This window comes from Leucoraja erinacea, chromosome 3 (genome assembly GCF_028641065.1).
Source record: "Leucoraja erinacea ecotype New England chromosome 3, Leri_hhj_1, whole genome shotgun sequence".
Taxonomy (NCBI): Eukaryota; Metazoa; Chordata; class Chondrichthyes; order Rajiformes; family Rajidae; genus Leucoraja; species Leucoraja erinaceus.
In genome coordinates, this window is record NC_073379.1 from 101,340,354 (window position 1) to 101,628,711 (window position 288,358).

The 288,358-nt window shown below is 42.7% G+C and overlaps 6 protein-coding genes across 10 annotated transcripts in view; 4 read left to right on the forward strand and 2 right to left on the reverse strand.

Moving 5' to 3' along the window:
- The first annotated feature begins 13,147 nt into the window (after positions 1-13,147).
- Positions 13,148-24,833, forward strand: LOC129695887 (spermatogenesis-associated protein 9-like). 2 transcript variants are annotated; one of them, XR_008723242.1, is made up of 5 exons: positions 13,148-13,316; positions 15,796-15,881; positions 21,331-21,442; positions 22,737-22,823; positions 22,917-24,833. XR_008723242.1 is itself a non-coding variant. In XM_055633320.1 (5 exons), exons 1-5 carry the CDS (start codon positions 13,256-13,258, stop codon positions 23,043-23,045), a joined length of 582 nt encoding a protein of 193 aa, XP_055489295.1. In that variant the 5' UTR covers positions 13,148-13,255; the 3' UTR covers positions 23,046-24,832. The 2 variants fall into 2 exon arrangements, 1 of the variants encoding a protein (XP_055489295.1); XM_055633320.1 differs by having other exon boundaries at positions 21,224-21,442; positions 22,917-24,832.
- A 9,047-nt stretch (positions 24,834-33,880) lies between these two features.
- On the forward strand, positions 33,881-35,396 carry LOC129695886 (probable G-protein coupled receptor 150). Its single transcript, XM_055633319.1, has one exon. It carries the CDS (start codon positions 34,025-34,027, stop codon positions 35,228-35,230), a length of 1,206 nt encoding a protein of 401 aa, XP_055489294.1. The 5' UTR covers positions 33,881-34,024; the 3' UTR covers positions 35,231-35,396.
- A 6,514-nt stretch (positions 35,397-41,910) lies between these two features.
- Positions 41,911-69,312, reverse strand: arsk (arylsulfatase family, member K). Its single transcript, XM_055633318.1, has 8 exons — positions 69,107-69,312; positions 63,792-63,921; positions 58,234-58,393; positions 50,824-51,106; positions 49,773-49,944; positions 45,647-45,871; positions 43,453-43,674; positions 41,911-42,632 (listed from the first exon to the last, which is right to left on the reverse strand). Exons 1-8 carry the CDS (start codon positions 69,278-69,280, stop codon positions 42,352-42,354), a joined length of 1,647 nt encoding a protein of 548 aa, XP_055489293.1. The 5' UTR covers positions 69,281-69,312; the 3' UTR covers positions 41,911-42,351.
- Positions 69,313-69,909: 597 nt separating this feature from the next.
- On the forward strand, positions 69,910-206,408 carry skic3 (SKI3 subunit of superkiller complex). 2 transcript variants are annotated; one of them, XM_055633324.1, is made up of 41 exons: positions 69,910-69,998; positions 84,980-85,073; positions 86,687-86,830; positions 96,879-96,970; positions 99,234-99,309; positions 104,670-104,810; positions 110,068-110,166; positions 110,849-110,957; positions 114,175-114,315; positions 117,877-117,978; positions 125,454-125,590; positions 126,011-126,091; positions 127,083-127,186; positions 130,229-130,355; positions 131,610-131,789; positions 137,166-137,290; positions 137,937-138,190; positions 141,709-141,811; positions 145,927-146,109; positions 148,593-148,746; positions 152,842-152,920; positions 154,035-154,096; positions 154,338-154,394; positions 166,514-166,582; positions 167,753-167,827; positions 169,720-169,861; positions 171,577-171,670; positions 172,323-172,400; positions 174,628-174,752; positions 177,081-177,204; positions 179,891-180,112; positions 181,922-181,994; positions 183,809-183,862; positions 184,033-184,144; positions 186,110-186,238; positions 186,663-186,787; positions 189,531-189,689; positions 191,170-191,322; positions 196,104-196,231; positions 200,466-200,589; positions 204,531-206,408. In XM_055633324.1, the coding sequence occupies exons 2-41, from the start codon at positions 84,984-84,986 to the stop codon at positions 204,606-204,608; spliced, it is 4,704 nt and encodes a 1,567-aa protein (XP_055489299.1). In that variant the 5' UTR covers positions 69,910-69,998; positions 84,980-84,983; the 3' UTR covers positions 204,609-206,408. The 2 variants fall into 2 exon arrangements, with proteins under 2 accessions (XP_055489299.1, XP_055489298.1); XM_055633323.1 differs by having other exon boundaries at positions 69,982-70,066.
- A 1,340-nt stretch (positions 206,409-207,748) lies between these two features.
- Positions 207,749-235,759, reverse strand: fam81b (family with sequence similarity 81 member B). The gene is made up of 9 exons (XM_055633325.1): positions 235,402-235,759; positions 228,672-228,738; positions 225,451-225,700; positions 220,853-220,971; positions 216,187-216,316; positions 215,314-215,420; positions 215,093-215,228; positions 209,387-209,582; positions 207,749-208,415 (listed from the first exon to the last, which is right to left on the reverse strand). Exons 2-9 carry the CDS (start codon positions 228,710-228,712, stop codon positions 208,258-208,260), a joined length of 1,137 nt encoding a protein of 378 aa, XP_055489300.1. The 5' UTR covers positions 228,713-228,738; positions 235,402-235,759; the 3' UTR covers positions 207,749-208,257.
- Positions 235,760-258,746: 22,987 nt separating this feature from the next.
- Positions 258,747-288,358, forward strand: part of LOC129695891 (multiple C2 and transmembrane domain-containing protein 1-like) — a 426,884-nt gene continuing 397,272 nt past the window's right edge. For 2 of the 3 annotated variants that reach the window (XM_055633326.1, XM_055633327.1), the window contains exon 1: positions 258,750-259,452. In XM_055633326.1, coding sequence (XP_055489301.1) covers positions 258,991-259,452 — 462 coding nt within the window. In that variant the 5' untranslated portion in view covers positions 258,750-258,990. Of the gene's footprint in view, positions 259,453-288,358 lie in introns of all 3 variants that reach the window. The other variant, XM_055633328.1, reaches the window with a different exon arrangement.

The window sequence follows — 288,358 nt, forward strand, 5'->3', positions numbered from 1 at the left end:
AGACTGAGGCTGATCTGCATGAAGTGTTTCAAATACTAGGAAGATAGGTACAGAACTGGTTGTAGGCACACTGGGATTTCAATAGGACTGAGATGTAAAGACAAAAAATATCATTACAACAGTACAAAGTCATGACACTAGATAAGGAAAAAACCCCACAAAGTATAAACAAATTGCTGTTTGGTCTACAGAATCCAACACAGGAAATAATAAGGGCTTCGATAAACAGATTGTCTAATCTGTCTCTTTGGAGTATGGCATTGGGGAATAAATCTCATTAGATCCTGCTGAGCTTTCATGCAAAACCATCTGTCAACCAATATTCATTGCGTCAACCAATGAGCCAACTCAGGATACTATTTGGCATTATTGTCACACTTTCCTGAAAATATTTCACAGCACTATATTAATCATCAGCACTGGTCTAAATCTTGGATTCGCCTATCCAAATGCATTCTAGAAATATATTTTCATTTAGGGCCGATTACATGATAGGCTATTAGAGATTCAGTAATCTTAAGACTCAACATTATTTAAATTTAGATATCCTTCCTTTCTTTATTTTTATTTGATTGATAATTGATATAATTGATATAATTTAATTGCCACACAACCAAGGTCGGTGGAATTTTGTCTAAACTTGTCTAAATTTGTCTTTTTAGATGGGCACTATTCCTCAAGAGAGAAATAAATTGGGTAGATGTACAGAGCCCAGAGTTGGTGAATCAAGGACCAAAGGGCAGGTGAAGGGGAACAGGCATCTGAGATTCAGATTCAATCTTTATTGTCATTGTGCAGTGTACAGTACAGAGACATCGAAATGCAGTTAAAATGCAATAAAAGGGGTAACTTTTTCACACAAAGGGTGCTGGGTGTATGGAACGAGCTGCTAGAGGAGGCAGTTGAGGCTGGGACTATCCCAATGATTAAGAAACAGTTAGACAGGTACATGGATAGGACAGGTTTGAAGGGATATGGACTAAACGCAGCCAGGTGGGACCAGTGTAGGTGGGACATGTTGGCCATTGTGAGCAAGTTGAGCCGAAGGGCATGTTTCCACACTGTATCACTCTATGACTAATAAATGCTGAAAATGCCACAATAAGTAAACAAATTGAAAACAATTCAGAAAACGCGACCAGGTAGAAGGTGCTTGGGAAGCTGAAAGGGCTAGGTGGATGTCACCCGGGCTGGATAGACTGTACTCTAGGGTTCTGAAAGAGGTGGCTTTAGAGGTCATGGAGGCATTGATAGTGATATTTCAGGAATCACTAGTCAGGAGTGATCCAGGATGACTGGAAAATTGCCAAAATTACCCTGTTGCACAAAACGGGAGCAAGGCAGAATAGTGGGAACTATACGCAGGTTAGTCTGAATTTGTTGGTTGGTAAGATTTTGGAGTCCATTATACAGGATGCGGTAATGGATTACTTAGAAGTTCATGATAAAATAGACCGGTCAACATGGGCTTTGCGAAGGGGAAGTCTTACAATAGACAATAGACAATAGGTGCAGGAGTAGGCCATTCGGCCCTTCGATCCAGCACCGCCATTCGATGTGATCATGGCTGATCATCCCCAATCAGTGCCCCGTTCCTGCCTTCTCCCCATATCCCCCGACTCTGCTATTTTTAAGAGCCCTATCTAGCTCTCTCTTGAAAGCATCCAGAGAACCTGCCTCCATCGCCCTCTGAGGCAGAGATTTTCACAGACTCACCACTCTCTGTGAGAAAAAGTGTTTCCTCATCTCCGTTCTAAATGGCTTACTCCTTATTCTTAAACTGTGGCCCCTGGTTCTAGACTCCCCCAACATCAGGACAATGTTTCCAGCCTCTAGCGTGTCCAAACCCTAAACAATCTTATATGTTTCAATGAGATATCCTCTCATCCTTCTAAACTCCAGAGTGTACAAACCCAGTTGCTCCATTCTCTCAGCATATGACAGTCCCGCCATCCCGGGAATTAACCTTGTAAACCTACGCTGCACTCCCTCAATAGCAAGAATGTTCTTCCTCAAATTAGGGGACCAGAACTTCACATAATACTCCAGGTGTGGTCTCACTAGGGCCATGTACAACTGCAGAAGGACATCTTTGCTCCTATATTCGATTCCTCTTGTTATAAAGGCCAACATGCCATACGCATTCTTCACTGCCTGCTGTACCTGCGTGCTTACTTTCATAGACTGATGTACAAGGACCCCCAGATCCCATTGCACTTCCCCTTTTTCTAAATTGACACCATTTAGATAGTAATCTGCCTTCCTGTTTTTGCTACCAAAGTGGATAACCTCACATTTATCCATATTAAACTTCATCTGCCATGCATCTGCCCACTCCCCCAACCTGTTCAAGTCACCCTGCATTCTCATAGCATCCTCCTCACAGTTCGCACTGCCACCCAGCTTTGTGTCATCTGCAAATTTGCTAATGTTACTTTTAATCCCTTCATCCAAATCATTGATGTATATTGTAAATAGCTGGGGTCCCAGCACCGAGCCTTGCGGTACCCCACTAGTCACTGCCTGCCATTCTGAAAGGGACCCGTTAATCCCTGCTCTTTGTTTCCTGCCTGCCCACCACTTCTCTATCCATGTGCCCTAATTTTGCCCACTAATCTCCTATGTGGGACCTTATGTCGCGGAAGGTTCGACCAGCCCTGGCGCGGGGGTGCTGACATCCCCCGATGCAGGAGCTGATCGCCTCGGCTCGGAGGGGCCGCCGCTGGCTATGGAAGTCAAAATCATCCCTTAAATGGAGGGCTCGAGGCCCCCGTCTGCGGGAGAGCAAAGGGAAGAGATTGAACTTTTTTTCGCCTTCCAGCACGGTGAGGAATGTGGAGGAGTCACTGTGATGGATGTTTATGTTAAAATGCGTTTTGTGTGTTCTGCTGCTTTTTTTTGTATGACTGACTTGGCAAATGAAATTTGCAAAACATACTTGGCTAATAAAGTAATATTGTGACCGAGATTGTGATTGATTTGCAACATTACCGTATCGTTTGGAGTCCCTCACTTCAGAGAAAAGGGACAGTCTGAGAAGTTGAGGAGCAAGTTCTCAGCTAGTGACCCTTCTTCAGTTTGGAAGGGCTTGCAAGAAATCACCAGCTACAAGAAGAAAGTCCCCTGCTCTTTGGACAATCGTCAGTTGATCAACGACCTGAATGAGTTCTACTGCAGGTTTGACAAACAGAAACGTAACCCTGGTACCCCATCCCCCCTCCCCAACCAACACAGCCAGACCCCAGTCTGCAAAGACTGGACCTCTCTACACCCACTCCTCCCCAATCACCACTTCACACCCACTTAAAGCAAGACCCCAGTCTGAAAAGTCTGGTCCACCCACCCCTCTCCAATCACCACTTCACACCCAATGACCCATCCCCTCCGTGCTGCACAACATCACTTGTCCATAATCATCAATACAAATAGCGGAGGTGGAGAGGTGGTTCACGACAGAAAACCTGGAAATCTCCAGGACCAGACAATGTTTCCCCCTCTACTCTCAAGCTTTGTGCTAAACAACTGACACCGTCTACACAGACATTTTCAACCAGTCCCTGCAAACATGTACTGTCTCTGCCTGCTTCAAATTTTCCACTATTGTCCCCGTACCCAAAAAGGCAAGGATTACTGGTCTCAGTGACTACAGCCCTGTCGCACTGACCTCTGTAGTTATGAAGACCCTTGAAAGGCTTGTGCTGGCCAAGCTGAAAAATATCACAAACCCCCTGCTGGACCCTCTGCAGTTTGCATATCGGGCCAATAGATCTGTGGATGACACCGTCAACCTGGGCCTGCACTTCATCCTGCAGCACTTGGGGACCTATGCGAGGATTTTGTTTGTTGATATTAGCTCTGCATTCAACACCATTGTGCCCGAGCTACTACACTCCAAACTTTGCGAGTTGACTGTGCCTGAACCCCTCTGTCGGTGGATCACCAACTTCCTGACAGATAGGAAGCAGCATATGAGGCTGGGAAAGCACATCTCGGACCCTCAAACCCTCAGTATAGGAGCACCGCAAGGTTGCGTACTCTCTCCCCTCCTCTACTCTCTCTACACCAATGACTGCACCTCCACTGACTCCTCTGTCAAGCTTCTCAAGTTTGCGGACGACACAACCCTGATTGGACTGATCCATGATGGGGAGGATGGCGACTCCGTACTGTCAATGCTGCCACAGCCACACATAAAAACAACTTTTTTCCACGAGTAGTAGCTCTACTTAATAACCAAAAATCTGTAGCCTCCTTTTGCTCTGGTATTTTATTTAATTCACATGTTTAATTAATAATGTGTTATTATTAATAAATTATGAATCATTTATTATTAATAATATTTTATGTGTCATTCCTAACTGTCACTGTATGTCATGTTGTCACGCGGGCAGAGCACCAAGGCAAATTCTTTTTATGTGAATACTTGGCCAATAAACATTCATTCATTAAATATGATAGACTTTTGGGCACCAAATATAAATTGCCCTTCTGTTTTTTTTTACACCTTCTCTTGCTCTTTAAGATTTTATAAAGTATTTTGTTGGTTTTCCTTTTTTTTTTTCTTGACTTTACCCGACTTTACAGATTATCATTGTTTCCATAATTTTGTTGTGGCTTTGTTCCCTCCCTGTAATCTATACATTTGCTGCTATATTGAGGTCTTAGAATCTGACGTTATCTTATCCAATACTGTGTGTTCACTGGGGCCGAGACTGGAGAATAGCATTTTTTCTTTCTTGATGGCAATCAATTTGTGCTGAACTGTTTGACTTCTTTCACTTTTCTGGCATGATTTACCTCTTTGGAATTTCATATCTACTTTTGCAGCACTGCATCTGAATTTAGTAAACCTGGAGATTCATTGTGACACCCCACGGGTCCTCAGCGCAGCCTTTCAGATCTCCATCTTTTTTCCTTGCTTCAAAACGCCTCCACGGGTAAGTTCCCTTCCATTTTCACTGCTGCTCCGGGCCCGGGGCCCTCTTCCTCCCCATCCTCCAGCACCCAGGGCAAGGTAGGCCTCCGCCTCCACCTCTGCGCAGTTGGGGGCTATGGTTGAATGGTGGAATATTGTGTTGGGGGAACAGCTTGCATTGGAACAGGTGAGTGGTGCAATATAGCGTTGTGAAATGGGTTGCGTTATGGGACCAGCCCTCCCGTGGGGGCTATGGTTGACAATAGACAATAGGTGAGGGAGGAGGCTATTTGGCCCTTCAAGACAGCACCGCCATTTCATGTGATCATGGCTGATCATCTACAATCAGTACCCCGTTCCTGCCTTCTCCCTATATCCGCTATCTTTAAGAGCCCTATCTAGCTCTCTCTTGAAAGGATCCAGGGATCCGGCCTCCACCGCCCTCTGAGGCAGAGAATTCCCCAGCCTCTAGCATGTCCAAACCCTTAATAATCTTATATGTTTCACTAAGATCTACTTATCTTATGCCTACTCCTGCACCTATTGTCTATTGCCTATTAATCAAATTCTTCCATTTTCTGCATTAAACATTGTGTTTAGGTTATTTTAAAGAAAAAACGCGATTTTCATTGAGAATTTCACTTTTAAAAAATCGCGATTTTCATTGTGGGGAGAGGTGAGGAGTGGGGGCGCAGGGGAATAGAGGGAGAGGAGGGGGTATGGAGGGGAGAAGGAGGGTATAGTGAGGGATATGAGGAGGGAGTGGGGAGGAGGGTACATTGAGGGAGAGGAGGGGGGGTAGCGAGGGAGAGGGGAGGGGGGAAGGGGGGGGGGGTGACGAAGGAGAGTTGGGGAGGTAGGGAGTGGGGGATAGAGGGCGGTGGGGGAGGTGAGGAACGAGAGTAGAGGCGTGTTATGGGGAGGTGAGGAGTGGGGGAGCAGGGAGCAAGGAGAGGAGGGAGGGGAGAGGGGTTATGGAGGGAGGGAGGGAGTGACTATGGGTATGGAAAAGGAGAGGGAGGGGGGGAGGGGAGGAGGAGAGGGGACAGGAGAGGGAGAGTGAAGAGGATGGGGAGGGAGTGCTGGGGGATGAGGGGGAATGGAGGAGGATAGGGGCAGGAAGAGGGATGGCAAGGTAATGGAGGAGAGGAGGGGAAGAGGAGGGGGAGGGTGAGGGGAGGATGCAGAGTAGGGTTGGTGGAGGATGGGGAGAGGGAGGATAATGGAGGAGGGGAATAGAGGACTGAAGAGGGAGAGTGAGATGCGTTCACATTGATCTTATATTTTACGTTATTGCCATTTTGAACTTTACAAATGTCGCAGTCACGCTCCCACTAGCCGGCCGCGCCTGCGCAGTTGGGGGAGGATTGCCGTGACTCGTGTCACAACGAGGATCTCTGGCATCACAACGGGAACCTGCGCAGTTGGAGAGTATGGGTCAGTGGTGGAATATTTCATTGGGGATAATAATAATAATAATAATAATATATTTTATTGTCATTGCACATAGGTGCAACGAGATTTGGGTATGCAGCTTCCATCCGATGTCATAACTTAAACAACTAATAAAATTTAGGTTTAGATACCCCGAGAACATGGTTTGTACAAAGAACATTAAAACACTAAAACAGTCAAAACAGACTAAAGTGCAGATGTGTCTGTGCGACGTGACCATCCGAGGGAGACAGTCCAGGGGGGGTGGGGGCCACTCAGCAGGGCCGGTTCAGAGCCGCTATAGCTCTGGGAATAAAGCTGTTCCTGAGTCTGGAGGTTCGGGCGTAGAAGGCCTTGTAACGTCTGCCGGAGGGAAGTGGTTCGAACAGTCCGTTACAAGGGTGTGAGGAGTCTTTATGGATGCTGACGGCCTTCCTGAGGCACCGTGTGTGGTAGATGCCCTCCAAGGCTGGTAGCTGTGTCCCAATGATCCTCTGCGCTCTGTGGACGACGCGCTGAAGAGCTCTCCTCTCCGCCTCTGTGCAGCTGAGATACCATGTGTTAGTATGCTCTCTGTGGTGCAGCGGTAGAAGGTTGTCAGCAGCTGTTGGGGCAGACCAGTCTTTTTCAATGTTCTCAGGAAGAACAGTCATTGCTGTCCCTTCTTGACCAGCGCAGCGGTGTTGGTGGACCATGTGAGGTCCTCTGAGATGTGAGTGCCCAGAAACTTAAAATTTAAAGCTGAACACTCTCTCCACTCTGTCCCCGTAGATGGAGATTGGGGCGTATTCCCCATACTGTGACCTCCTGAAGGCGATAATCAGCTCCTTGATCTTGGAGGTGTTTAGGGACAAGTTGTTACGTGAGCACCAGTCCGTCAGAGCACCTCCACTCCGTAGTTTGTTTCATTCATAGCCATGAGTCAACTGCCAGCCCACCAGCCGTGTGAGCTGCCAGCAGATCAGGCTTGAGGGACTGAGCTGCCAACCCAAGAACCCATAGCAGCACTCCGGAAAGCCCCCCCACTGGCCACCAATATTGGATTTGGTGGAGAGGTGGAATATTGTATCGGGGGACCAGCCCTCCCATGTGAACATGGGACCCAACGGGTCCCACTTAGTCTAGTAAATTATACAACTTCAGGAAAAGAAAAGAAACACTCCACTTGCCTTGACTTCAGTGTTTCTATGAGTTTTTAAATTGCTAATTACTGAAAAATATCGGTAGTTACCTGTATAACGCAAACGTTCCTAAATTACAATCAACTCCCCTTCTTTAATAAAGGAACAACATTAGCTTATCTCGTCATCTGGGATTTTGCCTGTGGCTTGAGACAATGTGAAGATCTTTGTCAAGGCTCCCACAATCTCCTTTCTTGCTTCTCTCAATAATCTGGGGAAAATCCCATCAGGTTCCGGGGATTTATCTACCTTAATGCTGTTCAAGAGCCCTGACAATGCCTCCTCCTTAACATTAAACTTCCCTTGCATATTAGTGCTCACCACACTGATCTCACTGGCTTCCATGTCCTTCTCCTTGGTGAAAACAGATGCTTGTTTAGTACACCTGTCCCAATGAGTTACTCCAACTATTTGTGTCCCTCTCCTTAATACCCAAACTCCAAGCACAAATTCTCTCCTTTATCTTTGAGTGGTCCTACCTTCTCTTTGGTTGCCCTCTTGTTTATAATATGTGTATAAAAAGGGTGGGGGGGGGGGGGGGGGGGGGGGGGGGGGGAGGGGGGCTATAGTACAATCCCATTAGAGCGATTGCACATTTCTTAATAGTTGTCAACTCGTTTTGCTTTTCCTTTCCATTTGTTTTATTTGTCTTGTCCTTCTTCGAGGTAAGTATGCACAGATTCATTCCCAGCATCTCTTTCTTTAATACCCAACTAGATTCAATCTCAACCAGCATTTGAATGCATTTTTTAGCCCACCATCCTGCACGTCCTATGTGTTGATCATTACTTGCCCAGTTTCATTACAGCATTACTCAAATTATGATACTTCAATATCTGCTGTGATTTACAAAATATCTGGAATATGTGTATTCATGTCCCCATCAGGCAAATTGGTCTATTTTGTCTATCTCTGCACACCAGTGATTGGTATTTTGATTCTTACTGTTCAGTTTGGATGAAAACTGTAAATTCTTACATGCTCAGCAGAAACAAACTTGACTGTTGGGACACTGCCCATTTTCTGCACAGCTCGAGGCTACACTCTCGCTCTCCTTTAAAACAACGCATGTTTCTCAACTCTCACATTGAAGATAGTAGCAGGTGGCAGCACGAAAAGGAGGTTATGGTTATAGCACATTCACTTTCCTTGCAATGAAAGCTATTGATTTTAATGGTACAGTCTTCATCTGGAAATGGTTATTTCGGTAGATAACAATAACCAGCGAAGCACTTTGGGTTGTTATTCTGAATGGATGCAGAGTGAAGATTGGCAAGTTTGCTGATGATACAAAAGTGGGCGGTTTTGCAGATAGTGAAGATGGTTGTGTAACATTGCATCAGGAGCTTGATCGATTGGCCAGGTGGGCTGAGGAATGGTTGATGGAATTTAATACAGAGAAATGTGAGGTGTTGCATTTTGGGAAGTCTAACGTGGTAAGGACCTACACGGTAAATGGTAGTGCACTGGAGAGTGTTGTAGAACAGAAGGATCTAGGAGTGCAAGAACATGGTTCCTTGAAGGCCAAGTTGCAGATAGATATGGCCAAGTCACAGATAGATAAGGTGGTCAAAAAGGCTTTTGGCACATGGGCCTTCGTCAGTCAGAGTATTGAGCATAGACGTTGGGAGGTCAGGTTGCAGTTATATAAGACGTTGGGAAGACCACATTTAGAGAATTGTGTTCAGTTCTGGGCATCATGTTATAGGAAAGATGTTGTCAAGCTGGACAGGTTACAGAGAAGATTTACGATGATGTTGCCAGGATTAGAGGGTCTGAGCTATAGGGAGAGGTTGAGTAGGCTGGGACTCTATTCCTTGGAGTGCAGGAGGATGAGGGGTGATCTTATAGAGGTATATAAAATCATGAGAGAAATAGATTGGGTAGATGCACAGTCTCTTGCCCAGAGTAGGTGAATCGAGGACCTGAGGACATAAGGTATAAATTAAGGTAAAAAATTTAATAGGAATCTGAGGGGTATCTTTTTCACACAAGAGATGATGGGTGTATGGAACAAGCTGCCAGAGGAGGTAGTTGAGGCTGGGACTATCCAAACATTTACGAAGCAGTTAGACAGATACATGGATAGGACAGGTTTGTAGGGATATGGACCAAACACAGGCAAGTGGGACGAGTATAGCTGGGACATGTTGGCCGGTGTGGGCAAGTTGGGCTGAGGGGCCTGTTTCCACACTGTATCATTCTTTGAGTCTATGACTCCAAATATAGTAATTCATCCTCATTCGAGGCTTTCCAGCATGAAAACTACAGGGGAGGTTTAGGTATGGGATACAGCACATTTCAGTTTAAAGAGGCTAATCCAAATATCTTAATTGGTTTAACAAAAAACCTCGCAAAAATATTCCACTTTCAGTCTGAAGAAGGGTCTCGACCCGAAACATCACCTATTCCTTTTCTCCAGGGATGCTGCCTGACCCGCTGAGTTACTCCAGCATTGTGTGTCTACCTTCGGTGTAAACTAGCATCTGCAGTTCCTTTCTGCACATTTGGTCTGCTCCATTGTGAAATCTCCTCAAGGTATGCCAACTTTGAAGAAGTTCTCCTCATTCCCATGGGAGTTCTGCAACTCCCTTTCTCTTGTGGGACTCTCAGTCTGAAGAAGGGTCTTGACTCAAAACGTCACCTGTTCCTTTTCTTGAGAGATGCTGAGTTGCTTCAGCATTTTGTGTCTATCTTCAAAATATCCATACACTGGCAATATGTATTTTCCCACTCCCGGTGTGATATGGTAAGAATATGGTAAGAATCCTCATACCTACTCTGTCATTCACAGCCGAACATTTAACTTATTTGTCATTTTCCTATATCAATTCTTTTATATTCAAAAATCTCTCGACCTCTCTGAATATATTTAGTGACTTGAGCCTTCACAAGCCTCTTGGGTGGATAATTCCAAAGATTAATTTGTCTCATTCATGTGTGAAGATATTTCCTCTCAGCCCTGTTCTGAATACTTACACTTTATTTTGAGTCTGTTAACTCTGGTTCTGGGTAGCCTACCATTGAAAAAGTCAACATCCCTGGAACTACTCTGTGAAGACCCTTAAAAAATGTCTATGTCACAATGAGATGTTCTGTCATTCTTCTGAATTCTGGAGATGATAGGCCCGGTGTACTCAACCTCTCCTAATGGGACAAATTCCACTTCCCAGGAAAGAATTCGGTGATCCTTTAATCTAACACTAACCACAATAATCAAAGGTTTTCTGATCATATCTTTCTGTCCTAATCCATTCCTTGAGAGAAGAGAAAACCTATGGGTATGAGAACTCCAGTTAATCATACTTAACAAAGCTCCAATTGTCATTTTTACTATGAGATTTCCACTTTGTGTGAGATAGATTTGGTGCTGTTTTAATGGGAGTTCACAAAGCTTGCTGGCTTGAATATATATCACTGTCTGTCTTGTCACCACTGGCAGGAAACATTTTGAAATTTTGCACATAACTATGAACATATAAAATAAAAAAAATAGCCCACCATTACTTTCTCTGGGGAAATGTCTAATACCCGACTTTCTATATAGAAACAATAATGGCCATTTTACATCTCGCTACTGTGTTTCATTTAAAGTTTAGGACCTGACACAAGAGAGTCATGGGCCTGTCCCACTTAGGCGACTTTTTAGGCGACTGCAGGAGACTATGAAGTCGTCACATGGTTGCCACATGTTCGCGGGTGGTTGCCGGGGAGTTGCCTTCATGGTCTTGAGGAGTTCCCGCATTCTGGGAACTAGTCGCGGCCTCAATGTGGTTGTCGTGAATTTTTCAACATGTTGAAAAATTAACGGCGACTAGAATGAAGCCGCCATGGAGAGTAGCGAGAATTCTTGGGCCATAGGTGGGTAGCCGGGAGGTCCTAGTGGGTTGCCAGGAGGTCGAAGGTTCTCTTAGGTTCTTGTAGGTTGTAGCTGGCAGTAGTTTTCAGAACCAAGGGTAACCAACCGGTAATGTTAAATGTCCGCTGAGCTACACAGCCGTGTATCTCTGGCTTCTTAAAAGTTGTCTCCACTCCTTCTCCCCCCCCCCCCTATTTTATAGGACTTACCGTACACTGTGGTTTAGCCGTCTTTTTACAGCGCCAACCTTCCTGTTCATCGCGGTGTGTGTGTGTTTCACCGTGGCTTTGCACTGTGTAAATTTTTTAGACAGCGCTCCCCCCGTTTGCCCTGTCCCCCGACTGTGTAACGGGCTGGTGAAGGAAGCAATGTGTTTTGTGTGTGTGTGTGTGTTCCAGTCGCCGTTCCAGTTGCCGGTTTTTCAGGCGACTGCCGGCAACTTGACAGTCGCCGGCAGTCCGCAGAAAAATCGCCAAAGTGGGAGAGGCCCATTAGCATTCTTTCAGTGTTGCATTGCTCACCTAAACTAAGCACTCAATCCTAGAGCAGTGTTTAAGAAGGAACTGCAGATGCTGGAAAAATTGAAGGTAGATAGAAATGCTGGAGAAACTTAGCTGGTGAGGCAGCATCTATGGAGCGATGGAATAGGTGACATTTTGGGACGAGACCCTTCTTCAGACTAATGTGGGGGTGGTGGGGATGGGAAGAAGAGACAGAGACAGTGGGCTGTGGGAGAGCTGGGAAGGGGAGGGGAAAGAGGGAGAGAGCAAGGACTACCTGAAATTGGAGAAGTCAATGTTCATACCGCTGGGGTGTAAACTACCCAAGCGAAATATGAGGTGCTGCTCCTCCAATTTACGGTGGGGCTCACTCTGGCCATGGAGGAGGCCCAGGACAGAAAGGTCGGATTCGGAATGGGAGGTGGAGTTGAAGTGCTGAGCCACCGGGAGATCAGGTTGGTTATTGCGAACTGAGCGAGGGGTTGGGCGAAGCGATCGCCAAGCCTACGCTTGGTCTCACCGATGTAGAGCAGCTGACACTAGAGCAGCGGATGCAATAGATGAGGTTGGAGGAGGTGCAGGTGAACCTCTGCCGCACCTGGAAAGATTGCTTGGGTCCTTGAATGGAGTCGAGGGGGGGGGTAAAGTGACAGGTGTAGCATTTCCTGCGGTTGCAAAGGAAAGTATCGGGGGGGGGGGGGGGGGGGGGGGGATGGTTTGGGTGGGAAGGGAAGAATTGATCAGGGAATTAAGTGCCATCTGATTAAAACTTGGGCTAAATCTGCATGTTATCCTCATCCACATTTTCACAGAAATATCCTCCTCCTAATGTAATTCCTGAATCACAGTATGGTATTATCATGGCATCAATAACTTTTCTCATCCCTGTATATCTTTAAAGGTAGAACTGAAGTGTGAAGGATCTTCAATCCATCTCATTATCTTCTCATTACCACATTTAGCATTCACTAAGCAGACAGGGATCCTAGTTTAGCATTTTATCCAAATTATTAACTCTGTGCCACTTCTTCGCTTTTATATTAGATTATGAAATTTAAATCCTAGCCAAGAACTGAACTTACAACCTTTTAGATCAGAGGAAAGAGTAGATCAAACAAAACCAACGCAATTTTTTAACCCATAAACATGCAACATTTTGAGTTACTATTCAAGCAGCTGCTCCTGCATCACAATGGACTGATATTGTTACCCACTGCTGCTTTGAGGAGTGGCTCAGCCACAAGCACAAGGCACCCTTGGGCTGCATTGTAATCTTTTTTTTGTCTTAACTATTAAACATCCACTGATCATTTTACTGTGACAACGTGCTCATCTCCTGGGAAGGCCCTTTGGAATTGACTCTAGCATGTTCACAAGACCTATAGGATGGCTATGTGGTGAGCTTCTCTCTAAGTTTTCAGGGCATGGTAAGTTAAATGAAAATGAAGTTTTATTCACTTTGATGGCAGGGATGGAATGGGGTTAGATTTCTCATTTTTATTCTAAATTTTTGCTCCAAATCCAGCTCAGATAAACAGAATTAAAGGATTATTTTTAAAGGATCTATGTGAAATGTCTTTGGGAAGTCACTGTTTATATGGTAAAGATCCAAAGCTTCAAACGTCTCCTAGTTTAATAGATTCTCAAGTCAAGTGAAGTCACATTTATTGATATAGCACATTTAAAAAACAACTTTCGTTGGCCAAAGTGCTTTACATTTGTTATAAGAATAGTATAAACAAACAAACTACATACATACATACATATACCCTCACTCAGTGGAAGTCAGGAAAGGCTCGGGAGTATAGATAAGATTTTAGTCTTGACTTAAAGGAGTCGATGGAGGGGGCAGTTCTGATGGGAAGGGGGATGCTGTTCCACAGTCTAGGAGCTGCAACCGCAAAGGCGCGGTCGCCCATAAGCTTATGCCTAGACCGTGGGATATTCAGCAGCCCCAAGTCGGCCGATCTGAAGGACCTGGAGGTGGAGTGGTGGGTGAGAAGACTTTTAGTGTTGGAGGGGGCAAGCCCATTGAGGGCTTTGTAGACATAGAGGAGAGTCTTGAAATGTATACGGAACCGCACAGGGAGCCAGTGGAGAGAGGCCAGGATCGGGGTGATGTGGTGCCTTTTTCGGGTGCCCGTCAGGAGTCTCGCTGCGGCGTTTTGGACCAGTTGCAGGTGGGACAGGGAAGATTGGCTGATGCCAGTGTAAAGAGAGTTGCAGTAATCTAGGTGGGAGGAGATAAATGCGTGGATGATCTCTTCGAGGTCATCAAAGTGGAGGAATTGTTTTATTTTAGCTATCGTCCGAAGCTGAAAGAAGCTAGCTTTTACCACGGCAAATTTCAGTGTTGAGTCAAATATCACGCCGAGGTTTTTGACATGAGGTTTGAGCAGTGGGGTAAGGCCTCCAAGGCTGCCTGCTATCATTTGGATTGAGTCCGAGGGGCCGAGAAGGATGACCTCAGAATTACTCTCATTTAGTTGGAGGAAGTTCTGAGCCACCCAAAACTATATCCTCGAGGCAGCGGGGATTGTGAAGTGATTGATGTGAGCAAAGGAAAAATATGCCAAGTTATGCAATTAAGATTCCCATTATTTTTATTCACAAACAAATACTTGATTTAATTTATTCAAACATTTAACAACTTTCATATTAGTGGCATTATAAGTCATTGTCTTTTATTAAAGGTTTTTGTTTGTTAAGAAGAAAATTCCTTAAATATGTAACAAATTAATCACCACCCGAAAAGTTATTAGAAAGGGTAACCATTCCTACACTAGTTCTGACAAATTGTGTGGGCTCTTACAAAGAAACACACATTGACCATTTTACCAACTAAACACATCAACTTAATCCTTCCTCTTCCTATGCGGTTTGATTTATTGTTTATTTACCATAATTTCTGTTGCCTTACAAAATTCAAGTTTTTATTGTCCATCGTATATTTAAAATCTGGCACATTTATCTATCTAAACTCTATTCAAGGTTAAAACGATTATTTAACTGATTGATTTAATCAATGATTAAATGCAACTATAACATACTCCTTAGTTACCTGCATAAACCTTTATAGAATTTGGAGTGATATTTTCGAAATATTGACAAAATTATTCAAGATAAGAATGGAACCTAATACTGAAGTGATTATATTTGGCGTAATGTAAGATGGGAATAAATTGAACACATCTCAAAATTTATTTTTTAACTATGGTTTAATAATAGCAAAAAAAATTAATACTTAAATTTTGGAAAAATACATCAAAACCAACGCTTAAAATGTGGATTTGCAAGTATGTTGGACACCGCTCATCTTGAGGAAATGCGATTCCTCCTAATGGATAAATCAGACCAATTCATAACGAGTTGGTCTCCATTTGTCCTCTTTTTGGACTCATATGGTGCAACATAATTGTAAAAAATAACTGTTTCAGGACTGGACGAGGGGTGGTCAAGATTATAAACAATGATCTCCTTACTTTTTATTTATTTATTTATTTTTTAAAATTTATTTTTATTTTTTTTAATTAATTTTTTTTTTTTTTTAACGTTTTATTCTCTTTTTTCTATTTTCTTTTTCTCAACTTTCTTCACTCATTCGTCTTTTTTCTTTTTCTTCACACACTATATATCTCACGTCCTTTACTATCTAATTTATTTTTCTTATTCTAATCTTTCTTTAATATAACAAAAAAAAAAAAAACGCTGTACATAAAATGTATTATGAAAATATATATTAGGCACTTTGGTGCCATATGATTGTACTTACTTCTAATAAAACAAAATAATTTTTTTAAAAAATGATTATTTCAAATTGCACTAGTTTACATTTTAATGTCACATGCAAATTTCTCTTCTAATCTGCTTGAGAAAACTTTCTGTGATCTTTGGTTTATCTCACAGCTACTGTCGTCCAACGGGCAGCATTGAGCATTGTAGAGGAGGCCAAGGATGAGTTTCCAAATCTGACATCATTGGTGCAATCACAGGTAGAACATACTTTTGTTATTTAAATGTTGATCAATAACTGACAGTAACGTAAAGAATATGTGAACCTATGTGTTCACATGAATTGTGCAAACGTACTTTCTTATGGAGGGTATCCTATACAGTATCTGCAAGGCTATTGGGGATCCAGATATAGCTGTTAGGAATATGGTTGACCATTGAGTTTGACTATATCATGTACAGTTTTCTGTGGTGAGCCTGAACTTTGCTGGTAAGATCAGCCTTGAAGGTGCATATTTGGGGACAGTGGGGGGGGGGGAGCAGATGCTGTGGGCTTTCTGTGTTCTCTGGGTTTGGTGATTCGATACCTTCGGCTGTCTTCAGAGTTGATACAAGCCCTTTTCGTAAAAGCACATTAGCCTTTTCTGCCCTGGGCATAATACTCAATGACTGAAAAATAACTAATAGATAAAACCATTGTGGGGCACGTGGTCTCAATACTAATCGCTGGTGACTGGGGAATTGTTCAGGGCAGGCCAGTAGATATTATCTAGCAAGTCCTTTGTTAACAATCTGCATCGTAGCCCGTTCCTAAATGTTCCACTGCACTCATCTGATCAAGGCAAAATGATACCTAATTTTCTGAAGAAAATCATTACTGTATATCCAAATGTGAAGTTTTGTATGAATCTCACAATCATGCTACATCCAAATTAATTTATAGCTGGAACATGCTTCCAGGGACTCAAGATGCAAGGTTAGGGTAGTAGTAAAGATTTTTAAAAATTAGCCTTCAGAATCAGACAAATGGTCCACTACACCTACCCATCTGTTTGCTTAGCTGAAAATTCAATGTATTTTAAAATTCCCACCCTACAGAGGATATACAGAAAACGAGCTATGCGACATTTCTTTTTATTAGAGTCAGGTATGATCTCTACAGAGGCAGTACTGACCTGAGACATTAATTCATCACCATTCAATCCTATACTGCACAGACTTAATACTCCTTCTATGTCACCATATATTTTACCAATAAAAACAATATGTAAAATGGCAATTTCCACAAGGTCATAAGGTCATAGGAGCAGAATTAGGCCATTTGGCCCATTAAGTCTACTCCGCTATCAATCATGGCTGATCTATATCTCCCTACTAACCACATTTCCTGCCTTTTCCCCATAACCCCTGACACCTGAACTAATCACAGCCTTCAGTGGCAAAGAATTCCACAGATTCACCACCCTCTGACTAAAGAACTTCCTCCTCATCTCCTTCGTAAAAGAAGGTCCTTTAATTCTGAGGCTATGACCTCTGGTCCTAGACTCTCCCACCAGTGGAAACATCCTCTCCACATCCACTCTATCCAAGCCTTTCACTATTCGGTAATTAAAAAAAACAAAAACATTTTGCTTGCCCGCATGTATAGTCTGAACATTAGAATAGCATGGTCAATAGATTTAACATTACGGACACAAAATGCTGGACCCCAACTAAGCAGGTCAGGCCAGGTCAGGCAGACACAGATATTGTGTAGTAACTAAAATTTGCAGTTACCTGTTTCTACCATCTATTAACGATTTAGATGAGGGAATTAAATGTAACATCTCTAAATTTGTGGATGATGCAAAGCTGGGTGGCAGTGTGAGCTGCAAGGAGGATGCTATGAGGCTACAGGGTGAATTGGAAAGGTTGGGTAAGTGGGCAGAAGCATGGCAGATGCAGTATAATGTGGATATATGTAAGGCTATCCACTTTGGTAGCAAGGACAAGAAGGCAGATTATTATCTGAATGGTGTCAGATTATGAGAAGGGGAGGTGCAACGAGACCTGGGTGTGCTTGTACATCACTAACTGAAAGTAAGCATGCAGGTACAGCAGGCAGTGAAGAAAGCCAATGCAAGAGCATTTGAATTTAGGAGCAAGGAGGCCCTACTGCAGTTGTAAAGGACACTGGTGAGACCGCACCCTGAGGTATTGTGTGCAATTTTGGTTTCCTAAATTGAGGGAAGACATTATTGCTACTGAACGAGTGCAGCGTAAATTTACCAGGTTGATTCCCGGAATGGCGGGTCTGAGGTATGATCAAAGAATGGGTCGACTGGGCTTGTATTCGCTGGAATTTAGAAGGATGAGAGGATATCTTATAGAAACACATAAAATTCTTAGAGGATTGAACAGGGTATATACAGGAAAAATGTACCCGGTGTTGGGGGAGTCCAGAACCAGGGTTCAAAGTTTAAAAATAAGGGGTAGGCCATTTAGGACTGAGATGAAGAAAAGCTTTTTTACCCAGAGAGTTGTGAATCTGTGGAATTCTGTGCCACAGAAGGCAATGGAGGCCAATGCAGGTACTGATTTTGGATGATCAGCGATGATCATATTGAATGGCGGTGCTGGCTCAAAGGGCCGAATAGAAACATAGAAAATAGGTGCGGTAGTAGGCCATTCGGCCCTTCGAGCCTGCATCGCCATTCAATATGATCATGGCTGATCATCCAACTCAGTATCCTGTACCTGCCTTCTCTCCATACCCCCTGATCCTTTAGCCACAAGGGCCACATCTAACTCCCTCTTAAATATAGCCAATGAACTGGCCTCAACTACCTTCTGTGGCAGAGAATTCCAGTGATTCACCACTCTCTGTGTGAAAAATGTTTTTCTCATCTCAAATGGCCTACTCCTGCACCTATTTCCTATGTTTTTATGTGTAGATTAAACACTACTATAATGCTTATCATTCTTGCCATTTTTTAAAAATGTAATGAACACCTCAATAATAATAATAATAATATATTTTATTGTCATTGCACATATGTGCAACGAGATTTGGTATGCAGCTCCCATCTGATGTCATAACTAAAATTTAGATGCCCAGAGAAACATGATTTATAAAAAAAAGAACAGTAAAACAGTAAAAACACTATAAAGTGCAAATAGGTCTGTGCCGGGTCGATATGCCGGGGGGTGGGGGGCACTCAGCAGGGCTGGTTCAGAGCAGCTATAGCTCTGGGGCTGAAGCTGTTCCTGAGGTCTGGAGGTGCGGGCGTAGAAGGCCTTGTAACGTCTGCCAGAAGGTAGAAGTTCGAATAGACTATTACAAGGGTGTGAGGAGTTTTTGTGAATGCTGACGGCCTTCCTGAGGCACCGTGTGTGGTAGATGCCCTCCAAGGCTGGTAGCTGTGTCCCAATTATCTTCTGCGCTCTGTGGACGGCACGCTGAAGAGCTCTCCTCTTCGCCTCCGTGCAGCTGAGATACCACACAGAGATGCCAAATGTTAGTATGCTCTCTGTGGTGCAGCGGTAGAAGGTTGTCAGCAGCTGTTAGAGCAGACCAGTCTTTTTCAATGTTCTCAGAAAGAACGGTCGTTGCTGTGCCTTCCTGACCAGCGCAGCAATGTTGGTGGACCATGTGAGGTCCTCTGAGATGTGTGTGCCCAGAAACCTAAAGCTGGACACTCTCTCCACACTGTCCCCGTAGATGGAGATTGAGGCGTATTCCCCGTTATGTGTCCTCCTGAAGTTGATAATCAGCTCCTTGGTCTTGGAGGTGTTTAGGGACAAGTTGTTACGTGCGCGCCAGTCCGCCAGGTTCTGCACCTCCGCTCTGTATTTTGTTTCATCACCGTTGGTGATCAGCCCGATCACCGTTGTGTCGTTTGCAAACTTAACAATGGTGTTGGTGCTGAATGCAGGAACACAGTCGTGAGTGAAGAGGGAGTAGAGCATGGGGTTTAGTACACAGCCCTGTGGTGTGCCGGTGCTCATGGTGATAGTGGAGGACAGGTGCGGGCCCAGTCTCTCTGCCTGCGGTCGCTCCGTCAGGAAATTCAGGATCCAGTCGCATATCGGCGAGTTGAGGCCTAGCTGGCGGAGTTTGATGGTGAGCTTGGTGGGGATGACCGTGTTGAAGGCAGAGCTATAGTTTATGAGCTACTTTAATTCTCTCACAATTTTAATAAGATCATACTTGCAAGTTATTCGTATGAGGAATATTGAAATACCCAATATTACCGGTGAAGCCATTTATCATCCACAAAAATGTTTGAGCCTTCATTTTTCAATCTGTGGCCAAATGTATTGACCTTGAACCTGACTTATCTTAAGATCAGGCCCTGTTAGATAATAACCATATAACCATATAACAATTACAGCACGGAAAACAAGGCCACCTCCCTTCAAGTCAGTACCAAACACTTTTTTTCCCCTAGTCCCATCTAATATAACCATATAACAATTACAGCATATAATGTAGCCTTGTCTACATGAACCAGATTAGGGCGTATTGTAAACTAATCCATTCTAATAGTTCGAACGGTGAGAATTTTAATGGAACATAAAATCATGTTAAGAATACTCTTGTGTACAGTATTTCTCTGCCAACTGTCGTTACAAGGGATCCAAGGATAGTTATCTCAAAAACTAGACACAACTGGTTCACAGCTATTTTTCAGTGCTTGAACGGTGATGAATCGCCCATGGAAATATGGCATTTGTGTTTGATGGATAGATTTAAAATTTGTTCTTGATTTTAGAAATAATGCATAAGATTCACTTTACATCAGCTGAGATGTTCTGATTTTATGAATATGCCACAGTGCTCAGGGCTGATGGAGTAGAATAGATTGGAGATCGAGATGTACTCAAGAAAGCAGTTTTCCATTAATTAATACAAACACAAGAAATTCTCTAACATAGAAACATAGAGAGAAACATGGAAAATAGGTGCAGGAGTAGGCCATTTGGCCCTTCGAGCCTGCACCACCATTCAATATGATCATGGCTGACCATCCAACTCAGTATCCTGTACCTGCCTTCTCTCCATACCCACTGACCCCTTTAGCCACAAGGGCCAGATTTAACTCCCTCTTAAATATAGCCAATGAACTGGCCTCAACTACCTTCTGTGGCAGAGAGTTCAAGAGATTCACCACTCTCTGTTGATTATTGTCAGAGGGTCTAAGCTGAGTATACCTATGGGATAGTTACTGAATTAAAATCTCAATATTTATAGTTAAATTATGTTTGGAAAAAGCTTTGTATTGTATTATGTTTATGCAGTGCAGAAAATTGATTTGAACTTTTGCAACTTATACTTGTATTGTGTTGTTTGGAAAGTTTATGCTTTCAGAAACTTTTCTAAAATAAAATGGCATTTAAAGATTAAAGGTTTCTTTGAACTGTGTAGTCACAGCAATATATCGGAGTGTTCACAAAGTATTGCATATATTTACACAGTAGTGCAAACATCACTGTAAATATTCACATCCATTGCTGTCCTGAAAGAAATCAGGCTTGAATGCCTGCAGTAATCTGCTGACGTGGTTAGTACAGTGACAGATTTTTATGCACAAATGCACTGTCTGATCTTATTTCATCACAGAAAAGAGAACCAGTATTAAAAAGATCAAGAAACGTAATGTCTAAAGTCATGAGAATGCACAATGATGAGGAGCTTGCTAATGGAATGACCAATATCTTCAAATTCAGCAGATCAACACCTCAACTTCTACGGACCCAACAACTTCCGAAAATGGTGAACCTGCACCTCAGCTTCCATCAGCCGATGATAGCCCAAGCACAAGTCGAAACATGCCTTCCAGTAAGAAATTTGCATTCTTGTAGACTTTTTTGGTAGGCAGATTGCTTTTTGAGGGGGTGCACCTGAAAGTGAAGGAAAGGTTATTTTTAAAGGGTCCAATTAACAGATTTTAAGGAGCAAGGAAAGAGGTTAAAAGGCAAGATCATAAAGGTAGCAATTGCAGGATTACTCCAGTGTTAAGTGCCGACAAGGATATGAGAGAAAGCTGGAGAGATAATGCAGTGTAGGATTTTTCCAGCATTGGGACCATATCTGGGGAAAGCGAGATCTGCCCACATCAGATTGGTTTTGCCGCAGCGGAAATGGGATCAATATCCTAGCAGGTGAGTTTGCCAGCACTGTTAAACCAGCAAAGGTGAATGGACACCTTTGAAAGGATTCAGGAAAGAGAAAAACAAAGCAAGAAGTTTTGCACAAAGCACAAATTACACAAAGCACAATATTGGGTTCTGCAGGGAATGGTGCTGGAATCCCAAATGTTCACAATCTTAATAAATGATTTAGATGAAGGGATCAAGCACAATATATTCAAGTTTGCTTATTGTTGCTTAACACTTTGGGCTCTGACAAAGATAGGGGCTTCAATGTGATACAGACAGATGGATATTTATGTAGAAAATAGAAATAGAAAATAGATGCCCCTACAGCATCAGCAGTTCCTTCCTACACAGAAAGGGGTGGGAATGGGTATATGTGACTGGTAGTCAGATCTCATTGAGGCTGGTGGAAATGTGGGAGAATGCCGAGTTAGATATGGAGGCTGGTGTAGAATTGGACTCTAGTTTGGCCAATGAGGTATAAGATACAGTAGTGCTGGTTAGAAGTAGCAATTTGGTACGATCTGGATATAATTTACTTAAGTAAATATAATGTCAACATTCCATGCACAGGATTTACCGTCCAGATTTCTATTTGTCATCAGATAAACTTACATTCTATATGCATCATAACAATCATTCTAAGGGGCTTGCAAAGATTAGAAACATTTGGAAGGGTATGGAGGAATTAGAAGAATGAACTCCTATATTGTCCTTGAGTAATGGTGAGAATTTAAAGCTTAAATTGTATTCATTTATGCAAATAGTTAAAAATAAGTATCTGTTTCAACTCAATTAATATATATGTGTGATTTATATGTTGGAATGTTTATTTCAGCAATGATCCAGAGCAGGATGTTGGAAGAATGCATCTTGTGCACATTGACATGTCTTCATTTACAAGATGAACCTTTATGGTGAAAAGGTTTTAATTTTAAGGAATTAATATTTATTGCTCTTCCATTTTTTTTGAAAAGATGGGACACAAGCATCTGCCGAATGTAAACTACTTACCTGCAAGGACGGTCATAACTAACTTAGTTTATGCAATCATAATTTGCATGGTAGGTAAGAATTATACTATTTCATTTACAACATATTCTCCCTTTGTATTAATATGATCCATTGAATAAGTATTTTTTCTCAACTCCACACAGGCAACTTACAGCAAAATGGCAATGGGATTTTTGAAGGAATTTGCCTCAGTTTCACCGACTCAACAGAGGAAAGATGGCAGCACCAGCAAGCAATATGAGTTTTCAAAGCATCACATGACAAAAAAATGAATTTCCATGGGAAACAAGCAATTTAGTTCTTAGGTATTAAACAACATTATGATCAGGATGAAGATCAGAAAGCAACACAATGTGCACACTGGACCTGTTTAAAATTGCTTTTCTGTACTAACTAAAAGGACTACAGATAACCAAAAGCAACCACGACAAAAGTTTCAAGTGTAACATAGTTTGCAGGGCTGCATTTTAAGATCTAATTGTTTCCCTTTTCCTTACTGGCAATGAAAGAAGTAAACATGGCTGAGACAATATTTTATACCAGTTTTTTGTTTAAAAGAACACCCAAAAAGTCTTTATCCATTCAACGTGCACATACCAGACTATCTTTTCAATGAAACCAGTATCCATTGCACTAACATTTCTCAGATTGATAGCAAAAGTAACATTTTGCCATTGTGATCAATGTGGGACTGAGTTAATCATAAGGCAAAGCTCCCATACTCAATCCATAACCTGCGCTGAATTAGCTGGTCATGGAGGACAATAGTCATCATTAATGGACATCAGTTCCCAAGCGGAGAAGGAGGAGTAAGATTAGTCAGGCTTTATTTATCTGGTAGTAATTCTTGCTGACAGTTTCTAACAGTCGAAGTCAGAAGTAATATCCAGCTTTGATAAATCTCTACTTTTGGACATCTAATAACTTTATAAAAAATAAATTTACTAAATGACAATAATTTAATAGTTAATTGCACTGCTTGCAAAACATTAAAAAAATGTCGCAAAAATCGGTGTCAACAAAACTGCACACAATGACAGATGTTTACAGCTTTCAAGCTTGCTCGGGTGTAATTAACATAATTAGAGACCTTAATTATCTTGTATAGAAACATAGACATAGAAAATAGGTGCAGGAGTAGGCCATTCGGCCCTTCGAGCCTGCACCGCCATTCAATATGATCATCCAACTCAGTATCCTGAACCTGCCTTCTCTCCATACCCCCTGATCCCTTTTGCCACAAGGGCCACATCTAGCTCCCTCTTAAATATAGCCAATGAACTGGCCACAACTATCTTCTGTGGCAGAGAATGCCACAGATTCACCACTCTCTGTGTGAAAAATGTTTTTCTCATCTCAGTCCTAAAAGACTTCCCCCTTATCCTTAAACTGTGACCCCTTGTACCGGACATCCCCAACATCGGGAACAATCTTCCTGCATCTAGCCTGTCCAACCCCTTAAGAATTTTGTAAGTTTCTATAAGATCCCCCCTCAATCTTCTAAATTCTAGCGAGTACAAGCCGAGTCTATCCAGTCTTTCTTCATATGAAAATCCTGCCATCCCAGGAATCAGTCTGGTGAACATTCTCTGTACTCCCTCTATGGCAAGAATGTCTTTAGTAGTAAAGTATCTGATGTGCTAAGTTTAGTTTTTTGCTTTCTCTTGCATGCAGTGTGTCTCTGCCTGTCTTAACCTTTTTCAGAAATAAATTGGTGTTCTGAAAAGAAGCAAATCGAGACCTTTGCGAGATGCAGACGTTATCACATAGAAATTAAATAATTTGCTTTCCTTGAATTATTAGAAAAGAGTGAGAGAACAAAATAATCTAATTTTCCTTGAAATTATTACCCACGAGGCCCAGACGTGTTTCATTCATTGCTCTAGGTCCATTTGATCAACAATTTTGATTTTCTAAATTTAAATATGTAAATTTCCAGCCAGTTGACTTGCTCTGCTGTAAAATTATGATGTTGACTTTATGTACTTAATTTGCATGACATTTCCTCCACACTGGGGTTTTCTGGATAAATTACTATGCTTTTATTGGGAGCAGTTGCTGTATTTTCAATCAAAAGTGTTATTTCCTTCACTTCTAAAATAAACTATTTTCTGGGCAGATTAACAATGTCAAATGCCATTCTGTCAGCCCATTCAGCTCAATTTCCAATTCAGTAGCAGGCACATTGTTAGTGGACTTGCTTACTTTGTAAATTGGTCTTTTTTTGGATGTCATTAACGGCCTGTCCCACTTACGCAACTTTTTCAGCGACTGCCGGCACCCGTCATAGGTCGTTGCAGATCGGCGAAAATTTTCAACATGTTGAAAATCCAGCGGCAACCAGAAAGACCCTACGACTCTTTGGGTGACTGAGGAGACTACTCACGACCATGTAGGCGACACCCTGGTGACATGTCACGGGGTGAAGCCTGTATGGTCATGAGTAGTTGCCTTGTTCTGGTCGCCACTGGATTTTCGACATGTTGAAAATTTTCGGCGACCTGTAACGACCTATGACGGGTGCCGGCAGTCGGCGAAAAAGTCGCGTAAGTGGGACAGGCCCTTAACTATTTCTACCCTGGTAGAGAAGAATCCAAGTTCCTGTAGTACCTAATTATTACCACTGAGTGGTGCTGAAATTAACTTGACTGCAAAACCCAGTGTTCAGCGTTACTCTAGTGCCTTCTGTTGTTGGGATTTGGCAGAAACAGAAGGAAAGATTTTGACAAAATACAGTACTATTTTTAAATTTGTTGTAGCAGGGGGAGAAATGACATCTGCCTTGCTTTCGGCTTTTCTGTTGCAAAATTGTTTTGTACGTCAGGTTGCTGAAAGTATGAGCCAATAATTTTGCAGTGTGGATAATCAAGCATCAGCAACTGAATGAACAAGTGGGAATATGCATATCTGCTTTAATCTGATGGAAGACTAAAATCACCAGGTTCCTAGACAGGGCAGTAAATCTGAAGCTGAATAGGGAATACAATCTCAAATCAGATACAGAAGGGGGAAAATATGGATTAGGAGAAAGATGAAGAAAGATGAAGGGAAAAGGCAGAAAATGAAAAATTATACCAATAATTGAGAAATTGGACCATATAAATATAATTGTTGTTTCAGTTTCTGTTACTAAGTGATTACAATTATCATAGCATTAAAGAAATGGATAAAATGGGCAAAATGTTACTGTGATTAAAATGATCATTGTATTAAAGAAATGGATGAAATGGGCAAAATGTAGAGATTTCATAACATTTTTCATAACATTACAATTCCCAGGCATCATTTAATCCATTTCAGTTGTGAGTTTATGTTAATTTAATAAGATCAACGGCAAAGCAGTACATCTTGTACAGTAACAAGTATGTGTTCAATCTTGCACCCCCTCTTCATCATATGTTGCTCTACTATTTGCAGATACATTATGGTAATGGCCAACTTTTCCATCATTATTTTGACAAGTTATGATGCAATGCATTTGGTATTGAAATGCCATTTTTGAACTAACAAATAAAAATCAGTTGAAAAGTTGTATGTACTATAATGGAGAGAAGATGAATGCTGGAGACTGACAAAAAGAGTGAGCAATTATTATTAAAGCTTTATTTCAGACACAGGTCCATATACACTCATATGCTACCTTAAGCCTCTGCATACTCTTTTTCTTATACTTAGACCACAATTGAGCAGTATATAACGGTGTGATGTAGGTTCTGAACAGGGAACACTTCACATGGTCAGAGCACATATAAAACTTCCTTATAAGCATGTTGGCTTGAAGATAAATTTTACAGCGCTGTCGGTAGAGGTCTTTGTCATCCTTCCAGTCATCAGATATGACATGACCTAAGTATTTAATTTCCTCACACACTGCAAGAGGACTGTCTGACAAATAAAAGGTCGGAAAAGTTGATTCCCTGTCCTCAGCGCTTCTAACTACCATTATGCGGCTTTTCTTAGCGTTATACTTTATGTCATAATCAAGGCCATACTGAGAGCACACCTTCAGCATCTGCTGCAGCCCAGCACTATATGGACAGAGCAGGACCAGGTTGTCTGCATACATCAGATGATTAACAATAGTGTTGCCCACAAGACAGCCAGTTTTTAACCTATTTAACTGATTTGACAATTCGTCCATATAAACATTAAATAAAATAGGAGACAAAATTCCTCCTTGCCGCACTCCGTTACTAACACAGAATGGAGCAGATACGGCATTGGGGGTTCAGTATTGATGTGGATAGAGAACTGGCTGGCAAATAGGAAGCAAAGAGTAGGAGTAAACGGGTCCTTTTCACAATGGCAGGCAGTGACTAGTGGGGTACCGCAAGGCTCAGTGCTGGGACCCCAGCTATTTACAATATATATTAATGATCTGGATGAGGGAATTGAAGGCAATATCTCCAAGTTTGCGGATGACACTAAGCTGGGGGGGCAGTGTTAGCTGTGAGGAGGATGCTAGGAGACTGCAAGGTGACTTGGATAGGCTGGGTGAGTGGGCAAATGTTTGGCAGATGCAGTATAATGTGGATAAATGTGAGGTTATCCATATTGGTGGCAAAAACAGGAAAGCAGACTATTATCTAAATGGTGGCCGACTAGGAAAAGGGGAAATGCAGCGAGACCTGGGTGTCATGGTACACCAGTCATTGAAAGTAGGCATGCAGGTGCAGCAGGCAGTGAAGAAAGCGAATGGTATGTTAGCTTTCATAGCAAAAGGATTTGAGTATAGGAGCAGGGAGGTTCTACTGCAGTTGTACAGGGTCTTGGTGAGACCACACCTGGAGTATTGCGTTCAGTTTTGGTCTCCAAATCTGAGGAGGACATTATTGCCATAGAGGGAGTGCAGAGAAGGTTCACCAGACTGATTCCTGGGATGTCAGGACTGTCTTATGAAGAAAGACTGGATAGACTTGGTTTATACTCTCTAGAATTTAGGAGATTGAGAGGGGATCTTATAGAAACTTACAAAATTCTTAAGGGGTTGGACAGGCTAGATGCAGGAAGATTGCTCCCGATGTTGGGGAAGTCCAGGACAAGGGGTCACAGCTTAAGGATAAGGGGGGGAAATTCTTTAAAACCGAGATGAGAAGAACCTTTTTCACACAGAGAGTGGTGAATCTCTGGAACTCTCTGCCGCAGAGGGTAGTCGAGGCCAGTTCATTGGCTATATTTAAGAGGGAGTTAGATGTGGCCCTTGTGGCTAAGGGGATCAGAGGGTATGGAGAGAAGGCAGGTACGGGATACTGAGTTGGATGATCAGCCATGATCATATTGAATGGCGGTGCAGGCTCGAAGGGCCGAATGGCCTACTCCTGCACCTAATTTCTACGTTTTTATGTTTCTAACATTGTCCCATTTAACCTGAAACGTTTGATGGGCATACCAAAACACTAAAATTCTCACTAAGAATTTAGGGGCACCTCTATTTAGCAATTTTACAAACAATTGTTCATGATTAATTCTATCAAATGCCTTGGACGCATCAATAAAACATAAAAAATACAGATGAATTCAGGCTCGAGTACCTGAACACAATCTCTTTAAGAGCATAGATACACAGGTCAGTTCCATGCTTTCTTTTGAACCCAAACTGATTGTCATTAGTAAGGACATACATTTCTAGCTTTGTCAACAGTATTCTCTCCAGTACTTTAGATAAGATACTGGCTAATGCAATAGGTCGGTAATTATCAATACTGTTGAGCCTACCAGCCTTATCTTTAATCACAGGCACTAACATTACAGACATAATATCATTTGGCAAGACACCATGAACCAAACAACCATTAAAGCACATGGAAAGCAAGGGGCAGAGCTTATAGCTGGCATATTTTAGATGTTCTGCAGTAATGCAGTCCATACCACAGGCTTTGTTGTTATCCAACATGTTAATGGCATCATAGACATCAACTGCCCTAACTACCATATCTACAGAGAGATTAATATGTTCATGATTGATTCTAACTGGGTTACTTTTAACACAGTTAAAAAGGTTACAGTAGTGCTCACGCCAACTCTCAGCTATTTTTTCTGGGCTACTAACACCTTCAATGTCAGACGGTAGGGGTGTTTTGCTGTTATTCATTACTCTGACCTCTTTCCAGAAGTTAGTAAGGTTGTTATTCTGTAGCTTCCTGGCAAGCGAGTCTGCTCTCATTGTGTTTTCATTTTTCTTAATAAAACAAAGTGCATATTTAACTCTAGCATTTGTGTGTTTTTTCATATCTAGCAATGCCCCCTGTCTAGGCCTACCTGCCTCTGACCAGAGTCTAAAGGCCTCTCTTGCCTCAGCGTACTGCTCATTCACAAACTCATTCCACCCAGGTCTGATGTTGGGTACCTTACATCTGCTTTTACAAAAGGGATCACTGGAGGCATTGAGACATTTCACAATAACATCATACATGGCACAGAGTTTTTCAGCATGTTGCACGTCCTTACAATTCATATCTGAGCACATTAGGGCCTCTTGAGGCAATTCAATATTATTTAAAAAAACTGTCCTTTCGCAGTGAATATCCAGCCATAACCTCTCTGCTCAGTTTTGACCAGTCCAGTTTACTTGAGGGAGCAGCATTATTATTACTGGACAGCAGGGGGACATTCTCAACATTTAACCGTGCAGCAATAGGTATGTGATCAGAGGTGGCAAGTTCATAACAAATCTCCACCTTTTCGAGTGTGGCATGAGCATCGGCTGTGGTCACAATATGGTCTAGCCAAGATGTTGTGTGCCACGCCTCACTAACATAGGTAAAACTTGTGTCAGGCAACAGAGCTTTACTCGATAGAATTAGTTTAGATTCATTACAAAACTGCTGCAGGTGTGCTGCAAATAAAGATTTGCTATCTGACATGTCAGCATTAAAATCACCCATGACGTAGACACAAGATGAGCTGTTGTCCTCTATAAAGGACTGAATAAAAGCTAACCTGTTCAGAAACTCGTCCTCATGCTCATACGATTCATACGGTGTATAAACATTTAAGGCAGTAAATTTCTTTCCATTATAATTACACTCCAGCCCTATGGCCCAGTCAACATTTAGACGCACCACCTTCACCAGTGAGTCATATTTGATGTTCCACAGTATAGCTACACCACCAGCTATCCTACCCCGAACCAGCCTCGTACCTGCTCCTCTAGGGCGACGAGGCTCATAGGAGCGTCGGACAAAAGACCCAGTGGGCCAGAGCTGCGGATCGTACAGTTCCGCCACATCATTACATTCAGCGGTGACACAGAAGGAGCTGAATCTACTCTGTGTCGTCTCTATTTTTCTACATATCACTTCCCGACCCAGCTTAGTTTTTAAGTAGTCACTGAGAGTGTGGGCGTCCACGCTGAGATCAAACTTTGTAGCAAATACCTTTACCATCTTTGTTTTGACAGCCAGTATATTGCTACCCACACCAGTCCCGATTATGCCTGTCTTCTTTCTCACATGCCTCATTGGAGTTTTTACAGTGCGAGGTGTAGGGCGTTGATGGGCAGAGTTCTCAGGTACCTGCTTCAGTCGGCGCCCTGCCTTCACCACCATGTTCCACGGGGGAGTCTGCGTTCATCCCAGGGCTGGATCTACAGGCTGGGCTGGTTGTCTACCGTCGGTCCTGCCAGGCGTTGCTGTCAACCATCCATTAACCACAGAGGGAGTGCAGGGGGCAGGGTCAGCGCCCAGCGGCTTCTCCATCACAGTCGAGGAAAGACCTGTCGCACTGGGCGAAGGGCCCGGTTGTATCTCCACAACAGAGAGGCAGGCAGCCGAAAAAGTAGCGTCCGGGCCACAACCAGGGGCCACAGCAGGCAGCCGGCCGTCGAGTTTAGCAGAAACCTCCCGCAATGTTTCACAGGCAGCTACCTGAGTTTCCATAGTTCTTCTTAGGTAGTCAACGCCAGCATTGATTTGCTGCATTCTCCCGAGGAGCGCAGACACATCGATGTGTTTAAATGAGACGGGCGGGGTAATTCATCCTGAAAGTGCGATACAAATCTCGGGATCTCTTCACCGCACTCATTAATCACTTGCAGGCACATTTTGACATTGTTAATGTCCTTCTTTTGTCCCCTGTAGGAGATCCATGGTTTGTAGTGTGGAAAGAGCTCTGCCAAAACTGCCTTTGAGGACTCAATCCGCACAGAGCTGAAACTGCTCGTAACTATCGTTACAATATCATCGTGGCTTAGTGTTCGCAATTTGACCACAATAAAGTTCACCAATTCATCCTCGACTATGACTCTACAGTCTTCAGTATGGTAAATCTCCGGTTTAATTCGCGAAAACTCTCGAGAAAACTCTCCCACAGCACGCCGTGCTGCTGCTGCACCGGCCTCCATACAATAAATCACTATGTTTCTGGAACAATGGGAAAAACAAAAACAGTTGGATAACAATAGCCAAAGAATATTTTGGCAATCACACCATGAATACAGCCAGTGAGCGATCATAACAATATACTTTGCTCACTGTACCTCATGAAATTGCAGAGTTATAAATAGTACTGCATTATTAGATGGCTTTATATTGTGAGGTTCCTCTGCCCTATTTAAAAAGTAACGTAGAAAATAACTTTAGCAATACCAAGTAATATAAGGCTAAGCAAAAATAATAAAAGCAAATATGATAAAGAAAATGGTACAAAGAAATTGAAAGAAAACAAAAGAGAAAGGCAAAGTAAAAATGACCTGAATAAAGGAACTAATTGTGGGACCAGTGTAAGTCCGATTCACCAGTTATCAGAACAGCATTTCCAGATTTTATGCACAGAGTATGGTTTGCTTTTGCACTCTGAGGGTTCTTGGTGACCATTATTAGATGAAAAAGTAATAATCGTCTTGGAAATGTGCTTTTCAACTAAATCAGAGTTCTAATTTATTTCAATAAAAGCTTTAAAGGGTTCTTATAAAACACATCAATCAACCTCTCCAACCAAGGGTTATTTTAAAATGATCATTAATATGGATTTACTTTGCATTATTGGTGCAGCTGAGAAAATTAATAACTGGCCTGAGATATTGACAGGAGAAACGGCTGGAGCCAACATTTCCTGCTGCTTTTGCTTCACTCACATAGGAGATCAAGTGCTTTTTTAATTAGCTTTTTACCTTCATTTTCACTTTCTTCAATCTTTCACAACATGAATTATTCATCCGAGGCAAAGTAACAAGCATTCTACTCATTAGTGTATGCTCTCTGCAACCACAATAAATGATATTCATACATAGATGATTTACACTGGCACAAAGTTTCCATATGCAGTGGAATAAATTGACTCACCAATCAACACACAGTTGGGCAATCAGTTAGGGGCCGTGTACCAGCAATCATTTACGACACCATGCAGGTTCCATTCAATATAAATAATTGCAGAGTTTGGATGTAATTTATAAATTCGAGGTTGAAAAGTCAAGTTTAAAATAAGTACAGAAATTATAGCTCCGTCAAATTTGAAAAGAGATGTGGGAATGAAGTACAGATGAGCTTGAACATGCATTTGGTTTAAATATAGTCAGGGAATTTAGAAAGCTCATTTGGGGTAAATAAGTAATATGTAATCTAATAGTCATGTTATCTTAAGTGTTCTCAGTCAAAGAGTCTTGGAAAACATGGAAAACAGACCCTTTGACCCAATTAATCTAGGATGACCAAAATGCCCCATCTAAACTAGTCGCACGTGCCTGCATTTGGCCCACATCCCTCTAAAGTATTCCAATCTATGCACATGCCAAATGTCAATTGTAAGTATTCTTCTTCATTGCTGATAACTCTGAATCAATGATAACCCGTTTCCCCTCTGGCTCTGAGATGGTCTACGAGACCAATGTGAAACCCATAAACTCTGCTCACATCGAGACAGTAGTGATTGGATGGGTGATATGCATGTATATAGTTAGGGAGGCTCTGTGCTTCTTTTTCATCATTTTCACTCGGCTACTTCGTGTTCAAAATGTATGAACTCAAGATTAATATTGAAATGAATTCCTCCTTCCAGTGCTGATAATTGGGACATAGCTGGGAGAAACTAAATATGGTGACAAGGCAGAAATTAGTCATGCAGGATAATATATCTAGGTAAAGTAAGCAGGCTAAAATATTTCTGCTCACATTTCGTTAGAACTTCTGCTAAAGACTTTTATGATTACATTTAAACGATGTACCTAAATTAGCAAATCATGAACTATGAACTATAATGTTAACACATTTCTACCAAAAACAAATGCTTTCTCCACATATCGCAGTCTTAGTCCCAAATCAGGTGATGTTTTAATTGTCGTAATGCAATTTGGCATTTATCAAATCCACTAAAAATACGTTAACATCGGCTACAGTGGAATTAAATGTACAACATGATCTTATTATGTATAGGAAGGAACTGCAGATGCTGGTTTAAACTGAAGATAGACACAGAACGCTCTGGAGTAACTCAGTGGGCCAGGCAGCATCTCTGGAGGGAAGGAATGGGTGACGTTTCGGGTCTAGTCCCTTCTTCAGGATCTCAACCTGAAAAGTCACCCATTCCTTCTCCTCAGAGATGCTGCCTGTCCCGCTGAGTTACTCCAGCTTTTTGTGTCTTACATGATTTTATTAAATCTAATATAATACAAAATGTAGGATCTACAGGATTGAATCTGTCTGTATGTTGAACCTATCCAATATACCAGTAAAAAAGCAACACTTTTTAATTTTACTCCAAAATTACCAGAAATATGTATTTGCTTTAAAGATGCAGTTTTCACTCCTTACACGATTTTAACTATGGTCTCCTGGATATACCTCTTCAGATATTTAATTAGGATTACTTTGATTCAAATAATGGCCTTTTCGCAAAATGTGATTGTTTTAACATATATTAGAAAGCTGAACATTTCTGGAGCAGTGGCCTATTCTGCAAGGGCCCACTTTTGCTGACATCAAAAGAAATGTAATCTTTAATTAAAGAAAAAAACAGCTGCCTGTGTAACCGATCTATTTATACAGCCCCCGCGTTACTCGAGGCGGCAAAGGCGTTGTTTTTCAATGGGGTCTGTGATAAGAATATACATTAATTTTATAGTGAAATGACTCGCAAAGAAAGTCACGCCTCCAACACGTCAGAGATGATCTCCCGCCAACTTGAGCCACTACCCACTACAACTCGTTGCGTTGTCAGATGTCGCTGGCATAACACACAGATGGGATTTCCAAGCTGAATCTTTCGTTTCAGCGCCCTATCAGTTTCACACCGAGTTATTATCCGAGTAGGTGCAATGGATATGACGATAGCTTTGGACAACGCCGTTCAAGCAAACTTATTCTTTCCACTAATGTGGACTACGAAGGTGTTAGGTAATATAAGCGAAGTATATGAACTACCGTCCTACAACAGACACATCAGGATTATCTCAATGACTGTCACTTTCACTCTGTCTTTCATTGGCAACCTAGCAGTTCTGCACAAAATCTGCTGCAGCAAAAGGAAGAGGCGGAAAAATGATGTTCTCGTCATAAACCTGGCTGCTGCGGACTTCTGTGTGTGTATCATGAGCTTGGTTTCACAGATCTTTGGGGAGATGTTGGAAGGCGAGTGGCTGACAGGTGATCTTACCTGCAAACTGTTCAGAGTTTTTCAGGCCTTTGGACTGATTGGTTCTTCCAACATTGTAGCGATTATCGCCTTGGAAATGCACCACGTCCTAGTCAAACCAGTGGATTCTCCGTTTCCCACCAAGGTCTTAACCCTCGTGTCATGGATTTGTGCTGTAATGCTCGCATTTCCTCAAGCCTTCGTCTTCAAAGAGATAATACAGGGAGAAAGCAAGAAGTGCCTTGCTGCCTTTGACCAGTTCCCCAGATGGCATTTCCAGATGTATGTGATATATGGAGTTACTGCCGTCTTTGTAGCTCCGTTTTGCATCATGTGTGTGGCGTTCACAAGAATCCTCTGGACCATTTGGAGGAGAGCGTCGCTAATCAAAGATTGCAGGCCAAGTAGAAATGGTGACAGAAAGCTGCACAATCGGTCAATTCCAATCGTGGCTTTCAAAGGTTCAATTCCAAGGATCAAAATAAGGACGCTGAAGATGACCCTAGTAATTATTATACTCTTTATAGTTTGCGGATTGCCTTATTTTATCATCGAGATGACAGTTGCCTTTGGGGCAATGACCGAGGCAGACGCCAAAATGGTCGCAGTCCTCGGGATCCTCATGATTTTCAACAGAGCAGTCAACCCATATGTCTACCTGTTCTTCAAGACAGACAACATCCACTTGAAGCGAATGGAAAAGCTAGTGTGCTTCTCTTGCCTAAAGGATATCAGAGAGGACACATTCCACAGGGAATTGTGCGCAATTGGGAAACAGGTGAGGCATGCCAGCATCATCGCGTCCGAGGATGACATCGTCCATCGTTTAGATGTTGTCAACCCCACATTACCCAAGTGTGAAACCGCCTCTTGTGATAGTTCTCTGTGAAGAGACTGAAGAAAGGTTCTGATCCGAAACGTCACCTATTCATATTCTCCAGAGACGTTGCCTAGTTATCCAGCAAGTTGTCTCTCTCTCCGTGAAGAGTGACTGGGTCAATTGACATCGTAGGTACACAAAAATGCTGGAGAAACTCAGCGGGTGCAGCAGCATCTATGGTTTCCTTCGCTCCATAGATGCTGCTGCACCCGTTGAGTTTCTCCAGCATTTTTGTGTACCTTCGATTTTCCAGCATCTGCAGTTCCTTCTTAAACACATCAATTGACATCGTATTTCATTGGCATTGAAGACTGCATCCTTAAATTACATAATTGAATTACTTGGCTTGTTACAGGTAATAAGGGAAGTGTAAAATGAAGTATTCAATTATTTCCTCCCATTAAAGCGGTGTTCGTCCTTGAACTGTTCCGATATATTTCATTCTATTGGCGATAGTGATGATCGGCATAAATCGCTTCGTGACTTGCTGCTCGCCTGCAGGCTGGGAATCCACTCCGCAGCAAAGCTCCCTGTACGATTCTAACGCGTTTCCTAATCACGCCGAACCTCTGGTGCACTGACTGTGGGCGATTATGTCACATTGTGACAATACCGAAAACCTCTGATGTCCTTTCGCTCGAAAGTAACCATTTAATTGTTTTGCTTCTTTCAAGGAGACGTTACTCTGTCAGTGAAAAGTTACCACTTGGGAAGCGCATTTTTTAACTATCGAGTTTTTTTCCCGATTTATTTCACGTTCTGTGGCATTTTGTAACACACGAACGTTCGGCGGTCTGTTCAGAATTCGTCAAAATGTTTAAATTACGGAAATTCACAGTTCGAGCAGTTTCTGCAATTTACCGTATCATTTTCTTGTGGCAAATGGGTGTGGGATGCTTCAGTTGTACGCTGCTTTGGTCCACCGTGTCCTTTTACTTGTCGAATAAAACGCCTCATAAGTCGAGGAAAACGTGTTACCCAATATGAATACCAGAAGTTTCCTTTTTCTTGCGCCAAAGTACACTCACATTTTACCTGCTAAAATGAAAATGAGATGATTTCTATCAATAGTGACCCAGTTCCTGTTACTTAAAAGACAAAATTCAATTTGTGTTTCTGTTGCACCACTCTTCCTGTTTCATGGGCATTGAGGACTGTGAGATCAATGTGAAAAATACTAATATGCATGGGCATTTTGAAATTTAGAACGCGATTGATGAATGTAGGGAGATAGATGTTGTCTACATTGATTTTAGTGTGGTATTTGATAAAGTATATCAGTATGCAACCTGAAACCACAAATAGAAATCTGAAATAATTAGTCAATTCAAATTTGTTGTGATGTTAATTGAGGAATACTAACCAAAGTACTAGGTTCCATATATTGCCATGAAAAAAAAAGCTTTATTTACAATCTCAGTTGAAGGATGGAACCTTCATGGAGAGGGAGAGGAGAGGAGGGGGGGGGGGAGAGGAGGGGGAGGGAGGGGAGGGGAAAGGAGGGGGGGGGGGGGGGGAGGGGAGGAGAGGAGAGTGGGGGAGGGGGGGGGGGAGGAGAGGGGGGGGGGTGGGAGGAGGGGAGGGGGGGAGAGGGAGGGGGGGGGGGGGAGGGGAGAGGGGGGGAGAGAGGAAGGGGGGGGAGAGAAGGGGGGAGGGAGAAGGGGGGGGGAGAGGAGGATGAGGAGGGGGGAGGAGGAGGATGGGGGGGGGGGAGGAGGAGAGGGGGGGGGGAGGAGAGGGGGGGGGGGAGGAGAAGAGGAGAGGAGGAGGGAGGGAGGAGAGGAGGGAGAGGGGGAGGAGGAGAGGAGGGGGAGAGGAGAGGGGGAGAGGGGGAGGAGGAGAGGGGGGGGGGAGAGGGGGGAGAGGAGAGGAGGGGGGAGAAGAGGGGGGGGGGAGAGGGAGAGGGAGAGGGGGGGGGGGAGGAGAGGAGAGAGGGGGGGAGGAGAGGGGGAGAGGGGGGGGGAGAGGAGAGGGGGGGGGAGTAGGGGGGGAGGAGAGAGGGGGGGGGGGAGGGGAGGGGAGGGGAGGGGAGGGGGGGGAGGGAGGGGAGGGGAGGGGGGGGAGGAGAGGGGAGAGGAGGGGGGAGGAGAGGGGAGGGGGGGGGAGGAGAGGGGGGGAGGAGAGGGGGGGGGAGGAGAGGGGAGAGAGGGGGGGGGGAGAGGAGAGGGGGGGGGGAGGAGGGAGAGAGGGAGAGGGGGTGGGGGGAGAGGGAGGGGAGAGAGTGCCTTTTTATTTCAACCCAAACCCCCCAAACAACCATTTGCAGGCAGTGCTTTTTTACTTCAACCATATTTTCATTTTCAAACCACATTAAGGGTACTTACTCACAGTTGTGTGGACATGTGTTCAGTGTTATTCACAGCTCAGAGAAATGTGACCCTCTGCCTTCCTCCAGCTTGCAGACTAATTGAGGCACACCACTTCCTGGTTTTATAGTCCATCCCCCCCTGCCGCCAGCGGGGGCAACAGAGAGAATGGGGAATTTTGTAAAATCATTAATATCTCTGTCATTTTTCATCGACTGGAAAAATCCTCGGCACACATGCGGTGGAGGGGGGCTCTGAGCGAGGTGGCCAAAAATGACAGCCGTAGGTGGCGGCGTTCTCTCGGAAATCGCAGCATAGATCGCCAAAACCGGTCAAGAAAAGACTTTTAGTAATATATAGATAATCATTGTCGTAATACAATTGTGATGTAGGAAACACCACAACCAATATACACAAAATACCACATCACTAAAGTCACACGACCTAGTGATGTTTGAGGAATAAATATATGCCAAAATATAGCAGATTTTTAATTCAAAATAAATCCTTCAAGATTACAAATTTAATTAATCTGAAAAACAGATCAGATTTGTAATGTGAAAAAATACACGTACCCTTGAGCTGGTGAATCATTGAACGATAAAGGAACTATCACCCAAGTATGAAACACCATGTACATCTTCAATGTTTCTCTTAAAATAGTACTATACAGAGATTACATGGTCATCTCTAATGGACATGTACTTGTTTTATTAATGTTGGCAAATAATATAACAGCATACTCTAAAATTGTGTGCAGAAATTATTATATTTATACAGCAATTAAAAACAAACTTACAACAAACTATAAAGCCAGCTGGAATGTTGATAAAACAATAAGGAATAAAGTACATCACTAATGAAAGCACCACCATTGCAGCACTAGGTTGAAAGAATAATGAAAAGTTTGGCTTTGAGCATTTTAGTTCTTAACTGGAGCAAGTTATGGTGTCTTCCATGGCAGGACCTCAGAAATGCACAACATGGTAAAGGATATATGCAGGGCTAATGGGGGAATGGGTTTGAGATGGAGTTGCATGTCATCAGCATAGATGTGGATTCAGGTTATGAGTTTTTGAATGATATTGCTTCAGAGCAACACACAGTTAATGATTAGAATTGAGACAATTATAATTCCTTGGCGCATTCCAAACATAATGGTTCAGGAAAAAAAGCAGGCAGATTACTGGTCATACCCATACGCTTGGCTGAATACCTTTGAATGGAAATAAGTGCAAGTATCCCACCACACTTACACAGAAGAAGAAAATGAGATTACCATTGCCAACTGCATGAAACAGATTCAGAAATTGAAAGGGGCAAATTGCTTCACTGTAAATCTGAGAATGCCATTTGTGGCATTAATTTGGGCATTTCAAACAGGGTTCACTGGGAAAGGGCCAGAGATGCAAAACTTTGGACATGAGGCTGCAGTTTGCAAGGACAGAGACAAGACCGTTTGTTAATGGAAATTATGTGATGAAAGGGGATTGGAATAGGTTGGGAACATCACCCAAACTGGTGAAATCATTTTAATATTAGCTAACAGAAATCCCAGGAAATGAAGTTATATAATCAGCAATTCATTAAAAAAATGTAGCCAGAAGAGTGCCATATGTAACCCACGGACAAAATTCAGTCAGAGAATGAGAAATATACAAGAAAGAAATTGGGGTGATCAAGTCTGAGCAGGTGGACATCTTTGCTAAATAGGCCAGTGAAATAAAGAGATTCAGATAAGAGCTGATTAATGCTCTTGAGATTAATGTTTGAGATTAAAAAGCTCAATTTGCTCCACCATCTATATTAATCAGTAAAATGCTCTATTTGTAATAATGAGACCCAAGAGCCAATTTTAAACAACCCTCCAGTTATAGAATCATATTAACACGGAAACAGACCCTTTGGCACAACTTGTCCATGCCAACCAAGATGCCCAATCTATGCTAGTCCCACCAGCTTGTCTTTGGCGTATATCCCCTCTAAGACTTTCCTATCCATGTACCTGTGCAAATGTATTTTAAGTGTTATAGTACCTGTCTTGACCACCTCCTCTGGCAGCTCGTTCCATATTCCTACCATCCTCTATGTAAAAGCCTCCTGCACTCCAAGGAATAAAGTCCTGGCCTGCCCAACTTTCCCTTATAGCTCAGCCTCTCAAATCCTGTAAACATTCTCGTAAATCTTCTCTGCACTCTTTCCAGCTTAACAACATCCTTCCTATTGCAGGGTGACCAAAACTGAACACAGTACTCCTGCGTCTTTGTGTCCTTTTTTGTAAACCAGCATCTGCAGTTCCTTATTTCTACATAATGTTCTAGATGCAGCTTCACAAATGCCTGGTTTGACAACTAACAAATCATTCCAACTTCTATACTCAATATTCTGACTGATGAAGGTCAATGTACCAAATGCCCTACAGTTCATCTATCTACCTGTGAGGCTAGTTTCAGAGATCTATGTACCTGTACTCCTAGAACCCTCTGCTCCACAACACCCCCAGGGCCCTGCCAATCAATGTGAAGGCCCTGCCCTGGTTTGACTTCCTAAAATCCAACACCTCACACTTATCCATTAGCTGATTCCTGATCTCACTTGCCTGACTGATCAAATTCCTTCTTTAATGTTTGATAACCAGCTTCATTATCTAGAATGACACCTGTTTTAGTGTCATCTGTAAACATACTAAACATGTCTTGTACATTCTCATCACTGATATAAACCACAAAGAAATGGCTCAGCCATGTATTCCCTTGGATACACCACCAATCCTCCATCATTACCCTCTGCTTTCTTCCATGAAGCCAATTTTCCTTCCAGTTGTTTAGCTCCCCTGATCTCTTTGGGAACACCCTGTGGTTACATTCCACAAAAAAAAATCCTTCCAAAATATTCTTCAAAATATGGGACACATTCTGCAATAGAATAATTCAAACAGCACAGAAGCAGATGCATTAGGCCACATTGTCCATGCTGACCATCAATTAGCATTTCCATTAACTCCATTTTCCCTTTGACCAAAGTGTCTATCCAGATACTTCTTAAATGTCGTGAGAATCTGACTTCACCCTTCTGGCAATGCATTCCAGGTTCTAACCACACTCTGGGTGGAAAATATTCTTCCTCAGATCCTCTCTAAACCACCTATCCCTTATGTTAAACCTCTAATTTAATTACTGACGGTAATTTCCAACTCCTGGATAAAACCACATTACTCTTAACAGTTTAAATTAGAATGGTTTATACAAATGAAAATAGGAGATTAGCAATTGAGCGTTAAAGACAAGAAATGAAGGCTTTATCTGAAAGGTGACTGAAGAAGGGTCTCGACAAACGCCACCCATTCCTTCTATCCAGAGATGCTGCCTGTCCCGCTCAGTTACTCCAGCATAAGCTTGTCTGGCGAAATGCCTCATCGCCAGAACTCATCAACAAGCACCAAGACCTGGCTTGGCTGGCGGTGAGGGGAGCCCTGCCATCCAGATCCTTCCTGCACCGTTGGAATCTCACTACCAGCACATGCTACCCTCGGCTGCTATGGAGAGGAGACGGTTGCCCACCTCTTTGCAGAGTGTGGATTTGCAAAGTGAGTCTGGAGGAGTTTGCAAGCGTCCATCACGATTTATTCTGAACAGCTCCATCACAGAGGACTCTGTGATTTACGGATTGTACCCAGGGATGCATTCAGAGACTGACATTGTGTGCTGCTGGAAGGTCATCAACTCAGTGAAAGACTCTCTATGGTCTGCCCGAGTTTTGTTAACCTCCCAGATGTCCGTCGGGGAATGTTGCCGACTGGCCCACTGCAGACTGCAGGAGTACGTGCTGAGGGACACACTGAAGCTTAGTGCAGCTAACTCCAAGGCTCGGTGGGGGAGGACCACAGTCTAGGGTCCTTCCGCTGCTGGACATGGGGGGGGGGGGGGGGGGGGGGGGGGGGGGGGGCAGGGTGTGGTGGAGACACCCATCAAAAATAAGGGAAGGAATTCCACGCCAGTGGGCCGCATGAGTGGCAAGAGCGGGGGATAAGTTTATGTAACTTGTGTAAACAGTATTGAATGTTTGTATGGTCTCTGAGAATGTCGGATGAATTTTTTTGCAGTTCCTGTATTGTATTATTTATTACTTGAATAAAGTCTATTTTGAAATATTTAAAAAAATTGTGTTTATCTTTGGTGTAAATCCACATCTGCAGTTCCTTCCTACACAGATGAAAGTCCTTATTCTCTGTGGCAAAGTTGATACAGGGGTTGGAAATTTAATTTTGACTGATCATGGGCGATTCATCCTAGTTTGTCGGATGCAAGCCTGGACGATGTCAAATGGAGGACAGGCTGTTGCCCTTGCAGCACCCCCCCCCCCCCCCCCCCCCCCCCCCCCCCCCCCCCCCCCCACCACGTCCTCCCCTCACTGATCGATCGATAGGAACAGCAGGGCTGTTACAGTTTGGCATCAGTGCTGTTGCAGGAGCTGCCAGAGCGAGGTTGTAGACAACGACGAACTGCCTTAGGGACTCAGGATTTTCTTGAGGTTTACTTCTGGAACCTTTTCCATGACTGGATATGGTCACAAGGCATTGGAGGTTTTAAATCAGAGTTTTCCCTCTCCTAGATGGACTGCCTTCCCAGGCTGACAAGCCCCATATGCCCGACTCGTGGGGGCGGGAGTGTCTACTTTCCCGTGCAGGTCTGTAGCACCTGCCCACTGCCCATTGCGGAGTGTATAGCAGCTGATTAGACATTTGTGGATAATATCTACTATCTCAGAAGGCTAGCAAGAAAAATAACTACCTATGGCTCTTTGCAAGTAACGAGACATGTAAAACTATACATCAGCAGTTGAATTCAACCAGTTTTCAATGGCATTTTGATAACATGCAGGATCTTTTTGCCAGCTCTGGTGCCATCTGAGATTGGCAATAATATTTGTATAATTCTTTCCAAGACTTTCTTTCCATTTGGTGAATTCAAGTTTGTTGTATTGATGAACAGATTTGGACACTTCTGGATAATTTAATATGGAGCGAAGTTTCTGATCAAGTGTGCTTGTAATTTTTGTATACTTACTAGCAACATTCATCAATTCATCTGGATCAGTAATCAGATCTGAAAGGAGATAACAACAGCATAAAACCTTTTAAAATTAACTTCATAGTAGAAGAATAGACAACATTCAGAATACATTACTTTTTTTTTTTTTTCACATCAGGAGGCATAATGAATTTAAAGATTTATGTTGTTAGTATTCTACTGAGAACTTAAAAAACACCATTATCACTATGCAGTTCTTGGATCGTAGGAGTCTGCTTACAAATGACAAAATGATGCTATTGAGCTATTTGGAGTATACAACTAATGAATAAGGAATGATCAAGCTGTTAATGCTCAATACACTAAAAAATGACACAAGGATTATTTTGGAGTGGAAGAAAACAAATCTTTCAAGTGATTCAGTCTTTAACTTCCTTCAATAATCAGGGATGCTCCCCACTCAGACAGTGAGTACTTTGGCAAAATTAAGGATTCTTATTTTGAAAAAATAAATAAATATATATTTAGAATGACTGTCAATCGACAATAGGTGCAGTAGTAGGCCATTCGGCCCTTAGAGCCAGCACCGCCATTCAATGTGATCATGGCTGATCATCCCCAATCAGTACCCCGTTCCTGCCTTTTCCCCATATCCCCTGACTCCGCTATTTATAAGAGCCCTATCTAGCTCTCTCTTGAAAGCATCCAGAGAACCCGCCTCCACCACCCTCTGAGGCAGAGAATTCCACAGACTCACCACTCTCTGTGAGAAAAAGCATTTCCTCGTCTCCCTTCTAAATGGCTTACTCCTTATTCTTAAACAGTGGCCCCTGTCATTAATTCTATTTTCTTAGAAAATTAGAAAGCGGTGTGTTTTCTTTGAAATCAGACTTACCAAACAGTTGGGAAGGTACTGAAATTCCATCAGCATAGGTTATGTACTTCCATCTGCCAGTTCTAATCATATAGGTGGAGGCATTAACATTGCAACCATGAAATTCACTAAAAATCCAGTCAGGTCGTGGTTTCTTTGCAGGAATATGCTTTGGAGATGCTCTTAGCAATGGGAGTAGAGAATAACCACTTAAGTTTTTTGGAAGAGAGATTCCAGCAATATCTGAATAAAACAAATTGAATGGCTTTTCTAAATAAGTTTGGAAATCATTGTAATGAAATCAATTGAATAAGTTCTGTGATAAAGTGCAGACAATTACAATGATATAAATGAATACATTTCCCTTCCATAAATTTCTAATCATGTTAAAGAGGAGCTGTCGATGTTGTTTACCTAGATTTTTGGAAGGCCTTCGATAAGGTGCAGCACATCAGTCATAAGGAAGTTGAGAGCCTATGGTGTTAATAGGAAGATACTAGCATAGATAGCAGGTTGCTGAATGGCAGAAGGCAAAGAGCTGCAATAAAAGCACTTTTTCAGGTTGGCTGCCAGTGATTAGTGGAGTTCCGCAAGGGTCGGTGCTGGGGTCGCTTCTCTTCACATTGTGTATTAATGATTTGGATAAGGGGGTTGAATGCTTTGTGGCCAAGTTTGCAGATGCTGCTAAGATAGGTGGGGGGCCAGGCAGTGTAGAGGAAGCAAGGAGTCTGCAGAAAGACTTGGACAGGTTGGGAGAGTGGGCAGAGTAGTGGCAGATGAAATGCAGTATAGCAAAGTGTGGAGTCATGCACTTTGGTAATAAGACATAGATTATCTTCTAAATGGAGAAATAATTCAGAAATCGGAGGTGCAAAGGGACTTGGGAGTGCTGTTACAGGACTCCCAAAAAGTTAATTTGCAAGTCGAATCAGTAGTAAAGAAAGCAAATTCAATGATAGCATTTATATCAAGAGGATTGGAATACAAAGACAGAGATGTAATGCTGAGACTCTATAAGGTGCTGGTCAGGGCACATTTGGAGTACTGTGAGCAAATCTGGACTCCATATCTGAGGAATTATGTGTTGTCTCTCGAGTGGGTCCAGAGGAGGTTTCAAAGAATTATTCCAGTGTTAGTATATGATGAGTGTTTGACAGCACAAGGCCTTTCCCCGCTAAAGAGTTTGTGAGTAACTCGGGAAAGTGGGACAGGGCCTTTAATCTGTGGAACTCTTTGCCACAGAGGGCTGTGGAAACCAAGTCAGTGGATATTTTTAAGGCCGAGATAGACAAATTCTTGATTCGAACGGGTGTCAAGGGTTATGGGGAGAAGGCAGGAAAATGGGATTAGGAGTCAGATAACAGCCATGATTGAATTGCGGACTTGACTCGCTGGGCAGAATAGAAACATAGAAACATAGAAATTAGGTGCAGGAGTAGGCCATTCTGCCCTTCGAGCCTGCACCGCCATTCAATATGATCATGGCTGATCATCCAACTCAGTATCCCGTACCTGCCTTCTCTCCATACCCCCTGATCCCCTTAGCCACAAGGGCCACATCTAACTCCCTCTTAAATATAGCCAATGAACTGGCCTCAACTACCCTCTGTGGCAGAGAGTTCCAGAGATTCACCACTCTCTGTGTGAAAAAAGTTCTTCTCATCTCGGTTTTAAAGGATTTCCCCCTTATCCTTAAGCTGTGACCCCTTGTCCTGGACTTCCCTAACATCGGGAACAATCTTCCTGCATCTAGCCTGTCCAACCCCTTAAGAATTTTGTAAGTTTCTATAAGATCCCCTCTCAATCTCCTAAATTCTAGAGCGTATGAAAGAGAGAATGGCCTAATTCTATTCTTATAACGTGAACTTATGTTGGATTTAATGAATGAGCCTAATAATAATACTGAAGCTTTTTGTTGCACCAATTACAATGAATAATTCTGGTCATATTCTGACTACAAATCCAGGATCTCGGATTAATTGATTGCTTATTTAATGTTGGATTAAAAAGATGGTGTCAAGCATATAAAGCTGATGAAATTACACAACTTAATTCCTTTGAGTTTGAAATTCAAGGGAACTACCATTCTCTCAGGATTATGAAGAATTAAAAAGCAGCTTTTATTAACTTGATGCCATCATCTGTATTCCCAAACTTTAACTAAATATAAATATGTATTCTCATTAATATCAGACATTAAAAAAAAATTACATACCAAGAAGTGTGGGATAAATGTCGACAAGAGATACCAAATCTATAATCTGTTGATGTCCTGAAATACCTGGTCCAACTATCAGTAAAGGAACATGAGAGCTTCCTTCATACATGCTCATTTTATAGAATTGACGATGTTCCATTGCCAACTCGCCATGATCAGAAGTAAAGATTAGGTAAGTGTTGTTTTGGATCCCTGTGTCACGAAGAACTTTTAAAATCTTACCTGCGTAAATAGAAACAATTATTCAAATATAATCATTTTAGCTTTGTCAAAATGATCCAGAAAATTAGAAAAACAGTTTTCATTTTATCTGATAAAGTTCATACATCTAGTCAGCACCAGTCTCCTGCTGTTGCCTTCCACTTTCAAGATGAGGTGTTGTAAAGGAACATTGTATGTTAGTTTTCTCCAGTGTAAGATAAAATATAAAAACTAATGATTGCATTAGTATAATAATTTATTTAAAAATAACTAAGCAACAGCTTTTATACCGTTTTCACGCTTCATTGGAAATCACTTCCATCTGATCCAGTTGTGACACTTCTGAGTTTTCCCTTTTCTTTAATCATGATTTCACCTCCACGATGGTCAACAGATACATTTGTTAAACTTCTACATAAATTCTCAAAGAAATGAAAGGGTACTTTCATCGTGCCGTCACTTTTCGAAAAATTTCCTGTTCTCTTCCAGAATTCCCTCATTCACTCTTCCATTTCTAACATCCACCTGTTCTCATTTTCCCTTGCAGCCACAGTAATATCCGGCATTTATCTGTTCTCTTCAGAGCATCTGGGGCCCAAATGAAGCAGCAATTCATTCATACCTCTTCTAAATTAGTATGATGCATTCTGTCCTTTCAAGATAATCAAATTACAATGAGTTTCCAGTGACTATCACTTTAAACAATTAGCTGGAGGAACTTAGCATTTCCAGCATCTTTTTTCGGTGTGGCGGTGCCTTGTGGCAGCGGCTCGACTGCAGCCCGTCTGTCTTTTCTTTCTTTTTGTCCTGTTAGGTGTATGTTTTTGGTTTTAGTTTTACTTTATTTTTAGCTGTGTATATGGGGGGGGGGGGGGGGGGGGGGGGGGGGGGGGGGGGGGAAACTTTTTAATCTCTTCCCTTAACGGGGACGCGACCTTTTACCTGTCAAGTTTCCATTGTCGTTGGAGCCTAACATCGTGGAACCAACGGCCTCCAACCGGAATCGATCTGGGGCTCCAATCGCAGAGCTGGCTGACTTCGGAGCGCGGTGCGCTGTGGTGGCACGTGGCTGCGACCCGACTTCAGAGCTTCGGAGGCTTCGGCTGCAGGCCCTGTGGACGGTAACATCAGGAGCTCGCAGGTCGCTGGTGGGAAACCGCTTTTCAGAGTTCCCGCAACAGCAACATCACCCGCCCGAATCGAGGGGTTTAAATCGACCTGGTGCGGCGTATACGGCCGCGGGACTTACCATCGCCATCTAACATCAAGAGCCTCGATCAGCTCGATGCAGCGGTTTGACTGCTTGACACGAATAAAGAACAGACAACAGGGAAGAGATAAGACTTTTGCCTTCCGTCACAGTGAGGAGATGTTTGGAGATTCACTGTGATGGATGTTTGTGTGGAATTGTGCGTTTTGGTTTTTTGTTGACTGCAGGAACGAAATTTCGTTTGAACTTTGTTTGTTTTAATGACAATAAATGGCATTCTATTCTATTCTATCTACAGCCACTTGTATCTCTTTTGCCAGAGGTTTCTGTTTTAATTCAGATTTGTTGCCTTTTATTTGGCTTTTACAGCTTTGTATTTCATTGGTGTTCCTAATTACTTGCTTGCAAATTATACCTAAATTACTCATGACACTTCTAAAAGAAAGAAGACTGTGTAGAAAGAAAAACAAGACTCAAGTGCAAAAAAATTAGAAAAAAAAAGTCCAGGGTGGTGTAAGTAGTGGACCATAGTGTTCTGGTGTTCAAATAGGATTTGGGTTGTGTAGGTTGGTTCAAGAACCTAACAACCATAGTTAGTCCCGAACCTGATGGTATATGACTTAAGGCTTCTGTATTTCCTGCCCGATGGTAGCAGTGATAATAGTGCATAGCCCAGATGGTGGGCATCCTGATGATAGTTGCCACCTTCTTGAAGCAGCGTCTCATGTAGATACTTTAGATGGAGGAAAGGGCAGTATCTGGGATGAACCAGCTGTGCCCACCACTCTTCACAGCCTCTTGCATTCCTGCGAGTTGGAATTGCTATACCAGGCCATGATGTAACCAGTCAGGATACTTTCTACAGTATCTGTAAAGGTTTGTTTGAGTATTTGGAGACCTACTGAATCCCTTTAAACTTCTAATAAAGTAAATTAGAGGCATTGACACACCTTCTTCATGATTACATTTCTATGCTCGGCCCATGACTGGTCAACTGAGATATTAACACTCAGGGATTTGAAGCACCATTGACCCACACATGAGGTTGTTGGTATGGTATCACTCAAACAGGTGTTCGATCTCTATCCTGTATACTGACTGGTGATTTGGCCAACCACATTGGTGTTGTCGGCTAGTTTATAGATGGCATTGGAGCTGTGTTTGGCCAGTCATGGGTCGAAAGAGAGCAGAGCATGGGGCTAAGCTGGCAGATTTGAGGTGCACCTGTGTTGATGGACATCGTGGAGGAGGAGCACACTGATTGAGGTCTGCCAATGAGGAAGACAAGGATTCAGTTGCACAGGGAGGTTCAGAGGCCGAGGTATTGAAGGTTGGTGATAAGTTTGGAGGGGATGGTAATGTTGAACGTCGAGATGTAGTCGATGAACAAGTGTTAAGTGTGCAATTGTCATACATATCGAAACGGAACAATGAAATTCTTACTTCCAACAACTTGTAAATACAGCAGCCTGACATTTAGTTTGGTTTAGAGACATAGCATGGCAACAGGCCCTTCGGCCTATTGAATCCATGCTCACCATTGATTACCCTTTCGCACAAGTTCTATGTTATCTCATTTATGCATCCAACCCCTACACATTAAGAGCAATTTTACAGGGGGCAATTAACCTACAAAACCACATGTCTTTTGGTTGTGGGACAGAACCGGGGCACTAGAGGAAACCCTTGTAGTCACAGGCAGTACATGCTAGCTCCTAAGGTCAGGATCGAAGCGGGGTCTCGGGCGCTGCAAGGTAGCAGCTTTGTCAGTGTGTTAGGGTGCCATTGTGCTTGTATGTTATTGTCATCCAGATGGTCCAGAGCACAATTGGGAGCAAATGAGATAGCATCTGAGGTCGATCTGCTGTGGTGAGAGCCAAATTGAAGTGGATCCAATTCATTTCTGAAGCAATAGAAAATTCGAGCCATAGCCAACCTCTTACATCACTTCATTGTGGTGGAAGATAAGACAAAAATGCTGGAGAAACTCAGCCAGTGAGGCAGTATCTATGGAGAGAAGGAATATGTGATGTTTTGGGTGGAGACCCTTCTTCTGAGTGCTACCAGAGGGCAATCATTGAGGTAACTGTTGGGCACTGGTACAATAGATGACATTTTGAAGCCAGAGGGAAATCTTAGACTCCAGAAACGAGAGGTTGAACATGTCCTTGAATTATTCATCCAGTTGCTCCACATCGGTTTTTAGTATGGTCAGGTACGGTCTGCACCAGATGCTTTTTGTGGATTCACCCTCTTGAAGGGTGGTCTGACTTTGACCTCAAAGACTGAGATCACAGTACCATTTGGGAATGTGGGGACACGTGCAGGTGTGTCATTCTCCTTTGACAGCAGCATTCTGTGGTCGCCATCCATTTAACAAATATTCTTCTTACCAAAATGGATAACTTTGCATCCATGCATAATAGCGCACCTACCATGATATTTGCCCATAAGCCATGAGCAAATGTTGCAATATCTGTGAATTGCAATGTTGAAAGAGAGTGGTGCATAGCAAAAGGTCAGAGCAGTGCAAGTTACTACTATCATGTTTCAAATTGATTTTTTTTCATATGCACATGTGTGGTGAGGTACAAATACAATGAAAATCTTGCTTGCAGCAGCATAACCAAACGAATTAACATATATTAAGTCACCATCACTCACTGCTAAACTGCATCAAATGCAACCTTTCATAAGTAATGAATCACTTACCTAGCATTAGGTCTGTTTCAGCACACATTGCATAATAAAAGCCTCTGATGTCCTTGATGTTCCGATATGTGAAATTACCAGTACAGTTCTTGGTATAGGAGGAATAAAAGTCCACAGGATGCATCTCAGAGAAAGAAAGCCACTTTGGAATACTGATCGATTCATAATTCACCTTTAATTAGAGAATTCAAAATGTATTTTGAATAGATGAAATTTTTTTTTTTAAATTTACATGCTGAGAGCTGAAGCCAAGGAAATAATTTAGAATAAAATGTATACAATACATTGTAAATTTCATATGTATTTAGTACAAATTTAGACAAGCTTGGCAACAAAATGAAAGGAAATATTCATCATATCTATAAAATCTTATTGAGCTGGCAAATAGAAACATAGAAAATAGGTGCAGGAGTAGGCTATTCGGCCCTTCGAGCCTGCACCGCCATTCGATATGATCATGGCTGATCATCCAACTCAGTATCCCATCCCTGCATTCTCTCCATACCCCCTGATCCCTTTAGCCACAAGGGCCACATCTAACTCCCTCTTAAATATAGTCAATGAACTGGCCTCAACGCTCATCTCGGTCCTAAAAGACTTCCCTCTTATCCTTAAATTGTGACCCCTAATTTGTTTCCATAATGTCTCCAATCAGCACTTGCTGTGATCACAACTCCTCATCAAGAATATACGGATATAAAAAAAAATTAAATCTCTAGTCAACAAGATTTACCATAACTGTATCTATATCTTTCCCCTATTTATTTCAAGGAAAATTGAGAATTTAACTCAAATATGTCTGGATGGTACAGCTGCACGGATTCAATTATGACTTCAAGTGTTATGCGCATGGAGTTTGCAGTCTACATGAGACTCCCACAATCCCAAATTGGATCTTGTAATACTGCTTCAAGGCGTAGCTCATAATTATACTTTATCATTCAACGTATTGAAATAATATATCAAATAATATATACAGTGAAACAATTAAAATATGAAAAATAAATATAATGCAACAAAGTAAGAATAGCATGCAGGCCCCACGATATACCTTTTTAAGCCAATATGGCGATGTTTTAAATGTGGATCCTCCAGGTGCTTCTCCCATGCTTGGAGTTGGATAGGGATGAGGCAAATTCAGACCCAAGCTCAGAACAAATGGTTGATTTAACTGGGCTGCTTTGTATCGTATCCATTCAGTCACTTTATCTACATTCTGCCAATCACGGTCCATGATTCTTACAGTTGATTCATTACCAATCAGCACTGTCGTTGGTCTTCCTTCTTGTCTAAGCAAAAACTTGACATCTCTGGTCCAGGCTTCCACACGGTTACTGAAACCAATGAAAAATAACACTGGGTCTGCTTTTGTTCTGATGATGCAAGTTAGTCTCATGACGAAAGCAAATGATGGTAAAGCAACACTTGAAAACCATTTTCATGAACTAATAGAAATAACATAGAAAGAGAAGAATCAAAACTGACGTAGTTTAGATGAATATACCTTCCTTACATGCTGTGAGAACTTCTGTTCTCACATAAAATTAATTTTCTTACATCAACCACTATTTGCAGAAAAGATAGCAAACATTTAACATTCTTTGCCTATTGGAACAATTTCTAAGCTTATTCTGAAAAGGGAGAGTTCAAATTTTTGAACTGTGTTCTCGAGTCATACATTCTCCAACCATAGAAAATTGAGCATTTAGTTTTAGAATTTACAACTGCCACCTACAACCACCAGCTATTCTGTTAGGTTTAAAATAGCTATGGATAAAGACAGGGCAGGCCACGGGTTACAATTATGAACTGAGGGAAGTCCAACTTTGATGGTATTAGGCAAGAACTTGCTAAAGTTGAATGGAATAGAATGTTTGTGGGAAAATAATAAATGCTTGGAAAACGGAATGTTTTTAAAAGTGTGATGACAAGAGTTCAGGGCAAGTATGTTCCAGTTACGGCGAAGGGCAAGGCGGGTGGGAGTAAGGAAACTTGGATGATGAGCGAAATTGAGGTTCAGGTCAAGGCACGGGACAGGTATAGGCAGCTGGGATCAAGTGTACCCATGGAGGAGTTTCAGGAACTGAAGAGCATACTTAAGAAAGAAATCAGGAGGGCAAAAAGGGAACAGGACATTGTTCTGGCAGATAATATGAAGAAAAATCGCAAGAGATTTTATGTACAATAAGGGAAAGAGGGTAACGTGATGGAGAATAGGGACACTTAGAAAACAAAGCAGCCATCTCCATATGGAGCCACAGGAGATGGGCAAAGTCCTTAATTAGTATTTCTCCTCAGTTTTTGAAGACTGGGAACTTGGAACTAGAGTTAATAGAGATATCTTGAGGACAGTCGTATTATAGACAATAGACAATATGTGCAGGAGTAGGCCACTCGGCCCTTCAAGCCAGCATCGCCATTCAATGTGATCCTGGTTGATCATCCACAATCAGTACCCATTTCCTGTCTTCTCCCCATATCCCCTGACTCCGCCATCTTTAAGCGCCTTATCTAGCTCTCTCTTGAAAGTATCCAGAGAACCGGCCTCCACCGTCCTCCGAGGCAGAGAAATCCAGACTAACAACTCTCCGTGTGAAAAAGTGTTTCCTCATCTCTGTTCTAAATGACTTACCCCTTATTCTTAAACTGTGACCTCCAACATCGGGAACATGTTTCCTGCCTGTAGCGTGTCCAAACCCTTAATAATCCTATATGTTTCAATAAGATCCCCTCTCATCATTCTATATTCCAGCATATACAAGTCCAGCCGCTCCATTCTATCAGCATATGACAGTCCCCCCATCCCGGGAATGAACCTTGTGAACCTACGCTGCACTCCCATAATACCAAGAATGTCATTCCTCAAATTTGGAGAACAAAACTACACACAATACTCCAGGTGCAGTCTCACTAGGGCCCTGTAAAACTGCAGAAGGACCTCTTTGCTCCTATACTCAACTCCTCTTGTTATAAAGGCCAATATGCCATTTGTTTTCTACACTGCCTGCTGTACCTGCATGCTTACTTTCATTGGAAGAAGGGTTTCGGCCCGAAACGTTGCCTATTTCCTTCGCTCCATAGATGCTGCTGCACCCGCTGAGTTTCTCCAGCTTTTCTGTGTAACCTTCGATTCTCCAGCATCTGCAGTTCCCTCTTAAACACTGCTTACTTTCATTGACTGATGAACAAGGACCCCCAGATCCCATTGTACTTCCCCTTTTCCCAACTTGACACCATTTAGATAATAACCTGCCTTCCTATTTTTGCTACCAAAGTGGAGGACCTCGCATTTATCCACATTAAACTGCATCTGCCAAGCATCTGCCCACTCACACAACCTGTCCAAGTCACCCTGCATTCTCATAGCATCCTCCTCATAGGTCACACTGCCAGCCAGCTTTGTTTCATCTGCAAATTTGCTGATGTTACTTGTAATCCCTTCAACTAAATCATTAATATATATTGTATATAGCTGCGGTCCCAGCACCGAGTCTTGCGGTACCCCGCTAGTCACTGCCTGCCATTCTGAAAGTGACCCGTTAATCCCTACTCTTTGTTTCCTGTCTGCCAACCAATTTTCTATCCACATCAGCACTCTACCCCCATGTGCCACCATGTGCCCTAATTTTGCCCACTAATCTCCTATGTGGGACCTTATCAAATGCTTTCTGAAATTCCACGTACACTACATCCACTGGCTCTCCCTTGTCAATTTTCCTAGTTACATCCTCAAAAAATTCCGGATTAGTCAAGCATGATTTCCCCATCGTAAATCCATGCTGACTACTATCCAAATGTGTTGCTATTTCATCTTTTATGATTGACTCCAGCATCTTCCCCACCACCGATGTCAGGCTAATTGGTCTATAATTCCCCGTTTTCTTTCTCCCGCCTTTCCTAAAAAGTGGGATAACATTAGCTCCTCTCCAATCCATGGGAACTGATCCTGGTTTTGGCCCGAAACATTGCCCATTTCCTTCGCTCCATAGATGCTGCCGCACCCGCAGAGTTTCTCCAGCATTTTGTCTACCTTCTGAATCTATAGAACATTGGAAAATGATCACCAATGCGTCCATGATTTCTTGAGCCATTTCCTTAAGTACCCTGGAATGCAGACCATTAGGTTCTGTGGATTTATCAGCCTTCAGTCCCATCAGTCTACCCAACACCATTTCCTGCCTAATGTGGATTTTGTTTAGTTCCTCCGTCACCCCAGATCCTCTGGCCACTACTATATCAGGAAGATTGTTTGTGTCCTTAGTGAAGACGGATCCAAAGTACCTGTTCAACTCATCTGCCATTTCCTTGTTCCCCATAATAAATTCGCCCTTTTCCGTCTTCAAGGGTCCAACTTTGGTCTTAACTTATTTTTTCCCCTTCACATACTTAAAGAAGCTTTTACTATCCTCCTTTATATTCTTGGCTAGCTTACCTTCGTACCTTATCTTTTCTCCCCGTATTGCCATTTTAGGTATCTTCTGTTGCTCTTTAAACATTACCCAATCCTCTGGCTTCCTGCTCATCTTTGCTATGTTGTACTTCTCTTTTATTTCTATACTGTCCCTGACTTCCCTTGTCAGCCACGGTCGTTCCTTACTCCCCTTGGAATCTTTCTTCCTCTTTGGAATGAACTGATCCTGCACCTTCTGTATTATTCCCAGAAATACCTGCCATTGTTGTTCCACTGTCTTCCCTGCTAAGTTCCAGTCAACTTTGGCCAGCTCCACCCTCATGGCTCCATAGTCCCCTTTCTTCATACCACTGTTATACTGACACCTCCGATTTACCCTTCTCTCTCTCTCTCAAATTGTAGATTAAAACATCATTTATGGTCACTACCTCCCAATGGCTCCTTAACCTCGTTCCCTTATCAAATCTGGTTAATTACACAACACTAAATCCAGAATTGCCTTCTCCCTAGTGGGCTCCAGTACAAGCTGCTCTAAGAATCCATCACGGAGGCACTCCACAATCTCCCTTTCTTGGGGTCCAGTACCAACCTGATTTACCCAGTCTACATGCATGTTGAAATCCCCCATAACAACCGTAGCATTACATTTACGACATGCCAATTTTAAATCATGATTCAATTTGCACCCTATATCCAGGCTACTGTTTGGGGGCTCGTAGATGTCCCATTTGGGTATTTTTACCCTTACAATTCCTCAGTTCTATCCATACTGACTCTGCATCTCCTGATTGAATCTCTATGTCACCCCTCTCAAGGGACTGAATTTCATTCCTTACCAACAGAGCTACCCCACCCCCTGTGCCCACCTGCCTGTCTTTTTGAAAGGACATATACCCTTGAATATTCAGTACCTAGCCCTGGTCCTCTTGCAGCCATGTCTCTGTAATTTCCACATCATACTTGCCAATTTCTAACTGAGCCTCAAGCTCGTCCACTTTATTTCTTATATTTGCGCCTTCATATATAACACTTTAACTTGGTATTCACCTCCCCTCTCACACTGGTCAAGAAGGTACTGGATGTCCCTTTATGTGAAAGTAGGTAAGTCTTTGAACAGTCTGTGAGCTTACTTCTTGTGCCTCTCTGAAAATGGCCTAAAAACCTGTGGTATACTGTTCCTCAAGTGGCTCATGGAGATCTTGGCATTGGGAAGCAAAGTCATAGTTATAAAATCGTACAGCATGGAAGCAGTCCTTCAGCCCAACTCGTCCATGCCAACCTAGATGCCCTATCTCAGCTAGTCCCATTTACCTGCATTTGGCACATATCTCTCTAAACCTTTCCTATTCATGTACATGTCCAAATGTCTTAAAAATTGTTATTGTACCTGCCTCAACTACTTCTTCTGGCAGATCATTCTGTATATCCATCACCCTCTGTGTGAAAAAGTTACCCTTCAATTTCTAATTAAACCTTTCCCCTCTCATCTCAAGTCTATGCCCTCTAGTTTATGACTCCAACCTGGGGGAAAAAACCTCCGTGCATTCTCCCAATCTATTTTCCTCATGGGTTTCTCTATAATATCAGCGCTCGGCTTTGTCCACTGCCCTCCTATAGCTCAGGCCTTGAGTCCAGCAACGTCCTCACAAATCTTCTCTGCACTCTTCCCATCTTAATGACATCTTTCCTTCAGCAAAGTAACCAAAATGAACAAAATGGAACAAATACTCCAAGGGTGGTCTCAACAATGTCTTGTACAACTGTAACATAACATCCCAAATTATTTGCTAAATTCCATGACTGATGAAGGCTCATGTGTCAAATGCCTTCTTCGTCACCCTATCTACCTGCGACGCCAATTTCAGGAAACTAGGTACTCCTCTGCTCTATAGCACTCCATGGGGCTCAACCATCTATCTATCTATACATAACTAAAGCTCTGATCTTGTGCTCTTCTGGTTTGCGTGGTTTTTCTATTTGCGCAAAAACGGCACGTGATAGCCTACGGTTTTTCTCCAGCTCACTCGCCGTTCTCCTGTGCTGCGAGTGCAACAAGTTTCATTCCGATCGGTGGCATGTTAGCGAGGTTTAAAAATCGTAAGAACCGTGCGTGCGCAGACAGATCTCCTCCCCTGCCATCAGCGCCGCGCAGGTTGGTCTCCTCTCCTGTCACTCTCTGGGACGGTCCACCCCTTCCTGCGCCATCGCATCTTTACTGGAGCTGAGGGATGCTGTGGGTGGCCGGCCGGCTGAGGTCTCCAACCGGGCACAATTTTCGGAGGTTCAGAAAGCGGTGAATCTGATCTCAGTGGAGGAGAATGTCCAGGCCCTTTGTGAGTCCCAAACGCACCGGCATGCAACACCCCACAGCTCCAGCCCCCTCCCCCGTGTTACCCCCCTCTCCCCCATGGTTCTTCCCCCTTCTTTTCTCGGAGCTCTCTCCCCCCGCCCACACCCGCTTGTAGAGTAGATGGTCCAAACACCGGCTGATTTAAGTTTAGAGGGTTAAGGCCAGCTGATTACGTTTAGAGGATAAAGACGCCAGCTGGGGCACATGTAGAAGGTCCAACCGCCAATGGGATTCATGTTGAGGGTCAAATCCCCCACTGGTTCACATTTAGAGGGTACAAATCCCCTTTGGATGCATTTAGAGGTTCAGAAGGCCATTGGCTTTGCATTTAGACGGTACAAACTCCTGCCGGGTAATGTTTAGAGGGTGCAAACCTGGGGACGGGCCAAACCACTCTGGGAGCGTCTGAACGCCCGTGGGAAGCGACCAGAGAGTCCCAGAGATCACTAGATTGCGTTCCGACCGTCAAGAAACCTTGAGTTAATCCTAACAAGTTTAGAGGCTTCTAACATTACTCGGGATGGGGCTAGAGTTCCATCACTGGCTGGGATGAGGTTCGAGTCTAGACATTCCTTGCGTGGACTTAGAGGGTCATAATGAGTTTACACTGTCCAAACGCCCCATTTATGTTCACAGCCTTCGAATGAGTGTCCAAATGCCGCTGTACCAAACTGATGCAACATACGCAGAGGGTGGTGGAGGGGAGGGGGAGAGGTGGAAGAGGGGAAAGGTATGAAGACAGTAGGAGGCTGGGGTGGGAGAGAGGAGTCACAGACTCTCATTATACACTGACATACCACTTCCTCTTTCCCCCCCCCTCCCTCCCTCTATCCCTCCTTTCTCTCTACCCCCTCTCCCTCCCTATTCACAATAAAACTGATACACCCCTCACTCTCCCCCCCCCCCCCCTTTCCATCCCTCTCTCTCCCTCTTTCTTTCCATCCGTCTCTCTGCCTCTCCCTCCCTCCCTCCTAGTGGGGGGGGGAGATAGAGGGAGGTGAAGAGTGAGGGATAGAGGGATAGGAGGGGGGTAGGGAGGGGAGAGGAGTTATGGAGGGAGGGAGTGATAGAGTATGGGAAAGGAGAGGTGAGGGAGGGATTGGGGAGGGAAGGAGGAGAGGGGAAAGAGGAGGGAGGGTGAAGAGGAGAGGGAGGGAGTGCTGGGGGATGAGTGGGAATGAGCCGTGTCTGTGCAGTTGGGGGCTATGCGTGAGTGGTGCAGTATTGCGTTGGGGGGACGAGTTGCACTGAGGGAACAGGTGAGTGGTGGAATATTGCATTGGGGAACGGGTTGCGTTGGCGGACCAGGTCTCCCATGTGACAGGGACCCAACGGCTCTTAGACCATTATGAATTAATTCTTCTTTCTGTCCAAATTAACAGAAGGCACTTTTCCATTTTATACAGTAGTTTAGAATAGGGTTGACTTGTAGTAAGCAGAATCCAAATATAAACCATTTTCATTGTACACTTGGTAAATACCTACAACTTGTATATTTCAATATAGGTGCAGGAGTAGGCCATTCGGCCCTTCGAGCCTGCACCGCCATTTCTGTATTAAAACATATCTTTAGCAATGAAATTGAATTATCAATGCAGATACTGTATGACTGGATTAAATAAACATTTTTAAAAAGTGGGAAAAGACCAGTCGATTCCAAAAAGTAACATGGCACTTCTCTTCGATAAATGTTGTCTTACCTTATTGAGTGGTGGCCTGAAGTATAATCAGTCTTTCCGTACACTTTTGTATAATAGCCATAATTCTGTAGTACTTTCATCCAGGTAGGGTAATCAGGGTTCAAGCATTTGAAATTATTCCAGGATTTTGTTAAATGAACAAATAGGCCACTCCACAAGGCTAAAAATAAATAAAAGGATGTTCAATAGAACATCGTCATAGGTCAGAATTATTAAAAATTAATTAACAATGCATTGTACAAAAAAAATCTATGGATATAACATTGAGAGCTGTAAGGGTATGCAGGGGCCAGAGCATAAGGGATAGGGAGGTGGCCAAAGATGATTCACACGACTAATTAGGTCTAGAAGAATGGAGAATATAAGACAATAAATACAATCAGGGAAAGTCATACATTCATTTGAGAGCAGCTTTTACCAAACATGAAAAATATGGCTGATCCTGTGCCTCAAGTCTACTTATATTAAAAAATCACTCAGCATAAAGTCATACGGCCTTAACGAATACTAATCTCCACCCACAGATTCAACAACTGAGGATATTTTTCTACAATTGTCAAACCAGTGCCCTGCAACGATGTGTTCTCTGCTCCTTACTATTCTCCCCATACACTCATGACTGCCCGGACAAATTTAGCTCTCTCTCCATTTACAAGTTTGAAGATGACACCACCATAGTGGGCTGGATAGAAACATAGAAAATAGGTGCAGGAGTAGGCCATTCGGCCCTTCGAGCCTGCACCGCCATTCAATATGATCATGGCTGATCATCCAACTCAGTATCCTGTACCTGCCTTCTCTCCATACCCCCCCGATCCCTTTAGCCACAAGGGCCACATCCAACTCCCTCTTAAATATAGCCAATGAACTGGCCTCAACTACATTCTGTGGCAGAGAATTCCAGAGATTGACCACTCTCAGTGTGAAAAATGTTTTTCTCATCTCGGTCCTAAATGATTTCCCCTTATCCTTAAACTGTGACCCCTTGTTCTGGACTTCCCCAACATCGGGAACAATCTTCCTGCATCTAGCCTGTCCAACCCCTTAAGAATTTTGTAAGTTTCTATAAGATCCCCCCTCAATCTTCTAAATTCTAGCGAGTACAAGCCGAGTCTATCCAGTCTTTCTTCATACGAGTCTTGACATCCCAGGAATCAGTCTGGTGAACCCTCTCTGTACTCCCTCTGTGGCAAGAATGTCTTTCCTCAGATTAGGAGACCAAAACTGTACGCAATACTCCAGGTGTGGTCTCACCAAGACCCTGTACAACTGCAGTAGAACCTCCCAGCTCCTATACTCAAATCCTTTTGCTATGAATGCTAACATACCATTCGCTTTTTTCACTGCCTGCTGCACCTGCATGCCTACTTTCAATAACTGGTGTACAACGACACCCAGGTCTCGTTGCATCTCCCCTTTTCCTAATCGGCCACCATTCAGATAATAGTCTACTTTCCTGTTTTTGCCACCAACGTGGATAACCTCGCATTTATCCACATTATACTGCATCTGCCATGCATTTTCCCACTCACCCAGCCTATCCAAGTCACCTTGCAGCCTCCTAACATCCTCCTCACAGCTACCACTGCCTCCCAGCTTCGTGTCATCTGCAAACTTGGAGATGTTGCATTCAATTCCCTCGTCCAAATCATTAATATATATTGTAAATAGCTGGGGTCCCAGCACTGAGCCTTGCGGTACCCCACTAGTCATTGCCTGCCATTGTGAAAAGGACCCGTTTACTCCTACTCTTTGCTTCCTGTCTGCCAGCCAGTTCTCTATCCACATCAATACTGAACCCCCAATACTGTGTGCTTTAAGTTTGGATACTAATCTCTTATGTGGGACCTTGTCGAAAGCCTTCTGAAAGTCCAGATATAACACATTCACTGGTTCTCCCTTATCCACTCTACTAGTTACATCCTCGAAAAATTCTATCAGTTTCGTCAGACATGATTTACCTTTCATAAATCCATGCTGACTTTGTCCAATGATTTCACCACTTTCCAAATGTGCTGCTATCCCATCTTTAATAACTGACTCTAGCAGTTTCCCCACTACCGATGTTAGACTAACTGGTCTGTAATTCCCCGTTTTCTCTCTCCCTCCCTTTTTAAAAAGTGGAGTTACATTAGCTACTCTCCAATCCTCAGGAACTACTCCAGAATCTAAAGAGCTTTGAAAAATTATCACTAATGCATCCACTATTTCTGGTGCTACTTCCTTAATTTCTGGGGCTACTTCCTTAATTTTGGTTGCTACTTCCTTAGCAAGATAACGAGGGATACAATTGGTCCATTGGAGAGACAGAGTGGACAGCTATCTGCAGAGCCAAAAGAGATGGGGGAGATATTGAACAATTTTTTTTCTTCGGTATTCACCAAGGAGAAGGATATTGAATTATGTGAGGTAAGGGAAACTAGTAGAGTAGCTATGGATACTATGGGGTTCAAAGTAAAAGAAGTACTGACACTTTTGAAATATATAAAGGTGGATAAGTCTCCAGGTCCTGACAGGATATTCCCTAGGACATTGAGGGAAGTTAGTGTAGAAATAGCCGGGGCTATGACAGAAATATTTCAAGTGTCATTAGAAACGGGAATAGTCCCCGAGGATTGGCGTACTGCGCATGTTGTTCCATTGTTTAAAAAGGGTTCTAAGAGTAAACCTAGCAATTATAGACCTGTTAGTTTGACTTCAGTGGTGAGCAAATTAATGGAAAAGATACTTAGAGATAATATATATAAGCATCTAGATAAACAGGGTCTGATTAGGAACAGTCAACATGGATTTGTGCCTGGAAGGTCATGTTTGACTAATCTTCTTGAATTTTTTGAAGAGGTTACTAGGGAAATTGACGAGGGTAAAGCAGTGGATGTTGTCTATATGGACTTTAGTAAGGCCTTTGACAAGGTTCCTCATGGAAGGTTGGTTAAGAAGGTTCAACTGTTGGATATAAATGCAGGAATAGCAAGATGGATTCAACAGTGGCTGAATGGGAGAAGCCAGAGGGTAATGGTGGATGGCTGTTTATCGGGTTGGAGGCAGGTGACTAGTGGGGTGCCTCAGGGATCTGTGTTGGGTCCTTTGTTGTTTGTCATGTACATCAATGATCTGGATGAAGGTGTGGTAAATTGGATTAGTAAGTATGCAGATGATACCAAGATAGGGGGTGTTGTGGATAATGAAGAGGATGTCCAAAGTCTACAGAGTGATTTAGGCCATTTGGAAAAATGGGCTGAAAGATGGCAGATGGAGTTTAATGCTGATAAATGTGAGGTGCTACACCTTGGCAGGACAAATCAAAATAGGACGTACATGGTAAATGGTAGGGAATTGAAGAATACAGTTGAACAGAGGGTTCTGGGTATAACCGTGCATAGTTCCTTGATGGTGGAATCTCATATAGATAGGGTGGTAAAGAAAGCTTTTGGTATGCTAGCCTTTATAAATCAGAGCATTGAGTATAGAAGCTGGGATGTAATGTTAAAATTGTACAAGGCATTGGTGAGACCAAATCTGGAGTATGGTGTACAATTTTGGTCGCCCAATTATAGGAAGGATGTCAACAAAATAGAGAGAGTACAGAGGAGATTTACTAGAATGTTGCCTGGGTTTCAACAACTAAGTTACAGAGATAGGTTGAATAAGTTAGGTCTTTACTCTCTGGAGCGCAGAAGGTTAAGGGGGGACCTGATAGAGGTCTTTAAAATGATGAGAGGGATAGACAGAGTTGATGTGGACAAGCTTTTCCCTTTGAGAATAGGGAAGATTCAAACAAGAGGACATGACTTCAGAATTAAGGGACAGAAGTTTAGGGGTAATATGAGGGGGAACTTCTTTACGCAGAGAGTGGTAGCGGTGTGGAATGAGCTCCCAGTGGAAGTGGCGGAGGCAGGTTCATTGGTATCATTTAAAAATAAATTGGATAGGCATATGGATGAGAAGGGAATGGAGGTTTATGGTATGAGTGCAGGCAGGTGGGACTAAGGGGAAAAAAATTTGTTCGGCATGGACTTGTAGGGCCGAGATGGCCTGTTTCCGTGCTGTAATTGTTATATGGTTATATGGTTATAAGATCCTTAAATCTTGAACAGATACAGGGAGATTATAGAGAGCTTTGTAACATGATGTCAAGACAGCAACTTCTCCCTCAATGTCAGCAAAACAAAAGAGCTAGTCATTGACTTCAGGACATAGGGTGGTGTAGATATCCCAGTCTGGATCAGTGGTGCTGAAGTGGAGTTTCAAGTTCCTGGGCGTATATATTGCCAGCAATTTGTCTTGGTCCAAACACATTGATGCTATTGCCAAGTAAACACATGAATACCTCAAATTCCTCAATAGAATTATGTACCACCAGATTAAGGAACGGCTATTATACTGGATATCAAGCAAAGTTTTTCACAATCTTGTGAAATGTGACAATAACTGAGAGGGGGGTTTGTTGGTTGGCAAATAGATGGAATAAGTGTCAAAGGCCTTAATGAGCTATGCCTGGACAATAGCAGAAAGCATTAAACAGGCGACTTAAAGGGATAGATAGGATAGCTACAGGTACGTTTCCTTGGCTGGGATGTCAATAACAAGGAGTCATTTTCTCATAATAAGAGGTTGATCATCCAGGATGGATTTGAAAATGAATTTCTTTGCTCAAGGATAATGTTTATTGAATTCTCAAAAGAGCAATGGAGGCTAATTTGCTGAATATATTTCAGAGAGATATTGATAGATAATAGATTTTTGGATATTAAAAGAATCAAAGTACAGGAAAGTAGTAATAAGGTATGAAGCAGCAACATTACTGAGTGGGGGAGCAGGCATGAGGGGCTAAATAACCTACTCATCTTTCTACTTCTTACGTTCTTAAGTCCAAAGTAATGTGGTAGAATTCCCTTCAATATAACGTCTCTTTCTCCAATATACTGCCTGGAATTGAGTTGATCCAGCATTTTATTTTTAATTCATGTCACCTTCACCACATTTGGACAGATATATGGATAGGAAGCGGTCAGAGGGCTATGGGCCAAATGCAGGCAAATGGCAGTACATATACATATACACTGGTGGGGTCGGTGCTGAGAAAGGCATCGGTGGTCCCGGCCTTGATGAAGGTCGGAGATAGCCCACCAGGGAACTTCTTGCCAGAGGTCATCCGTTGCGGCCCCGATTTGCCCTATCCAAAATGTTAGCTATTCATTTTCTGCAGATATGCTGCCTGACCCGCTAAGTTACTCCAGCATTTTGTGTCTATCTTTAGAGCTGTAACTCCATGGGTTCTTCCAGGGTTTGGCTGCCGCCTAACTGGAAAGTGTTAATTAATAATCTATAGCAATGCAGTCCAGGAAAGAACATTTATATGCACGTCATCTTATCTTTCCTTTATTGCAAAATTAATGTCTGGCTTTTGCTCCACAACTGTCTCCCTTGTTGACACAATTGAGGTCTGTATATAACTCAGTATGGGCACAGATCAACTGATCTGGAACGTTTGCAAATTGTGGAATGCTATGCTAGATTTGGAATGACTAGGAATATAAAGTGTTTTTAAGCCTTACCTGCTCGAGAAGGACAGCATATTGGAGAATTGCTGTAGGTATTGAGAAAAACTGCGCCATTTTCTTTCATTATGTTTATATTGGGAAGATTAACTACCTGGTTCTGTGGGCCAAATGTCAATCTTCCATCCTGGAAAGTGATTAATAATAATGTGTCAGTTTAATTACATCAAAATTCTAAACCTTTCATAAAAAATAGTAAATGTCAATAGACAATAGGTGCAGGAGTAGGCCATTCGGCCCTTCAAGCCAGCACCACCATTCAATGTGATCACGGCTGATCATCCCCAATCAGTACCCGTTCCTGCCTTCTCCCCATATCCCCCGACTCTGCCATCTTTAAGAGCCCTATCTAGCTCTCTCTTGAAAGTATCCAGAGAACCGGCCTCCACTGCCCTCTGATGCAGAGAATTCCACAGACTCACAACTCTCTGAGAAAAATTGTTTCCTCGTCTCCGTTCTAAATGGCTTACACCTTATTCTTAAACTGTGGCCCCTGGTTCTGGACTCGCCCAACATCGGGAACATGTTTCCTGCCATATGATATATGTCATATGTTATGAAACCAAATTATATTCTGCAATAATTTTAAACTTTAAAAACTCAATTATGTTTTTTCCCCACTCATGATTTATCGTGAATTATGTAAATACTTTGTTTTAGGAATGTTAGTAGAGAGAATTTTTGTTTGGATGCCAAAAGGTCTGCCTTCCATAAACAATTATTAAATAAACATTTTACATCACTCTGTTAGCACACTGGGTCTCATTCAAGGTATAATTCAAAATTAATGTTTTGAAATCATGTCTCTACATTTTGCTCTCGGGTAATAAAATAGAATTTTAGTTTTGCTTTTCTAATTCCATTGAATTTGTACTTCCATGGGAAATTTGTTTGAGCTTTTTGAAGAGTTGAAGAAGTGGATTGATGAGGGCAAGTCAGTAGGTACGTTTTTTGACAAGGCCCCAAATAGTAGCCAAGTGTGGAAGGCGAAACCAGATGGGATGCAAGATGAACTAGGCATTGGATACAAAATTCAGGGGATCAGTGCTGGGTCCACTGAGGTATGTCATAAACATTAATGGTTTAGATGAGCAAGGAGCAAGCATGATTAGAGGGTTTATAAATGACACAAAAACAGGTGGTGTGGTGGACGGTAAAGCCACCTGAGGTTACAAGATGATCCAGATCAAATTGGAATGTAGGTAAAGGAATGGCATATGGAATTTAACTCAGACAAACGCAAAATTGATGGAAATTAAACCAGGGCAGGACATACACAATGAATGACAGAGCCCTGGAAAGTGCTGTCAAACAAAGAGACTGAGTGCTATAAGTTGATAGTTCCCTGGTAGTGGTGATACAACTAAATAAGTTGATGAACAAGATGCATGGTATTCTTGCCTTCATCAGATGGGCTGTTAAATACAAGATTTGGGACATAATGTCAAAACTGTACAACATGTTGGGTAGACTGTACCTGTAATATCGTGTAGGAAAGAGCTACAGACGCTGGTTTAAAGCAAAAATAGACACAAAAAGTTGGAGTAATTCAGCGGGTCAGACAACATCTTTGGGGAAAAGGACTAGGTGATGAAGAGGTCTCGACCTGAAACGTCATCTATTCCTTTTCTCCAGAGATGCTGTCTAACCCGCTGAGTTACTCCAGTTTTTTGTGACTATCTCCTGTAATATCGTTTGCTGTTCTGGTCATCATACTACTAAAATGATGTGATTAAGCTAGAGAGGGTGCAGAAAATATTCACAAGAATGCTGTTGGGACTGGTGAGCTTCAATAAAAAGGACAGACTAGACTAGATAGACTGGGAATGTTTTCTCTGGAGCAAAAAACATTGAGGGTAGAACTTACAGAGATGTACAAAATCATGAGGGGCATACGAGTTGTCAGAGGAAATGATGAGAGAGGGTACAATTACAAAGTTTAAAATATATTTCAACAGGTACATGAACAGGAAACGTTGAGAGGGATATGGGACAAATGCAGGCAAATGGAATGATCTCAGGATGGCCTCGGTCAGCATAAATGAGCTGGGCTGAAGGGCCTGTTTACAGGCTGTATAACACCATGACTCTATGTAAGCATCGGTCTTATGGAGTTGTGGGGTATAGATTTTCAATACCGCATGGGATTAATCAAAATCGCTGAAGGTTTGATTGGTTATTTTGTGGTGATAACATTTTGTAATTAAAAATACTAATATAATTGTGGTCACTGGTCCCAAAATGCTATCTGCATACATTTCAGTCACTTACCCTACCTCGTTCGCCAAGAGGAGGTCCAGTGTTGTACCCTATCTAGTACAGCACTCCATATATATGTTGAATAAGTAAGTTCTCTTGCACAAATTTCACCATGTCCAAGGGAAGTTAAAATCTCCCACTCATAATAGCCTATTATTTTTATTGCGATCTTTAATCTCCATACAAATCTGCTCCTCTCATTCACACTGATTATTGGGAGGCTTATAATCCAGTCCTTTCACAGTGACCATTCCCTTCCTAGTTCCATGTTCTATATATATATATTTCAGACACAAAATACTAGAATAACAGCAGGACAGGCAGCATCTCTGGAGAGAAGGGGTGGGTGAGGTTTCGGATCGAGAGCTTTCTTCCTATAGATAATTGGATAAGAATCAAGGAAGAGTTGATAACGATGTGCCTAATTTTAAATTGCAGGGAAAAAAATGAGAAAATAAAATGGAATGGGATTGAAGGAATTGCTCTGCTGGAAGTCAACATTAATATTGGCCTCCTTGTGTGTTGGAGTAAGATTCAGAGAGTCAGGTAACATATATGAATAAAGGGAAACACTGAAATGACATTACAAGTTTATGGCCTTTCATCGGAATTAGTTGATTCTGGCACAAACTGGAAAGGGTGGTTATATGAAATTGCTGAATGCCATGTGCTACGGACAATAATTCAGAGTCAAAAGATCCGATATTGAAATATTTCATTCACTTTGTCTCTACGTCTGATAATAAAGACCCGACTTCCATTTAGTTCAATGTAGAAACAAGGAATTGCTGATGCTGGTTTACAAAAGTGCTAGATTAACTCCGCAGGTCAGGCAGCATCAATGGAGAATATGATTTGGTGATGTTTTGGGGCATGACGCTTCTTCTCACTGATTGTGTGTGGGGGGCGAATGGTTAATAACGCTGGAAGTGAGGTGGGGGCAGGACAAATTCTGTGAGAAATGCTTTCAATAAATAAGACCCAAAGGTATTTTATGGCCACGTTGACTTTTTGAAAAACCCTTGCAAAAACTGGTAATTGCTGACAATTAATTAGATTAAATAGACAAGGTTTGTGAGATAAGGTTGAATCCAAAACCTTATGATTCATAAGGAGACATTTCAGCAAGAATGCTAGTAATTCACTTTTGATTGCTAACATTCACTCACTGATTGAATCAGTGAGTGAATGTTAGCAATCAAAAGTGAATTAGGTATCAAATTAAACTTATTTTTCTGCTTTATCTGATGGGATAAACTTGATTTTTAAAATCTCAAAATTTTGTAACATTGCTAATCTATGATAATCGATAATTGATAGGGAGATTTCACGGCAGTCGGGTCACGACCCATACTCTTGCTACACTACACCAAATGGAGTACACGCGATGAACTGCAGATAAGCACTTGCATTGTTTGCAGCGTAGCAGGCCCATTAAAATCCGCCGAAATTGGCAATTGTTGCGCTGTAAACAATTATGGAAATCGGGATAAACGTGTGAGACATTTAGCCTACTTCAGAATTCCAAAAGTGAGGAGAAATGACGGTAGATAGAAGCGAGAGCTGAAGGGACAACAACAGCCAGAGTGCTTGGCGAGCATTGGCCGTTTGCTCACTGCATTTCATCAACTAAGGCATTATTTGTGTTTTTTCTTGATTCCTTTGGCATCTAAAAAGTTTCAGAAGTGATAAATCTGGCTGTAAAATTTAAAAAATTGCCCATTGTTCTCAAGTTGGTTCTTACATACAAAATGAAAATGCATCTGAAGAAAAATTTACAGTCAGATTTATCACTTCTGAGACTTTTTAGATACCAAAGGAAATAAGAAAAAACACAAATAAAGCCTTACCGTTGATGAAATGCAGTGAGCAAACGCGATAATTCCCAATATTTTCAATTCCGATATCTGCACAGCCAATGTTCGCCAAGCACTTTAGCTGTTGTTGTCCCTTCAGCTCTCGCTTCCCTTTACCTTAATTTTGCTTCACTTTTGGAATTCTGAAGTTGGGTACATGTCTCTCACACTTACTCCGACTTCCACAATTTTTCACAGCGCAAAAATTCAACATTTTGGCGTTTTTTAACAGGTAGGAAAGTACGCGTTTCTTGCATTAATAACATATACCAGAAGTTACGGATGTCCTCCAGATGGATTGAGCGTCTCCATGCGTCGAGCCCTATGACCTTATAGGGAACAAGATGCTAATTTCAGAATATGAAAATGGCCATAAATGTTTTAATACTGAAGATATGAAAGTGAATTATGTGTCAAATTAAACTTCTTTTTATGCTTTATCTGATGGGATCAATTGCAGACATGATTTTTAAAATCTTAACATTTTGTAACATTGTTACAATCAGTGAGTGAACGTTAGCAATCAAAAGTGAAATAGGTATCAAATTAAACTTCTTTTTATGCTTTATCTGATGGGATAAATTGCAGACTTGATTTTTTAAATCTCAAAATGTTGTAACATTGCTAATCTATGAAAATCGATAATCTTATCGAAGATGCTATCTTCGATGTAAATCAACATCTGCAGTTCCTTCCAACACATCTGGACAAGTTGTTGGCTTGCCAGTTCTGCCAACTAAATACGAAACAAGTTCATAAACAAGCCACAAACTCCTGTATTTCGTCAGTCGAGTCCATCGCCTGAGTTGCTCATAAACGACAACTCGCAACTTATTTATCATACATTTTATGCTGAACACTCAACAATTGTGCTAAATCCTACCAACATTTTACTTACCAGAGAATCACAAGTCACTAGTATAATGGTTAATAACGCTGGCAGTGAGGTGGGGGCAGGACAAATTCTGTGAGAAATGTTTTCAGCACTTCTTCAATAAATAAGACCCAAAGGTATTTTATGGCGACGTTGACTTTTTGAAAAACCCTTGCAAAAACTGGTAATTGCTGACAATTAATTAGATTAAATAGACAAGGTTTGTGAGATAAGGTTGAATCCAAAACTCGCAACTTATTCATCATACATTTTATGCTGGACACTCAACAATTGTGCTAAATCCCACCAGAAACTTTACTTACCAGAGAATCACAAGTGACTAGTACAATGTTGGGTCTGGGGTCAGGCGCCTGCTGCTCCCCTGTGTGTCCCCGGGCCGCCGACACGTGGCTCTGCCGCCTCCCCGCCGCGAGAGCTGCGACCAGGAGCCACACGCGCACGGAGGCAGTTGGGACGGAACGGTTTGAACCGTCCATGACAAGTGACAGGTGACACGTGACAGGACGAGCGCCGCCGCCGCCGCCGCCCGCGCACCGTGAACTACAATTCCCATCAGCCCTCCACCTGACCGCGGTCACGTGATGATCCATCTGACAGTCCCCTAACAATAATAATAATAATAATAATAATAATAATGCACTTTATTACGGACCAGGCAACATTACATTAAAAATGCATTGCATATCAAATATCATAAAATGCATATAAAACACTTATAAAAACATCATAATTTATATTTAAAAAAACCCCGCAATACATAAGTTAAAATCCAGGTTAAAAGATGATCAATGTCCTACAACGAGACAACGATACCAGTGTCTCCACAGCTGGGATTCGTAGCGTGTAGTGCTAACCCTTATGTTTGACAAGGCCACAATAAGCACATTTTTAGAGCAACAAAAAATAATCTAAGGTTACACAAAAAAGCTGGAGAAACTCAGCGGGTGCAGCAGCATCTAATCTAGATCAGGGAAACGGGGTAGTTTTGCTCATTTTTACAATGTGTTGGTATCATTTATTGTTTTAGTACAAGTTCAAGTGAGGACTGAGCTGAATGTGACCCCTGCCCCCAGAGTGGTCACGTGAGTTCACGCGTGGAGGACGCTGGTCTTGATGTGCCTGTGGCGGGGAGGAGGCGGAGGCTGCTGCCCGGGAGTGAAGGAGTGAGTGAGGGAGGGAGGGAGGGAGCTTCAGGTGAGCTGCTGCTGCTAGCCGGCCTTGCATGGAGTTGACCTGAGAAAGCGTCTGCTTATATTCTATAGGTAGGAACTGCAGATGCTGGTTAGAACCGAAGATAGACACAAAACGCTGGCGTAACCCAGCGGGTCAGGCAGCACATCTGAAGAAAAGGAATTCAATAGGTAACGTTCGAGTCGAGACCCTTCCTCAAACCGAATCTGAAGAGGGGTCTCGACCCGAAACATCACATATTCCTGTTCATGTTGTAGGAACAGAATTATACCATTCGGCCCATCGGGTCTATGGCTGATCTATTTTCCTGCCTCAACAGTATTTTCCTGCCTTCGCCCCATAACCCCTGACATAGAAACATAGAAAATAGGTGCAGGAGTAGGCCATTCGGCCCTTCAAGCCTGCACCGCCATTCAATATGATCATGGCTGATCATCCAACTCTTTTTATCTCTGTATATATCCATTGAGTATCCAGAGATGCAGCCTGACCCGCTGAGTTACTCCAGCTTTACAGAGCCCTCCATAATGTTTGGGACAAAGACCCATCATTTATTTATTTATTTGCCTCTGTATAGGGTGATTTCACTAAAGGTCACTGGAGCGTAGATCCGCACCCACGTGACCAAAATTCTCAAGTGGAGGACACTCGAGGGTTCCGGTACATGTTAGTGGATGGGAAAAAACGCATTTTCCCACCCGTTAAAAACATATAGCGAGGTTTCTGCAATTTCTGTGCCATTCGGGGTGACCGTGATGCACAGCTTCCAGATTTACAGGGCCTGAGCCGCTGAGTTAATTCCAGAGGGAACTGAAGGTGCCAAACCTGCGGAAGTGAACAGCCGACATTTGCCGTGGATATTTAAAGGTCCAAAATATCGGGAATTATCGCGTTTGCTCGCTGAATTTCATCAAAAGTAAGTTAATAATGCCTTTTTTTAACGGGTGGGAAAATGCGTTTTTTCCCATCCACTAACATGTACCGGAACCCTCGAGTGTCCTCCACTTGAGAATTTTGGTCACGTGGGTGCGGATCTACACTCCAGTGACCTTTAGTGAAATCACCCTATTCCACAATTTGAGATTTGTAATAAAAAATATCATATGTGGTTAAAGTGCACATTGTCAGATTTTAATAAAGGCCGTTTTTATACATTTTGATTTCGTCATGTATAAATTACTGCTGTATTTATACATAGTCCTATCATTTCAGGGTACCATAATGTTTGGAACACATGGCTTCATGGGTGTTTGTAATTGCTCAGGTGTGTTTAATTGCCTCCTTAATGCAGAGCTCTCAGCCCCAAATCTTTCCTCCAGTTTTTCCATCACCTTTGGAAACTCTTATTGCTGTTTATCAACATGAGGACCAAAGTTGTGCCAATGAACGTCAAAGACGCCATTGTGGAACTGAGCAACAAAAATAAAACTGTTGGAGACATCAGCCAAACCTTAGGCTTACCAAAATCAACTGTTTGGAATATCATTAAGAAGAAAGCGAGCTTAATAATTGCAAAGGGACTGGCAGGCCAAGAAAGACCTCCACAGCTGATGACAGAAGAAACCTCTGTATAATATAGAAAAATCCCCAAACACCTGTCTGACAGATCAGAAACATTCTTCAGGAGTTGGGTGTGGATTTGTCAGACCACTGTCCGCAGAAGACTTCATGAAAAGAAATACAGAGGCTGCACTGCAAGATGCAAACCACTGGTTAGCCGCAAAATTAGGATGGCCAGGTTTCAGTTTGCCAAGAAGTATTTAAAAGAGCAACCACAGTTCTGGAAAAAAGTCTTGTGGACAGATGAGATGAAGATTAACAGATCAGATTGATGGCAAGATCAAAGTATGAAGGAGAGAAGGAACTGCCCAAGGAGAAGGAACTGCCCAAGATCCAAAGCATACCACCTCATCTGTGAAACAGTAGTAGGGGTGTATGGCTGCTGAAGGCACTGGCTCACTCATCTTCATTGATGATACAACTGCTGAAGATAGTAGCATAATGAATTATGAACTGTATAGACACATCCTATCTGCTCAAGTTCAAACAAATGCCTAAAAACTCATTGACCGGCGGTTCATTCAACAGCAAGACAATGATCCCAAACATACTGCTAAAGCAACAAAGGAGTTTTTCAAAACTAATAAATGGTAAATTCTTGAGTGGCCAAGTCAATCACCCAATCTGAACCCAATTGAGCATGCCTTTTACATGCTGAAGAGAAAACTGAAGGGGACTAGCCCCAAAAATAAGCATAAGCTAAAGATGGCTGCAATACAGGCCTGGCAGAGCATCACCAGAGAAGACACCCATCAACTGGTGATGTCCATGAATCGCAGACTTCAAGCAGTCATTGCATGCAAAGGATATGCAACAAAATACTAAACGTGAATACTTTCATTTACATGACATTGCTGTGTCCCAAACATTATGGTGCCCTGAAATAGGGGGACTAACATAGAAATTAGGTGCTGGAGAAGGCCATTTGGCCCTTTATAGGGGGCGCTGCGGGTCGGCTGCCCTGTCAGCAGTGTGTCCGTTATTTTGACTTTTTGTTTATTGGTTTGTCTAAGTGTTTTGGGTGTTTCTCGGTGTGTCTTGTGTCGGGGTGGGGGGTGGTGGCGGAAAGGGCAAACCGTTCTCAAGTCACCATCGATGGAGAGGTGACCTTTCTCATGTCGCCTCTCTACCTTCCCTCTCACGGCCTAACAGCTTGGATTGGAGCGGCCTATCTTGTAGTCGGGCCCGGAGCATCACCTGCGGGTGCAGTGTGGACTTTTTCCATCGCGGAGCGGGCGAATCCTTACAGGGAGTCGCCAGAGAGGAATGCCCCGATCGCTGGCCCACGGACTACGACATCCTGAAGCCGCATTCTGCGGAGCTTCTAACCGTTGGCACGGCGTGGACTTACCATCCGTAGCCTGGGATTCCTTACCGGGGATCCCCCGAGAAGAACTCCGACCGCCGGCCTGCGGCCTGTAACATTCTGAAGCCGCGGTCTCCGGTAAGAAAATGCCGATTCGGGACCTCCAAGTCGTGGAGTGTGGACGATCGTTCATGGCCCCCCCGACCAGGGGTGAACAAGGGAGGAGGACTGGCTGAACTTTGTGGCCTTCCACCACAGCGAAGAATGCTGTGGTGGATGTTTGTGTTAAATCTTATTGTGTATTGTGTGTTCTTTTTTAATTGTACCGCTGCTGGCAAATTCATTTCACTGCACCTACGGGTGTATGTGACAAATAAAATTGACTTTAACTTTGACTTTCGAGCCTGCACCGCCATTCATTGTGATCATGGCTGATCATCCACAATCGGTAACCGTGCCTGCCTTCTCCCCATATCTCTTGATTCCGCTAGCCCCAAGGGTTCTATCAAACTTGAACAGTTCCCAGTATGTGGCCTTATGATTCTCAATACTATTCTGAATAATACTTCTGCACTTCTTTAAGGAAGCTTTGAGTACATCGTTGAATGTTCCCTCAGTCTACCTAGTAATCTCCTTCATTCATTTTCCTCACCTTCCCTAATCATCCTGTTTGGTGTTCCGTCATCCCCCCCCCTTCTTAAATTCTGGATTACCTCATCAAAAATAGACCCAAAAAGCTGGAGCAAATCAGTAGGCTCATAGTCCACCCGAGGTCGGGGCCTATATCTGGCCTCCTTTTCACGAAACGTCACCTATTCCCTTTCTCTAGAGATGCTGTCCGACCCGCTGAGTCACTCCAGCCCTTTGTGCCTATCTTCAGTTAAAATTTGCATCTGTTGGAATCTACACATTCCCTCACCAACGTCCTGGTTGCTGAGTTGCGCAGGATGCAGCCAACCATGGCAATGGGAAGGTACTTGCAGACAGTGAAACGTCTTTTTGAGTAGACCAATATTCATCTACTATGTCCTTGTGGTTTCGGAGAACATACTGCCATGAGAAACCAGATGTTACATTCTAGATTTTGCTGGGAAGATGTGTATAATAGCCAGACCTTTGTGTAGGCTACTAATGTCAACAAATTCTCAGGTGAGCCCTGGCGCATCTGGTCAAAAGGAAAGGCAGAATATGTTATTTCTTCTCTGAGCAATAATAAAACACAGCAACACTGTACTTTGCAGTAAACAGTGAAATATGTCATTGATAGACTATGTATAAACACTGCAGTAATTTATTCATGGTGAAACCAAAATGTATAAAAATGTCCTTTATTAAAAGTTTATTAAAAGTGTGTACTTTAACCACATGTGATTTTGTTCTATTAAGTCTCGAATTGTGGAGTACAAAGGAAAAAAAATAAATGATGTCTTTGTCCTAAACATTATGGAGGGCACTGTAAGTGTCTATTGTCTGCTTATATTGTTCGTCCCGTTTCCTGTTTGAAAAGTCTGCTTCAGTAAAAGGCTGTCATTTGGTGCTTTGAGTTTTAGTTAAGGTTTGAGGTTTAGTTTGAGGTTTCATTGATGAGTGGTCGAGGTAGGTCTGGTCTTTGAGTACTACAAGTGATGGGAAAACTTCCAAGGTAATGGTGAGGGGTGTTTTGATAGAAGAGTTAACGAGCAGTAATTGTCACGGGCAGGGCAATTTGTAACCCAATGGGTTAAAAAAACCCTCCAAAGAATAGTGTATTGACATTCTTTTTTCCTAATACAGTGAGATGATATTTGGTATTCACTAAATAGAAATTGGGAAAAGGAACATTTGTCCCTTTGAGTCTGCTCCATAGATCCATAGATTTAATGGTTACACAGCACGTTAGCCGGTCATTTCGGCCCAACATATTATTTAGGTCTATTATTGTCACTTGCTGAGGTACAGTGAAAAGCTTTGTTTTGCTTGCTATCCAAACAGATTAGATATACCATATATATAAAGATACTTAAGGCAAACTTAAATATAATAGGCAGAGCAAAGGGGGAAGATACAGTGTACAGAATAAGGTTCTCAGCATTGTAATGCATTGTAATCCATCACTTCCATTGACAAAGACCAATGTTCTCAATGTGGTACAGGTGAATTGGAGGTACCCTAGCTTATAGAAGGACTGTTGCGATGCTAGCTAACAGGGAAATAAACTGTTCCTCAATCCAAGGACAAGTGTCTGATTAAGTTGGGTGATTAAGTCTGAGGCAGATAGATGAAGTCAATGGTGGGAAGCCTGGTCTATATGATGGATTGAGCTACATCTACATCTCTCTTCAATTTCTTGAGGTCTTGGCAACAACTGTTCCAAAACCAAGCTATGATGCAACCTGACAGTGTACTTTTTATGGTGGTATCTGTAGAAGTTTGTAAAAGTTGCTGGAGACATGTTGAATTTCCTCACTGTTCGGGAAGAAGAGGGTTTGGTGTGATGCCTTGGCTGTGCATCAGTGTGGTTGGTCTTTGACAGATCATTGGTAATATTAACACAAAAAAAAGAAATTGAAGCTCTCAAGCATTTCCACTTCAGCACCATTGATGCTGATTGGGACATATATTCCATCATGTTTTCTTTGCCTTGCTGACATTGAGGGAGAGATCTTTGCCCTGATACCATATCACTAAGTTGTCTATTTTCTTCCTGCACTCCACCTTGTTATTGTTCATGATTCTGCCTGCTACAGTGGTGTCACCAATTGCTGATCAACGCAATCCCTGTTTGGCTGATATCCCCTAAACCTTTCCCATTGATGTATCTCTCCCAATGTCCTTTAAACGTTGTACTTGCCACAACTCCCTGCTCTGGCAGCTTGTTCTGTATACCCATCACCCTCTGTGGGAAAAGTTACTTTCAGATCCCCTTTAAATCTTTACCCTTTTAACCTAAGCTTATGTTTCAGACACCTCTACTCTGAGAAAATTACTATCCTATTTATCCTCTTTATAATTTTACAGATCTCTATAATGTCATCCCTCAACCTCGCTGTAGGAAAAATAGTTAAATTGCATCCAGTCTTTCCTCTACACAAGCCCACAAATCCAAGCAAATTCCTTGTGAATTATTCTCTTCACCCTCTTTAGATTAATCAGATGCTCCTAGCATGGTGACCAGAACTGCACACAATGTAAGGAAGGGTTCCCATCTGAAACTTTACCTATTTTTCTCCAGAGATGCTGCCTGGCCCGCTGAGTTACTCAAGCATCTTGTGTCTGTCTTTGCAGTATTGAGTCAAGTTGAGTGTTTCATTGTCGTATATAGAAACATAGAAATTAGGTGCAGGAGTAGGCCATTCGGCCCTTCGAGCCTGCACCGCCATTCAATATGATCATGGCTGATCATCCAACTCAGTATCCCGTACCTGCCATCTCTCCATACCCCCTGATCCCCTTAGCCACAAGGGCCACATCTAACTCCCTCTTAAATATAGCCAATGAACTGGCCTCAACTACCCTCTGTGGCAGAGAGTTCCAGAGATTCACCACTCTCTGTGTGAAAAAAGTTCTTCTCCTCTCGGTTTTAAAGGATTTCCCCCTTATCCTTAATCTGTGACCCCTTGTCCTGGACTTCCCTAACATCGGGAACAATCTTCCTGCATCTAGCCTGTCCAACCCCTTAAGAATTTTGTAAGTTTCTATAAGATCCCCTCTCAATCTCCTAAATTCTAGAGAGTATAAACCAAGTCTATCCAGTCTTTCTTCATAAGACAGTCCTGACATCCCAGGAATCAGTCTGGTGAACCTTCTCTGTACTCCCTCTATGGCAATAATGTCCTTCCTCAGATTTGGAGACCAAAACTGTACGCAATACTCCAGGTGTGGTCTTGCCAAGACCCTGTACAACTGCAGTAGAATCTCCCTGCTCCTATACTCAAATCCTTTTGCAATGAAAGCTAACATACCATTCACTTTCTTTACTGCCTGCTGCACCTGCATGCCTACCTTCAATGACTGGTGTACCATGACACCCAGGTCTCGCTGCATCTCCCCCTTTCCCAATCGGCCACCGTTCAGATAATAGTCTGCTTTCCCGTTTTTGCCACCAAAATGGATAACAGTATACATCAACGACACTGAAATTCTTACACGCAGCAGCTTAACAAGCCCATAAATGTAATAAACACAGATAAACAAAATAATCACACAAAATTTAATAAATTAGTAGAATAGATCGAGTAGGCGCAGTCTCGTACCCAGAGTGGGGAATCGTGGACCAGAGGACAAAGGTGTAAGGTGAAGGGGAAACGATTTACTAGGAAGCTGTGAGATTACTTTTTCACACAAAGGGTGGTGGGTGTATGGAACAAGCTGCCAGAGGAGGTAGTAGAGGCAGGTGCTATTGCAACATTTAAGAAAACATTTGGACAGGCATACATGGGTAGGGCAAGTTTGGAGGGATATGGACCAAAAACAGGCTGGAGGGCTAGTGTAGCTGGGACATGTTGGCTGGTGTGGGCAAGTTGTGTTGAAGGGCCTGTTTCCACTCTGTATCACTCTTTGACGCACCTGTGGTCAGGCTATGGAAAGACAAGTTTGCAGAGACTAAAGATGGCATATAACGATGCCATGAGAACACTGCTAAGGAAACCAAGATGGTGTAGTGCCAGTAATATGTTTTGGCTGCAGGATTCAGTACTATAGAAGCTATCCTAAGAAATCACATGTATAAATTCATTTGCAGGATAAATGACTCTAAAAATGTAATTATTGTGGCCTTGTCAAACATATGGGTTAGCACTACATGCTACGAATCCCAGCTGTGGAGACACTGTTGTAGGACATTGATCATTCTTTTAATCTGGATTTTTAACTTATGTATTGTGTTTTTAAAAATATATAATTAATGATGCTTTTATAAGTGATATACTAAGATTTTATATGTACTTTATGATATTTAATATGCAATGCAATTTTTAATGTAATGTTGCCCCTTGTCTGGACCTCGAGTCTGTAATAAAGTATTATTATTATTATAACATACTCTTGCAAAATAGTCTGTCGTGAAACCAAGACAAGATACATAGAACTTCATAGTTGCTTGGGTCTGTGTTGTGTAGCGTTCAAGAGCCTGATGTTGCTGGGAAGAAGCTTTTCTGGAACCCGGTGGTCACAGTTTTCAAGCTGGTCAAGCTACCCCTCTTGTCCATTCTCTGCTTCCAAATGCAAAGTCAATTTTGTGTTTAATTTGCTGTCACACTCTGGATCCCATGGATTCTATCCTTCTGGGTTTCTTGCTGAAGTCCTGCCCTCATCAACAATCTTCATGCAAGATAAGCACTCGGGGTACGAATGTCAACCTGTCCACCTCCACTCCCCAAGCAAGAAGAGTACAGTCTCAATCTGTAGTACACAGTCACTACAGCTGGGGTGCAAAGGGAGACCATATCCTTTCAACAAATTAGTTGTGTCAATTAACTTGGTACCTTGAGGGTTATATTAATAGAAAGTGTTGTTTAAACGGGGTATACCATGGCCATCCGAATAAAGGATGACGGAAGAGGCACAACCATTGTGATGCCTTCGTAATAAATGCTTCAAGAATAATCATTCAAAAATAGTGGGTTTGTGTGTTTAATAGCATTCTGGCACAACAAGTGTAGCCACTGCCACTCAGCGGCAAAGTCGCAGATTCAATCCTAATCTCCCGTGCAGTCTGCATGGGGTCTGCACATGCTCCCCGGGACTTAATGTGCCTCCTCGAGTGCTGCGGTTTCCACCTACACCCCAAAGACGCGGGCTCAAGTGTTTATTGGCCACTGTTAATTACCCACTAATTGTGTTTCAATGTGATAATAATAATAATAATAATATTTATTTATATAGCACTTTTAAACAAAATCACTTTGAACCAAAGTGCTTTACAGAGATTGATCAAATTAATTGAATAGATTCAATGTCACAAATTCATACAAAATAAAAAAAGAAAAAGAAAAAAAGGAAAAAGACACAGAACAGTACACTATAGAAATCAACAAGAAAGGTCCCCCCACAGCAGAATTCACTGTGAGGGAAGGCACAGAAAATATCCAGTTCTCCTCCTCATAGTCCACCCGAGGTCGGGGTCTATATCTGGCCTCCTCAGCCAACCTGGTGTTTTCAGGCCCTCTTGCTGGATCATCGGCGTCGGGTGAACATCCTTCAGCGGCTTGGACTGAAGCGGCCGCTTCCTCCCCGAAGACTGCAATGTCCAAAGTTCACAGGCCGCGCCGGCCGGACCTCCGACTCTGGCGATCTCGGATTCCAGGCTCCGCGGTGCTGTAAATCCAGTGCCGCCCGCCCGCGGCTGGACGCTCTGTAGCCGCAGCTCAACGATGTCGCAGTCGGCGGTCACAGTGCCCCGGATCTTTCAAGGCCTCCACACCCCAGCAAGACAGCTGTAGTCCCGGCAGGAAACGCCGCTCCAGCGCTGCTCCAGCTCGATGGTAGGCCGCACAGAGAGGACGAAGATGCGGTTGGAAAAACCGCCACTGTTAAATAGTTTCCCCCCTTCCCCTCTCCCCCCCCCCACCCACCACATAAAAGAAGACCTCCAAGAAACATTATGTTCTGACAGGACTAAATACAAAAATAAAAAAGGGTGAAAGGACAGACTGCAGGCGGAGCAGCCATACACAACGGCGCATCACCCCTGCAGTCCGCCATCTTTAAACAATGATCGTGACCGATGATCCAAATTCAATACCCCATTAGTGCTTTCTCTCTGGTACCATGCACTGTGTAAAAAAAACAAAACAAATTGCTCATAGAGAGTTGCTCATAGAACAGACAGCAACTAAATAATGACTGTATAATCTTGTATCAATTTAGGGGCAAACATTTCTCTACACGGAATATTATTTTTCTCCCCCCAAAAAAAATTGTGCATTGTGATCTTCCACGAGAACAGAATGAATTTCAGTAACGCCTCATCCAAAGGCCTCTGATGCCATGTGGCTGCACTAGTGTTGACCTCTATATTGTGCTCAAGTCTCTGGAGTATGATTTTCTGATTTGTCAAGTGTGCTACTCTCAAGTTGCAATTGAGTCATATGGAATAAAATTACCATGTTAGAGAATTGAATGTGAATTTAAAAAAAAAAGTACCAATGATCCCAAAATAATACATCAGCATTTGTAATTAAAACATTTAGGGTTTTCTTTTAGTATTTAGGGTGGTCAAAAAAGGCTTCTGGCAAATTGCCCTTCGTCAGAGTATTGTATAGAAGTTGGGAGGTCATGTTGCAGTCACAGTGCGCTCCATAATGGTTGGGACAAAGACCCATCATTTATCTATTCGCCTCTGTATTCTACAATTTGAGATTTGTAATAGAAAAAATCATATGTGGTTAAAGTGCACATTGTCAGATTTTAATAAAGGCAATTATTATACATTTTGGTTTCACCATGTATAAATTACAGCTGTGTTTATACATAGATAATGTTTGGGACACATGGCTTCGCGGGCGTTTGTAATTGCTCAGGTGTGTTTAAATGTTTCCTTAATGCAGGTATAAGAGAGCTCGCAGCACCCAGTCTTTCCACCAGTCTTTCCATCACCTCGGGAAACTTATATTGCTGTTTATCAACATGAGGACCAAAGTTGTGCCAATGAAAGAAATAAGCCATTGTGAGACTGAGAAACAAGAATAACACTGTTAAGAGACATCAGCCAAACCTTTGGCTTACCAAAATCAACTGTTTGGAACATCGTTAAGAAGCAAGTGAGCACTGTTGAGCCTACTAATCGCAAAGGTTCTGGCAGGCCAAGGAAGACCTTCACAGCTGATGACAGAAGAATTCTCTGTATAATAAAGAAAAATCCCCAAACACCTGTCCGACAGATCAGAAACATTCTTCAGGAGTCAGGTGTGGATTTGTCAACGACCACTGTCTGCAGAAGATTTCATGAACAGAAATACAGAGGCTACACTGCAAGATGCAAACCACTGGTTAGTCGCAAAAATAAGATGGGCATGTTACAGCCAAGAAGTACTAAAAAGAGCAACCACAGTTCTGGAAAAAGGTCTTGTAGATAGATGAGACGAAGATTAACTTATATCAGAGTGATGGCAAGAGCAAAGTATGGAGGAGAGAAGGAACTGCCCAAGATCCAAAGCATACCACCTCATCTGTGAAATACGGTGGTGGGGGTGTTACGGCCTGGGCATGTATGGCTGCTGAAGGTACTGGCTCACTTATCTTCATTGATGACACAACTGCTGATGGTAGTAGCATAATGAATTCTGAAGTGTATAGACACATCCTATCTGCTCAAGTTCAAACAATAGCCTCAAGACTCGTTGGCCGGCAGTTCATTCTACAGCAAGACAATGATCTCAAACATACTGCTAAAGCAACAAAGGAGTTTTTCAAAGCTAAAAAATGGTCAATTCTTGAGTGGCCAAGTCAATCACCTGATCTGAATCCAATTGAGCATGCCTTTTATATGCTGAAGGGAAAACTGAAGGGGACTAGTCCCCAAAAAAAGCATAAGCTAAAGATGCCTGCAATACAGGCCTGGCAGAGTATCACCAGAAAAGACACCAAGCAACTGGTGATGTCCATAAATCGCAGACTTCAAGCAGTCATTTCATGCAAAGGATATGCAACAAAACACTAAACATGACTACTTTCATTTACATGACATTGCTGTGTTCCAAACATTATGGTGCCCTGAAATGGGGGGGGGGGGACTATGTATAAACACTGCTGTAATTTCTACATGGTGAAACCAAAATGTTTCATAATGGCTTTTATTAAAATCTGACAATGTACACTTTAACCACATGTGATTTTTTTTTTCTATTACACATCTCAAATTGTGTTCAGAGGCAAATATATAAATTATGGGTCCTTGTCCCACACATTATGGAGGGCAATGTATATCTAACACATTGGTGAGGCTGCATTTGGGGTATTGTGTTTAGTTCTGGGCACCATGCTATATGAAGGATGGTGTCAAACAGGAAAGGGAGCAGAGAAAGGTTTCTAGGATGTTGTCAGGACTTGAGGGCCTGAGCTATAGGGAGAGCTTGAGCAGGCTCGGACTTTATTCATTGGATCGCAGGAGGATGAAGGGTGCCTCAGGGATCTGTGTTGGGTCCTTTGTTGTTTGTCATGTACATCAATGATCTGGATGAAGGTGTGGTAAATTGGATTAGTAAGTATGCAGATGATACCAAGATAGGGGGTGTTGTGGATAATGAAGAGGATTTCCAAAGTCTACAGAGTGATTTAGGCCATTTGGAAAAATGGGCTGAAAGATGGCAGATGGAGTTTAATGCTGATAAATGTGAGGTGCTATACCTTGGCAGGACAAATCAAAATAGGACGTACATGGTAAATGGTAGGGAATTGAACAATACAGTTGAACAGAGGGATCTGGGTATAACCGTGCATAGTTCCTTGAAGGTGGAATCTCATATAGATAGGGTGGTAAAGAAAGCTTTTGGTATGCTAGCCTTTATAAATCAGAGCATTGAGTATAGAAGCTGGGATGTAATGTTAAAATTGTACAAGGCATTGGTGAGACCAAATCTGGAGTATGGTGTACAATTTTGGTCGCCAAATTATAGGAAGGATGTCAACAAAATAGAGAGAGTACAGAGGAGATTTACTAGAATGTTGCCTGGGTTTCAACAACTAAGTTACAGAGATAGGTTGAATAAGTTAGGTCTTTATTCTCTGGAGCGCAGAAGGTTAAGGGGGGACCTGATAGAGGTCTTTAAAATGATGAGAGGGATAGACAGAGATGATGTGGACAAGCTTTTCCCTTTGAGAATAGGGAAGATTCAAACAAGAGGACATGACTTCAGAATTAAGGGACAGAAGTTTAGGGGTAATATGAGGGGGAACTTCTTTACGCAGAGAGTGGTGGCGGTGTGGAATGAGCTCCCAGTGGAAGTGGTGGAGGCAGGTTCATTGGTATCATTTAAAAATAAATTGGATAGGCATATGGATGAGAAGGGAATGGAGGGTTATGGTACGAGTGCAGGCAGGTGGGACTAAGGGGAAAAAAATTTGTTCGGCATGGACTTGTAGGGCCGAGATGGCCTGTTTCCGTGCTGTAATTGTTATATGGTTATATGGTTATATGGTTATCTTCATGAGGGCTATAAGAACCGAGAACCAGAGGACATAGATTTAAGGTGAGGGGGGAAAGATTTAGTAGGAACCCGAGCGCTAACTTTTCACGCAAAGGGTGGTAAGTGTATGGAATGAGCTGCTGGAGGAGGTAGTTGAGGCACGCACTATCGCAACATTTAAGAAATATAACTCCGACTCTATGAAAGAACAGTTAATGTGTAGGAAGGAACTCCAGATGATGATTTAAACCGAAGATAGACACAAAATGCTGGAGTAACAGTGGGACAGGCAGCATCTCTGGAAAGAAGGAATGGGTGATGGTTCGGGTCGAGACCCTTCTTCAGACAAGAGTTAATGTTGAGTTAGACACTGACAGAGCTACAAGACTAACAAGGATCGGTCCAAAAGCAGGTCTTGAAATGACTGCCATGTAACTGAATATTTCAGCTAATTTGCAGTGTTTTACACGAAGTGTGAGATGAATAGCAACTTTATCTGAATTATTTCCAGAAGGAATGTTGACCTACCAATAAGGAGAATGTCAGCCTATTCTTTGAAATGTGTCAAGAAATTGTGTGCTTATTTACGTTCAAAGTTGGCATTTTAATTAATTTCTCTGCAAGTTGGGTGTTGATTCACAGACCATATTTATTTTTATTTTAACAACATAAACATTGTAAACAATTCAGGCAATATCTATGGCGAAGAAACAATGTTTTGGAATTAATGTCCTTTAATGAGGACTGAAACTTAAACATGTTTTGAAAATATTATGTTTAGTTTTATTTGTTGAACTTAGGTTTGTGTCTCCCTTTATGACCTTTTAAATGTTTTTAAACATTATTCTGAAATTGAATTTCCTCAATCCCCAATCTTCAGACTATAAAACCTTGAGGTTTGTCATATTAAAAAAATGGTGCAGTTTGGTCTCAATGCAGATCAGACTTTCATTTATCTTTGTAGCTGCTCACTGAGCATTAACTTGTCAACAGAGTTAACTGCAGAAAATAATTGCTGTGTGTGCCACACATATTAAGGAAAGCAATCGGTGTGCTTTTGATGCACACTGACACAGTTCTGGGCCTGTCCCACTTAGGCGATTTTTCAGCGGACTGTCGGTGACTGTCAAGTTGCCGTCAGTCGCCTGAAAAACTGGCAACTGGAATGGCAACTGTCAGTGGAACACACACACGCGCGCACACATATACATACACACGCACACGCACACGCACACGCACACACACACCCTTCCTTCACCAGCCCATTATGCAGGCGGGGACAGGGCAAGTGGGGTGGAGCGCTGTTTAAAAAATTCACACAGTGCAAAGCCAAGGTGAAACACACACACCGCGATGAACAGGAAGGTTGGCGCTGTAAAAAGACGACTAAAGCACAGTGTAAGGTAAGTCCTTTAAAAGAGGGGGAAAGAAGGCGTGAAGACAACTTTTAAGAAGCCAGAGATACATGGCTGTGAAGCTCAGCGGACATTTAACATTACCGGTCGGTTATCCTTGGTTCTGAAAACTGCTGCCAATGACATTCACTGGTCAGCACTGGCTACAACCTGCGAGAACCTCTGAGAACCTTCGACCTCCTGGCAACCCATTAGGACCTCCTGGTGATCCACCTACGGCTCGAGAATTCTAGCTACTCTTGCTTCATTCTAGTCGCTGCTAATTTTTCAACATGTTGTAAAATTCACGGCAACCATAATGAGGCAGCAACTAGCTCCCAGAATGCGGGAACTCCTCACGACCATGAAGGCGACTACCCGGCAACCACTCGCGGACATGTGGTGACCATTAGGTGACTGCATAGTCTCCTGCAGTCGCCTCAAAGACGCCTAAGTGGGACAGGCCCATTAGGCATTCCGGGGCATATCTCTCCCATACTACCAATAATATCTTAATTTTCTTGCTAACACTTCCAAAGTAGTCATGTTGTTAAATTCAGTTGTGACATTGAAATAGAGAATGTTAAACTTACATCTGTTGTCGTCTTTTCCATTTTATAGGGAAATGTCCAGTAAAGAAATTAAGGCTACATTGAAAAATGCAAGGGAAGCTATTAGAAATAAAGAATATAAAGAGGCACTGAAGCATTGCAAGGTACTTTAATCAATTTGTGGTCTGACACACTTGAATTCCATTTGTACATTGCTTATGTATATTATTTCAGCATTTGCCGTTGTTCAACTATCTAAATTCCAGAATGTGCTTTGTAAAAGTTGGATGCATTCTCATCTATAATTTATTGTAACAATAATATGTACAATTAAGTAAATGATTTGTGGTTAAGATGCCAGAGCAAATCAAATGTATTGCTTTATGTCAGGAATATTATGTGATTGTATAATAGAAGTTGGAAAAATTCTGACCCAGTGGTGCAGCGGTAGAGTTACTGCCTTACAGCACCAGAGACCCGGGTTCGATCCTGACTACAGGTGCTGTCTGTATGAAGTTTGCACAATTTCCCTGTGACAATGTGGGTTTTCACTGGGTGCTCTGGTTTCCTCCCACAATCCAAGGACATACAGATTTCTAGGTTAATGGGCCTCTGTGAAATTGCCCCAAATGTGCAGAGTAAGGGTTGTTCGCCGGCGTGGACTCATTCGGCCAAAGAGCTTGTTCCCACACTGCAAGTCAAAACTAAACTCTACACTAAACTTTGAGAAGACCAGTATATAATTGTTAAACTTCAGAGATCATGAGTTTGAGACTAATTTCCTGATATCCTCTCAATGCTACCATTTTTCTGGTGTTGGCGAACTTAGACGTATTGCATTTGGTTCGCTCACCCGAATTATTGATGAACACTAATTAGCTGGAACCAAACAGTACCTCATTAGTCCATGTTGCCCCATGTAAATCTCCTTTACTGTTATTCCTGACTTCAGTGATAGTGGGAAGAAGCCACAATTAATTATGGCACTGAGTATAATTGATATTTTATACCAAGAGATCACAATCATTGCATGTCGTGTGTGGTGGCTGGACTATGATACCTTCCTCAACTTTGGTGCCACTGTGGGGTTATGTTGTGTCATGTGTTTGTGTTTTTTTTTAATATGTTCTATTTATTTATTTATTTTTATGATACCTGACTGTAAGGAAAATCCATTTTGTTGTCTCTTATGAGATAATGACAATAAATTGAATACAATACAATGGTTTTGAAAGGTTGGTCTGGAAGTGAAGTTCTGCATTCAACCTTGTATTCTGTCAGATCAACATAGCCTGAATTTAAATTTAGTTTTGTTTAGAAACAGGCACTTCAGCCCACCGAGTCCGTGCCGACCAATGATCCCCGGACATTAACACTATCGTACACACTCTGGGGACAATTAACACTTATAACGAGTATACAAACCTGTACGCCTTTGGAGTGTGGGAGGAAATCGAAGATCTCGGAGAAAACCCACACTCGCAGGGAGAACGTACAAACTCCATGCAGACAGCACCCGTAGTGGGGATCGAACACGCGTCTCTGACGCTGTAAGGCAGCAACTACCGCTGCGCCACCGTTAAATCTGTTAGATACTATGCAGTTACTTGGTTACATAACTTGCTTTTGAATAATTTGAAGTGCAAACAACAAACTTTAGATGTGCTGTTGTATTTCTCCACCATTAGCTGTTGACTATATAAGTAAAGAGTTGCAGTTAGATTTCTAATGAGGATGATTCCACCATAGTTTGAACTGTTGTTTTCTGATTGTGCAGGCTGTATTAAAACAAGATAAGAATAATTACAATGCTTGGGTTTTTATCGGAGTTGCTGCAACAGAATTGGACCAGCCTGACCAGGCAAAGACTGCATATAAAAAGGCTACAGAACTTGACCCGGACCAATTGTTGGCATGGCAGGTACGTCAATGATTCAATTGTGTCCTTGTATGACAGTTTATGACTTGTATGACATGTATGACAGTTTATTTCTAATAGAACATATCTATTTTCTTTCCTTATCCATGCATGCTACATTGCTGTTCATGATTAGCATATAACAGACATCCAAGGTGATTCTTTCACAGGGATGCTGGAAAAGCAACAAACTACATTTTCTTTTTCTCATAGGTCAGATTAATAACTGTCAGGTTTGGAACCAGCTAAGAAGTTGCCCTTTTATTTGTGACCACAGGACTTATAAATATATTTTATCTTACCACAATAATGAATGCAGAATCCAGCAGCAGGTTCAGCTGTAGTATTTACGTTTAAATTCCGCATGTTTCAATCTTCTCCTCTGCATATTATGAAACGTTTCCACTTCATAATGTGAGCAAAGAATTGTGAATTTTAACTGCAAAATGAACGTTAGCCAATGTGTAGGAGAGAACTGCAGATGCTGGTTTAAATCGAAGGTAGACACAAAATGCTGGAGTAACTCAGCGGGACAGGCAGCATCTCGGGAGAGAAGGAATGGGTGACATTTCTGATCAAGACCCGTCACACTGAATGTTAGTCAATATCCCGCATGTTAGTCAATATCATATTTTTGTCATAGCCTCTGAAATGTTATTTTGTTGAAAAGCTACCAATCAAGATCAATGCCTTTCAAATAAACAATTTTAATTTAGTTGATTTATTTTTAATGTGCTAAAATATTTCCTTTAAGTTGAAGTAGCTGGTGAACAATCAGTGTTCTGAGGGATGCATTTATTTCCTGATATATACTAAAATAACTGGTTCCATATGTATTTAATAAAATAAATTATTCCTAAAATGAAATAATCAGAGGTGTCTATAATATGTCAACCATTTTCAACCATTTTTCAATAAGCAAATAGTTTTTAAGTCTACATAGGTTGAGAAAGTCTCAATTGGAAAGAAAAGAAAATGAGAAAATTAAATTATTTTGACCTGTGAAATTACAATACAAAATAAAATGCAGCAACTCACCAAGGTTTCTTAACAACAGTTCCCATAACCACAACCTTGGTGAACTAAAAACAACAGCAGGCGTGTGGGAACATCGCCAGATCTTCCCAATATTTAATGCTGGTACCGTGACGTGACGGAATGCAGCAGTTGAAGAATACAGTTTACTACAACCCTGTTGGCTTGCCAACTTCATTCACATCCTTTAATGCCCACATCCTATTCCTTCGCTCCATAGATGCCGCCTCACCCGCAGAGTTTCTCCAGCATTTTTATCTACCATCGATTTTTCCAGCATCTGCAGTTCCTTCTAAAACATTTTGTCTACTCCACTGTGAAATCTCCTCAAGGTGTACTTACTTTGAAGAAGTTCTCCTCCTCTCTCCGAAGACCTATTCCTTCACTCCATAGATGCTGCCTCACCCGTTGACTTTCTCCAGCATTTTTTTTTATCTACCTTCGTTTTTCCAGCATCTGCAGTTCCTTCTTAAACAAAACTTCACATCCTTTAAATGTTTTTTAAATTGTTGACATTACATATGGGTGCATTGCTCTTCCTCCTTATACATATTTAAGTGTGTATACATAAGTAAATAAGTATACATAAGTAGCCTCTCTGTTGAAAAAGTTATTTGGAATAAATTAAGTCGAGTTCATGGAAACTTTGACATCGTTGGATGGTAGCCGACCATTGCCTCTCAGCTGAAAGTTTAAGGATACTTATTCAAAATACTATCCAGCTAATGCACTCTGCCAAAACATAAATATATAAACAATAGTTATAACCATATAACAATTACAGCACGGAAACAGACCATCTCGGCCCTACAAGTCCGTGCCGAACAATAGTTAATGATGCAAAGAAGAAATAATTATTGAGAAAAATTATTGCGGAAATCTAAAGAAAACTAGAGTGTGAGTTCCGATATGTATTCAAGATGGAGTTACCCGGTAGATTGAGATTGAGCTCTTATGGCTAAAGGAATCAAGGGATATGGAACTGCTTTGGATTTGGGAGCAACAGCAGGAGGAGATTAGCAAGAGATAAGACTGATTGGCTCTAGCCCGAGTGGGAGGAGAGAAGTGAGTCAGAGGGGTGAAAACAGTTGAAAAGTAGAAGCCAAGCTCAGGCAGACTTTACTCAGAACTGCTGTAGATTTGGGAGCAACAGCAGGAGGAGATTTGCAAGAGATACGACTGATTGGCTCTAGCCCGAGTGGGAGGAGAGAAGTGAGTCCGTGCCGGGAAAACAGTTGAAAACTGAGGAATTTGGTTTGTAAATTGGTAAATCAGGCAATTTATCAGTCAATTTAAGCAAGGCTGCTATTAGGGAGCGGCAGTGAGTGAGCGGCCTTGTGACGGAATGTGTGAGTCTTTGGCTCGAGTGTCTTCAGCGAGGAGACCACGCAATACGCTTGAGAGGTAGAGACGAAAGAAGGAGATGTCGGGCAAGCTGATTCAGTGTGATGCTTGCAGTATGTGGGAGGTCAAGGACACCGCTGGTGCCTCTGGCTGCTACAAATGCAAGAAGTGCATCCAGGTAGAGCTCCTGAAGGACCGTGTTGGGGAACTGGAGAAGCAAGTGGATGACCTCCGGTTCGTCCGAGAAACTGAGTCGTTCCTCGACAAGTCCTCCAGTAAGATTGTTACACCTAAGGTACTGGAAGAGAGAAGGTGGGAGACAGTGAGAAAGGGAGGGAAGCATGGAATGCCAATGTCCCCGGGTGTTGTACCTCTTGTGAACAGGTTCACCCACTTAGAAGCTGTCGGGACAGAAGACGTGTTTACACTGAGCGGCGGACTGGCTTGCGATGCGAATAGGGCTGTTGAGCCCAAACCAAAAAGGCCTAAGGCAGGCAACGCCATTGTAGTGGGAGACTCCATTGTGAGAGGTACGGACAGGGGTTTCTGCGGCAACAGACAGGATGCGAGGATGGTGTGCTGCCTTCCCGGTGCCAGGATCCAGGATGTCACGGACAGAGTGCAGAAAATCCTCAAGGGCGAAGGTGAACATCCGGAAGTGGTAGTGCATGTCGGCACAAACGATGTCGGAAAGAAGGGGATGAATATTCTGCAGCGTGACTTTAGAGAGCTCGGAAAAATGCTGAAAAGCAGGACCTCCAGGGTTGTTATCTCCGGTTTGCTTCCAGTTCCTCGTGTTGGCGAGAGCAGGAACAGGGAGATATGGGACCTGAACGTGTGGCTGAGGAACTGGTGCACGGGGCAGGGATTTAGATTCTTAGATCACTGGGATCTGTTTTGGGGTAAGGGGGAACTGTACAAAAGGGACGGATTGCATCTTAACAGGTGTAGGACCAGCATTCTGGCAGGCAGGTTTGCCACTGCTACACGGGTGGTTTTAAACTGAATAAGGGGGGTGGGGTGTCGAATGGGATAGTGGAGGATGGAGTTAAAGGGAAAGGGTTTCTTAAATGTGTGAGCGTAGAGACAGAGGGGTGTAAAATGAGGGTAGAAGCAATAGGTAGCAAGGTGAAAAGTAAAAGTGGCAGGCCAGCAAATCCAGGGTAAAAATCAAAAAGGGACACTTTTCAGCATAATAGTATAAGAGTTGTAAAAACAAGCCTGAAGGTTTTGTGTCTCAATGCAAGGAGCATTCATAATAAGGTGGATGAGTTGAATGTGCAGATAGCTATTAATGACTATGATATAGTTGGAATCACGGAGACCAAGGCTGGGAGCTGAACATCCAGGGATATTCAATATTCAGGAGGGATAGACAGAAAGGGAAAGGAGGTGGGCTAGCGTTGCTGGTTAGAGAGCAGATTAACGCAATAGAAAGGAAGGACATTAGCTTTGAGGATGTGGAATCGATATGGGTAGAGCTGCGAAACACTAAGGGGCAGAAAACGCTAGTGGGAGTTGTGTACAGGCCACCGAACAGTAGTAGTGGAGTTGGGGATGGCATCAAACGGGAAATTAGAAATGCGTGCAACAAAGGTAAAACAGTTATAATGGGTGACTTCAATCTACATATAGATTGGGTGATTCAAATTGGCAAGGGTGCTGAGGAAGAGGATTTCTTGGAATGTATGCGGGATAGTTTTCTAAACCAACATGTAGAGGAACCAACGAGAGAGCAGGCTATTCTAGACAGGGTATTGAGTAATGAGGACGGGTTAGTTAGCAGTCTTGTTGTGCGTGGCCCCTTGGGCAAGAGTGACCATAATATGGTTGAGTTCTTCATTAGGATGGAGAGTGACATTGTTAATTCAGAAACAAGGGTCCTGAACTTAAAGAAAGGTAACTTTGAGGGTATGAGACGTGAATTGGCCAAGATAGACTGGGGATTGATTCTTAATGGGTTGACGGCGGATATGCAATGGAAGGCATTTAAAGATTGCATAGATGAACTACACCAATTGTTCATCCCAGTTTGGCAAAAAAAAAAATCAGGGAAGGTAGTGCATCCGTGGATAACAAGGGAAATCAGGGATAGTATCAAAACAAAAGATGAAGCGTACAAATTAGCCAGAAAAAGCAGCCTACCAGAGGACTGGGAGAAATTCAGAGACCAGCAGAGGAGGACAAAGGGTTTAATTAGGAAAGGGAAATAGATTATGAAAGAAAACTGGCAGGGAACATAAACTGACTGCAAAAGCTTTTATAGATATTTGAAGAGAAAAAGATTAGTTAAAACAAATGTAGGTCCCTTGCAGTCAGAAATGGGTGAATTGATCATGGGGAACAAGGACATGGCAGACCAATTGAATAACTACTTTGGTTCTGTCTTCACTAAGGAAGACATAAATAATCTGCCGGAAATAGCAGGGGACCGGGGGTCAAATGAGATGGAGGAACTGAGTGAAATCCAGGTTAGCCGGGAAGTGGTGTTAGGTAAATTGAATGGATTAAAGGCCGATAAATCCCCAAGGCCAGATAGGCTGCATCCCAGAGTACTTAAGGAAGTAGCCCCAGAAATAGTGGATGCATTAGTGATCATTTTTCAAAACTCTTTAGATTCTGGAGTAGTTCCTGAGGATTGGAGGGTAGCTAATTTAACACCACTTTTTAAAAAGGGAGGGAGAGAGAAAACGGGGAATTACAGACCAGTTAGTCTAACGTCGGTAGTGGGGAAACTGCTAGAATCAGTTATTAAAGATGGGATAGCAGCACATTTGGAATGTGGTGAAAATTGGACAAAGTCAGCATGGATTTATGAAGGGTAAATCATGTCTGACGAATCTTATAGAATTTTTCGAGGATGTAACTAGTAGAGTGGATAAGGGAGAACCAGTGGATGTGTTATATCTGAACTTTCAGAAGGCTTTTGACAAGGTCCCACATAAGAGATTAGTATACAAACTTAAAGCTCACGGTATTGGGGGTTCAGTATTGATGTGGATAGAGAACTGGCTGGCAGACAGAAAGCAAAGAGTAGGAGTAAACGGGTCCTTTTCACAATGGCAGGCAATGACTAGTGGGGTACCGCAAGGCTCAGTTCTGGGACCCCAGCTATTTACGATATATATTAATGATTTGGACGAGGGAATTGAATGCAACATCTCCAAGTTTGCGGATGACACAAAGCTGGGGGGCATTGTTAGCTGTGAAGAGGATGCTAGGAGGCTGCAAGGTGACTTGGATAGGCTGGGTGAGTGGGCAAATCCATGGCAGATGCAGTATAATGTGGATAAATGTGAGGTTATCCACTTTGGTGGCAAAAACAGTAAAGTAGATTATTATCTGAATAGTGGCCGATTAGGAAAGGGGGAGATGCAACGAGACCTGGGTGTCATGGTATACCAGTCATTAAAAGTAGGCATGCAGGTGCAGCAGGCAGTGAAGTAGGCGAATAGTATGTTAGCATTCATAGCAAAAGGATTTGAGTATAGGAGCAGGAGGTTCTACTGCAGTTGTACAGGGTCTTGGTGAGACCACACCTGGAGTATTGTGTACAGTTTTGGTCTCCTAATCTGAGGAAAGACATTCTTGCCATAGAGGGAGTACAGAGTAGGTTCACCTGACTGATTCCTGGGATGTCAGGACTTTCATATGAAGAAAGACTGGATAGACTCGGTTTGTACTCGCTAGAATTTAGAAGATTGAGGGGGGATCTTATAGAAACTTACAAAATTCTTAAGGGGTTGGACAGGCTAGATGCAGGAAGATTGTTCCCGATGTTGGGGAAGTCCAGAACAAGGGGGCACAGTTTAAGGATAAGGGGGAAATCTTTTAGGACCGAGATGAGGAAAACTTTTTTCACACAGAGAGTGGTGAATCTCTGGAATTCTCTGCCGCAGAAGGTAGTTGAGGCCAGTTCACTGGCTATATTTAAGAGGGAGTTAGATGTGGCCCTTGTGGCTAAAGGGATCAGGTGGTATGGAGAGAAGGCAGGTACAGGATACTGAGTTGGATGATCAGCCATGATCATATTGAATGGCGTTTGCAGCCCAGACCACCCTTGACTCTCACACGGACATTGATTCCTACACATCCTCTGTTCTGGACTTTATGAACTCCACCATCAATAGTGTCACCTCCCTCAAACAGGTGACCATATACCCGAATCAGAAGCCATGGATGAACAGCGAGGTCAGGCTACTGCTGAAAGCACGGGACACCGCTTTCAGGTCAGGCGATGCTCGAGCCTACAGTTCATCCAGGGCTAACCTGAAGAGGGGCATCAGGAAGGCCAAGCACTGCCATAAGCTCAGGATTGAGGAGCACTTCAACAACAACTCCGACCCCCGACGCATGTGGCAAGGCATCCAGGCCATCACGGACTACAGACCCTCCAACATCACCCCCACATCCAGCGACGCCTCCTTCCTTGAGGAGCTTAATCACTTCTATGGCCGCTTCGACAGGGACAATCTAGAGACAGCCATCAAGGCTGTGCTACCTGCCGATCACCAACCCCTCACCCTCACCCCCTACGACGTGTACGTGGCACTGAGTAGGACTAATGCACGTAAGGCTGCTGGCCCTGACGGCATCCCCGGGCGCGTGCTCAGAGCCTGTGTTGCGCAGCTAACAGACGTCTGGACTGACATCTTCAACCTGTCACTTGCCCAAGCAGTTGTCCCCACTTGCCTTAAAGCCACCTCCATCGTGCCAGTGCCAAAACACTCAACTGCGGCAAGCCTCAACGACTTCCGCCCAGTTGCACTTACCCCCATCATCACCAAGTGCTTCGAGAGGCTGGTCCTGGCACACCTCACACTGGATCCCTATCAGTTTGCCTACCGCAAGAACAGGAGTACGGAGGATGCCATCTCAACGGCACTTCACTCCGCCCTCTCCCACCTGACACTTATGTAAGAATGCTGTTCATCGATCACAGCTCAGCATTCAACACCATTATTCAATCAAAACTGATCACCAAACTCGGTAACCTGGGCATCGACCACTCCCTCTGCAACTGGATACTGGACTTTCTAACCAACAGACCCCCGTCTGTGAGGTTAGACAAGCACACCTCTTCAACCCTCACCCTGAACACCGGCGTTCCTCAGGGCTGTGTGCTGAGCCCCTCCTCTACTCCCTCTTCACCTATGACTGCACACCTGTACATGGTACTAACACCATCATCAGTATGCAGATGATACAACGGTCATTGGCCTCATCAGCAACAACTATGGGGGAGGAGGTCCAGCACTTAGCAGCATGGTGCGATGACAACAACCTGGCCCTTAGCGCCCAGAATACCAAGGAACTCATTGAGACTTCAGGAAGTCCAGAGGCGGCACGCACACCCCCATCCACATTAACGGGACGGAGGTGGAACGTGTTTCTAGCTTCAGGTTCCTGGGAGTCAACATCTCCGATGACCTCTCTTGGACCCACAATACCTCTACTCTGATCAAGAAGGCTCATCAGCGTCTCTTCTTCCTGAGGAGACTGAAGAAGGTCCATCTGTCTCCTCAGATCCTGGTGAACTTCTACCGCTGCACCATCGAGAGCATCCTTACCAACTGCATCACAGTATGGTATGGCAACTGCTCTGTCTCCGACCGGAAGGCATTGCAGAGGGTGGTGACAATTGCCCAACGCATCACCGGTTCCACGCTCCCTTCCATTGAGTCTGTCCAAAGCAATCGCTGTCTGCGGAGGGCGCTCAGCATCGCCAAGGACTGCTCTCACCCCAACCATGGACTGTTTACCCTCCTACCACCCGGGAGGCGCTACAGGTCTCTCCGTTGCTGAACCAGCAGGTCGAGGAACAGCTTCTTTCCGGCGGCTGTCACTCTACTCAACAACGTACCTCGGTGACTGCCAATCACCCCCCCCCCCCCCCCCCGGACACTTATTATTTTTTTTATTCAAATCGTTTGCTATGTCGCTCTTCAAGGGAGATGCTAAATGCATTTTGTTGTCTCTGTACTGTACACTGACAATGACAATTAAAATTGAATTGAATCTGAATCTGAATGGCGGTGCAGGCTCGAAGGGCCGAATGGCCTACTCCTGCACCTATTTTCTATGTTTCTATGGGGAAAAAAGCAGGAACGGGTTACTGATTTTAGATAATCAGCCATGATCATATTGAATGGCGGTGCTGGCTCGCAGGGCTAAATGGCCTATTCCTGCATCTATTTTTCTATGCAACTCCTATATAGAATACAATAGTACTCATTAAATGACTGTTAGATCACGTAGTTGAATTGTGCATCTTCCATTTGCCGTGGCGCCTACACCACTGACAGACTCGGTGGTTTGCATTTCATGCATTATGACATCATAAAGCTCAATTGAATAGCATATTACATTTATTATTATACAGGTCCATAGCTGTTAAGAAAATTAGGTCTCATAATTGTCTTTATCCTTTCATAGTTATAATTTTATATTATTGTCATTTTCAGCTGCCCCAATTTTGTTTTCTTGCCACCTTATTTCCAGTAAGATTTTGTTACTTTATCATATTTGGGATTTGTCCAGGAATTCAACCAATAATTGAGATAATTTAATTGGATTTCCGGTTGTGCACTGCTACAGTGCCTTCCATCCTCAAACCTTTGGTGCTACATAAATTATTTTGACTTTTAAATCTTCACAATACTCTCAAGTTCATAGGGTCAAGAAGAATTTTAAATGATCAACAATGAGAACATTACGTCGAGGAGGCAAAGGTGATAGATACATCAAGTTTGTTGCAAGGTTGGATTAAGGAAATGAAAATTTGTATAATCTTGAAATTTCCCAGGTTTCAGTCAAGAAAACTTTGGGACAAAGATAGTGACGGTAAAATCATTGATGATAGTTTCATCGGTATGTGGTAGGAATGTTGGCTATTAATATGACAAATAGAGATGAGTATTCTTTGTGAAGATATTCTTTGTATAGAGTCGGTTGCATCGTGGCTTGTTACGGCAACCTGAGCATCCAGGAGCAGAAAAGGCTGCAAAATGTCGTAACAATCATCGGTTCTGACCTCCCTACCATCGAGGGGATCTATTGCAGTCGCTGCCTGAAAAAGGCTGCCAGCATCATCAAGGACCCACACCATCCTGGCCACACACTCACCTCTCCGCTGCCATTGGGTAGAAGGTACAGGAGCCTGAAATCGGCAACATCCAGCTTCTTCCCCACAGCCATCAGACTATTAAACACAACTTCTAACAAACTATGAACTATAACAACCTATTGCACTTTACCTATTTACTGATGTGTGTGTGTGTGTGTGTGTATACGTATTCTATGGTATATGAACACACTGATCTGATCTATATTTATGACTACAATATCCTGCTGCAGCAATGCAAGAATTTCATTGTCCTATCTGGGACACATGACAAATTCTCTTGACTTGAGATGTTTTATATCACTCAGGGCACTCTTAATGAATGGTCAGGTCTGGGGAGTACTCCATTGTGACCCTTTTCTCCCATTACACACCAGTTTCCCACCCCCTGATATGCACCGTATCTTATCCATTCCTTCCCAAACAAATGTTCCATTTGCTTTAAGGGAGTTGGTGAGTAGATTTTCTTCGATCAGTTCTGTTCAGATTTTATTTGTATAATTACTCCAAAGTGGAATTCTATGATAATACAATTTTCTTTTCTTTCAGGGTTTACAAAATTTAGCTGAGAAGAATAATACATCTGATAACAGACATGAGCTATTGGGAGTTTACCAAAAGCTAATGGAACTGTATGAAAGGTAACTTATTTGAAATTTTGGACAAAGTTGAAACGTATATTGTTGCATGCAGTTGTTTAGGAGATAGCTGTGTTTCTTTGCCTACTCTTAGAAACAAATAGATCATTTGATAATATAAATATTGCCAGAGGATGGATTTAAATGGGTTCTTGTTTCTTAAGGACCTGGAGCACAGATTTTTTTTTTTAGTGAGGCCAACTCAATTCCTTAGCCTACAATAGCAAACATACCAAATGCTTTTAGAAACATAAAAAAATAGGTGCAGGGGGAGACCATTTTGCCCTTCGAGCCTGCACAGCCAGTCATTGTGTTCATGGCTGATCATCCACAATCAATAACCCATGCCTGGCTTCTCCCCATATCCCTTGATTCCGCTAACCCCTAGAGCTCTATAGAAACATAGAAAATAGGTGCAGGAGGAGGCTATTCGGCCCTTCAAGCCAGCACCGCCATTCATTGTGATCATGGCTGATCGTCCCCTATCAATAACCTGTGCCTGCCTTCTCCCCATATCCCTTGACTCTATCTAACTCTCTCTTAAATTCATCCAGTGCATTTCTCGCTACCCTATCTACCTATGCATCCTTTTTCAGGAAGCTAAGGACTTGCACCCCAAGGTCACTCAACATAATCACTCCTAACATGTCTGCAGTTTATTTAGCCTTGTTCATTGAACAGTACAGCACTGGAACCGGTATTACGGCGCTAACCTTGATGTGAATCTAAACTAATCCCCTCTGCCTGCAAACGGTCTCCATCCCTCTTCCTTTGCCTTGGGCTACTCTACATGCCCTACCAGTATTTGACCTCAGAATTAAATTCCATTTGCCACAGTTACTGAACATTCTGCCTATGTATGTCCTACTGTATCCTTAGATAACGTTCTTTGCTATCTACAACTCCATTAACATTTGTGTCTTTTGCAAACTTTCTAATCAGGCCACTTGCATTCTTCTCTAGTATATGTTACAAATATATTACAAATAACAAAGGTCCACGCAGATCCCCTCTAGTACACTACTTTATTTGCTAAAATGTCTTGCATCCCTTGTACGGCAACCTTTCGGATCAGTCTACCATGTGGGATATTTTTAAAAGCTTCACTGAAATCCATGTTAATCATAACTACTGCTCTGCCTTCATCAATTTTCGGAGTTACATTAGTTAGTGAAAGGTCTGCACATGCACGCTGTATGTGATGATGGTCTATGCAAGAAATATGAATGCTGTAAAAGCAAGTTTAAATTTCAAGTATTATGTATTTGTCTGTATCGTCCTTTGATAGAGTTAAGATGAAAACAAATACATCAGTGTAGGGTATGTGATACAACATTTGGATTCTGAAATTTCTGTTTACCGTTACAGGCCAGTAATATTGCTGGCAAGAGATCAACCACTATTTAGTTGCAATTTGTAACAATGGGTTAGTAATACTGTATGCAGAGCAATTCAGAAGCACATAAGCTAATTATTGAATTGTCCCATGCTGTAAATTGGCTGCATGTAGCAAGTGATCTAAGCAAGCGTAGAACCATCAGATTCATAGAGCCATGCAGAACAGAAACGCACCCTTTTGCCCAACCCATCCATACTGAACAGAGCTAGTCCCACTTGCTTGCGCCTTGCTTATATATCTCCAATCCTGGAAGGTAAACTGTAGTTCATAGATGTATAGAAAAGTTATGTTGCTGAAAGGGGCTATTTGGCTTGTCATTGCATGGCAGTAAAAAATAGCTCTTAATGTTACTTTTCACCATTAGATCCATGACCCAGCAGGCCACAATTCTTCAGATATAGGGCAGCATATGGGTGCAACTGATAGAGCTGCTGCCTCGCAGCACCAGAGACTCTGGTTCGGTCCTGACCTTGGTTGCTGTCTGTGTGGAGTTTGCACATTTTCCCTGTGACGGTGTGGGCTTTCTCCAGGTGCTCCGGTTTCCGCCCACATCCCAAAGATATGGGGTTTGTAGATTGGCCTCTGTAAATAGTCCAGAGTGTGTAGGGAGTGGATGCAAAAGTGGGATAACATAGAACTAGTGTGAATGGGTGATGGATGGTTGGCGTGGACTCGGTGGGCAGTAGAGTGTGAGTCCATGCTGCATCTCTAAACTAAATATGTCCGAGTACTGCCTGTATGTGATGAGTGTGTTTGAATCTACTGCCATTTCAGACTGAGTTCCAGACCCTTGTCACTCTGGGTAGAAATAAAAAGTTGTTTGTGATTGCACTGGTATAAAATTACAGATTCTTTTCTATCTTATAGTTCTGATAAGCAAAAATGGCATGAAGTCTGCCTAAAATTAGTTGATCTCTATCAACAAGAAAAAAAATATCCAGAGGTGAGCATTTATTGTTTTGGATTTTATAGAATGTCTGTTTTGCTGTGGAACATTAATGGATTGTGGTAGATTAAGATCATCAGCATAAAATGACTGCTGAATACACTTGTAGAAAATGTATGTAAAGATGTTTCGCTCTCCTCTTATGTCTTTTAACCATATAACCATATAACAATTACAGCACAGAAACAGGCCATCTTGGCCCTACAAGTCCGTGCCGAACAATTATTTCCCCTTAGTCCCACCTGCCTGCACTCATACCATAACCCTCCATTCCCTTCTCATCCATATGCCTATCCAATTTATTTTTAAATGATACCAACGAACCTGCCTCCACCACTTCCACTGGAAGCTCATTCCACACCGCTACCACTCTATGAGAAAAGAAGTTCCCCCTCATGTTACCCGTAAACTTCTGTCCCTTAATTCTGAAGTCATGTCCTCTTGTTTGAATCTTCCCTATTCTCAAAGGGAAAAGCTGATCCACATCAACTCTGTCTATCCCTCTCATCATTTTAAAGACCTCTATCAAGTCCCCCCTTAACCTTCTGCGCTCCAGAGAATAAAGACCTAACTTATTCAACCTTTCTCTGTAACTTAGTTGTTGAAACCCAGGCAACATCCTAGTAAATCTCCTCTGTACTCTCTCTATTTTGTTAACATCCTTCCTATAATTGGGCGACCAAAATTGTACACCATACTCCAGATTTGGTCTCACCAATGCCTTGTACAATTTTAACATTACATCCCAGCTTCTATACTCAATGTTCTGATTTATAAAGGCTAGCATACCAAAAGCTTTCTTTACCACCCTATCTATATGAGATTCCACCTTCAAGGAACTATGCACGGTTATTCCCAGATCCCTCTGTTCAACTGCATTCTTCAATTCCCTACCATTTACCATGTATGTCCTATTTTGATTTGTCCTGCCAAGGTGTAGCACCTCACATTTATCAGCATTAAACTCCATCTGCCATCTTTCAGCCCATTCTTCCAAATGGCCTAAATCACTCTGTAGACTTTGGAAATCCTCTTCATTATCCACAACACCCCCTATCTTGGTATCATCTGCATACTTACTAATCCAATTTACCACACCTTCATCCAGATCATTGATAATTTTGCTAATGGTTATTCACTTTCAGGATGTTTAGCAAGGTCATATGATTGGCTGTAAGGTAAAGGGCCTGTATACCAGCATGCGATTGCATGCGTCTAGCGCGACCATACGGAAGCGGAGTTCGCGCTAAGTACGCGGTATGTCGCGCAAAGTTCGCGCGTGAAGTAATTTACGTCAAACTCACCAATCAGCTGGGCAGGAGGCAGGCTGACTGAATTTGGATGACGCACGGCGTCGGGCGGTGACATCATCGCGCAACGCCACGCGCTAGGCGTACGCCGTTCAAATGCGGCGTACGCCCGTCGAGACGCTGCGTACGGCCTCAATGCAGCTGCGGTCTGACAGGCCGTTGTCGCACGGGATTTTAAGACAGTGCAAGATTTTTGGAGCCCCGTGCGATGTCGGGACCAGCCCCGCACATCTCTGTACGCCTCCGCCGATCGAAGCGGGACCGGCCCCACGAGGCCTTACGCCTCAAGCCACCACGTTTGGTCGCGCTAGACGCATGCTATCGCATGTTGGTGGGACAGGCCCTTAAGCTCTTGGGAGTTTCTTTGTGTTCCCTTTCAGGAGTTGTTAGTTTAAAACCGGGCGCGACCAGCTAAGAACACATTCCTTCAAGTTCGAGAGCGGCAGGAGTGAGTTTGGTGATTGACTGAGGAATTCAATTTGCAAATTGGTTAATTGGTTAAGTGGCAAATTGGGCAATTGATCAGCCGGGAACATGTTTCCTGCCTCTACCGTGTCCAAACCCTTAACAATCTTATGTGTTTCTATGAGATCCCCTCTAATCCTTCTAAACTCCATGTACAAGCCCAGCTGCTCCGTTCTCTCAGCATATGGCATATCAAATTGATTTAAATGAAGGAATTTTAGATAATGCTATGTATAGAAGAGCTGTCCATGTTTCATGCAGCTTCCAGCAGAGCCATCCCAACAGATTAGTTTAGTTTATTGTCACATGAGCTGAGGTAAAGTTACGTGCTAACTGTCAGTGGAAAGAGTATACATTATTACAATTGAGCCATCCACAATATATAAATACACAGTCCCATTTCACCTTCCCTTGATTTACCCAGTAGCAATACAACTTATTCACTCACATCCACATCAACTCTTCTTTGATTCTTTTTGACACTCAGCTATTTCACAAGTTAATTTACAGTAGCAAGTTAACCTCCAATGGCATGTTTGGGAAATGGGAGGAAACCAGACTACCTGGCAGAATCCCCCACCATCACTGGAGAATACATAAGCTCCACACCGGAGATCAGGGTCAAATCCAGGTCCATGCGACTGAGAAGCTGCAGCACTAACTCAAAGCAAAGGATGCAACGTGGAGATTTCAAAGGTTTCAAAGGTTTCAAAAGTATTTTATAGTCATGTGTACCAATTAAGGTACAGTGATTTGCGAATTACCATACAGTCATACTAACAAAGCAACAAGACACACAACTACATAAAAGTTAACATATGATCAGCCATGATCATATTGAATGGCGGTGCAGGCTCGAAGGGCTGAATGGCCTACTCCTGCACCTATTTTCTATGTTTCTATGTCCAGGAAATTTCAATCTGTCAATGCCTTGGTGATTCAAGTGGTCATCCAGATACAGCCTAAATGTCGAGAGTCTCTCCCCCAACAGGTGGTGAATTCTGGATTTATTTCTCGCTTCACTAAATCTGCTACCCTTCACCTTAAACCTATGCCCTCAGTTTACTACAGTTCCACTTTGGGTTATGGTTCTTATTAACTAACTGTCTATTGCCTCATAATTTTGTATACTGCAGTCCCATTCCACCTTGGTCACCTCCACTTCAAGAAATACAAAGCATCTCTGCCCAGTCACACCTCATCATTGTCAGAGTACAGAGCAGGTTCACCAGACTGATTCCTGGGATGTCAGGACTTTCATATGAAGAAAGACTGGATGGACTCGGTTTGTACTCGCTGGAATTTAGAAGATTGCGGGGGGATCTTATAGAAACTTACAAAATTCTTAAGGGGTTGGACAGGCTAGATGCAGGAAGATTGTTCCCGATGTTGGGGAAGTCCAGAGCAAGGGGTCACAGTTTAAGGATAAGGGGGAAATCTTTTAGGACCGAGATGAGAAAAACATTTTTCACACAGAGAGTGGTGAATCTCTGGAATTCTCCGCCACAGAAGGTAGTTGAGGCCAGTTCACTGGCTATATTTAAGAGGGAGTTAGATGTGGCCCTTGTGGCTAAATGGAACGTATGGAGAGAAGGCAGGTACAGGATACCGAGTTGGATGATCAGCCATGATCATATTGAATGGCGGTGCAGGCTCGAAGGGCCGAATGGCCTACTCCTGCACCTATTTTCTATGTTTCTATGTCATGCTCTGCCCCAAGTGAATTTCCTCTGCACCCATTCCACTGCAACATTATTATCCCCATAGTGTGGAGACCAGTTCTGCAACCAGTAATCCAACTGTGGTTTAACTAAGGACTTATAAAGTTGTACCATAATCTTCCTGCTCTTATGTTCTATGCCCTGCCAAATGTAGATTGTTTCAGCAGTATGGCAATTAGTCAGTATACGCTCTACCATTCACCCTGTAGAAGTTTCATAGAGTATTCGTTAACATGCCAAATCTCCCCAATCTTCTAAAGAAGTAGAGGCATTGATGTGCTTTATTTGGGAATGCATCGATGTGCTGGTCCCAGGACAGATCTTTAGAGATATACACAGTCAAGAAATGAAAGCCTTTAACTCGCCACTACTGTGCCAACAATGAAGATGGGTTCATGGCTCCCCAGCTTTCCTCGTCCTCAGTCAACAATCGGCTCCTTGGTCTTGATAATGTTGAGAGCAAGATTGTAGTTCTGGCACATTTCAATCAGATTTTCAATCTCCCTCCTGTAATCTGACTCATCGTTATCTGTTATTTGTCAAACAACAGTGGTATATATTTTATATATATGTTATACAGTATATGTATCGTTGGTGAATTTAAAGATGAGGTGAAATTGTGGCTCCACTGTCAGGGGTATAGAGACAGAGAGTAGAACGGGCTTAAGCACACAGCCCTCAGGTGCTCCTGTGTGGGTTATGGAAGAGGAAGTGGTGTTGCCATACTGATTGTATCCCATTCCTATTCTTACTGATTGTATCCCATTTGCCGTCTTCACCATCTTCTCTGTGCTGCCACCTTCAATGATCCTAGACTTGTAGATTAGGGTTTCCCTGTTCCTCAGTTCATTCTAGAACCCTAACATTCATTGTACATGCCTACTCTCATTAGTCCTTCCAAAATGCATCACCTCACACTGTTAGGATTTAATTCCATCTGGTATTGCTCTGCCCATCTTGCTAACTCATCAATGTCATGTGACAGAGACTAAGATTATGATCCTCATTATGATAACACCACCAATTTTCATGTCATTTGTGAGCTTCCTAATTGTACCTCATACGGTAATATCCAAATTGTTCATTCACTGGCCTTACTGTTTGTGGAAACAAAGTCATAACTCCAACTACAAATACAACCTTACCATGCAGATTCAGATTCAGATTCAACTTTATTGTCATTGTGCAGTGTACAGTACAGAGACAACGAAATGCAGTTAGCATCTCCCTAGAAGAGCGACATAAATATGAGCAATAAATAAATCTATGCCTCCATTTATTGCCAATTTTGGATATAATTTACCAATTTGGATGTCATGGGCTCTTACCTTTTGGACAGGTGGGTCTTTGACAAATAGCTTAAAATCTGTGTAGAGTATATCAACTGCCCTTTACAAAGTGTCTCTGTTTCTCTTTGTTAACTATTTTCAATATTTTCCTCGATCTTTATTTTGTGCCCATTTTTTGCCCTCATAATTTTTTTAAAGTGCACTCTGCACTTTACAAAATCTTGTTTCCAAGCTCCTCATTTTCAGTTCTCTATATCTGCTATTTGCTTCTCTGTTTTTTTAAGCTGTCTCTTAATCCTTAACATCCAAGGTTCCATGGACTTGGCCTTTGTCTTCATCATTGACACTTTTGGAAGAATATTTGAACTGAATTCCCTTCATTTCATTTTTATCCAAATCTCAACCATCAGATATACACTGCCTGCAAGTAGTTTTCCCTTATCTACTTTTGCCAGGTGTTGCCTCTTAACATTGAAATGTATTCCCTTACTTTGTTCATCCATGTTCCCTTCCATTATTACCTTGCAATTTCGATGTCTGATTTCATTACTGATTACATCTCTCCGTTCCAGGCTGCTAAAACGTGGAATCGATTAATACAGCTAAAGCAACAAGATGGAGCTGATAAACAAGAACTTCATCAGTTGTGGAAGAAGATGATCCAGTTATTTGGGGACAAAGCAGAGAATCAAGACAATGAAACCCAGCAACTGGTAAAGACATATTTTCTAGGCTGATGAGCCAATCTAGACTCTACTGCCTCTCAGAGCATGCACATAAGTGAATGGCAAATAACTTACAGACAAAATTCAGACGTTAGTGTTTACAAACCTGTTGTGTTGCTGCAAGTATGAATTTCATTGTTCTGTTTCGGTACTTATGATAATTAAGACTCTTAGTTCTGACGAATTAGTCCAACTTTACAAGGGAAATAACCTGCAGCAGAGATTTGAATCAATGCAGAAAATGAAATTTATGGTATTGGCCGGTGACTCCATCAAGTCTATGCTGGCTCCTTGTGGTAGAATCTATTCAATACCATTTGTCACCACATTAAAATAGCCGTACAAGTTATTTTCCTTTTTTCTAATTGCAATTAGAAAACCTTGATTAGCCCTGCTCTAGATCATAAGCATTGCTGTGATATTTGTTTTAAAAGGAAAAGGTTCTCTTCTAAAAGCAGTGCCCAGCACCGATCCGTAGTAGCATTGGACACTCAGTAATAATTTTATTTTACTGTTGCCTTGCTCCAGTAGCAGCCTTAATGAAATCTGTTCCAAGAAATCCTTGAAATTAATGTTGGCAGAATTAATGGAGGATATACTGACTACGCACTGGAACATACTCTGTTATCTTAGAGGGAGTAAAAGCAGCAATCTGCATTTGGACGAAGGCTTTAACACCTAAGGTTTTCGACAAAAGAGATAGGATTGAAGGAATAGTTTAAAGGAATAAAAATGGGTTGATTGAGGGAGGGAATTCCATAGAAAAGGGCTTTAGAGTCATAGAGTGGTACATTGTGGAAACAGGCCCTTCGGCCCAACTTGCCAACATGTCCCAGCTACACTTGCTCCATTTCCCTACAAATCTGACCTATCCATGTACCAGTCTAGCTGTTTCTTAAACGTTGGGATAGTCTTTGAAAGCCGGAAATCTATTATAGAGCAAAAAAGTGGGAGTACTCAATAGACATGGAAACGGAGGCAATGAAGAGATTTGAAAAGAAACAATCAATATTTTAAGGTGTTGCTTAACATGTTTATATGTAGTTTGGGGAATACAGACATTGAGTGGAATGTTGTGCGAGTTACAACAGGACAGTAGAATAAGAGGCTAACCAAGAGTATTGAAGTAGAGCTTACAAAATCATGGATGAACATGATTGGATCATAAGACGAGATGGATTAGATCATTTCCAAGGGTGGATATAAAGTATCATATTGATGGCACAGGTATAATCTGAAGCTCATCTCAAGATCAAGTATACCAGGTTAACTCCATCCAATTCTATCTGTATCGTTTTCTAGGGAGGGGAATGGAGGTAGCTGATACATGTGTTTCTTTCTCCCCATCCCACTTTTCAATAACAGCTGAATTAAGCAATCGGTGAAAAGCTGGATAATATGTACAATATATAAATAATGATACTAAATATAATTAAATGTTCTAACATGCAACATTTCAAGACACAAAATTGACAGAATTGTATTGTAATTCCATTTACTCTTGGAAAAAGGAATTAAACAGTTTTTTTCAAGATATTTCTGGAGGATTAAGTGTTCTATATTTTTTGCATTTAAATAACTATATCAACTGAAATTTAGTCAGTCAATACTTGATTTTAAGAATTAACAAGACAAAGTACAGGAGTAACTTAGCAGGGCAAGCAGCATTTCTGGAGACAGGACCAGGTGACGTTTTGGGTCATGATCCCTCAGTGATTGTGGTTGGAGGGAAGAGAGTTGGAAGAGAAGTCACGGGCAGGTGGATTCAGGTGAGGGAGGGGGAATGGTTAGTGGTTGGCAGATGGTTGGACAAAAGGCGGGAGATGAAAAGGCAAGTATGAGATAAGGAGAGAATTGTGAAATGTGAATCCGGTGATGGGGGAAAAGGGTGAAATGGGTGGGGCAGAAGGAAGAGAGGAATGTTCCTCCAGTTTGTGTGTGGCCTCATTCTGGCAATGGAAGAGGCCCGGAATAGAAAGGCCAATATGAGAAGGAGAGTTAAAATGGTTAGCCACCAGAAGATCCAGCAGGCCTTGCGGACCAAATGTAAGTGTTCGGCGAAACAGTTACCGAGTCTACGCTTTCTCTCCCCAATGTAAAGAAGGCCACTTCAGGAACACAGAATGGGGTTAGAGGAGGTGCACATGAACCTCTGTCTAACTGGGAATGTCCGCTGGGTTCCCTGGATGGATGTGAGGGAGGAAGTATTGGGACAGGTTTTGTATGTCCTGTGGTTGCTGGGAAAAGAACCGGGGGAGGGGGTAGTGTGAGTGGGAAGGGACGAGTGAGATGCTGCCTGACCTGCTGAGTCACTTTATCACTTTGTGTTTAAGAAGGAACTGCAGATGCTGGAAAATCGTAGACAATAATGCTGGAGAAACTCAGCAGGTGAGGCAGCATCTATGGAGTGAGATCACTTTGTGTCTTTTTTTGTAATTCAGCATCTGCAGCTTCTTCTGTCTCTCTTGTTTATACTAATATTCTTTTTGAATGTATAAAGTACCTTAATTGCTGTTTGACTAGAGAACTGAAATTCCATCGTTTTTTTTATCTAGCAGTGACATTTCTCTGATTTTGTGTGTTTTATTTACTTGGTCAAAATATTTCAATTTACTCTTGTCTATTATTGATACCCAAGTTTTGAAACTGTCAATAGACACATTTATAGATTGTATACATCATCCACCTCTTGACTTATAAATTGTAGGTGGTAAGGTATTTATATTTTCAGTCTCTGGGAAGATGAAACCTCATGTAATCAGACCTCAAATAATATACTGAAATAAGGTTGCATAAACCTCCCTGCTCCTATACTCAAATCCTTTTGCTATGAATGCTAATATACCATAGACAGTGAAGAAAGCGAATGGTATGTTAGCATTCATAGCAAAAGGATTTGAGTATAGGAGCAGGGAGGTTCTACTGCAGTTGTACAGGGTGTTGGTGAGACCACACCTGGAGTATTGTGTACAGTTTTGGTCTCCTAATCTGAGAAAAGACATTCTTGCCATAGAGGAAGTACAGAGAAGGTTCACCAGACTGATTCCTGGGATGTCAGGATTTTCATATGAAGAAAGACTGGATAGACTCGGCTTGTACTCGCTAGAATTTAGAAGATTGAGGGGGGATCTTATAGAAACTTATAAAATTCTTAAGGGGTTGGACAGGCTAGATGCAGGAAGATTGTTCCCGATGTTGGGGAAGTCCAGAACAAGGGGTCACAGTTTAAGGACAAGGGGGAAATCATTTAGGACCGAGATGGGAAAAACATTTTTCACACAGAGAGTGGTGAATCTCTGGAATTCTCTGCCACAGAAGGTAGTTGAGGCCAGTTCATTGGCTATATTTAAGAGGGAGTTAGATGTGGCCCTTGTGGCTAAATGGATCAGGGGGTATAGAGAGAAGGCAGGTACAGGAAACTAAGTTGGATGATCAGCCATGATCATATTGAATGGCGGTGCAGTCTCGAAGGGCCGAGTGGCCTACTCCTGCACCTATTTTCTATGTTTCTATGAAACCCCAAGTTGAAACTTACTTTTCTGAAATCGTTGCTATGACTCAGCCTCTATGACCCAGCACAGTGACAACAAAAGTCCATTTTAGCAGCTATTACCACCGTTTTACAATATATTGCACATCTTTTAAAGGTTTTCAGATGGGCTAAAATGACCAGCTTCACGAATGTGATAATTCCTCTGCCTCTGCGCTAGAATTTTAAAAGTTACTAATAGAATTTACTATCTTAATTAAGAATTACAATTTAATGCAATATAGTTGTCTTTATAAAGTGTAAATCCTTTTTAATTTGAACTCAACGATAGCAATTTTGCGTCAGATTCAGACAATTCTTCTTTGTGTCAGTTCCAGAACAGTGTTTGAGCATCAGGACTAGATTTGGGGTATCCAAACACAGGCTTGGAGGACCATTTAAAGATTGGTGTAGCAGATCATGGACCAAATTGTGACTGGCACTTCTGTGCAAATAGTACACCATTGCATAGAGGCTGCCAAGCATATATAGTACTGCCAAGTGGTATACAACATTTTACTGTGAGTTCAAGCTCACAGATTATGCAGGCTTCATACACTGAAGCAACTTTTAACCAGAGGGTCAAAGTCAACTTCAGTATTGGTTATGGCGTTCTGTTCAATTTGGGGCATTCAGAGATGATTTGAGGAGTCCATCTTGCTCTGTAAATGTCACCTTGCCACTTGATACTAATATTTTCAGCCATTTCGTATCACTCATTTACCTACCCTAGCGAGGTTATCTTTCACAGTTGCATTGTCTCATGAGTGCCTTATAAAAATGATACACAACCGCTATCATTATATCCTACCTTCTTTCTAACATGACTTTCTCTGCCATCCAAACATTTCTCTGATTCACTTTCAAGTTCACAATGCTTGGGTTAGAATATTAGATGGCATATCAGCTGGCCTAAGACTCAATGTGAGTGTTTCTTGAATAAGGAATACTGTAGTTGAAGGGCATCATAAGAAAGACTGGAAAGACTCGGCTTGTACTCGCTAGAATTTAGAAGATTGAGGGGGGATCTTATAGAAACTTACAAAATTCTTAAGGGGTTGGACAGGCTAGATGCAGGAAGATTGTTCCCGAAGTTGGGGAAGTCCAGAGCAAGGGGTCACAGTTTAAGGATAAAGGGGAAATATTTTAGGACCGAGATGAGAAAAACATTTTTCACACAGAGAGTGGTGAATCTCTGGAATTCTCTGCCACAGAAGGTAGTTGAGGCCAGTTCATTTGCTATATTTAAGAGGGAGTTAGATGTGGCTAAATGGATCAGGGGGTATGGACAGAAGGCAGGTACAGGATACTGAGTTGGATGATCAGCCATGATCATATTGAATGGTGGTGCAGGCTCGATGGGCTGAATGGCCTACTCCTGCACCTATTTTCTATGTTTCTATAAGGGTGAAACTTAGATTAAAGTTGTATATGAGCATAAAATACTTGTCCAGTTTTGGACTGTCCTCATCCCATGTTCTACATATAGCAGCCACATACACCACTAAAACAGATTGTGAAATCATTTGTCCATTTGCATTTGTGGGACTGCTGTGTAAAATTAAGCTGATGGATTTGTCTACTTCATAACTATACGTGACTATATGTAAACTACTTTATTAGCTGTAAAACATTTTGTGACATTGTGAAAATTTTGTACAAATGTACCTTGTTTTTGTACAATACATTGCTAATATTTCCTTTTACCCTGTACAGTTGATAACTGCATTTGAAAATGTTCTTTCATCTCTGGACAAGATTCCAAGTGACAATCATCAGAAGCTTTCCACTGACTATATTAAATTTCTGTCAAAAGTAAGTTTAATCATCATTAAAATCCTACTGATTAAAGAAAAGGTAAGAATACTAACTATGGATACAACTACATGTTATAATATTTGCATGCCCATTTTTAAATTAAGGCCTACTTTCTCTGAAAAGTTATGATGGCCCATGATGAGTATCATAAGAATTCTTTATCATTAGCATGCAATTTATTTCATCGCATCTTGAAAATGTTTTCAGCAATGTTATCTTTGGGACTGACACTAGCTTTTAAAAATTCATGCAGTGCTTCTGTAAATATATCTGTACGGGCACTCCCTGACTTTTGCAATAGGCGACTTACATAAACTTGCACTTACGCAAGCAGTTCTTTAAGCCTAATGATGCCCACGTGGCCTCCACCTCGGAGCTCCCCACCCCGGTTGAATAGTAACTTTACACAAAAGCGCAGTAGCTTTTCCATTTCTGACTTGCGTAAAGGTCCACGGTATGTAAGCCTTGCATTCTATAACCCCTTGTTGGGGAGCATCTGTATTTGCAAATTATCCTGGAACAGCCACGTATTTACAGAAATGGATGAGAACTAAACAGAATTTAAATAGCTTTATAGTTTTTAAATACTTTTACTATTTTTAATTATGCAGAATATTAGTTTTCTTGCATTAAATATAAGGTTTTGAAGTTTATAATCTTTTGTAACTTTTGATTTCAGCTTCCACACGAAGGGGATAAATTAAAACTAACTTGCGAGGCTTTGATAGCCCAGTATCCTAAATCTTCATCTTTGCTACAAGTACTTGCTGGGCATTTCATGCAAACAGGTAGTTATTCTTTTTTCAAAATAATATAATTGATACATTTTTGGAGGTTTATACTTGGTGATTTACATTATGAATAGCATAAATTACCAGACTTTTGATGGATTGCAACTCTTGTATAATGGACCAGAAGGATCAATGGTGTGAGTGAAGAAATTCAAGTCCGAATAAAAGGGCATGATTGAGAGAGAACAGGGTGAGTATTTGGTGGCAAGAACAGGAAAGTAGACTATTATCTGAATGGTGGCCGATTAGGAAAAGGGGAGATGCAACGAGACCTGGGTGTCATGGTACACCAGTCATTGAAAGTAGGTAAAGTGTTCAAGAAGGAACTGCAGATGCTGGAAGATCGAAGGTACACAAAAATGCTGGAGAAACTCAGCGGGTGCAGCAGCATCTATGGAGCGAAGGAAATAGGCGACATTTCGGGCTGAAACCCTTCTTCAGACAGATTGAAAGTAGGCATGCAGGTGCAGCAGGCAGTGAAGAACGTGAATGGTATGTTAGCATTCATAGCAAAAGGATTTGAGTATGGGAGCAGGGAGGTTCTACTGCAGTTGTACAGGTGCCTTGGTGAGACCACACCTGGAGTATTGCATACAGTTTTGGTCTCCTAATCTGAGGAAAGACATTCTTGCCATAGAGGGAGTACAGAGAAGGTTTAGCAGACTGATTCCTGGGATGGCAGGGCTTTCATATGAAGACAGACTGGATAGACTCTGCTTGTACTCGCTAGAATTTAGAAGATTTGAGTGGGGATCTTATAGAAACTTACAAAATTCTTAAGGGGTTGGACAGGCTAGATGCAGGAAAATTGTTCCCGATGTTGGGGAAGTCCAGAACAAGGGGTCACAGTTTAAGGATAAGGGGGAAATCTTTTAGGACCGAGATGAGGAAAACCTTTTTTCACACAGAGAGTGGTGAATCTCTGACATTCTCTCCCGCAGAAGGTAGTTGAGGCCAGTTCATTGGCTATATTTAAGAGGGAGTTAGATGTGGCCCTTGTGGCTAAAGGGATCAGGGGGTATGGAGAGAAGGCAGGTACAGGATACCGAGTTGGATGATCAGCCATGATCATATTGAATGGAGGTGCAGGCTCGAAGGGCCGAATGGCCTACTCCTGCACCTATTTTCTTTGTTTCTATTTCTTCATGCATTGTTGGGTGACCCACAACATTAGGATTTTGAAATATGGTGTTAGATTGTTACTGCTACTGCAGCTGTGGAATTTAAATTTAGTTAATAGTCTATAATTTTAAACCGTCAGTATTTTGATGGCTGAAAATTAGTATTTTGTTGGGGAAATCAGTATTTCTCACATAAATGCAATAGAACGTACTACACAGAAACTTGATATTTGAAAATCAGTATTTTGCATGCAACCTCATGTATTCTCAAATATCAGAATATTGAAAATCAGTACTACTGAATTGTGAAACCATTTTTGAAATGTGAATGTATAATTCTTGACTAGACTAAGTGGGACCCGTTGGGTCCCATGGTCACACGGGAGGGCTGGTCCCTCAACGCAATATTCCACCTCTCCACCAATTCCAATATCAGTGGCCAGTGGGGGAGGGGCTTTCTGGAGCGCTAGTATGGGTGTTGTGGGCCGAAGGGACTGGTTTCCAGAGGGCTAGTATGAACATTGTGGGTTGAATGGATTCTTGGACTGGCAGCTCAGTCACTCAGGCCTGGTGGGCTGGCAGCACAGTCACTCAGGCCTGGTGGGCTGGCAGCTCAGTAACTCAGGCCTGGTGGGCTGGCAGCTCAGTCACTCGGGGCTGGTGGGCTGGCAGCTCAGAAACTGCCAGAAATTCTACTCAAAACTGGTGAGAGACTCTGTGTATGTGTGTGTGTGTGTGTGTGTGTGTGTGAGAGAGAGGGTAGACATTTTTCATCTTTTTCTAAAGATCACAACAATGAAGGAGGAAAGTCTATCCTGGGCTGGATCTCACAGGGAGCCAATGAAGGGAGGGAGAAAATTACTGGGGTGAGGTTTAATACTTGCAGGGGGAATACTTACTGATGGGATGTAGGGACTCCTCCTGGGCTAGTACAGGTCTGATGGGCCGAAGAGGCTCTTAAAAAAAAATCTGAGTGAAATCTCAGTGAAAGGCACTTTATCTGGACTTTTCCTGGCCTGATGGGCCTTTAGGGCCAAAATGCTCCTCGTGAGCTAATACGGGCATTTTGGGCAAAAGGGACTGGTTTCTCAGCTAAAAGGGGCATTGTGGGCAAAAATTAGTGGTTTCAGGCAGACCAAACAACTCATTTCATTTCCATTTCAATTTGGTCACGGTGACATAGCGGTAGAGTTGCTACCTTACAGCAAAAATGCAGCGCCAGAGACCTGGGTTTGATCCCGACTACGGGTGCTGTCTGTATGGAGTTTGTACGTTCTCCCCGTGATCTGCGTGGGATTTTTCCGAAATCTTCGGTTTCCTCCCACACTCCAAAGACGTACAGGTTTGTAGGTTCATTGGTTTGATTAATTGGCTTGATAAAAATGTTAAATTGTCCAATTTGGCGATATGCAGAGTACTGCACTGCCGACTACAAAATTCAGAAGGTTCAGAATTTCAAGCACAGGGCAGGCCAAACAACTCATTTCATTTTCATTTCATTTCAATTTCCATTGCAGTTTCAAGCACAGGCCAGGCCAAACAGCTCATTGCATTTTCATTTTATTTCCATTTCCATTGCAGTTTCAAGCACAGGGCAGGCCAAACAGCTCATTGCATTTTCATTTAATTTCCATTTTCATTACAGTTTCAAGCACAGGGCAGGCCGAACAAACTTCAATTTTCTAAAATCAACATACAGCGCAGACAGGAAGTAGTCAAGATGAGATAGTTATATATGGATTTTGATTCAATCATATCATATAACTATTAAAAGTCTGATCTTGGATGTGTGTGTGTTTGTTTGTGTGAGTGTGTTTGTTTGTGTATAATGGAAAAGCTAATATTTTTAGTAGTTTTTTGCCTTGATGAATCGATAGTTAAAAAAATATATATTTCTTTCTCACTACTTGTGTTCCCAATACACTTTTGGTTGTTGCCTACTGACTGTTAATGGCAAATTTCTCCAGTGTGTGGGAAATTGCTCCTATCATCTTCAATATCCAAATTAAAAAATAGAAATAAGCTTTCCATCCCGATGATCAATTTGTGTATAGCTAAATGATTCTGTTACTCTCCCATCTTATCTTTTGCAGAGTGTTTTAGTGAAGAGGCTTTTCAGTGTTATACAAGACTTAATAAGATGGAACCAATGAATGGACTCGGCCTAATAGGACAAGGGATCAAAAACATGCAAGAACAGAAATATGAAGAAGCTGCAAAAAACCTCACTGAAGGTAGTTTTTGCTTTGGTGGTGACTTTGGGGAAACTCTGTTTGTACAGTAAGAGGAAATCCATATACCAATGTACAATGACTTGTTTAATAATCTTCTGAAAATGCCATTGTTCTCATTGAAACGGAATTTTCCAAGAACAACATGACGAATCAAACAGTTAATGTATTTTGGAAACACAAAGAACTACAGATTCTGGTTTACAAAAAAAGATACAAAGTTCTGGAGTCAATCAGCAGGTCAGGCAGCATCCCGAGAAACCATGAATCAGTGACGTTTTGGGTCAGGACCCTTTTTCAGACTGAAGAAAGATCCTGACTTGAAACGTCACATGCCCATGTTCTCCAGAGATGCTGCCTGACCCGCTGAGTTACTCCAGCACTTCTAGTTAATATATTTTGTTTGTTAATGACCTGCTGATTATTTTAAAGCTCGGACCACTGTGATGAGTATAGTTTCCATACATTCTTTTGTCCAGTGCAGAACCAAGACAAACACTAAATTGGCAAATTCTTTAAGGGAACATAAGTGAAGTGGAAAGTGAAAATGGTTATGGTTTAAGACCGAATATGGAGTATTGTGTGCAGTTTTGATTGCCTCTTACACGAATGATTCGGGCGTTTAGGTTTATTATTTTCACATAGCGAGATACAGAGAAAACCTGTTTTACCTGCTATTCAAGATTCAAGATTCAAGATATTTGTCATTTGGACCCCTTGAGGTCCAAACGAAATGACATCAATGAGATCAGATAATGCTATACATAGATATATTCAAGTCAAACTTAACTACAATAGGTAAGGGAAAGGGTAAATGATTGTAGAGTTATAGGTAGAAATAGATTGAAAAGAGTAAAGATTTAAAAGAGTAAAAATGATCTATTATCATCCGAGTAGTTTTTCGGATGATAATAGATCCTTCTCTGGGAAGGGTTCGCAAAGAGACGCCATACTCAAGGAGCAGCTTGTTTGGTTTGTGGAGGCTTTGGAGAGGGTGCAGAACCAGAATGCTACCTGTATTAAAGAATATCTCTATAATACTAAAACTCTTCCCTTTGTTCTCAACATTCTAAATGTCTGTGCGAGCCAGGGTTGTGTCGGATTTCATTTAATCTCCTCAATTTGTATCTTCTTCCAAACGCTTGGCCACAGCCTTCCCATTTTCACACATGCTACTCACATTTTCTCCGCCGGCCAGATACACATCTTCCCGTTGCATTCAAAATATTAAAGTGTTCAAAGTTCTCATATAGGAAAAAATTACGACTGACGTCACAATCCTCTCCCACACTCCGGACGCGAGGGTCACTACAACATCCTAACCTGCTCGGCCCCGCTGGGATCCCTCACCCTCCAATCTCTACCCTCCCTCCCTCTAACTCTCTCTCTCTAACTCCCTCCATCTCTGCCCCTCACCCTCTCTTCCCCCCTCACTTCCCTCTCCCTCTCTACCCCCTCACAATCTACCGAGGGGAAATTCCAGGGGGGTCGGGGGACAATCCCCCCCCCCCCCCCCCCCCCGTCCCCCACATGTTTTATTGTGTGTTGAATCATAATAGGCCTATTTTCCAGTCCCTTCGCCCCCCCCTAAGAGTTCCCAGCCTCCACAGAAGGAAGCTAGTGCTACATTCTTCCCAAGTAAGCCAGTGCTAACTGTAATTACCGTATCATGCACACGCTCGCCATGCTAGATCTGCAAATATCTGTTCGGCGGCGGCGGTCAGAATGGGTCGGCAGCGTGTTATAACGTGCGATCGTTCATCTCTGCCCTCTCTGCATGCCCTCTCTCTGCCCGCGCTCTGCCCGCGCTCTGTGCCCCCTCTGCCCTCTCCCTCTGCCCTCTGCCCTCTGCCCTCTGCCCTCTGCCCTCTCCCTCTCCCTCTCCCTCTCCCTCTCCTCTCCCTCTCCCTCTCTCCCTCTCCCTCTCTCCCTCCCTCCCTCTCTCTCCCGCCCTCCCTCTCCCTCCCTCTCCCTCTCCCTCTGCCCTCTCTCTCCCTCTCCCTCTCCCTCTCCCTCTCCCCTCTCCCTCTCCCTCTCCCTCTCCCTCTCCTCTCCCTCTCCTCTCTCCCTCTCCCTCTCCCTCTCCCTCTCCCTCTCCCTCTCCCTCTCCCTCTCCCCTCCCCTCTCCCTCTCCCTCTCCCTCTCCCTCTCCCTCTCCCTCTCCCTCTCCCTCTGCCTCTGCCTCTGCCTCTGCCTCTGCCTCTGCCTCTGCCTCTGCCTCTGCCTCTGCCTCTGCCTCTGCCTGCCTCTGCCTCTGCCTGCCTCTGCCTCTGCCTCTGCCTCTGCCTCTGCCTCTGCCTCTCCCTCTCTCTCTGCCTCCCCCTGTCCTCCCTCAGCTCTCTTTCTCTCTGCCTGACCCGCTGAGTTATTAGTGTATAGGTGATCGCTGGTCAGCATGGGCTTGGTATTTCCTCGCTGTATCTCTCAAGCTAAAATGGTTCAAAAACACTATGCATTCCATCCACCTAGTGGTCATTCCGCAAAATAACAAACTCAGTCGACCAAAAGATTTGGTCCGCCATAACCTAAATCTGTCATAAATAGGTCCGTTAAAACAAGGATTTACTATACATATGAATTTTAAATTCATAGCTATTATTTGGAGTGTGGTGCAATCAGAATTGGGATTCATTTTCTGGGTATTTCTGGCAAAGCCTGCCTTTGTTCTTTATCCCTAATTGCGGTGGTGAGGTGTCTTTAGAGTTGCCATGGTCCTCCTGTTGAAGGAAGGTAGTCCCACATTGCTGTTATGTGGAAAATTAGATCCCTCAGTAAAGCAGGAAAGGTGATATATTTCCAAATTAGTAACTGACATGGAAGGGAAACTGCAAATAATAGTGTTCCCATGCACCCTCCTCCCTTGTCCTTCTCGGTCAGAACAATGGGTTTGAAATCTGAAGTAAAAGCAGAAAATGCTGGAAACACTTGGGTCAGATCGCATCCGGAAAAATAAAGTTAATGTTTCAGGACGTAGACCATTTATCAGAATGGGAAGAAAATTTTAAAAGTTCGTTTTCAGTAGCAGAGAAGACGGGGGAAGGGATGGGGAGTACACAGGAAAACTCTGAGGCAGTGAGACCAAATTACCAAAAGTGCCAGTTAGAATCCAATTAGGCTGCTTTGCTTGTATTACATAATCCAATAGCAAAGCTGTGGAGCATGCATGGAAGACCAGACCTGACCATACTGAGAAAAACTGAACCAAAGGTGTGACGGGCAGAAATGGCCAATCACTTCTGATACAAAGGCAAAGAAAGAGTGAGTTATCCTAAAGTTGAAAAATGTGGCACATGTCTTTAGAAGGCTGCAATCTGACCAGATGGATGATGAAGTGGTGTTCCTCAAGTTTGCATTGGCTGTCATTGTAATGGACTGTAGACAAGTTAAAGTGAGAGTGGAATGGTGACTTTGAAATTACAGGCTCAGGGTTACTCCTGCAGACTGAACTCAGCTGAGTAATCACCTGATTTGCAATTCATTTATGCATTGAAGAGAAGACCGTGTTTCAAGTGAACGTGATGATGAGTATTTTGCAATCTAAGAGGATTATTATTTGTATTGCAGGGTTAAAACATGCACGAACAACAGTTATAGCCTGGCTTTATCTAGCAGAAATTCAATTACGGATGCACAGATATGAAGAAACAATCAGTTCTTGCAGGCAAGGTTGGGAATGTTCTAATGTTTGTATATTTAGTAAGCTAATTGATTGGCCATAATAATGTTCATGCATAATTGAATTCTCCTTTCTTTACAGTAATCATATGTTTGGCTTTACATTTTAATTTTCTGTTCCCAATGTCCCTATCCCTGTCCTACGTTTTGTTTCAATTTTCTCTCTAATAGTCACCTGAGGATCTACAATTTAAGTGTATCTTAAGTTCTGCTTCCATTCCATAATTTGCACCATTGTCTGTTAATGGATCACCTGAGCACATACTAATTTAAATTGACTGCTAATGAGCATTTCTTTGCTATTCAAGAAAATCTCACATTTAATTGAATATCTTTCCCATGACGTTTTCATTCCCCGTGTTTTATCTGCTGCAATTTACATTTCTCTTAGAGCTGCTTTTTTCAAATTTTTGCATCATCAGCTTCCCTGAAATTACCTGCTATGTTTTCATCTTTCAAGCCCTGTCAACATCTCTTCAATCCTCTAGATTTTTAATCTAAAACAGGCCTTTAAATCTATTTCTTTGAACAGACTATTGCAATTACCGTTAATATCTGTGGATTTAGACAATAGGTGCAGGAATAGGCCATTCGGCGCTTCGAGCCAGCACCGCCACACAATGTGATCATGGCTGATCATCCCCAATCAGTACCCCGTTCCTGCCTTCTCCCCATATCCCCTGACTCCGCTATCTTTAAGAACCCCTAGCTCTCTCTTGAAAGTATCCAGAGAACCGGCCTCCACCGCCTCTGAAGTAGAGAATTACACAGACTCACAACTTTGCGTGTGAAAAAATGTTTCCTCATCTCCGTTCCAAATGGCTTACCCCTTATTCTTAAACAGTGGCCCCTGGCTCTGGACTCCCCCAACATCGGGAACATGTTTCCTGCCTCTAGCGTGTCCAAACCCTTAATAATCTTATAGGTTTCAATAAGATTACCTTTCATCCTTCTAAACTCCAGAGTATACAAGCCCAGCCGCTCCATTCTCTCAGCATTTGACAGTCCCGCCATCCCGGGAATTAACCTTGTAAACCTTGCACTCCCTCAATAGCAATAATTTCCTTCCTCAAATTAAGGGACCAAAACTGAACACAATACTCCGGGTGTGGTCTCACTAGGGTCCTATACAACTGCAGAAGGACCTCCTTGCTCCTATACTCAACTCCTTGTGTTATGAAGGCCAACATTCCATTCGCTTTCTTCACTGCCTGCTGCACCTGCATGCTTACTTTCATTGACTGATGAACAAGATCCCCAGATCCCATTGTACTTCACCTTCTCCCAACTTGACACCATTTAGATAATAATCTGCCTTCCTGATTTTGCTACCAAAGTGGATAACCTCACATTTATCCACATTAAACAGCATCTGCTATGCATCTGCCCACTCACCCAACCTGTCCAAGTCACCCTGCACTCTCATAGCATCCTCCTCACAGTTCACACTGCCACCCAGCTTTGTGTCATCTTCAAATTTGCTAATGTTACTTTGAATCCCTTCATCTAAATCATTGATGTATATTGTAAATAGCTGCGGTCCCAGCACCGAGCCTTGCAGTACCCCACTAGTCACTGCCTGCCATTCTGAAAGGGTCCCATTAATCCCTACCCTTTGTTTCCTGTCTGCCAAACAATTTTCTATCCATGTCAGCACTCTACCCCAATACCATGTGCCCTAATTTTGCCCACTAATCTCCTATGTGGGAGCTTATTAAATGCTTTCAGAAAGTCCAGGTAACTCCATCCACTGGCTCTTCCTTGTCTGTTTTCCTAGTTACATCCTCAAAAAATTCCAGAAGATTAGTCAAGCATAATTTCCCCTTCGTAAATCCATGCTTTATTCTTGGTAACTCTCCTGTGTCATGCCTTTGGTTACTTTATTAAATTAAATATGGGTGTTAATGTAGCTGAAATATGTATGTGGTTATTATCTGATTACTAATGTTATTGCTGGCCTTCTGATGCATGTTCAAGAGAAATGCTTTTTTTTCATCATGGTCTAAATAGGGATCAAATGTACAGTTGTGGCGTCCCTGGGGGTTAGGCCATTCCTTGGGTCATCCCCCTCGGCTATTGAGGGACAGGGGCGTTGGTCTGCCACGAGGTTTCCCGAGGTCCCTGTGTGGTTTGTGCCCTCGCTGTGTGATTAAAGACTACTGTTTGAACCTGCCTAGCGTCTGGCCTTTCCCTGACCTCGTCCAGGCCACTACAACTGGTGACCCAGCCATTCATCACACGTGATGGATAACAACGCCGTTGCATTTAAACTCCCTACTCTGTGGACCGAAGAGCCTGACATCTGGTTCCAGCAGGCAGAGGCACAATTTGCTGTGCGTGGGATAACTATGGACCGAAACACAATATTTGTACGTGGTCAGCCGCTTAACCAAGCGACTGCGAGGCGAGTTAAGCCTTACCTTAGAGCCCCCCCATTAACTAACAAATATAGGGGCCTTAAGGAATTCCTTATCAGGAGGTTTGGCCTTAGTGAACAAGGTGTTCAAGAAGGAACTGCAGATGCTGGAAAATCGAAGGTACACAAAAAAGCTGGAGAAACTCAGCGGGTGCAGCAGCATCTATGGAGCGAAGGAAATAGGCTTCTTCAGACTGTAGAAGGGTTTTGGCCCGAAATGTTGCCTATTTCCTTCGCTCCGTAGATGCTGCTGCACCCGCTGAGTTTCTCCAGCATTTTTGTGTACCTTTGGCCTTAGTGAATCTGAGCGGGCAGCTCGGATTCTCCGAATGGACGGTCTGGGCAACCGCCGGCCGTCTGCCCTACTGGTGGACATGCTCACCCGAATGGGGGACCACGAACCTTGTTTCCTATTTAAGTTTGTTTACCTGCAGCAGCTCCCGCCCGACATCCGCCTGCAGCTCGCCAGGGATCCCTTTACCGACATGCAGGAGCTGGCCGAGCACGCCGACGAGCTGTGGATGTCCTGCCAGCGGGACCTGGAAGCGCTGGCCGTCCTTCGGGAGGCTCGGAGCAGGTCGGGGCCGCTATCCACCGCGTCTCCGCAGCTCCCGGTCGGCAAAATCCGGCCGCCATCGGGCATTCCACTGCAGGCATGTCTTTTCAGCACGGCCCGCTTGCAGTTCCACCCAACGTCAGCAGAGGTCACTGGTGTTCAACCCAGCTAAATTCGCCTGCAGTTCCACCAGACGCCAGCAGAGGGGGTGGGTGCTGTTACCATTGTCGCTGGGGAGCTGCAGCCAGGCAATGTCGCCCACCCTGTTCATTCCCGGGAAATGAAGGGGCCGGTCGTCAGTGATTCCTTCGGAGGCAGGCAATTTTCATCGCGTCTTCGCCTGGGATCGCCGCACTGGGGGTCGATTCCTCGTGGACACTGGTGCGGAAGTGAGTGTTCTGCTTCCCTCCATCGCTGACATCCGTGCGGGCAAACGGGGCCCTCTCCTCACCGCGGCAAATGGGAGTGCTATTCACACCTACTGAGTTTGCACCATCTCCCTCAACTTTGGCCGCAGCTCCTTTTTGTGGGAGTTCGTCATCGCCGATGTTTCCCAGCCGCTGCTGGGCGCAGACTTCCTTCGAGCCCATTTACTGCTCGTGGATGTCAAGCGGCAGCGCCTGATGCACTCCTTCATGCTGGAGCCGGTCTTCCTCCGCATTGGTAATCCCTGATGTCCCCCTGTCGTCCGTGGATGCAACTTTCGCGCGCATCCTGGCGGATTTTCCTCGAACCCCACTTCCACTCCTCCACTCCCAAGCACGGGGTGGAGCATCATATTCCTACTACCGGCCTGCCTGTGCACGCCCGGGCGCGTCGTCTCGCGCCAAACAAGCTTCGTCTGGCTCGGGAGGAGTTCCGCCTGATGGTGGCGATGGGCATCGTGCACCCCTCCGATAGCCCATGGGCGTCACCGCTCCACATGGTCACTAAAGCGGGAGGGGGCTGGCGCCCGTGTGGGGATTACCGTCGCCTGAACGATGCGACCGTCGCCGACAGGTACCCGGTCCCGCACATTCAAGACTTCAATGCCCATGTGACCGGAGCATCGGTGTTCTCCAAGGTGAACCTCGTGCATGGCTACAACCAGATTCCGGTCCACCCCGACGATATCCTGAAGACGGCCATTATAATGGCATTTGGACTGTTTGAATTTGTACGGATGCGTAGGCCTTTCAGCGACTTATGGACTGCGGACTGTGTGTGCCGCGGCCTGGACTTCGTATTCTTGTACTTGGATGTCATACTCGTGGCCAGTCGCTCGCGGCTGGAGCACTGCATTCATCTCCATCGGCTGAGTCAGCGCCTCGGCAATTTTGGGTTGTCCATCAACTCGTCCAAGTGCCGTTTTGGGGTGACAGCTATCGACTTCCTCGGCCACCGCGTAACTCCACAGGGGGTGGTCCCTCTGCCGGCCAGGGTGGATGCTGTCTGCAGGTTCCCCCGTCCGACCACGGTTAAGGGTCTACTGGAGTTGGTGGGGATGGTCACCGTTTATCACCGCTTCCTGCCACTTTTCCACCTGATTGCTGGTCATCGCAGGGAGGTGAGTGGTCCGATGAAGCAACAGCGGCATTCGAGAGGGCTAAGGAGGCACTGGCTGGGGCCACGATGCTCGTCCACCCACGAGAGGACGCCCCGACTGCCCTGACTGTGGACGCTTCTAAGGTTATGGTTGGGGCAGTGTTGGCGGATGCTGACGGCCACTCACCTTCTACAGCAGGCATCTCAGTGGTGCTCAGCGCCATTACAGCGCTTTCGACCGCGAGCTCCTGGCCCTGTATCTCGCCGTACGCCATTTTTGCTACTTCATGGAGGGGGGGCCTTTTACTGCATTTACGAATCCCAAGCCGCTAACCTTCGCGTTCGCCAAGGTTTCAGACCCGTGGTCTGCCCGGCAGCAGAGGCAGTTGGCGTATGTGTCCGAGTACACGACCTCCATCCGTATCGTTGAAGGCAAATACAACAGGGTGGCCGACGCCTTATCGCGACCTGCAGTCCACGCGGTTTTCCAAGTCGCTGAGGGTATTAATTATTCCTCCCTGGCAGCCGCTCAGCTGGTCGATGAGGTGATGGCCGCCTATCGTGCGGCAGTTTCGGGCCTGCGGTTGGAGGCTTTTGACTGTGGTCCTGGGGGCGCAACGCTGCTGTGCGATGTCTCCACTGGAGTTCCGCGACCCGTCGCCTGGCGGCGCAGGGTGTTTGAGGTGCTCCATGGGCTTGCGCATCCCTCCACCAGGGCGACAACGGCCCTGGTAGCCTCCCGCTTCATGTGGCACGGGCTGCGGAAGGAGGATGGACATTGGGCGCGCACTAGCATCCCGTGCCAGACCGCCAAGGTGCAACGACACGTGCGTGCGCCGTAGCAGGAGTTCGCCATCTCTCGGCAGCGGTTCGACCACATTCACGTGGACATCGTGGGGCCACTGCTGGGGCATGACCTATTCAATTCAATTCAATTCACTGTCGTGGACCGCTTCATGCGGTGGCCTGAAGCCATTCCGCTACCTGATTCTTCACGGCCACTTGTGCTCGAGCCTTTGTGGCGCACTGGATCGCCCGGTTCGTGGTGCCACTGGACATAACATCCGACCGGGGGCTCAGTTCACGTCGGAACTGTGGTCGGCCATGGCACACCTCCTGGGGGTTCGCTTACACCACATGACGGCGTACCATCCACAGGCGAACGGCCTGGTGGAGCGGTTTCACCACCAACTCAAGGATGCCCTGAAGGCACGACTCAATGATCCGGACTGGGTGGACGCTCTGCCGTGGGTTTTGCTGGGGATCCGCACCGCACCCAAGGAGGACTTGGCCTCCTCCTCTGGCAAGTTGGTGTATGGGTCTCCGTTGACGGTGCCCGGGGAGTTCATCCCACCGACACGGGGCCAGGTGGAGCAGCCTTCGGACGCTTTGCAATGTCTTCGGCAGATGGTGGGCAAGCTGGCGCCAGTGCCCACGTCTCGTCATGGGTCCTTCCGTCCGCACGTTCCCTCTGCTCTGGAGGACTGCCAGTTCGTCTTCCTACGCAAGGATGCTCATCGGACACCCCTCCAACGGCCGTACGAGGATCTCTTCCGAGTCCTAGAGCATGGCTCATCTACATTCGTCCTGGACATGGGGGGTCGGCATGAGACTGTTTCGGTTGCACGGCTGAAGCCGACGCATATTGACATTGATCAGCCGGTGCTGGTAGCTCGGCCCCGTAAGCGATTGGTGGTGGACATGTACCTGGCTCATTAAAGTATTTCAGGAAGCAAATCTGCCATCCTGAACTGATCTGACCTCTATGTGTAATTGACTCATAATTCAGTTAGGGGGAAATTAGGGTTGAACAGCAATAGCCAGAATTTCCAGTGATTTGCACATCTGGTCAATGAATAAGTAAAAATAACTTGAGCAAAAAACTTATTTCACTTGAGCAAAAAACAAAGTGGTGGACGAATTCAGCAAGTTGAGCAGCATCTGGAGGGAATAAACAGATAATTCTATCCATTCCCTTCACAGATGCTGCCTGACACTGCTGAGTTCCAACAGCACTTTTTTTTGGCTCAAGATTTAGATTTTTTTTGCTTAAGATTTGGCAGAGCAGTGACTTCTTTGCTCATATCTGGATTGAGTCAAGTAAATAGTGAATAAGAAGATTCAATATAAGTTTAATTTTCTTGGTATGTATATCGATGTGTTCTAATTTGCACATGTGTTTTAAAGTTCGAAGGATATTTCTAAGAAATAATCAGTCTTGCAGCTTTCGTATTGTAAATGTGGAATATTTGTTTCATGCTTTAACCACAATTAAAGTAGCAGTTTATGATCAAACAGCCAGCGAAAAGACTGGTCTGCAGAAACGCAATGAATTTGTTTTTTTCCTTATATTATTGCCTACTCTCTTTAATCTATCTAATTTAAAGACAAACTTGGTCTTTTTAAAAATTCCAATGGATGCATTTGAAGTATTAGTGCAGCATGTTGTGGTAAACCTGTAAAAGGTAGTCATAAGCATGAATTTGTCAATAGCACATCCTGAGTTTTCATTTGAGAATTATTTATTTGTATTTCAACTTCAAATTTGCTTATAAGGACATAAGTGATATATAGAATTAGGCCATTCGGCCCATCAAGTCTACTCCGCCATTCAATCATGGCTGATCAATCTCCCTCCTAACCTCATTCTCCTGCCTTCTCCCCACAACATTTGACACCCGTACTAATCAAGAATCTATCTATCTCTGCTTAAACAAAATCCACTGACTTGGCCTCCATAGCCTCCTGTGGCAAAGAATTCCACAGATTCACCACCCTCTGATTAAAGAAATTTCTCCTCATCTCCTTCCTAAAATAATGTCCTTTAATTCTGAGGCTATGACCTATAGTCCTAGACTGTCCCACTGGCAAAAACATCCTTATACTGTATACATTAAAATAAGATGCACATATTAGCCATCATTTGAAGATTGATAAAGAGATTTTGTTCGTATGGTTTACTCTCTCTAGGTCTGAAATGGTTAGAAAACAGTGTCCATGATGGGAACAGGTATCAAAAACCCAAGTTGCAGTTTTTGCAAGCAGAAGCTCTGGTCAAATCTGGTGACGCAGATAATGCAGATATAGCCTTTGGCATCTTGGAGCAGGTATAGTACTCGTACTAAATGCCAACACTATTTCCAATGTGATGTTCTATTAAATCAATATTAATATTAATTGCATCCAGAAGTTTAGTAGATAATTATTAGTGCAGGATAGTCAAATGAAGAAGTTTGAAATTGCAGGCGCCTCTGCTGAATTCCAGTTATCTTTCTTATATTGGGGATTAAATAGCAAGTTTTTAGTGATATTTACTAGTGTGAACTGTTTATGAGTGGCTACTTGTTGATTCACTGTTGAGGTTTCCTTTTAATATACATGAATACACATTAAATACACATTTATATAAGGGAGGTTTTCTAATTGCTTTCTGTATATCATGTTGCTTTTTACAAATTGATGCACAATTTGAATTCTGGAACAGAAGCAATCTTTGTGTAAAATTGTGGATATTTCTACCTATTTAGCTTCCTAATAATGAACCGGTACAACTTGCCATGAAAGGTCAAGCATATTTGAATAAGGGACAAATGGAACAAGCATCTAAGGTTGGTTTGTGTTTTAAATTGGTTGTTAATGAAATGTAAATGAACATAAAGTTTATGTTTTGACTATTGTTAAAAATTTCTCTTCACTTTGCAAATGTAACGATGCTCTCAACACATTTTGTCTAGTAAACAAAACACTTGTAACAACTATTTAGGATAGGATAGGATAGGAATACTTTCTTGTGATGTGTGACTAAGCACAGTGCGATTCTTTGCTTGCATACACAATGTATACAAATAGCACCCACCTACGCCGCTGACAAAGTTACAAAGCACACCGACTCCCCCTTTTGTCCCCCATCCCAACCCCCCCACCACAGCAGTTCCCCCACGCCGGGTCCATATTGTCCTTTGTCTCCCCCAATGTCCATTGTTCTTCCCCTCTTCCCTTACGCCGGGTCCCCCATTGTTCCTCCCCTCCCCCCTCATGGTGGTCTTCCACGCTCTCATTGACCGTGGGTTGACCTGCGAGGCATTGCCGAAGCTGCGAGGCTTTCACACACCGCCGAGGCCGCATCGTCGCTATGCTTCATCACTGCCGCTGCCCTGTCTCACCCCTGTCGACGCCCACTTCACGCCTCCGTGGTACCGACCTGGGCTCCAGCCGCAGGCTCTGTCAGCCGCTTCGCCCGACGCAGGCTTCTACCCATTCTACCCATGAGGCCCCAACCCGGGCTTCTACATGGCAATCTGGGAAGCATCGAGACCGGGGTGCCTCGATAAAGGCCACCGGTTGCGTTCCCAGTCCACAGCCGCGGGGGGGCCCCTCGTGAAGCCTTCTGGCCGCGCGACCCGTCGGGAAGCCTTTTCCGGTAGAGTAAAATGGTAGATCTAAAAGTAAAATCCACAAAATGATGTATATGAAATTGATTTAGGTGATGTTGCAGCTGTTTATTTCTGTTGGTAATGATTCATTACAACTCAACGCAGAGCAGAATTTTGATGCTTTGCTGAAAATTAAAAAGCAAAATTTTCCCCATTTGCCCGATAGATTTCAACAGATCTTACAAGATCGCATTCTGACTTGGCTGAGTCATGGGAACTCCAAGGCCTTATTGACTATAAGCAAAAAAAATACATGCAGGCAGAACTAAGGTAAGAAAGTCTGTTGTCCTAACCTTGTATTTGTATAGCCACCAGGGGCGTTGGGGCGATGGCTGCCCTGCCGGCAGTCTGCTCGTTTTTTCATTCTTTTTGTTATTTTTTAGTGTGTTAAGTTTGTTTTAATGTTCTTTGTTTTATGTGGGGGGAGGGGATCGGGGGAAACTTTTTTTCAAGTTCTTATTTTGCCGGAGGTGATTAATTTTCGGATCCCATTTTCCGGGCTCTCTGCGGCCTTCCATCGATGGAGCTGGAAGCCTCCTTGGACTGAAGGGCAACCAATGTGGAGAAGAATTATCTGCTTCGTACGCAAAGACTTTTGTGACATTGAATTCGTTGAGTATGGTCAGTAATGTCCCCTGCAATTTTCTTCAAGATGTCGCTAAATGAAGGTCATGTCCATAGATTATACCTTATAATAGATTCCCCACTGCAATCCAAGGAGCAGTTCTTCAGCCATGAGTAGTCTGTTGGTTAACAATGATTTTTCCCGCTGTAGATAATAGGGAATCCACACTTTAGTTACTTCAGATTGAAAATAACATTTGCTGTGTCAGTTACTGGTGAGTTTATTATGACTAGTAACTACAGTTACTATAGTACTGATTTACAATACCACTTACAATCATATTTAATGTGCAAAAATGTCCAAACAATAGTTGCAATAGGGGATTTTTAATGTAATTTGAAGTTAAATATTTTTACTTGCTATCATTTTCATGTATTTAATCATTATCAAAATTGGAAATAACATGGCTCCAATAATGATTAAAAGGTTTCTTTTGTTGAATACAATACTAACAATTTGTAATTAATTTGCATTGAGATGTGATTGAATTGCTGACATAATACATACCGTATTTCCCAGCAATGAAGACGCACCTACGTTGAAGACGCACCCCCATTTTGAGTTACATAATTTTAAAAAAAGGCTGGCGGGACATAGAATTTCTCACGCTCCAAAAAAAATAAATAAAATAAAAGAAAGAAAGTAACAATTCAATTTGCCCAAGGCTTCCAGATCTCCTCCATTCTGAATGACTGATTGGGTGGGGGTGGAGGGGGACGGCAGGTGGAGAGATGGTGGGAACAACTGGAGCACACGTTAAATCAGTTGTGATCTTATAGAATGACAATACTAGTTCAAGGGACCAACTGAGGTTACTCTTGCTGACACAGGAGTAAGCTCCGCTGCCCTGTTATCCATCGCCCGCTGACCCGTTCCGCCCTATGATCTTTGCTCTTGAGCTGGTCCCCTCACCGTCCGGTCTCCGAACCAGGTCAAAAATAGGGATAAAGAGAATTTCAAAACTAATACCAACTGCTTTTGTGCACGTCTGTTTACAAGGCAGCAGCATTCTTATTCTATCTCTTATTCTCACTTGACCGGCAAGCGCCACACACCTCCAAAGCATGACCCCATGCAAATTTACATTGAAAGACACGGACCAGGCAGTGAATACCATGTAGTGTCACCCAGCGCAGCAAGTGAGGCCACGTCCTGCTCCCGGCAGCAGTCGGAATTTAAGGATTTGCGGGAAGCGCCTGACATGAGCTAGGCCGGCGAGCGGCAGGAGAGCACTGCCAGAGGTGAGCGGGCCGGCAGAAGGCGCCGAGTTGGCGGCTGGTTCTGCTGTGTAGCCCCGGTGGTCGCTGCCAGCCACCCGAGCTACTTCCCTCCCCAGCCACAATGCGGTAGCTCCGCGCCCGGAGGGCCGCGGCAGCGGTGAGTGAGTTGCTGGCATGATCCCCGACTCCCTCCTATTCAACGCTCCTGCCCTCCCCGCAACTTTACCCCTGGCGGCCCAGCCAATTTCAATTTCAATTAAATTTATCCGATGGGAACTTTGGTTTCTGCAGCCATACAACAAAAAGAAACAATTTTACAAGACAAACAACCAACTCAATTCACACAGACATCCATCACAGTGAATCTCCTCCTCACCGTGATGGAATGCAAAGTCTTGTCTCTCCTCTGCTCTCCATCCTCTCCCGATGTTAAAGCCCCCGGCGGGCGATGGCAAGTCCAGCGGCCGTTAAAGCCTCGCCGGGCGATGTCAGGCCCCGCTCCGGGTCATTTTGTGCAGCCCAGGCCGTGCTGATCTGGGCCAGACTTCCCACACGCTGTGAAAGGAACTCTTCCCACACCTCCTCCCCCTGGCGGCGCTGTCGTTTTACAGCCGCTTCCCAGCAGCTGCCGGCAATGAGCGATAGACTTGGCTATACCTCTGTACAGCAACATCATTCTTGATGTTGCTGAACTGAGGGATAGCCAAGTCTATCTTTCTTGGCTAGCAACCTAACCTTCGGACCCCTTGACGCAGATAAATTTTCGTGCCTTAATTTTGGGTAAAAAATAGCGTCTTCATTGTCGGGAAATACGGTAATCTTTCTGTCATTGCAGTTTGTTCTGGAGGCGAGAGAAATTGCCCCTCAGATTTCTATTGATTCTTTCCCCTCTCACCTTAAACCTATGTTGTCTATCAAGTTCTTGATTCTCGTACTCTGAGAGAGGGACTGTGCATTCACCCTATCAATACCCCCTCATGATTTTATACTCCTCTAAGATCGTGTGTCTCCAACTATCGCAGAATAGTGCGGCATGGTGTCGTAGCGGTAGAGTTGTTGCCTTAGTGTCAGAGACCCGGATTCAATCCTGACTGCAGTTGCTGTCTGAACAGAGTTTGTAAGTCCTCCCTTTGACTGTGTGGGCTTTCTCCAGGTGCTCCGGTTTCCTCCCACATTTCAAAGACGTACAAGTTTGTAGGTTAATTGGCTTCGGTAAAAATTGCAAATTGTCCCTAGTGTGTAACATAGTGCTGGTGAACGGGTCGGCGTGGACGCAGTGGGCCGAATGGCCTGTTTCTGCACTGTATCTCTAAACTAAACTAAAATAAAATTTTCTGCTTGACAAAATTGCTCGGAGATGTTTAAATGTCATTGTTCTTCCCTAGAACAAAAATCTTCACCCATGTATCAACCTAGTTGTTTCTTTAGAAGAAAAGGCAAGTAACATTATGACTTGTACCCGTACAGTTTCCGGAAAGCTCTGAAAATAAATGAAGACTGTGGCGAATATTACTATTACCTTGGACTAACGTACTGGTTTATGGGGGAGGAGATGAGAAAAGATAAAACTAAAACAGCTACTCATTTATTAAAGGTTTGTGAAAAGATGCTTGCCACAGTGCACTCTCTTACATTGTACAGATTATACTAATAAAGATTTGCATGTTTCAGTCCACTCTACAACTGGCGAGATAATATTGTGTTCCAGTAGGAGAAAAATATGCTTTAAGTAAGGCACATAGTGTGACCAATGAGTACCTGACTCCTTAAAAACAACACCAATATAAAAGCAACTAGTGCTGATTCTTTAATCCAAATAGAAATGGAATGCTGGAAATATGCGACAGAAGTAGCGTTAATGTTTCAGATTAATGTTCTTTCATTACAAATATTGTTTAAAACTTGTTTCAGGTCCTGGTTATGTTTAATTGTTAAAAAAAAAAAGGAGAGGAGCTAAAGGAACTCGGTGGGACAGGCAGCATGTGTGAATAGATGGAGATGTAAAGAGTAGGTCTATCTTTTGGTCTACGAGAAGGATCTCGACCAGAATCATCAAGTCCATTTCCCTCCACAGATGCTGCCTGATCATTGAGTTCCTCCAGGTGCTATCCTGTTTTTTTGCTACAGATTCTAGCATCTGCATGATTTAATTATTTGGATATATTTCCAGCTATTGTATCTCAATGTTTGTGAATCTAATGCAAGATCCCCATTTCTTTCTCCTGCTCAGATGGTGCTTAGATTTATTTTGGGATTTTTGTGCACTGGCTTCACATAGATAGCTATAAAGCAACATGAGAATTTTGATGGCAATACTTGCTTTAGCATCACTATGCAGAAGCTTAATATAGCAAATGAAGACCCAGCATCCAAGTTCCTCACTCTATTTTTATAAGGCTGTGCAGGGAGTAACACTAGACCTAGAACTTGATTTAAGTAATAACATTCTAAATGATGCATATATGAGATGGACGAAGACACTTGTGGTCCATCAATGAATTGGCATTTCCTTCCTTCTGATATAAACATTCTGATTGGTGCTCAAATGTATCACAGATATTATAAAAGTTGAACACTTAAAAAAACCCCCCAGCTTTTCTTGCTTATTATTTCCATTTTCATTGATGATTGAGAGATAAGATCTTTCGTGATAGGAGCAGAATTAGGCCATTTGACCCATCAAATCTACGCCATTCAATTATGGCGGATCTATCTCTCCCTCCTATCTCTCCCGATAACCTCTGACACCTGTACTAATCATGAATCTCCCTATCTCTGCCTTAAACATATCCATTGACTTGGCCTCCACAGCAGATAGACTTATTGACTTTAAACCTTTCATCCTCAGGCTGCTAAATTGGACACGTACAATGGAAAAACATTTTGCTACTTGGGCCATTACTATCGAGATGTAGTACAAGATAAAAGCAGAGCCCGGGGATGCTACAAAAAAGCCTTTGAGCTGAACAACAGTGATGAAGAAGCTGGAGCTGCGGCTGTTGATCTCAGCGTTGAATTGGGAGATATGGTATTTATTTTTTGAGGATTTATGATTGAAACTAAAATATAATTAACAGTGTATGTGGCTCTATCAGTGTCAGCTTGGTTTCATGGTAGCAGGTTATAGAATGGCACTTCAGTGTATTCAGTATTTTAGGTTTAGGTTTATTGTCACGTGCACCAAGGCACAGTGAAAAGCTTTGTTGTGTATGTTTATCCAATATATCAGATATTATACACAAATACATTAGTCAATATCGTACAATAGAGCAGAGGGGAAGAGTGCAGAATATAATTCTCAAGATTGTAGCATATGGGTTTCATAGGCACCGTCTAATGTCCGTAGAGGGGTAGGGATAGAGGTCAGATAGAGGCCAGTACTCTAGCTTATGGAGAACCATTCAGAAGCAAGATAACAGAGGAGACAAAACTGTTCTTGAGTCTAGTGGTGCATGCTTTTAAGCTTCTGTCTCTTCTGCCAGAGGGGAGCAGAAAAGGACATATATAACCATATAACAATTACAGCACGGACATGCTTTGGATTATGTTGGCTGCCTTTCTAAGTTAGTGTAAAGTGTCGATGGAGTCAGTGGTGGGAAGTCTGGTCTGCATGATGAATTGGTCTGCATCTACAACTATACAATTTCTTGCAGTGTTGGGCAGAACTGTTTTCGAACCAAGCTGTGATACAAGCCGACAGTATGCTTTCTATGGTGCATCTGTACATGTTTGCAAAGGTCAATGAAGACATGCCAACTTTCCTGTTGCATCAGGAAGTAGATTTAGTTTAGTTTGTTATTGCCATGTTTGTTAGTATCAAGGTATAGTGAAAATCTTTTTCTTGCATGCTATTCAGTCAAAGAAAAGACTATATATGATTATAATCAAGTTGTCCACAGTGTACAGATAAAGGATAAAGAGTACAACATTTAGTGCGAGCTAAAGTCTGATTACAGATAGTTCATAGGTCATAGTTCATGAGGTAGATGGGAAGTCAGGACCATACTCTAGCTGTTCAGAGGATGGTTCAGTTGCCTGATAACAGGTGGGAAGATACTGACCCTGAATCTGCAGGTATGCTTTTTCAAACTTCTGTACCTCTTGCCTGATGGAAGAGGGGAGAAGAGGAAGTGACCGGGGTGAGACTGGTCCTTGATTACAGTGGCTTGCAAAAGTATTCATACCCCTTTAACTTTTCCACATTTTGTCACGTTACAACCACAAACGTAAATGTATTTTATTGGGATTTTATGTGATAGACCAACACAAAGTGGCGCATAATTGTGAAGTGGAAGGAAAATGATACATGGTTTTCAAATTTTTTTACAAATAAAAAACTGAAAAGTGTGGCGTGCAAAAGTATTCAGCCCCCCTGAGTCAATACTTTGTAGAACCACCTTTCGCTGCAATTACAGCTGCAAGTCTTTTGGGGTATGTCTCTACCAGCTTTGCACATCTAGAGACTGAAATTTTTGCCCATTCTTCATTGCAAAATAGCTCAAGCTCAGTCAGATTGGATGGAGAGCGTCTGTGAACAGCAATTTTCAAGTCTTGCCAGAGATTCTCAATTGGATTTAGGTCTGGACTTTGACTGGGCCATTGTAAGACATGAATATGCTTTGATCTAAACCATTCCATTGTAGCTCTGGCTGTATGTTTAGGGTCGTTGTCCTGCTGGAAGGTGAACCTCTGCCCCAGTCTCAAGTCTTTTGCAGACTCTAACAGGTTTTCTTCCAAGATTGCCCTGTATTTGGCTCCATCCATCTTCTCATCAACTCTGACCAGCTTCCCTGTCCCTGCTGTAGAAAGGCATCCCCACAGCATGATGCTGCCACCACCATGTTTCACAGTGGGGATGGTGTGTTCAGGGTGATGTGCAGTATTAGTTTTCCGCCACACATAGCGTTTTGCATTTAGGCCAAAAACTTCAATTTTGGTCTCATCTGACCAGAGCACCATCCTCCACATGTTTGCTGTGTCCCCCACATGGCTTGTGGCAAACTGCAAACGGGACTTCTTATGGCTTTTTTTCAACAATGGCTTTCTTCTTGCCGCTCTTCCATCAAGGCCCGATTTGTGGAGTGCATGACTAATAGTTGTCCTGTGGACAGATTCTCCCACTTGAGCTGTAGGTCTCTGCAGCTCCTCCAGAGTTACCATGGGCCGATTCTCTGGCTGATTCTCTGATCAATGCTCTCCTTGCCCGGGCCTGTCAGTTTAAGTGGACGGCCATGTCTTGGTAGGTTTGCAATTGTGCCATACTCTTTCCATTTTCGGATGATGGATTGAACAGTGCTCCGTGAGATGTTCAAAGCTTGGGATATTTTTTTATAACCTAACCCTGCTTTAAACATCTCCACAACTTTATCCCTGACCTGTCTGGTGTGTTCCTTGTGCTTTATGATGCTGTTTGTTCACTGATGTTCTCTAACTAACCTCTGAGGCCTTCACAGAACAGCTGTATTTATACTGAGATTAGATTACACACAAGTGGACTCTATTTACTAATTAGGTGACTTCTGAAGGCAATTGGTTGCACTGGATTTTATTTAGGGGTATCAGAGTAAAGGGGGCTGAATACTTTTGCACGCCACACTTTTCAGTTTTTTATTTGTAAAAAAATTTGAAAACCATGTATCGTTTTCCTTCCACTTCACAATTATGCGCCACTTTGTGTTGGTCTATCACATAAAATCCCAATAAAATACATTTACGTTTGTGGTTGTAACGTGACAAAATGTGGAAAAGTTCAAGCGGTATGAGTACTTTTGCAAGCCACTGTATGCTGGTGGCCCTATCGAAGCAGCATAAAATGTAGATGGAGTCAATGGAAGGGGGTTTGGTTTGCACGATGGTCTGGACTACATCAACAACTGCAATATCTTGCGGTCTTGGATATAGCCGTTCTCAAATCATACTGTGATGCGTCCCGATAAAATGTTTTTTACTGTGCATCTGTAGAAGTTGGTGAGGGTTGTTTGAGATATGCTGAACTGTGTGCTGCCTTTTATGTCGCATCAATGTGTTTGGTCTATGACAGTACATTTGTAATATTAACACCAAGGAACAAAGCTCTCAACCATATCCACTTCATCACCATTGATTCTGTTTTCAGCACATAATCTACCTTGATTCATGATGTCAATAACTAGCTGCTCCATCTTGTTGACATTGAGGTTATTAGCAAATAAATTATTTTGTTCAGATGCTCTGTTTGTATTTTGTTTTTGGAGAGATTTCATGGTATCATGTGGAGTACTGTTTTCTCCAAGAGCACCACAGTTAGCTGGTTACATCACTGCTGTTTGTGAGATATCGAAGTTAGTAAATTGGCTGCTGCCTTTGCCAGCACAACTGACATTGACCATGTTTTAAAAAGTTACTTAAATCTCTTCCCATCAATAAAATTAATTTTAGCTGCTGTACCTTTGATGAATCCACGTTCCTCATATAGAAACATAGAAACATAGAAAATAGGTGCAGGAGTAGGCCATTCGGCCCTCCGAGCCTGCACCGCCATTAAATATGATCATGGCTGATCTTCCAACTAGGTATCCTGTACCTGCCTTCTCTCCATAACCCCTGATCCCTTTAGCCACAAGGGCCACATCTAACTCCCTCTTAAATATAACCAACGAACTGGCCTCAACTACCTTCTGTGGCAGAGAATTCCAGAGATTCACCACTCTCTGTGTGAAAAATGTTTTCCTCATCTCGGTCCTAAAAGATTTCTCCCTTATCCTTAAACTGTGACCCCTTGTTCTGGACTTCCCCAACATCGGAAACAATCTTCCTGCATCTAGCCTGTCCAACCCTTTAAGAATTTTGTAAGTTTCTATTAGATTCCCCCCTCAATCTTCTAAATTCTAGCGAGTACAAACCGAGTCTATCCAGTCTTTCTTCATATGAAAGTCCTGACTACCCAGGAATCAGTCTGGTGAACCTTCTCTGTACTCCCTCTATGGCAGGAATGTCTTTCCTCAGATTAGGAGACCAAAACTGTACGCAATACTCCAGGTGTGGTCTTACCAAGACACTGTACAACTGCAGTAGAACCTCCCTGCTCCTATACTCAAATCCTTTTGCGATGAAAGCTTGGATATGAGTGTGTGTGTGTACATAATCACATCTGCTCAAAAAAACGATGCTCTAACGTTAAAATGTTTACATATTCCTGTAGAGTTTTATCCCTTGGATTCGGAAATCGACTTGCCTGAAAATTTTGTGCTTTTTCTTGAGTTATTTATGAAAATGTTCACAAATCTGAAATATCTTTGAAAATAAATGAGCTGATGACGTCACGATGGCTCTGCTCCGCGCTCTTTTCCAAGCGCTACGAGTGATGTCACCTCCCCCTTGACTCGCAGTCCTTTTATCGCCGCCCACTCACCATGGCCCCGCCTGCTCGCCGTGGGCACGCCCACTCGTAGTGGCCCCACTCGGCCGACCGTACACCCCGTGCTCAGGGTCCTCGGGTCTATGACCACCTGCCCGCCGCATCCATCGAGTCCACGTCCGCCCGCAGCCCTCTCTCTGTCTCTGCCCTTGAGCGCCCCCTCGCTTGGGGTCCTCGAGTTCATGACCACCCGCCCGCGGCCTCCCTTGAGTCCACATCCGCCCGCATCCCTCTCCCTGTCTCTGCCGTCTCCCTGTCTCAAAAAGACGCCGCAAATTTGAAACCCCAGCTCCAAAAGGCAGCAAGCTCCCCTCTCACTGTCTCTGCCTTCTCCATGTCCCTGGAGCTTGGAGCAACAGAGTATTGCGTTCAGGAACAAGCCCTCCCCTGTGACATCCCCTCCCCCTCCATCCCCCCACGCCCACCCCACTCCCCTCCTCCACTCTCCCTCTCTGTCCCTCTCTGTCCCTCTCTGTGCCCCTCTCCGTGCCCCTGTGTCCCTCTCCGTGCCCCTGTGTACCTCTCCGTGCCTCTGTGTCCCTGTCTGTGCTTCTGTGTCCCTCTCTCTCTCTACCCCCCTTCATCTCTAGCCACGCCTACGAGTTGGGAGCTATGCGTGAGTGGATAGGGTGGGGGATGGGGTACAAGGAGTGAATGAATAATATTAATATAATATGAATGTGGTGTGTGTGTGTGTGTGGAGGTGGTTAGTGTGTGTGTGGGGGGGGGGGGGTTATTGTGCATGTGGGGGGTTGGTTAGTGTGTGTGTGTGATGCCGCAGGCTGCCCCCTCCCGTTGCAACCGCATGTTGAGGGGACGGGACCCAACGGTCCCCCTTGGTCTAGTATAACTTTCCAATAGCAATAGTCACAAAGTAACAGGCTGACATTTTAATTTGATGCTTTAAAGTCATTCAGTAAAGTTTACTGCACTGAAATTATGTTCAGACATTCATTTGTATTAATTAGCAAAGCATTGGACATTTTTTCGACTTGTCTTTTCTTTTAGGAAACCGCTCTCGCAGTTCTGAGAATAGTGACTGATCAGTCGAGTGCTGGAGCTGCCAAATGGGCGTGGCTTAGGCGAGGACTTTATCACCTGAGAGTGAACCAGAATTCCCAAGCTGTTGCAGAGTAAGAGATGTTTCTTTGAGCATTGGGTAATCAGCAGTTTCCTAAGGGAACTTTCAATGAAGTAAATGGGGAATTGGGATTTATGGATAATAAGAGACAGCTGGTGGGGAAATGGCAGTGGCACAGATTAGAATGGGTGTCCAGATGATGAAAAGATTGGCGATGGAAGAAATCTGCAGACAGCTAAACATTTGGTCTTGTGGGCTTTGAGGAATTTTGAGAAGTTGGGGAGGTTTGGGAAAGACTAACCAAATTTATTTACGCTTTTTTTAAGCCCTCTCCTTGTCTGGAAGACGTTTTAAATCTATCGTTGCATGAACTACTCTAAATAATTGGGTCATCTAAAACCATTTGATGGAAGAATTAATATTTAAAATAGATGTTGTGAACTATTCAGTAAACTTTTATATTTGTTTTTTTTAATAATAGTTCAAAATCCTTATTTGGTAATGTGGAATATTTCAATGTGTCATAACAATGACTGAGTTTAAAATATTCCCTTTGCAATTGAGAGATTGAAATATTGAAGGTAACAGGAAATGGCTTCACGCAGATAATTCCAATGATATTTCATTGAAATATGTTGTTGTATTGAAGGTTGGTTTTGATCATAACAGTCAAGTTAACAATCTGTTATTCTTTAAAGCTTACAAGCAGCTTTGAGGGCAGACCCAATAGACTCAAATTGCTGGGAATGTTTAGGAGAGGCTTATCTCAGCAGAGGAGGCTACACTGCTGCTCTAAAGGCCTTCACAAAAGCCAATGAACTCAACCCAGATGCTGTGTACAACATTTACAAGATAGCCCTCATCAAGCAGATTCTTGGCAAGTATGCAGATGCAGTTGCAGAGTATACACAGATAATTCAAAAGTCGGAAAACTACGTGCCAGCTCTCAAAGGTATTTTTATTTAATTTCCCTTCATAACAATTCTGAAATACATGTTATGCATTTCTTGTTGATTGGTGCACACCAGTGAGTCAAAATAATGTTTGTACGTATCTATTTTAGGAGTGCCACAAATGTCCTAAAAGCTTCAAAATGGATTTCACAATGTATATGTGCATTTTATGCCCAATTATGGCAAATGCTGTTTGGTCTATCAAAGCAGATTACTTATAGTAATGAACCACAAAGGTGGTGCGAAAAAACATGGAAATGACCAATCCAATAGTGACACTAATCAGCATATAATGCCAAATTGATAACACATTGTAATTTTCAAACAGAATACCTGACCAACATCTTCATTTAAAGATGGAATATAAAACACTTTCAACAGCTGATTTTTTTCTAAGTATTTTCTATAATTGTTTCATATTTCAAATGTCGGTCATACCTGAACATTGATGCATCTTTGCCTATTTCCCCTTCTGTGCAGCATTATTGAAAGAATAATCAGAATTCAAGAGCAGACAAATGTTCAGAAGATGGATAAGGTGGTGGGGGGGGGGGGGGGGGGGGGGGGGAGGCTAAAGCAGAGGATCATTATTGAAAAATGTACAAGTTGTATTAATGGTAGTAGATAAAAAGAGGAAGTATGGAACGGGTTTAGCATCATTGAAAATTGATAAATTCTGAGTCGCGCATAAATATATATCACAGAGATGAAAGGAAGAAAATCTTGGAGATCCACTTCTTAGTAACAGGAATGATGCCAGAGGATTAGAGAATTGCTAACATTATGCTGCTGCTTAAAAAATGAGTAATTGCAGCACAGGTCGTTTAGCTTTGGTAGAGAAAAAGTAGTTGGAGTACATTCCAAGGATCAATATACATCTTCATTTTGGTAGACACGGGTTAATCAGGGATGTCAGCATAGATGAGTTAAAGAGGAGGTTATGGCTGACTAGTGTGATTGAAATTAGGGTGCTTCTTTCAAGTATGATTAGACCTTTGCAACATAGTTAAGATTAATAGCATGTAAGAAAACGTTCGAACTGAGATGGGGAAAAGTAAGAAATCTTTGCTCTCCTCGGAGTATGGTAGTATTCATAAGATCTAAGGGGGTAGAGGAACTGAAAGATATTTTCATTAGGCGAGAAATAGTATTGGGTAGGCTAATGGGACTGAAGGATGATAAATCCCCTGGGCCTGATGGTCTGCATCCCAGGGTCCTCAGGGAGGTGGCTCTAGAAATAGTGGACGCATTGGTGATCATTTTCCAATGTTCAATAGATTCAGGATCAGTTCCTGTGGATTGGAGGATAGCTAATGTTATCCCACTTTTCAAGAAAGGAGCGAGAGAAGGTGAGCTTCCAGTGAAGGTGGTGGAGGCAGGTTCGATTTTATCATTTAAAAATAAATTGGATAGTTATATGGACAGGGAAGGAATGGAGGGTTATGGTCTGAGTGCAGGTAGATGGGACTAGGGGAGAATACGTGTTCAACACGGACTAGAAGGGCCGAGATGGCCTGTTTCCGTGCTGTAATTGTTATATATAGAGAAAATGGGGAATTACAGACCAGTTAGCCTGACTTCGGTGGTGGGAAAGATGCTGGAGTCAATTATTAAAGAGGTAATAATGGGATATTTGGATAGCAGTAAAAGGATTAGTCCAAGTCAGCATGGGTTTATGAAAGGAAAATCTGGAATTTTTTGAGGATGTGACAAGTAAAATGGATGAAGGGGAGCCAGTGGATGTAGTGTATCTAGACTTTCAGAAAGCCTTTGATAAGGTCCCGCACGGGAGACTTGTGACTAAAATTAGAGCACATGGTATTGGGGGTAGGGTGTTGACATGGATAGAAAATTGGTTGGCAGACAGGAAAGAGCAAAGAGTAGGAGTGAACGGGTCCTTTTCAGAATGGCAGGCAGTGGCGAGTGGAGTGCCGCAAGGCTCGGTGTTGGGGCCGCAACTGTTTACCATATATATTAATGATTTGGAAGAGGGAATTAGAAGCAACACTAGCAAATTTGCGGTTGACACAATGCTGGTTGGCAGTGTGAACTGTGAAGAGGATGTTAGGAGGTTGCGGGGTGACCTGGACAGGTTGAGTGAGTGGGCAGATGCATTGCAGATGCAGTATAATATAGATAAATGTGAGGTTATCCACTTTGGTGGCAAAAACAAGGGGGCAGATTATTATCTCAATGGGTTTAGGTAAGGGGGAGGTACAGCGAGACCTGGATGTCCTTGTACACCAGTCACTGAAAGTTGGTTTGCAGGTACAGCAGGCAGTGAAGAAAGCTAATGGAATGTTGGCCTTCATAACAAGAGGATTTCAGTATAGGAGTAGAGAGGTTCTTCTGCAGTTATATAGGGCTCTGGTAAGACCCCATCTGGAGTATTGCGTACAGTTTTAGATTAGATTCGTTTATTGTCATTCAGACCTTTCGGTCTGAACGAAATTTTGTTTCCCTGCAGTCATACATATAATTTTAAAAAATGACAAAAACACATAGTCAACACAAATTTAACATCCACCACAGTGAGTTCACCAAACACCTCCTCACTGTGGTGGAAGGCAAAATCTTAAAGTCTGGCTCTTCCCTCTTTGTTCTCCCTCTGCGGCGAGGCGACGGTTCAAACTCCGCGGGTGGTCGCTGCCTCTGCCACAGCTTCGAGGCCGAGTCGTGTCTCTGCTACCGCTGCTGCTGCCGCTGCCGCCGCCACAGCTCCAGGGCCGAGTCGGGTCTCCTCATTTAGTCTCCTAATTTGAGGAAGGACATCCTTGTGATTGAGGCAGCGCAGCGTAGGTTCACGAGATTGATCCCTGGGATGGCGGGACTGTCATATGAGGAAAGATTGAAAAGACTAGGCTTGTATTCACTGGAGATTAGAAGGATGAGGGGGATCTTATAGAAACATAAAATTATAAAAGGACTGGACAGTCTAGATGAAGGAAAAATGTTCCCAATGTTGGGCGAGTCCAGAACCAGGGGCCACAGTCTTAGACTAAAGGGGAGGCCATTTAAGACTGAGGTAAGAAAAAAACGTTTTCACCCTGAGAGTTGTGAATTTATGGAATTCCCTGCCACAGAGGGCAGTGGAGGTCAAATCACTGGATGGATTTAAGAGAGAGTTAGTTAGAGCTAGGGGCTAGTGGATTCAAGGGATATGGGGAGAAGGTAGGCACGGGTTATTGATTGGGAATGATCAGCCATGATCACAATGAATGGCGGTGCTGGCTTGAAGGGCTGAATGGTCTCCTCCTGCACCTATTTTCTATGTTTCTATTATAATTACTCAGAATGATGCCAGGAATCTTTTCATTCACCAATAAAGTTCATAGAAGCATACAGTGTGAAAGTGGAGAAATTAACGGCAGCCAATCTAATCTGTATGTTATTTTTCCAATATTGTTGCAAAATATTCGGAATATTATGTTGGCTGTATTTTTAAAAATTGGATCCTCAAATCTGTTTTAAGTATATAAGCACCCACAACTCAAACTGTTTTCATTTTATTGTTTAGGCCTAGGTGAATGCTACTTAATGATGTCACGAAATGCCCTCAAGGATTATTTGGATGGGAGAGCTTTGGATTCAGCTGAACAGGCACTTCAGTACTTAGCTGGGTGAGTAAAAATAAAACAAGTAGTTAAATGAAAACAGATATTTTTGAACTAGAATCTTTTACTCTACTCAACAGCCAAAATTCTGTAACCTCCTTTTGCTCTGGTATAACATTTCATACTTCACATATTTAGATTATAACTAGATGACCCGTGGGCCCATTGGTTCCCTGTTGTGACGCCAGTCAAGTACACACGGAAGTATTAGATCAAAATGGCGATCTAAAAATGGCGATCTCATCTTGTATGTATGCCTTCAAGAGAAAGAATCTCAACATTTTTTAAACACTAATAACTCGTTTAATATTCATCGATGGGAAAATCCACTTGTCCTGCACAGCGGAGGGGGACTCTGAGTAATATGGCCAAAAATCACAGCCGTAAATGGCAGTGTTTTTTTCTGAAATCAATTTACAGAACAACAGGAAGTGGTCAAGATCAGACTTTTAGTAATATACATATATATCCGGAGGGACTATAAAACCCAGAAGTGTTGAATGCATCAGTCAGTCTCTGCAACATGGGGGAAGCGAGAGGGTCATGTCTCTCAGTCTGAGCTGTGAATAACTGAACACATGTCTACTAAACTGTGAGTGTGGTTTTACTGACCTTGAGTGCCCTTAATGTGGTTTGGAAATGAAAATGGTTGGTTTGAAATAAAGCACTGCAAATGTTTATTGGTGGTGGTTGGTTTGAAATAAAGCACAGCAAATAAATGGTTTTACAAAAATATAACATCAATCTGAACGAAACGTGATACAAACCACCACAGGACAATTGCAAAGATTTTAGCGCTACCGTGTATCGTTTTGGCGTAGTTCCGGGATCATCGAACAGGCACGCACGCATAGAATCAAACACAATGAGAGTTTTAGTGATATATAGTAAGTAAGTTTATTGGCCAAGTATTCACATACAAGGAATTTGCCTTGGTGCTCCGCCCACAAGTATCAACATGACATACAGTGACAGTTACGAATGACTCAGAAAACACTAAACATTAATAATAATAAAACATTCATGATAAAACACCATTGATCAAGCATGTGATCCAACAAAATACCAGATGAAAGTGAGGCTACAGATTTTTGGCTGTTGATTAGAGCAACTACTCGTGGATAAAAACTCTTTTTATGTCTGGCTGTGGCAGCTTTGACAATCCGGAGTCGCGATAGATAGATAGATAGATATTTTAATTGTCTACTGCATATCGTGTTGTTACTTGCGAGCAAAGCACCAAGGTAAATTCCTTTTGTGACTACTATAGAACATAGAAACATAGAAAATAGGTGCAGTAGTAGGCCATTCAGCCCTTCGAGCCTGCACCGCCATTCAATATGATCATGGCTGATCATCCAACTCAGTATCCTGTACCTGCCTTCTCTCCATACTCCCTGATCCCTTTAGCCACAAGGGCCACATCTAACTCCCTCGTAAATATAGCCAATGAACTGGCCTCAACTACCTTTTGTGGCAGAGAGTTCCAGAGATTCACCACTCTCTGTGTGAAAAATGTTTTTCTCTTATCTCGGTCCTAAAGGATTTCCCCTTTATACTTAAACTGTGACCCCTTGTCCTGGACTTCCCCAACATCGGGAACAATCTTCCTGCACCTATCCTGTCCAACCCCTTAAGAATTTTGTAAGTTTCTATAAGATCCCTCCCTCAATCTTCTAAATTCTAGCGAGTACAAGCCAAGTCTATCCAGTCTTTCTTCATATGAAAGTCCTGACATCCCAGGAATCAGTCTGGTGAACCTTCTCTGTACTCCCTCTGTGGCAAGAATGTCTTTCCTCAGATTTGGAGACCAAAACTGTACGCAATACTCCAGGTGTGGTCTTAGTCTGTGTTTAAATGTAGTTTTTGTTATTTTTTGTTGGGGTGTGTGTGTGTGGGGGGGGGGGGGGGTGGGGTGGGAGGGGGGGGGGGAAATATTTTTTTAAATCTCTCCCTGCACGGGAGACCCGACCTTTTCTTTGTCGGGTGGGGTCCCAGCGTTGTCGTTGGGGCTGCAACGAGGAGCGGCCTCCACCAGGAAGAGACCGGGGACTCTGGTGCCGACGACTCACCTCACCGTCGTGGAGCTGGCCGAGTCCAGAGCGGGTGGAGCGGTGGTGGAGCGCTGCTGCTGCTGCGGCCCGACCTCCGGAGATTCGGAGGCTGCAACTGCGGGTCTGCGGACGGCGGCACCGGGAGCCCGCGGGTCCCTGGAGGGAGACCGCTTTTCAGGGCTCCCGCAACGGCGACTTCTCCCGCCCGAGTTGCGGGGTCGAAGAGCTCCTGGAGCGGGGCCTGACATCACCGCCCCGCGCGGCTTGGAATGGCCGCGGGACTCTGCGAGCGCACGCCGGGGGCTCTAACACCAAGACCCGGTATGCGACCTCGCACCACCCGGCGTGGCTTTAATGGCCGCGGGACAATCGCCATCGCCAGCCGGGGGCTTTGACTTTGAATCTGACATCGGGGGGGGGAGAGTGCAGTGGAGAGATACGTTTTTTTGGCCTTCCATCACAGCAATGTGATGGATGTTTATGTAAATTATGTTGTGTCTTGCGTCTATTTGTTTGTAATGTATGGCTGCAGAAACGGCATTTCGTTTGGACCTCAAGGGGTCCAAATGACAATTAAATGTATCTTGTATCTTACCAAGACCCTGTACCCAACTGCAGTAGAACCTCCCTGCTCTTGTACTCAAATTTTTTTGCTATGAATGTTAACATACCATTCGCTTTCTTCACTGCCTGCTGCACCTGCATGCCTAAGAAGGAGAGAAGTGAAGCAGCACATTTTAAATGTGAGTTAAATGTGAATCAAGAGTTTTAAATTTCCACTTTTTGGTTTCCAATGAAAAAATAACTATTGCAAGTGCGAAGTTTAATTTCATCAGGTTTTATATCAAATATTTTTTTTTTTAATTGAATTCTAAAGTTTATTTTCTCTTTTTCTCCTTTAATCAGATTTCCTGCCATTTTTTGCTTTCTTTAGCAGACATGGCTTTGAATTAATCATTTTGACGCATCATCTTCTCATTCTTGCAATACTTATTAAATAATCCTTGAATTGAATTAGTTAAGCATTTCCACAGGTGCTCTCTTTTCAAAGGTAGGTCCATTATGACCAGTTCTAAAGTCATGGAGGTGCATAGCATCTCACTTGCCTTTCAGCCGAAGCATCTCTTCTGACCATCATGTCTTTCTATACTAATCCATCTTGCTACATTTATTTCATATCACTCCATGTCTTGTTCAACCAGTCCAGATGTCTCTTAAATGTTGTTACTGTTCCTGCCTCTATCACCTCTGGGAGCTCATTGCAGATACCAACTACCTCTTTGTTAGAAAAATCTTCTGCTCAATCCCCTTTAAATCTCGTTCCTCTCACCTTAATCCTAAAGCCTCTAGTTGGTAAAAATATTTGCCACAGGAAAAAGATACCCACTCTCTACTGTCTATGCCTCTCACAATTGTATATACCTCTATCAGGTAATCTCAGCATTCTTTGCTCCAAAGTAAATGGACCTGGTCTATACGATCTCTTCTTATAGCTTAAACCTTACAATCCAGATAACAACCTTGCAAATCCTTCCTGCATACGCTCTGGCTTAATCACATCATTCGTATAGCATAGCGACCAGAACTATTGTACTTAATGCCGCAGCACATGAAGGCAGCCATGTCATACATTTTCCTTGCTGCCCCGTTTACCTCTGTTGTAATTTTCAGGGAACTATGTATTCATATCACTGGGTCTCTGTTCCACAACACTCCCCAGGTTCTTCCATTCACTGTATATCTCCGGTTGTGGTTTAACTTCCCAAAATGCATTAGTTTGCACTGGTCCCAGTTAAATTCCATCAAAGATTTGCCACAAGGATACAATCAAAAGAGTTATGACAAATTTGAACATTTGCACTGACAACTAGGAAGTGGCTGCTGAGGACCAGAGGAGATGGAGAAAGGACCTCCAGGCAGGTATGAAGCACCATGAATGACAGCATGAAATTCAAGACAATGGAGGCCAGGCGCCTATGCCACAAAATGATCAGCAGCAACAGCCACGCACTCCCTGTTCTTTCTTAAGTGACAATATTTATTATTTTTTGTTTCCTTTTATTGTAGTGCAGTGCAATATCGACCTGATGTATCCTGTCTTTGGAAGCTAATTGGAGACACATGTACCACACTCCATGTTCTGTCACCAGCAAAAGTTAATGTTGAAGTCCATTTTGTTCTCTTTGCACAGATTGAAAAAACTAATGTGCACACTTTAAACAAAAGTGAGCTACTTTCCCTTGGAGGAAGGTAAATTATTTTCAATTTAATAAGTTGTCGCATTTTAAAATTTTAAAAGAGCTTTATCACATTCATTATAAACATAGAAACATAGAAATTAGGTGCAGGAGTAGGCATTTCGGCCCTTCGAGCCTGCACCGCCATTTAATATGATCATGGCTGATCATCCAACTCAGTATCCCGTACCTGCCTTCTCTCCATACCCTCTGATCCCCTTGGCCACAAGGGCCACATCTAACTCCCTCTTAAATATAGCCAATGAACTGGCCTCAACTACCCTCTGTGGCAGAGAGTTCCAGAGAGATTCACCCACTCTGCCATTCCACCACAAACCTACTGACTCCCATGGCTATCTGGACTACACTTCTTCCCACCCTGCTTCCTGTAAGAACTCCATCCCCTACTCCCAATTCCTCCGTCTACGCCGCATCTGCTCCCAGGATGAGGCGTTCCACACCGGGGCATCTGAAATGTCCTCATTCTTCAGGGAACGGGGGTTCCCTTCCTCCACCATAGATGAGGCTTGCACCAGGGTCTCTTCCATACCCCGCAACGCTGCTCTCTCTCCCCATCCCCCCCACTCGCAACAAGGGCCGAGTCCCCCTAGTCCTCACCTTTCACCTCACCAGCCGTCACATACAACAAGTAATCCTCCGTCAGTTTTGCCACCTCCAACGTGACGCCACCACTCGCCACATCTTCCCATCTCCCCCCCATGTCTGCCTTCCGCAAAGACCGCTCCCTCCGTAACTCCCTTGTCAATTCTTCCCTTCCCTCCTGTACCACCCCCTCCCCTGGTACTTTCCCTTGCAACCGCAAGAGATGCAACACTTGCCACTTTACCTCCCGCCTCAACTCCATTCAAGGACCCAAGCAGTCGTTCCAGGTGCGACAGAGGTTTACCTGCATCTCCTCCAACCTCATCTATTGCATCCGCTGCTCTATATGTCAGCAGATCTATATCGGTGAGTCCAAGCGGAGGTTGGGCGATCGTTTCGCCAAACACCTCCGCTCGGTCTGCAATAACCAACCTGACCTCCCGGTGGCTCAGCACTTCAACTTCCCCTCCCACTCCGTATCCGACCTCTCTGTCCTGGGTCTCCTCCATGGCCAGAGCGAGCAACACCGGAAATTGGAGGAACAGCATCTCATATTCCGCTTGGGGAGTCTGCATCCTGGGGGCATGAACATTGAATTCTCCCAATTTTGTTAGTCCTTGCTGTCTCCTCCCCTTCCTCAGCCCCCGGGCTGTCTCCTCCCATTCCCCCAGCCTTCGGGCTCCTTCTCCTTTTTCCTTTCTTCTCCCCGGTCCCCCACCCCCCATCAGTCTGAAGAAGGGTTTCGGCCCGAAACTTTGCCTATTTCCTTCGCTCCATAGATGCTGCTGCACCAGCTGAGTTTCTCCAGCTTTTTTGTGTACCTTTTTATCAATTTTAAGATTGTTTGCCAATAATTTTGTATTTAATGCATGGAGGGACGATTAGTAATCTAATCTGCAGTAAGAAGTGTGCAGATTTCCTTGCAGGAGTTTACCTTAAGCCTGCACATTCAAATGACAAATTAAATATTTTGAATTGGAAAAAATGCACATTATATGGAAACTGAATTAAATTTAATTACATCTTAGTCCATCTAATATGATCGAAGTACTTGTATGTTGTGATTGCTAACATTTTTAGTGCCAGATTTCACAATTTAATTTAGTCAGGAAGTACTGCAACAGAATATCTTGAACTCAAATTTAATAATACAGAAATAGTTGCTACAAAAAAAATTATGAAGGAAGAAATTGGAGGTGCTATTTTACAACGAAGATGGACACCAATAGGTGCAGGAGTTGGCCATTTGGCCCTTCGAGCCAGCACCACCATTCAATATGATCATGGCTGATCATCCACAATCAGTACCCCGTTCTTGCCTTCTCCCCATATCCCCCGACTCCGCTATTTTTAACTCAATCAAGCTCTCTCTTTAAAGCATCCTGAGAACCTGCCTCCACCACCCTCTGAGGCAGAGAATTCCACAGACTCACCACTCACTGTGAGAAAAAGTGTTTCCTCGTCTTCTTTCTAAATGGCTTACTCCTTATTCTTAAACTGTGGCCCCTGGTTCTGGACTCCCCCAACATCGGGATCATGTTTCCTGCCTCTAGTGTGTCCAAGCCCTTAACAATCTTATATGCTTCAATGAGATGCCCTCTCATCCTTCTAAACTCCAGAGTGTACAAGCCCAGCTGCTCCATTCTCTCAGCATATGACATTGAATAACTCAGCGGGACAGGCAGCATCACTGGAGAAAATTAATAGATGACGTTTTGATTTGGAACCCATCTTCAGACTGAGAGGTGGGGAGGGAGGTGGGACTACATTTTAGTCTTCTAAATTGGTGTTGAAATGCTGAATCAAAATATCAAAATTACAGTTACATATTTGGATATTTTTATTATGAAGGAAAGTTGTTACATTATTTACTAGAATGTATTTGTTTTTTAGATGCTATATGCGAGCCCTTACGCTGATGTCTACATCTGCCAATCTGTGGTGTGACCTTGGTGTGAATTATTACCGACAGGCACAATACCTGGCAGCACACCACGACACAGGAGAAGAAAATACCGTGCACGAGTTGCTTGAAAAATCACTGCAGGTAAAAATAATCTTATGGTGTAATACCAAACTACAGGAATTATAAAGAAACAAGGAACATCAGATGCTGGTTACAAACAAAAAAGACACAAAGTGCTGGAGTAACTTAGTTGGTGAACTAGCAACATTGGAGATGGATAGGTGATGTTTTAGGTTGGGATCATGTCACATATCAAAAAGATGGCGGCGCTGCCTTAGCAGCTGCGGCTCGCCTGCAGTCTGTCTGTTTTTTTCGTCTTTTTTTGTGTTGTTCTTTTGTCCTGTTTAGTTGATTTTTGGTTAATTATGTTGTGGATGTGGGGTTGGGGGGGGGGGGAAACACGTTTTTGGTCTCTTCCTTCGGGGGATGAAACTTCCTTTGTCGTATCCCCCGTCTCCGCCTGCGGAGCTGGCGGCCTCGGAGCTGGGGCAGCGGCGACCAGAACTCGGAGCTGGGCAGTGGCAGCGGTGGCTTTGACAGCGCTGGCGGCGGCCTGGCCTCGGAGCTGGGACAGCGGCAGCGGCCGCCCGGCATCGGAGCTGGGACGGCGGCGGCAGTGGCTGGGATGGGGACAGCGACAGCGGCGGCCTGGCCTCGGAGCGGGGGCAGCGGCAACGGCCAAAAATCATAGCCGTAAGTGGCAGTGTTTTTTTCTAAAATCAATTTACAAAACAACAGGAAGTGGTCAAGAACAGACCTTTAGTGATATACATATATATCCGGAGGGACTATAAAACCCAGAAGTGTTGAATACATCAGTCAGTCTCTGCAAGATGGGGGAAGCGAGAGGATCATGTCTCTCAGTCTGAGCTGTGAATAACTTAGCTGGTGAACTAGCATCACTGGAGATGGATAGGTGATGTTTTAGGTCGGGATCATGTCACATATCAAAAAGATGGCGGCGCTGCCTTAGCAGCTGTGGCTCACCTGCAGTCTGTCTGTTTTTTTTTTTCTTTTTTTGTGTTGTTCTTTTGTCCTGTTTAGTTGATTTTTGGTTTATTATGTTGTGTATGGGGGGGGGGACACGTTTTTGGTCTCTTCCTTCGGGGGATGCGACTTCCTTTGTCGTATCCCCCGTCTCCGCCTGCGCCGAGGCCTAATGGCGGAGCTGGCGGCCTCGGAGCTGGGGCAGCGGCGACCAGAACCCGGAGCTGGGCAGCGGCAGCGGTGGCTTTGACAGCGGCAGCGGCAGCCTGGCCTCGGAGCTGGGACAGCGGCAGCGGCCGCCCGGCATCGGAGTTGGGACGGCGGCGGCAGCGGCTGTGGCAGCGACAGCGGCGGCCTGGCCTCGGAGCGGGGACAGCGACAGCGGCGGCCTGGCCTCGGAGCGGGGGCAGCGGCAACAGCCACACGGCATTGGAGCTGGAGCAACGGCAGCGACGACCTGGCCTCGGAGCTGGGACAGCGGCGACCAGAACTCGGAGCTGGGGCACGTTCCGGCGGCAGCGGCCACTCGACCCGACCGCGGGCCCAGTGGACGACAGCGGCGGCTGGGACAGCGGCAGCGGCCTCGGCGCAGAGGGGGAATAAGAAGGGAAGAGACAAAGACTTAAGACTTTTGCCTTCCACCACAGTGAGGAGGTGCCTGGTGAACTCACTGTGGTGGATGTTAATTTGTGTTCATTGTGTGTTTTGTCATTTTTACTATATGTAGGGGACTGCAAGGCAAGAAAATTTCATTCAGACCACAAGGTCTGAATGACAATAAAGGCTACTTGTTACTTGTTACCTATTCATGTTCACTAGAGATACTGCCTGACCCGCTGAGTTACTCCAGCACTGCATTTTTTTTTTTACAGGAAATACAGTTTGTGCTCAAATGATATCCCAAATTTTCAAATGAAAGCTTTGCCTTTTCTGGTTCGGTTTCTCTACATGGTTTAATTGTACACTGTGATTTCCACTTAATGCCAGCATTTATTCGGGTTTCGTGGATGTGGCATGTATTGCTCAGTGGTTGGAACGATTTACAGTGCCCTCCATAATGTTTGGGACAAAGACCCATCAGTTATTTATTTGCCTCTGTACTCAATTTGAGATTTGGGCAGTTCCTTCTCTCCTCCATACATTCTTCTTGCCATCACTCTGATATGTTAATCTTTGTCTCATCTGTCCACAAGACCTTTTTCCAGAACTGTGGTTGCTCTTTTAAGTACTTCTTGGCAAACTGTAACCAGGCCATCCTATTTTTGCGGCTAACCAGTGGTTTGCATCTTGCAGTGTAGCCTCTGTATTTCTGTTCATGAAGTCTTCTGGGGACAGTGGTCATTGACAAATCCACACCTGACTCCTGAAGTGTGATTCTGATCTGTCGGACAGGTGTTTGGGGATTTCTCTTTGTTATAGGGATAATTCTTCTGTTTTCAGCTGTGGAGGTTTTCCTTGACCTGCCAGTCCCTTTACGATTAGTAAGCTCACCAGTGCTCTCTTTCTTCTTAGTAATGTTCCAAACAGTTGATTTTGATGCGCCAAACTGCTGATGTCTCTGACAGTTTTATTTGTGTTTCTCAGTCTCATAATGGCTTCTTTGACTTTCATTGGCACAACTTTGGCCTCATGTTGATAAACAGCAACAAAAGTTTCCAAAGGTGATGGAAAGACTGGAGGAAAGACAAGGTGCTCAGAGCTCTCTTATACATAGAAAAATAGAAACATAGAAACATAGAAATTAGGTGCAGGAGTAGGCCATTCGGCCCTTCGAGCCTGCACCGCCATTCAATATGTTCATGGCTGATCATCCAACTCAGTATCCCGTGCCTGCCTTCTCTCCATACCCTCTGATCCCCTTAGCCACAAGGGCCACATCTAACTCCCTCTTAAATATAGCCAATGAACTGGCCTTGACTACCCTCTGCGGCAGAGAGCTCCAGAGACTCACCACTCTCTGTGTGAAAAAAGTTCTTCTCATCTCGGTTTTAAAGGATTTCCCCCTTATCCTTAAGCTGTGACCCCTTGTCCTGGACTTCCCCAACATCGGGAGCAATCTTCCTGCATCTAGCCTGTCCAACCCCTTAAGAATTTTATAAGAATTTTGTAAGTTTCTATAAGATACCCGCATTAAGGAGGCATTAAATGCACCTGAACAATTATAAATGCCTGTGAAGCCATGTGTCCCAAACATTATGGTGCTCTGAAATGGGGGAACTATGTATAAACACTGCGGTAATTTCTACATGGTGAAACCAAAATGTTTCAAAATGGCCTTTATTAAAATCTGACTATGTGCACTTTAACACGTGTGATTTTTTTTCTATTACAAATCTCAAATTGTGGAGTACAGAAGCAAATAATTAAATGATGGGTCTTTGTCCCAAACACTGTACACTGGGGGCACTGTACACAATAGAAATTTGATCTTCAGTTTAATACTTTGACAATTATCAAACAATTCCAAATATTCATGGGTTTTTTTTTCCTCCAAAAACTATTCATGATCTATTTCTGTGGAGTGATGCATCTTGAAGAAATTCAGAAGGAACTTCAATTTTCATTTTGCATTTGTAGTTCCATGACTAAAATATTCACTGAATAAACTTAATTTAAACTTTTCCGTTTCTTTATAATCAATACTTGTATCTTATCTTAATTTGTGGCCTGGCTCTTCAGGTAATATATACCTAATAGTTTCTTAATCTCAGCAGAATGACATCGATAATAATAAAAATTATAACATTTTTAAACAAGAGTGGCACTAAATTTATATCAGCTCAAGCATTTGAGGTGTTTTAAGAAAGCTCTGGTGAACAGCAAATGTACTGCAAACTCAAGCATCCATACTCATTCAAAAGCACATTTGCCTTAATTAGTCTGCCACAAAACTGGCCAGGATTCATATTGGAAAGAATTAGCATTTTCTTTATGGTTTGGACATAATTACTTATTCATGGAATTGTCCATTCTTATCACAGAGCCCAACAGATAGTCAATTTACTTAAATTACTGCACAGGTAATCAAGTCAATTCAATTTTTTTAATTTTTTGCGTTGCTCTCGGAATAATCAATCATTCCATATGAAATCAGAGAAGAATTTGCTCTTTGACATTATTGAATATTGTTTTTATTTTCCATGTTTGAATCATTTCCATAATAAAGTTATTTTTATGTTTATTCAACAGTGCCTTAAAAAGTCTGTGATGTTGAACAGCAAAAATCATCAATACTGGAATGCACTTGGAGTTGTTGCCAGTTGCAAAGGTATTGCAAGATAGAGTTTAATCTTGAGCGATATACTGATCTTTTTCAGTCCAATTCTGCAATAGCAAGTTTTTCTTTTTACAAACTCAAATTAAGGTGGGCTGAAGTTAGAGTTATAAAGTCATTCACTATGGACACAGGTCTTTTGGCTCCCCAAATCTACACCAAATATCAACCACCCAATTATACTAATTCTATATTAACTCTTTCTTCATTCTCCCCATATTCTCATCAAGTCCCCCAAATTCTATCACTCACCTTCATGGTACAATGAAAGAGGCCAAATAACCTACCCAATCCACATATCTTTCAAATGTTTGAGGAAATCTGAGCATCCAGAAGAAAACCCATGTTGTCATAGGGAACGTGTACAATCTCCACACAGTCAGCATCAGAGGTCTGAGTTGAACCTGAGCCTCTGGCTTTCTTGCAACATCTACTGCTACTGCTATACGATTTGTATCAATATTTGTCAAGGTATCTTTGACATGCACACCCTTTAAAGGATAGACTCGGCTTGTACTCGCTAGAATTTAGAAGATTGAGGGGGGGATCTTATAGAAACTTACAAAATTCTTAAGGGGTTGGACAGGCTAGATACAGGAAGATTGTTCCCGATGTTGGGGATGTCCAGAACAAGGGGTCACAGTTTAAAGATAAAGGGGAAATCTTTTAGGACTGAGATGAGAAAAACATTTTTTACACAGAGAGTGGTGAATCTCTGGAATTCTCTGCCACAGAATGTAGTTGAGGCCAGTTCATTGGCAATATATAAGAGGGAGTTAGATGTGGCCCTTGTGGCTAAAGGGATCAGGGGGTATGGAGAGAAGGCAGGTACAGGATACTGAGTTGGATGATCAGCCATGATCATATTGAATGGCGGTGCAGGCTCGAAGGGCCAAATGGCCTACTCCTGCACCTATTTTTATGTTTCTATGTCATTTAGCCTGCAAGGCTGCATTATTTCTGCCACAACGTATTATTTCACTCATCTGTATTAAATTTCAATTGCTTCTTGTCAGTTTATTCAGCTAGCCTATCAATGTGTATTTCTAAATTAAATATTCAGCAAACTAAATATGTCTTCTTGCTTTTCCATATTGATGTGATACAGGTATTGAAAACTATGCTCTTGCACAGCATTCATTCATTAAATCTGTTCAGGTTGAACAAAACGTAAGTAAATTCACTATTTCTCTTTCATATTTAACAGTAAATACCTTTTACTATTTGTTCTTAATTCATATTTACCAGTGCAGAAATGAAGTGATTTTTAAGTGTGAATAATTAGATATGATAAACCATGCATTTTTGAATTGAGTAAACATCTTTTCTACTGTTTCTAATGGTAAATCTTTTAAAGTTGTGAGGATAATGTTTTAACATTGACTTTAAATGTGATAATCTCCTCTACTAGAATGTAGTGGCTTGGACCAACCTGGGGGCAACTTATTTGAAGAATGAAAGCGTTGAGGTAAATATTAAGAACACAAGTTGTTCAACTTTTTATAATTTGAAGTCAAGAACACTGGATTTATGTGCGATGGTCTGTTCATGAAATGGCTGATATAAGATGCTGTAAATAGTGCAGCAATTTAACTATTAAAGTTTAGTTTATTGTCATGTGAACCAAGGTAAGGTGAAAAACGTTTGTTGCATGCTAACCTGTCAGCAGAAAGACAATACATGTTTACAATCAAGCCATCCACAGTGTACGGATCCATGATGAAGGGAATAACGTTTGGTGCAAGATGAAGTCCAGTAAGATCTGATAAAAGATATCCAAAGATCTCCTATGGGATAGATAGTAGCTCAGGTCTGCTCTCAAGTTGTTGATAGAATGTTTCAGTTGCCTCATAACAGGTGGGAAGAAACTTCCCTGAATCGGGAGGTGGGTGTTTTCACGGGAGAAGAGAGGAGTGACAGGGGCAAACCACATCCTTGATTATGCTGATGGGCCTGCCGAGGCAGCATAAAGTTAAAATGGAGTCAATGCAAGGGAGGTTGGTGTGTGTGATGGTCTGGGGTTCGTCCACAATTCTCTGCAATTTCTCGTGGTCTTGAATGGAGCTGTTCCCAAACCATGCTGTGGTGCATCCCAATCAAATGCTTTCTGCAGCGTATTTGTAGAAGTTGGTGATAGTTGTGGTCCAGGACAAGTTGCTGGTGATATTTAATCCTAGGAACTTGAAGCTTTCAATCATCTTTACTTATGCGCAGTCAATGCATACCGGAAGGGGGGGGGGGGGGGGGGGGGGGGGGGGGGGGGGGGGTATGTGTACCGCTTCGCTTCCTGAAGTCAATCACTATCTCCTTGTTCTGCTGACATTGAAAGAAAGTTGAGGTCACAATCTCAATCTCCTTCCTGTACTCAATAGACAATAGGTGCGGGAGTAGTCCATTGGGCCCTTCGAGCCAGCACCGCCATTCACTGTGATCATGGCTGATCATCCACAATCAGTACCCCGTTCCTACCCCGTTCCTGCCTGCTCCCCATATCCCTTGACTCCGCTATCTTTAAGGGCTTTATCTAACTCTCTTGATAGCATCCAGAGAATTGGCCTCCACTGCCTTCTGAGGCAGAGAGTTCCACAGATTCACAATTCTCTGGGTAAAAAAGTTTTTCCTCATCTCCGTTCTAAATGGCCCTGTAGTGGCAGATTGTTATATCGTTCAAGAGATTACTCCCTATAGCCGCTAAGTGGACTGCTTGGTCAAGGGGAATGTCTCCGTGTGAGCTCTCCAACAGAGACTTTCAGAGCTTATTCCCAGATAAAATTTCAAAACGTAGTCTTTTGATTGATAAATTCTTTATTGTTGATGAAAAACAATAAGGTACATCCAAATTTCTTCCAACTCGTACAATATAATCTTCATCGAACTCCAGCTTATCGCTTTAAAGGTTAGAAAACTCCTCGTGTCTCCGTTACGCTACACATGGGCAAAGGGTAAACCGTGTCCAAGATATCCTGAAATGGGAGGGAGAGGAGCCCGAGGTCATGGTGCATATAGGTACCAATGACATAGGTAGAAAAAGAGAAGAGGTCCTGAAAGGAGAATTTAGGGAGTTAGGAGGGGAATTAAAGAGAAGGACCGCAAAGGTAACAATCTTGGGATTACTGCCTGTGCCACGCGACAGTGAGAGTAGGAATGGAGCGAGGTGGAGGATAAGTGCATTGCTGAGGGACTGGTGCAGAGCGTAAGGATTCAAATTTCTGGATCATTGGGACCTCTTTTGTGGAAGGTGCGACCTGTACTAAAAGGACGGGTTGCACTTGAACCCGAGGGGGAACAATATCCTGGCGGGGAGATTTGCAAAGGCTTCTGGGCAGACTTTAAATTAGAACGGTTGGGGGGAGGGACTCAAATATAGAAAGCTAGTAGACAGTGTGGGAGGCAGAGAAGGGAAGAACTCGGACCCAACATGTAGGGGGGAAAGAAATAAACAATAATAAACAGAGAATAAGAGGTGGTGGGGTTGTTAAATGTGTGAGCAGAGAGACAGAGGGGTGTAAAATGGGGGTGGAAGCAATAGGTAGCAAGGTGAAAAGTAAAAGTGGCAGGCCGGCAAATCCAGGGCAAAAATCAAAAAGGGCCACTTTTCAACATAATTGTAAAAGGGGTAAGAGCGTTGTAAAAACAAGCCTGAAGGCTTTGTGTCTCAATGCAAGGAGTATTCGTAATAAGGTGGATGAGTTGAACGTGCAGATAGCTATTAATGATTATGATATAGTTGGGATCACGGAGACATGGCTCCAGGGTGACCAAGGCTGGGAGCTGAACATCCAGGGATATTCAATATTCAGGAGGGATAGACAGAAAGGAAAAGGAGGTGGGGTAGCGTTGCTGGTTAGAGAGGAGATTAACGCAATGGAAAGGAAGGACATTAGCTTGGAGGATGTGGAATCGGTATAGGTAGAGCTGCGAAACACTAAGGGGAAGAAAACGCTGGTGGGTGTTGTGTACAGGCCACCTAACAGTAGTAGTGAAATTGGGGATGGCATCAAACAGGAAATTAGAAATGCGTGCAACAAAGGTAAAACAGTTATAATGGGTGACTTCAATAGAAACATAGAAACATAGAAAGTAGGTGCGAGAGCAGACCACCAGGTCCATCGAGCCCGCACCACCATTCGCTCATGGCTGAACACTAAACAGACACACTTACCCACAAACAGTAGACACAAGACACAGAACACAAGACACTACCCTCCCCTTTATACCGCTATCACCCCTCTCAACCCCAAGAACCTCGTGATCTCCTGGGGGAGGCAAAAAAACGGATAAAAACCCAGGTCCAATTCGGGAAAAAAATCCGGGAAATTCCTCTCCGACCCCAATCTAGGCGATCGACACTTGTCCAGGAGATCACTCAGGTCTTACTATACTAACCATACCTAGGTCCATATCCCTGCCCTCTCCCCGTAGCCCCTTATCCCCTTGGCAGCTAAAAAACCATCTATTTTAGTCTTAAATATATTTAAAGTTTCTGCTTCCACTGCTCCCTGGGGCAGTGAATTCCATAAATTAACCACCCTCTGGGTGAAGAAGTTCTTCCTCATCTCAGTTTTAAAAGAGCCCCCCCTTATTCTGCAACTATGTCCCCTAGTTCTAGTTTCCCCGATCATTGGGAACATCCTCGGTGCATCCACCCGATCAAGGCCCCTCACGATCTTATATGTTTCAATGAGATCGCCTCTCATTCTTCTAAACTCCAAAGAGTAGAGTTCCAGCCTACTTAACCTTTCCTCATATGTCAATCCCCTCATTGCAGGAATTAATCTTGTAAACCTTCGCTGCACTGCCTCCAGGGCTAGTACATCCTTTCTTAAGTATGGACCCCAGAACTGTACACAGTATTCCAAATGTGGTCTCACTAATACTGTGTACAGCTGCAGCAAGACCTCCGTGTTTTTATACTCAATCCCCCTAGCAATAAAGGCCAAAACTCCATTGGCCTTCCTGATTGCTTGCTGCACCTGCATACTAACTTTCAGTGATTCATGTACTAATACCCCTAGATCCCTTTGCGTTGCATTACAACGCAGCTCCTCCTCATTTAGAAAATAACTTGCCCTATCATTTTTTTTCCCAAAGTGAATGACTTCACATTTATTAGTATTAAATTTCATCTGCCAAGTTGTTGCCCACTCACCTAGCTTATCTATATCCTTTTGCAGACTCTTCCTATCCTCCTCATCCCCTACTTTTCCTCCCATTTTTGTATCGTCTGCAAATTTTGATATATTACACTTGGTTCCCTCCTCCAAATCATTTATATAAATTGTGAACAACTGGGGTCCCAGCACCGACCCTTGCGGAACCCCGCTAGTTACCGGTTGCCATCCCGAGTATGAACCATTTATCCCCACTCTCTGCTTCCTATTTGTTAGCCAATCCTCTACCCATGCTAATATATTACCCCCAATCCCATAATTTTTTATTTTTAGCAATAGTCTCTTATGTGGCACCTTGTCAAAAGCCTTTTGGAAGTCCAAGTATACCACATCCACCGGTTCCCCTTTATCCACCCGGGTTGTTACTTCCTCAAAGAATTCGAGCAGATTCGTTAAACAGGACTTCCCCTTCACAAAACCATGCTGGTTCTGTCCGATGAAGTCATGTTTATCCAAGTGCCCCGTTAGTGTTTCTTTAATAATTGTCTCTAACATTTTACCCACCACCGATGTTAGACTAAACGGTCTATAGTTACCCGCCTTCTGTTTACTTCCTTTTTTAAATATAGGTGTTACATTGGCCATTTTCCAATCCACTGGGACCGTTCCTGCCTCCAGGGAGTTTTGGAAAATTATCACCAATGCATCCACAATCCCCACCGCTATCTCCCCCAAGACCCTTGGATGTAATCCATCAGGCCCAGGGGATTTATCCTCCTTCAGTCTCATTAATTTCCCTAATACCACCTCCTTGGTGATCTTAATAGTATTTAGCTCCTCCATTCCTACCTCCCCCTGTTTATCCAGCGTTGGAATATTTTTTGTGTCTTCTATGGTGAAGACTGATACAAAATACTCGTTTAATGCCTTTGCCATTTCCATGTTCCCCACCAACAACTCTCCAGTCTCACCCTCCAATGGACCAACGTTCACCTTAGCCACCCTTTTTCTTTTTATATAGCTATAAAAACTCTTACTATTAGTTTTTATGTTGTTCGCTAAATTCCTTTCATAGTCTATTTTCCCCGTCTTAATTAATCTCTTAGTTATTTTTTGCTGACCTTTCAATGCTTCCCAATCCTCTACCCTCCCACTATCTCTGGCTACCTTATATGCCCTTGCCTTCAGCCGAATACTATCCTTTATAGTTTTACTGAGCCATGGCTGACTGTTCTTACCCTTACCCCTTTTTTTCTTCATAGGAATAAATTTTTCTTGAAGGTTATACAGTATACCCTTAAACGTACACCACTGCTCATGTACCGTCTTATTCTTGAGTCTGCTATCCCAGTCAACTTTGATCAGCTCAGTCCTCATACCTTCATAATCCCCCTTATTTAGACTAAGCACCCTAGCCTGAGTTTCAACCTGCTCCCCTTCTATTTGAATATGGAATTCGACCATATTGTGGTCACTTGTTCCCAACGAGTCCCTAACTATGACATTTTTAATTAATCCTGCTTCATTACACAGGACCAGATCCAAGATTGCCTCCCCCCTTGTCGGTTCTGTGACATACTGTTCTAGGAACCCGTCTCTAATACATTCTATAAACTCTTCCTCTAGTCTACCCTGCCCAGTTTGGTTTGCCCAATTAATATGAAAATTGAAGTCCCCCATGATTACAGCAGTTCCCTTTTTACATGCGTCAACTATTTGCAGATTTATGTTCTGACTAACAGCGTCACAGCTATTTGGAGGTCTATAAATTACACCCACTAGTGTTTTTTTCCCCTTATTATTCTCTATCTGTACCCAAGCTGTTTCACTATCCTGATCCTTCAACGCAATATCCTTCCTCTCTATTGCCGTTATTCCCTCCCTTATTAAAAGGGCCACCCCTCCTCCCTTTCTTTCCTGTCTATCTTTCCTAATTGTCGAGTACCCCTCTATATTTAACTCTCAGTCCTGATCCCCTTGCAGCCATGTCTCCGTAATGGCCACGATATCATAACTATATATACTTAATTGCACCGTTAATTCATTTATCTTATTACGAATACTCCGTGCATTTAGATAAAGCACTTTCAGATGATTTTTACTACCCTTCCTTTCCGTTTTTGCCCCTTTTACATCTAAAGCTTTATCTTCACACATTCTGTCTCCTGTCACATTTTGACTTTCCGCTTCCCCACTGATACCCTGCTCTATTTCCTCTACCCCTGCCGTTATTACCCCCCTTGATACCTCCCCCCCGCTACTTAGTTTAAAGACCTCTCTACTGCCCTAGTTATATGATTTGCCAGGACCCCAGTCCCAGCACCGTTCAGGTGAAGTCCGTCCTTACAGAACAGATCCCCCCTGTCCCAGTACTGGTGCCAGTGGCCCAAGAAACCAAACCCATTATTCCCACACCAGTCTTTGAGCCACGCATTTAGCTTTTTAATTTTACGTACCCTCGCCGATTTGGCCCGTGGCTCAGGTAGCAATCCGGAGATCAGTACCCTCGAGGTTCTGCTTTTTAATTTATTCCCTAACTGCTCAAAATCCTTCAGCAGATCCTCCTTCCTCGTCCTTCCTATGTCATTGGTCCCCACATGGACCACGACCACTGGATCCTCCCCCTCCCTCTGCAAATTTCTCTCCAGCATCGCAGAGATATCCTTAACCCTAGCACCGGGTAGGCAACACAGCCTTCGGGACATGTTCTGCTGGCCGCAGAGAACCTTATCTACCCCCCGAATAATACTATCCCCTATCACTACGGCATTTCTTCTAACTCCCCCCTCTTGAATGGCCTCCTGATCCACGGTGCTGCAGCCAGGTTGCTCATCCCTCCCACAGCCCCTGATCCCGTCCTTACATTGAGTAAGAGCCTCGGTCATGCTCGTCAGGGACAAGGGCTGTGGCTCCTGCCGCATCTCCTCCTGGTTCCCCCTACCTGCCTCGCTTATGGCCACACCTTCCTTTCCTTGCTCACTGCCTACTGAATTAGTTAAACTGGTCAGTGTGACCATCCCCTGGCACAAAACATCCAGGTAATACTCCCCCTCCCTGATGTACCGCAGCGTATGAAGTTGGGTCTCCAGCTCATCAATGCGGAGCTGGAGTTCCTCTAGCCTCAAACACTTACTGCAGCTGTAGGGATCTTCTACATCAATGGTGTCGACAAATTCCCACATCTCGCAGTATTGGCACATCTCCTGACCGCCCATCTTATATAAGTAATTAACTGGTCCTATTTAAGAATCCCCTACTGTATTGATACACCCCTTATTTATATAATCCTACCTCCTATAAATGGGAAAGTACTCACCCCAGCCGTAAATTACCTACTGGTTTGGCTGTCTAGTGGTAATTCCGTCCGCTCTTCCTGTCTGGTCCACTGCTCCCTTGCAGTGCGTGGCAAACCTCTTTGCCTCTCCCAGAATCCTTAGCCTCTCAAGCGTATTGCGTGGTCTCCTCTCCGAAGACTCTCGAGCCAAAGACTCACACTTTTCTCACAGGGCACTTCCCTCACTAGGCCGCTCACTCACTGCCGCTCGCAAAGAGCTGTCCTGCTGGCTAATATATAGATTGGGTGAATCAAATTGGCAGGGGTGCTGAGGAAGAGGATTTCTTGGAATGTATGCGGGATAGTTTTCTAAACCACCATGTAGAGGAACCAACGAGAGAGCAGGCTATTCTAGACTGGGTATTGAGTAATGAGGAAGGGTTAGTAGCAGTCTTGATTTGCGTGCCTCCTTGGGCAAGATTGACCATAATATGGTTGAGTTCTTCATTAGGATGGAGAGTGACATTGTTAATTCTGAAACAATGGTTCTGAACTTACAGAAAGGTAACTTTGAGGATATGAGACATGAATTGGCCAAGATTGACTGGCAATTAATTCTAAAAGGGTTGACGGTGGATATGCAATGGAAGGCATTTAAAGACTGCATGGATGAACTAACAAAAATTGTTCATCCCAGTTTGGCAAAAGAATAAATCAGGGTAGGTAGTGCATCCGTGGATAACAAGGGAAATCAAGGATAGTATCAAAGCAAAAGATGAAGCGTACAAATTAGCCAGAAAAAGCAGCATACCAGAGGACTGGGAGAAATTCAGAGACCAGCAGAGGAGGACAAAGGGCTTACTTAGGAAATGGAAAATAGATTATGAAAGAAAACTGGCAGGGAACATAAAAACTGACTGCAAATGTTTTTATAGATATGTGAAGAGAAAGAGATTGGTTAAAACAAATGTAGGTCCCTTGCAGTCAGAAACAGGTGAATTGATCATGGGGAGCAAGGATATGGCGGAGCAATTGAATAACTACTTTGGTTTAGTCTTCACTAAGGAAGACATAAATAATCTGCCGGAAATAGCAGGGGACCGCGGGTCAAAGGAGATGGAGGAATTGAGTGAAATCCAGGTTAGTCGGGAAGTGGTGTTGGGTAAATTGAATGGATTAAAGGCCGATAAATCCCCAGGGCCAGATAGGCTGCATCCCAGAGTACTTAAGGAAGTAGCTCCAGAAATAGTGGATGCATTAGTGATAATGTTTCAAAACTCTTTAGATTCTGGAGTAGTTCCTGAGGATTGGAGGGTAGCTAACGTAACCCCACTTTTTAAGAAGGGAGGGAGAGAGAAAACGGGGAATTACAGACCAGTTAGTCTAACATCGGTAGTGGGGAAACTGCTAGAGTGAGTTATTAAAGATGGCATAGCAGCACATTTGGAAAGTGGTGAAATCATTGGACAAAGTCAGCATGGATTTACGAAAGGTAAATCATGTCTGACGAATCTTGTAGAATTTTTCGAGGATGTAACTAGTAGTGTGGATAGGGGAGAACCAGTGGATGTGTTGTATCTGGGATTCTAGAAGGCTTTCAACAAGGTCCCACATAAGAGATTAGTGTACAAACTTAAAGCACACGGTATTGGGGGTTCAGTATTGATGTGGATAGAGAACTTGCTGCCAAACAGGAAGCAAAAAGTAGGAATAAACGGGTCCTTTTCACAATGGCAGGCGGTGACTAGTGGGGTATCGCAAGGCTCAGTGCTGGGACCCCAGCTATTTACAATATATATTAATGATCTGGATGAGGGAAATGAAGGCAACGTCTCCAAGTTTGCGGATGACACTAAGCTGGGGGGCAGTGTTAGCTGTGAGGAGAATGATAGGAGACTGCAAGGTGACATGGATAGGCTGGGTGAGTGGGCAAATGTTTGGCAGATGCAGTATAATGTGGATAAATGTGAGGTTATCCACTTTGGTGGCAAAAACAGGAAAGCAGACTATTATCTAAATGGTGGCCGATTACGAAAAGGGGAGATGCAATGAGACCTGGGTGTCATGGTACACCAGTCATTGAAAGTAGGCATGCAGCTGCAGCAGGCAGTGAAGAAAGCGAATGGTATGTTAGCTTTCATAGCAAAAGGATTTGAGTATAGGAGCAGGGAGGTTCTACTGCAATTGTACAGGGTCTTGGTGAGACCACACCTGGAGTATTGCGTACAGTTTTGGTCTCCAAATCTGAGGAAGGACATTATTGCCATAGAGGGAATGCAGAGAAGGTTCTCCAGACTGATTCCTGGGATGTCAGGACTTTCATATGAAGAAAGACTGGATAGACTCGGCTTATACTCGCTAGAATTTAGAAGATTGAGGGGGGATCTTATAGAAACTTACAAAATTCTTAAGGGATTGGACAGGCTAGATGCAGAAAGAGTGTTCCCGATGTTGGGGAAGTCCAGAACAAGGGGTCACAGTTTAAGGATAAGGTGGAAATCTTTTATGACCGAGATGAGAAAACATTTTTCACACAGAGAGTGGTGAATCTCTGGAATTCTCTGCCACAGAAGATAGTTGAAGCCAGTTCATTGGCTATATTTAAGAGGGAGTTAGATGTGGCCCTTGTGGCTAAAGGGATCAGGGGGTATGGAGAGAAGGCAGGTACGGGATACTTAGTTGGATGATCAGCTATGATCATATTGAATGGAGGTACAGGCTTGAAGGGCCGAATGGCCTACTCCTGCACCTATTTTCTGTGTTTCTCCATGCTGGTCCGAAACTAAACTGAAAACTAAGCTTCTACGCAAGAAACTTAGCTCCAAACATGCCCTAAAATACGTCATAAGTCCCACCCACAATATAACGGGCAGTCTAAAATATATAGACACATGCCATAGTTAATAGTATAGTATAAGATATAGTAAAGTATCTTTATTGTCATTTTCCTGAGTACTCACATACCCAGAGGAAACAAAAAAACGTTACTCAACCAGTGTCCATTCATTGTGCAGTAAAAAATAAATAGAAATAAAAATACATATATCATGAACAAATTAAACACTCTACTCTCTACTAAACATCAACAGGCGTTCCGATCGGCAGCGGCACCACAGTGGCTCTGCTGCAGTGTGTCCAGGTTGGTGGTTGGTGCGCGATACTTTGGCAGGGGGCAAAGTCCGTTTATCAGTCTTATAGCCTGCGGGAAGAAGCTGAGGAGCATCCTGCTGGTTTTGTAGCTAATGCTCCTGTACCTCTTCCCAGATGGCAGGATGGAGAATATGTGATGCAATGGGTGGTAGGGGTCTTTGATGATGGAGATGGCTCTGCTGATACATCTCTTCCTGTATATGTCCAGCAGGAAAAGGAGCGCTGCACCAATAATCCTGCTGGCGGTCTTCACTATCCTGTCTAGTTGGTGCCGTTCGTACGCTTTGCACCTCCCGAACCAGGAAGTGATGCCGTAGGTTAATGTGCTCTCGATTGTCCCCCTATAAAAAGTTCATAGGTGTGTAGTGGGGAGACCTGCTTTCCGTAGTCTTCGGAGAGGGTGTAGTCGCTGCTGGGCTCTCTTGACCAGTGCTGTGGTGTTGGTCGTGGACATCAGGTCATCTGATGGGTGGAGTCCTAGGAACTTCACGCTGCTGACCCTTTCCACATCAGCTCCATCGATGTGCAGATGTGCAGAGGTGTATGGTGTTGTTTTCCCGCCCTCCTGAAGTCAACCACCATCTCCTTAGTTTTTCCCACGTTGAGAATGAGGTTGTGGGATTTGCACCATCCTGTGAGCAGCTCCACCTCCATCCTGTACGCCGACTCATCATTGTCACTGATGAGACCCACCACTGTTGTGTCATCAGCGAACTTGTTGATGAAGTTGTTGAGTCTAGCAGTACAGTCGTGTGTAAGCAGACTAAACAACAGGGGGCTTAGGACACAGCCTTGGGGCGAGCCAGTGCTCACGGCTATGGTTTTTGATGTCCTACTGCCCACCCTGACTGTCTGCTGCCGTTGCGATAGAAAGTTCAGGACCCAGTTACATGTGCCAGCATCAACCCCCAATAGCTCCAACTTCTCCACCAGCTGCTGCGGAATGATTGTGTTAAAAGCAGAGCTGAAGTCTATGAAGAGGATCCTCGGATAAGTATTTTTCAAGGTGTGACAGTATGAGGTTCAGTGTTGTTGAGACTGTGTCCTCTGTGGATCGGTTGGCTCTGTAGGCGAACTACAGTGGGTCTAGGTCAGCAGGTAGACTCTTTTTGATATGCTGCATAACCAGTCGCTCAAAACACTTCATTACTATGGGTGTTAAAGCCACTGGTCGAAAGTCATTATGGCATTAATGACACACAAAACAAGCCAAATGGCCACTCCAGACCCTTATCTTAAACTGTGGTCCCTGGTTCTGGACTACCCAACATCGGGAACATATTTCATGCATCTAACGTGTTCAGTTCCTTAATAATCTTATATGTTTCAATAAGATATCCTCTCATCCTTCTATATTCCAGTGTATACAAGCCCAGTCGATCCATTCTTTCAACATATGACAGTCCCGCCATCCGGGAATTAACATCGTGAACCTACGCTGCACTCCCTCATAACATCCCCCTCACAGTTCACACTGCCACCCAGCTTTGTATCATCTGAAAATTTGCTAATGTTATTCTTAATCCCTTCATCTAAATCATTAATGTGTATTGTAAATAGCAGTGGTCTCAGCACCGAGCTTTGTGGTACCCCACTAGTCACTGCTTGCCATTCTGAAAGGGACCTGTTAATCCCAACACTTTGTTTCCTGTCTGCCATCCAATTTTCATGTCAGTACCCTACCTTCAAAACCATGTACTCTAATTTTACCCACTAATCTCCAATGTGGGACATTTGATTGTGATTTCCCCTTCGTAAATCCATGCTGACTCGGACCGATCCTGTGACAGCTTTCCAAATGTGCCGTTATTTCATCTTTTATAATTGACTCCAGCATCTTCCCCATCACTGATGTCAGGCTAACTGGTCTATAATTCCCAGTTATCTCTCTCCTTCCTTTTTTTAAAAAGTCTCTTCATTATTTGATATATGTCCTGCAAAGTCCACAAATTTGTAAATTTAATTGGAATTTGTACAGTCTGTTTTGACATGAATGCCATATTTACTGTTATCGCATTACTGTATTTGTTTTTGTATGTATTTCCAATCTAGCTTGCCCATGAAGCCTTTAAGGTAGCCCAGTCTTTGGAACCCTCATATGTTATGTGCTGGATTGGACAGGTAGATATTTTATATATTCTGCAAATTTATCATATTCACTGAAACATATTCTTGTTACAATACAACTCAATACAATACAATGTTATTGTCATTTGAACCTCAAAAGAAGTTCAAACGAAATTTGGTTTGTACATATTCTTGCAACTGTTTTTCTCAATGCTGGTGCACCTCATATAAACTTAAGTTCGTATGAAGGCTAACTAGGAATTCAGCTTTACTGTAATAGTGTAGCTTCACCCAGTTGATTAAAAAACATATTTTGAAATAATGTTTCCACATTCTATGATTGCAGTGTTCAGAAATAATTTTGGAATGAAATAATGCATCATGTTAGCAGTAAAAATAATTTCAACAATAATTCTGCCATATATTGATGCAACAACGCCCCAGTTACATTATAGGTGGAGAGGAGCCAATATATCCCATGACAGAGTTTGCAAATGTTTAACCAACCTTTTGAAGCTACTTTTTTCTCAAATCATGGCAAGGATTGCCATCATTGGATACTCACTTCCTTTGGCTTCTTATTTTGCTTATAACATTGACAATTAAACAGTGCAAGAAAGAACTGCAGATGCTGGTTTAAACAGAAGATAGACACAAAAAGCTGGAGTAAGTCAGCGGGATAGGCATTGATACAAATACATCTATAGATGGTCCTGAACCCATCATCAGTGATGTGACATGTGGTCATTGGGTGTTTCGGGTCTTTCAAAATCAGACACCCTCACCCAGGCGACCCAGCTGTGGTTGATCAGACCACAACTTGTGTTCAGGTGGCATTCACTCCTCCCCATGGACCATCTCTCCTGATCCAGAGCCATCTCGAGGCCTTCTCCGCTGCCTCTGTGGTGTTCATGATGGCCCTTCTCCTCGCCACTCCGTTGATGCCCAGTTGATGCAGCATCTGTGGAGTGAAGGAATGTGTGATGTTTCAGTTAGACACCCTTCCACAGACAAATAAACTGCCTGCTTTACATAAACTCAATCGAATTTGAATCAAACCCAGTATAAAGCAACGCACTGCTCAATTGTCAGTATCTTTTTTTCATCATAATTGCTTGTATGAATATTGTGCTTTCCATTAATATTTTCCATATTGGCAAAGGAATTGTTTAGTTGTTACAATTTTTATGACCGTTGTAATTTTTAGGCGCGCGTTTTTTGCAGGCACTTATTGCAGAAGCTGTTGGCAGCTATGAGACAATGGACTTATTTAGACATACAACTGAACTTGGTGTCAATGTAAGTGTTCTACTCTCCTAATTGTATTTGCAAGACCCAATTATAATTAAGTCTAGCCTGTGGAATAAAATATCAAATTGATTATGTTGTACAACATTGATTGGTTAATTTGCAGGAAATGTCTTCATGACATCTAGAATACATTTGGTGCTTTGTCTTAGATGCTCATGTAAAACTCGCTGTCAAAGAAACATTCCTGTAACTGGCTTGCCACCTTCAGGTGCATGAACAGATGTACTGTTCTGTAACTAAAGGTTGGTGCACAATTTGTGCTGTTCTTCCATTAGCTTCAAAGACAGTAGTTTGCCTTGGTTTAAATATCATGAAGTGGCAAATTTTGTACAATGGGCGGCTGTAGCATTGCTGCTTTACAGTGCTAGACAACCGGATTTGATCCTGACTATGGGTAGTGTCTTTACGGAGTTTGTACATTCTCCCTGTGTCTACGTGGGTTTTCTCCAGGTGGATTGTTAAAATTCTGCTAGAATTTTTTTATTGTACTAGACAAAGTGGGACCCGTTGAGTCCCTGTCACACGGGCGGTCTGGTTCCCCAACGTAACCCGTTCCCCCAACGCAATATTCCGCCACTCACCCGTTTCCCCCAACGCAACCCGTCCCCACAACACAATATTCCACCACTGACCCATAGCCCCCAACTGGGCTGAGGCGGCTCAATTCCCCTTATATCCCAGCACTCCCTCCTCTCCTCTTCATCCTCCCTCTTTTTAAACTTAAAAAAAAATGCAAGCACTTGCTGCCAGGACTTAAAAATAAAATCCAATTCCACTTCCCCTGCCTTGCCCCAGCACTCCCACCCCCTCCTGTTCAGCCTCCCTCTGCCAGGACTTAGTGTTCTGTGATTGCAACATTGTTGCAAATGAGATCACATTGTGACGTCATAGCTGTAACTGTCAGCAACGGCCACTGCAGTGTTCAAGTCATTCTTTCTCAAACAGGATTCTGTAAACTTCTCTATGTGATAACTTGTAAAATATAACATCTATCTGTATGAAACCTGTTGAACGCACGCCACAGGACAATTGTGAGTAAGGTGGTGCAAAAATTGTAGCGCTACGTGTACCGTTTTGGCATAATTTCAGGATCTCACTCACTGACATCCAAACAAACAAGATGAGAATAAAACTCTTATATATACAGTACTAGACCAAGTGGGACCCCTTGGGTCCCGTTCCCCCAACGCAATATTCCACCACTCACCCATAACCCCCAATTGCGCAGGCGCGGGATTTGCCCTCATCCCCCAACACCCCCTCCCCATCCTCTTCACCCTCCCTCTTCTCTCTCCTCTCCCCTCTCGCTGCTCCCGCACTCCTCACCTCTCCCCTATCGCACTCCCCCACTAAATACAATGTTTAAATAACAAATCTCCTTCTCCCTCCCCCACTCCCTCCCTCTCCTTACAACAATGTAACAAATCTCTCATTGCACTGGGTGGAACACTTGATGGGCAGTTTATGTAAATGAGATCTCATTATGACATAATTGTCTGGTGGAGCACTGTTCACTGGCAGTTTATGTAAATTAGATCCCATTGTGATGTCATAGCTGTAAACTGCCAGCAACTGCTACTGCACTGTTCAAGTCATTCTTTCTCAAACAGGATTTTGTGAAGGTGAAAATGTGTATAACTTGTAAAATATAACATGATTCTGAATGAAACTTGATAAAAACACACCACAAGACAATTGTGAGTGAGGTGGTGCAAAAATGGTAGCGCTATCGTGTACAGATTTGGCATAGTTCCGGGATCTCACTCACAGACAGACATCCAAACAAACAAGATGAGAGTTTTAGTAATATATAGATTTTATTGTTTTTTTATAATTTTACAATGTGAAGAGTAATTAGAAAAAAATATTCTTTTGTACAGACTGAAGGTGCTAAAGGTTATGCACACTGGGTGTGTGCAACACTGCAGGATAAATCAAATAGAAATTCAGAACTGTACAAGTACAACATTATACAGATGAATGCAATATCTGCTGCACAGATTGTCATGAGCAAGTACACAGGTAAGATAAAATACATTACTAGGCTGCAAACCTGTATGTGAATTGATGTCCACAGTTATTTTATTTACAAACACCTTCCAATGTAACATAGTTGCTAACTATAATTGTATTTATTAATATAGATGTGACTCGCAACATACTTCAAATATTTGACAATGCCTCTATAATCAATAATGTTAGTGTCCATTCCTGAACAGTCATACACCTTGAAAATGAAACTTTAAATATTAAGTTTGCAAATTAATGATGTGTTATTTAATATTTTTTATTACAAACTATCTTCAATAAGGAAAATCTCCCCCTAGAAGCATAATCAGATTATATGTCAAGTTAACCAGATGATTGAGGGTGACCAAATGGAGAGTTCTGTAAGAACATGGGGTCATAGAATCGTACAGCATAGAAAGAGGCCCTATGGCCCAATGTGCCCATGCCGACCAAGATGCCCCATCTACGCTAATCCCACCTGCCCGCATTTGGTCCATATCCTTCTAAACCTTCCTATCTATCTACTTATCCCAATGTCTTTTCAATGACAAGAAGCAAAATCAAAAGAAGAGAATTTACAAGCATCATTGCTGTGGTAAAGGGAGGGATGTTTCACAGAGTTGTAGCTAACTATACCAGTTGTACGTTAGATGCAGTTAAGTTTTCATTCCCTGAACTTGGAAAATTGATCCAGAGATTTAACTATTGATAAGAAGCTTGAAAGTGGGATGGGTGAGTGGCTGAGAAGACAGACAAACAATTCAAATGAAAGGTCCAGGACTGTGCTAGAATGAACAATTGTAAATAACTAGTTTATAGTTTTAGAGAAACAGCGTGGAAACAGGCTCTTTGGCCCACTAAGTCCGCACTGACCAGCGATCATCTGTACACTTGTTCTATCCTACACACTGGGGACAATTTACATGAGCCGTTCGTTATTGCCGATTGTCTGCTATAACAGAGTAAGGTATTGTGTGTAGTTGAAACAAAGAACTGCTAATGATATTTAATATACAAAATGACACCAAATACTAGAATAACTCAGCAGGCCAGGCAGCTTCTGTGAAAAACATTGCTAGGTGACGTCAGGATGCATCATCAGACTGAGTCAGTTCACCTTAAAACAAGGGTGCCGATTCAGCTGGCCTGCACAAACAAGCACTTTTTCACTGGTTGACTCGGTTGTTGCTATCCCGACAGGATGCACTTTCTTCAGGATGCCGACAGAACTCGCTTGGGCACCATGAGTGCACCCTTTGCGTCCCTCCCTCTCAACCGTCACTTTGACTGCTCCCCCATCGAATGAATTGAATCAATAAAATATTTATGCCATAGAAAGAGTGCACTTATTCTCTGTATATATTAGTAAAAGATGGTTAACAATCATAAACCAACTAATGGGTGGTTACGCAGCTACTTTGTGTGAAATATATAACCTTTCATGATACAAGAATTGGTTGACTGGGCTTGTATTCACTGGAATTTAGAAGGATGAAAGGGGATCTTATAGAAACATGAGATTCTTAAAGGACTGGACAGGCAAGATGCAGGAAAAATGCGTTCAATGTTAGGGCTAAGGAATCAAGGGATATGAGGGAAAAGCTGGAACGGGGCACTGATTTTAGATGATCAGCCATGATCATATTGAATGGCGGTGCTGGCTCAAAGGGCCGAATGACCTACTCCTGCATCTATTTTTCTAACCTAAGACTTAATTTATTTTTCAGAGAGAATTCGGACAGATCCGATAGCTTTCACAATGTTGGGTTATTTAAATGAGTATTTAAACCTGAAAAAACAAGCAGCAGAGGCGTATAACAGGTAAGCTTTGCATTGTAAACCAAAAATGTACATGACCCTGAACCAAAGTTTCTTCAATGCTAGACACAAAAAGCTGGAGTAACTCAGTGGGTCAGGCATCATCCCTGGAGAGAAGGAATAGGTGACGTTTCGGGTCGAGACCCTTCTTCAGTCAGAGGAAATCCTGCCAGTCCCACTGAGTGACTCCAGCATTTTGTGTCTATTTTCGATTTAAACCAGCATCTGCAGTTCTTTCCTGCACACTATGCATCTATCGTATACCCATTGCACATCTAGCTTTTCAGTCGTACAAAAGTATTGCGGAAAATCTGGCGGGCATCTACTAAGAGGTCATGTCGGGAATCCACTGATAGGACCTGTTGATTCCAAGAAGATATCATCCGTAGCAAAATAATTCATAGGGAATGTTTTGTTCGGCACGGACTTGTAGGGCCGAGATGGCCTGTTTCCGTGCTGTAATTGTTATATGGTTATATGGTAAAATAACAATAATTTGACAGTAACATTCTATAGAAATGTGAAAAAAGTTAACATGAATAGCTGCAGACACCAGTTGGATCAATGTCTGTGTTTATAAATTCTATTTCATTTTTGTGTTTTGGAGAATTGTTTTCTTTTGGTAAGAAATGTATCTGCTTTGATTTTTTTTTAGAGCAGTAATGTTATTACAAAATGCCAAAGACAATGAGAAACTGCTGCTCGCTCGAAGAAATTGGGCTCGAGCCTTATGGTTAGTTGCTTATGTTTTATCAATTTCTTGAATAGAACATAATCATTTTGTAATGATTACTCTAATTTCAAATAATTCAAGTAATGTGTTTCACGTAATAATATATATTTTTTTCCTATTCATTACCTTTCTAAAAAAATAATCAAATATTCTATTTTATGCAAGGCAGCGATGATTAATTAACATAATCTCATCACTTTCAATTATTCTCTGAATCTAACAGACAAGTCTAATTATGATTAGATTTTTGTGTTTGATTGCTGATTTGGGGGATGTGTACATATTATAATGCATGTAAAATGAATTCAAACACAAAATCATCATTGTCCTGTTATCAGAAGGAGTTTTTTGTTGCGCATATGTATCCGTGTATACTAGTGACTGCATGAAAACTAAAGAAATAGGACCAAGAGTAGGCTACATTGCTCTTTGAAATACTAGGGGACAGAGGATCTAGTGGGAGGGAGGAATGGAGTTAGGTAAACTGTTGGGACAGAAGGCAGATAAATTCCCAGGGCCTGATGGTCTGCACTCCAGCGTACTCAAGGTGGCCCTAGAAATCGTGGATGCATTGGTGATCATTTTCCAATGTTCTGTACACTCTGCATCAGTTCCTGTGGACTGGAGGGTAGCTAATGTAACCCCACTTTTAAAGAAAGGAGGGAGAGAGAAAAAGGGGAATTATAGACGAGTGAGCCTTACATCAGTAGTGGGGAAGATGCTTGAGTCGATTATTATTAAAGACTTAATAGCGGCGCATTTGGAAAGCAGTGACAGGATCGGTCAAAGTCAGCATGGATATATGAAGGGGAAATCATGCTTGACTAATCTTCTGGAATTTTTTGAGGATGTAACAAATAGACTGGATAAGGGAGTGCCAGTGGATGTGGTGTATCTGGACTTTCAAAAAGCCTCTGACAAGGTCCCACACAGGAGATTAGTGCGCAAAATTAAAGCACATGGTATTGGGGGTAGGGTATTGACATGGATAGAGAACTGGGTTGGCAGACAGGAAGCAAAGAGTAGGAATTAACAGGTCCTTTTCAGAATGGCAGGCAGTGACTAGTGGGGTGCCGCAAGGCTCAGTGCGGGACCCCAGTTATTTACAATATATATTAATGATTTAGACAAGGGAATTAAATGTAACATCTCCAGGTTTGTGGATGACACAAAGCTGGGTGACAGTGTGAGCTGCGAGGAGGATGCTATGAGGCTGTAGGGTGACTTGGAGAGGCTGGGTAAGTGGGCAGATGCAGTATAATGTGGATAAATGTAAGGTTATCTACTTTGGTGGCAAGAACAGGATGGAAGATTATTATCTGAATGCAAGTGCTTGCCTTGACACTTGAATGCAGTGAGTAACTCTGCTTCCACCACTTTCTCAGGCAGTGCATTCCAGGTATTTGCCAATTTGGGGATAAAAAGCCTCACTCAAATCCCTTCTAAATCTCTCGCTCTTTACTCCAAATCTATGACCCCTGGTTTTGTTCACTTCTAAGAGGAAAGGTTTCCTCCAATTAACCCATCTATTTTATATACCTCACTTATGTTACCTTTTCCCCAGGGAAAACAGACTCCAATCTCTCCTCAAAAATGCTGCATCCTAGGCAGAATTCTGGTGAATCTCGTCTGCACATTCTCCATTGCTATCACATCCTTCCTATAGAGAATTAGATTTAGCTCTTAGGGCTAACGGAATCAAGAGATATGGGGACAAAGCGGGAACGGTTTGGATGATTTTGGATGATCAGCCATGATCATATTGAATGGTGGTGCTGGCTCGAAGGGCCAAATGACCTACTCCTGCACATATTTTCTATGTTTCTATAGTGTGGTGATCAGAACACTATACTGAATGCTAAAGTCTGACCAATGTTATGTAAGGTTGGAGCAATACCTCATTATCATTTTACTCAATTTCCAATTTATGAAGCGTCCCACTACCTCTGGTTCTTGATTCCCCTACTGGGGGTGAAAGGCTCTGCACACTCTCCCTATCTATTCCACTCATGATCTTATACACCTCTATAAGATCAGTTCTCAGCCTATTACGCTCCAACGAATAAAGTCCGAATCTGTAATCCTACAAATCCTAGCATGAGCACAGTTGTGTGAAACTGTCCTGAAAAGCATTCAATACTGCTAAGTAAAGTTGCCTTAAGATTTTGGCATGTATGGCCTGATGATCACCTTGCTGCTTCATCAAAGTCACCTTTTCAATCTTCAGTACTGCAGGTCACTATCAAGAGTCCATCCAGGCTTATGTGTCAAATTCACTCACAGAGTTTGATGACATTACTGGAATTGCCTTGGCTTACTTCAAGAAAGGCCAACTTCCGGAGAGTGCGAAAGGTAAATATGGAATTAGCATAAATATAGGAGTAGTTTATCCTTGATAGATTTACATGTCGTTTTAACCATAATTATTATAACCTAAATTGTTATTGTTATACCCTACACACACAAAGTTAGCTATTGTGATGCAAAACTTGTGATGCCCTCGCATTTAGTAATTTCAGTCCACGCTAATCATGCTGTTTGTTGGCTGCACATTCATTAGTGAATGACTGGCTATCTCAGTTTAAGGATACGCTATACTTCTGAAACATTCACAAAAAAAATGTTAAAGAATAGTCAAGAACTGATTTTCAAATGTTGAACTGCAAGCTTTGAGAAAGAGATATAACATAGGCGAAGTGTCATGTTTTGGTGATGTATGCACACAAGGCTGTGTGAAAGTTACCATAAAGTTGCATGGTGGAATCTGGCATCAACTTGACACAGTCAGTCATTTCTATTGTGGAAGTTGTGGACCTAATTTAATGCCGAATCTGAGGCCCAGAATTATAGCACAAGTAAATATAGCAACTCCTGTCCTTATACCTCCTCCCTCGACTCTGACAGTCCTTTCAGGTTAGGCAGAGGTTCATTTGTACCTCCTCCAACCTCATCTACTGTATCCGTTGTTCAAGATGTGGACTCTTCTACATCGGCGAGACCAAACGTAGACTGGGTGATCATTTCGTTGAACACCTTCGCTCAGTGCGCTTGGACTTACCTGATCTCCGAGTTGCGAAACACTTTTATTCCCCTTCCATTTCCCACCCTGACCTTTCTGTCCCAGGCCACATCCATTGTCAGAAGTTAAACCCAAATTGGAGGAACAGCATCTTATATTTCTCTTCGGTAACTTAAAACCCAGTGGTATAACTATTGATTTCTCTAACTTCAAGTAACCCTCTCGCTCCATCTCTCCCCCACCCGTCACACCAGCATTTCGTTCTCACCTAGCAAACAGCTAACAATAGCCTTTCCTTTAACATTGTTACTTTTTTGCATATCTTTAATTCATTTGTTCTATATCTTTCTACATTATTATCTATGTCTCTCGTTTCCCATTCCCGTGACTTTTAGTCTGAAGGAGGGTCTTGACCCGAAACCTTACTCATTCCTTCTCTCCAGAGATACTGCCTGCCCCGCTGAATTACTCCAGCATTTTATGTCTGTCTTCAATTATAGCACATCTCTTTGCCTGGTGATGCAATGGAAACCGCAGAATGCTGTCCTACAAGGGTAGCTTGCTACCAAGAATATTTATTATAATGGCAATTGTTTCTGTATTATGAAGTACAAAGTGGCTTTCTGGCTCTGACAGCAATATAGCAACCACCCAATTGTATGATGATGCTAAAAGAGCACTCTGATGAAAGTGGTTTCGTGAAGCAGAGGGCTACCCTGTAGAGAACACTTGTTCACTTATCCTACTAATATGCCAGTCCTCTTGCTGTTACCCACAGCCCAAATTGTGTTGCTCATGTAGAAGTGCACAGTCAGGCATGTTGACCAAGATCTGCTTGATGTTGTCTTCCAAGGATATCATTCAACCCTCCACCTCCCTCTGCCCAACTGCAACCCTGCTCAAGCTTTTCTGCAGTCAGTGGAGTAAACCTTGCATTATGATAAGAGAAGAACACATCCATTGCTCAAAATATGAATAAGCTGATAAGGATTTATTGGTATTTCACACAATTTTTTTTGTGTGTATATAAACCCGGCAAAACGTGACATTGTTGCCAGTTGGTAGATCCTTGCCACATTTGAGTGCATGTTCCGCTATTAACGATTAGAAGATCAAATTGCTTGGAATGTTGAGTTCCAAGATGGCATTGTATGTGGCAAATCAGCTTTGCTTGCTGATTGGTGTCATAGTCCCCCAGCTCTGTATTCGCATAGCATTGTTCACTATGTGTTTGTTCTAAATGTGTTATTAATATGGCGTTTATAGTATTCATTATTTTGTCACATGTACTGAGGTGTAGTGAAAGACTTTGTAATGTAGTTCATCAAGCTTTTTTTTTTCTGCTGAAAATGAGCCTCTGTGCTCTCAATTTCTTGCCAATTATCTCTACATGTGATGTGTTCTTAAATTTATTTTCCTATAACGATGGCTGCCTTTAAAGCACTTGTTACTGCAAATTTTTTTTAAAGTAATTCAAATACATTATAACACGAAAGGCACTATTTATTTGGTAGTTCGCTTAAAGTGAGATATTCCGTTACCTTGTCATGAAAAAATCAGTATTCTTCCTGTATCACAATTCATTTTGGAAGTTATGTAATTTTTTGGTAAGATAAAAGTTATTGCTGAAAAACTCATTTGCCTCATTTATCTTTTACCAGCTTATGAAAAGGCTTTAAGTATTGCTCAGACGGAGAAAGAGAAGGCTCATATCCTGATTGCGCTTGCCATGATTGAGATAAAAAACAACAGAATGGACAATGCTAAGACTTTACTTTTTAAGTGGTAAATGCCTAGAACACATTAATTTTACACTACATCTCAATTTCAGAATGTTTCTATATTTCTGTTATTTTCTAGTTTATAAAGCTTGATAATTGGAATAGCAAGAATTGTGTGTAATAATCAGAATGGCTTAAGAATGAAAGGGCCTTTGCTCGGAAATGTTCAGTCTTAAGGGCCTGTCCCACTTGGGCGTCATTTACGCGACAGGCCGGTAGTGACTGACGCATGACGGTCACGCGAAAATCGTCTAGCAGTACGACAGTCGCGCGCCAAGTGCTCTTGAGGGCTCTGCTTCTTTTGGGAGTCATTTGCGATGTCGTTCGTACTTAGTCTGATCTCCGTGGCAAAGATTTTCCCAGAGAAAATCAAACGTACTATGATGCAAATTTTTCAAAACTACCCGCGCTTTATACCCGGGTGGTCACGTGGTGGGGTGCTCAAATGACGCGCAAACGGCGCGCCAATGGTGTACGGGCGGTGCATGGTTACGGACGTTGACGCACGGTGATGCATAATAAATTAGCATAGGCAATGTTCGTGCGTCACCGTGCGTAACCATGTGTCATCACGCGCTATACATACGCCGTCAGTACTTCAGCATACGCCATCAGTACGTCAGTGTGCGCAAGAGATACGTCACACAGGTGGTTGGCGAGGATTTTGAGCACTGTAAAATCCTGGGGCGCCGTGCATTACCGCGCGTCACTGCATATGCCACCACGCCTCACCACGCGCCATGCTGGCGTCACGACGCACCAATCAATTTTTAGGTTGTCACGTAAATGACGTGCAAATGACGCCCAAGTGGGACAGGCCCTTTATGTTACTAACTTTAATATACATGTTTTTAGACATCCCATGAGGTATCAGATAAATAGTTACCATTAGATAAAAGGGTCCTAATTTCTGCAATCACATGGCGGTGAAATAATATTGTGCCAATTGTCTTGCTGCAAAGAAAAGTGGTTTAATGGCTAATTTTAGAGTAGACTTTAGAAATACAAGGTGGAAACAGCCCCTTCGGCCCACTGAGGCCGCGGCGACGGGTGATCATCTGGTACACTAGCACTATCCCACACACTAGGGACAATTTACAGAGATCAATTAACCTACAGACATGTACCTCTTTCGAGTGCGGGAGGATACGGGAGCACCCGGAGAAACGTAGGTCACAGGTCATAGGGAGAACGCAGTCACAGGGAGAAGGTACAGACAGCACCCCCAGTCAAGATCGAATTTGGGTCTCCTGGTAATTTAGTGCCCCTTCCTTATTCGGACAGATAGATTCCAATAATTTGACTAGTGATGAAGAAATATCAGGAATATATTTGTAAGAAAGCATATTTGCAACCTGGAGAGAATTCTAGCAATTATGGTGTCCATATCAGCTGGCACACAAAAATGCTGGAGAAACTCAGCGGGTGCAGCAGCATCTATGTCCATATCAGCCTTCTGCCTTACAGATGATGGTGAGGCTTTGGGGAAGTCGAGGATTTTTTTGCTCACTGCTCGTTGCTGTGCATGTTCTAATCTGTTCCCGTAGCCTATCAAATTTGTATGGGTTGATTGAAGGTGCAGCTAGTTCTGAAGAATGTCTTCCAGACCACTGCTGGGAAAACATTAACATTTTAGTCGTGAACTAAACAATTTAGTCATGAACTAATTCCAGTACCCTCCATTTTCAATGATAGAACCAGATGTTTCTGCCTTGTCTTTATTACGTGATGAGTTTGCATTTTTGGAGTTTTCAATTTACATGGTCATTTATTGACCAACGTCATTTCAATTGTTTGTGGCAGGATTGCAGTGTTTTGATCTGAACCATTGGTCATGGAATTGGTTAAATTATTATTTAATTCTTGCATTATTTGGTGCTATCAGCAAGTTTTGAAATCTTTCTTATTCAGACCATCCTTGTGGAACAATGATTTAACATTTTTAACAAATCTGATTAACTACACTTAAATCCTTCTTGTACAACCAGAAACACATAAACCACTTGTTATGTCATTGCTATTTGCAAACATGTATGAAAATAACATACATTGTTATATTGTACATTGTATCATACATTGTACCAAAGGGCATAGGTTTATGGTGAAGGGGAAAAGATTTAATAGGAATCTGAGGGGTAACTTTTTCACATAAAGGGTTGTGGGTGTATGGAACAAGCTGCCAGAGGGGGTCGGGTACATTTCGGCGCCTCCGTTTATAATATCTGTACTAACCCTAACCCTTACCCTTACCCTAACCCTAACCCTAACACCCCGAAACGGAGGCGCCGAAATGGCTGCGCCGAATGGTACCATTCCGGCCAGAGGAGGTAGTTGAGGCTGGGACTATCCCAACATTTTAAGGAAGAGTTAGGCAGGATACATGGATGGAACGGGTTTGGAGGGATATGGACCAAATGCAGGCAGGTGGGACTAGCATAGTTGGGATATGTTGGCCGGTTGAGCCAAAGGTCCTCTTTCCACGCTGTATAACTCTGACTCTAATGAGATTAGCTAACATGATTCCACTTGAAAAGGTGGCTTCAGGTACTAAACAAACTGCATATTTTTTTCAATCTTTCAAAGTATATTATAACGTAGCATTTTTAGATGGATGTTGAAAGTACATCAGTTATAAGTGCTGGAATAATATAAATTACAAAGTTAATTGCATTCTGCTTTTAATTTAATAGCTCAATGCTGAAGGAGCCGAGTGTGGAGAGTCTTCAGGCATTGTGTGCTCTGGGACTCTTGAAGAAGGATACCACTCTCACTACAGCAGCACTTAATGAGCTGTTCAAACACTGGGATAAGATTGCTTCAACTTATGAAACATCACTTCTTTCTTCAGGAATGTTTTCTTTGCAAAGTAACAGTTTAGCTGTACAGAGACAGGCATCAAAAGCTGTTCATAGGTAGGTCTTTAACACTTATACTTTTATATACGGCAAAAAATTGTGTTTTTTGAACCGAAAGTGATAAAGGTCATACGCATTTAATTCAAACTATCTTGTTATAATTTTCTATTCTAGCAGAAAAATAATATCCATGTATACCCTCATGTAAAATGTTGATTATTTTGGCGAGAATTGTGGTCCTGACTTTGATTTTAAATCGTATTCAAATTTCAAAAGAGCAATATATAATTAAAATCTTCAGTTTAATTAAGTGGTCAGAACTACTCTAAATTTGTTTTGCGGTTATGAAATAATTGCTTTAGTTTACAATTGCTATATAATAATGAGTGTTCAGACTTACCTTTGTATTTGTCATTAGTGCCAATAATGGAGAATTATTGTTTTCCTTACAATGTAATTTTGAAAAATGTAAAATATATAAATCAATAAGAGACATAAATTAAGTGAATATACCACTAATCATATTATTGCTGGCATGAATGAGTTAAGGCAGCTGTCATACAGCCAATTACTTTGTATTCAATATTGACTCAGGCTTGTACTGTTAATGTATTTCACAGGGAGCCTTTTTAAAAGTGATTAGTCATGGCAAGTATTAGCAATTTGTATTTAGTGAAATACTGGTAAATGCAAGAAAGATGGTGTTTTCCAAGATCATTACTGAGTAATTGCAAAATTTGATATCTAAAATATTAAAGCAAGACTTTCTAAGAGACGGTTGATTGGCAAAGTCAAATTAATTTTAAGCTAATAGCAATTTTGAACAAAATTCTATTAGGATGCCAGCTATGCAATATTGTAAATGCTACAGTTTAGTCGTGAATGGCTTCATTTGAGTACACAGCTCAGCTCAATCTTACCGCAATGACCACATGTAACTTTGCTTGGTAAGCTTGTAATCAGAAGATCTTTTTTTAAGCAAAGAATAGGTAAACATTCTTCCTCAAAATTATTCTGCTTATTCTTCATTAAAACACTTCATCAAAGAATGATAAATGGAACTGCTGAGAATTTGAAATTGTTTCAGAAAATATGTCATCCAGAGTCTGGAGACCAGGGATATGAACAGCCCAGGTATCGGACCATCTGTATAAGAACCTGAGGAAGTAGTGCTGACAGGCAATGGCTCTGTTTATAATCTGTCCATAACAATCAGATTTGCAGAATAGTAGTAGGAAGTAGAAATAGCGGTCAGGCATCTAATGAACATTGCATTCAATTGCAGTTGTTTATGCTGCATTCCAGTACTGAACATTACAGCTCCATATCTGAAGTGGCTTGACATGGAGTTTCTAAAGATGGATCATTTACAAATATTTCTTACTACTAGGTCAATGCAATATAACTTGGATAATTCTATGCATAAAATTGGTGTTCTCCATATCTTTGGAACATGAAATCTCAATTCTGCACCATTCCGAAAAAAAACTCCAAATGTATTTTCACACAGAGAGTGGTGAATCTCTGGAACTCTCTGCCGCGGAGGGTAGTCGAGGCCAGTTCATTGGCTATATTTAAGAGGGAGTTAGATGTGGCCCTTGTGGCTAAGGGGATCAGAGGGTATGGAGAGAAGACAGGTACGGGATACTGAGTTGGATGATCAGCCATGATCATATTGAATGGCGGTGCAGGCTCGAAGGGCCGAATGGCCTACTCCTGCACCTAATTTCTATGTTTCTATTTGGGTGATTCACCAATCTCTTTATCATAAAATATGCACTTTCTGTTTCAAGATGTATATTTGCAAGTTAATTAAAAAAGCATATTACAAAATGTAAAATCTTTCCACCCCACCACCCCTCCCAGCAATCCAGCAGATCCTGCCCTTTGGACATTATTATGCAGAGTTGTTCCTCAACATACTCCCCAAAAGGCAGAAGTAAGTATCCTTTATATTGTCTGAAATATTATTGTCAGTTTGTTTTCTTGATATATCTATGCCCATGTCACCTTAATCATGTTAATCCTCCACAGAAATTTCCAATTTTGTCTGTCAGCCTTTGACATGACAGAAAACGTTCTGGAATGCTAATGTGATAAACTCTATTGCTTTATTGATATGTAGTGATACTCAAAATTGTTAGTGCAATCACAAAATTATTTTAACAATAGCAGGGATCGGTTGGGAGTTGGGAGAGGGAGGGGGAATGGTTTCAGCTGTAAAAGAACAAGATGACTTAAATTTTCTTAAATTACTTGCCTGTCCACCACTTGGATTTACACCCATTTCTCCCCTCCCGTCATCCCTTTCCACCCTGCATTCCTTCCCCAGGCTTCACAATTCGCACCCCTTCTACCCTTATCTTACACTTTTTGTCTATTCATCGATGGCCTTTGTCCAGCCATTTGTCCATCAAAAAAAACCTTCACCTATATCCACACATCACACACCACACTTTGCCTGCCCCGCCCAATTTCTTTACCAGCTTTCTTCCCTCCACTACAATCAGTCTGAAGAAGGGTTCCAACCCAAAACGCCACAAAGTCATGTGCTCCAGAGTTGCACTTTGTATCTATTTTTGTAAATCAGCATCTGCTGTTCCTTGTTTCTCCACTTAAATTCTCTCCTTTGCTCTGAACTATTTAGTGCATAACACACCTAGAAAGGTTTCTGCAACATTGGTCTATAAGCTGCACTGATATTTCTTGTGCTAAGAGTAGGGGAATCGAAATGAAGAGGACATATATTTAAATTGAAAGGGACTAGATATAATACAAACCTGGGGGGGCAACGTTTTACTTGGATAATGGTCGGTGTATGACACGAGCTACCAGAGGTGGTTGTTGAGGTGTACTATAACAACATTTAAAAGAAACTTGGATAAGAATATGAATAGGAAAGATTTAAAGGGATACTACACCAAGTGCAGACCTGTTGGGTCTGCTCCCCTAACGCACCCGTTCCCTACCCGTGGCCCCCACGGGAGGCGTGGTCCTCCAACTCAATCCGTTTTCGAATGCAAGTGAAGCTGATCACTGCTAGCCGAGCCATTGTGACATCATCAGTTGAAGCTGCTCGTTTAAAATTCAAAGTATTTTGATTGTTTTTAACTTTAATCAGTAATAAGTCGAGAAATAAAGCATAACATGTTCAGTAAAGGTGTTCTCTGCCTAGAGGGGGAAAATGTGAATCTGAATATGTAAAAATATTAGCATTTTGAAAGCTTTAATCTCGAATATCGTGAAATACAGGATGAAATCTTCAGGGAAGCTGATCACTGCTAGCCGAGCCATTGTGACGTCATCAATGGAAGCTGGTCGTTTTAAATTCAAAGTCTTTTAATGTTTTTAAACTTCTTACTTATTTCTAATCAGTAATAAGTCGAGAAATAAAGCATAAAATGTTCAGTGAAGGTGATCTCTGCCTCGAGGGGAAAAGGTAATCGTTACCGCATAGTGTTTTTGCGAAGATATATATAGACAACCACATATACACACACATATACACACTTACAAGATCAGAGTTTTAATAAGTATATGATGATATAATATGATGGGACTAGGTTAGATGGAGCTTCTTGATTGGCAGGGACAAACCCAGTAGGCTTCTATGACCCTAAGGCATGCTTTTGTATTTTATTGTCAAATGTAAAATCATTCATGAAATGTAATCGTGTATGGGCGAATGGATGTGAACTGAAGTTCAAATAACTTTGATATTATCTTGTTTTCATTTTGGCTTTCATTTTGTAGGGTGGGGTAGTGGCTGGCAATGTAGCACAGATCCTCAGTTCTCATCATTCAAAGGTAAATTCAAACTAAACAGTATTTATGTGGCTATTTTTGTTTAGTCTTCAGAATAATATCCTCAACTGCAGCACATAAAATTACAAAACAATCTAGTATACTTAAATCAAACATTTAATATGGGATGTTTGCAATTTATAAAATAGATCTTTATTTTTCTTCTCTTCCAGAATGCTCTTTTGTTCAGTGCTGTAAACCAGATAGCAGCAGGAAAACATGCTGCAATTGATAACAATGATAATGCATTAAAGACTATCCAAAAGACAATCCATCTTTATCCAGGTATACCAATCTGTGAGTCAGATTAAAGACAAATATATGTCATTATTGCTGTCATGATCCAATGAAACTAATATACTAAAAGGGAGAACTTTAATTATATTTAAGCTGGTGGTGGAATGTGTTTTTCATTAAATTATTTATGTTTATCCAATTTTATGCCATGGCCATCAATCTTAGGAAAAACCTGCTGAAGTACTGAGATTGTCGCTGGATGACAGAATACCATGTCTGATTTTAATTCTGACTAGTATTCAGTATGGCTTAATTGTCATTATCTAAAAAAAATTAATGTTAATTCTAAAGATTTCTAATTAATTATCAATTATCAGCCACCAAACATGAAATGGAGTCATTTGAGGCATTATTAGTTCATTATTGAAACTCAAAAAGAAATGTGGGTGCTGAAAATCTGAAATAAAAACAGAAAATGCTTGAACTGAGCAAGTCAGACAGCATTATGTGGATATGGAAATAGAGTTAATGTTTCAGGTCAATAACCCATCAAGGAGAGGTGAGAAGCTGTGTGATGTAAACTGCAGGAAAGAGAGAGGAGGAAGCCAAGGTACACAATGTTATTGGAGCTATCTAATTAATATGTTGGCGAAACCAAATGCAGATTGGGTCATTGCTTTGCAGTTCTTTGGGGATGCCCTGAACTTGTTGTTACTTGTTACTTTAATTCTCCATCCCACTCCCATTTTGTCTGTAGTTTGCTGCACTCTTACAAATCCCAATGTACGTTTGAGTAGCAGCAACATATCTTCCCTCTAGACATACTGCAGCCTTTGAGACTTTACTTTGACAATTTTTGATAACCAATGTTATCTATTTGTACCCAAACTGGCCGATCCTGAGGCAAGATCCACCTTAACTTAGATTTTCTCTTTCTACAGATGCTGCTTGATTTGTTGGGTATTTCCAGCAAGTATTGCCTCCTACATGTTCTTCTCGATCACAACTTCAAAAAATAAACTCAATCAAATTGGCCCCGACACAAATGCATGCAGATCTAGACTGTCAGAATCCATGGGGCTCACTTGCAGCCTTTCTTAAACAGACATTAGCCACCCTAATTCAATAAATATAATACATTTCTACTTGAATAGAAATTAGAATATTTGCCATTAACATTTTCAAAAAATGACTGAAGTATTGGCATCATATATCACATGCAATTTTATTAAATCTTCCTTCCCCCCCCTGCCCCCAACTTTGTTTTATTGTGCTGCATAGGTTCAATCACTCATAAATTCATGAATATTAGCAAATATCCCTTTTTTTTTTAAACTACTTCTGGCCTAAAGATGTTATCATCTAATATATTTCCACTCTTGTTATGGTTCTATTATCGCAATATTAATCTCCTTGTGAAGCAATTGCATCAAACATATTTTTCTTTATTACTGCTATTTCTCTTCTTGTTCCAAGTCCAAACAAAATATAATTCAAATAAATTAATTTCCATGTATTCAGCAATGAATACATCTGAAAATTAAGAAGATAGGGAGCTTAATGTCTAGTGATTTTGTAATAATACCCTCTCCATAATATCCTATCCATCACATATCCATGTTCTCCAGAGATGCTGAGTTACTCCAGCACTTTGTGCCTATTTTTGTAAACCGGCATCTGCAGTTCCTTGTTCCAGTAATAATATCCTTGTCCATTTTGCAGGTGGCTTACAACTCTTAAGGTTGCAAAATTAACATTATTAATAATGAATTGAGCAAAATTGGCCATAGCTAAAATCATCCATAATTTATTTCCCAGAAATAAACTGAAATAATAATATTATCAAAGCTGTTAAATCAACAACATGGAGGTCTCAATGTTCGAACTCTAAACGCCAAATAAGGAAATAATCCTGTTGTATAATAAATTGTAACCTAAAATATGGAAGAATATTATTGCTTTGTTTTTAGAGTTAAATAAGTTAAGTTTTTAATTGTCTGTTTCATTTTGCAGATGATCCCACTGTGTGGGCCAGCTTAATGGCAGCGTTACACATGGAAAAAACATTATCTCATTTAAATGGCAAACATTCAAAACTAACTGCATCTGAAGAACTGCTTGTTGTAGCAATCACATCAAAAAGTAAGTAATTTAGTTTAGTTTATTGTCACGTGTACCAAGGTATAGTGAAAAGCTTTTTTTGTTGCCTGATATCCAGTCATGTGATGCATTAATGCACTTTGCTACTTTAATTTATATGATCACTTACTTACAAAGTTTGATCTGTATTAATTTATTTCAACATTCCATACACTTTGCAGTGACTGATACATTTACATCTTAATCTAAAATGACCTCCTCTGATTAATTGCATAATCTTTTGTAAATTTTTCAGTTTAAACTTTATATGTTATCCGTGCTATTGTTTCATTGAGAGAAATATGTGAAAATATTCTCAATTTAATTCATGGTTATTAACATATTTATTGGCTCATACTGGTATAATTTGAGGGGGAGGAGTGACTAATGATGGATGATACATAATTCTAACATTTTTATTATATAGTAAAGACAGAGAAGACCATGCCAGCTTTCTATCTTCAATCCCTGGAGAACTGGTCTTTGCAGCAGGCTGCTACTGGATTAAAAGAAATGGGCAGGCATTCTGATGCTGAAGCTTTCTGCAGTAAAGTACTGTATCATTCAAACAAGAGCTGTATTATATTACTATGCTGGCTGGGGAATGTTTTATTATTCTGTAAACAATCCAATACATTTCATTAAGCCTCCTTAGTGACAGGTTTGGAAACCATATTTCAATAGATCGTTATCAGGTCTTAACATAATTGGACAAAATACAATCGTGTTAGATAAATGTATTCATTTTTTGATAATGTTGGCAGTAGGGCACATAAAGAGGAAGCAATGGATGTAGTGTAATTGAGTTTTCAAAAGACTTGATAAGGTACCGAATATTGCTTTTAAAGTTGCAGATGCTGAAAATCTGGAATAAAAACAGGAAAAGATGGAAACAACACAGGAAGACAGGCAGCGTTTTTTTAATTCAATTCGGCGATGTGGGATTTGCAGGCTGAGTCAGCATATAATAATTGACCATTCCTAGGTGCCCTTGAGAAGGTTGTTGTGAGCTGCCTTGAACTGCTGCAGTCCTTGGGGTATGGTACCCACAATGTTGTTAGAGTGGAAGTTACAGAATGTTGACGCAGTGACAGTGAAGGAATGGTGATATATTTCCAATTACTGATGGGACGTAGGTTGGAGAACATCTTCCACATGGTGGTGTTTCCCTAGTTTTGCTGTCATTGTCTTTGTGGCTGGTAGAGATCATGGGTTTGGATGGTGCTGATTAAGTAGTCGGTGAGTTGTCAATGTGCATCCTGTTTTGGTGGTGAAGTGAGTGGTTGCGGATGAGTGCCAATCAAGTAGTTATCTGTAGAAGGATAAATATAGCCAATACAGATCCACAACCTTTGTTCTCACGGAGTCTCAGATGGGAGACATTACTTTTTTTAACTTTGCACGGATGCTGAGAGTATATCCAGATTCTTTTGTTTTTATTTCAAATAAAAGTTGATGATTCAGATCAAGATAGGGGTCTTGGGTTGATATGTCTAACCATATAACAATTACAGCACGGAAACAGGCCATCTCGGCCCTACAAGTCCGTGTCGAACAACTTTTTTTTCCCCTTAGTCCCACCTGCCTGCACTCATACCATAACCCTCCATTCCCTTCTCATCCATATGCCTATCCAATTTATTTTTAAATGATACCAATGAACCTGCCTCCACCACTTCTACTGGAAGCTCATTCCACACCGCTACCACTCTCTGAGTAAAGAAGTTCCCCCTCATATTACCCTTAAACTTCTGTCCCTTAATTCTGAAGTCATGTCCTCTTGTTTGAATCTTCCCTATTCTCAAAGGGAAAAGCTTGTCCACATCAACTCTGTCTATCCCTCTCATCATTTTAAAGACCTCTATCAAGTCCCCCCTTAACCTTCTGCGCTCCAGAGAATAAAGACCTAACTTATTCAACCTATCTCTGTAACTTAGTTGTTGAAACCCAGGCAACATTCTAGTAAATCTCCTCTGTACTCTCTCTATTTTGTTGACATCCTTCCTATAATTGGGTGACCAAAATTGTACACCATACTCCAGATTTGGTCTCACCAATGCCTTGTACAATTTTAACATTACATCCCAGCTTCTATACTCAATGCTCTGATTTATAAAGGCTGGCATACCAAAAGCTTTCTTTACCACCCTATCTATATGAGATTCCACCTTCAAGGAACTATGCACGGTTATACCCAGATCCCTCTGTTCAACTGTATTCTTCAATTCCCTACCATTTACCATGTACGTCCTATTTTGATTTGTCCTGCCAAGGTGTAGCACCTCACATTTATCAGCATTAAACTCCATCTGCCATCTCTCAGCCCATTTTTCCAAATGGCCTAAATCACTCTGTAGACTTTGGAAATCCTCTTCATTATCCACAACACCCCCTATCTTGGTATCATCTGCATACTTACTAATCCAATTTACCACACCTTCATCCAGATCATTGATGTACATGACAAACGACAAAGGACCCAACACAGATCCCTGAGGCACCCCACTAGTCACCTGCCTCCAACCCGATAAACAGCCATCCACCATTACCCTCTGGCTTCTCCCATTCAGCCACTGTTGAATCCATCTTGCTATTCCTGCATTTATACCCAACAGTTGAACCTTCTTAACCAACTTACTAAACAACTTACTAAAGTCCATATAGACAACATCCACTGCTTTACCCTAGTCAATTTCCCTAGTAACCTCTTCAAAAAATTCAAGAAGATTAGTCAAACATGTTCCAGGCACAAATCCATGTTGACTGTTCCTAATCAGACCCTGTTTATCTAGATGCTTATATATATATTATCTCTAAGTAAGATGCTTATATATATCATCTCTAAGTAAGATGCTTATATATATTATCTCTAAGTAAGATGCTTATATATATTATCTCTAAGTAAACAGGTTTCTATAATGGCAAATTGAGTAAACTCGACATATACTCTGGAACATAATGCGATTGAAACAATATTATTCCAAAAGTGCCTGGTATGGAAGCTGAAAGGAGGTTATCCATGATAGGCGAGCCTATAATTGCAAGGTGTAATCCCAAAATACGGAATGAATTATTTAAACCAAAATCAGGCGAAATATTTTCACACAGGATATTGTAAATCAAAGTTCATAGTATTCCATGATCAGTTGACTAAATTCAAGGCTGTGAGCGCTATAATTTTGGAAAATCAAAATGTTTAAATGAGTATTTTTGAGAGAGTGCAAGTGTATGGGTTAAACTAACTTTTCAAAAATAAATTGTGTGGTGTTTTACTGGTACTTTACTTTCTTTATAGGTACTAGAGAGGTATCCAGACCACCCTGCAGTGTTCCTATTGCTGAGACAGATTCAATGTGAACAGCTCTTGCTTTCACAACAGCAGCTTCCTGATACCGTTTTAGAAGAACTGAAGAAGGCAGTGATGTCAAATTTCACATCGATTACAGCTTGGCATGTATGTTCTGTACTGTGACTTTGTTTTTACATATTTCATTTTTTATGACTTTCTTTGCACCAGGTTTAGGGGTAGTAATCGATAAATAATTACAAATCCTGCTTATAGAAATATACTTAATAAATTATTAGCATCTTTATAAAGCTCTGGGCTTAAACTTTCTTCACTGACAAAATCATTAGTTGATTTTGATGGTTTCTGTTGAAATTATAGAAAAAACAGGAGAATTGTTACCTGCTACATGAAGCTTGTTTAAGTAGCACAGAAATGCAGGTTATACTCTGTTAGAATAGGCAGTTGTGGGGGATAGGTGACTCAACACACAATATTTTGAGCCACCCCCACCCCCTTTCCAAACAGCTTTTGCCAGAGGACCTTTTTCTTTGTTGTATATTATCTTAGTAGTAAATGCATTGTATTATGTATTTAGAAATATACCTGGTATCTCCCCTTTCCCAGCTTTCTTCTCCACTACAATCAATTGAAAAAAGATCACCTATCCATGTTCTACAGAGATGCTGCCTGTTATTCCAGCACTTTGTGTCCTTTTGTGTATTAACCAGCCTCTGCAGTTCTTTGTTTCTACTTTCTAGAAATAATTCCATTAGTGTGGGATTTCTTGGGAAAGTGACTGGCCGGGAACCTCATCTCAAAATTTCATGCAACTTAGAAGAGGTCAATAAATCCATTTGAGTCCTTGAAACATTCCCAAGAGTTCAACCTATTTCTCTAACTTATTCTCTGGATGTGCCTATCAATTCCTCACTGTCCCTCAATTGTCTCCTGAATCTCCTGCCTAACCAGCAGCAATTTACAATTTTCACCAATATAATTCACTTTAAAGGCTCAGAATTTCAAGTTTTGATTTTATAAAGTTAGAAACTGCAGAGCAAAGCACATTTTTGTTGGGTGAAATGTTTGTGATTACTGTTAATATATCTTGAAATGAGCCATCAAGAATGGAAGCAATCTCTTCGGCCCAACTCATCCTTGCCAATCTGAGCTAGTTCTATTTGGCTCATATCCCTCAACTTTTTCTGTCCAAGTACCTTCCTGAATGTCTTTTTAAAATGCTGTAATTATACCCACCTCATTCCTCTGGAAACTCGTTCCACATACCCACCACCCTCTGAATGGAAAAGTTGCCACTTGGTCCTCTTCACCTGTTTCCTCGCTCACTTTAAATCTATGTCTTTAAAGAGGCTCCCCTAACGAAGGGAAAAAAACCTGTAACCTTATTAAAGCCCCTCATCGGAATGCAATCTGGAATTAATCCTGTCTCTCATCCTTAAAGATTGCTATTGACATGTATAGATACAGAATGATCTATTCTAATCAGACAAAAATGCATTTTTTCATTCTGTTTGTTGTTTTCCAAAAACATTTCAGACTGATGTGTATCACAGTATAGGATATACAGTATAGGACAAAACATTTGACAGGAATCTATGTTTATTTTTGAATATCTGTTTCCCACCAGTGGTTGGCAGAAATATATAAATCCCAGGGTTTGATGGTAGCTGCAGAGATGTGCTACAGACAAGGTTTGCAACTGTCTTCAAAACAAGGTGATACGAGTGGCAAGTTGTCCAGTCTGCTCCGATTAGCAATGCTTGCACTTTCACTCAGCACGGTAAGGATTTCATAATTAGCAACTTTCAAAGTTAGTTTGACCTTTTTCACTTTTCCTGGACGTATTGTTGTAATGGTATTAAAGAAGAGACACTTTCCCCTCCCCCCCCTTCCAGTTTATAAACTCAACGCAGGTATTTTATAGTGCAATGAGATTATACAGTGAAAATTGAAAGCATATTCTGTGTATAGATGTGTGCATCAATGTGCATCAATTAGTATAATTAATCCCTGTTGATTTTCTGAAAATTGTAAGTTGGAAACGTTGCATTATCATTTATTTTCTTGGGAAGTTTAATATAAATTCAAGTATTGAGGCAGCCCCTGGTGGTGGGCCACGCACTGTACATAACCTTCGGCTCTGGGGGTGGGGTCACGTAGTGGTCACGGGTGCCCCTGGGGGTTATTTAAGATGCTAGTGCATCCGCGGGTCGACGCCCCCACAGCACAAACTGGATGCCTCGGACTCTGCGGTGTTGGAGCAGCCTGTGGACGGTCACTGGCAGCCTCTCGCCTTTTTCAGCCACCAACCTAGCCCGGCGGAGTGTAAATACAACGCTTTCGACCGGGAGCTGCTCGCTTTATACATGGCGGGTAGGCATTTCCGGTATTTCCTGGAGGGCCGGGACTTTGTTGCCTTTACCGACCATAAGCCCCTCACCTTCACCAAGGTTGCAAATCCTTGGTCCGCTCGGTTGGAGCGCCATCTCACCGCAATCTCTGAATTTACGACGGACATCCGCAACATCGCCGAGAAAGGTAACCTGGTCGCGGACGCCTTGTCCCGCCCGGCTGTTGTAGCCGTTCTTGATGTGGCCCCCGGGAATTGATAACTCCGCTTTGGCGGCGGCGCAGCTGGCGGACGAGGCGATAAAGGCGTACCAAACTGCCATCACAGTCCTGTGTGAAGTCTCCACGGGGCAGTTGCGGCCTATTGTTCCGGTGCCCTGGCATCGGCGGATTTTCGACTACATTTTTTGTTTGGCTCACCCATCAATCCGGGCAACAGTGGCGTTGGTTGCGGCAAAAAAGCAAAGTCATTGGGCCTGGACGTGCATTCCATGTCAAACATCGAAGGTTCAGTGCCACATCCGGGTGCCAGTTCAAGGCTTTGCAGTGCCTCGCCAGCGTTTCGACCACGTCCACGTGAATATCATGGGGGCCCCTGCCACTGTTCAACAGCATTTCACATCTGCTTACAGTGGTAGACCGTTTCACGCGGTAGCCGGAGGCCATCCTGCTTATTCACATCTCGGCCCTTTCGTGCACGTGTCCTGGTGGCCTATTGGATTACCCATTTCGTCCGACCGGGGTGCCCAGTTCACGTTGGAGCTGTGGTCCGCAATGGCTCGCCTGTTGGGTACTTGGCTCCACCACTCGACGGCTTATCACCCCCAGTCCAATGGGTTGGTGGAACGTTTCCACCGCCGTCTTAAGGACGCTTTGAAGACTCGCCTCACCGGTCCCGGTTGGGTGGACGAGTTGCCGTGGGTCCTGCTGGGGATCCGTTCCACACCAAAGGAGGACTTGCAAACTTCATCGGCCGATTTTGTTTATGGCGTTCCGCTAACCATTCCCGGGTAGTTTATTCCAACCACTGGCGGCCCCCAGGAGTCACCGTCATCCATGTTGGTCCGTCTGCGGGAGTGGGTCGGTGCCCTGTCTCCTGTCCCAACGCCTCGGCACAGTGTCGCTCCATAGCATGCGCCGCCGGCTCTTGTGGACAGTCAGTATGTCTTCCTCCGCCGTGACGCCCACAGGTCACCCTTACAGTGCCCATATGAAGGTCCTTTTGGGGTGCTGCGGCACGGGCCCATGACTTTTGTATTGGACATGGGCGGGTCAGCAAGACACAGTGTCAGTGGGTCGCTTAAAGCCGGCCCATTTGGACCTGAGCGAGCCAGTCCAGGTTGTCCAGCTTCGCCATCGAGGGTGTCGCCGTCTCGAGACCCACCTAATTCGTCCTTGCAGGGAAAAAAACCTTTGCGTGGGGACGTACGTACGAGGTCCAGCTGCCCATCCGTTTTTGTGCCTCCGGCTATGGGGGGGGGGGTTAATGTGGCGGCCCTTGGTGGTGGGCCATGCATTGTAGATAACCTTCGGGGTGGTGGTCATGTGTCCCGGTGACGGGAGGTATGGGTCACATAGTGGTCACGGGTGCCCCTGGGGGTTATTTAAGATGATAATCGCGCGCGCTCGGTGTGGGAGTTAGGAGACTTGTAGCAGCAATAAAGAATCTCGTGCTGGACAAACTTCGCATCCTACCGCTACAGTATTATCATTCAGATGTTGTAATTTTATTTTCTTCCACATATTGCTCATGAAACGGAAAGTAATAAAACAAGGCTGATTCACCAATTTTAATGTTGTGTTAATGCATCTGGCCTGTGAATAAGCAGCCTGGGCTATTACATATATTTTTCCTTCATGCCATGGTTCACATCAGGAGCTTGTGTCAAGCAGAAACAAAAGCATAAATTAACATCTGACAAAATTAAAACAGCAGTTATCCATTTTTAATCAAGGAAGCACTAGTGGATATTTGTTATTGTGGTGTGCATTTGTACATGTGATTGATTGGAAAAATAGGAGCACTTTGAATAACTACCTATATTCTATAAGGGACAAAAGTTTAAGGGTAACATGAGGGGGAACTTCTTTACTCAGAGAGTGGTAGCTGTGCGGAATGAGCTTCCAGTGGAAGTGGTGGAGGCAGGTTTGATTTTAGCATTTAAAAATAAATTGGATAGGTATATGGACGGGAAAGGAATGGAGGGTTATGGTCTGAGTGCAGGTAGATGGGACTAGGTGAGAGTAAGTGTTCGGCACGGACTAGAAGGGCCGAGATGGCCTGTTTCCGTGCTGTAATTGTTATATGGTTATATATATTCATAATTAATCAGCCTAATCTGAGTGTTTTGTAACAATTATACAGTAGTTGATTAATTTAATTAAGTATCTAAGGTTCTGAAGTCATAAAGTTAGGCCATTTTTCAACACTACAAATATCAGTCTGCTTTTCCCATGGACCCAGTTCATGGAATGGGAAATCATACAAGACATTATCTATTTTTCATTTTTACCATTAATCTCAACAAATATGTTTCGGAATTAGGAGCCTTACATCTGCCGTGGTAATTACATCCATCACAGATCATCGGCATTTGTCCTGTATTTTTAATAATTAGGATTAGCCCCTGTATCAGAATTTAAACACCCATTTATGAAAGAATGGATCCTGCAAGCTGCAGTGCATGGTCCATCATACACGATTCTATCTGACGATTTTTACTTGCAGAACTATTTCAAGAAATCCATTATGTTGATTTTGAAAATAATCATTTTATTAGATGTGAGGGAAAGAAAAGCAAATTTTCTCCATTCACATATTTATATGACACATTATTGTTAACTTTGCCAATCACTATTGATTTGTGACAATTATACCTAAGTATGTTGCGCTGCAGAAGACGTGTAAAAACGGGAAAGTGAAAGAATAGGACCCCCTAAATATTTCTCCGTCCACCTTAAATTTTAAAGTTTGGAAGCATGGGAAGAATGAGAGTGAATTGTATGAGTGAAAGTAGATTTTTCAAACAGTGATCATATCAGGTGACCCTTTCCCCCGTTTCATCTCTTTCCAATTAAGTTATCGACATAGGCATAGAAAATAGGTGCAAGAGGAGGCCATTTGGTCCTTCGAGCCTGCACCGCCATTCATTGTGATCATAGAAACATAGAAAATAGGTGCAGGAGTAGGCCATTCGGCCCTTCGTGCCTGCACCACCATTCATGGCTGATCATCCAACTCAGTATCCTGTACCTGCCTTCACTCCATACCCCCTGATCCCCTTTGCCACAAGTGCCACATCTAACTCCCTCTTAAATATAGTCAATGAACTGGCCTCAACTTCTGTGGCAGAGAGTTCCAGAGACTCACCACTCTCTGCGTGAAAAATGTTTTTCACGCCTCGGTCCCAAAGGATTTCCCCTTTATCCTTAAACTGTGACCCCTTGTCCTGGACTTCCCCAACATCAGGAACAATCTTCCTGCATCTAGCTTGTCCAACCCCCTAAGAATTTTGTAAGTTTCTATAAGATCCCCCCTCAATCTTCTAAATTCTAGCAAGTACAAGCCGAGTCTATCCGGTCTTTCTTCATATGAAAGTCCTGACATCCCAGGAATCAGTCTGGTGAACCTTCTCTGTACTCCCTCTATGGCAAGAATGTCTTTTCTCAGATTAGGAGACCAAAACTGTACACAATACTCCAGGTGTGGTCTCACCAATACCCTGTACAACTGCAGTAGAACCTCCCTGCTCCTATACTCAAATCCTTTTGCTATGACTGTTCATCCACAATCAGTAACTCGTGCCTGCCTTCTCTCCATATCCCTTGATTCCGCTAGCCACTAGAGCTCTATCTAACTCAAAGTGAAGTCAGTGAAGAATTTTTCTCTGGGTTTTATCTGATTTGCCAAACAAGCTAAAGCACATTGTATATTGAAGTTCGAGCCTAGCCAGGTCAAATCCATGAAGTATGTGGACCACATGAACAGATTGAACCCTCTGATGTACTTCAGTAACTAGGTATTATAGCTATATGGACGGGAAAGGAATGGAGGGTTATGGCCTGAGTGCAGGTAGATGGGACTAGGTGAGAATAATTGTTCGGCACGGACTAGAACGGCCGAGATGGCCTGTTTCCGTGCTGTAATTGTTATATGGTTATATGGTAACTCCTTGATTGAGAGAATTTTACGTTTTAACTTTTTTTTGTTAGGTAAAACAAAACCATCGATGGACATCACTAGTGAAAGAAGCAACCAATGAAGCTCAGAAGATCTGCTTCTGTCCTTTAGCTGGTCTATTCCAAGCACTTCTGCAATTTATAGTTAAAGTGGGAGCAAGGTAATTTTACAACTTTATTAAAACTATAGATTTTATGAATAAAGTTTCATTTCAGGTTGTAATGCCCTATTTTTTCCTGTTAATTATGACATAGTGAAGAACAATATCTATTTTTTGGGTCATCAACTTTAAATATTAACTTTATTTCTCTCTCCTTAACTGCTGCCTGCTTAGCATTTCCAGCATCTGCAGTATTTTGCTCTTTCATTTTTGAGCTGCTTGTATTTTACTGCATTTTGATAAAAGTCAATTTAATAAGTCACAAGTGTTGACTTATAAGAAGCTATTACAACTTGTAAATATTGCCAACATTGTGCATGACAGATGAATTTTGCAGTGCACTAACGGGAATCTGAGTTTCAACAACCGTAAAAGTTTAAGTAGCCTTTTCTAATGGTTACGTAAAGGTTGAGGCAACCATTTTCAATGTTATTTTCACTGACAAGCTAACAGAACAGACTTCAAATTTACTTATGCTTTCAAAATAATTGCACTAATGATTCATTCTTTAATAGTACTGCTCACATATGAAACTATTATTTATTTGGTGCTGTGTATTTCAAAACCCCAAATTAACAATGGAAAAAAGTGGGGAGTTTGGGAGGAGTGCAGCAAGACTGATTGAGGTTTAAGTTGGGTCAAAGAACTGATAACTAATTTAAAAACAGAAATGCTGGAAACATTCAGCAGGTGGAGCAATAATTAATAACTCAAGTTGTGATGAAAATACATTTCAATTTGTGCCTTTCAAGTGTGATGATCCAAACAGGAATTTCCCGAGGGACTGACAGTAATCAAAGACAATGAAAATTGTGTTGGATATGGAATTCCCAAAGAATTTAAACATATAAGACTGTTAAAAACATATAAGATTGTTAAGGGCTTGGACACGCTAGAGGCAGGAAACATGTTGGGGGAGACCAGAACCAGGGATCACAGATTAAGAATAAAGAGTAAGCCATTTAGAACGGAGACGAGGAAACACTTTTTCTCACAGAGAGTGGTGAGTCTGTGGAATTCTCTGCCTCGGAGGGCAGTGGAGGCCGGTTCTCTGGATGTTTTCAAGAGAGCTAGATAGGGCTCTTAAAAATAGGGGATGTGGGGAGAAGGCAGGAACAGGGTACTAATTGGGGATGATCAGCCATGATCACATTGAATGGCGGTGCTGGCTCGAAGGGCCGAATGGCCTACTCCTGCACCGATTGTCTATAGATGTGTAGAAATAATTGAGAAAATCAGGAACTGCAGAGTTGTCTTCATTCATTTCGTCACATCCTCTTGCAATAAAGACCGACATACCGTTTGTGTTCCTAATCGGTTATTTATACCTGTATGTTCAATGGTTCCTTTATTGTCACATATACCAAGATACAGTGAAATACATTTTTTGCACATAAATCATTGAGATTATTGCCATACACAAAGACAATCCCCAATTAAGTACCCCATGCATAGAAACAGCTCACTGCGTCCGTATGCAACAGTTGCCAGATTTTGGGACCATTTTACACAGTCCAAGCTTCAGCTGTCCATAAAGGCTTATTGCAGCCATTGATATGATTTATCTATGTAGAAACCAAGGTCCCTTTGAATATCAACATTATGCATATTCTCTCTGTTTCAAAAAACCTTCACATTTCCACGTTATATATCTGCTTGGTGTGCTGAAAGCCAGACAAATTAGATTCTGAAAGTATAGCTGTAAATTACTTGGTTGAAAGTTTTATGGTCAGTTTTATTAATAGGAAAATGACAAAGTGCCTCTTGATGTTGGAACATTTTCAAGCATTGTAAGAAACTGGGCTGCTGGTTTGTTCACTGCAGTTCAGTTTAGTTTAGGGTTGTTACGTTTAACGAGGTACAGTGAAACGCTTTTGTTGTGTGCTAACCAGTAGAGCCATTTACAGTGTATAGATACATGATAAGGAAATAACGTTTAGTTCAAGGTAAAACGAGCAAAGTCTGATTAAGGATAGTCCGAGGGTCACCGAAGAGGTAGATGGTAGTTCAGTACTGCTTGTGGTAGGATGATTCAGTTGCCTGATAACAACTGGGAAAAAGCTGCCCCTGAATCTAGTGGTGTGCATTTTCACACTTCTATACCATTTGCCTGATGGGAGAGGGTGATAAGAGGGAGTGGGCAGGGTGCGACTCATCCTTGAATATGCTGCTGGCCTTGCCAAGGCATTGTGAAGTATAAATGGAGTCAATAGAAGGGAGGTTAGTTTGTGTGATTGTCTGGGCTGCGTCCACAATTCACTGCAATTTCTTGCGGTCCTTGATGGAGCTGTTTCGAAACCAAGCTGTGATGCATCCTGATAAAATAATTTCTATGGTGCACCTGTAGAAGTTGGTGAGCAGTGTCGGGGACATGCTGAACCTTTCCTAAGCCATCTAAGGAAGTAGAGGCATTGGTGTGCTTTCTTGGTTGTTGCTGCAACATGAGTGGTCCGGGAGAAGTTGTTGGTGATATTGACTCCTAGGAATGTTTTCAACCATCTGTACTTCGGCACCAGCAATGCAAACTGGGGTATGTGCACCACTTTGCTTCCTGAAGTCGATCACTATCTCCTTTGTCTTGCTGACATTGAGAGAAAGGTTGTTGTCTCGACACGAGGACACGAGGTTCTCAATCTCCTTCCTGTACTCCGTCTCATCATTATTTGATATCTGGCCCACAATGGCGGTGTCGCCTGCAAGTTTGAAAACTGAATTAGATTTGTACATGGCTGCGCAGTCGTGAGTGTACAAGGAGTAAAGAAGGGGGCTGAGGACGCAGCCTTGAGGAGCACCAGTGTTGAGGATTATCGTGGAGGATGATTTCTCCCCTATCCTCGCTGATTGGGGTCTGTTGGTCAGGAAGTTGAGGATACAGTTGCAGAGATGAGTGCTGACAACAAGTGCGGTGATGAGCTTGGATGGTATAATGGTATTAAAGGCAGAGCTATAGTCTATGGATAGCAGTCTGACGTGGGTATCTCTCTTATCCAGGTGTTCTAGGGATGAGTACTACTAGGGCGATGGCATCGTCCGTGGACCACTTGTGGCGGTGGGCGAACTGCAGTTGGTCAGGGCAGCTGGGTAGACTGGATTTAATACATTCCATAACTAAGCAAGCTTATACATAACTTGTTAAACTAAATAAAATGTGACTTTGTTGATTAAGAATCAAATATTAGCTGCTACACCAATGATTTTTTTTATTTTAATTTTTTTTAATTTATTTTATTTATTCCGAACAAGTAAAGACATTAAAGACATTAATAGTAACAAAATCGAAATTATCAAATAATTGGACATTACAATCAATATTTACAAGCAATGAAAAGAACAAAAAGCAAATTTCCAATGTCCAACTCTGTGTCTGTACAAGCTCGAAAAGGAGTGAGAAGAAGAATAACTTATTAAATCTCACCCCTTGATAGATCAACATGCCATAGAAATTGTGCAATAGATTTTTATTTTGATCTCCACTATGTGTAGGTAGATAGAACTTGAACTGCTGTTGAAAGAAGGGTATTGAAAAGTTCAGAGTATGCAAGTTGTGAAAGAGACAAGTAAATGGTTAATAAATTAAGGCCCTTGTCAGTGATGTAAATGACTGAAGTTAGCCAGATCAAAGCGATTGCTATGAGTATGGATTTATTAAAAGGAAAGGTTTCAGGGTGACGAGAGCAGTAAATTCTGAAGAGAAAGAGGGGTGGAGGTGCAATTGATGAGGGTAATGAGTTGCTTAATGCAGATACTTGGGAGCATAGGGAACATTGCATGGAAAATAAAGAAGGCTTGGGATAGAACAGATAAAGCAAGAGAGTTGTACCGTAACAGTGTATAGTGGTGACAAATATATATTCAGATTCAGATTCAGATTCAATTTTGATTGTCATTGTCAGTGTACAGTACAGAGACAACGAAATGCATTTAGCATCTCCCTTGAAGAGCGACATAGCAAACGATTTGAATAAATAATAATAAGTGTCCGGGGGGTGGTGGTGATTGGCAGTCACCGAGGTACGTTGTTGAGTAGAGTGACAGCCGCCGGAAAGAAGCTGTTCCTCGACCTGCTGGTTCGGCAACGGACCAGCAGGATATATAGCATCCACATTGTGATATGGCGATGGCATGTGTCAGGGATAGTAAAATACGATCAATTTAATTTATTAATTTCACTCAAAACTGAGGAATTTATGTACTCAAATAAAAGAATGAGTTGATGATATGACTATTCCTGCAGGGAGACTCGACGGCTTTTGGAAAGAGTGGTATATCAACCAGGTTACACTGAAAGCATTGCCACAGTTGCACGTTGGTACCTCCTGAGACATTTGTGGGCCAAAAATGATGACACACTTATTGAGGTAAGATTACATTGTTTTTAAATGAGAAATTGCATTTTTATTTCAAAATACTGAAGTACTTCATAACATGAATTATTTCCAAATGTGTTCATGGTTGTAATGTAGGCAATATCAATCTCACAAATTCACAAGTTTTGGAGTAGAACTAGGCCATTCGGCCCATCTAATCCACTCCGCAATTCAGTCATGGCTGATCTCTGCCCCCTAATCCCATTTCTGCCTTTTCCTCATAACCCTTGACACCCGTTCTAATCAAGAATTTGCCTTAAAAATATCCAATGACTTGGCCTCCACAGGCCTCTGTGACAATGAGTTCCACAGATTAACTGTCCTCTGACTAATGAAGTTCCTCCTTATCTCCTTTCTAAAACAGCGCCCTTTAATTCTGAGACTATGACCTCTGGTTGTTGATTCTTCCACATGTGGAAACATCCTTTCCACATCCACTCTATCTATGCCTTTCATTATTATGTAAGTTTCATTGAGGTCCCCCCCCCCCCTCAACCTTCTAAACTCCAGTGAGTAGAAGTCCAGTGCTGTGAAATGCTCATCATATGCTAACCCACTCATTTCTGGAATCATTCTTGAAAACCGCCTCAGGACCCTCTCCAGATTCTTCCTCGGATACTGGGCCCAAATTTGCTCACGGTCCTCCAAATGCTTCCTGACCAGAGCCTTATGGAGCCTCAGCATTACATCTCTGTTTTTGTATTCCGGTCTTCAATGCTAGCATTAAAGTTGCCTTCCTTACTATCGATTCGACTTGCAAATTAACTTTTTGGGAGTCCTGCACCAGCACTCCCAAGTCCCATTGCACCTCTGATTTCTGGATTCTCTTTTCATTTTGAAAATAATCTACGCCTTTATTCTTATTACCAAAATGCATGACTCCGCATTTTGTCATACTGAATTTCATCTTCAATACAATATTTATTCATTGTCATTTGAACCTCAAATGAGGCTCAAACGAAACTCTGTTTCTGCAGCCATACAAACAGAACAATTTCTACAAGACACACAAATAATTCAATTCACACAAACATCCATCACAGTGAATCTCCTCCTCACTGTAATGGAAGGCAAAGTATTTTCTCTCCCCTGTTAAAGCCCCAGGCGGGTGATGGTAAGTCCCACGGCCGTTAAGGCCGCGCCGGGCGATATACGGCCCTGCTCCAGGTCTTAATGTCTCAATGTGGGAGCCCGCGACCGTTAAAGCCGTGCCGGGCCATGTAACCCCGCGACACGGGCGGGACAAGTTGCATTGCGGGAGCTCCGAAAAGCAGTCTCCCACCAGGGACCCGCGAGCTCCCGATATTCCTGTCCACCAGGCCTGCGGCTGGAGCCTCCAAGCTCTGGAGTCGGGTCGCAGCAGCAAGCCACCACCGCTCCCCACGCTCCGAGGCCAGCCAGCTCCACGATGGTAAGTAGTCCGCAGGCTCCGCGACTGGAGCCCCCAGGTCATTCCGGTTGGAGGCCGCTCCACGGTGCTAGGCCCCAACGACAACGGAGACCCGACAGGGAAAAGGTTGGGTCTCTCGTGCAGGGAAGAGATTTTAAAAAGTTCCCCCCACATATACACAGCCAAAACAGTACAAAAGAACACAACAACTACATTTAACTGGACAAAAAAAAAAAAAAAAAAGACAGTCAGGCTGAAGGGGTCGCTGCAATGTCAGTCGCTCTGCCAACTGGAGCTTCTCTGCCCACTCTTAAGATTGTAGATCTTAAAGGGCCTGTCCCACTTGGCCGTCATTTACTCGACAGGTCAGTAGTGACTGACGCTCGATGGTCGCCCGCGTCATCATGCATCCGCACAGCCGTCTGGAGCGCGTGACGTCATTTGAAGATAGACACAAAATGCAGGAATAACTCGGATTTCTTCAGTCTGAAGCAGGGTCTCGACCTGAAATGTCACCCATTGCTTCTCTCCAGAGATGCTGCCGGTCCCGCTGAGTTACTCCAGAATTTTGTGTCTATCTCCAATCGTCTTGGCCCCACTCTGGGAGTGGGGGCGGATCCGCAACGGCCGTGAGCCCCAGGCCGAGCTCGGCGATCGTTTGCCTGCTTCTGCTGCTGTTGTAGGTGAGACGTTGCGCCGTGCCAGGGTCTTGGGCCTGTCCCACTTTGGCTGTCAATTACGCGACACATCGGTGGCGCACGAAGATTTCGTGCAGGACGAAGTCCACACCACTCCATGCGCGCGAATAACGGCCAAGTGGGACAGGCCCTTAAGATTCTACAAAGCAGTGAAAATTCTTGACTAGTGAATACAGGTAGGGGGGGAGGTTAATTGGCAGATGAATGGATTAAATGATAAAGGCTGGAGGTGAAAAAGAGAAAATAGGGTGTCCGATAAGATATGCATATATTTATCACCACCTTAGTTATCCTGGTCCTTTCCCCTCCTTCATTCGCTTGTTCTCCCCCGTCCTCTTCCACCCATATCTCTCCACTTCAGCTTTACATTTCATTCTTCATCTTTCCTTATCTGAAACCCTTTCTGCCTCCTTTTTATCTTTACATTGTCACTTACTATACTCATCTGCCGAATACCCTCCTCCACCACCTATATCCACCAATCACATGCCAGACTTTGTCCCAACCCCCACCTCTCCTTTCCATCTTTCTCCCTCTTAATACAAACAGTCTGAAGAAAGGTCCTGACCTAAATGTCGTTAATTTTCCTTCACATACACTGCATAAACGACTGGGTCCCTTTGCATTAAAATTTACTTCATTTGATTTCTTAGTGATGCTTCAGGGGTGATAACATTTCTTATGGCCTTTACATTTTTACCCTTTTTATTTATAATTTTAGTACCGTACAAAAATCTTCAGTGGGGGGAGGGGAAAAAAATAAAAAAATTTACCTGATCAGATTGGTTTTTCTTCCGAAGACCCAAGTGCGGCCTACCATCCTGGAGCATAGCGGCGTTTCCTGCCGCAGCTTCGCCGGCTTGCAAACTGGGATACCAAAAATAGGTGCAGGAGTAGGCCACTGGATTTACAACACCACGGGGCCTTTCGCCAGCCTGCACCGCCACTTTCAGTGTTCGGGGATGATCAGTGCCGCTGAGAATGTTCCAACTCGATGTATCCTGCAGAGGGCCTGAAAACATCGGGTTGGCTCTCCACATATAGACCCCCCTGATCCCTTTTCCCTCACAATTCTGCTGTGGGGGGACGTTTCTTGTTGATTTCTACAGTGTACTGTTCTGTGCCTTTTTTCTTTTTTTCTTTTTTATTTTGTATGGATTTATTGACATTTAATCTATTCAATTACTGTAAAGCACTTTGGTTCAAAGTGATTTTGTTTAAAAGTGCTATATAAATAAATATTATTATTATTTAAATTTTTAATTGAAATATTTTACTGAGATTGCAATTTCTTAAGACCCAAACCATACCGCCTCTTCATAGAAAAGGTGCAGGTTAGGCAGTGGGGTTTAAAAAATTTTACTGACAACTGGCCTCTGTGGCATAGAGAATTCCACAGATTTACCACCGCCATTCTCTGTGTAGTATCCTGTACCTGCTTTCTCTCCAGACCCCCTGATCCCTTTAACCACAAGGGCCACATCTAACTCCCTCTTAAATATAGCCAATGAACTGGCCTCTGTGGCAGAGAATTCCACAGATTTACCACTCTCTGTGTAAATTCCAGAGATTCACCACTCTCTCTTAACTTACAATACCCAATCTATATGGATTAGTGTGTGGGTAGATGGGTCAATGAGAGCTTCTATGTATGCTATGTCTTGTGCTGTATGTTCTATGTTGGACCCCATCGAAAACGAGATGACTGTCCAGGGGTTATCCATGAATAAACTTGTTTCAAATATGGATCAGCTATTTATTTGATTACTTCCATGTAAAGTAAGCACAAAGGGTAGTCTTGGTTTAAATTACATTTGTTTTAAATTAATCTATTGTGTTTGCAGGTTTTACTTCAAAATGCAAAAATGAAGGGTGATTCCAGAGTCGAAAAACTGTACCAGAAGCTAAATGAGTCATCATGATTACTGCATGGAAACGAGACCTTCCTCTGAACACTTGAGCAATAAACTGTAGGATGGGATTTATAGCTTTGGTTGCTAATATTACTTGGAGTCCTGGCTGTACCTTTAGCTGGCTTTTTTTTTAAGCAATATCACTATTCTGCTATTCACTGCACATTGGATTATGTGAAAAGAAACAGCATATTATTGTGAATGTATACTTTCACATCTTTCCCATCATCATATTGTCATACCTTATGCAACTGAACATGCTGTTAAGGCCAAGTAGCATGCCAAATTTATTTAGTTTTACATAAATGCTGTCATTGTAACTTGACCATTGATCTGTAATATTGCAGTATAAATACAAAATGACAATAATTTTTGAACATTTGTTGCAGAGGTTCTTTATAATATCACAAGCTATGCATTCACATGACTCCCTGCTGAAAATGGTAGTTATATTAAATAAACTACTTTGCCCCAATTTAACCTTTCACGTTTAAGACTGTTATGTCACCACTAAGTCGGTTGTTCGAGACAAACCTTTGCAGCAAATGTATTCAATTTAACTAATTTTCTATTGGATAGCAAATATGCAAGTTTCATATTGAAGTAAAATCTAAAGACTGCTTCATCAAAAGAACCATTTATAGAAGTTGAAAAATGCTGAAAATTTAGAATTAAATTACGCAGCCTTTGGGAAGATAAATAGTCTATGGGTGAAATCCTGATGGACAAGGTCCTTCACCTAGAATCTCTGCCCCCAGTCCTCACTGCCTGTGCAATTGCTTAGGATGGATGTGGAGTGCACCAACCCTCTGTACCTCTAATTCTAATGATGACCCATAAATGAATGGGAATCAGGCACTTTAGTTTGCAGGCCTTGCCATCTAAAACATCCCAGATATTCTTACAAAGCTGGGTGTTCCCAGGTGAAATTTGCAAATTTCACACGTGAAAATTATTAAAACTTAATAAGGTAGTGAAACATTTAAAAACAAAAAGGGAGCTTCAAATGCTAAATCAAAGCAAAATAATTTGAAGGAAAATTAATTCCCCTATTCTTTATCTACAGGACTAATCCCTCTTGGAACCAGTGGAGTTTCAAATTCTGTTCTGGTGGACTCTAGATTATGCTCAAGGGATATAAGAATATCTGTCAGATGGTATGTCCTGGACTTGTGCACATGAATGTGCGCATGTGGAGGTCTAGGACTTGCAGCTGTCCTGTACTAACAATTAAGTACTGGTTATTGCAATCCGAACTGCCAGCAAAACTCATTAGTAGCCAAAGTAGAAATCATGACTTACATTAAATGTCAAAATGGGGGAGGTGCCATATTAGTCAGCTTGCAGTGGAAATCAGAAACAATGACTGTATTGATCTCTTTAATATTTAATACTTGTAGAATGTGTCAACAAAATATGTTTTGGGGCATAAAAATAGTATAACACAATTAGCTTGTTAAGCTGCATAATTCTAGTTGAAGCTGTTTCCAATTATGATAAATACTACCTTTCCAACACTACCTGAGCAAAGAACATAAGAAAGCAGTTAAACCATACTTAAACAACTTTGATGGCCTTGTACACTTATAGTGTAACTTTCTTTAAACCAAAGGCAAATGATTGCTAATATCACATAAATATTAAATTGTGCATTGTTGTTGGCTATTGTTATTTTATTATGAATGGAGTGAGCACAACCTAGCCAAATATCTGCACTTTATTCAAAAGTATAATGTAATACATTTATTTGTAAGATCATGTGCTCGCATCTAGAATATACTCAGCAGACAACTACATTAAAATATTGATAAAATATGTTACAGGTTCATTTGAATTATGTAGAAATATGCAAAATCTAAGTGCCATTTATCTTGCAGCACCTGATCATTAAATCAAAATATAAATGAAAGTGAACCCTTAAAATAACTACATCTGAATGCCATCATTTTAATAACATTAAAAAATACCAGCTTACATTTGTGATAATCTTGTATACGCAAGATATTTTGAGAGTTTGTTTATACAAAGTTATGAACAAGTATAGTGTCAAAACTAAGATTAAAACAATGCTGGAAATGCTAGAAGTCAACAAATAGGCAGAATTTGAAAACGGGATAGAACTTTCTAAAGGGGAAGGGAGGAAGATTGAAAGGGAAGTTCTGAGATAAGCATGAGAAATCAGAGAATAAAACTGAAGATGGTACAGAAGAATATTAAGGAAAAACAACCTAAATGATCATGTGATTAGACAATTCATGTTGAATCTGGAAGTCTGTATTATGTTTGGACCTTCAAGGACCTTAAGGTGGTCCTTCAAGTTTTTATTAATTTTACGAAATTCAAATAGTTTTCATTGTCAAGGTTACAGTTGGGATAGGACAGAGGATTCAAGGAACAAGTGCTCAGATGCTTGTTTGAAGTTATTCTCCAAAAGCAGCATCTAATTTGTACTTGGGTTCATCAATATAGGGGGGTCTATGTCATGAGCAGTCAATACAGTAGACCAAATTGAAATAGATAATTACTTCCACCTGAATATGGGTGTTAGAAGAAGCAAGTGAGAGCAAGCATTTTAGGTGTTGATGGTGATTAAAATTGAACCAGGACTAATATCAAAATGGGTGGATAAATCTATACGGCTCTGTAAAGATGAAGATTTTAATTGGGCACCAATGGAAGTTTTTTGACATTGTTCTGCATCATTCCGGATAACTAAAAATAAAAATATTTCTTTAGTTCTGACAAATTTATAGGGCCCAATTGCAGTTCCTTTTTTTTTTTTTTCTAATTATTGTTTACCAAAGCAACAAAAAAGCTTTTAAATCCAGGAATTGGTTTGAACAATTGAACTATTGAATTGGTTGACCAATTGACAGTGATTAAAATTTGAGAAAAAAAATCTGAAATGTAACTATGAAAGTAAGCATGCATGTACAGCAGACAGTGAAGAAAGCTAATGGCATGTTGGCCTTTATAACAAGAGGAGTCGAGTATAGAAGCAGTTGTACAGAGCCCTGGGATTTAAGGGTTAATTCCCGGGATGGCGGGACTGTCATATGCTGAGAGAATGAAGCAGCTGGGCTTGTACACTCTGGAGTTTAGAAGGATGAGAGGGAGTCTTATTGAAACATATAAGATTGTTCAGGGTTTGGACACACTGGTGGCAGGAAACATGTTCCCAATGTTGGGGGAGTCCAGAAACAGGGGCCACAGTTTAAGAATAAAGGGTAGGCCATTTAGAACAGAGACGAGGAAACACTTTTTCTCCCAGAGAGTTGTGAGTCTGTGGAATTCCCTGCCTCAGAGTGCGGTGGAGGCAGGTTCTCTGGATGCTTTCAAGAGAGAGCTGGATAGGGCTCTTAAAGATAGCGGTCGGGGGATATGGGGAAAAGACAGGAACGGGGTACTGATTGGGTGGGGATGATCAGCCATTATCACATTGAATGGCGGTGCTGGCTCGAATGGCCTACTCCTGCACTATTGTCTATTATCAGAAATACATTCATTATTTCATTCATTTTAGGGGTACATGATCCATCCAGGTTTGATTATTAATTTTGCACCATATTTTGCTGTTGGAACCAAGATAAATGCAAAGCTCAAAGCCGACAGGCTGTGCAAAAGACATCTGAAAGACTCAAATGGTTTGCTGAAGATATCAATTAGGTCTTACAGAATTTTCTGGATAATTTTTAAGATCATTTATATGCAGTCTGATTTGTTTTAAGTCCTTCTGAACCTTCTCTTTGTCCATTTTTATCTTCTTGTCACTGATTTTATTCAGTGAATTGATTGATTCCTTGATGGATTGAAATCCTAATAAAGAAAAGTTACATTTCAAATATTGAATTAGTTCATTTAACATGCAATTAAGTTTTCCATAGACATATCTATCTCATGAAAAGTGCTAAAAACAATCTCCAAATTTTTTTATTACCACTACACCTAGACAGGCTCAGTACCCAATACAAGGTCCAGTATAGTCTTTCCTCGATATATTCCATATATTGTTTAAAGAAACCTCTTTGGATGCACCTAACAAATTCTGCCCTGAGTAAGTCCCAGTTAATATTGGGGAAGTTAAAGTCACCTAACGCGACTAGGGTGATTTAGCAAAGGGAACTGAATTTTGGATGCAGAGTACAATGTGTAGCTGCTGATTAATTGCAAATTCATTACATTTTCTCTCATAAATTTCTACCCATATTGTTTTAATAAACCTTTTTACTAATTTATTGAAGTAATACCAATTGCATTAAGCATATTTTTTATATTTGAAGTTTGACAAAGTACAAAATACTCCATAATGTTTGGGACAAAGATCTATCATTTATTTATTTGCCTCTGTACACCACAATTTGAGATTTGTAATAAACAAACAAGATGAGAGTTTTAGTAATATAATAATAACATATAGATAGATAGATTATGTTGAATTAAAAAGGTTCAGTGAATGACAATTGAGCTATATAAAATCAAAGGTGAACATTACGACAGAGCATGGCACCTCAAGATGTTGGGCACACCCACTACTGTTTAATTTTTTTGCATTTCAGTATGCACAACATTACTAAAAGTGCAAGTTGATAATATCGCAGCAAGGGCATCTCACATTCAGATTAGCCTTGGCAATATTGAAGTACTCTATCTTAACTCTACATCTAAATCTTAAGATCTTGATCACAGTTGCTCCTTAAAATGTTAGATTATAAAAATCACCAGAGTTCAACATCTTTCCATTAATCAATTGATGTGGTACCTGACTACGTTTGAATGGAATTACTCACCTTCCCTGTATTCATCCTTTATGCTCTCCAACTCATGCCAAATATTCTTCTCCACTTTGGCAAGTTTTTCATTCATCTTTGTGTCAGAATATTTCTTTCTGGTTAATTCAGCTTCCAAACTTTGGCTGTCTTCTAATTTTTCTAGTCTCACAGAAATGTGATTAAGTTTCTCCAGTCTTTTCTTCTCTACAAGATCCTATTTAAAAAAAAATAGATTAACCTGCTGTTCATTAAACATGTTTTTCCCCATGTCTGTTCCCAGGTTATGCTTCCATTCAATACATTGGGGTGAGAACATAGAAAAATATTGCCTGATACAAGCTACGTCCATAAATCATTCTGAATAGGAGTTGGTCAGATTTTTGAGGGTGATGAATATAGAGTTATGGATCATTTCAAAGTATCAGCACGAGCACAGTCAGCCAAAAGGCTGCCTATGCAATATGTTTGCTTGGTTCTAGTTTATTACTCCTTTGTGGTTTTCTTGCATGCTTCTCTGAAAGATATTGCCAGGAAATTACTGAGTGCAACCTAGGAATCACCATCCTGATACCAGCTACTTCCATATGGCAGGCAGTGACTAGTGGGGTACCGCAAGGCTCAGTGCTGGGACCGTAGCTATTTACAATATATATTAATGATCTGGATGAGGGAATTGAATGCAACATCTCCAAGTTTGCGGATGACACGAAGCTGGGGGGCAGCTGTTAGCTGTGAGGAGGATGTTAGGAGGCTGCAAGGTGACTTGGGCAAATGCATGGCAGATGCAGTATAATGTGGATAAATGTGAGGTTATCCACTTCGGTGGCAAAAACAGGAAAGTGGACTATTATCTGAATGGTGGCCGATTAGGAAAAGGCGAGATGCAACGAGACCTGGGTGTCATGGTACACCAGTCATTGAAAGTAGGAATGCAGGTGCAGCAGGCAGTGAAGAAAGCAAATGGTATGTTAGCATTTATAGCAAAAGGATTTGAGTATAAGAGCAGGGAGGTTCTACTGCAGTTGTACAGGGTCTTGGTGACACCACACCTGGAGTATTGCGTTCATTTTGGTCTCCCAATCTGAGGAAAGACATTCTTGCCATAGAGGGAGTACAGAGAAGGTTCACCAGATTGATTCCTGAAATGGCAGAACTTTCATATGAAGAAAGACTGGATAGACTCGGCTTGTGCACGCTAGAATTCAGAAGATTGAGGGGGGATCTTATAGAAACTTACAAAATTCTTAAGGGGTTGGACAGGCTAGATGCAGGAAGATTATTCCCGATGTTGGGGAAGTCCAGAACTAGGGGTCCCAGTTTAAGGATAGGAGGGAAGTCTTTTAGGACCGAGATGAGAAAATCATTTTTTACACAGAGAGTGGTGAATCTGTGTAATTCTCTGCCACAGAAGGTAGTTGAGGCCAGTTCATAGGCTATATTTAAGAGGGAGTTAGATGTGGCCCTTGTGGCTAAAGGGATCAGGGGGTTTGGAGAGAAGGCAGGGATGGGATACTGAGTTGGATGATCAGCCATGATCATATTGAATGGCGATGCAAGCTCGAAGGGACGAATGGCCTACTCCACCTATTTTCTATGTTTCTATAAATAATTTTAAATAGTTGATCAGTTTTTTGAGAATTATGAATATAGAGTTAATGCCCCTGTCCCACTTAGGAAACCTGAACGGAAACCTCTGGAGACTTTGCGCCCCACCCAAGGTTTCCGTGCGGTTCCCGGATGTTGCAGGTGGTTTCCGGAGGTTGCAGGTAGTGGAAGCAGGTAGGGAGACTGACAAAAACCTCCGGGAACCGCACGGAAACCTTGGGTGGGGCACAAAGTCTCCAGAGGTTTCCGTTCAGCTTTCCTAAGTGGGACGGGCATTAGGGATCATTTCAAAGAATCAACACAAGCACAGTCGGCCAAAAGGCTGCCGATGCAATACTTGTTTGGCTCTTTCAAATCATCTTTCAAGTTTCTCTTTAGAGAAACGGCCAAGTGACTTCAATTTCTCGCCGTGTTAAAGAAAAAGAAAGATGCCAGAACTATGTATCTGTTTTTGTGATAAGCAAATAAGAACTGTACATGTCACACAAACAGGGGCAATATAAATCCACCATCACATTCCAAGGGTCTTCCGTAGCTTACTACACTTCTTCCCCCATGGCTATCTGGACTATACTTCTTCCCACCCTGCTTCAAGTAAAGTCTCTATCCCCAACTCCCAATTCCTCCATCTATGCCGCATCTGCTCCCTGGATGAATGTTCCACACCAGGGCATCGGAAATGTCCTCATTCTTCAGGGAACGGGGGTTCCCCTTTTCTACTATAGATGAGGCTCTCACCAGGGTCTCTTTTATACCCATGACTCTGTTTTCACTCCTCATCTCCCCATTCATAACTAGGGCCGACTCCCCTTGTCCTCACCTTCCACCCCACCAGCCGTCACATACAACAAATAATCCTCCGACATTTTCGCCATCTCCAACGTGATCCCACCACTTGCCCCATCTTCCCATCTCCTCCCCCATCTGCTTTCCGCAGAGACCGCCCTGTCCGGATATCCCTGGTCAATTTGTCTCTTCCCACCCAAACCACCCCCTCTCCGGGCACTTTCCCTTGCAACCGCAAGAAATGCTACACTTGTTGCTTTACCTCCCCCCTTGACTCCATTCAAGGACCCAAGCAGTCTTTCCAGTTGCGACAGAGGTTCACCTGCACCTCCTCCAACCTCATCTATTGCATCCGCTGCTCTAGATGTCAGCTGCTCTATATCGGTGAGACCAAGCGTAGGCTTGGCGATCGCTTCGCCGAACACCTTCGCTCGATTCACAATAACCAACCTGATCTCCCGGTGTCTCAGCACTTCAACTCCCCCTCCCATTCCGAATCTGACCTTTCTGTCCTGGCCTCTTCCATGGCCAGAGTGAGGTCCACCGCAAATTGGAGGAGCAGCCCCTCATATTTCGCTTGGGCAGTTTGTACCCCAGTGGTATGAACATTAACTTCTCTAATTTCAGGTAATCCCTAGTTTCTCCTCTCCTTCTCAGCTCTCCCTCAGCGCACTGGCTCCTTTCTTCCCGCCCCCCGCTACCCTCACATCAATCTGAAGAAGGGTTTCGACCCGAAACGTTGCCTATTTCCTTCGTTCCATAGATGCTGCCTTACCCGCTGAGTTTCTCCAGCATTTATTTCTACCTTCAATTTCCAAGGTATGATTTGTTATTGCCGAAACAAAGAACTGAAGGGTCTCAACCCAAAATGTCACCTATCCATGTTTTCCAGGGATGCTGCCTGATCTGCTGAGTTACTGCAGCACCTTGTGTCCTTGTATATTTTAACAACACAGTGAAACACACTATTTGCCTTTAGTGTTTAAGAAGGAACTGCAGATGCTGGAACATCAAAGGTAGACAAAAATGCTGGATAAACTCAGCGGGTGAGGCAGCATCTATAGAGTGAAGGAAATAGGCAACGTTTCGGGTCGAACCCCTCTTCAGACTGGCAACGTTTCAGGTCAAAACCCTTCTTCTTTGCCTTTAATCATGTTTACATAATGTTTTCTCATGATTTCTGTGACCACTTTTCCTTGACACAATCAAATATTGAAGGCTGAGAATTTCTGAGTTGGCAACTAACTCTGGAAGTACATTTCCCCCTCTTATGTTTCTGTGTGTTTTTTGTTGCTACTCTATTTCAACCTTAAGTACAAACTTAAAGCACAAGGCATTGGGGGTTCAGTATTGATGTGGATAGAGAACTGGCTGGCAAACAGGAAGCAAAGAGTAGGAGTAAACGGGTCCTTTTCACAATGGCAGGCAGTGACTAGTGGGGTACCCCAAGGCTCAGTACTGGGACCCCAGCTATTTACAATATATATTAATGATCTGGATGAGGGAATTGAAGGCAATATCTCCAAGTTTGCGGATGACACTAAGCTGGGGGGCAGTGTTCGCTGTGAGGAGGATGCTAGGAGACTGCAGGGTGACTTGGATAGGCTGGGTGAGTGGGCAAATGTTTGGCAGATGCAGTATAATGTGGATAAATGTGAGGTTATCCATTTTGGTGGCAAAAACAGGAAAGCAGACTATTATCTAAATGGTGGCCGATTGGGAAAGGGGGAGATGCAGCGAGACCTGGGGGTCATGGTACGCCAGTCATTGAAGGTAGGCATGCAGGTGCAGCAGGCAGTAAAGAAAGCGAATGGTATGTTAGCTTTCATTGCAAAAGGATTTGAGTATAGGAGCAGAGAGGTTCTACTGCAGTTGTACAGGGTCTTGGTGAGACCACACCTGGAGTATTGCGTACAGTTTTGGTCTCCAAATCTGAGGAAGGACATTATTGCCATAGAGGGAGTGCATAGACGGTTCACCAGACTGATTCCTGGGATGTCAGGACTGTCTTATGAAGAAAGACTGGATAGACTTGGTTTATACTCTCTAGAATTTAGAAGATTGAGAGGGGATCTTATAGAAACTTACAAAATTCTTAAGGGGTTGGACAGGCTAGATGCAGGAAGATTGTTCCCGATGTTAGGGAAGTCCAGGACAAGGGGTCACAGCTTAAGGATAAAGGGGAAATCCTTTAAAACCGAGATGAGAAGAACTTTTTTCACGCAGAGAGTGGTGAATCTCTGGAACTCTCTGCCACAGAGGGTAGTTGAGGCCAGTTCATTGGCTATATTTAAGAGGGAGTTAGATGTGGCCCTTGTGGCTAAGGGGATCAGGGGGTATGGAGAGAAGGCAGGTACGAGATACTGAGTTGGATGATCAGCCATGATCATATTGAATGGCGGTGCAGGCTCGAAGGGCCGAATGGCCTACTCCTGCACCTAATTTCTATGTTTCTAACCCTCCTCCATTGACTTTATTTTCATCTGAGGCCATCAAACCACCACAATACCTCTACCTCTGCTGTCTTCCATGCTCTGGCTGTCACCAAATTATTCACCATCACCTGTTATTTAGTCCTCATCATGCACATAAATTCGGAAAGACATAAATTAAGCATAGGAGTTGGTCTAGTTAGATTTCATGTAGAAACTAGGAACTGCAGATAAATCAGCAGGTCTGGCAGCATCTCTGGAGAACAAGGATCAGTAATGTTTTGAGTCGGGACCCTTCTTTGATTTTATTATAATTGTGACTTAAAGACCCAGGCATTCTCCTGTTACCATGGTGTCTTCCACAACGTATGTCAAGCTCATGCGGTGTTACTTTCTTAATCAACTGTCCTCGCCCAATTCAATTTTGTTTTCAATACAACATGTAAAGAATTTAATGAATTTCTCGTTCTAACATTGGATCTGCTTTGATAAATTTTACCCACTCATTTACCGGAACCTCAAACATAAAAATAAATAGGAACAGGAGTCTTCTATTCATCCATTCCTGCTAGATCCACTATTCAATACATTTATGGTGAATCTTTTACATCAGTGGTGTGTTTCTCCACTAACCCCATATCCTTGAATATCTCAACAACTATTAATCCCTATTTCGAATATATTCCATAAGTGAACCTCCACAGCCCACCAAAGAACGACTACCCTGGTGATATTACATCGGTATGTCCTCAACTTCACTATAAAACGCCTACATTGATGCTGCCTGTTCTAAAATAATGAAAAGATTTTGTAGCCTTTAGATTTGTTACATTCTTCATAAGCATTCTGACAAGATGGCATACATCAACAAATGTTTCTACATGAATAGAAATTCAACTACAATTTTCTCTTGCATGAGATGTAATAAGCGATCCACGCGCTGTCCTTGTTCATCCTGTGTTTTATCCAGTTTATGCTCTGTCCATTCCTGCTGGTGTTGCATCTGCGCATGTACTTCAGTCAGTGCAGCATTAATCCTGTAACATGGTTGTTCAGACATTACTGACATTGAAATTCATAACATTCAAAATAGTACACATTTTTTGGTGAATAAACTTTTACTTGAAATCTAGAATCTGAAGTTCATGTTGTTGCTCTCCTCTTACAGTCTTGAGTTTTGTACTTTGTTCAGATTTAGAGTTGTCTACTTTCATCTGTAGTTGCATCACCTGTTGGACAATCAATGACAAATGATCATTTCCATCCTCCTGGAAAATCTTTATGATTAGTATCATATTTTTCTTAAAAGTTTATTTGCTTGATACATTCCTTCTATTTGGAGGAAAGTTAAAAATGTAATTTTGATATTGTAAAAGAGGATATCAGAAAGTATGTGTGCATTCCCTTCATACATAACGTTTAACAAAATATGAAACAGCACAGTGACACTGGGAGTACTAATGCGATGGTTTCCTTACAGATCCCAAAGACATATTGACACAGAGAGTGGCGAATCTGTGGAATTCTCTGCCACAGAAGGTAGTTGAGGCCAGTTCATTGGCTATATTTAAGAGGGAGTTAGATGTGGCCCTTGTGCCTAAAGGGATCGGGGGTATGGAGAGAAGGCAGGTATGGTATACTGAGTTGGATGATCAGCCATGATCATATTGAATGGCGGTGCAGGCTCGAAGGGCCGAATGGCCTCTTCCTGCACCTAATTTCTATGTTTCTATGTTTATTGGTAAATTAATTATCCCTAATTTACGTTGGTGTCCTAAACACGGCATATTGAGAGAGAAAAGGTTACAGGGAGAAGAGCGTAGTGTTAGTTTAATGTATATTGGGGTAAATAGCCTCTTATGGTTGTAAAGGGGAAGCAATAATACAGAACAAAAAACATGTTTTCCTTTTTTCTTATTTGTATTCAAGAGAGTGAATAAAATTTATATCAAGAAGTCTATTCAAATAATTTAATGTTATTGATTTTTGACCAACCTTTGCTTCCAATTCTTTCATCTGAAATTTGAGAGACGTCTTAGTATCCTGAATTTCTTTCTTTGCCTTCTGTATCTCACAACTGATTGCATTAACATCACCAGCAAGCTTGGAGATACTGGCATCACACCTTATAATGGAAAATAATAACTGGCATCAAACAGACAGGTAATCGGGCAAATATCCTAAAGGAATGCTGACCTGCATAATCAATGTTCCTTTGTGCTCCGCATTTGAGCGATAGTTTACCTTCTGTAAATGTACCCCTAATCTTAAGGAGGCAGATGAGAATTTGGGAGCAAATATTATAGTCGGAGCAAGATTAGCAGACTGTTTGGGCAGTGCAACTGCAAAGAGAGGGTAGACCACTGGTTTAAACTGCGTTTATTTCAATACTAAAAGCTTAACACATCCAGGTGTGTATTGGCTTGGGGACTTGTTCATCGACATGGCAGAGAGAAGGGCAGGACTGGCAGCTTAATGTTCCAGGGTATAAATGCTGAGGCATGGTAGACAGGCAAATCAGCGTGGATCGTGGAGGTTGACTTTCTTCAGGACGTATCTACAATGCTTTGAGAGGATATTCTTGGGGGATTGTCTACTGAGGCTCGATGTGTGGAACTTTGAAACGGAAACAAATGATCGCTTTGATGAGTGCATTATAGCCGCCCCTCTCCCTCACCCTTCTCCCAAATAGCAGGAATTAGAGGAACAGATGTGTCAGGAGATAGCTGTAAAAATAATAGGGTCGTCATTGTGGGAGATTTCAACTTTCCTTATATTCACTGGATTAACAACAGCGCAAAGAGCTTGAACAGAATGGAATTTGTTAAATGGGGCCAAGGAAGGTTCCTTTATCAATATACAGAGAGTCCAACTAAAGAGGCTGCAACACTGGACCTTGGGCTAGTGACTCACGTGTCAGAGCACTTTGAATGAATGAATACGTTTCTTGGCCAAATATTCACATACAAGGAATTTGCCTTGGTGCTCCGCCCGCAAGTGACAACATGACATACAGTTAGGAATGACACATAAAACATTAAACATTAATAATAAACAGTGACCATGATTTCAGTATATGTAAAGCAGTTATGAAGAAGGATATGACTCGCCCATGTTTCGATACTAAGTTAGAGAAAGGTTTTATGTGCCTTATGCATGAACTTGCAGAGGCCTATTGAGTAATTCTGTTTGCAGATAAGGCAGAGGCTTTTAAAAGTGAGATAGTAAGAGTACAAGTGCAGCATATTTCAGCCAGGGTGAAGGGTAAGGCTGGCCACTTTAATGAAACAGGCAGACACAAGGTGTTGGGGCTTGAGTCAAGAAAAAGGGGACGTACAAAAGATTTAGGCAGTCAGAATCAAGGAATCCTTCCGGGAGTATAAGTGTACTCGCAGGTAAGGGTACACATAAGATGACAATCAGGGGAGTTGAAAAAGGACATGAAATAGATCTGGTAGGCAAGGTAAAGGAAAATACTAACAGATTCTATTGATATATTAACAGTAAAAGGGAGGCTAGGGAAAGAAAAGGTTACCTTCAAGATCAACATTTCAGTATGTAAAGCCAAACAGATATTTCTTGTCAGTTTTTACTGACCAGGGAAGCTATGGAATTGAGGCATACAAGTTGTGATGTCTGAGATCATACACAAATTACTAAAGCAGAGGTATTGCTTATTTTAAAGCACATCGAGGAGAATAAATTCCCAGGGCTTGACCATGATGGGAAGCTCGGGAAGAAATTGGGGAAGCCCTTGCCGAGAATCCAGATGAAGTTCTTGAAGATTGGTGGATGGCTAATGTACCGTTATGTAAGGGCAGCAAGGGCCAGCCAGGGAACTACGGGATAGTGAGCACAATTGGGAGAGCTGTTGGAGGGGATTCTGACGGGCAAAAGTTGCCAGTATTTGGATAGGCAAGGATTGATTAGGATTAGTCAACATGAATTTGTGCGTGTAAAATCATAACTCAAGAATCTGATGCAGTTTTTTTAATAGATCTCCAAGAGGCTGTTGAGGGCAGGGCAGTAGATGGTGTCTATGTGGACTTTAGCAATCCCTTGGACAGGGTCCTGCATGATAGGTTAGTCTAAACAGTTACTTCACAATTTTAAATGCAATTGGCTAGGAGGAAGTAGTCAAAGGGAGTTCTGGAGGGTTGTTTTTCTGATTGGAGGCCTGTGACTGGTATACTGCATGGCACTGGGTCCACTGTTGTTTGTTATCTACATTAAAGATTTGAATGACAATATAGTTAGCATTATTAGTAAATATGCAGAGTACACTAAAACTGGTGGTGTCATAGGAAGAGAGGAACTGTATCTAAGTTTATAACGACCTAGATCAATTGGAAACGTGTGACAAGGAATGGCAAATGTAATTTCAATCTGACAAATGCAAGGCATGGCATTTTGGTATGTCAAACCATGGAAGGACTTACAAGTAGAGCCCTGGAGAGTCTTGTAGAACAGAGATACCTGGCAAAACGGGCATGGTTTCCTGAAAGTTTGCGGATTACACAAAGCTGGGGGGCAGTGTTAGCTGTGAGGAGGATGCTAGGAGGCTGCAAGGTGACTTGGATAGGCTGGGTGAGTGGGAAAATGCATGGCAGATGCAGTATAATGTGGATAAATGTGAGGTTATCCACTTTGGTGGCAAAAACAGGAAAGTAGACTATTATCTGAATGGTGGCCGATTAGGAAAAGGCGAGATGCAACGAGACCTGGGTGTCATGGTACACCAGTCATTGAAATTAGGCATGCAGGTGCAGCAGGCAGTGAAGAAAGCAAATGGTATTTTAGCATTCATAGCAAAAGGATTTGAGTATAGGAGCAGGGAGGTTCTACTGCAGTTGTACAGGGTCTTGATGAGACCACACCCGGAGTATTGCGTACAGTTTTGGTCTCCAAATCAGAGGAAAGACATTCTTGCCATAGAAGGAGTACAGAGAAGGTTCACCAGACTGATTCCTGGGATGTCAGGACTTTCATATGAAGAAAGACTGGATAGACTCGGCTTGTACTCGCTAGAATTTAGAAGATTGAGGGGGGATCTTATAGAAACTTACAAAATTCTTAAGGGGTTGGACAGGCTAGATGCAGGAAGATTGTTCCCAATGTTGGGGAAGTCCAGGACAAGGGGTCACAGTTTAAGTATAAAGGGGAAATCCTTTAGGACCGAGAAAAGAAAAAAAAATTTCACACAGAAAGTGGTGAATCTCTGGAACTCTCTGCCACAGAAGGTGGTTGAGGCCAGTTCATTGGCTATATTTAAGAGGGAGTTAGATGTGGCCCTTGTGGCTAAAGGAGTCGGGGGTATGGAGAGAAGGCAGGTACAGGATACTGAGTTGGATGATCAGCCGTGATCATATTGAATGGCAGTGCAGGCTCGAAGGGCTGAATGGCCTACTCCTGCACCTATTTTCTACGTTTCTATGAAAGTGGCAAGTCAGGTGAATAGGGAAGTGAGGACCTTTGACATGCTTGCCTTCATTGGGGAGGGGTTGAGTACAAATATTGGGACATCATGGTGTAGCTGCAAAGGTTGTTGGTGAGACCACACTTGGAGTACAGTGTGCAGTTGTGAGCACCTAACTAAAGGAAAAATGCCATTGTGCTAGGATGGGCCAGAATATGTCCACTAGGATGTTACCTCAACTTGTATAGCTGAGTTACAGGGAGAGGATGGATAGGCTTGGGACTTCTTTTCTTTGGCATGTAGGAAGCTGAGGGATGACCTTACTGGAAAATACAAAATCATGAGGGGCATGGATAAAGTGAATGCTCATAATATTTTTTCCCAGGGGAGAGGATTACTAGAGGTCAGAGGCATATGGTGAGAGGGGAAGGATTTAAGAGAGATATCGGGCATTTTTTTTATCACTCTGGGTGGTCAGTATTTGGAATGAGCTACGAGAGGAAGCTATACCAATACCTACAATTATGATGGCATACGGATAGGAAGAGTTTAAAGAGATATGGTCCAAATGTAGACAAGTGACTAGCCCAGAATACCAACCCGGTTGGTATGGACAATATGTGCCAAAATATCTGTTCTCTGTGTAGAGCATCATAACTCTGTGACTATTGTCTTTAATGGTGATTGTTGGATGGGAAGAAAATGAATGCACATGTTTTGTTTCAAATCTTATGGATCTCTTATCATGTATGAAAAATAATAATACAAATAAACCTTCAAATGGAAAGATTATAAAATGATTCCAGTGAACATGCTGCCAGTAGGATTTTACACCCATGATACTACTTGATTTCATTGTGTTGTAATCATCATTAAAGTTACTTTTGAAATAACTGAGGGACAACATTGGATGCAAAACAGAGGGATTTAGTGCCAAATGCATTGCTTATTTAGATTGTTGCATTCACCAATGGGCTGTATAGCAGATGGCTGTTGCTGTTTGTTTTGCACCACCAGTCTTGACTAATTTCAGCACCACATATGTGCAAGCTAGGAAATTACTGAAACGGTTCTACGAGTACCCTCATGAAATTGTTTGTACAGTTGTAAAAGCCGTGTAAATCGAGGGTAATTATAAATAAATAAGAATAAACTGCAAATGCATTCTTTTTTGTTATGTCAGGTGGAATGTTTCTGCTTCATCTGTGCAAGTTACCCTGCCATTCGTTGCTCCATTCCAAGTACCTGGCAACTCTTCCACGCAGGTCCCCTATACCAACCAAATGCTTCTGATCCAGACTTAGAACAGCATAGCTAGTTCCTGCGGTCACATTATCTCTTGTTTTAATCTGTTGGTCGAGGATCTAGGGAAAAGAGTAAATCACACAATTTACTGTGCTTAACATACTTAAAGTAATACAGTGACACCTCCAAAATTCTTATTGAGGATCTAAATGTTAAGGGAGGGGTATTTTTATTATTTGATCCCATGTCAGTAGTTGGCCAGCACAGTGTAGCAATGGGCAATTCTTTATTGTGCCTCATTGCTTCAAAGACAGACGTTCGGCCTGTCTGTGTTGATTTACAGATTTCCCCTGTCATTTCCCCTCGGTGCTCTGGTAACCAACCAGCCAGCCCAAAGAAATATTGGTAGGTAGGTTAAACAGTACTGCAAATTGTTCATGGGTGAATGGATATTTGGCGGGGAGCGGCGGGGTGGGGTGGGAGGAGGGTACAGATTAATGATGGGAATATGAGAGGATATGGGAGTTGGATGCTTCTACAGACACAATGCGTGGTCCCATTTCATTTGGCTTCGTGACTGAAACTTCTCTGGACAAAACATGTAAATGTTTAAAACACCTGTATCTAAATTGCATTTAAATGTACCAGCAGTTCACAATGTCTTTTTGTGAGCGTTTTTTGTGGGGTTTTTTATGTCTTTATGTGGGGGAATAGGGTTACGTAAGGGGGATACCGTCCTTCAGTCGCTTCCTGGAGAAGATCCGAGTATTATTTGAGTCGCATCCTCGCCTGCCCCCCTCCCTCCCTCGCTCTCTTCCCCTGCGGCCTACCTACTGGATTGGCGCGGCCTTTCCTGCCGGGACCAACCCGAGACCCAGCAGCAGAGGCGCAGCATTGGATACATCGTGGGGGGGGCGATGCATTACCGGGGATCGCCGTTTGGAGCCCTGGGTGCTGGGCCTGCTGCACCAACATCGTGGAGCTGTGGTTCACGGAGCTCCCAACGCGGGCGGCGCTGATCAACATCACGGAGTCCTGCTACTCCGCCCGGCTTGGCCTGTGGACTTCGGGAGCCGCGGACTCCGGTGGGAGGCGGCTGATCTGGAGGCCCGTGCCGCTGAGGATGTTCCCCGTCGGGGTTCCATCGTTTCCGGCGAGAGGGCCTGGGCATTGGGCCGCCCGTGGCGGCGACTGCGGGTGCTTGGGAGGCCCCGTCTACAGGGTTATCGGCGGGGAGACTATGGTACCTTCCTTAACTTTGGTGCCGCTGTGGGGTTATGTTGTGTCGTGGACTTCTGTGTTTGTGCTTTGTTTTAATATGTTTTATTTATTATTTATTTTTATGTTACTTAACTGTAAGGAAAATCCATTTCGTTGTCTCTTAAGAGATAATGACAATAAATTGAATACAATAAAAAACAACAATACAATACCACAATGTCTTCTGTGATGTTGGATCTCTCTGAATAAACTTACAAACTAATGAGTTGAAATTGTTTCAGACATTTCTGTTCTGTGGGATTCATCGATTTGGAAGAAGCCAGAATTACTCCAACAATTTCATGAATGCACTTACATCAAATGTTTTGAAGTACACAAAATTAGATTATTATATGTTCAAGCTAAAATTGCATTCCGAATACACCATTTATTCTCCCAAATGCACAATCTTCCTGTTATTTAAACCCCTTCTACCAGGAGGCAAGAACATTAAATTAAATAGGAGACACAAGGAACTGCTGATGCTAGAATCTTGAGCAAAGCACAAAGTGTTGGAAGAACTCCGCGTGTCAGGCAGCATCTCTGGAGCGAATCGGCAAATGATGTTTCGTGTTAGGACCCTTTTTTTAGACCTATTGTAGGAGGAGGAGAAAGCTGGAAAAGAAATGTGGGGACTGGACAAAGCCTGGCAAATAAAATTAAATAGAAACATAGAAAATATGTGCAGGAGGAGGCCATTCGGCCCTCTGAGCCAGCACCGCCATTCATTGTGATCATGGCTGATCATCCCCTATCAATAACCCGCGCCTGCCTTCTCCCCATATCCCTTGACTAGCCCCTAGAGCTCTATCTAACTCTCTCTTAAATCCATCCAGTGACTTGGCCTCCACTGCCCTCTGTGGCAGGGAATTCCATAAATTCACAACTCTTTGGGTGAAAACGTTTTTTCTCACCCCAGTCTTAAATGGCCTCCCCTTTATTCTAAGACTGTGGCCCCTGGTTCTGGACTCGCCCAACACTGGGAACATTTTTCCTGCATCTAGCTTGTCCAGTCCTTTTATAATTTTATATGTTTCTATAAGATATCCCCTCATCCTTCTAAACTCCAGTGAATACAAGCCTAGTCTTTTCAATCTTTCCTCATATGACAGTCCCGCCAACCCAGGGATTAATCTCACACATAAATGCCACACAACAGGATAGAGGGATAAACAAACACACCTCAGAGGGATGGATCTGCTGCCAAAACTCTCATGGTGAAGACATAAATAGAACAACCAAACAAAATGCAAGTTTATGGTCTTCCCAGAATCCTGCAGCCACTTTATAGAACATAAAACAATCTGTCCAGATAATATAACCGTTGTTGGAGCAAACTGCATTTATTTCAATGCAAGGGATGGGGCATTACAGCCACTACAGAAGCCTGGCTAAGAGTGGGACAGGAAAGGCAGCTTAATGTTCCAAGTATAGGTGCTATAGCCAAAATTGAGGTGGGGATAAAATAGAGAGGTGCTGCTTTATTCATTACTGATTATATATTAATCTGAGATGAGGGATCAGCCAGTGGGGTCATGTGTGTGGAAATGAGAAATAAAAAGAGGGTGAAACCTTATTGCAATTGTACTATAGGCCACCAAACAGTCAATGGGAATTCGAGGAACAAAGATGCCAAGAGATTGCAGGCAACTGCAAGACTAATAGGCTTGTTGTTGTTGGGGATTTTAACTTTCCCAATGTTGACATGGGTTGCATTGTGCCAAGGGTTAAGGTGGGATGGAATTTGTCAAGTGTTTTCAGGCAATAAATAGAGGGCCGGAAAAAAACTGGACTAACTGTTAGAAAACAGGGCAGGCCAAGTGACTAAGGTGTCAGAGACAAGCACTTTGGGACCTGCGACCATAGTTCTATTAGGTTTTAAATTGAGTCAACAAATCGTAGACTAGTAAAAGGAAATAAGCTGTTTGGCCCATCATGTCCATGCCAACCAAGATGCCCCATTCTATGCTAGTCCCATCAGCCCACGTTTGGCCCACATCCATCTAAACCTTTCTTATCCATGTTCAATTGTCTATTTTTTTTAATACTTATGAAAAAGGACATGGTTCGTACACATGTTAAACTTCTAAATTGGGACAAGAATAACTTTGATGGTATTGGACAAGAACTTGAAAAAGTTGATTGGAGTAGGTAGCTTGCGGCAAAGGGACATCTGGAAAGTGGGAAACTTTTAAAAGTGTCATCATGTTGTGTTTTAATTTTATTGGTGTGCTGCAATGGCAACTCAAATTTCACTTCACCAATTGGTGTATGCGACAATAAATGTCCTTTGTCCTTGTCATCCTAATGAGAGATCAAGGTATCTGTGTTGCTGTTAGAGAGAAGGACAACGCAGGTAAAAAAAAGAGAACCCTAGATAACGAGAGGAATAGATGCTCTGGTCAAGGAAAAGGAGGAGGCATTGGTCAGGAATGGGCAGCTTGGAACAGGTTTCTCCCGAGAGGATCAAAGGGGATTGAGCATTCTTAAAAAGGAAATTAGGAGGGAACTAAGGGGGCATGAGGTTGCTCTGGCGGATAAGATTAAGTAGAATCCTAAGAGATGTTATGTATATTAAGGGAGAAAAAGTAATTTGAAAGAAAATAAGAGGCCTTCGGGAATCAAAATGGTCATTAGGAGATAGGCGAGGTCTTCAGTTAATATTTCTCCTGTTTTTACGGCTGAGAAAAACATAAAGACTAGGAAATTTGGTAAAGTTAATGAAAATGGCTTGGACACTCTATATTCAGGCAAGAAGGTGCTGGACGTGCTAAGATGAATGAAGTTAATTCTGTTAATTAAGTTAAGGTCTGAAGAAGGGTTTCGGCCCGAAACGTTGCCTATTTCCTTCGCTCCATAGATGCTGCTGCACCCGCTGAGTTTCTCCAGCATTTTTGTGTACCTAAGTTAATTAAATATCTTGTGTCTGATATAGAAGGATTCAGGTTTGATATAGAAGGATCCAAGACATATCAAGACAGGTATATCTGTGAGAAACTGGAAAATAAATTGTAAAAGTCCTGGCTGATCATCGATAGATGCAGGTGACTGAAGACAGGAAGACTGAAGGATAGCTATTTAAGAAGGATGGCACAAAAAAAACTCGGAAGAGGAAGTAGTTGAAGCAGGTAAAATAACAACATTTAAAAGACACTTAGACATGCACATGGATAGGAAAGGTTTGGAGAAATATGAGCCAAACGCAAGCAAATAGAACTAGCTAATGGATTACCTTAATTGTCATAGGTCGAAGGGCTCGTCTCCATGCTGTATGATTCTATGACACAAATTAAATCTATAATACTCAATATTGATGACCCTCAAAAGAAATAAAGTACCTCTATGTCAGTGCTGAGTTGTTGGAGGATACTGGTTATAACTTGTATGTGGTTTTCTAACAGCTGATGGGATGCTCTTTCCACTGTGAGGTTGCCTTGGTTTCCCCTCAAATAAGTAATGAAGTCGTCTTTTATCCGAAAAGCTTGTTCTAGAAGTGTTGCGGTGGTTTTCTCCTGGTTGGATAAACGGTCATCCATAATTTGCACATGGCTTCTCGCAACTAAAGGAGCCGGCAAAACGATGTAATCTCTAAATAAGAAGAAAAGCATCAATTGATTTTTACTTTTCAAGTTACTATTACAGGCATGCCTAAGAATATATGAATGTATCTATTAACCATATAACCATATAACAATTACAGCACGGAAACAGGCCATCTCGGCCCTACAAGTCCGTGCCGAACAACTTTTTTCTCTTAGTCCCACCTGCCTGCATTCATACCATAACCCTCCATTCCCTTCTCATCCATATGCCTATCCAATTTATTTTTAAATGATACCATTGAACCTGCCGCCACCACTTCCACTGGAAGCTCATTCCACACCGCTACCACTCTCTGAGTAAAGAAGTTCCCCCTCATGTTACCCCTAAACTTCTGTCCCTTAATTCTGAAGTCATGTCCTCTTGTTTGAATCTTCCCTATCCTCAAAGGGAAAAGCTTGTCCACATCAACTCTGTCTATCCCTATCATCATTTTAAAGACCTATATCAAGTCCCCCCTTAACCTTCTGATATTGTGGACCTGATGTGGCATGTCCTATTGTGGACCTGTTGCAACAGGACATCAATTGCAGTGGATCAAGACTGCCCGAGAGGCTAAATTGTGCCATGATTAGTCTCTCAAAACACCTCATGATGGTCATTGTCAGAGCCACTGGACGATAGCCATTAAGATACACTACTTTGTTTTTTCTTTGACATTGAGATGATAGTGGTTGGCTTAATGCAGGTGGCCACCTCAGAATTAATTAGGGAGAGGTTAAAAATGTCCATGATTACTGTTGCTAGTTGGTCTGTGCAGGTCCTGAGGACAAGGCTGGAGGCACCGTCTGAGCCAGTTGCTTTCTGCGGGTTCACTCTTAGAATGGCTGATCTGATGTTTGAGATGGTGATCTTGAATACATGTCACTCAAGGATGTCGGGGCAGGTGACATCATTCCACTGACCTTCTGAGTCCTTGAATGTGGACCAGTCCACTGACTCAAAGCAGTCATGTAGGAGCTCATGGGTCCTCAGACCAGCATTGTACGACTTTCCGTACTGAGTCCTCATGCTTCAGATTCTGTTTGTTAGCTGGGAGTACCAGAACAGCCTGGCGGTCAGATTTTCTAAAATGCGGGTGGGGTTGGAGCTGTAGGCCTCTTTGACGGATTTGTTGCAATGGTCGAGGATGTTTGGGCCTTTGGTGGGACAGATACGTTGATAATTTTTTGCTAGCGTGGTCTTAACCTGGTTGAAGTTCCTGCTTATTATGAACAAGGCCTCAGGGTACTTCACTTCAAGGCTGTTTGTAACCATGTATAATACTGTGTCCGGTACAAATGTCAAGTCAGACACAGAGGGACATATACTGTGGTCAGATAGGTGAATTGAATTCCACTGCAATTCGCCGACAGCCACAACTGCTCCACAGCAGGCCCCATATCTGTGGTTTTACACCTGAAACATTCAGATAACGATGCATCAGACTCCTATTTATTGACTACATCTCTGCCTTCAATACCATCATTCCAACCACAGTAATCTCCAAACTCTTGGATCTAGGACACAGCACCCCTCTCTGTAATTGGATCCTTAACTACTTAACCCACAAACTGCAAAGTGTAAGGATAGCCAAAGTGAATCTCCCCTTTACTCTCAGAGTCAGGAGAAGGGTGCCAAACTGAAATGGCCCTCCACAGATGCTGTCTGACCCACTGAGTTCCACTAACAGCTTAGTATCTGCAGTCTCTTGTTTTGATCTAAGTTGTTGATGTTCCTGCACCGATACCTGTAATGCAGAACTTGTGATATCTTGCTGTTCAAAAGGAGTACCAATTATGGGCACTTTTTGTTCCTAAAGTACCTGCCAGCCAATTAGTTTCCTCGTACACCGAATGCTTTTATTTGTAACTAGACTAAGTGGGACCTGTTGGGGGGTGTGGGGTGTTGGCGTAGGGGAGGTGGGCGGGGGTTGGGCGGACAACATCGGCGACACCTACTCCGGGCTGGGCTGGGCCTCCGACGCTGGGCTGGACTGATTCTCCGACGCTGGGCTGGGCTGAGTCTCCCACTCTGGGCTGGGCTAGGCAGGGTCTTCAACGCTGGGTTGGGCAGGGTCTGCGACACTGGGCTAGTTTATTATTGTCATGTGTATAGTGCAGGTAGTGGAAATCTTTTTTGTTGCTATCCAGTCCACAGAAAGACTATACATGATTAGTCAAGCCATCCAGTGTACAGACACAGGATAAAGTGAATAATATACAGAGCAAGATAAACTCAAGTAAAGTCAGATTAAAGATAGTTCGAGGGTCTCCAATAAGGTGGATGCTGGGTCAGAACCGCTCACTAGTTGGCGATAGGATAGTTCAGTTGCCTGAGAACGGCTGGGAAGAAACAGTCCCTGAATGTGGAGATATGCTTTTTAACACTTCTATACCTCTTGCTTGATGGGAGAGGAGAGAAGAAGGAGTGCCTTGGATGAGACTCATCATTGATGATGTCAGTGGCCTTGCCGAGACAGCGTGAAGTTAGATGTAGTCAATGGAAGGGAGTTTGGTTTGCATAATGGTCTAAGCTACATCCACCCCCTTTCTTCATTTGGGGGAAGGGAAATTAGTTATGATACCAGAGGCCAATCATTATTTCAGAATTTCCTAAGGCAGAGTTCCCAACAGTTTCAAACACAACTGCTTCATCATCAATGGTGAGGCAAGACAAGAAGTGCATGGAGTACATGGCAAGGAGTGTAATTGCTCACTAATGTTCTGCAGTGTTCAATAACTTTTGCAAGCACATCATAAAATAACTTTTCAAGTCAACAGTGCCAACTCAATAATATTTAGGGTCAGGCTGGAATTGGCCATATCTCAGACAATGACCATCTCCAAAGATCACATCCATTGCCATCAATGATTGCTACCCCATATTATCCATATGACAAGCTGGTCATTCTAATGTATCCTTATTAATTGAGGCAACACATCATATCCCAGTATAAAACAATGTCCTTAGTATTTACCTCTCTGGAACCTGAACCTGCAGCAAGTTTTCTCTGGACATTTTTGTTCCAATTACTCCCCAGCCCTCTGAAAAGATCAAAAATAGGACAGGATTGTAAATATCATGAAACAATAAAGTATTTTAACATATAATAGCTGCTTTGTCATCCAATGTTTTACTTAATAGGATTGTACTAATTCTCATTTAATGTTTACTTGGTATTCCATCCCTTAAGACAGTATTTCTGCAAAAATAGGGAAGATTGAAGCGTAATTAGTTACTCAAAAGTGATCACCATCTTCAATATGTGTAGGAAAGAACTGTAGATGCTGATTTAAATTGAAGGGGGACAAAATGCTGGAGTAACTCAGCAGGACAGGCAGCATCTCTGGAGAGAAGGAATGGGTGACGTTTCTGGTCGAGACCCTTCTTCAGTCTCTGTTGCCCGTCCTGCTTTGATATTGTGACAGGCACACAGGGAGTTAAACACACACACACACGCCCAGGAAGGAGGGAGGGGAACATGCACTGGATAACCAAATTTAATAAAAAAAAACCTATCTTATCAGCCTGGCATTGAATGGGTAGCAAATACTTTAGACGTGCTCTTCAAACAAATGAACAGGGCACTTGTGTAGGAAAGAACTGCAAATCGAAGATAGACACAAAATGCTGGAGTAACTCAGCGGGACAGGCAGCATCTCTGAAGAGTAGGAATGGGTGACGTTTCGGGTCGAGACCCTTTTTCAGTCGAAACGTCACCCATCTTCAATATGTCAGGTTATTGTGAACAATGGATGTGTCATGTGAGAATGCACATAGTGTTACAATGATGATCGGTTCAAGGCACCCACACAATGAACAACAGACATTTATCTCAATATCATTATCATAGCTGACAGTTCAATTGCCACTCTTGCAAATTAGGGGATGGAGAGGAGGTTGGCAATGAGGCATTTTTATCTCTAATTTTACTGTCTACGCCAACAGTTTGTGTTTTTTCAACCAGCTTAGTTTTGCTAATGACAGTAAACCTTGGTTTGCACATTTGACAAATTACATATTATTCATTATTTTAATCAGGAAAATTGTTAGTTTTCACATCAGAAACTATGTATTGTTCAGTTGTTGTGTGCTGGATGCATGTCTTATTTAGTTTAGCTTATTATTGTCATGTGTATAGTGCAGGTAGTGGAAATCATTTTTGTTGGGTGCTATCCAGAAAGACTATACATGATTACAATCAAGCCATTCACAGTGGACAGATACAGGATAAAGTGAATAATGTACAGCGCAAGATAAACTCCAGTAAAATCAGATTAAAGATAGTTTGAGGGTCTCCAATATGGTGGATGCTAGGTCAGAACCGCTCACTAGTTGGCGATTGGACAGTTCAGTTGCCTGAGAACTAGGCTGTGGGCCGAGGAGCTTTATTCTGCAGTTTCGTGACCCAAGTCACCAAACTACATGAAATGTTCACATATTGTGTAAAAGAAAATCATATAAATCACCCCTGAAACTCGTCATGAACAAGACTTGCACATTTTTATTAAATTAGACAAAAAAACAGAAAAAGCTCGGGTAATTTTTAGTCCAATCAAAGCACGTTTAACATTGAGTTGTCTGCCAGTTGGCCAATCATGCACTTTGCTTCAGGCTAGCACACAAAATGGCTGAGGGGGCTTCACTGATGCCTGTTTTACTGGAGATTCCGATTTGTTGTTCTGTGGAATACATGTCGTGGAAACTTGCAGCAGGGTAATTGAATTTAGTGAGAAAAGCATTAAAAAGGCTGAAGAATGTGCTGCTAAGTGGATGGAAGTGGAAGAAAGCCTTGAAAGCAAAGTCGCTGCTGAGGTGCTGGACACAAAGAAGACAGCCAGGAATCAACTAACTGAAAGGTAAGATCTAAAGTCTGAATTTATGAAAATCTATCTGTATGGACTTTAATTAATTTAATTGCACCCTTTTATAATGTGAATAAATTCACTCATTCACTTACTCCATTCATTCATTCATTCATTCATCATTTCATTCATTCATTCAGGCATGCATTGATTCATTCATTCATCATGCATTCATCATTCATTCATTCATTCATGAAGTTGAGGGCCTAAACTATATGTTTCCATAACACAGTCAATTAAACATTGTCACTAATGCCAGCTTGTTGTAGAGTAATAAGTCTTTAACAGCTAATCTCGGAGCTGCCTGCGATAACTTACCGGGAAAAAGTGCTCCGACCGCGGGGCCTAGGTACTCGCGGTAAAGTGAAGCCGCGGTCTCAATTAATAAGCGGCCGATTCGCGAACGTGGAGCCGCGGATCATCTCGCGGGGGGGGGGGGGGGGGGGGGGGGGGGGGGTGGGGGGGTGGGTCGGGAGGCTGTACATAGTGCCGTCTGTAGCGGTCGTTTTCAGGCCCCGACCACGGGAGAAAAACGGAGGGATATCGATCGCACTTTATAGGCTTCCATTGCAGGGCGAAATGGTCAGAAATGGTTGATGTTTCTGTAGGAATGAATTGGTGATACGTGAACTTGAACTAGTTTTTCTATGGTCGTAACCTATTGTTATTCTCACTAACATTCTTCTTGGTTTCTTGGTTCTCCAAAATATTGCAAATGGAATTTAAACTGGATGTGGAATTTTATTAATATTAATTAACATTATTTATTAACAATTATTAATTAATTTATTAATTATTATTACTTAACAAAATTGATTACCATTAAGAAGAGGTTGAAATTTTATGAATTGAAATCCATGCAGAATTAATGACTATAAGATTTTTTTTCTGTAGCCTCTACTTAAACTTGAAATAACTTATCAATTGTAGTAAATGACAGTGTAAGTTTCATTGACATTAAATAGAGGTTGACACTTTATGAATTGAAGTCCATGTAGACCTAGCTATGCAATGTTTCTTTCTCTAGCTGTTCTGCACCCTCTGCTCCTGCACTTGAACTTGAAGTCTTATCAATGGCAGTAAATTACAGTGTCAGTCTCATTAGCATTAAGAAGAGATTGACATTTTATGAATTGAAGTCCATGCAGACCTAAGTAATATGAGATTTTTTTTTCTGCAGCTTCTGCCCCTCCACTCTTCTGAGCCTGTCCACACAAAAGTGTTTTGTGTGGACATTCACTGTGCTTTAATGAACACTAATTTGATAATTTGCAGACTTGCATCTACCTGGACATGCATACATGTTTAATTTCCTCATTGATATGTCGATATTGTCTTACATAATATAAATCATGAAAAGATGTAAAATACACCCTGACACATATTATCTTCTATTATTAGGAGGCAGCAGTGTATTCCGGGTTGTCATGCCGAGTGCTATCGTCACTTCTGCAACATAACAACAATAAATCGAGCGATAGCAAAGTCTAGAAGGAAGAAAGGTAATGATAGGACTCAAACAACAAATCTTTTTACTTATCGTCATATGATGTTACTTTGAAAAATGAAAAGATATATTTGAGGATGTTGATTTATTTTACTTTTCATTCCTTTTCTGTTTTCTTTTTCCTCTTTCAATTGAGTTCAAGACGCTGAAAAGCTTGAAGCTGGTGAATCACCTCAAGAGGCCGTTCCTGTTGGTGAAGCAGATGAGCCGGCCCCAAAGAGACTGCTTCGATCCATGACAAGTCATAGTCAACAAACAGCAACTGTCGAGCACACTGACCGCAGGCATGTCCTACCAGCGCATTGCATCATTTATAAAGGTTCAAAGTACACAAAAGAAATAAATTGTGGAAAAAAATGATGATATAAAGTTTTATTTTAATGTGGATCGTTTCACTGTTTATTTGGTCAAATTATTTAAACAATGAGTGAATTACTTATGATAATGGCGTGCCGGTGAATGACTGCGACAATCCACCCTCCGATCCACACATACATACATACGCACATCCACACACACACATCCATCCATACGCACACTTCCATGCATGCAAACACACACATACATGCACACATAAATCCGCACACACACACACATCCGCACATCCACTCACACGCAGACATACGTGTACACATCCAAACATACATGCGCACATACATCCATCCACACGTACATACACACTTACATCCATAGATACACGTTTGAAAGGCATACACAGACACACACGCAAACTAGAGATAAACAATGCAAAACTTTTAGGGTTATTTTAGGTTAAAGGTAATAGCCCTCATTTGCAAAGGCACCATCGGGGGGGGGGTCTCTAACATAAATATAAGCTCATTGTAGCTTAAAATGAATATTCATCGAGTAAACATCAGAGCATTCGATTCTTGGCCAGGATGTGACATTTACATCAGGAATAAGACGGGTCTCTTACAGGTCTGGCACTGCCCCAGTCCCACTATGGCCGTGACCCCCACTCTGCACACTGGTAGTCAGTGGGGTTCAGTGAAGGGAGGAACCCACAAGAACTGCCCTAACCCATTAAGTAGGCTGGTTCAGGAGCAGGACCTCTGCGACAGTGTCATTAAAAAACACTCACAATTATATTCATCATATTATTTTTATATAATATAATTATACTTAATTATATATGATTAAATTCATATTTACAGGTTACATATATATATACATAGGTATAATAATATATAGTTTAAATGGACTGCAACACCGAAATAGGCTGCCCATGGTGTAATACAGGCATTGGCCACAAGATGATGCTTATTTTCCCGATCTCATTTTCTAATTAGTTTAATTAATTAATGTGCAACTTTTGGCAATGACGAGTTATGACTTCCTTCTCAATTATATTTCATCTAAATCTGTGGAAAACTTCATGTAGTTTGGTGACAGGTCACGAAAACTGATTTCTAGACACATTTTTGATGCTCGGCCCACAGCCGTGGGAAGAAACTGTCCCTGAATGTGGAGATATGCTTTTTAACGCTCCTATACCTCTTGCTTGATGGGAGAGGAGAGAAGAAGGAGTGCCTTGGATGAGACTCATCCTTGATAATGTCGTTGGCCTTGCTTGAAGTGTAGATGTAGTCAATGGAAGGGAGTTTGGTTTGCATACTGGTCTAAGCTACATCCACAATTCTCTGCAATTTCTTACGATCTTGGATGGAGCTGTTCCCAAACCATGCCATAATGCATCCCGATAAAATGCCGTCTACAGCATCGGTAGATGTTGGTGAGAGTTGTTGGGGTTGCCGAACTTCCTAAGCCTTCTACGGAAGTAGAGGCGCTGTTGTGCTTTCTTGGCCATTGCTTCGATATGGCTGGTCCAGGGCAAATTACTGGCGATATTTACTCCTAGGAACTTAAAGCTTTCAACCATATCCCTCTTCACCGCCACCAATGTATACCGGGGTATGTGTACTGCTTTGCTTTGAGACCTTATTGCAGAAGAATTTGAGAGATTAATGACCCTGTCCCACTTAGGAAACCTGAACGGAAACCTCTGGAGACTTTGCGCCCACCCAAGGTTTCCTTGCGGTTCCCGGGGGTTGCAGGTGGTTGCCGGAGGTTGTAGATAGTGGAAGCAGGTAGGGAGACTGACAAAATCCTCCAGGAACCGCACGGAAACCTTGGGTGGGACGCAAAGTCTACAGAGATTTCCGTTCAGGTTTCCTAAGTGGGACAGGGGCATAACTAACTGAAAGGATTCACACAAATGCTGGAGACAGTCAGCAGGCCAGTTAGCATTTGTAGAAAGGGAAATAATTAATGTTTCAGATCTGATGAAACATTTGCTGTTTTCTTTCCACAGATGCTGCAATAAGGTGTTTCCAATATTTTGTTTTATTTCATTCTCAAAGCATCAAGCATTATTTTTGTAATTTCACAAATGAATCATAATCATGCCTCATCATCAGTTCAGAATGTGGAAAATCACCTCATCATGTTAGAAATACCATGGAGGGATTGCTTTTGGTAGATAGCTTTTAGTTTGGGCAGTGGCATCTTTAATCTAGGAATATTGAAGATCACCTTCTGGTAAATTCTGCAGGATAAGTAAACAAGTAATGAGCCACTCTCTTTGTAACTATCTCCAGATACAATACAATACCAGCTACCTCAAAATACCCCTACAACAATACAACTGAATAACTTTGGGTGCTGAGTGATATGTATGGTTATTTTCAAGGCAGAGATAGATAGATTCTTGAGTAGTACAGGTGTCAGAGGTTATGGGGAGAAGGCAGGCGAATGGGGTTAGGAGAGAGAGATAGATCAGCCATGATTGTATCGTGGAGTAGACTTGATGGGCCGAATGAACTAATTCTACTCCTATTCCTTATGACATATACATTCACAGACATTTGAGAAAGGGACAGCGTTGGAATGGGTGAACATCTTAAAGAATTCTTATTTATTGGTGGCTTCTCAGTCAGTAGATTCTGAGATGCAGTTTGAATCCGAAAATCTGCATTCTCAACCCTCTAGAAACCTTTCTGTACTGAGTGCTATCCCTCAGATTGAGTTTTTAACGCTAGTCAGCATTTCAAGTCAGACTGGCCAATCCATTCTTGCTACTTTAGGTGGGGGTTTTCGAAACAAAATTCTTCGTGTGAGAACAGATATTAGAAATCCCAGCCGACGGGTCAAATTGCGTTTATATGTGGAAATTGTGAAAAGAACATAAATGCAGAGGAAATATACAACCGAAGGAATGCTTTGTAATTTACTAAACATGTTGTACCAGGCCAACTGTTCGAATCAAACCCCGTTTTTTCTCTCTGTAAGTTTTATTGATTCATAAATAAACTCACGCGTGTTTAGGTCGCTTGGGTTCCAGGGACTTTCCTTGTGTTGGGCAGCGCTTCAATGCCGCGAACCGAAGAGCGGGTAAAATTCATTATTTTACATCTATTTGTAAGTAAAAGGAAGAAAACACCAGACAGTCGTTAGCCTCGGTCTCTAAAACAAACCGGGTCTACCTCCGGGAAGTCTGTGTAGATGTAACGATGACTTTGTTTACTGCCGTTTCTAAGTTACCGCAGGAGAGTCAGCGCTCAGTGTGTGGACGACCAGATAAAACAAAATAACTCATTTGCAACAATTATCATTAAACACAAACATTAAAGTGAATATTTAACATACTTTTGCCTGCCATAGTTTATTTTTGGCGCGTGCCTCAGAATTAATCGTGACAAATCCACTTAAATAACTAGTAAAGTGGATTTAAACTGCCTATATATTAAAAAAAAAAGCTCAAAAAAACAAACCGCTGGACAGGCTCAGACAGCATCAGCGGAGGGAAATGGACATGACATTTCGGGTCAAACCCCTTCGCACACGAATTCAAAAAAATTGCCTTTAGAAAATAAAAAATATGGGAGGTTTGAATGGATCTCGGGCTTGCAAAATAAAAACTATAATGTACTGATGTCGCTGTTGAATTTATGCTGACATTAATTCGTAGGGGCACGGGGGAGTTGGCAGGTGAAAAGGGAACAAAATGAATGAGCCCTCGCATTGTTTGAGGGAGGCCTTCACCGCCTCATTGAATGCGCGCCGGGGTGGAAGATTGCAACCTTCACGTGGTCCGCCCCGTTTCGACTAATGCAATCAACTCGACATGCACGGAAGATTCAGATTCAGATTCAATTTTAATTGTCATTGTCAGTGTACAGTACAGAGACAACGAAATGCATTAAGACAACGAAATGCATTTCAAATAGATCAAATAGAACAAGTTGTCCAACAACTTTAGGCTGTGCACGCCACACGAAAGAAGTAAATGTGCGCGCCCACCCACCCACCCCTGAGGCAACCCCTGGCCAATCCCCTGAGGCAACCCCTGGCCAATCGGCCACCTCAGGACGCGATATCAGGTTTGATGTCGGTGATTCAGATCTCATGAGAAGAAGAAATAGGTAACAAAAGCCAACTTTTCCACGTAATCACCTCCATCAATTCCCAATTAGCGAATAGTTTGCCCAACGTCCAATATTAGAGGCGCAAACCTTGGATTCTTCTGTAAACCCCCCGCTTGAGATTCCATGACTCTCACTGAATTTGTCTGAAACAGATGCTGGTCGTCACATTCCCCAACCATATCGTGTTTCAGCTCACAGCAGCTCACCTACTGCTGAAACACTCCTTGTTACCTTTGTGTCCCGTGGACTTAACCATTCCATTGTTCATGTTATAGGAGCAGAATTAGGCCCTTCGGCCCATCAAGTCTATTCTGCCATTCAATCATGCCTGATCTGACTTTCTCTCTCAACCCCATTCTCCTGCCTTCTCCTCATAACCCCTGACACCCTGAATGTTACTCCCCCGCCGGAAAGTTGAGGTCATTCAAATTCGACTCCCAAGTCCAAAGATGTACTGAGTTATGTTTTTTTGTTTTTTTTTTTTCACACAGAGAGTGGTGAATCTCTGGAACTCTCTGCCACAGAGGGTAGTTGAGGCCAGTTCATTGGCTATATTTAAGAGGGAGTTAGATGTGGCCCTTGTGGCTAAGGGGATCAGGGGGTATGGAGAGAAGGCAGGTACGGGATACTGAGTTGGATGATCAGCCATGATCATATTGAATGGTGGTGCAGGCTCGAAGGGCCGAATGGCCTACTCCTGCACCTAATTTCTATGTTTCTATGTTTACCCATTATTTGTGCTTGCTGACCATTTTGTTAAAAACTACCTTGTCTTTAAAACTGTTTTTCTTGCATCAAATCAGTTATGTACAGAATTTCTCTGCAGTCTTCTTCGACAATCCTTCATATTATTTGCTAGGTTACTTCATTTCTTACCCCAAATCAATAGGCCCACAGATTGCAGCTGCATTTTCAACTATCAAGGTCCTAATCGCAGAAAATTAATAATTTCCTATCCATTTATCTTTCATTTTAAAAAAGAACAATTATTTTGCAACAATTTGAAAATATTTATTTTAGTGGTCTGATAAACGACTCCTGGAGTTTTCAACAATACTTTATTCAAAAGTTCAAGTTGCAGCATACAGGTTTAACAGACACGTCTGGCCACATTGGTGGCCAGCGCTGCACAAGCGCGTGCCGGGGGAAAAACCGCGGCGAAAACAACAGCCCCTCCCGAATCACATGACCACGGCTTCCGAACGCTGGGTTCGATACATGCCCCCCCCCCCCCCCCCCCCCGCCCCCCAGTATCCGCGGTACAGAAACACGCGGGTAAATGGACGGTATGACCAGAACGCGTGGTCCAAGGTCGTGGGACGAGCGTAACATTAGGGACCGGAGAAATGCAACCAGGGGTAACATGTGCAATGGGCGGCAAAACAACAGGTGGGTGTACTCTACGCCGTGGAGTAGCCACTGTCACTGGGCTATCCTCGTCAACGTGTGCAGGCTTAAAGCGGCTCACGGAGACAAACTCCTCCTTACCACCCATGTCCAACATGAACGTCGAGACACCAGTACTGAGCACCCTGTACACGGACCCTCGTACACCCGCTGTAACGGCGAGTGATGAGCCTCTCTACAGAGAAAGATATAAGCACAATCCCGTAACATAGTAGGAACATGCACCGAAGATGAACCGTGCCGGGAAGTAGGAACCGGGACCAAAGTGCGTGCCCACTTGCGAAGGTCCGGTAACAACTGAGAGGTGGAGACCTCCTGGTCCGGAGGGGCAGGCAAGAAATCCCCAGGAACCTGCAAAACTGAGCCGTAAGCCAACTCGGCCGAGGAGGATTTGAGGTCCTCGTTAGGCGTTGTTCTGATGCCTAAGAGGACCCAAGGTAACAGGTCGACCCAATCAGGGCCGGTGAGTCGGGCTTTTAACGCCGACTCAAGGTGCCTGTGGAAATGCTCAACCAACCCGTTAGACTCTGGGTGATACGCGGTAGTCTGATGCAGCTTTGCGCTGTACAGCAGCGCCATACCACTCCACAATGAAGACGTGAACTGGGCCCCCTTACCAGTGGTAATGTGTGAGGGGACGCCTAAACGAGCGATCCACTGGGATACCAAAGCCCTCGTGCATGCATCAGCAGAGGTATCCGCTAATGGAATAGCCTCTGCCCTGTCCACGATAGTCAGTAAGTGGGTAGACCCGCGCGTACCAGGTCAACATGGATGTGCAGGAACCTGCCGTCCGGGACGGCGAAACCCTGGACCGGCGGGTGCCATGTCTCTGCACTTTGGAGGTCTGGCACGGTATGCAGGAATGGGCCCATGCAGCGACTTGCTTCCTTAACCCGTGTAAGACGAACTTCGCTGAGGTGGCACGAATGGACGGGTGCGCTAGGCTGTGGATGGTGTCGAAAATCCGACGCCGCCAAGCGACCGGGACAACAGGACGGGCTTTACCGATGGAAACATCACAAAGGACCTTTGCGCCGGAGTGGCCGCATGGCACTTGGGCCAGCTTTAGTCCTGATTCAGCATGATTCAGCATTGCGATAAATCTCCATACCGGCATCCAGCAAGAAGGCTCATCAGCGTCTCTTCTTCCTGAGGAGACTGAAGAAGGTCCATCTGTCTCCTCAGATCCTGGTGAACTTCTACCGCTGCACCATCGAGAGCATCCTTACCAACTGCATCACAGTATGGTATGGCAACTGCTCTGTCTCCGACCGGAAGGCATTGCAGAGGGTGGTGAAAATTGCCCAACGCATCACCGGTTCCACGCTCCCCTCCATTGAGTCTGTCCAAAGCAAGCGCTGTCTGCGGAGGGCGCTCAGCATCGCCAAGGACTGCTCTCACCCCAACCATGGACTGTTTACCCTCCTACCATCCGGGAGGCGCTACAGGTCTCTCCGTTGCCGAACCAGCAGGTCGAGGAACAGCTTCTTTCCGGCCGCTGTCAATCTACTCAACAACGTACCTCGGTGACTGCCAATCACCCCCCCCACGGACACTTATTATTTATTTTTTTAATTCAAAATCGTTTGCTATGTCGCTCTTCAAAGGAGATGCTAAATGCATTTCGTTGTCTCTGTACTGTACACTGACAATGACAATTAAAATTGAATCTGAATCTGAATCTGGGGCTGCCGGCTCCTCGTAATCAACGCCTAGACTGAGCGCTGAAACTTCAGGCAGCGCTGGAAGGGACAGCGCATCAGCCACTACATTCAGGTTGCCTGCCACATGCCGAATGTCAGATATGAATTTGGAAATGTAGGCGAGGTGCTGTTGCCATCTGGCAGACCAAGGGTCAGAAACCTTGGACAAGGCGAAAGTTAACGGCTTATGGTCGGTAAACGCAGTGAGCACACGTCCCTCCAGGAAATAACGAAAATGGCAGATTGCTAGGTAAAGCGCAAGGAGCTCCATGTCGAAAGCGCTGTATTTAACTTCTGGGGCTCGCAGTTGCCTGCTGAAAAATGCCAGTGGCACCCAGCAATTACCTGCCTGCTGCTCAATGACTGCGCCTATCGCAACGTCGGAGGCATCCTCGGTGAGGGCCGTTTGGGCTGAAGCCCTAGGGTGTACCAGCATAGTGGCGTTGGCCAATGCCGTCTTAGTCCCCTCGAACGCTTTCTGTGCCTCTTCGGACCAGACCAGGTCCTTGCGCTTACCGCCCAAGCATTGGAACAACGGCCGCATGATGGCGGCCGCTGACGGGACGAATCGGTGGTAAAAGTTAACCATTCCGATGAACTCCTGCAGACCCTTGGCCGATAACGGCGTGGGGAAATTACAGATGGCGTCGACTTTCTCGGGCAATGGTTTTGCTCCCTGAGAGGTCATGCTATGCCCTAAGAACGAGATGGAGCGCAGACCGAACTGGCACTTCTCGGGATTGATCACCAACCCATGTTTGTGCAGCCGTTCAAAAAGCAGGCGGATGTGCTTGGTATGCTCTGCCTGTGAGCGGCTGGCCACCAGGATGTACTCTTGTAAACTCTTGTAAAATGTGTAAGATTTATCACAGAGGCAGTAGTTTCAGGAAAGGATCGATAACTTCGGATGAGTTAGAGTTTGTCGATGCTAAAGTCGGAACACTGGAATTGAAAGCGTTGCAGTAAAACTGCTGAGGAGAACGGCATTTGCATGCTAACTAGCTTGAGGGTGAAATTGGGAAGTAATGAGAACATCTATATTTTAGAAAGTTGGATTGAGTTAGTGTTTTGTGAAACCTTTGGGATCAAACAGAGCACAAAGGGGCTGTACTTTAGGGCCCATTCTATTTGCATAATGATCCAATAAGTTTTCATCTGTTCATTGCAACATTCAATTCCATTTGCAATTCAAATACTAATGTAACCCATGCCTGCAAGCAGCAAATCATATGTAATATTCAGTCATGTGTTGATAAGTTGTAACTAATTCTTGTTACTTACAGAAGTGGCAGGCAATGACCATCTGCAATAAAGTAACATTTAACCACCCACCAGTGATAGTCAATGGCATTACCATTGTTAACTGCACTGTCAATGTTACAGGGGCCATAATCAAACTGGGCCAACCGCAGACACTATGGATAAAAACTGCTAGTCAGAGGCTGGGTGTCCTGTGTTGAGTGGCTCACTTTATATTTAACCAAATAATTTCCTCATTTCCATCATCCATGTAATAATAATAATAACAATATATTTTATTGTAATTTCTCTCTCCCGCCTTTCTTAAAAAGTGGGATAACATTAGCTACCCTCCAATCCATAGGAACTGATCCTGAATCTATAGAACATTGGAAAATTATCACCAATGCATCCATGATTTCTAGAGCCACTTCCTTAAGTATCCTGGGATGCAGACCATCAGGCCCTGGGGATTTATCAGCCTTCAGTCCCATCAGCCTACCCAGCACTATTTCTTGCCTAATGTGGATTTCCTTCAGAAGTGTGATGTAGCTATAGACTCGGAGAGATTGAGTTATACAACACAAAGCAGGCTTTCTAGCCGAACTCATCCATGTTGATAAAGTTGCCAAGCCAATCTCATCCCATTTGCCTTCATCCAGACCATATCCTTCCAAACCTTGCCTACCCATGTACTTATCCATGTACTTTTGATGTCCAAGGTGACTTGGTGCCTCCATGTGATATTTTGTGAGTGTAAACGACAATGCATAATAATCTTTTGCCTTCCAAGTTCCAGGGTCAAGTACAATTCCTTCCATAATATTTGGGCCAAAGACCCATCATTTATTTATTTGCCTCTGTACTCCATGATTTGAGATTTGTAATATAAAAAAAAATCACATGTGCGTAAAAGTGCACAGTCAGATTTTAATAAAGGCCATTTGTATACAATTTGGTTTCCCCCGGGAAAAATTACAGCAGTGTTTTTAAATAGCCCCCCCCCCCCCCCCACCCTTTGTTGGTTTAGCAGTATGTTTGGGATCATTGTCTTGCTGTAGAATGAACCGCTGGCTAATGAGATTTGAGGCATTTGTTTGAACCTGAGCAGATAGGATGTGTCTATACACTTCAGAATTCATTATGCTACTACCATCAGCAGTTGTATTATCAAAGAAGATAAGTGAGGCAGTACCTTCAACAGCCATACATGCCCAGGCCATAACACCCCCACCACAGCGTTTCACAGATGAGGTGGTATGCTTTGGATCTTGGGCAGTTCCTTCTCTCCTCCATACTTTGCTCTTGCCATCACTCTGAAATAAATTAATCTTCGTCTCATCTGTCCACAAGACCTTTTTCCAGAACTGTGGTTGCTCTTTTAAGTACTTCTTGGCAAACTGTAACCTGGCCATCCTATTTTTGCGGCTAACCAATGGTTTGCATCTTGCAGTGTAGCCTCTGTATTTCTGTCCATGAAGTCTTCTGCGGACAGTGGTCATTGACAAATCCACACCTGACTCCTGAAGAGTGTTTCTGATCTGTCGGACAGTATGGGGGATTTTTCTTTATTATAGAGCGAATTCTTCTGTCTTCAGCTGTGGAGGTCTTCCTTGGCCTGCCAGCCCATTTGCGATTAGTAAGCTCACCAGTGCTGTCTTTCTTCTTAATGATGTTTCAAACAGTTGATTTTGGTGAGCCCAAGGTTTGGCTGATGTCTCTAACAGTTTTATTCTTGTTTCTCAGTCTCATAATGGCGTCTTTGACTTTCATTGGCACAACTTTGGTCCTCGTGTTGATAAACAGCAATAAAAGTTTACAAAGGTGATGGAAAGACTGGAGGAAAGACTGGGTGCTGAGAGCTCTCTTATACTTGAATTGAGGAGGCAATTAAACACACCTGAGCAATTACAAATGCCTGTGAAGCCATGTGTCCCAAACATTACGATGCCCTGAAATGGGAGGGGACTATGTATAAACACAGCTGTACTTTCTACATGGTGAAACCAACACAGCAAATGGTATGTTAGCATTCATAGGAAAAGGATTTGAGTATAGGACCAGGGAGGTTCTACTGCAGTTGTACAGGGTCTTGGTGAGACCACACCTGGAGTATTGTGTACAGTTTTGGTCTCCTAATCTGAGGAAAGACATTATTGCCATAGAGGGAGTACAGAGAAGGTTCTCCAGACTGATTCCTGGGATGTCAGGACTTTCATATGAAGAAAGACTGGATAGACTCGGCTTAGACTCGCTAGAACCTCCCTGCTCCTATGAATGCTAACATACCATTCACCTTCTTCACTGCATGCTGGACCTGCATGCCTGCTTTTAATGACTGGTGTACCATGACACCCAGGTCTCGTTGCATCTCCCCCTTTCCTAATCGGCCACCATTCAGATAATAATCTACTTTCCTGTTTTTGCCATCAAAGTGGATAACCTCACATTTATCCACATTATACTGCATCTGCCATGCATTTGCCCACTCACCCAGCCTATCCAAGTCACCTTGCAGCCTCCTAGCATCCTCCTCACAGCTAACACTGCCCCCCAGCTTCGTGTCATCTGCAAACTTGGAGATGTTGCATTCAATTCCTTCGTCCAAATCATTAATATATATCGTAAATAGCTGGGGTCCCAGAACTGAGCCTTGTGGTACCCCACTAGTCACTGCCTGCCATTGTGAAAAGGACCCGTTTACTCCTACTCTTTGCTTCCTGTCTGCCAGCCAGTTCTCTATCCACATCAATACTGAACCCCCAATACCGTGTGCTTTAAGTTTGTATACTAATCTCTTATGTGGGACCTTGTCGAAAGCCTTCTGAAAATCCAGATATAACACATCCACTGGTTCTCCCTTATCCACTCTACTAGTTACATCCTCGAAAAATTCTATAAGATTCGTCAGACATGATTTACCCTTCATAAATCCATGCTGACTTTGTCCAATGATTTCACCACTTTCCAAATGTGCTGCTATCCCATCTTTAATAACTGATTCTAGCAGTTTCCCCACTACCGACGTTAGACTAACTGGTCTGTAATTCCCCGTTTTCTCTCTCCCTCCCTTTTTAAAAAGTGGTGTTACATTAGCTACCCTCCAATCCTCAGGAACTACTCCAGAATCTAAAGAGTTTTGAAAAATTATCACTAATGCATCCACTATTTCTGGGGCTACTTCCTTAAGTACTCTGGGATGCAGCCTATCTGGCCCTGGGGATTTATCAGCCTTTAATCCATTCAATTTACCTAACACCACTTACCGGCTAACCTGGATTTCACTCAGTTCCTCCATCTCATTTGACCCCCGGACCCCTGCTATTTCCGGCAGATTATTTATGTCTTCCTTAGTGAAGACAGAACCAAAGTAGTTATTCAATTGGTCTGCCATGTCCTTGTTCCCCATGATCAATTCACCCATTTCTGACTGCAAGGGACCTACATTTGTTTTAACTAATATTTTTCTCTTCACATATCTATAAAAGCATTTGCAGTCAGTTTTTATGTTCTCTGCCAGTTTTCTTTCATAATCTATTTTCCCTTTCCTAATTAAGCCCTTTGTCCTCCTCTGCTGGTCTCTGAATTTCTCCCAGTCCTGTGGTAGGCTGCTTTTTCTGGCTAATTTGTACGCTTCATCTTTTGTTTTGATACTATGAAGGAAGACTGGATAGACTTGGCTTGTACTCGCTAGAATTTAGAAGATTGAGGGGGGATCTTATAACAACTTACAAAATTCTTAAGGGGTTGGACAGGCTAGATGCAGGAAGATTGTTCCCAATGTTGGGGAAGTCCAGAACAAGGGGTCACAGTTTAAGGATAAGGAGAAATCTTTAGGACCGAGATGAGAGGAAAACATTTTTCACACAGAGAGTGGTGAATCTCTGGAACTCTCTGCCACAGAAGGTAGTTGAGGCCAGTTCATTGGCTATATTTAAGAGGGAGTTAGATGTGGCCCTTGTGGCTAAAGGGATCAGGGGGTATGGAGAGAAGGCAGGTACAGGATATTGAGTTGGATGATCAGCCATGGTCATATTGAATGGCGGTGCAGGCTCGAAGGGCCGAATGGCCTACTCCTGCACCTATTTTCTATGTTTCTATGTTTCTAAAATGTATAAAAATGGCCTTTATTAAAATCTGACAATGTGCACTTTAACTACATGTGATTTTTGTCTATTACAAATCTCAAATTGTGGAGCGCAGAGGCAAATAAATAAATGATGGGTCTTTGTCCCAAACATTATGGAGGGCAATATCTCTGAGCAGTTGCAGAAAATTTTCAAGAGGGAGTGTGAGCAGCCATAGCTTGTTATACATATTGTTATTAATGACACTAGTAGAAAATAATGGATGGAATCCTGCACAACAAATATAGGGAGTAGACAGAAGATTGAGAAGGATCTCAACAGTACTCTGGATTACTTCTCAAGCCACCTAATGGATGTGTGTCTTGCGAGCAGATGTAATCCTGGATAGAGTGGATGTGGAGAGGATGTTTCCACTAGTGGCTGAGTCTAGGACCAGAGGCCATAGTCTCAGAATAACAGGACGTTCCTTTAGGAATGAGATGAGGAGGGATTTCTTTAGTCAGAGTGTGGTGAATCTGTGGAACTCATTGCCGCAGAAGGCTTTGGAGCTGTCAATGGATATTTTTAAGGCAGAGATAGATTCTTGATTAGTACGGGTGTCAGAGGCGATGGGAAGAATACAGGAGAATGGGGTTGAGAGGGAAAGATAGATCAGCCATGATTGAATGGCGGAGTAGACTTGATGGGCCGAGAGGCCTAAATATTTTCCTATGAACTTATGAACCTTTGTAGGGAATAGGAGTCCCACAGTTCATGAAAGGAGACAGTGATGTAATCTTTAAGAATGAAGGATGTTCTCTATCCCTGTTTCCCGTGGGCAGGGTTGCCTATACAACGTCACCATGCTGAATTTGTGTTGGAAATGCTTTGACGTGTTTTGAATGAAAGAATACAGTTGCATATGGATGTAGCCTTTGTTATTCAGCAAAGCTTTTACGACAAAGAAATGTCAGTCAAACACTTCTGCACTCTGCAAAATCTAAAGCGCTCTGATGAGTCATTTCTCTTTCATTCACATTGGTTCCCCATGAGGATATTGCATAATATATCATCAAAACTGGAGTGAGAGGTCGCTAACCCTCTTCCATGCAAAGTGGAAAATACAAAAAACATTTCATAGATTAGTAATAACAGTTACCATATCCTAAGAGGCAACTTTTTCACACAGAGAGAGCAGTTAAGACAAGGAACCAGAGAGAGTAGTTAAGACAAGTACAATAACAATATTTAAAAGATTCTTGGCCAGGTACGTAAAGAGGAACAGTTTGGGAGGGAAATGGATTAAATGCAGGCAAATGGGATGAGGTTAGATGGGGCATCTTGGTTGTTATGGATGTTGGGTCAAAGGTCAAGTTTCCATGTTGTATGACTCTATGCATCTATGTCTTCTGTGTTAGGGATGGCCTGTACAAGAAGATCTGGTTGCATCTGAACTGGATGGAAATTCAATATCCTGGTGGGGGAGATTTGCTAGAATTAAAGCCCTGTCCGACTGTACGAGTTAATTCAAAGAGTTCTTCCGAGTTTGTCCTGATTCGAACTCGGAGATTTACGGTAATGGCCTCTCGTCGGTACACGGGGCTCTCGTGGACATTTTTCAACATGTTGAAAAATCTTCACGAGTTTTCCCGAGCTTACCGTGTTTCTTGAGTACCTGCTGTTATAGTGTACTAGCCGCTAAGAGACGTCCCTGAGCTCCGACCCGCTACATTCATTCTCCGTGCTTACCACAAGTTTGATTTTTTTTTTTAACTCGGGAGAGCACTTGAATGAACTCGTACAATGGGACAGAGCCACAACTTGGGAGGATTTAAATTGTGGGAAATTTATTAGAGGTGATAATAAGAGGCAGGATCTACATGCATTTGGACAGCCAAGGACTGTCTGGAATAGTTAGCATGGCTTTGTGCATGGGAAATCATCTCACATATTTGAGTTTCTGAAGAGCAGTGTAGTAGATATTGTTTACACAGACTTTAATGAGGACTTTGATAAGGTGCTACATTTTAGGTTAATCTGGAGAGTTAGATCACTTAGGATCAAGGGCAAGCTAACCAATTGGATAAAACATTGTCTTGAAGTTGTGAGACAGATGGTGGTAGAAGATTGTTTTTTTGACTGGAGGCTAATAACAAGTGTGCTATAGGAGGTGGTGGATCCACTGTTGTTCATTATTTATATTTAAGATTTGGCTGTGAATGAGGGTGGTTAGTAAGTTCATCGGTGACACCACAATCGGTGGTCTAGTCATCAGTGAAGAAGGTTCCATGAGATCCGCTCTCTTCTGAAGTCCAGATCCCGGGCATTCTGGTCTGGAGATACAGAGGTCGACAAGAAATCCAGATACGACCTTGGTAAGGCCATCAAAAAGGCTAATACGGACCTGCTCAAAGCTGGAGGATGAGATTGATGTCCGGCAACTGTGGCAGGGCTTGAACGCCATCACCTCCTACAAGGCGAAATCAGGAGGCAGCTCAATTGTCAGCGAAGCATCACTCCCTGACGACCTCAATGCGTTTTACGCACGCTTTGATAGGGAGAACACTGATGTGCCTTCCTGAGCCCCCATTCGCGTAATGGTATTTCAGTCACAGTCACAGAAGTCGACATCAGAAGATCATTCAGAGGGGTGAACCCTCGGAAAGTGCCTGGACCTGATGGTATACCCAGTCGTGTTCTAAAAACCTGTGCGGACCAACTGGCTGGAGTTTTTACAGACATTTTCAACCTCTCACTTCTGAGGTCTGAGGTTCCCACCTGCTTTAAAAGGGCATCAATAAGAGCAAGGCGACGTGCTTCATTGACTATCGACCAGTCGCACTTACGTCTGTGGTGATGAAGTGCTTTGAGAAGTTGATTATGGCACATATCTACTCCTACCTCGACTAGAACCTCGACCCACTGCAGTTTGCTTACCGCCATAACAGATCAACGGTGGATGCGATCTCGCTGGCCCTCCACTCCGCTCTGGACCACTTGGACAACAAAAACTCATATGTCAGGCTGTTATTCATAGACTACAGCTCGGCGTTTAACACCATCATCACCTCCAAGCTGGTTACCAAGCTCTCAGATCTGGGTCTCTGCGCATCCCTCTGCAATTGGATCCTCGACTTCCTCATCCACAGACCACAGTCTATCTGTATTGGTGGAAATGTGTCATCCTCGATAACAATCAGCACGGGAGCACCTCAAGGCTGCGTGCTCAACCCCCTGCTGTACTCACTCTATACTCATAACTGTGTAGCCGGTCATAGTGCGAACTCCATCATAAAGTTCGCTGGCGACACCACTGATGGTGACGAGTCAGAGTATAGAAGTGAGATCTACCGATTGACCAAATGGTGCCAGCACAATAACCTGGCTCTCAACACCAGCAAACCCAAGGAACTGATTGTGGACTTTGGAAGTCCACAATCCCGTTTATATCAAAGGGACTCTCTCGAAATTCTACAGGTGCACAGTAGAGAGCATACTGACCGGTTGCATCGTGGCTTGGTTCGGCAACTTGAGTGGCCAGGAGCGGAAAAGATTGCAGAAATTTGTGACCACTGCCCAGTCCATCATCGGCTCTGACCTCCTCACCATCGAGGGGATTTATTGCAGTCACTGCCTTAAAAAGGCTGCCAACATCATCAAGGACCCGCACCATCCTGGCCACACACTCATCTCTCCGCTGCCATCAGGTAGAAGGTACAGGAGCCTGAAATCTGGTACATCCAGGTTCAGGAACAGCTACTTCCCCACAGCTATCAGGCTATTAAACTTGCTCTCAAACAAACTCTGAACTATAATAGCCTATTGCTCTCTATCTGTTTAGTGATGTGTGTATATTATATGGTCTGTGCTATATAGACACACTGAACTGTTCTGTATTTATGCTTACAATACTCTGGTGTGCTTCAGCAAGCAAGAATTGCATTGTCCTATCTGGGATGAAAATAAACTCTCGATTTCTTGACTTGAATGAGCTGTCAGGGGAAGCTAGAGAAGCGGATAGAATTATGATTTAAAAAAAGACATTTGGGTAGATATTTGGATGAAAAGGGTTTCGAGGGCTCTGAACCAACTGTAGGCAATGGGACTAGCCTGGTTAGCATGGGTAAGGTGGGCTGAAGGGCCTGCTTCCATGCTGTAAAGTTTTGATTCTATGACTCTAATTCTGACTCAGAAAACACAGAGAGTAAGAATAAGCAGACTGTTTTCAAGTTGGCAGGCGGTTAAGGTGGTATGCCACGTAGATCAATGCCCGCAACTCACCATAATTAACTTTAATGCATTATATGATACGTTAGAGTGCAATATATAAAAATGACTGATTACATAAACCTTGGTGGGACAGTGAGTGATGAGGAGGAGGCAAGGTTTTTTCTTCCATAGAAATAGGTCAAGTAAGTGGGAAAGAAAGTGGTAGATGATATGTAATATAGGAAAATGTGTGGGTATGTTTTTAGATAGAATACAAAATAATTATTTTTGAGTCTGCAGTTGAAATGCTGCAAACACTCAGCTGGAAATTATTTTGGCGGCAGGTGTTACCTGGGCTCCTAAGGGCATCTAACATCTAACAATATTTTGGTAGTATATGAATAGATTGTTGCTAAAATATACTCTATGAAGAGTACCCCAATGATCAAGCCTTGTATGGGTATTGGATTATTATTGTCACATGTGCACAGAGATACAGTGAAAAGAATTGTTTTGTAAGTTATCCAGGCAGATCATACTATATATCAATGCTATCATACATTAAGTGAGTATAACGGGTAATGCAAAAAAAAGGTTAAGGAAACAAGAGCGCAGAATTGAGTATTACAGCTAATGAGGAAATGCAGGAAAGGAGAATGTGCAGGAACCAGAATGAGGTTGATTGAATGGTTGGGAATATATTATTAGTATATGTTGGTGGTTTCCCCAAGGCAGTGTGAAGCACAGATGGTATCAATGAGGTGTGGGGGTTTGGGGGCTGGGGTGGTGTGTAGTGTAAGGCTGGTGATATGGATAGATTGGGCTGTGTCCAAAGTCTCAACAATTTATTGTGGTCTTATGCAGGGCAGTTGCTGCACCAAGCTGTGATGCACACTGACAGGATGTCTTCTGTAGTGCATCTATCGAAATGAGTAAGAATCATTGGAAACATGCCAAATGTCTTTAGTCTTTAGAGGAAGTAGAGGCATTGATGTGCTTCTTTGGTTAAATGAGGTCAAATTGTTGGTGATATTTACATCTAGTAACTTGAAGCTTTTGACTATCACCAGTTCAGTAATGTTGAGGTTGACCTGTGCTTGCGCCCCCCCCCCCCCCCCCCCCCCCAACTTTAAGATGTCAATAACTGTAAAATGACTTGATCCTACACAGAGTCTTTTACTAACTGTTTATTACAATCACTAACACACACTATGCAATAGCTGTCCGTGGTCATCGCTGGAGCTAGAGAGCGAGCTGGAGGTGGGGACCTTACAATTATACTAGAGACAATGGGGAGTGGTTAGTAGTGGTGAGGTCACTATGTTAAAGGAACATGCACTGATCTACAACTTCTTCATTCTGCCGACACAGAGGGAGAGATTGTTGGCCCTCCCTGCCTCACGTGTGAGTTTTCTCTGTAAATGTTAACCCTAATTTCAGTCTGAGGAAGGGTCTTGACCCGAAACTTCACCAATCCATGTTCTCCAGAGATGCTGCTTGACTTGCTGAATTACAACAGCAGTTTGTGGCCTTTTCTGTATTAACCAGCAACTGCAGTTATCTCTCTTTTATCTGTTTCTGCTTCTTTATGTAATCTTTTGCACAGGAGCTGGGACAAAACCAAAAGCAGAAATTTCCCAATATCTACTCTCCAAAATTCATTCAGACTTTCTTGAGGTACATGTACTGTTGTACATGGGAGCACACATATATAGCAGCCCCTTCCCAGTCACGCACCAAGTGGATTTGGAATGCATCGGAATAGTTCTATGATTACCAGTTTCAGAGTCTTTGAATTGCTTACCTGGCTCCATTGTGGGAGTCCCTTCAACATACAGACAGTATCAATTCAAGAAAATGGACTCTCACCATTTCCCCAAATATCTGTTATAGATCGTCATATGATCAATGTTAATATGGTAAATTCCTTGGGATACCAACAGAGTTGGCAAACTTGGAGTGTGGGGTTTGTCATTGATAATATATGACGATGAAGTAAATGTATTTCGTGGTGAGAAATTCAAAGCTTAGACAATAGATAATAGACAATAGGTGCGGGGGTAGGCCATTTGGCCCTTGGAGCCAGCACTGTCATTCACTGTGATCATGGCTGATCATCCACAAACAGTGCCTCTCTCCTGCCTTCTCCCAATATCCCTTGACTCTGCTATCTTTAAGAGCTATATCTAACTCTCGCTTCAAAGCATCCAGAGAATTGACCTCCACTGCTTTCTGAGGCAGATATTTCCACAGATTCGCAACTCTCTGTGGTGAAAATGTTTTTTCTCATCTTTGTTCTAAATGGCCTACCCCTTATTCTTAAACTGTGGCCCCTGGTTCTGGACTCCCCCCATCATCGGGAACATGTTTCCTGCCTCTAGCATGTCCAATCCCTTAATAATCTTATATGTTTCAATAAGATACCCTCTCATCCTTCTAAATTCCAGTATATACAAGCCCAGTCGCTCCATTCTCTCAACATATGACAGTCCCACTATCCTGGGAATTAACCTTGTAAACCTACGCTGCACTCCCTCAATAGCAAGAATGTTCTTCCTCAAATTTGGAGACCAAATCTGCTCACAATACTCCAGGTGTTGTCTCACTAGGACCCTGTACAACTGCAGAAGGATCTCTTTGCTCCTATACTCAACTCCTCTTGTTATAAAGGCCAGCATGCCATTCGCTTTCTTCACTTCTGCTGTACCTGCATGCTTACTTTCATAGTTACATTTCTCAAATTTTAATTACTGTCAATTGTTCAACCAATTCAATTGTTCAAACCAATTCCTGGATTTAAAAGCTTTTTTTGTTGCTTTGGTAAACAATCATTTAAAAAAGGAACTGCAATTGGACACTAAATTTGGCAGAACTAAAGAAATATTTTTATTTTTAGTTATCCGGAATGATGCAGAACAATGTCAAAAAACTTCCATTGGTGCCCAATTAAAATCTTCATCTTTACAGAGCCGTATAGATTTATCCACCCATTTTGATATTCGTCCTGGTTCAATTTTAATCACCATCAACACCTGAAATGCTTGTTCTAACTTGCTTCCTCCCCTTTCCCCAACTGGACACCCTTCAGATAATAACCTGCCTTCCTGTTTTTGCCACCAAAGTGGATAACCTCACATTTGTCTACATTAAACTGCATCTGCCATGCATCTGCCCACTCACCCAACTTGTCCAAATCACCCTGCATCCTCATAGCATCCTCCTCACAATTCACACTGTCATCCAGCTTTGTGTCATCTGCAAATTTGCTAATTAAACTTTGAATCCCTTCATCTAAATCATTGATGTATATTGTAAATAGCTGCGTTCCCAGCAGCGAGCCTTGCGGTACCCCACTAGTCACTGCCTGCCATTCTGAAAGAGAGCCGTTAATCCTTTCTCTTTGTTTCCTGTCTGCCAACCAATTTTCTATCCATGTGCATTTCCAGCATTTTACATTTGCGTTTTTAATCAATGAAGTGTCGATTTTGAGTGTATTTATTTTTATCAGGCAAGGTCATTTTGAAAGGCAGTGTGTGGTCTCATCAAAGCCAAAGCAGCACATATTCAAAAACTCCAATGGAAAATGAATGCAAATATTGTCAATATTTATTATCCTGCCTCCCAATGTAGAAGGTGTAGGAAAGAACTGCAGATGCTGGTTTAAATCGAAGGTTGACACAAAATGCTGGAGTAGCTCAGTAGGTCAGGCAGCATCTGGAGAGAAGAATGGGTGATGTTTTGGCTCGAGACTCTTCTTCAGTCAAATTCCCAATGTAGAATGTGAGTTTGTAATCAATACAGGAGATGAGGGGAAATGGTTCCACTAATTTTGTCATGAATTAGCCAGGTCTGCACAATAGAGCAGCGAAAGTAAAGCACCATCTGTGATGGGTATAAATTAAATTAACAGTATCTTTATCCGTGATTTGTAATAACTTTGATCACACTGGCCATGTCCTTTGATTTAATAATTTTGTACTGACTGTATTATATTTAGGTAATGAAAGGCTTTCCACATAGTAAAATTTTTTTTAATTAAATAAGAAATAGATTAGCACATCCATATGAAATTAATAAATGGAGCAGTTTAATATTTTGAAGTTATTTTTTTAATTTAAAATCAGGTTATTCATTGGCGAACATAAAATGGTTTACTATTTAGGTTTTACCCAATTTCAACTCCTTAGTAAAATATATTTTAAAATATTTTATAACGAAGCAAAGTAATAAGCAATAGTGTTATCTTACGACAAATTCTTTATGTTTGTCTTGAAACATTTAAATTTGTGATTATGCAAATTACCTTGCCCTAAATCATGAACATTACTTTCCATCTGAACACCTGGCAGTTTCAAAGCAGTTTGACCTTTGTGTCCAAATAGGGAAAATAAATTTACACCGTGCAAACCAAGATGTGTTAATGTGCGAACTCGCTTTGTGTAGAATTAATAGGAAATTACTTTTCCACATTCACAATTTTCTTTCTATTCCCCACTAATGAAACATGATGGCATAGCAACTTGTGCTGTTGTCTCCCAGTTGTAGTAAGTGGGTTCAATATTTACCTTGGGTGCTGTCTACGTGTAGGTTTAATGTTCTCTCTGTGACTGTGTGGGTTTCCTCTGAAGATGGATAAGTGCCCAGAGCTTGCTGGGCTCTATCCTATGTGAATGAGAGAGGCAGGAAAGGAAATTGCTCTGGGTTTGACAGAGATCTTTGTATCTTCTTTAGCGACAAGCAAGGTCCCAGGGGACTGGGGAATAGTCAATATTATTCCTCTTTTTAAGAAGGGCAAAAGACATAAACCAGAAAATTGGAGGCCAGTGTCCCTTACATCAGCGGTGAGAAAATTAGTGGAGAAGATTCTTCAGGATAAAATGTACGCAAATCTGGAAAAACATAGATTTAAGGATTGTTAGCATGGCTTTGTGTAGGGGAGGTCATGTTTACACAGTAGGCCTAAGGCCAGTGGTGTTCTGCATGGATCAGTGTGGGAATCTGTTTGTGATTATATATAATAAAATGTATCGGACAAAATTGTAGGTGTGCTAATTAGTAAGTTAGCAGATGACACAAACATTTTGTGGATTTGTGGGTGGTAATGCCCCTGTCCCATTTAGGAAACCTGAACGGAAACCTCTGGAGACTTTGCGCCCCACCCAAGGTTTCCGTGCGGTTCCCGGAGGTTGCAGGTGGTTGCCGGAGGTTGCAGGTAGTGGAAGCAGGTAGGGAGACTGACCAAAACCTCCGGGAACCTCCGGGAAGTGCACGGAAACTTTGGGTGGGGCGCAAAGTCTCCAGAGGTTTCCGTTCAGGTTTCCTAAGTGGGACAGGGGCATGAGGAAGGCTGTCAAAGGAATTAACGGGATGTAGACCTTCTGGAAATAGGGAGAGAGAAATGGCAGATGGTGTTTAAAAACCAGAAAATTGTTAGGTACTGCCCTTAACAAAGTCAAATCCAAGAGGAAAGTATGCAATAAATGGAAGGACTCATTACAGCATTGGAGTACAAAGAAATGTAAGGCCATAGATCACTGCAACTGGCAAGGTAAGTAGATGGAGTGGTAAAGAAGGTACAGCAAGCTTGCCTTCAGCGACCAGGGTATTGAGTAGAGACACTCCCTGCCTTATGCAATATGTGACGTAAACTCACATTGAACTAAACAACTCGTTAAGCCCACTGCTGAATTTCCGAGTTGTGCTACTACCGGTGAAGCCAAGTCTAGTGCGGATCAGCAGTCGCTGGAATGGAGCAGGTCAGCTCATCACTCCAATCCCATGTGCCAGTATTTTTTAGCTCCAGATTGCATCACCTGCAGTCTCTTGTGTCTCCAATAGCTTGGAGACTGTGCAGGGATTAGTGTTCAATAGTGCTTCTTTCATATTGAAGTAAAAAACATTGATGGAAGAGGAGGCATTGGGAATGGAATATGATTACATAGAAACATAGAAACATAGAAATTAGGTGCAGGAGTAGGCCATTCGGCCCTTCGAGCCTGCACCGCCATTCAATATGATCATGGCTGATCATCCAACTCAGTAGCCCGTACCTGCCTTCTCTCCATACCCCCTGATCCCCTTAGCCACAAGGGCCACATCTAACTCCCTCTTAAATATAGCCAATGAACTGGCCTCAACCACCCTCTGTGGCAGAGAGTTCCAGAGATTCACCACTCTCTGTGTGAAAAATGTTTTCCTCATCTCGGTTTTAAAGGATTTACCCCTTATCCTTAAGCTGTGACCTTTTGTCCTGGACTTCCCTAACATCGGGAACAATCTTCCTACATCTAGCCTGTCCAACCCCTTAAGAATTTTGTAGGTTTCTATAAGATCCCCTCTCAATCTCCTAAATTCTAGAGAGTGTAAACCAAGTCTATCCAGTCTTTCTTCATAAGACAGTCCTGACATCCCCAGGAATCAGTCTGGTGAACCGTCTCTGCACTCCCTCTATGGCAATAATGTCCTTCCTCAGATTTGGAGACCAAAACTGTACGCAATACTCCAGGTGTGGTCTCACCAAGACCCTGTACAACTGCAGTAGAACCTCCCTGCTCCTATACTCAAATCCTTTTGCAATGAAAGCTAACATACCATTTGCTTTCTTTACTGCCTGCTGCACCTGCATGCCTACCTTCAATGACTGGTGTACCATGACACCCAGGTCTCGCTGCATCTCCCCCTTTCCCAATCGGCCACCATTAGATAATAGTCTACTTTCCCGTTTTTGCCACCAAAATGGATAACCTCACATTTATTTCCCATTTCAGTGGGTATCGGGTGTATCGGGAGGGGGAAAAGGGGAAGGGGAAGAAGACATGACAGGCAGTAGTGGGGTCTTGTCCAAGTAGATGCACTTTGACAGGTGCGTCTTTGGGGAGGTGTGTGAGAAGGAGAGAGGCGGTGGAGAGCGACTGGCGGCCGACTCGCCATGGCTGAGGAACACAAGGTGGAAGATGTTGGGGGAGAAAAGGAAGGGGTGGGGTGGAGGGGGGAATGATGGAGTACACAAAGTGGCATTCTACAGGGAAAAGTGGTAGTGTCAGCTGGAGCCACAGCACAGCAAGAGGAGAGGGAGCCCTACGGTGACTGAGCAGGTCCTGTCGACGGCAGTGGCTATCAAGTGGTTGCACGGTACCTCACTTGCCACCCTGATGAAAGCGCTGTCAGCCAATGTGTGCTGCTGGGCCGTCGCTTGCCACACACCAAGCTTCTTTGCATTTTTTTCAAACAGTGGCCTCTAATATGAATATTACCTTACCCCGATTTAAAAATTGATCTAGAAATGTGCCATCATCAGTACACTAGAAATGTGTCTATCAGCAATATCATCAAAGACACCACCCACCCAGCACACAAACTGTTCACCCTCCTACCTTCCGGTAAGCGCTACCGCAGCATGCGGAGCAAAACCACCAGATTCAAAAACAGCTTTTTTCCTCAGGCCATCAGACTACTCAACACACTTAAGAAAATTCCATGAACAGTACCCAAACAAAGACAACAAACTGTGAAAATAACTTTGGCTCAATGTCTCCAGTACGAAATTTGCACTTTTTCTATATTGCACCTTTCATTGTTGCAGCCTTTTTAAAATACCTCAAAGTCTTTGCTACATTTTGGCATACTGTGAATATTTTAATATTTTAAATAATGTATGTCTATTGTCTATTTTTATTGGTATGTTGTCTGTCTGTGTTTTTAATATTACTTGCACATTTGGAGTATGGGGAAACGTAATTTCGATCCTCTGTGTAACTACTGTTGCATAATTGAATTGACAATAAAGTTTACTTTGAACTTTGAACTTAGAAAGCTAAATGCTATAAATAAAGCGTTACTATAATGTGCCTTGAATTGTCCGTGATAAATTTACACTTGTACAGTAATACTCTGGGCGATTCCAAATTACGTAAAATCGGACTTGCATAAAGGTTTACAGAACGTAACCCTTACATTAGTCGAGGGGTGTCTGTATAAAAGTTGAACGGTTGCAGTGCAACTTTGGTTTGGCCTCATCTGGAGTATTGCCATGCAGTTCGGTGGCCTTGTTACAGAAAAGTTGTGGAGGCTTTAGGGAGGGTGTAGGAGAGGTTCACCAGGATGTTGCCTGGATTATTATCTAAGGAGAGGTTGGACAAACATGGATTGTTTTCTCTGAAGTGTCAGAGACTGAGAGGTGACCTGATAGAATGATATAAAAATATCAGAGGCATGGATAGGGTTATTAGTCATAGTCTGTTTCTCAGGGTGTAAACATCAAATGCTTTAAGGTAAGAGGGGGAAAAGTTTAAAGAAAGCCTAGTATAAGCTGACACGCAGGGCAAGTGGTGGAAGCATATTAAATGCCAACAAAACATGCAGAGGATGAAGGGATCTGGACCGTTTGTAGGCAGATGGTGTTTCAATTGGAATGATGTTCAGCAGATACATGGTGGGTTGAAGGGCTTGAACCTGTGCTGCATTGTACAATGTTATATGGATGCTCCAGTCTCATAGAGTTATACAGCGTGGAAGTAGGCCATTTGGCACTCCATGTGCTCTCTGATCATGAGCACTCCTTCATTTGAATTCCATGTTCCAGCACTTGGCCCATAGCCTTATATACCTAGGCAATTTAAGTGTTCATATTAAATGCTCTCAATGACTCTGCTTCCAATAATCTCTCAGGCAATATATTCCAAGTACTCACTACTCTCTGGGTACACAAGTTCCCCTCAGATCCCTTATGAATCTCTTACCCCCACACTCCGAGTCCATATCCTATAGTTTTAGGTACATTTGAAATGGGGAATAATTCCCTGCAGTATTTCTAATCTATAACCCCAGGCATCTACAGTCTCTTGTGTCTCCTCTCTTAACCTATGCTTCAGAGAAAATATTCATCCCTCCCCAGTCTCTCCTTATGACTCACAGCCATGATCATATTGAATGGCGGTGCAGGCTCGAAGGGCCGAAGGGCCTACTCCTGCACCTATTTTCTATGTTTCTATGTTTCTATGCTCCACTACAGGCAATTCTTCCCTTGTTTCCCACTTAAACTCTCGCTTAACCTGATTTAGATGTAATCCAGGTAAAGGATTTCACCAGCTTCAAGCAGAATGTTGTGGAGACTGCCATTAGAATTGTAACTTTGCATTCAGCCACACCCCAAGATAGTTGTTAGTGCCATTGGACACTGTAAATTATCACTTGGGTAGGGTAAAATAACTGAAGGGCAGTTGATAGACAGGTGAAAGGGTTTAAGTAGCAGGACCCAGGGAAGGGAGAAGGGTTAAGGGTATAAATGGGATCCGGCATGGACCCAAAGTGCTGAATGAAGTCCTCGCATGTCGGCGAACAACCAGCAGGATTACATTTGGTGCAAATATTTGAACCAGATATATTAGGTTTAAATCAACGATATCGGCAAGTTCTGGTATTACCCGCTTTCTGATGCGTGCTTGTTTGAACAGTAGGAGGCTCGAGGGATGAACTGGCTTTCCTTCGCGCCGAGAGGCGACTTGGATTTATTGTATCCACCGCCATATCCAGGTGATTTGCTTTAGAATGAGGTGTTTCCTAACCCAAGCATTTTGCTCTCCCCTTGTCATTCGCTTCCGATTCTTCGGCAGGCCAGGAGCTTTGACTTACACACGGCGGCTGGTGTAATGAATGTCGCCCCGGGGGCAAGAATAAAGCTGGTGAAGCGATTATTATTCGCAAACTGTTTAATGAAACCGAGCAGACCGCCTCTGCAACTGGACCACCAAATACAGTTCCCGGCCGGACAGGGAGCGGGTGGACAACTTTTCTGCACACAGGCCCGTTGAGCTGTGCAGCCCATCTCCAAGATTGGAGCAGTGTGCAGCAGAATGGATGAGGTTGCCGAGCCCGACACTGACTCCAAGCCGGGATCCCACTCCATCCACACTCGTCTCCGAAAGCACTTCCAAAAGACCAGACCCTCCCTTGGCTCCAAAATCGCGCCCGACCAGAAGGGCGACCCCCAGAAAGGGACAGCGGGGAAAGCGAGTTGGAAAAACAAGAGGCAGGTGCTGGACCGCGTCTTCTCGTCCTCGCAACCCAACCTGTGCTGCTCCGGGCCGGGTGTCACCGCGGCGGCGTCCAGGGAGCTGAGGGATTCCCCGAGTGGACTGAAGCTACTCTCCGAGTCTAAACAGGTGACGCCGGTGAGGCAGAGAGCTCTTTTTGCCAGCGTCTGGTCGGCTGTGACACACCAAAAGCGTCCGGCCCTGGGCACAAACAAATGCCCGAAGCTGCCCCCGCCCGCTCAACACCAGGAGACGTGCACTCAGTCTCAAGCTGCTGATACTGTGAGTATAACGGTAGCAAGTGACAGCTCAGGGTTGTTTGATTTTGTTTTTGTTTTGGCGCAGTGTTACTGTTACCACATGTACTGTATCTGTAGCTTGTTTCTGTATTTGCTTCCTATCAGCGTGAGATTTCCCCACTGTGTTGGTTGCGGTGTAAATTTCCCCCACAATTGCAAACTGTGCCCCGACAACCCACCCATTGCCTCATTGACAAAAAGTTTAGGGTTTTTCCAAAGGTGGAGACCTCCGTCTGGCATCAGGGGCTGCAAATTGTGTGGCTGTAATCGGGATTTGGCCCCTTGGGCCTTTAATACTGACCGTGTGGATGGCTGCGTCCTGTTTGCTACAGTAAAACCATTGAGAGCCGTGAGCAGTGATGTAGTCTAGGAGGCAGCTGATTGCTGCTACAGTCCGCATTAAACTGGCAGCGATGGTCGTCACCCTCAGTAAGCGTTTACATTTATCCCGGGCGCGGATTTCTAACCAAAAAGAAGGAATTTGCAGCTCCTGATGCCAGACGGAGGTCTCTACCTTGCAAAAAACCCTAAACTTTCTGTCAAAGGCAATGGATGGGCGCAGTTTGCAATTGGGTTGGGGTGGGTGGGTGGGGGGGGGGGGGGGGGGGGGCGGGTTACGCCGCAGACAACACAGTTGGGGAATCTCAGGCTGATAGTAAGCAAATGGTAGAAACTTTGGGATCTGTAGAATATTTTCTCATTCTAATTAAAATCGGTGTTTGCATTAGTCAAAAGCTGTTCCCCACCAGAACGTGACATTCCCCACTCTCGCATATACAGCGTTGGCATAGTGCGCGGTCGGTCCGCGATAGAGGAGAGACTAGAAGCAGAAGAACCGCAGTACTTGAGCTCTGTCCGGCCCGATAATTTCACCGGAGCAACATCGATCTCAGGAACGTCGCAGAGTAACTCGTGAATGGAATGAAAACAAGCGTGTCCCCCCTCCCACCCCTCCCGGGCGTGTGTGTGTGTGTTAACTCCCTGTGTGCCTGCCTGCCACAATATCAAAGCAGGACAGGCAACTCAGTCTGAAGAAGGGTTTCGACCCATCCCTTCTCTCCCGAGATGCTGCCTGTCCCCCTGAGTTACTCCAGCATCTTGTATCTTCGATTTAAACCAGCATCTGCAGTTCTTCCCTACACACCATCAACGCAGTCAGTAGGGACGTGCATCAAATGTAATTCCCCATCCTCGAACCTTATGCAGCATTTGATGTCGAGACCATGTAATGCTCATGAGGCAGCCCATCTGTCCAGCTGGTGGGCGCTAGTCAGGCTCGAAGGAGCCGCGCTTTCAATAGTCAGAGCTGTAACTTCACATTTCAAGTGGCCCCGGTTCAAACCGAACCTCCATGGAGTTGGTAAGTTTTTTTTTCTTGTAACCATGTGGGTTTCCGCCGGGTGCTCCGATTTCCATCCAAGTTCCCAAAGACCCGCAGGTTAATAGAGGCCAATGTAAATTGTCCTTTCTATGCAAGTGAACGTTAGAAATTGAAACGGGGGGAATTGATGGGTATGTGGTGAGAATAAAACGAATAGTGTAAAGGGCTGCTTTATGGTCAACGCAGACTGGGTGGGTGGAAAGACCTGTCTACATGCCGTTTGACTATGTGAGTTCAATGTAAATATCGGAGCCTGCTCTGCTATTCAATAAAACCAAGGGCAGCTTCCTGCACTTAAACTGGCATCGTAATATTCGGAAATCAATCAGTTGTATTTTGTGCAAACTCTGCATGTATTCTACAAATGCCTCAAGCCATTGCCTCGCCAACCTTTCAATGTAATTTCCCAACTAATCACATCCAACGCTTCAACCATTGTTAAATTGATGCTGTTGTTTAGATTCAAGGTCAGAGACGTAAGATTATGGTGGAAGGATGTTATTCTGGTGGGAAGTTTTTGACCTGCCGAGTTCTGCAGGTATCTGTGCGAGAACCAGCATCTGCAGTTGCTGAAAGCTATCTCTATTTGTGCTAGGACCTCTTCCATTCGTGATTATATATAAATGGCTTGTCGATGGGTTAGTTAGTAAGTTTGCAGGTGACACCAAAGTTGGTGGAGTTGCGAGCATTAATATAAACGTGAGTGCGAGGTGTTGCAATTTGGAACGTCATGGCAAAACCCTTGAAGGCATTGATGTGCAGAACCATCTTGGAGTCCAAGTCCTTGGTTCCTTGAAAGTGGCAAAACAAGTTGATAGAGTGGTAAGAAGACATATGATATGCTTGTCTTCATCGGTTAGGGTATTGATTAAAAGAGTCAGTAAATCGCGTCAGGATATCTGTTGTGGGATTTTGGTTAGGCTGCATTTGGAGTATTGTGTGCAGTCTGGTAACCCCCATTGCAGGAAGGATGCAGAGGCTTTGGAAAGGATGCAGAGGAGGTTTACCAGAATGATGCCTGGATTAGAGGGTGTTAGCTGGAAGAAGAAGTTGGACAAAGTTGGATTGTTTTCTCCGTCGAGGCTGATGGAAGACGTGATAGAAAGATATACAATTATGGTCTATACCATATAGACACACTGAACTGTTCTGTATTTATGCTTACTAGATTCTGTTGTGCTGCAGCAAGCAAGAATTTCATTGTCCTATCTGGGACACATGACAATAAACCCTCTTTACTTGACTTGACTTGACTTCATTCACTCAAAAACTTTAGAAAAAATATTAAAAAATGTTAAATAGTTTGCCTATGGAATGGATTGCTGTCCATCATATGCCAAAGCAACCTATTCCACTAATTCACCATTCTATTCACTGGAATAATGGCCCTGGTGTTTCTTGGGTACATTTTCAGAAAGTGGAGGGTGCCTATTCCTATTAATTGGTGCCTTTCATTGTTGTTGTGTTTCTGAAACGGATTCCCAAACTAGAATATAAATTGAGTAGCAGGATTTCTGGGAAAGATATCAGTAAAAGATAGGATATGCTTTCTTGTTGTTGCAGGTAAGCATTCTTGAGTAGATGTTGGTTGGCAGAATTAATGGTGAATATGAAACATCGACATTTGCAGAGGTGTTTCTCTTCCAGACAGAATTTGTAAAATTTATGATGGACAATAAGTCGTCATATCGTTTAGCATGGACATGGCTCCTTTGGCCCAACTAGTTCATGCCGACCAAATGCCCATCTAAGCTAGGCCCATTTGCCTGTGTTTGACCCATATTCCTTAAACTTCCTTATCCATAGTGGCAAAGGAATTAAAAATCATAATCATACTTTATTACCCAAGTATGTTTTGCAACAAATGAGGAATTTGATTTGCCATACAGTTACACCAATAAAAAGCAACAAGACACGCAAAATACATTTAAACATAAACATCCACCACAGTGACTCCTCCACATTCCTCACTGTGATGTAAGGTGAAAATTTTTTTAAATATCTTCGCTTCTTTGTTCTCCCACGGTCGGGGGGCATCGAGCCTTCCGTTGACGGGACGATCTTGACTCTCGTAGCCAGCGGTCGGGCCCTTCGCATCGGGGTGATCAAGCTCCCGCATCGGTGAGATCTCAGCTCCCCCCGTGCCAGGCGATCGGACCCCGGGTCGGGGCTAGTCTAACCTCTTGCGACTTTGGAGCTCCTTGATGGTGAAATACGCAGGCTGTGAATGGAGCGACGATCCCAGGCATGAAATCGCAAGCTCAAAGTCAGTCCCGAGCCATGCCTCCAGCTCCATGCCTCCACCACCTTCACTCGAATGAGCTTCCAGTGAAGGTGGTGGAGGCAGGTTCGTTTTTATCATTTAAAAATAAATTGGATAGTTATATGGACGAGAAAGGAATGGAGGGTTATGGTCTGAGCGCAGGTAGACGGGACTAGGGGAGAATACGTGTTCGGCATGGACTAGAAGGGTCGAGATGGCCTGTTTCCGTGCTGTAATTGTTATATGGTTATATGGTTATGTTAGGTCGCAGAGCGACCGGAGATATGATCCGGAAAACAATCGCATCTCCGGCAAGGTAAGAGATTGAAAAAAAGTTTCCCCCGCCACCTTCCCCCACCCCCCACATAAAACAAACCAAAGAACATTAACTTAAACTTTTTAAAACACACTAAAAATAACAAAAAAGACGCAAAGCCAGACAGACTGTTGGCGAGGCTGCCATCGCTGACCGCGCCACATGATAAACAAATCAATATTCATGAATGAAAGTACAGCAAAGCTTCTGGAAATACTAGAGAACCTGGAGTTAAGTGCAAATAATAAAGTTAGAGGAATCAATGTCAGTAAATGTTTGAAAGCACATATCACCATGCTCAAGAACAGTCTGATATACCCATCCTGGGAAATACGTTCTGATTGATTACCCTAACTGTGCCTCTTATAATTTTATACGCTTCTATTTTCTCTTCCTGCACCCTCCAGCATTCCAGAGAAAACTATTCAAGTCTGTCCAAACTCTCCTTTTGGCTAATACCGCATAATCCAGCCATCATTCCAGTAAACCACATTCTTCATATAATGAGGCGACCAGAACTGCATGAAATACTCCAAATGCTGCCAAACTGATTGCATGGACAATAACATGGCAGATGGAGTACAATGTAGAAATACTTGAGGTTACCCAATTCCATAGACAAACAAAAATGCTGATTTTCTTTTACATGACAAGAAACTGGGAAATGTTACTGTTCAAAGGGAACTATATCCTGGTTCTGAAAGCTAACACACAGGTGCAGTACAACATTAGGAAGGCAAATGATTTGCTGGCCTTCATGCAAGGATATTTGACTATAAGAAACCACATTACAATTACATTGGGCCTTGGTGAGACCATGCCTTTAGTATCGTGTACAATGTTGGTCTACCTATGAAAGACAGGATGCACTGACTAGAAATGGTGTACAGTATAGAATAATCAAACAGACTTTGGTTTGGTAGGTCAGTCGTGTGGGGGGAGACTAAGTAGGCTAATCTCTTTGGGGTTTAGGAGAATGAAAGGTGACATTATTGAAACACACAAATTCTAAGAGCATCTAGCAAAATCCTATTGAGCGGGGGGAGGGGAGGGGAGGGGAGTGGGATGCCCCCATGTCTAAGGAATCTAGAACCAGGGAACACAATCTGAAAATGTGGATGACCATTAAGGGCTGAAATGAGAATAACATTTTTAATACAGAGAAAGGTGAAAGTTTAATATTCTCTACTCTGCAAGGCTGTGGGTGTCCAATAGATTTCTGTATATTAAAGGAATTGGGAGATGTGTACATAGGGCAGGAAAATGTTTGTGGAAAATGATCTGCCGTGAATTTTTTAGACCAGACTGAGTGGTCAAATAGTCTACTCTTCCTCGCTTCCTGTTTCTTATGTTTTAAAGCTGCCTTAAAAAAAAATAAAGTTCTACAAAATTACTTACTTGATGGGTTATGTTTGCCTTGGCCATTGAGTTTACTGAATGAAGAGAAATCCATCCAACAGGTATTTTAAATAAAAACATTAAAACAAAAAATAAAAACATCATAGGAGGAGGAGTAAACGGGTCCTTTTCATAATGGCAGGCAGTGACTAGTGGGGTACCGCAAGGCTCAGTGCTGGGATCCCAGCTATATACAATATATATTAATGATTTGGACAAGGGAATTGAATGCAACATCTCCAAGTTTGCGGTTGACACAAAGCTGGGGGGCAGTGTTAGCTGTGAGGCGGATGCTAGGAGGCTGCAAGGTGACTTGGATGGGCTGGGTGAGTGGGCAAATGCATGGCAGATGCAGTATAATGTGGGTACATGTGAGGTTATCCACTTTGGTGGCAAAAACAGGAAAGTAGATTAATATCTAAATGGTGGCTGATTAGGAAAAGGGGAGATGCAACGAGACCTAGGTGTCATGGTACACCAGTCATTGAAAGTAGGCATGCAGGTGCAGCAGGCAGCGAAGAAAGCCAATGGGATGTTAGCATTCATAGCAAAAGGATTTGAGTATAGGAGCAGAGAGGTTCTACTGCAGTTGTACAGGGTCTTGGTGAGACCACACCTGGAGTATTGCGTACAGTTTTGGTCTCCAAATCTGAGGAAAGACATTCTTGCCATAGAGGGAGTACAGAGAAGGTTCACCAGACTGATTCCTGGGATGTCAGGACTTTCATATGAAGAAAGACTGGATAGACTCGGCTTGTACACGCTAGAATTTAGGAGATTGAGGGGGGATCTTATAGAAACTTACAAAATTCTTAAGGGGTTGGACAGGCTAGATGCAGGAAGATTGTTCCCGATGTTTGGGAAGTCCAGGACAAGGGGTCACAGTTTGAGGATAGAGGGGAAATCCTTTAGGACCGAGATGAGAAGAACATTTTTCACACAGAGAGTGGTGAATCTCTGGAACTCTCTGCCACAGAAGGTAGTTGAGGCCAGTTCATTGGCTGTATTTAAGAGGGAGTTAGATGTGGCCCTTGTGGTTAAAGGGATCAGGGGGTATGGAGAGAAGGCAGGTACGGGATACTGAGTTGGATGATCAGCCATGATCATATTGAATGGCGGTGCAGGCTCGAAGGGCCGAATGGCCTACTCCTGCACCTAATTTCTACAAGCCGAGTCTATCCAGTCTTTATTCATATGAAAGTCCTGACATCCCAGGAATCAGTCTGGTGAACCGTCTCTGTACTCCCTCTATGGCAAGAATGTCTTTCCTCAGATTAGGAGACCAAAACTGTACGCAATACTCCAGTACGCAATACTCACCAAGACCCTGTACAACTGCGTACTGAAGTACAAGAACTAAATCTTACTTACTCTAAGGCAGTACACAAGAGTCACCACATTTCCAGAGAAGTGTCGTACACTGCCAGTTCAAATTTGTTAAAAAAGTTAAGTCATAATTTGGCCATAAGGTCCTGTTGTCCTGCAGGCAGCACAGGAGTTGGAGCTGCACAGTTAGCCTGGCTGGATGTCCTCAACCATTCTCTACTGCTCCTGACTGTATCCGATCCACATGCTGGGCCTCTTGGAGTGTTACCCGATCCACTCGAGCCCCAGGGTACTGCAGGGCCTCCAGAGGCCCACTCATGGACACATTGACCCGCAAACGTCACAATAGACAATAGACAATAGGTGCAGGAGTAGGCCATTCGGCCCTTCGAGCCAGCACCGCCATTCAACGAATTCAATAAATAACTAATAAATAAATAAATAAATGTGATCATGGCTGATCATCCCCAATCAGTACCCCGTTCCAGCTTTCTCCCCATATCTCCTGACTCCGCTATCTTTAAGAGCCCTATCTAGCTCTCTCTTGAAAGTATCCAGAGAACCAGCCTCCACCGCCCTCTGAGGCAGAGAATTCCACAGGCTCACAAATCTCTGTGAGAAAAAGTGTTTCCTCGTTTCCTGAGGCAGAGAATTCCACAGACTCTCAAATCTCTGTGAGAAAAAGTGTTTCCTCGTCTCCGTACTAAATGGCTTACCCCTTATTCTTAAACTTTGGCCCCCGGTTCTGGACTTCCCCCAACATCGGGAACATGTTTCCTGCCTCTAGCATGTCCAAACCCTTAATAATCTGATATGTTTCAAAAAGTTCTCCTCTCATCCTTCTAAACTCCAGAGTATACAAGCCCAGCTGCTCCATTCTTCTCAGCATATGACAGTCCCGCTATCCCGGGAATTAACCTTGTAAACCAACGCTGCACTCCTTCAATAGCAAGAATGTCCTTCCTCAAATTAGGTGACCAAAACAGCACACAATACTCCAGGTGTGGTCTCACTAGGGGTTTGGGGAAATTGAACAATATCAAAAATATTGCTTCCTTCAAATTATAGAAGGTTCAAATAATTACTCATGTGTAAGCTGCTACTAGACAATCTGCATCACAATTAAAAACATGTCTGCTGGCATTTGAGGTGCATTTTCCTGGATGCTTCCCTAGAACATATCTGGAGATTCAGAGGTATTACAGAAACAATAGCCCTACCATAATTCATAGAAATATAGAAACATAGAAAATAGGTGCAGGAGTAAGCCATTCAGCCCTTCGAGCCTGCACCGCCATTCAATATGATCATGGCTGATCATCCAACTCAGTATCCTGTACCTGCCTTCTCTCCATACCCCCTGATCCCTTTAGCCACAAGGGCCACATCTAACTCCCTCTTAAATATAGCCAATGAACTGGCCTCAACTACCTTCTGTGGCAGAGAATTACAGAGATTCACCACTCTCTGCGTGAAAATGTTTTCCTCATCTCGGTTCTAAAAGATTTCCCCTTTATCCTTAAACTGTGACCCCTTGTCCTGGACTTCCCCAACATTGGGAACAATCTTCCTGCATCTAGCCTGTCCAACCCCTTAAGAATTTTGTAAGTTTCTATAAGATCCCCCCTCAATCTTCTAAATTCTAGCGAGTAGAAGCCAAGTCTATCCAGTCTTTCTTCATATGAAAGTCCTGACATCCCAGGAATCAGTCGGGTGAACCTTCTCTGCACTCCCTCTATGGCAAGAATGTCTTTCTTCAGATTAGGAGACCAAAATTGTACGCAATACTCCAGGTGTGGTCTCACCAAGACCCTGTACAACTGCAGTAGAACCTCCCTGCTCCTATACTCAAATCCTTTTGCAATGAATGCTAACATACCATTCGCTTTCTTCACTGCCTGCTGCACCTGCATGCCTACTTTCAATGACTGGTGTACCATGACACCCAGGTCTTGTTGCATCTCCCCTTTTCCTAATCGGCCACCATTCAGATAATAGTCGACTTTCCTGTTTTTGCCACCAAAGTGGATAATCTCACATTTATCCACATTACACTGCATCTGCCATGCATTTGCCCACTCACCCAGCCTATCCAAGTCACCTTGCAGCCTCCTAACATCCTCCTCACAGCTAACACTGCCCCCCAGCTTCGTGTCATCCGCAAACTTGGAGATGTTGCATTCAATTCCCTCGTCCAAATCATTAATATATATTGTAAGTAGCATTAATATATATTGTAAAATTCATTTTGGAGAACAAAGTAGGGCAATTGATTGAAGCATCAGTAATAGAACATTTGGGATCAGTGATTACAATTATATTAGTTTTAAAACAGTTACGAAAAAAATAGGACAAGGTTAAGTCCTAAGTAGGACTTTGCAGAGTTTGGGTGATATTGTTTGCAGGTTAAAAAACACCTGGCAGGGGAGGCTTTTAAAGGTGAGATTGACGAGTTTGGGGACAGTATGCAAGGTCAGTAATGCAACTAAGACATGTTTAGCTCATATGTTTCAAAAGGTTACATTTGTAGAATTTATACTGTACTTCTACTACTTTATACTAGTTCTATATATAGTACTTCTAATGGATTTATTCAAATTCAGTAGAAGTCTCCAGGCATTTCCAGGCATTTCTTAGGATGCGATCACTCCTTTTTTGACCACAAGTTTCATTTCCAGGTAATTTTGCACACCCATCAGCTGTCTTCCCACCATATTTCGGCAGAAATATTCAAATTAATATTCATGTGCAAACAACACATTTACATTTAAGTCTGCTTGAACTAGCTACTAACCATTTCATTCTAAGTATGTGTATATTGTTAAATATGAGGTTTGGGGATTATTTGCAGAAATCTAACTTTGGAATATTTTGCATGCCACCTGAGCTTGCAAACACCTCGTGCCATGCATTAACTTGCATCAACTAAATTGCTACAAGGACATTTTGCTTCACACTCGTGGATGGGTGTTTCTGTAAATAGGCAAATAACTATAGCAACAAAGGTATGGAAACCTAAGGGCATGTGGTGTTGGGATACCAGGAAAACAGATGAAATATGAACTGAGTGCAGAGATCCTACTTCCATTTTGCACGTGCATTAACCAGATACATTTCACTTCTACCATCACCGGAGAGACTGCAAGTGTTGGTCATTGCTTCATTGCAAGGCCATAGCTAATGTATCTGCTTTATTTAAGATGTCCGACATATTGGCATCCACAGACTAGTCCATGTCTACCATAGTTGATTGTAATGTGTGTGTCGCCAAATGAACACTCGCCCTGAATGATGATGCAAGTATCTGAACTGGTGATGTTTGACGGTATACCTGAAATTGTTAACAATCTGCAAATCGCACATTTTATTTAACATAAGAGCTAATCGCATCTAATTTGCATTATACTTCATCTGCACAGGAACTATTTGCTCCTCCAACCAAGTTGTTGCAATGTATGGAAAAACATTCTTGCCATAGAGGGAGTACAGAGAAGGTTCACCAGACTGATTCCAGGGATGGCAGGACTTTCATATGAAGAAAGACTGGATAGACTCGGCTTGTACTCGCTAGAATTTAGAAGATTGAGGGGGGATCTTATAGAAACTTACAAAATTCTTAAGGGGTTGGACAGGCTAGATGCAGGAAGATTATTCCCGATGTTGGGGAAGTCCAGAACAAGGGGTCACAGTTTAAGGATAAGAGGGAAATATTTTAGCACAGAGGTGAGAAAATCATTTTTTACACAGAGAGTGGTGAATCTGTGTCATTCTCTGCCACAGAATTTGGTTGAGGCCAGTTCATTGGCTATATTTAAGAGGGAAGTAGATGTGGCCCTTGTGGCTAAAGGGATTAGGGGGTATGGAGAGAAGGCAGGTATGGGATATTGATTTGGATATTGAAAAGGAATTGGTGTCAAATGAAATCTGCATGCACAAAGGATATATAGAGATTTTTTAAAAACATGGATTAGTGCTAGGAGGGTAGGATTTTTGCCTATGTTGCATTTTATCAGTATGATTATAACCATGTTTCAGTAACTATAGATTGCAATGGCATGTGGATTGTCAATATTTTGTCAGGTAGCTGGGAAGTCTTCATCCCCTCAGCTCCAGCGCTCAATGGTGCCAACATTGCATCTGCAGTCTACAAGGGGACAAACAAAATTTAAAAATAAACAATGGCTTAAAGGGCTAAATTCAGGACTGCCCACTTTTGGCCATCTCAACAATGCGTTAGTTGTACCACAGACAAAGGAGTGGTTCAAGTATTCTACACAATTCTGAACCTATTCTCAAGGCATTCCTGAGGCATTAGTAGGTACTTCAAACGGGTATCCATTGCAGAAGTATCTTCCAATTAAAATACACCCAAGGCGAATTACATTTATTAATGAAATGAATACATTGAAACGTTGGCGGCGCGACTCACCAGTTGCAGCGGCCCCTACAGCCTGTCTGTCTTTTTTTATTTTTTGTCTAGTTAAATGTAGTGTTGGTGTTTTTTTTTAATACTAGTTTTAAATGTGTATATGTGGGGGGGGGAGGGGGAAACCGTTTAAAATCTCGTCCCTGTTCGGGAGACCCGACCTTTTCCCTGTCGGTCTCCGTTGTCGTTGGGGCCTAGCACCGTGGAGCGGCCTCCAACCTGAACGACCCGGGGGCTTGGGAGACTGCGGAGCTGCGGACTACTCACCATCGTGGGGCTGGCCGGCCTCGGAGCGTGGTGAGCGGTGGTGACTCGCTGCTGCGACTCGACTCCTGGGGCTCGGAGGCTCCAGCAACGCAGCCGCAGGTCCGGTGAAATGGGACATCGGGAGCTCGCGGGTCCGGGGGGAGAGAGAGACCGCTTCCCGGAGCTCCCACAACGCGACTTCTCCAGCCCGTGTCGCGGGGTTGGAACGACCCGGAGCGGGGACGTACATCGCCCGGTGCGGCTTCATGGCCGTGGGACATTCCAGCGCCTGCCGGGGGCTCCAACTTTGTGACATTTAGACCGGGAGCGGGGCCGTAAATCGCCCGGCATGGCCTAAAATGGCCGTGGGACTTATCATCGCCCACCTGGGGCTTGGATATCGGGAGAGACATGGAGAACAGGGGAGAGAAAAGACTTTGCCTTCCATCAGGGATGGATGTTTGTGTGAATTAAATTGTGTGTATGTCTAGGAAATTGTCTTTGTTTGTATGGCTGTGGAAACAGAATTTCGTTTGAGCCTCACTGGGGCTCAAATGACAATAAAATTGTATTGTATTGTAATGAAGGTTCAACTGTTGGGTATTAATAGTGGAGTAGCAAGATGGATTCAACAGTGGCTAAATGGGAGATACCAGATTGTAATGATGGATAACAGTTTGTCAGGTTGGCGGCCGGTGACTGGTGGGGTGCCTCAGGGATCTGTGTTGGGTCCACTGTTGTTTGTCATATACATCAATGATCTGGATGATGGTGTGGTAAATTGGATTAGTAAGAATGCAGATGATACTAAGATAGGTTGTGTTGTGGAAAATGAAGTAGATTTCAAAGTCTACAGAGAGATTTAGGCCATTTGGAAGAGTGGGCTGAAAGATGGCAGATGGAGTTTAATGCTGATAAGTGTGAGGTGCTACATCTTGGCAGGACAAATCAAAATAGGACGTACATGGTAAATGGTAGCGAATTGAAGAATGTAGGTGAACAGAGGGATCTAGGAATAACTGTGCATAGTTCCCTGAAGGTGGAATCTCATGTAGATAGGATGGTAAAGAAAGCTTTTGGTGTGCTGGCCTTTATAAATCAGAGCATTGAGTATAGAAGTTGGGATGTAATGTTAAAATTGTACAAGGCATTGGTGATGCCAATTCTGGAGTATGGTGTACAATTCTGGTCGCCAAATTATTGGAATGATGTCAACAAAATAGAGAGAGTACAGAGGAGATTTACTAGAATGTTGCCTGGGTTTCAGCAACTAAGTTACAGAGAAAGGTTGAACAAGTTAGGACTTTATTCTTTGGTGCGCAGAAGGTTAAGGGGGGACTTGATAGAGGTTTTTTAAATGATGAGAGGGATAGACAGAGTTGATGTGGATAAGCTTTTCCCATTGAGAGTAGGGAAGATTCAAACAAAAGGACATGACTTGAGAATTAAGGGACAGAAGTTTAGGGGCAACATGAGGGGGAACTTCTTTACTCAAAGAGTGGTGGCTGTGTGGAATGAGCTTCCAGTGGAAGTGGTGGAGGCAGGTTTGTTTTATCATTTAAAAATAAATTGGATAGATATATGGATGGGAAAGGAATGGAGGGTTATGGCCTGAGCGCAGGTAGATGGGACTAGGTGAGAGTAAGTGTTAGGCACGGAATAGAAGGGCCGAGATGGCCTGTTTCCGTGCTGTAATTGTTATATGGTTATATGGTTATTAATAAATACTTCAAATTGCAGAGACATGAAAGGTCTAATGACAGTAGCGGACGTTGGACAAAAGGCCCTGTATGAAGAACTGGGGGGGGGGGGGGGGACTCTTGTGTTCCACATCCTCAGGGTCGGCTGTGGGAGGCACCCCCTAGGGTACAAGGTTGAAGATGGCCATGCAAAAAAAGGACGATGGTTTGCGGGACAACCGAAATGGAGACGACGGCTGCAACTGGCCTTTGTGGCCAACTGCAGCTGGGATTATAAAGTGGTGCAAAAATGGCAACTCTTGTATATAGACTCAGTGAGATGTTCTGAACATCCTGTACTGACTGGGGGATTGTGCTTATGTATGGTGATAGTCCTGCTGGTCTTTATGCAAAATACAGCATCCCTCCACCCCTCCACAATATCTATATTGCTTCAGTTCTGATCTCTGATTCATTCCTAAATTTAAATGCTCTATCACTGACAGCTATGCTTTCAACTACCGTGGCCCTGAACTCTAAGATTCTCTCTCTAAATGTTTCTGTCCTTTCAATGGTGGCAGACTGATGCTGCTGGTACAGCTGTTGTGTCTCAGTGTCAGAGATCAGGGTTCAATCTTGACCTCGGGTGCCACCTGTGTGGAGGTTTGCATATTCTCCCAGTGATTGCATGGACTTGATGGGCAGAAGGGCCTAATTCTGCTCCTATGACTTATGTGCTCATGTACCAAATGTAGAAAATTGGCATTTCTGACACCATATTTGCTATGTTGTAGTTTAAGAAACATTTACGTTACAAAATTGATGCTTTGAAAAGGTTCAGAAGAGAATAACAAGAATAATTGAGGTAGTTAGGACTCTTTACTATATGGAGATTTTCACAAGAGCTACATTTATTTTAATTGAAGAAAAGCAATTTAATGGAATGTATGATATAAGCCTTCAATATAGAGTTGCAAATTATGATAAATTCAATAGGCTGCTTTTATTTAAGAGCACTGAACCAGTTAATACAAATTTAAAATGATCAAATCTCAAGGAAGGTTTTGTCTTGAAAATAGAGGATATTTTAGCAGTCTCTCAGCAACAAAACTTTATGACTAAATCCTTCAGATCCTTCAATTCAATTCAATAGGAGCTTAATACAATTTTTCTAGAAATTAGTTTAGCGATTTTTCATCGGACTGCCGACGACTGTCAAGTTGCTGGCCGTGGCCTGAAAAACCAGGACTGGAACGGTGACTGTCAGAGTGGAACACACACACACACAACACACATGACAAAGGCGGGGGCCAGGGCAAGCGGGGGGAGCGCTGTCTGAAATTCACACGGTGCAAAGCCAAGGTGATACAGACACACACCGCGATGATCAGGAAGGTTGGCGCTGAAATTAAGATGGCTAGCACAGTGTACAGTAAGTCCTTTAAAAGAGGAAGAGGGGAGAAGGAGTGGAGACACTTTTAAGAAGCCAGACTACTTTTTAATAAGCCAGAGATACACAGCTGTGAAGTTTGGCGGACATTTAACATTACCGGTCGGTTATCCTTGGTTCTGAAAACTCGTGCTTATGTTTTTTCCCCCCAATGAGCCAATGAAAATGACCAGTCAGCAAAGCCGCTAACTAAAACTACCTATGACTAGCTTGGCTACCTACAACTGCATGACGACCCCACTCCAACTGCACCCACGACTACAGGATTATCGATTCTGTCCATGGAGACCAATTTTGGGTCGCAGAAACATTTTCAACATGTTGAAAAATTTGCGGGGACCATACTGAGGCCGCGACTAGTTCCCAGAATGCGGGAACTTCTCGCGACCATGAGGGAGACTCGCCACAGACCACCAGCGAACATGTGATGACCATGTGGCAACGCAGAGTCTCCTGTGGGATAGGCTCATGTATGAATAGAGGTAATCAAATACTCTCCAGTGTGCAGTTATTACCTGCTGCCAATTAGACTGATGAACTGGAGCCCAGAAAGGAATAAAAACATGAATGTGGATGAATATTGTGGAATTTCACTGAAGTGTCTCTGAAGATGAATTACGAATGTAGAAATTTTCCCTGGGGATTAAATGAGGGGAATATAGTTGTTGGAAGAGTAAATTGTGTATGATCTATAAAATGAAACTGGAATATGCTATCGAATGGTGCCCACTGTTATTTTGCCATATGTATTCATTTAGTTCTCAATTTGTAACTGATAAATGTTTGCTTATTTATGGTACAAATTGTGCTGTTCAGTATATAAGGACGTTTTTCTGATGTTGCTCCCTTCCAGAAAATGCAGAATAGGCAAATCATGATATTGTTTTTTATGCAACAATGGTATCGTGCTTAACAGTAGATTAACAAAACATCTTCCATCATTTGTTTAACATACAATGAGGATTAAGCATTCAGCAATAACAGGCCAACTCGCTCTCCACTACTCATGGCTCTGCTGTTTAAAATGATCACCAAGTTCTTGCAGATTATTTGCTGAGTGCTCTCTATTAAATGTTCTGTCAGTATGGATTAACCACTGTTTGAGATGTTGAGACTTCCTGCGCTGAGAAAAAGAAATAGATTGTGAGTTGGCAGTTTGTCCATGCAAAGGCTTCTTGAGTACGGTTGATTGGAGATATTTTCTTTAGCGACCACTTCTTCTGGGATGTGTGATGATAAGAAGAATGGGCAGAATATATGTAAAACCAGAAGAATGGACAGGATGAGTGGAAAATGATTCTTAACATGAAGACTAAGCGGGCAACATGCACATGATAACTGTTGTTCTGCAAAGAAGGATTGATTCTTGCTGATAATTAGAGGGAGAACATGTGGAGAGGGAGGTGGTTGAGGAAGGGAAAAGGAGGAGGCAGGGGAAAAAGAGAGCAGGGTTAGATGGACCCTATGTGGTTAGACCTGAATGGACCAGCACATTAAGCCTTGGTGTCAATAAACAAGACCTCTTTAATAATCCTTCCCATCTTATATCTTCTCTTGACTTGTTTTTTTTATGGAATATCAGAGGTTAAGGGTAGACTTTCATAGAAATATATAAAATTGATGAGAGTTAGAGATAGGATAGACAGTCAGAACCTTTTTCCCAGGGTGGAAATATCCAATACCAGATGGCATAGCTGCAAGGCAAAAGAGAGAATGGTAGGGGCCTGGAACGCATTGCCCATGGGTTGTGGTGGAGGTAGATACAACAGAGGCTTTTGGATAGGCACATGGAAGTGTAAGGAATAGAAGGGTATGGACCATGTAAAGGCAGATGAGATTACATAGAAACATAGAAACATAGAAATTAGGTGCAGGAGTAGGCCATTCGTCCCTTCGAGCCTGCACCGCCATTTAATATGATCATGGCTGATCATCCAACTCAGTATCCCGTACCTGCCTTCTCTCCATACCCCCTGATTAGTTTAACTAGGCATCATTTTCGGCACAAACATTCCTGTTGTGTACTGTTCTATTGCTTTGTTCTTTGCTACCTCCTGACTATTTTGACCACAATGTCAAAATAAAAGTGACCAGATCCAGGTTCGTACATCAAAACAATTATCACAAGGACATGCTGAATCTTTGGGAGCAGGTGAAGACCACTTTCAGGTCTGCCTTGCCTTTCATAGAAACATAGAAACATAGAAAATAGATGCAGGAGGAGACCATTTGGCCCATCGAGCCAGCACCGCCATCCATTGTGATCACGGCTGATCATCCACAGTCAGTAACCTGTGCCTGCCTTCTCCCCATACCCCATGATTCCGCTGGCCTAAGATCTATATCTAGCTCTCTCTTAAATTGATCCAGTGAATTGGCCTCCACTGCCTTCTGTGGCCGAGAATTCCACAAATTCACAACTCTCTGGGTGAAAACGTTTTTTTCTTATCTCAGTCTTCAATGTCCTCCCCTTTATTCGTAGACTGTGGCCCCCTGGTTTTGGATTCCCTCAACATTTGAACCATTTTTCCTGCATTCCAGCTTGTCCAGCCCTTTTATAATGTTGTACGTTTCTATAAGATCCCCTCTCATCCTAAATTCCAGTGAATGCAAGCCCAGTCTTTCCAATCTTTCCGCATAATTTCAATATGAGCATGGATGATTTACCCCAGATATGTTTCCTTTGCTGTGCCAATTCCCCATTATCATCCTTTCCCCAATCTTTCAAAAATGTATGTACTATCTCTTTAAATACCCTCAATTATCTAGACTCCACGCACGAGAATTTCAGAGATTCAAGAATCAAGTCAAGAGTGGTTTATTGTTTTTATGTTCCAGATAGAGCAATGAAATTCTTACTTGCAGCAGCACAACAGAATAGATAAACATAGTACACTGTAAATAATATAATAAACAAAAAATGTTCAGTCTGTAAACATGTACACACATATAAATACATACATACACATAAAATGTAAACAAACAATAATAGTGCAAATAGACAAGACCGATGCCCCTAAGTCTATGTAGTTCAGAGCTTATTGTAGGTTGTAGTGTTTAATAGTAAGATTAAACGAGAACTTACCAGTTCGAAGTTTGATCGTTATTTTATGAGGAGTAACGTTGAGGGATTACGTGAAGAACCCGCCAGGACGCATGTGTGTCATTCTTCAAAGCAGCGGTGTGAAATCACAGATAACAGTAATGACTGAACATAGTAAGATTAGAGAAGAGGATACCAGTTGAACTTTATGATCAAGGGTGGGAGCGGAGGACACGTAATCCCTCAACGTTACTCCTCATAAAATAACGATCAAACTTCGAACTGGTAAGTTCTCGTTTAATCTTACTATTTTACTTCGGAGTCACGTGAGTGACTACGTGAAGATTTCAAAGCTCTGTGATTTCATGATGTGGAAACAAGTCCATGCATCACATCTGCCTTAATTGACTAAGGGAGGAATTGTGTTAACATGTTTAAACATGAATCCGACATTGAAATCGGATTGTTTGGTGGCTGATACAGCTAGTTTGGCTAATTCCAAAGTTTAGCCCACAATCAATATGTCATCTAGATAGGCCATGATCATATGTTTTTGTTTCTGAAGAAACGCTAGGACTGGTTTCAAAATATTTGTAAACAGCCTGGGGGCTGATGTTAATCCATTTGGTAGAGCTCTATATTGTCAGAGCTGCCCCATCCAGTTGAATTTTAAATAACGTCTGTGATCAGTCCGTATAGGCACTGAATAGTAAGCATCTTTTAGGTCGGTGCTAGCCATGAAGTAGCCTGTGAAAATCAATTGTTTGACAGTAACAAAGGTTTCCATTTTGAAATGAATATACTGCACAAATGTATTCAATTTGGTCAAATCTATGATGATGCGACAACCACCATCTTTTTTGTTTTTGGTAAAGATATTAGACACAAATTCCAGAGAATCGTGTTGGGTTTTTTCAATAACCCCCTTAGCGTGGAGTCTCACCAGTTCAGCATGTGCTTCCAATTTTTCTTTTCGTGAAAGTACGAACGTTCGATTCGGTACATGCTGAACTGGTGGCTATTTTTGTGCACAAATTCAATGGTATATCCCTGGATACTGTTTAGGATATAAGTGTCTGTTGTTAATTTACTCCATGCCTCCCAAAAGAAGTGTAATCTCCCACCGATATGTGTATTATCCACACTTCCTATAATTTGTAAGGGACCAGCCCCACCTACCTCCATGGTTACCAGTGGAAAGTTTACTTCTTCCTGTGTAGTCTTCGAGGAGGTTGAGGCGCCGTGGTCTGTGTTTGGGTTTGGGGTTTGCGCATTTTCCACGAAGGCCGGTCTGGGCCATGGCCTAAAAAAGACCGCTGACCTGTATGTCCGGCCTTTGAGCTTTCACCAGCTTCTGATTGTCTTGCTCTGCTGGTGGGTGCGTAAGGGTGCTGTCTTTGAGTGTAGGAGGTCCTTCCAGTTGTCGCCTTTATGAGCCCCAGGGTTTTTGCCTCCTCATCGAGCTCCTTCTTTCTCTTCCTGCACCCCCTGCACACTTGTTGTTTGTTCAGCAAACCCCTCTTCAGGGTCAGCCCAGAATTGACCCCCAGTACTCCCCTCTGTCAAGGGAGACACACTGTGCAGCCCTATGTAAGGTGCTGCTGTGGGTGTTTTGTATAACCCATGGTGAATAGATTCCATCTCCCGGAGTCTGTCACGTTGGAGCATCTGCTCCATAAGCCGCTCCATTTGGCCCCAGCAACGCTGGTCCCCGTGGCATTTCTTGGAGTCCGACTTGTCAGAGTCAACGGCTCTGTTCCGTATAGCTTTCCCACCCGGCCGTGGTGTAGTTCTGGCCGGCGCGGGTGCCAAGTCGGGCACAGCTGATCCCACTCACGGTGATGCTGGTGCCGTCAGCCGCTGCTAGCTGCCCGCAACCCCGCGGTCCTCCCCAGCCAGCTTAGATGCAGCCCTTGTGGACTCTTGTCCATAGGTTCCCCCTGTAAAAAACAGCACGGGAAACAAAAAACGACCGCAGAGTAATTCACTTACCTGTCGGTCTCGGTTTCAAACTTACCGCTGCGGGGGAACACTCCAACCCGCCTGTCATTTCGCAATGCGTGAAGCGATATGACACGCATGCGTCCTGGCGGGTTCTTCACGTAGTCACTCACGTGACTCCGAAGTAAAATAGCCTGATGGCTGCAGGGAAGAAGCTGTTACTGAACCTGGACATTAGTTTTCAGGCTCTTGTATCTTCTTCAAAAGGTCTCAATGCACCTTATAATTAAATGACTACCCCTCTGTTTTGTGTCACCTCATTTGAGACAGACCCACGTAGAAATCTCACTATTTACTCTTCTTGCCTCAAGGATCTCTTGTGTTTCAATAAGATAGCCTCTCATTCTTCTAAACTCCAAAGAACAAAGATCTAATTTCTTTAGGTAGACACAATATGCCGGAGTAACTCAGCGGGGCAGGCAGCATCTATGGAGAGAAGGAATGGGTGACGTTTCGGGTCGAGACCCTTCTTCAGACTCCGTTTCAGGTCATGACCCTTCTTCTAATTTCTTTAGCCTAGTGGTAGCAGGAGCCTTTCATCTAGTGGATCAGTCTAGTGAATCTCTTAGGCCTGCATTCAATGCCAATTGACTGGATGTGCACTTCAATGATAATCTCCTTTGGGCCCCACCATATTAATGCAATCACAAGGAAAGCTCATCAACGCCTCTACTTTTTCAGAGATTTGAGTGGATTTGGCATGTCACGAAATACTCTGTTGAACAATGGAGCGTATACTGGTTGGTTGCACCACGGTCTGTTCAGTAATTTGAATGCCCAAAAAGGAAGGAGGCTGCAGAATATAATGGACATTGCCTGGACCATCACAGTTATTGGCCTCCCCACCATCAAAGGAATCTGCAGGAAACGTTGTGGTAAGGCGGCGGGAAATATTTTTTTTTACCACAAAGTCCAGTAATATGTTTTCATTCTAGCACAATTCAAACCATCAGTCTAATTATTATAAATGGAAGCTCTTTCAAAAAAAAACCGAGATGCTCCCAGAATGTTTCAGGGTCAAAGATCCTACGGAATTCAAATGATTATAATTGGAAGTCTTTTTAAATAAAGTAAACGCTCCAAGAATGTTTCACCGTCAAAGATCCAGTGGAATTTGGACCTGTTTTGAGTTTGGTACTAAATGTATTTGTTATTGATGAATGGCTTGGATTCCAATTCTATTGGTGTTGTGGAATACACAAGTACAAAATATTTCCATGTGGATCAGTAAAAATGTATCAAAATTAACCAGACAGCAGAAGCAATTAAGTGTAAAATAGTTCAAATTGTTCAATTCTTTGGCCACAAAATGAGTGCAGCATGTACCATTTTAGCAGTTGTACATAGTACATTGTTCTGCCCTCATAATGGACCTTAAGTAAAATATTGTCATAAAGCATGGGCCATGTGCCCAATTTGTCCATGCCAATAGTGTTTTATAACTACGCTAGTCCAATTTGGTCCATATCCCTCTAAACCTTTCCTATCTATGTACCTAACTAAATGCCTTTTAAATATCACCATTACGCCTGCCTCTACAGCATCTTCTGGCTGCTCATTCCATACACTCACCACCCTATGTATGAGGAATATCAGGTCTCTTTTAAATCTTTCTCTTCTCACTTTAAACCTATGTCCTCTAGAACATAGAATAGTACAGCACAGGAACAGGCCCTTTGGCCACTGTCTGAGTGCTGAGCATGATGCCACAATAAACTAATCTCATCTGCCCGCACATGAACCACACCCATCCATTCCCTGTGCCAATCTAAAAGCCTCTTAATCTATATTACTAAAAGTCTGATCTTGACCACTTCCTGTTGTTCTGTATATTGATTTTAGACAAAACGCTGCCACTTACGGCTGATTTTTGGCCATCTTATTCAGAGTCTCCCTCCGCTGCTCAGGACAAGAAGATTTTTCCCATCGATGAAAAATAAAAGAGTTATTAGTGTTTAAAAAATGTTAAGATTCTCTCTCCTGAAGGCCACGCCCCTTCCGGAAGGACAATAAAACCCGGAAATGTTGAGTGCCTCAGTCAGTCTCTGGGGGAGCGAGAGGGTCACGTCTCTCAGTCTGAGCTGTGAATAACACTGAACACATGTCTACTAAACTGTGAGTGGTTTTACTGACCTGTCAGTGCCCTTAATGTTGTTTGAAAATATAGTTTGGAAATGCTAATGCTAAATATAGTTTGGAAATGCCTTTGGTTTGTAAATGCTAAAGCTGTGTTGCCTTTGGTTTGGAAATGCTAAAGCTGTGTTGCCTTTGGTTTGGAAATGCTAAAGCTGTGTTGCCTTTGGTTTGGAAATGCTAAAGCTGTGATGCCTTTGGTTTGGAAATGCTAAAGCTGTGTTGCCTTTGGTTTGGAAATGCTAAAGCTAAAGTTGCCTTGCCTAATTAAAGTTGCCTTGCCTAATTAAAGTTGCCTTGCCTAATTAAAGTTGCCTTGCCTAATTAAAGTTGCCTTGCCTAATTAAAGTTGCCTTGCCTAATTAAAGTTGCCTTACCCAATTAAAGTTGCCTTGCCTTTATATAATTTAAAGTCTAATCTTGACCACTTCCTGTTTGCGCTTTATATTGATTTTAGAAAAAACACGACCACGTACAGCTGTGATTTTTGGCCATCTTACTCGGTCCCCTCCGCTCATCAGGTGCCGAGGATTTTTCCCATCGATGAAAAATAAAAGAGTTATTAGTGTTTAAAAAATGTTGAGATTCTCTCTCCTGACAATCACGCCATGAAGGCCACGCCCCTTCTGGTGGGAGGGACTATAAAACCTGGAAGTGTGGGCGTGGCTCAGTCTCTGCAAGACGGGGAGGGAGAGGTCATGACTCTGTCTTTAGTGTCCTTGCACACTGCTTGGAATGGTAAGAAACTGCACTTGAATTTGATGGCCTTGCACCCTGATTGAAATGGAATTTCAAGGAAAAGCCTTGAGCCAACTGCCAGCCACCAGCCGTGAATGAGTGAGCTGCCAGCACAACAGGGTTTAGTGACTGAGCCGCAAGCCCAAGAAACCATTTGGCCCACAATGTCCATACTAGCCCTCTAGAAACCAGTCCCTTCAGCCCACAACACCCATATACCAGCATTCCAGAAAGCCCCCACTGGCCACCAATATTGGAATTGGTGGAGACGTAGAATATTGCGTTGGGGAACCAGCTCTCCCGTGTGATGCTGGGACCCAACGGGTCCCACTTAGTCTAGTATATTATTTATATCTTTACCACCACCCCTTGCAGTGCGTTTCAGGCACCCAACATCCTTGATCTAAAAGAAAAGCTGTCCTGTGCATCTTTAAACTTTTCCCCTCCTACATGAAAGCTGTGCACCTGAGGAAAAAGTTTTGACTGTCTTCACTATCTATGCCTCTCATAATTGTATATACTTCAATCAGATTAATGACATCCTTTATATAGCAGGGGAATCAGAATGGCCCACAATACTGCACCTGAGGTCTCCTTATCATTACGTATGACTGTAGCATAACATTAAAATTCCTGTACTCAATACCCTTACCAATGAAGGCAAACTTGCCAAATGTAATTTAATTATTTGCTTGCACAGGCATTAGTGCTTGAATATATAAATTAGGAGCTTATTGATTGTTTAAAGGAGCCCTTGCAACATGGTTGTGCAACGAGTAGAGCTGATGTCTCACAGTGCCGATCCTGACCTTGGGTACTGTCCGTGTGGACTTTTCATGATCTCCCTGTGACCTCCGGGGCTTCCTCCGGGTGCTGCGGTTTCCTCTAATATTCAGACGACGTGGGGATTTATAGGTTAATTTGTTCTGTAAAATTGCCCCCAGTGTGTAGGGAGTGGATGAAAAAGTGGGATAACATAGACCTAGTGTGATCAGGTGATCGACGGTTGTCGTGGACGGTGAGTTATCGGGCTCTTCAGCAAATCAATAATCCAGTTGGGATGAATTGCGAAAGTACGATGCCATCCTTAAAGGTCCTTTCAAGATTGGCACCCAGATGCATGATGGCACTAATCTAAATGTTTATAGAAGCTCGATGTAAGCATTGGTGTAATGCAACAAGCAGACTGACTCTGGTAGAATACCATGTTGTTATCATGGGAGAGGACAGCTGCTTATTGCTATATGGAGTGATTACCATTAGCCTGGGGCAGCAATCCAGCTCGAGATGTAGATTCAGTGAGGTGTAAATAAGAAATTGTAAGAGGCAATGGTGGGAGTAGTAAGTCATTTCCCAACACCCTCTCCTCCACTAATAATAGCTGTACCCATGGCACTATAAATCAAAGTATTGTGGACTTGTATGAATGGTAAAAAATTAATTACTAACTTTAATTATCATATCGATTAGACAAATCAAATTGAAAAGCATAGCCTTGAGGACAAGTACATGGAGTACTCAGAATGGTTTCTTGGAGCAATGCATTTATGATTCAAAGAGTAGGCTATTATAGATTTGGTAATTTGTAATTAGACAGCATAATTACTCGAAATAAAGGGTGAGGGTGATGGAATTTAGTTGCATGATAGAATTTTAAATTCAGTCTGAGGATCAGAAAGTTGAAACTTAAACCATATAACCATATAACAATTACAGCACGGAAACAGGCCATCTCGGCCCTACAAGTCCGTGCCGAACAATTATTTTCCCTTAGTCCCACCTGCCTGCACTCCTACCATAACCCTCCATTCCCTTCTCATCCATATACCTATCCAATTTATTTTTAAATGATACCAACGAGCCTGCCTCCACCACTTCCACTGGGAGCTCATTCCACACCGCTACCACTCTCTGAGTAAAGAAGTTCCCCCTCATGTTACCCCTAAAATTCTGTCCCTTAATTCTGAAGTCATGTCCTCTTGTTTGAATCTTCCATATTCTCAAAGGGAAAAGCTTGTCCACATCAACTCTGTCTATCCCTCTCATCATTTTAAAGACCTCTATCAAGTCCCCCCCCTTAACCTTCTGCGCTCCAGAGAATAAAGACCTAACTTATATCTAATATCTAATAACTACTATCTTAAATTAAATTAAAGCCACTGAAAGGTATGGGACCAGAATTGTTTAAGGTGCACTGGGAACATGAAGACATTTTAAAATATACCTCGTAATGTCACTAAAGGTATATTCTTGTGTGGACGAAAGTCTCTGAGAAAGATGAGCTGTTAAATAAGAAGAGGGATTTGAAGATGCATTTACCATTAGCATTTTGTGCATTCTATTTAAGTCCTCAGATCTTTGTCTGACAAAGACCAATACAGCTATCTCATTCCAATGGTTAGTCACATCTGTCATGGTTCAGCAAGGGGAACCCTGATGGACTCCTACCACAAGTTCTTTCTCTTCAGATAATTATCCAACTCGCTTTTGAATGCTACAATTGAATCTGCCTCCAATAGAATTTATAATTCTGTTCTCTGAACCATAATCATTCACTGCATTAAAATTACAATTCTTAGATTCATAGAGTCATAGAGTGATACTGTGGGCCCAACTTGCCCACACTGGCCAACATGTCCCAGCAACACTAGTCCCACCTGCCTGCATTTGGTCCATATTCCTCCAAACCTGTCCTATCCATATACCTATATATCATCAAAAAGGACCACCAGGGGTGGCAAACGATTGGCAGCGTATGTTTGTTTTTTCATCTTTAAAACATTTTTTTAGTGTGTGTTAAAAGTCTATGTAAATATTCTCCAGTTTGCTTTATGTGGGGGAAGGGGGAGGGGTCGGGGGAAACTTTTTTTTCAGTTTCTTACCTTGCCAGAGATGCGATTAATTTTCGGATCGCATTCTCCGGCCGCTCTGCAGCCTACCATCGATGGAGTTGGAGGCCTCCTCGGACTTGCATCAGAGTCGATCCCTTGCCTGGGATCGCTCCAACCATGGCCTGCAGACTTTACATCGGGAGCTCGCAGTCTCGGGAGAGGCCGTGGATGTCGGGAGTTCCAACGTCACGGAAGGTTCGACCAGCCCGAACGCGGGGTTCAATTGTCCGGCGCGGGGGAGCAGACATCTCCCCGATGCAGGAGATGATCGCCTTGATGTGGAGGGCCCGCCGCCGACTACAGCAATCAAAATCATCCCGTCATTGGAGAGCTTGAGGCTCCCGACCACGGGAGAGCTAAGGGAAGAGATTTTTTTTTTTGGCCTTCCATTACAGTGAGGAATGTGGAGGGTCACTGTGATGGGTGTTTATGTTAAAATGTGTTTCGTGTATTCCGTTGCTTTTTATTTGTACGACTGACTTGGCAAATGAAATTCCTCGTCTGTTGCAAAACATACTTGGCTAATAAAATATCATTATGATTGATTGTGATTGTGATTCTTAGATGTTGGGATGGTCCAAGCCTCAACTATGTCCTCTGGCAACTTGTTCCATACTTGTTCCATACACCCACCACCCTTTGTGTGAAAACGTTATCCCTCAGATTCCTATTAAATCTTTTCCCTTCACCTTAAATCTATGTTCTCTGCTCCTCGATTCAACTACCTGGGCAGGAGACTCTGTGCATATAACCATATAACCATATAACAATTACAGCACGGAAACAGGCCATCTCGACCCTTCTAGTCCGTGCCGAACACATAATCTCCCCTAGTCCCATATACCTGCGCTCAGACCATAACCCTCCATTCCCTTCCCATCCATATAACTATCCAATTTATTTTTAAATGATAAAAACGAACCTGCCTCCACCACCTTCACTGGAAGCTCATTCCACACCGCTACCACTCTCTGAGTAATATACCCAATCAATTCCTCTCATGATACAGATCTATAAGATCACCCCTCAACCTCCTGCTTGCAGGGAATAGTGCCCCAGCCTACTCAATCTCCCTCAAGCTCAGTCCCTCTAGTCCTGCCAACATCCTCATAAATGTATCCTTTCCAGCTTGACAACGTCTTTCTTATAACATGGTGCCCAGAACTGAACACAATACTCTAAATGCTGTCTTACCAAAGTCTTATACAACTGTGACATGACCTCCCAACTTCTATACTCAATACTTAGACTGATGAAGGCCAATGTGCCAGAAGCTTTTTTGACCACCTTTTCTACCTGTGACATGACCTTCAAGAAACCATGCACCTGCACTCCTAGATCCCTCTGCTCTACAACACTCCCCGGAGCCCTACTATTCACTGTGTAGGTCCTGACCTTGTTAGACATCCCAAAATCCAACACCTCACATTTCTTTGTATTAAATTCCATCAACCATTCATCTGCCCACCTGGCCAATCGATCAAGATCCTGCTGCAATTTTTCACAATCATCTTCACTATCTGCAAATCCACCTACATTTGTATCATCAGCAAACTTGCTGACCTTGCCATGAATGTTCCCATCCAAATCATAGATACATAGATACATGGACAATAAGTGCAGGAGTAGGCCCTTCGGCCCTTTGAGCCACCATTCAATGTGATCATGGCTGGAGATAACAAACAGTAATGGGCCCAGCACCGAACCCAGAGGCACAGGACTAATCACAGGTCTCCAGTCCAAGAAGCAACCTTCCACCATCACCCTTTCTATCCATTCAGCTATATCTTCTTGGTCCCCATGTGATCTAACCTTCCAGAGCAGCCTACCATGTTGAGCCTTGTATAATGCTTTACTGAAATCCATGTATACAACATCTACAATTACAATCTCATCGACTTTTTTGGTCACGCCTTCAAAAAACTCAACCAGATTTGTGAGACACAACCGCACACATACAAAACCATGCTGACTATTCTTAATCAACCCTTGTCCATCCAAATGCCTGTATATTGGATCCCTCAGAATATCCTCTCATAACTTTCCAAATTCAGATGTTACTCTCACTGGCCTATAGTTCCTAGCATTTTTCCAGCAGCCTTTCTTGAATAGAGGCACAACATTTGCCACCCTCCAGTCTTCAGGCATGTCTCCTGTATTTAAAGATGACTCGTAAATTTCAACCAGGGCTCCAGCAATTTCCTCTCCAGTTCCCCACAATGTCCTTGGATATATCTGATCAGGCCCTGGAGATTTGTCCTTCTTCATACACCATCTTCATGTTATATTGGAGCCTTTTGCAAATTACTTTTATTTTAGTTCTTGAATCCTCTGCCTATGGGAACAGCTTCTCATTATCTAATCTGTCTGTATCTTCACAATTTTGAATACTTCTGACAAAAATCCCCACATCCCCTCAGGTCCAGCTTTTCTGACCTATCTAACATCCATTTGTAAATAATGGTGTAACATTTGCATGTTTCTATCCCTCAAAGTTGCCATCATAGAATCAATAAAAGTTGGACGATGATGGCAAGGGCCTCTTTCGTTACTTCTCTCTGCAATTGAACCCATTCCATCTGGAGCAGGTACTTATCTACTAAAAATTCAGTTCTATTTTGTTTATTGCTCATTCAAAATCTTAGTGCCATGTTCCTTTAATGATAGTCCAGCAGCATCATGATCCTGGTGTGGACAGAATGTACCCATTTTAGTGCATCCATTCTTCAGGGGTTCCCCAAAATTGTCCCTATCATGCATAAATCTAAAATGGAAGATATAATTTGTCAGCATTAAATGTCAAGAGAAGATGAATGTAGTAAATTTGCTCTTAATGGTGCAATCTGGTTTTTTAACAGCTGATCTAGGCAATACATTTTGAAGTCCCATGCATGACGTTATTTTCAGTAGGATTACCATTTTATGATTCTACTTTAGCGAGACAGGCAGGTTGAGTTAAATGATTTTTTATTGTCAAACAAAAAATGAGAATAGAAATAGTACACGCGTGCCGGGTCAGCTAACTCTAGAATAACTCCTGCTGCTGGGAGGAGCGCTGTCGACTGGGGAGAAAAGCCCGCAAACAAATCCACACGGTCACATGATGGAGCCAACCAATAACGAGGGTTCGCTCCTCCCCAAACCACCACTAGGTGCCGCTACAGGACATAGAAACATAGAAACTAGGTGCAGGAGTAGGCGATTCGGCTCTTCAAGCCGGCACCGCCATTCAATATGATCATAGCTGATCATCCAACTCAGTATCCCGTACCTGACTTCTCTCCATACCCCCTGATCCCCTTAGCCACAAGGGCCACATCCAACTCCCTCTTAAATATAGCCAATGAACTGGCCTCAACTACCCTCTGTGGCAGAGAGTTCCAAAGATTCACCACTCTCTGCGTGAAAAATGTTCTTCGCATCTCGGTTCTAAAGGATTTCCCCCTTATCCTTAAGCTGTGAACCCTTGTCCTGGACTTCCCCAACATCGGGAACAATCTTCCTGCATCTAGCCTGTCCAATCCCTTAAGAATTTTGTAAGTTTCTATAAGATCCCCCCTCAATCTCCTAAATTCTAGCGAGTACAATCCTAGTCTAT

Coding starts and splice junctions, on each gene's coding strand:
- LOC129695887 (XM_055633320.1), top strand. CDS start 13,256: ATGTTCACAAGACCTATAGGATGGCTATGTGGTGAGCTTCTCTCTAAG. Junction 13,317..15,795: donor CTCTAAGTTTTCAGGGCATG/GTAAGTTAAATG, acceptor TTTATCTCACAG/CTACTGTCGTCCAACGGGCA. Junction 15,882..21,223: donor CATCATTGGTGCAATCACAG/GTAGAACATACT, acceptor ATTTCATCACAG/AAAAGAGAACCAGTATTAAA.
- arsk (XM_055633318.1), bottom strand. CDS start 69,280: ATGGACGGTTCAAACCGTTCCGTCCCAACTGCCTCCGTGCGCGTGTGG. Junction 63,922..69,106: donor TAGTCACTTGTGATTCTCTG/GTAAGTAAAGTT, acceptor ATCACTTTCCAG/GATGGAAGATTGACATTTGG. Junction 45,872..49,772: donor TGAAACAGACCTAATGCTAG/GTAAGTGATTCA, acceptor CTATTTACGCAG/GTAAGATTTTAAAAGTTCTT.
- fam81b (XM_055633325.1), bottom strand. CDS start 228,712: ATGTCCAGAGAAAACTTGCTGCAGGTTCAGGTTCCAGAGAG. Junction 209,583..215,092: donor ATCTCATGCAAGAGAAAATT/GTAGTTGAATTT, acceptor TTTTTTAAATAG/GATCTTGTAGAGAAGAAAAG. Junction 208,416..209,386: donor AAAGGATGAATACAGGGAAG/GTGAGTAATTCC, acceptor TTTCTTTATTAG/GATTTCAATCCATCAAGGAA.
- skic3 (XM_055633324.1), top strand. CDS start 84,984: ATGTCCAGTAAAGAAATTAAGGCTACATTGAAAAATGCAAGGGAAGCT. Junction 146,110..148,592: donor CTACTTTCCCTTGGAGGAAG/GTAAATTATTTT, acceptor TTTGTTTTTTAG/ATGCTATATGCGAGCCCTTA. Junction 180,113..181,921: donor GCATCAAAAGCTGTTCATAG/GTAGGTCTTTAA, acceptor CACCCCTCCCAG/CAATCCAGCAGATCCTGCCC.
- LOC129695886 (XM_055633319.1), top strand. CDS start 34,025: ATGGATATGACGATAGCTTTGGACAACGCCGTTCAAGCAAACTTATTC.